This window comes from Lissotriton helveticus, chromosome 6, assembly GCF_964261635.1.
Source record: "Lissotriton helveticus chromosome 6, aLisHel1.1, whole genome shotgun sequence".
Classification (NCBI taxonomy): Eukaryota; Metazoa; Chordata; class Amphibia; order Caudata; family Salamandridae; genus Lissotriton; species Lissotriton helveticus.
The window spans coordinates 2,074,454,787-2,074,743,144 of record NC_136067.1 but is presented as its reverse complement, the minus strand read 5'-3'; the positions used below and the strand labels follow the sequence as shown (position 1 = coordinate 2,074,743,144).

The 288,358-nt window shown below is 47.4% G+C and overlaps 1 protein-coding gene across 2 annotated transcripts; it reads left to right on the top strand.

Moving 5' to 3' along the window:
- The first annotated feature begins 67,859 nt into the window (after positions 1-67,859).
- LOC144764017 (ribonuclease inhibitor-like) lies at positions 67,860-235,953 on the top strand. Of its 2 annotated transcripts, XM_078650144.1 has the most exons (13): positions 67,860-67,984; positions 83,620-83,784; positions 122,818-122,988; positions 131,896-132,066; positions 149,043-149,213; positions 153,087-153,257; positions 155,247-155,417; positions 160,071-160,241; positions 182,201-182,371; positions 187,523-187,693; positions 200,768-200,938; positions 222,683-222,853; positions 233,249-235,953. In XM_078650144.1, the coding sequence occupies exons 1-13, from the start codon at positions 67,941-67,943 to the stop codon at positions 233,325-233,327; spliced, it is 1,998 nt and encodes a 665-aa protein (XP_078506270.1). In that variant the 5' UTR covers positions 67,860-67,940; the 3' UTR covers positions 233,328-235,953. The 2 variants fall into 2 exon arrangements, with proteins under 2 accessions (XP_078506270.1, XP_078506271.1); XM_078650145.1 differs by lacking the exon at positions 233,249-235,953 and having other exon boundaries at positions 222,683-222,857.
- The last annotated feature ends 52,405 nt before the right edge of the window (positions 235,954-288,358 follow it).

Genomic DNA, 288,358 nt, shown 5'->3' with positions numbered 1-288,358 from the left:
TAGTAAGCTACAAAGGCATCCTGTTTGGCTCTTTCAGTGACGGCACTAGTGCCATCCTGGCGTCGTATAGTAGCAATATGGGTTCTGGCCGCTCTCGCCCTCAGTCGTCCCGCTAGCAAACGTCCCACCTTGTCTCCCCCCTCGTAGTATTTTTGTTTGAGCGCCAGTAGGGAGCGGTCCGCCTTGTTGGTGCGCAGGAGGCGAAGTTGTCCCCTAAGGTTCGCCAACTTCCGTCTGGAGGCCAGGGAAGGACGGTCCCTGTCCAGCGCCTCCGCCCGCTTGATCTCGCCCAAAAGGTCAGCCTCCAGCTTATAGGCCGCCCTGCTTCTCGCTATCGCCAGGGAGGTAATGTGTCCCCGTATGGTGGCCTTAAAGGCATCCCAAACTACCGGGAACGGTGTTTCCGAGATATCGTTGATAGCGAAGTACGAGTCTATGGCTTCTCGGATGCTATTGACATCCTCCGGGTCTCGAAGGACGCTCGGTGGTAAAGTCCACCTGCGTTCCCGGGGGGTTTGCGCCAGTGGGTCTTGGAGAGTCAGTTCGACATGCGCATGGTCCGACAGCGAGATATCCGATATAGCAACCTTCAACGTGCCCCGCATCAGGTCTAGAGAGATAAAAAAGTAGTCGATGCGCGAGTAGGTGCGGTGGGAGTGTGAGTAGAAGGTATAGTCGCGTATCCCGGGGTTGTGATATCTCCACGCATCGACGAGTCCTAGGTCCGTAATCTGCTCCCTTAGTATGGCTGACATCGCGCCCGTGCCGCTAAACGCAGTGTCCCCGCGGTCCATGTCCGGGTCCCATACTAGGTTAAAATCCCCGCCTAGTATTGTGCGCGGTTCGCTGGTCTGAAAATGTTCCCGCAGGAGCGACTGGAGATATTTATCTTGCGACTGGTTGGGTGCATATACATTGCCTAGCGTGAACTGCATCCCTCCCACCTGTACCGTGGCCCGAAGGAAGCGTCCGTCGCCACTCTTGTAGGGTTTGGTGGATCCCTGCCTAAAGCCAGCCCTGCACAGTATCGCCACCCCCGCTGTTTTAGTGTCAGCCGAGGCCCAGAATTGTGTGGGGTACCTGGGGTGCGCCATGCGTCTAGTGTCCCCCCGCAAGAGATGCGTCTCTTGGAGGAAGACGATGTCGGGGGAGTGATGGAGAATGTAGCGCCATACCTGGTTACGCTTATTGGGGGAATTAAGGCCTCTGACATTAAGCGTCAGGACTTGTAAGGGTTTAGGAACGTTCACCGCCATGGCACTAAGGGAATTGGAGCCGCCCTGTCACCCAGCGTTTCCCACCCCGTGGAGCGGAGGGGTCCAACCCTCCCTTCCCATCGCAGCCGCACAGGCATCCCTGAGGGTCTCCGAATCACCACTCTAAACCAGGAGAGAAGAGGTCTAGTACCGAGAAGGCTCAGAGGAGAAGTAGGAAAAATAGTACAAGTAGGAGGGGAAAGGGAACAGAGAGGGTACGTAACCACAACAGGCCAACGTGGCCGTAGAATAGTGTCCCAGGTTCCGGGCATCCTCTACCCGAGGATTTGGATGGACTCAGGAATGTCACTTCCTAAGGGACAGTAAGGGGGGTGTTCTGTTAGAGAGGTGGGTCTCGGTTGCCCCGAGGCCCATCTGCCCCGCTGCCCAGGTCTGATCAGGGGGTCGCTACCACAGATTCAGCGCAAAGGCAGTCGTATCACAACTATCGGCTCTGAGGCGTCAAATCCCAACGGTGGGGAGAGCACTCCCGGATTGTGGGTCCACCGGGACCAATCCTCACTGTCATCTCAATGAGAGCAGCCACACCCCAGGCCGTCTCCTCGCAGACCCCGCTCCCGCCATAAACTCGATGAGGCCTCCGCCAGTTTCAAGTTGGCCTCAATCCGTGGAGAGGCAGGGTCAGTTCAGGGAGCGCTCTCCGCCTGTGGCGTCTGGGAGTGCAGTCACATAGGGGTGCCCTATCACCCTTCAGTGGGCGCATGATCTCGAAGGTTTCTATCCCTACGGAGAGATTTGCAACGGCGTTCTCCTCAGCAATCGTTGATCTTCGAAGTATGGGGCTGGGTGTCCGGGGGTTATGGAGTATGAGGTTTCAAGGGGTGCTCCTCACGATCGTTCTCAAGGGAGCGGATGTGGTCTATGATGTCTTGCTTGACCTGTGATGTGGAGCAGGCATCCTTCGGGGGCGTCCGGCGACGCCGGGTCACCGTGGTCCAGTCCGGGCGAGCCGGGGATCTCTCCTGGCGCTTGGAGTGGGATGGGCTTCTCTCGGGGGAGTCCGAGATTCCAATCAGCTGCGCCGCCTCATTGTAGGAGCGGATCACTCTGCGCCTGCCATCCCAGCGAAAGATGAGGGCAAAGGGATGACCCCATTGGTAGGGGATGTCGAGAGTCCGTAGTTTTTCTGTCACTGGGCGGAAGACTCTCCTCCTATGCAGCGTGTTGGGGGCCAGGTCTTGGAAGATTTGAATCTTGGTCCCTTCGAATCGTAGGTCCTGTTTGTCCCTTGCTGCTTTCAGTATGGCCTCCTTCTCCGTAAAGTAGTGTATTCGGGTTATTATATCCGGAAGAAGGCCCGTCTTGCCTCCCGCGCTGAAGATTCGGTGTGCACGGTCCAGAAGTGGCAGGGAGGTCCCGTCGCCACCTCGCACCTCATGCAGGAGCTGAGCCGTATAGGCTATGATGTCAGTCCCTTCTTTCCCGAGTGGCACGCCACGGATGCGGAGGTTGTTGCGGCGCCCCCTATTCTCAAGGTCCTCCTGCTTGACCTGGAGCTCGATGTTTTGCTCCTCCAGAGCCGCCACTCTCTGCCACAACTGCTCAAGGTCTTCAGTGCGTGTGTCGACAATTTTTTCAAGTCCATCGACCCTGTCCCCCAGCTCCGTGACTTCTTTGCGCATCTCTTTGACGCAGGTGTGCACCTCCGATCGCAAGGAGCCTATTTCCGATTTCAAGTCCGCCATGAAAGAGGACATGAAGGCCTGGGTCACCGGGGGGGAGTCAGTGACGGGTGGCGGCATTTCTTCAGTCGGCGCTGACGCTCCTGCTTTGCCCCACATGGCAACCACCGACGTGCCTTTGGATGTCGTCGCCGGATCCGTCCTGCCCCCCCTCTGCCTCGGGTCATTGTCAGTTTAGGGCGCGGTGCCCAGTCACCTGTTATGTGTCCCTCGCCGCGGGCACGGTTCCTCGATGACGCTGTCGGTGCATGAGGATAGTGCGGGACTCCACCAGTCTTCTACTCCCCGCTCTAGCACTTCCCCACACGCAAACGTGCTCTGCCCACAAGACGGGATTCAGGCCCAGGTCCTCCAGGTAACACTATCGCGCGGAAGATATGTGAGGTCTTATGCACAGGTCAGCCTCCTCTTCAGACCCCGGCGTCTCACCTCTCGTCCCCAGGGAAATGGCGTCGCTCAGAAGTGGCGCAGATCGCTCCGGGTCCCCACAGCAGTTGCAGGGGTACTCCTTTCTTCCGCTTTAGATCAGTGAGCTCGGCCCCGGTGGGTACAGCAACCAGAGGGTCCAGTCCCAAGGAGTTAAGTAGTAGGCAAGGCCCAGTCGCCGTCCGTCCGACGCGTCAATGAAGTGGTGACCACACACCGGCCTCAGCTCCCTCCGACCCCTGCTCGCCTCCAGCTGGGCCACCTGCACAGGATCAAAGGGCTTCTCTTGCAGGATGGGCCAGGGGGAGGGTGCCTCAAACGATGCGCTTGGTGTATTAGGCGCAGCACTGGAGGCTAACACGGACCCTAAGGATCGCCGCCATCTTGGGGTCAGGCAGGTCTGGTCGCCTCCAGCCAGCAGCGGCAGCTTTCGCTAGGGAGCCTCACCTCCCTGACAAGTTGAGGCGTTGGTCAGGTGCTCTTCTCGTCCTCGCTGTCTCGTAGAAGGCGCCCGCTGGTGCGAGGGGCCGGACGCTTCTCTCGGCGTCAGGCGAAGTCGCGGTGACAGGGCGGCGCCATCTTAGGTCCCGGGTGATTCCTGATCGCGCTCCGCCAGGGACTCAAGGAGCGGCTGCTTGCGGGCACCTATGGGCTTTCAGCCGGCAACCGGAGGACGCCGCGTTGGGCGAGGCGGCACAGCTCGGTCTCCGCTCCCTGCACAGCGATGGATTGCCTGCAGAGGCACAACCACCCGAGAGCCGGCCCCCAGTCACAGGGCCAAGATGGCGGGCGGGTCCCCCGATGGCGAGGCGTCCAGGCCCTCCGAGCTGCTCCCCCCGGACTCCCCCGCCGATTCTGCCTCTCCAGTGATAGCCGCGGGTTCCAGACACCAGCAGCTGTGGAGGTACCTCTTTTGAACCCCCGAATGTCGCTTTTGATTGCTATTACAGGCAACGGGGCGACGGAGCTCGCCCTCGGCTCGTCCTCTCACATTGCCATCTTGGCCACGCCCCCCTATGTTTATTTTTCAAGTAAAACGTAAATCCAACATTCTAAAATGTTATTTTTCTTGCTTTTCTATTAGCAAAATCATCAATGACATCATCGAAGTCTACTTCATCACTCAGTTGCTGTTCTATAGACAATATGGCAAGATTTCTTAAACATAGACACTCATTGTAGATCTTAGGTAATTCTTAATCAATTTCAATTTAGAAAAACTCCTCTCACAGCCAGCAATACTTACAGCAATTTTGAGGAAAATTCGCAATAGTATTACAATATTTAGAATGGAGTTCTCAAGACTGTATTTTAGAATACATTGCAAAAGTTCAAGGGGACAGTCCTTCAATGTCTCTGTGTCGTGTTGCGTAGCAGCAACAGAAATAAAACTCTGAAGTCTTTTTCTCTCAACGAGGAACTCTTCCTCATTAATGTTATGTTATGTTATGTTACACATATTTGTATTGCGCACAGCTGCCCCAGCTAAGGGGCGTCCTGGCGCATGGCAGGAAATGTGCAACACCTACAGAGAACACAACAGATAAAAGCAAGGAAGTTTATTAAAAGAGAAAGGTTTTCAAAGCTTTGCGAAACACTAACAGATCGTCTAATAACCGCAATTCAACTGGGAGGGAATTCCAAAGCTCGGCTGCCCTGACCCGGAAGGATCGGCCACCAACCCGACACAGCCTGTATCGAGGGATCACGGCAAGAGCTTGGCCCGCAGATCTCAAAGAGCGGGTAGGAACATACCAAGACAGAAGATCCGCAAGGATTTGCGGACCCCCTCCCCTCAAGATCTTGAACGCCAGACACAGCATTTTAAACTGGATTCGTGACTTGATAGGCAGCCAGTGCAATGATCTCAGTGTGCCAGAGACGGAGCTCGTTCGAGGTAAGCCAACAATGGCTCTCGCCGCGGCGTTCTGCACGCGTTGAAGGCGGGTAATCTCAGCCACATTGGTCCCTACCAGGAGAGAGCTTGCATAGTCCAGGCGGGATAACACAGTAGCCTGGACTATCAGCTGCCTGGTACCATGGTCAAAGAACTTCAGAATGGGACGCAACGACCGCAAGATGCCAAAACAGCAGGCCGCGATTTTCTTCGAGTGGCCCACAAAACTGAGAGCAGGGTCCATCCATACTCCCAAGTTCTTTAGTTCAGTGACCGGACAGGGGACCGGCCCCAGTTCAGCAGGCCACCACCTGTCCCCCCACAGATCCGCCCTCCTACCGACGATCATGATCTCTGTTTTCTTCGCGTTGAGCTGGAGACAGTTGTTCTTCATCCAGCTTGCCACCGCCCTAAGTCCACTCTGAAACCTGGGGGCATCCCGGTCCGCATCCCCGCTGATCGTAACCGCTAGCGGAGTGTCGTCAGCATATGAGACCATGGTCATGTCCCATTGCTTGACGACCTCAGCCAGCGGTCTCACATATAGATTAAACAGCGTGGGACTCAGCGAGGAGCCTTGCGGGACCCCCTGTTTCAGAGGATGGAATTGGGACTGGAACGGTGGCAGGGCAACGCTAAAGAAACGATCGTCCAGGAAGGAGCGAAACCACTGGAGGGCAGTGCCACCCAGCCCAATCTCCTCCAGGCGATGCAACAGGATGGGATGGGAAACAGTGTCAAACGCGGCGCTCAGGTCTAATAAAACGAGCGCCGCTGTCTGTCCCGCATCCATCCCTGTGCGAAGATGTTCCGCCATGGAGAGAAGGGCGGTCTCCGTGCTGTGACCAGCACGGAAGCCGTTCTGGGTGGGGTCCAAGATGTTAGCCTGGATAAGGTGGGCCGAAAGAACTTTGTTGACATGGGCCTCCAACACTTTGGTAGGCCAAGGGAGCAGAGAGATAGGCCGATAATTTTCAGGCTTATCTGGGTCCAATGAGGGTTTCTTTAAGATGGGAGAAACCACCGCCCGCTTCCAGCTAAGGGGAACCGTGCCAGACTCCAGCGAGATGTTGATCAAGGAGTGTACAACGGTCCGTCCCACGAACAACTGATCTCTAAAAAGAGTCGAACTAAGCGGGTCAGCGGGGGACCCAGATTTGACCTGCTTCGCCAAGATGTCAAGCCCTTCAGATGTCAACGGGGGCAGTGCGTGCAAAACGATATCTCCATAGATGTTGGTCGGAGACTCCACTGGAGGCCCTGTAGATGGAAAGGTCTTATAGATGTTTTGGACCTTATCCTGAAAGAACACAGCAAGGGCCTCACAGTGAGCGGTGGAGCCAGTCGTCGGAGCGCCGGGTCGTTTAGCTAAGAGATCCTTCATCAGTTTAAAGATGGTTTTAGAGGGGTTGGAGCTGTTGCCAACTTCGGCAGTATAGTAAATTGCCCGAGCTCGGCAAACAGCCCGGTGGTAAGATTTGACGGAGGCGAGATAAATAGCTTTTTTCCCCATATCGTACGCCTTCCGCCAAGCCCTCTCTGCTCGCCTACAGTTGCCCTTGAGTGCACGTAAGGCGCCGTCGTACCACGGACTAGAGTCCCTAGAACTGATCTTACAGGCGGTAAAAGGAATAAGGGCGTCAAGCGCCTTGGAGATCCAAGCGCAGAACCCCTCGTAACCTGTATCAACAGTTACAAAAGGATCTAATGGCTCTGCAGCGAGGACACGATGAAAGTCCTCCAGCCGTAATTTACTCCAATGCCGCCTTACGACCAGTTTTGCAGGGGGGATAATAATCCTTCCCGGCAAGGGGGTACTGATGGCAACCAAAGAGTGGTCTGTCCAGCCAAGGGGTGAGACGGCAGTGACAGAAACATCTGCCAAGTTAGTAAAGAAAGGATCTAACGTATGGCCACCGGTGTGAGTGGACTGATGAACCAATTGCGCCAGCTGAAGGGCCTCCAAATCCGCAAGAATGCCGCTGAGCGAAGGGATGTTAGGTTTATCGAAGTGCAGGTTAAGGTCCCCCAAGATAGAAAAATTGGGACAGCCTACCACCAAGGAGCTAACCACATCAGGGAAGGCAGCTCTAAACGCCACTTTGCTCCCTGGGGGACGATAAACCACCATCCCCGAGAGTGAGAAATGTGGGGTGACAAGAATCTTGAACACCGCACTTTCACACCCCGCGATGGTCAGGGCCGACCAGCTGCAGGTGAAGCTGGATCGAATAGCAAGAGCAATACCCCCTCCCCTAGTAGATCGATTAAGGGTAAAGACCGTAAAGTCAGAGGGGAATGCCAGATTGATAATGGCCGCATCGTCATCCTTCAGCCACGTCTCAGTGATGTCATTATGATAATGATTTAGTTGACATTCGTATTTATCATTCAAAAGATTCGATGGAGTAAGGAAAGCATATTTTTCAGCAAGAACATGAAGTTGTTGAAATCTTGTGGCGATTTCTTTGATCACTCTGTCCAGTGAAGAAAATATTTCTCTCCTCAACTCAGTTTTGTATGACAATTCTGCATCTCGTGATTCTACACCTGCCATTAGTTTCTTCTTTCTACACCGACGATCCTGACTTTCCCAAGATCATCACAAATTTCTTTGGCATAAGCTACTGAATTGTTAACTAATTCACACCTATTTTCAGTTAGAAATGCTTTTAAAGCATTGAGTTTTATGTCACATTGTTGTATATTCAATCCTTTGGTTTGGAGGTTGACCTGAGTGTCGTTAATTGGTACAAGAATGGATTCCCCCCGGCCAAGAAAGCACAGGAAGGAAAAAGATTCTAAAGCAACAAACAGCACACCAGCATCTGACTTGGTAACTCTATTTTCTTCTTCACCAGTTAAACGTTCTACTGCACTTAAGAGTTTTTGAGTAATTCTTTTTTACAACACTCACAGCATCTCCCCGTGCACTCCACCGAGTTTCTATTACACGCTTGACACTTTGACCAGTGACTGAAGTCAGAATATCCCAGCGATGGGTCGAGGAAGAAAAAAACGCTCCACAGTTCCAAAAATGGTAACAGAATTCACAGCAACAGAAGCTGCATGTAAACCAGCCAAATTCAGCGAGTGTTTGTACATGCAACAAATCCTGCTTTTCCATTGATTTCCCTGATTTCTCTTTAAACGCCAGCATGTTGACCAGCCATCACAGCAGCATTATCATATACCTGTCCTTTACAATTTTGAATATCAATTCCATTGCTTTCTTAATTCTGCAGAATCCTAGTTGAAATATTCGCAGCGGTTTTACCTTTTGTTTCAATGAAATTGACAAATGATTCCACAACCATCACTTTATTTCCATTGATCATAACGTATCATAAAGCTTAGCTTGTATGATCCTTATGAGAAATATCAGGGGTGCTGTTGAATATCATAGAAAAATAATTTGCTTCTTTCACTTGCTCAATAACTTTTATCCTTACTTTTTCTCCCAAAATTTCTATAAACTCATTCTGAATAGTAGGCGACATATAGGATTTAGCATACTTTTTTCCCAGCTTAATTCTTACAGTATGCTCAAGTAGCACTGGATCGTATTTCGCCAACAAATGAACTAATTCTAGAAAATGTCCTCTATTTCCTGTTGATTTAGGTTTATCATCAGTCTTGCATTGAATTCCTTCTCGGTGACCCCGTAAAGCCAAATATTGTTTAGCTAGGAATCTAATGATATCCAACAATCTTGAAAGTGTATCCCTCCACTTCTTTACTTCGTTTTCAACTTTTTCATGTGCCTTTTTATCAATTGTTGCTCCACATCGGATTCTAATTTCCAACTCCTTCCATTGTGTGAAACATCAAACATGGGCCACACTAGAGTCTTAATTGAAAATTTTATAATTGAGTTTCCAACACGTGTTGAATCCAATTGTAGAATCAAAATTTGAATGACTTCTGTCTGCAAATAGTCTGCAACAAAAGCAGTAAAGAGCTTTCTTGGAATGAGAGTACACCAACCGTGACATCAAAATGTTTTCATTATTTGGCAGAGTTTGAAAAAACCACTTGTGTGTACGTTTTCTGGTTCGTCCTTTGATTAAACCACCCTCACGAATCACTTCACCAAATCAGAATCTAGATGTTAAACCACAGACGCCCCTTGTCCTACCAGTAAGGTACGCTTGTCATCTTTTAAGTTAACAGCTCGAATTTTTTGTCCGTTACACCCCTTATCACTTGTTGAAGTTGAAGGATCACTTGACTTTGATGATAGTTTGAATTTAGAATTTGAAATTGCTTCAGTAACAGTAGTAGTACTAGTAGTTTCTGTTTCACGACTGAGGTATTTCAATAGTGCACCTTCATACTTTTTTAATTCTTCCTCTCTAGCCTTTTTCTTTTTTCTAAAGGCTGCGCTACTTTCTTTTATTCGCTTCATCTTAATTAAGCTTGAAAGAATAAGAAAAAGAAAGATATTCATAATAAAATAAATAACGGATAAATACAACCATTTTAAAAAGTTAGCTTGTAGTCTGCTCCGTTTAAATTGCAATAAAATACAGTGAGCTAAGAAGGGCATGCAACTCCTACACCTTGTAACCCTCACTGTCTTGTTATCTGACACATCCTGTACATTGATTACCATATGGAGGGGGGCGTCACATCACGTCCCAGCTGTCAGAGCACGGCAACTCGCTGGCGAGGTACAATTTGTGAGAAGTGCAGTGCTTGCGGGCATAGATATAATTTAGTTCCTGCTGGGCGCTCACAGCAGACGGCTACGGCAATCATTCATGGTGTTTCGAAACGTAGCCCACTTTGTGAATGTATTTTAAAGTCAATAACTCATATTAAACCGTAAATAAACATGTGTATCTATTGGTTGAATTAAATAACGTAATAAGGTTTTACTGCCCAACGAAATGCCAAACAAATATTAAAAATTGGGATGTTTTCCTCTTTCTGGCCACACCTCTTACTCCCCCTACTTACCAAATCCTCAGGTAATTCCCGCCCTCTCATTCTCTGCCCAAATTTCACTTACATTCCCCCCCTACTTCGGCTACTGGTTAGAAATGACTTGTCTCAATGAAAATCTCTACATGAAAGAGCCACAATATATGAAGTAAAAAAAAATCCGAGACCTTGTCATTCTTTCATACACCTTGACTTCGATGACCAAAAGAAATTGTCAGAGCCACCGGTCGACTATCCCCTTGCCTTGGATAAAAATACACTCCAAAGTCCAAAAGGTTGTGCGAATTAAGTTTGCATTAACTATTGCTCAGGATGAACCATTCGGTTCCTACTCAGTGTTTTAGCCTGTCTGTTACATTAGTAAATGTGCTAGTAAAAGTCTAGGTAAATTACTATTTGTGAATCGCCAGGACTCGGACTGAAACAACTGTGCAACCACTGAAAGACACCAACCAGGGCACAATTACGGGATGCCAGACACGCCGTAGGTTCAGCACCCCCTCGTTGCCAATGTGGTAAGGGGTATTGCGGGGAGGGGACGCAGCTACAATGAGGGTAGATGGGCCTATCGGGAACACTAAAGAACACGCAGTACACGCTTCGGTTGTGAGATGCGAGACTAGGGATAAGCATGCGCCATGTTTTAAAAAGCAGACAGCAAGGTGGGAAACAAGCATTATAAGATAAAAGCACCACTTTATGCTTTCAATTTAAAGTTATCTCAAAGTAGGACACAGCCAAATCGTCTTCATAGTGATTAACCCTTTCTTAGCACAAGTTGTGGAAAAATAAACAGCGACTTGGGAAACAAGCACTTTTATGTAAAAGCGCCACTTCATGCTTTTACTTCAAAATTGCCTGGAAGTATGGTACAACAGTGGCTGCTGCTAGGCTGCAGCAGTTGTAAAATGGCGGGAGGGGTGAGAGATGGGACAGGAGCACCAGGCACACGTAGGAGTGGAAGACGAGACTTCAACAAGTCCAATCCCTTTAAAAGAAAGCCCAAACAAACGAATATCCTACCAAAATGAAGCCCAACTGACGATGGGCATGAAAAGTTCAAAAAGGCAAAATAAATACAATTAAGGGAGTGGAAAGCATGGTGCCAGAGGCAGCACTAACACAACTGTGGCATTAGGGGGAGGTGGGAGGGAGAAATATTATATTTATATGTAAGCAGCTATGTCACCAATGCTGAACCATGGTAAACAGTAAATGACCAGGAAAACAAGAAAGAAATAATCCTCCATAGAACACATAAAGAACCATAGTGGAATGAGACAGTACTAAGTCCCTGCTGCATGGGAGGAACAGAAGGAAAAAAGCAGGGACAAAGAGGCAGGACTGACCACTAGCAGGCAAGGAATTTTAAAGGTCACTGAAACAAACAAATCAAAAGTAGTGGAGTGTCTTTAAGCACACAAGAGAAGTTACAACAGGTCTCGAATGCTCAACCTAAAACGAACAAGATCGATTTTCATCGTGCACAATTTTGAAGAAAGCCACAACTTGCACCATGTTGTGTGTGGGGTTGGGACAGATACTTGCACACTTGGAACAAAATTACTGAATGAACAGGTTAGGAAAAGGAGAAAACCGAGACAAACATTTATGAGGAGCAGAGGCATCAGTTCCCCCACGTCAATGGCACCACATAACGGGTGGCAACTTGATAATCTGTTTCTGCATGAGGACAACCAGGGGATGAAACATTTTCCAAGTAGGCGTTTTGAGTTGCATCCATCCAAGCCGACATGAGTTCATAATGCTGTTAAAAGTAATGTTCATGTGCATTACACTGACCCAAAAAAATAAAAAGGCAAGTGCATGCAGGCCCAAGTTGTCTTCGTGGCTTTAATGTTTACTACACCAGACAGGGCTCAGATACTGTGCACACCATAGCCTACCTTACACAACTGCATACGGGCAGAACTTAACTGTAGAGGTTGGGCGTATTCTAATTGGAAGACTCCTCACACTAGGGTGCATGGTACTAGTTGCAAGAGCAAAGCATTCTTGCATGTTAGTGTCCTGAAAGGTGAGTTTGTAGGTTAAAGGAAGGCAAGAAACCGAAAAACAAGCTAAGAAGAATACAGCGTTTGCAGGGTCACAGCAGGTGCAGAAGGGGGTTGGAAGGAGCGCCATTGAGAACGGTGATGGTACCGGATAAAGTAAACAGCAGGTTGTACAGAACTAAGATTTCGAGGCACCAGGGCAACCTTCCAGGTTTTAGTAAAGTTGCAAGCACGTGGAGGTGGAATATGTTGCATTGGAGGCAAGATATGAAAGGGCGGAGGGTGACGAATGCATGCTTGCTCTGGTGGCCAAGTGGACTAATACGGCCACCGTAGGGGCCTCTGCTCGAGCTCAGGGTCACAGGTTCAAATCCAGGTGGGTCCACTCAGCCTTTTAGCCTTCTGAGGTCAACAGCATGAGCCTGGTTACAAAAAAACATCTGTTGTCTAGCACCAAGATGCACCTCTGGTTCAGTGCGCGCTCTACAAGCGGCTTTGGGGGAGGGGATGTGATAGGTGGTGAACGTCCCGCGCACAGGGATGTCAGCCACTGCCCACTGCACAAGGAATGCATGGAAGGGCAGTATGGGAGGTTGGGTGATGTCATGAACGCCTTTGGAAAGCGCTAATAGTTACACTTTGGGCAAGATAGATGTTTTACAAGGTGTTTACGTATGTTTATGTGGGTTGTGTAATAAACAGATTGCTTCTTTGGCTGCTCTTCGTGCAAGTGTGGTATAGACTCCATCTTGTGCTTGCACGTGCCAGGCTGGAGGAATGCATTGGCTTCCGGGAGTGCTGAAGGGTCAGATTAGGCAGAATGAAAAGATAGATCAGGAGAGCCTGAACCTACAATAAATGTGTTGAAAGATTCCAGCGCTTCAGCGAGAGCTAGAAGCTGCTTGTGGGTGAAACCTAAAAACATTCATCAAAACCAACTGCTTTCAAGAAGAGACAGATTCAAACGATTTGATTTCTCAAATTTTAATTTCATAAGAATAGGAAAGGGCAAGATATAGGTATTTCAGTGCATGAAAGTTGCACATAAGCTTACGCTCTCTCGTGGCACAACGGTGTGGCCAGTTTAAGGTCTGTTTATTGGAGGGTGGGATGAACTGTCTGACAGTCTTCAATGTTGTTTTGGGCACAACTTAAAAAGTCCAATTTAAAGGTTTGATCTTTCCTCCTCGTGTCAAATGTGCTGCCCATGACCCGACCGTCTGTCCATAATATAGTAAACCAGGAGCGCTTACAATCAAACTGGTGATTTGTTGTAAGACACGTGTGACAGGCAAAAGGAAACTCAGGAAACTCCTTTGGTTTCTGGGTATGGGGGAGCAGCCCTGTAGAGACACTAAAAGATTAGACGGCAGGCCACACCCTCTCAAGGACATTTTGTATGTTAAGGGCCTTTCAGAGGTCTCCACAGGGAGAGACTGCCTGCCTCTGTCTCTTCTCTGCTTGGAAACTTTGTGTTGATGCAGAGGCAAAGCTAGGGCTTGTGGCGCCCGGGGCTATCCCTCAGATTGCCGCCCTTGGGAGGGGGGTTGGGGCTGGGGAAAAAGGACGGCGAGCACTTGAAAGAGGTCCGAGATACACGTATCACTGCTAATAGTTACCTAGATCATGCCAGTTACATGCACATTCCTGACACAGTTCAAGGCTACACAGTTGAATACACCGGTGACTGGCAGTACAAAAGAGAACACACAGACTGCATGATCTATCTGGGGGCTCAGAAAAACTGCATGTAACATCCATCTGAGAGCTGCGTGAACAATTACCTGGTAATCCCCTCAGCACAATGCAAACATACACATACATGACACTGTCCAGGGATCCATCATCAACAGCTGACATTAATTGACCATACACCATGGTCCCCCCGTTAACCCCTTCCATGGTCATGACGGAACGGTTCCGTCATGAGCGTCGGGTGAGCGGTGCTCATGACGGAACCGTTCCGTCATGAGCCCATAGGCTCATTAGAACCTTCAGCACAGCGCGAAAATTCGCGCCGCGCTGAAGGGGTTAAAGCAGTCGGGACCTGCACAAACATGATGTGCTCTGAGGGCCCAAAACAAACTTACAAGTGTCGAAGCCTGTGATTCTTTTTCTCTCCAAAACAGCAAATTCATTATTTACAGGTAATGACTCACTGTGTGCCCTTAGAACTAAACACAGCACAAAAGGGTCAGTCAGCTCCACCTTGCCAACACAGACCGGATACAAAGCCCACTCTGGTGGCCCGAAGGCAACAACCAGGGGTCGCGCCCATTATTACTTCTAAGCAGCAGCAACCAACTCCTTGGGAATGAAAAGACGTGTGCTCTTGGGACCCAAAACCAGCTTGTAATAGTGCATCTCTCCTTCAGAGCAGCCTCAGCACACATATGGTGCACAGCCTGCCCGGGGTCCCAAAGATCAAATACAGGGAGGGGCGACACATTATCATCACAAACCTTAAACACAGCTGTAGGGGCCATGGGAACATGTTCAACTCTATCCAAGGCCCGAGACAAACTGTTCCGGCACTGCGGCACTTCTTGAATATTCAGAAGAAACAAGAAACATTACATTTTTCTTTGATATTGTTTTCACATTACTTTCATGGTAATCCAACACTGTTAAAAGTCTACAAAAACAGTTAAATCATAATAATGTGTCAAGTACGGAAGGGCAAGGCTTGCACACTGCCGGGTGGGGGTCACCTTCAGCCCCTGGTGTGTGAAGGGAGGGGAGTGGAGGGGCCATCGACCGTTTAACTGCGGAAGATTAGGACAGTCAATAAGATCTTTATCAATAACCGGTCGTTCGGTGCCAAAGACCGCTCTGGCCTCTTCCCAGATAAGAGTCCTGGGGTCCTGCATGCCCACCTCAGAATCTGTATCCCAAGCATGGTGGGAGGGCCCCTGCAAAAGAAGGGTGAGGGGGGGAGGGAGACAGACATTAATTCATTATAGTAAATTCACTGACATAAACTCTAAGGTTAATATGACTTTATTGTTAGGTCTTGTAATAATATAAAAACTATTGTTTTAGTTTGCAGCCCCTCATAATTCAGACCAAAAATACAACAAAAATTCAAAATGTGGTATAGGAAAGTAAATGAAAACACTATGTTTATTTTTCAAGTAAAACTTAAATCTTGCTTTTCTATTAGCAAAATCATCAATGACATCATCGAAGTCTACTTCATCACTCAGTTGCTGTTCTATAGACAGTATGGCAAGATTTCTTAAACGTAAGGCACTCATTGTAGATCTTGGGTAATTCTTAATCAATTTCATTTTAGAAAAACTCCTCTCACAACCAGCAATACTTACAGCAATTTTGAGGAAAATTCGCAGTAGTATTACAATATTTAGAATGGAGTTCTCAAGACTGTATTTTAGAATAAACTGCAAAAGTTCAAGGGGACTGTCCTTCAATGTCTCTGTGTCGTGTTGCGTAGCAGCAACAGAAATAAAACTCTGAAGTCTTTTTCTCTCAACGAGGAACTCTTCCTCATTAATGTCATGATGATAATGATTTAGCTGACATTCGTATTTATCATTCAAAAGATTCGATGGAATAAGGAATGCATATTTTTCAGCAAGAACATGAAGTTGTTGAAATCTTGTGGCAATTTCTTTGATCACTCTGTCCAGTGAAGAAAATATTTTTCTCCTCAACTCAGTTTTGTATGACAATTCTGCATCTCGTGATTCTTCACCAGCCATTAGTTTCTTCTTTCTACACCGACGATCCATGACTATCCCAAGATCATCACAAATTTCTTTGGCGTAAGCTACTGAATTGTTAACTAATTCACACCTATTTTCAGTTAGAAATGCTTTTAAAGCATTGAGTTTTATGTCACATTGTTGTATATTCAATCGTTTGGTTTGGAGGTTGACCTGAGTGTCGTTAATTGCTACAAGGATGGATTCCCCCTGGCCAAGAAAGCACAGGAAGAAATGCGTTACTTACCTGTAACTGCAGTTATCCAGTATTGGTGTCTTTCATAGATTCACATGCCTGAATCATTCCCCGTCGTCGAGACGGCAATCTCCGGTACATAGAAAAGTAATGTCCTATAGACATATATAGAGAGAAGTAGGCCTAAGGGCCTCACCTTTGTAGCCTATCTATGTTTTTTTGTAAAAAGGACCAAACTCTAGAAGAGAGCCAATCAGCTAACACCTCCCTCTAGAACCTTCCTGTCAGGAGCCTCAGTCTCTCAGATTTTCGTACGCACCAAGCTAAGTAGGCGTAGCACTGAAGAGAGATAGGTGAGTCCTTCCAAGGGAGGCGGGAGGGTTGCATGTGAATCTATGAAAGACACCAATACTGGATAACTTCAGTTACAGGTAAGTAACGCATTTCTTATCCAGTATTATCGGTGTCTTTCATAGATTCACATGCCTGAATCAGAGTAGCAAGCAATACCTTGTGCACATTTCTGATGGAGCATCATATACAAGTCATTAGATAATACATATCATGCGACTATGAACCATCAATAGACATCAACCAGAAGCAGTAAAAGAGAAATGTGCATACCAGAAAAGGATGGAGGAAGACTCACCTTACTGGAATAGATGGCGTAGCACTGCTTGTCCAACTGCTGCATCCTTCATCAGCTCTGTATCCAGGCAGTAGTGCCTGGTGAAGGTATGCGGCGACTTCCATGTTGCCGCCCTGCAGATGTCCATAACTGGCACTCCTGCAAATAGTGCCATAGAAGTCGACATGGCTCTTGTAGAGTGCGCCCTGATTTTAGAGTGCAACGGCTGTCCGGCTCTGTCGTGGCAAAAGGCAATCGCTGAAGAGATCCATCTGGAGATGCTTTGTTTGGTAAGCGGTAGACCCTGCCTAAGTCTACTAAAGGCTATGAAGAGTTGATTAGATTTTCTGAAATGTTTGGTTTTATCAATATAAAATTTTAGACATCTCTTAAGGTCCAATGAGTGCAGCGATCTCTCAGCTGCAGTGCTGGGATTTGGAAAGAATGATCTGAGAATCACAGGCTCATTTAAGTGGAAGTCCGACGGGACTTTAGGAATAAACCTAGGATTGGTCCTTAAAATCACTCTGTCATCCCTAAACTGCAGGAAGGGGTCTTGGATGGAAAGAGCCTGCAGTTCATTGACCCTCCTTGCTGATGTAAGCGCCTGGAGGAGAGCCGTCTTCCACGAGATGTATTTCACGTCTGCCCTGTGAATGGGTTCAAAAGGGTGTTTCATCAGTCGGTTAAGAACCACATTTAGATGCCATGTTGGAGGGATCATCCGTGGTCGAGGAAAAGATCTATAGAGACCTTTAAGGAATTGTTTTATTAGTCTACTAGACCAGAGAAAGGGCCCTTTAGATGTTCTTTTAAACCTTGATATCGCCGCCAAATGTACCCTTATGGAAGAGTGGGCCAGGCCCGACTGGGCCAGATGTAGCAAGTAGGGTAATATTTGTTCTGGAGAGGTGGCAATGGGACGTAGACCTTTGTCCGCGCACCAGATGCAAAAGCGTTTCCACTTCAGGGAATAAGTCTTGTTAGTGCTTTCCGCTCTTGCCCTGGCTAGGATATCTTTACAATACTGTGGGATGTTTATATTGCTGCATTCTTGGTACTCAGGAGCCAAGCCGATAACTTGAGAGATTTCAGATCCAGATGTTGAACCTGCTTGTTGCTCATCGTGAGTAGAGATGGATGCTGACGTAGATGGATCGGCGGCTGCAGTGATAGGCGATGAAGGTCTGTGAACCAATGTTGCCTCGGCCAGAATGGGGCTATCAGAATTAAAGTGCAAGGCTCCGCCTTCATCTTTCTGAGGACTCAGGGAATCATTGGAAATAGCGGAAATGCGTACGCAAAGACGTTGCGCCATGCGATGGAAAATGCATTACCGAGAGACCTTGATTGGGGATGCCAACTTGCGAAGTTTTGGCATTTGGTGTTCTCTCTGGTCGCAAATAGGTCGATTTGCGGCGTTCCCCACCTTGAGAAGATTTGAACGGTGGTTGTCATGTCCAGGTCCCATTCGTGCGATGAAGACTTCTGTCTGCTTAGTGCGTCTGCGATGACATTGTCCTTGCCTGGGACGTACTCCACCTTCAACAATACGTTGTGGAGAATGAGCCAATTCCAGATCTTTTGCGATTCGCGAGAGAGTGTTAGCGAACGCGTCCCTCCCTGTTTGTTCAGGTAGTGCATCGTCGTAGTGTTGTCGGTCCTGACGAGCACTAGGGAGTCCTTGATCCTTGGCAAGAAGGACTGCAAGGCTAGGAAGACTGCCCTCAGCTCCAGCAGGTTGATATGGAGCTGCGTCTCCGGTTCTGACCATCTGCCGCTGATCCGTAATTCCTGTACGATTGCTCCCCAACCCTCCAGGGAGGCGTCCGTTGTAATGATATGCGGAGCTGCTGGAAGCAGGAATGGCAATCCCTGCGAGAGGTTCTTGAGCGACCTCCACCACTGCAATGCCTTGGTGATTTGCATCTTGATCGTTATGCGGTCTTCGAACGATCCCGTGCATTGCACCCACTGTTTGGACAAAGCCTTTTGGAGCGGACGCATCCGGAGGCGACAGTGCGGTATGAGCAGGATGCACGAGGACATCATTCCCAAAAGGGATTTGAAGGTACGGACTGGTAAAGTTTTCTTCGAAGCCACTGATGCGGCCAGAGAGACGAGCTTGCGTTTTCTTTCCTGAGATGGGAATGCCTTCGCAGCTTTTGTATCCCGTGTTGCTCCGAGGAAGGTAATGACTCGAGAGGGATGTAAGGTGGATTTTTCTTAATTGAGTGTAAGACCCAAGTGCTTGAAGAGATGTAGACAGGCATTGGAGGATTTGGTTGCGCCTGACAAGGATGGTGCCTTCACCAGCCAGTCGTCCAAATATGGGAAGACTTGATGTCCATGCTGCCTGAGGAATGCTGCCACCGGGGAGAGACACTTGGTGAAGATTCGGGGCGCAGACTTTAGGCTAAAAGGGAGGACACAGAACTGATAGCGCTGGCCCGCCACTGCAAATCTTAGGAATTTCCTGTGATTTTTGTGGACTGGGACGTGAAAGTATGCGTCTTGCAGGTCCAAAGACGTCATGAAATCTCCCTCCTCTAAGAGACCCAAGATCTCCTGAATCGTGACCATGCGAAATGATTGCCTCTTTAAGAATGCGTTGAGCGCCCTGAGGTCTAGAATGGGCCTCCATTTCTTCTCCTTCTGTTGAATCAGGAAGAAGCGGGTGTAAAATCCTCTCCCCTTGTGAGCTGACGTACTCGCTCTATTGCCCCTTTTTGTAGCATAATTGAGATTTCTTGAAGAAGCAATCGCAGGTGTTTGTGATGCATTGGGCAAGTAGGGGTTGTCGGAGGGATATTTTTGAATTCTATAGAATGGCCAAATTGAATTCATTGAAAGACCCACCGGTCCGTTGTTATTCTCCTCCAATCCAATTGTTGAGGAATTGGGTCAGTTTTCCTCCAATTTTCAAAGAAGGAGATGAGGGATGGACTGGCTGTAGGAATAGGTCATTGGCGTCCTCCAGTGGCCTTCCGTTGGTTTTTTCCCCTAAAGTTGGACTTTCCAAAAGAGGACTGTCTGCCTTGTTGTTGGCGAGGTTGGTATTGTGACTTGCCTTGGCTGTAAGAATATGAGGATCTATTTTGATAATTGCTTCTGTAAGAGGATTGTCCTCTGCCTCTGTTCCCTCGAAAGGACTGGTTTCTAAATTGCAGCGTGCCAAGTGCTCTCGCTGTGTCCGTGTCCTTTTTTATTGTTTGTAGCGCTTCATCGATCTTGGCTCCAAACAGGTGTTGTCCATCGTATGGCATGTCCAGGACGTTAGATTGTACCTCCTGTCGGAATGATGTAACCTTGAGCCATCCCTGCCTTCGCAATACAGCTGCCCCTGCTAGCTGTCTGAATCCAGTCATTGCTACATCCAGAGCACAGTCGATCAATTCAGAGGCCGTAGTTTGACCCTCTAGAAGTAGAGATTGAACTTCCTCTTTTGTGGCGTCTGGCAGTTCAGATAAATACGGAGCAATGTCTGCCCACAACTGCCTATTATACCTTCCTAGAAGCGCAATAGAATTTGCCGCCTTTACTGTCATTGCCGATGTGGTTGAAAAACGCTTTCCGATAATGTCCAGCTTCCTGCCCTCCTTATCTGGTGGAGCTGTTAATGGAGAGGAGGGATTCCTGGAATTTTTCTGCGCTGCCTGTGTAACCACAGAGTCTGGCTTGGGATGTCCTGTAAGGCAGGCTGGTGCCGATGCTGGGGCCTTGAATTTTTTGTCCAGTCTTGGAACCAGTGCCGAAACTGAGGCTGGAGTCTGCATCAACTGCAGACCCTCTTTCTATATATAGTCAATAATAGGAATTGATCTGGTTGTTCTCTTAAGTGGCTCCTTAAAATCATAAAGGAAACAGTCAGTTTCTTGAGACGCCATCGTCATGTGGAACCTTTTGGCCGCTCTCTCCACCCGATTGTGGAACCCTCCTATGTCCGCAGGTGGTGAACCTGAGGTAGCGGGCTCCGGGGACACTGGAGAAGAAATTATGTAATCATCTCCGTCATCATGATTGGAATGGTCATCTTGGACCTCGACCTCTTCCTGTTGTTCTTCCTCCTCGTCAGATGATGGAGGATCTTGTATCTGTTCACTTTCCTGACGGAGCACCAATGCCGGTGGTCTGGGCCGTGGAGACGGAGCCGTCCCCGCTGCTGGAGGAGCCTGTCTAGCTGCTGGAGCTGAGGACTCCGGGAACCGTTGTTTATAGTCCTGTATTAAAAATCTCAAATCAGATGCTATAGACGCTGGTAGACATACCATGGGCGTAATTTGAGTCTGAACCTGTGGCTGAACATTATGCTCTTGGGTAATTTCAGCATCATCATCATCATCATCAGTGCTTTGGCATTTTACCACGGGATGAGATGGACTGGTAGCCTGTGTGTTATCCTCCTCATCCGACTCCTGATATTGTAGGAGACAAGCTGGAGGCAATCCTTGCACTCTACTTGGGGACGTTAACTCTGGTGTAATCGCCTTTTTTGAGCTCTTTACCCTTAGAGAAGCGGGTTGTAACTCAGCCTCAGCTGTCATTGAAGGGCTCGTCGACGGCAGGATCCTGGACGACCTATCGTCTACAGATTGTAGTTCTTGTGTCTGTCTCATCGACGGTGGAACCGTCGTTGACTGCATCCATTGAGGTGTCGACGATGTCTTCGTCGACGGTGTGGCTGACGACTGTATCTCTATTGTTGTTGCCTTCATCGTCGATGCCTTCGTCGACGATGACTTTGTCGATGATACCTTCGTCGACGATACCACTGTCGACTCTGCCACTGGCGACGGTGCCTTCTTCGTCGTCAATTCTTTCGTCGACGGTACACTCATCGACGATGACAATCTCGTCGACGGCAAAGACGTCGACGGCGCTGGCCTCGTCGTCGACACTATCTTCGACGCTGTAGTTGATGACGAATTTTTTTATGATAATAACCGACGACAAAGGCTTACCCGCCGTCGATGATGGTGTAGTCGTTGTCGATGAAGAAAACGCCGACGATGCTGTCGTCGTTGATACTGTCGTCGTCAACGTCGAGACGTAGACGGGAGACACAGCCTTCTTTTGCGTTGATGAGGGCGTTGACGAGGTCGTCGTCGACAAGGGCGCAGGCTTTTTGAAGGAGTGAACCTCCTTGTCAGACGCTGATGACTTGGCCTCTGAAGACTTTTTTGCAGCCTTCTTTGGAGGAGCGTCTGCAGGGCTGGGGGAAGCCACCCTTGGCCTTTTTAAAGACAGCTTTGAGGAAACTGAAGAAAACTCATCTTCCTCAGAAGATTCCAGATTGTCCCTGGTCTTGAGCCTGTTAAGCCAGAGTAAAAGGCGTCCTTCTCTGTCTTTTAGCGTTTTTGTAGAAAATTTTTGCAGTCCTTTGGTGAATGGTCCGGATACAGGCAATATAAGCATGTCTTGTGCTGGTCTTCAACATGTAACCTCTTTTTCCCACAAGAAGTACATGCTCTGAAGAGGCCCTTCTTCTGAGGATCAGCCATAATCAGTCTTGAAGCAAAGAAATCCAAATTTGTGAAGAAATAAGCTAGAATAAGGAAACCTGAGGAGGACTCAGGTGGAGACTCCCTTAGCACAACGTGCAGTAGAAAATCTGAGAGACTGAGGCTCCTGACAGGAAGGTTCTAGAGGGAGGTGTTAGCTGATTGGCTCTCTTCTAGAGTTTGGTCCTTTTTACAAAAGGACATAGATAGGCTACTAAGGTGAGGCCCTTAGGCCTACTTCTCTCTATATATGTCTATAGGATATTACTTTTCTATGTACCGGAGACTCCCGTCTCGACGACGGGGAATGATTCAGGCATGTGAATCTATGAAAGACACCCATAATACTGGATAACGAAAAAGATTGTAAAGCAACAAACAGCACACCAGCATCTGACCTGGAAACTCTATTTTCTTCTTCACCAGTTAAACGTTCTACTGCACTTAAGAGTAATTCTTTTTTACAACACTCACAGCATCTCCCTGTTCACTCCACCGAGTTTCTATTACACGCTTGACACTTTGACCAGTGACTGAAGTCAGAATATCCCAGCGATGGGTCGAGGAAGAAAGAATGCTCCACAGTTCCAAAAATGGGAACAGAATTCACAGCAACAGAAGCTGCATGTAAACCAGCCAAATTCAGCGAGTTTTTGTACATGCAACAAATTCTGCTTTTCCATTGATTTCCCTGATTTGTCTTTAAACGCCAGTATGTTGACCAGCCATCACAGCAGCATTATCATAATTTGCTTCTTTCACTTGCTCAATAACTTTGATCCTTACTTTTTCTCCCAAAATTTCTATAAACTCATTCTGAATAGTAGGCGACATATAGGATTTAGCATACTTTTTTCCCAGCTTAATTCTTACAGTATGCTCACGTAACACTGGATCGTATTTCGCCAACAAATGAACTAATTCTAGAAAATGTCCTCTATTTCCTGTTGATTCAGGTTCACCATCAGTCTTGCAATGAATTCCTTCTCGGTGACCCCGTAAAGCCAAATTTTGTTTAGCTAGGAATCTAATGATATCCAACAATCTTGAAGGTATATGTCTCCACTTCTTTACTTCGTTTTCAACTTTTTCTCTTGCCTTTTTATCAATTGTTGCTCCACATCGGATTCTAATTTCCAACTCCTTCCATTGTGTGAAACATCAAACATGGGCCACCCTAAAGTCATAATTGAAAATTTTAGGATTGAGTTTCCACCATGTGTTGAATCCATCTGCAGAATCAAAATTTGAATGACTTCTGTCTGCAAATAGTCTGCAACAAAAGCAGTAAAGCGATTTCTTGACCTCACCATTTTTTCATTTTTGGCAGAGTTTGAAAAAACCACTCACGTGTACGTTTTCTGGTTCGTCCTTTGATTAAAGCACCCTCATGAATCACTTCACCAAAATCAGAATCTAGATGTTGAACCACAGACGCCCCTTGTCCTACCAGTAAGGTACGCTTGTCATCTTTTAAGTCAACAGCTGGTATTTTTTGTCCGTTACACCCCTTATCACTTGTTGAAGTTGAAGGATCACTTGACTTTGATGATGGTTTGAATTCAGAATTTGAAATTGCTTCAGTAACAGTAGTAGTACTAGTAGTTTCTGTTTCGCGACTGAGGTATTTCAATAGTGCACCTTCATACTTTTTAATTCTTCCTCTCTAGCATTTTTCTTTTTTCTAAATGCTGCACCACTTTCTTTTATTCACTTCATCTTAACTAAGCTTGAAAGAATAAGAAAAAGAAAGATATTCATAATAAAAAGAATAACATATAAATACAACCATTTAAAAAAGTTAGCTTGTAGTCTGCTCCGTTTAAATTGCAATAAAATACAGTGAGCTAAGAAGGGCATGCAACTCCTACACCTTGTAACCCTCACTGTCTTGTTATCTGACACATCCTGTACATTGATTACCATATGGAGGGGGGCGTCACATCATGTCCCAGCTGTCAGAGCACGGCAACTCGCTGGCGAGGTACATTTTGTGAGAAGTGCAGTGCTTGAGGGCATAGATATAATTTAGCTCCTGCTGGGCCCTCACAGCAGACGGCTAAGGCAATCATTCATGGTGTTTCGAAACGTAGCCCACTTTGTGAATGTATTTTAAAGTCAATAACTCATATTAAACCGTAAATAAACATGTGTATCTATTGGTTGAATTAAATAACGTAATAAGCTTTAACTGCCCAACAAAATGCCAAACAAATATTAAAAATTGTGATGTTTTGCTCTTTCTGGCCACACCTCTTACTCCGCCTACTTCGGCCACTGGTTAGAAATGACTTTTCTCAATGAAAATTTCTACATGAAAGAGCCACAATATATGAAGTAAAAAAAAAATCCGAGACCTTGTCATTCTTTCATACACCTTAACTTCGATGACCAAAAGAAATTGTCAGAGACACCGGTCAACTATCCCCTTGCCTTGGATAAAAATACACTCCAAAGTCCAAAAGGTTGTGCGAATTAAGTTTACATTAACTATTGCTCAGGATGAACCATTCGGTTCCTACTCAGGGTTTTAGCCTGTCTGTTACATTAGTAGATGTGCTAGTAAAAGTCTAGGTAAATTACTATTTGTGAATCGCCAGGACTCGGACTGAAACAACCGTGCAACCACTGAAAGACACCAACCAGGGCACAATTACGGGATGCCAGACACGCCGTAGGTTCAGCACAATCTCGTTGCCAATGTGGTGAGGGGTATTGCGGGGAGGGGACGCAGCTACAATGAGGGTAGATGGGCCTTTCGGGAACACTAAAGAACACGCAGTACACGCTTTGGTTGTGAGATGCGAGACCAGGGATAAGCGTGCGCCATGTTTTAAAAAGCAGACAGCAAGGTGGGAAACAAGCATTATAAGATAAAAGCACCACTTTATGCTTTCAATTTAAAGTTATCTCAAAGTAGGACACAGCCAAATTGTCTTCATAGTGATTAACCCTTTCTTAGCACAAGTTGTGGAAAAATAAACAGCGACTTGGGAAACAAGCACTTTTATGTAAAAGCGCCACTTCATGCTTTTACTTCAAAATTGCCTGGAAGTATGGTACAACAGTGGCTGCTGCTAGGCTGCAGCAGTTGTAAAATGGCGGGAGGGATGGGACAGGAGCACCAGGCACACGTAGGAGTGGAAGACGAGACTTCAACAAGTCCAATCCCTTTAAAAGAAAGCCCAAACAAACGAATATCCTACCAAAATGAAGCTCAACTGACGGTGGGCATCAAAAGTTCAGAAAGGCAAAATAAATACAATTAAGGGAGTGGAAAGCATGGTGCCAGAGGCAGCACTAACACAACTGTGGCATTAGGGGGAGGTGGGAGGGAGAAATATTATATTTATATGTAAGCAGCTATGGCACCAAAGCTGAACACAGGTAAACAGTAAATGACCAGGAAAACAAGAAAGAAATAATCCTCCATAGAACACATAAAGAACCATAGTGGAATGAGACAGTACTTAGTCCCTGCTGCATGGGAGGAACAGAAGGAAAAAAGGAGGGACAAAGAGGCAGGACTGACCACTAGCAGGCAAGGAATTGTAAAGGTCACTGAAACAAACAAATCAAAAGTAGGGGGATGTCTTTAAGCACAGAAGAGAAGTTACAACAGGTCTCGAATGCTCAACCTAAAAAGAACAAGATCGATTTTCATGGTGCACAATTTTGAAGAAAGCCACAACTTGCACCATGTTGTGTGTGGGGTTGGGATAGATACTTGCACACTTGGAACAAAATTACTGAATGAACAGGTCAGGAAAAGGAGAAAACCGAGACAAACATTTATGAGGAGCAGAGGCCTCAGTTCCCCCATGTCAATGGCATCACGTAACGGGTGGCAACTTGATTGTCTGTTTCTGCATGAGGACAACCAGGGGATGAAACATTTTCCAAGTAGGCGTTTTGAGTTGCATCCATCCAAGCCGACATGAGTTCATAATGCTGTTAAAAGTAATGTTCATGTGCATTACACTGACCCAAAAAAATAAAAAGGCAAGTGCATACAGGCCCAAGTTGTCTTCGTGGCTTTAATGTTTACTACACCAAACAGGGCTCAGATACTGTGCACACTATAGCCTACCTTACACAACTGCATACAGGGCAGAAATTACCTGTAGAGTTTGGGCGGATTCTAATTGGAAGACTCCTCTCACTAGGGTGCAGGGTACTAGTTGCAAGAGCAAAGCATTCTTGCGTGCTTGCTCTGGTGGCCAAGTGGACTAATGCGGCCACCGTAGGGGCCTGTGCTCGAGCTCAGGGTCACAGGTTCAAATCCAGGTGGGTCCACTCAGCCTTTTAGCCTTCTGAGGTCAACAGCATGAGCCTGGTTACAAAAACACATCTGTTGTTTAGCACCAAGATGCCCCTCAGGTTCAGTGCGCGCTCTACAAGCGGCTTTGGGGAGGGGATGTGTGAGGTGGTGAATGTCCAGTGCACAGGGATGTCAGCCACTGCCCACTGCACAAGGAATGCATGGGGGGGCAGTATGGGAGGTTGGGTGATGTCATGAACGCCTTTGGAAAGCACTAATAGTTACTCTTTGGGCAGGATAGATGTTTTACAAGGTGTTTACGTATGTTTATGTGGGTTGTGTAATAAACAGAATGCTTCTTTGGCTGCTCTTCGTGCAAGGGCGGTATAGACTCCATCTCGTGCCTGCACGTGCCTGGCTGGAGGAATGCATTGGCTTCCGGGAGTGCAGTGCATGAACTATTTCAAATTGATTATTAAGGGTCGGATTAGGCAGAATGAAAAGATAGATCAGGAGAGCCTGAACCTGCAATAAATGTGTTTAAAGATTCCAGCGCTTCAGCGATAGCTAGAAGCTGCTTGTGGGCGAGACCTAAAAACATTCATCAAAACCAACTGCTTTCACAAAGAGACAGATTCAAATGATTTGATTTGTCAAATTTTAAATTCATAAGAATAGGAAAGGACAAGATATAGGCATTCCAGTGCATGAAAGTTGCACATAATCTTACGCTCTCTCGTGGCACAACGGTGTGGCCAGTTTAAGGTCTGTTTATTGGCGGGTGGGATGAACTGTCTGACAGTCTTCAATGTTGTTTTGGGCACAAATTAAAAAGTCCATTTAAAGGTTTGATCTTTCCTCCTCGTGTCAAATGTGCTGCCAATGGCCCGACCATTTATCCATAATATAGTAAACCAGGAGCGCTTACAATCAAACTGGTGATTTGTTGTAAGACACGTGTGTCAGCCGAAAGGAAACTCAGGAAACTCCTTTGGTTTTTGGGTATGGGGGGACAGCCCTGTAGAGACACTAAAAGATTAGACGCCAGGCCACGCCCTCTCAAGGACATTTTGTATGTTAAGGGCCTTTGAGAGGTCTCCACTGCCTGCCTCTGTCTCTTCTCTGCTTGGAAACTTTGTGTTGATGCAGAGGCAAAGCTAGAGCTTGTGGCGCCCGGGGCTATATCTCAGATTGCCGCCCCTGGGAGGGGGCTGGGGGTGCTGGGGAAAAAGGACGGCGAGCACTTGAAAGAGGTCCGAGATACACGTATCACTGCTAATAGTTACCTCGATCATGCAAGTTACATGCACATACCTGACACAGTCCAAGGCTACACAGTTGAATACACCGGTGACTGGCAGTACAAAAGAGAACACACAGACTGCATGATCTATCTGGGGACTCAGGTAATGACTCACTGTGTGCCTTTAGAACTAAGCACGGCACAAAAGGGTCAGTCAGCTCCACCTTGCCGACACAGACCGGATACAAAGCCCACCGTCATTACTTCTAAGCAGCAGCAACCAACTCCTTGGGAATGAAAAGACGTGTGCTCTTGGGACCCAAAACCTGCTTGTAATAGTGCATCTCTCCTTCAGAGCAGCCTCAGCACACATATGGTGCTCAGCCTGCCCGGAGGCCCAAAGCTAAAATACAGGGAGGGGTGACACATTATCATCATAAACCTTAAACACAGCTGTAGGGGCCATGGGAACATGTCCAACTCTATCCAAGGCCCGAGACAAACTGTTCCGGCGCTGCCGCACTTCTTGAATATTCAGAAGAAACAAGAAACATTACTTTTTTCTGCGATTTTGTTTTCACATTACTTTCATGGTAACCAACAGTGTTAAAAGACTAAAAACAGTTAAATCATAATAATGTGTCAAGTACGGAACGGCAAGGCTTGCACACTGCCGGGTGGGGGTCACCTTCAGCCCCTGGTGTGTGAAGGGAGGGAAATGGAGGGGCCATCGACCGTTTAACTGCGGAAGATTAGGACAGTCAATCAGATCTTTATCAATAACCGGTCGCTCGGTGCCAAAGACCGCTCTGGCCTCTTCCCAGATGAGAGTCCTGGGGTCCTGCATGCCCACCTCAGAATCTGTACCCCAAACATGGTGGGAGGGCCCCCTGCACAAGAAGGGTGAGGGGCGAGGGAGACAGACATGAATTTATTATAGTAAATTTCATTGACATAAACTCTAAGGTTAATATGACTTTATTGTTAGGTCTTGTAATAATATGGAAACTATTGTTTTAGTTTGCAGCCCCTCATAATTCAGACCAAAAATACAACAACAACTCAAAATGATGTATAGGAAAGTAAATGAAAACACTATGTTTATTTTGTAAGTAAAATTTAAATCCATGTTATTTTTCTTGCTTTTCTATTAGCAAAATCATCAATGACATCATCGAAGTCTACTTCATCACTCAGTTGCTGTTAAACATAAGGCACTCATTGTAGATCTTAGGTAATTCTTAATCAATTTCAATTTAGAAAAACTCCTCTCACAACCAGCAATACTTACAGCAATTTTGAGGAAAAAACGCAGTAGTATTACAATATTTGGAACGGAGTTCTCATGACTGTATTTTAGAATAAACTGCAAAAGTTCAAGGGGACTGTCCTTCCATGTCTCTGTGTCGTGTCGCGTAGCAGCAACAGAAATAAAACTCTGAAGTCTTTTTCTCTCAACGAGGAACTTTTCCTCATTAAAGTCATCATGATAATGATTTAGTTGACATTTGTATTTATCATTCAAAAGATTTGATGGAGTAAGGAAAGCATATTTTTCAGCACGAACATGAAGTTGTTGAAATCTTGTGGCGATTTCTTTGATCACTCTGTCCAGTGAAGAAAATATTTCTCTCCTCAACTCAGATCTGTATGACAATTCTGCATCTCTTGTTTGTTGGATGAGAGGACCAGTACCTACACCTAAACGCTGGGCGCACGACATGCTTTACTGCTGCACGCAGTCTGAACACTATAGTGAGTGGCTACCCCCCACGAGCCACCCGAAAAAACTTCTGGGGACTGTACCAGACACATATTAGCGGCAGGGGCGCTGTGGATGACTCAATGGAGACATGTGACGGCGGGGCGGAGGCTGAGGGGCCCCAATAGGTCTTCAGTACATTACAAGGGAGGCCAGGCTTTCAAGCGGAGGGCTCATTTCGGTTCTGGCGTTGCGGTAGACCCTACGGATACAATTCCACTGCTTGGTATCACGGGGGGAACTCGAAGGTCAGGAAGAAGCTATTCTAGAGACACACTGGGGTTGTTGTGATCACCCTAAGAGTAATGCCGCATGACTACGGGCTAGGAGGTGGAAGAGCATGGCACGGGGAGAGGGGAGGGGGGAGTGGTAGGGATAGATTGTTCTTTCCAGGTAGACTGTTTTTTTCTGTTATAAATGGGGAATTTGCCGCCTGCCCGGTACCGGGTTGTTGGATGAATGGCTGTGTATGGGTTTGCGGTGGGGCTGGTGTATTGGAAAGCTGACTTGTTGCACTGTGTATGTTTAATTGGGAGGAGGTGGGTTCATCGACTGTAGTGCTTATGTACTCTAAAACCCAATAAAATGTTTAAAAAAAAAAAATCTGCATCTCATGATTCTTCACCTGCCATTAGTTTCTTCTTTCTACACCAACGATCCATGACTATCCCAAGATCATCACAAATTTCTTTGGCGTAAGTTACTGAATTGTTAAATAATTCACACCTATTTTCAGTTAGAAATGCTTTTAAAGCATTGAGTTTTATGTCTCATTGTTGTATATTCAATCCTTTGGCTTGGAGGTAGACCTGAGTGTCGTTAATTTCTACAAGGATGGATTCCCACCGGCCAAGAAAGCACAGGAAGGAAAAAGATTGTAAAGCAACAAACAGCACACCAGCATCTGACCTGGAAACTCTATTTTCTTCCTCACCAGTTAAACGTTCTACAGCACTTAAGAGTTTTTGAGTCATTCTTTTTTACAACACTCACAGCATCTCCCCGTGCACCCCACCGAGTTTCCATTACACGCTTGACACTTTGACCAGTGACTGAAGTCAGAATATCCCAGCGATGGGTCGAGGAAGAAAAAAACGCTCCACAGTTCCAAAAATGGTAACAGAATTCACAGCAACAGAAGCTGCATGTAAACCAGCCAAATTCAGCGAGTGTTTGTACATGCAACAAATTCTGCTTTTCCATTGATTTCCCTGATTCGTCTTTAACCGCATCGATGCGGCGCATTTTCCCGCTGTGCCCTAAGAAATGCAGAATCCCGCGGTTCATGACGAGCTCAGCTCGTTATGAGCGTACAAGAGGTGTACTTCATGACGAGCTTAGCTCGTCATGAGCGTCGAAGGGGTTAAACGCCAGTATGTTGACCAGCCATCACAGCAGCATTATCATATGCTTGTCCTTCACAATTTTGAATATCAAATCCGTTGCTTTCTAAATTCTGCAAAATCTTAGTTGAAATATTCTCAGCGGTTTTACCTTTTGTTTCAATGAAATTGACAAATGATTCCACAACCATCACTTTATTTCCATTGATCATAACGTATCGTAAAACTTGGCTTGTCTGATTCTTATGAGAAATATCATGGGTTCTGTCGAATATCATAGAAAAATACTTTGCTTCCTTCACTTGCTCAATAACTTTGCTTCTTACCTTTTCTCCCAACAGTTCTATAAACTCCTTCTGAATAATAGGCAACATATAGGATTAAGCATACTTTATTCCCAGCTTAATTCTTACAGTATGCTCACGTAGCACTGGATCGTATTTCGCCAACAAATGAACTAATTCTAGAAAATGTACTCTATTTCCTGTTGATTCAGGTTCATCATCAGTCTTGCAATGAATTCCTTCTCGGTGACCCTGTAAAGCCAAATTTTGTTTAGCTAGGAATCTAATGATATCCAACAATCTTGAAAGTATATCCCTTCACTTCTTTACTTCGTTTTCAACTTTTTCTTGTGCCTTTTTATCAATTGTTGCTCCACATCGGATTCTAATTTCCAACTCCTTCCATTGTGTGGAACATCAAACATGGGCCACACGAGTCATGATCAAACATTTTAGAATTGAGTTTCCACCACGTGTTGAATCCAATTGCAGAATCAAAATTTGAATGACTTCTGTCTGCAAATAGTCTGCAACAAAAGCAGTAAAGAGCTTTCTTGGAAGGAGAGTACACCAACCATGACCTCAACATTTTTTCATTATTTGGCAGAGTTTGAAAAAACCACTTATGTGTACGTTTTCTGGTTCGTCCTTTGATTAAAGCTCCCTCAGGAATCACTTCACCAAATCAGAATCTAGATGTTAAACCACAGACGCCACTTGTCCTACCAGTAAGGTACGCTTGTCATCTTTTAAGTCAACAGCTGGAATTTTTTGTTTGTTATACCCCTTATCACTTGTTGAAGTTGAAGGATCACTTGACTTTGATGATTGTTTGAATTCAGAATTTGAAATTGCTTAACAGTAGTAGTACTAGTAGTTTCTGTTTCGCTACTGAGGTATTTCAGTAGTGCACCTTCATACTTTTTTAATTCTTCCTCTCTAGCCTTTTTCTTTTTTCTAAAGGCTGCACCACTTTCTTTTAAAGAAAAAGAAAGATATTCATAATAAAAGAATAACGGATAAATACAACCATTTTAAAAAGTTAGCTTGTAATCTGCTCCATTTAAATTGCAATAAAATGCGACTCCTACACCTTGTAACCCTCACTGTCTTGTTATCTGACACATCCTGTACATTTATTACCATATGGAGGGGGGCGTCACATCACGTCCCAGCTGTCAGAGCACGGCAACTCGCTGGTGAGGTACATTTTGTGATAAGTGCAGTGCTTGCGGGCATGGATATAATTTAGGTCCTTCTGGGCCCCCACAGCAGACTGCTACGGCAATCATTTATGGTGTTTGGAAACGTAACCCACTTTGTGAATGTATTTTAAAGTCAATAACTCATATTAAATCGTAAATAAACATGTTTATCTAATGGTTGAATTAAAACACATAATAAGCTTTAACTGCCCAGTGAAATGCCAAACAAATATTAAAATGGTGATGTTTTGCTCTTTCTGGCCACACCTCTTACTCCGCCCACTTACCAAATCCTCAGGTAATTCCCGCCCTCTCATTCGCTGCTCATATTGCCCTTACATTTCCCCCCTCTACTTCAGTCACTGCTTAGAAATGACTTGTCTCAATGAAAATCTCCACATGAAAGAGCCACAATAAATGAAGTAAAAAAAAATCTGAGACCTTGTCATTCTTTCATACACCTTGACTTCGATGACCAAAAGAAATTGTCAGAGCCACCGGTCGACTATCCCCTTGCCTTGGATAAAAATACACTCCAAAGTCCAAAAGGTTGTGCGAATTAAGTTTACATTAACTACTGCTCAGGATGAACCATTCGGTGCCTACTCAGGGTTTTAGCCTGTCTGTTACATTAGTAGATGTGCTAGTAAAAGTCTAGGTAAATTACTATTTGTGAATCGCCAGGACTCGGACTGAAACAACCGTGCAACCACTGAAAGACACCAACCAGGGCACAATTACGGCGTGCACAGCATCCACCCATTATTTTCACAGAGCGAACGCCGTCCACCCTGCCAAGAAGTTGGCCCTACAGAAATATGCTGCATTGTCCAGGTTTCATTTTCAGACTCCTAGACACGTTCAGCAGCACCTGCACATTCACTGCTTTTCATTCCTATCAGCAACGTTCAGGCAGCAAGGTTTTTTTTTCTTCATATTAATCTCCAGCTGGACCAGAGATAAAGGGCAAGTTAAGGGGCCATTAGGCCTCCTTTTGATCGAGTGGCCTGGAACCTCACACTTAAATGTAAATACAATGGAGGGAAACAAAAGCACATAGCTGGTTATCTCTTTGCAGGTACTTAAGAGAGGCATGCTTTTGACTTTGTTAGGCCCCTTTATGTAAGTGCATGAACTGTAAGTATCTCATATGTGTTGCTCTGTCCCAGTATTTACACACAATTTAAATAGCACTATTTTACTTTCCTTTATAACACAAAAAATCCCAATGCGGGGTGTCAGAGCGATTTACATAACATCTAGATTGAAAATAAATCATGCAAGTGTGTAAATCAGTGTACAGGATGTGTTGCATGAGTCAGTGAGGGTTAAAAGTTGTAGCAGTCACATATCCTATATAGCTCACTGTGCTATATTAAAATGCTTACTATTTATGCACTGCAAGTAACAAAAGGATCTGTGTTCAAAGCAGTAACCTTACCTAGCAACATAAAAAAAATTGTCATCTGCATATTACATGATGTGCTTTGAATCAGACCTGGGACTACACAAAACAGAAATTTCTCTAAGAAATACTTTAACCTCCAGGGTTATCTCACCAATTATTATTCGCTGATAGTTACTGGGCACCTCTACAGCAGATGCCTTAACCCTATAAAAATATTAGAAAATGCAGACTTTGTAACCACTAAGCACAAAAGATCTACTAACATGCTTCTCCTTGATGTCAATTTCTTTGTGGCAGGATTTACATTTTTTTTTTAATTAGTTGAGGCCTAGATTTTGCATTGGGATTGCGCCACTTTTTAGCACAACCCCAAAGCAAAATCTAATTTGTTAAATCTCATAATGGGCTTAAATGCACTCATGATATCTATACTAATATAATAAAGAGAGAGCCCAAACCTTTGAGGCGGGTAATCTCAGGAACCACAGCACCAATCACAACACCCAATACAGCATTGGAAAGGACAGTTGCAGCAGATGGACATAGGCTATACAGCTGGACACCATATACATTTTTTTTTCTTTTTTATAAAGCGCATGGTTACGCCATCTCGGCGTGTCCCCGCGCTAAGGGAGAGGGGGTGGCATTTACGGCAACAGTGGGCCAAAGAAAGAACGTTAGGGAAAAAGTAGTCCGTTGTGGGCATGGGTGTTCTGCTGGAAAGCCATGGCGCGTGTGCATAGAGCAATGGGCACGGCATGCTGGGACTGCCGTCCCGAAACGAGAGGGACTTGCATATACCATTTGGGCGTGTGCATGGGCATGTGCATAGAGCGATGGGCGCGGCCTGCTGGGACTACGAGGGGGGCATTGCATTTACCATTGTTGTAGGCGTTGGCTGTTGACGCGATGTGTGGCGTGTAATTTCCGTCGGATGGAGTCGAGCCGTCCCAATACGAGTGGGCATCTTCCCAATACAAGTGGGCATTGCATTTACCATTGTTGTGGGCGTTGCATGTTGACGCGATGTGGGGCGTCTAATTGCCGTCGGCTGGAGCGGAGCGTCAGGTGGAGCGCACAAACACGTTCGCGTCTGCAGCGGACACAAACGTTCCCATATTGCATTGAGGACACGGCTTCACAGTGGAGTAAGTTTTTAAAAAAACGCGAGGCCTGAGCCCGGTGATGGGGCGATTCAGAGTACGTTTTTTTAAAAACGCGGGGCCTGAGCCGGGTGATGGGGCGATTCAGAGTAAGTTTGAAAAATAAATTGCCTTGCAAATTGAAAGCATTGCAGACATTCAATTTCATCCCCAGATAACGTCGGGACGGGCTGCTAGTACCTAATAAAAACAAATGTGTGTGATCATAATAGCTGACTGGCAGGCATTAAATTACCAAACAAGCACACAAGAGGCCACGAGAGCCTGCTACAGAAAGGCAACAAATCAAGAAGATGTTAAAAGATTAATAAATAGGTATTTCACAGTGATACTCGCTCTACCTAAATCTGCCGGTCCAGAACAGCTCTGCCTGGTATTGTGCATATTCTTACTCGCACAAGAAACACATCGTCCTATAATACGATATGAGAGAGAACTGGAGATGAGAAGAGAACCAAGAGGAAGCAATTAGAAGAGTGAAGGGGTACTAGGGATGAGAGGGTGTCTAGGAAACAACAAATGTGAGAAAAAAAAGGTGGAAGCAAGAGGAAAATAGGAATGTGATAGAATGCAAGTTTTAGTTGCACTCAAGAGGTAAAACCAAAGGAAATGGAAGTGAAAGAAAGTGAGAGCAAGAGGATAAATGTTGCATAGCGTGAGGAAATTGGAAGAAATAGAAATTAGAAAATTAGACTCGTAAAGATGCTTTTGAGATATAGGCAAGAAGAGATTAAGAGTTGGACTTAATGTTGAATGGAGTAGAGCACTGTGAAGCATACAGTGGATGGTCGAAGATAGGTAGGCGAGCATCTGAGCTGTAACTGAGTGACATTCTCTGAGAGGATGAAAGAGTGAGGTATAGTACACACCGAAATGGGAAACTGGTGCAAAGGGGAAGATTTAAAGATAGATGTGAGGGAAAGAGTGGTGAATGTAAGATAAAAACATAGTCAAAAGAGGCTTGGGATTATGTGAAAAGGAACATGGAACAGTAGGTAAGAGGTGCACGTCAAAGAAAGGTCAGAGAAAGACAATGAATTTTTGAGAGGAGAAACAGTATAGAAGTAAAAGAGGGTTGGGTTAGGGTACGATAGATGGAAGTTCAGCAGGAGACTGTGAAGAATGAAAATAAGGACCTTCAAATGGCTAGCAGGCTCCCTAGCCTTAGCTCAACAGGAAATGTTTTGCGCTGCCAGAAAACTCAATTGGTTGATTTGATCACTTCAGTTGTCTAAGTCTGTAGCCAGATTTAAATCCTTGTTGGCGCACATAATAGTGACTTGTATTTATGGTGCTATGAGGGCACAGCCTGTGACAGAAAGCATAGTATGTAAGCGATTAATTTAAATATTGTATTACACACAGTATAAAATAGACTGTACGCAGCATAAGATAAGATAGTTTGTCGCCTGGAGGTGGCCAGTGACATGATTGTTTGCAACACTCATGTGATTCGCATTATTTAACACACTTGCACAAAACACTGTTGCTGCATGTGTGTGTAATGTAAAGTCATCAGGTGGAAATACAGAGATTTGGCGCAACGTTAAGGGTTAACCGTCACAAATATAATCCGAAAATTGATTACAATAAAAGAAAGCAAACAATGCAATAGAATGTTGAAAGATGCTATCTGAGAATCAAGCCCTGGGGATTCATGGTTGATAGTGGTAAAGCATGTTCTACCACCTGATGTGGGCCAAGAATGGTCAATGTTCCGAAATAAAGAAATGTGCAGGGCAAATAAATAGATACAAGACAAAGACGACATGAAGCACGTTAAGTGTGTTTGTCAGCTTCTAAAATACAAGTGAAATACATCTAGGTTAAAGGAAGTAGATGTACATAGGTGAGTCTTGAGCAAACCAGGTAGGCTGCATTATGCTAAACTTACATGAGATGCTGTCTATTTAAATATATTGCCAAAATAATACCACACATTAACAATCAAACTGAAAATGAAGGGTTGTAAAGCCAGGGAATCGAACCCTGGATGTACGTGAGATAATCATGGAGATTATGGGATGGGCTGTATTGTGCTATGCTACTGTGACCCCCTGTTAGATGTGCCCATTAAAATGTATTACCTACATAAGTTAAAATAATTTGAGTAAGCTACATCTGAATTATACATTAGAGAAGAATATTGTGCAACCTACAGGACTTATATGGGGGTACTGCCAGAGATTCAACCCTTGATGTGCAGGGACAAGTCACAGATGATACACAGTAAGAAGCGTTCTACTGTACATTGTTGTTTTGAGTAGTTCCAACGTCAGTTGGTAAAGAGCAGCCTCAAAGCGCATAGCTGCCAAGCTTTCAGATTTCTATGTGTGATATTTTCATAATTTTATTGTAATTATGAGCCCGCCGCCGCAGACATTTGCACCAGTTTTATTCTTCTTAGAGTTTCTCATTGCTCAAAAGGGTGTAATTATGGATATATATATATGTTTCCGTCCTCCTCATTGCTTGAGTTTTGCTCGCAAAAAAGTCTCACTCATAGTCGTTGGAATGTCACTCATAACTACAATTTAATTATGAAAATGTCACACATAGCAATTTGAAACCTTGGCAGCTATGCTCATAGTCATTGAAATGTCAATCATAATTACACCGCAGGTATGAGAAAATGTCACACATCTGAAACCTTGGCAGCTATGCTGCCACTCTGCCACTCACTAAATATCCCCTTTGAAAACGTTTAGATCTTACCTCACTGAGCCTCCAGCAGCACTCCACAGTGGTGGCAGCCAGAGCCAGGGTCTCTATGGCAGGGGTTGGTTCACGTCTTCTGCTGCAAAAGCCAGCAAATCGCCCAGCACTGCTACTGCAAGGGAAGAGAGGTGGGGACGGAGGACACGGAAGAACCTGGGAGGGCAATGCACAGCAAGACACACTCCTGACAGGGAGGGGACCTCATGGAAGAGGACGCGATGCAGGAAGAAAAGAGAACGTGTAATAACATGGACAGGCTTGTGTCAGAGAGCAGCGGGAGGTAATGAAGTAGAGAAGAGGCAGACGAATTGGTAGAGGGACTGCGGATGCACATACTTAGGGGGGGCGACCAACAGGCGAGAGAGGAAGAGAATGAGGAGGGCCAGTGTGAGGGAGAGAGGCCAGGGAGTGACAAAGAGGATGAGGAGGGTGTGAGGGAGAGAGGCCAGGGAGTTATGAAAAGGATGAGGAGGGTGTGAGGGAGAGAGGCCAGGGGGTGATGAAGAGGATGAGGAGGGCCGGTGTGAGAGAGAGAGGCCAGGGGGTGATGAAGAGGATGAGGAGGGCCGGTGTGAGGTAGAGAGGCCAGGGACTGATGAAGAGGATGAGGAGGGCCGGTGTGAGGGAGAGAGGCCAGGGGGTGATGAAGAGGATGAGGAGGACAGGTGTGAGGGAGAGAGGCCAGGGACTGATGAAGAGGATGAGGAGGGCAGGTGTGAGGGAGAGAGGCCAGGGGGTGATGAAGAGGATGAGGAGGGTGAGAGAGAGAGAGGCCAGGGAGTGATGAAGAGGATGAGGAGGGCCGGTGTGAGGTAGAGAGGCCCGGGACTGATGAAGAGGATGAGGAGGACAGGTGTGAGGGAGAGAGGCCAGGGACTGATGAAGAGGATGAGGAGGGCCAGTGTGAGGGAGAGAGGCCAGGGGGTGATGAAGAGGATGAGGAGGGCCGGTGTGAGGTAGAGAGGCCAGGGACTGATGAAGAGGATGAGGAGGGCCGGTGTGAGGGAGAGAGGCCAGGGGTGATGAAGAGGATGAGGAGGGCCGGTGTGAGGGAGAGAGTCCAGGGGGTGATGAAGAGGATGAGGAGGACAGGTGTGAGGGAGAGAGGCCAGGGACTGATGAAGAGAATGAGGAGGGCCAGTGTGAGGGAGAGAGGCCAGGGGGTGATGAAGAGTATGAGGAGGGTGAGAGAGAGAGAGGCCAGTGAGTGATGAAGAGGATGAGGAGGGCAGGTGTGAGAGAGAGAGGCCAGGGGGTGATGAAGAGGATGAGGAGGGCCGGTGTGAGGTAGAGAGGCCAGGGACTGATGAAGAGGATGAGGAGGGCCAGTGTGAGGGAGAGAGGCCAGGGGGTGATGAAGAGGATGAGGAGGGTGAGAGAGAGAGAGGCCAGGGAGTGATGAAGAGGATGAGGAGGGCCGGTGTGAGGTAGAGAGGCCAGGGACTGATGAAGAGGATGAGGAGGGCCGGTGTGAGGGAGAGAGGCCAGGGGTGATGAAGAGGATGAGGAGGGCCGGTGTGAGGGAGAGAGTCCAGGGGGTGATGAAGAGGATGAGGAGGACAGGTGTGAGGGAGAGAGGCCAGGGACTGATAAAGAGAATGAGGAGGGCGAGTGTGAGGGAGAGAGGCCAGGGGGTGATGAATAGTATGAGGATGGTGAGAGAGAGAGAGGCCAGTGAGTGATGAAGAGGATGAGGAGGGCAGGTGTGAGAGAGAGAGGCCAGGGGGTGATGAAGAGGATGAGGAGGGCCGGTGTGAGGGAGAGAGGCCAGGGGGTGATGAAGAGGATGAGGAGGGCAAGTGTGAGGGAGAGAGGCCAGGGAGTGATAAAGAGAATGAGGAGGGTGAGAGAGAGAGAGGCCAGGGACTGATGAAGAGGATGAGGAGGGCCGGTGTGAGGGAGAGAGGCCAGGGGGTGATGAAGGGGATGAGGAGGGCAAGTGTGAGGGAGAGAGGCCAGGGAGTGATAAAGAGAATGAGGAGGGCCAGTGTGAGGGAGAGAGGCCAGGGGGTGATGAAGAGGATGAGGAGGGCCGGTGTGAGGGAGAGAGGCCAGGGGGTGATGAAGAGGATGAGGAGTACAGGTGTGAGGGAGAGAGGCCAGGGACTGATGAAGAGGATGAGGAGGGCCAGTGTGAGGGAGAGAGGCCAGTGGGTGATGAAGAGGATGAGGAGGGTGAGAGAGAGAGAGGCCAGGGAGTGATGAAGAGGATGAGGAGGGCCGGTGTGAGGTAGAGAGGCCAGGGACTGATGAAGAGGATGAGGAGGGCCGGTGTGAGGGAGAGAGGCCAGTGGGTGATGAAGAGGATGAGGAGGACAGGTGTGAGGGAGAGAGGCCAGGGACGGATGAAGAGGATGAGGAGGGTGAGAGAGAGAGAGGCCAGGGAGTGATGAAGAGGATGAGGAGGGCCGGTGTGAGGTAGAGAGGCCAGGGACTGATGAAGAGGATGAGGAGGGCCGGTGTGAGGGAGAGAGGCCAGGGGGTGATGAAGAGGATGAGGAGGACAGGTGTGAGGGAGAGAGGCCAGGGGGTGATGAAGAGGATGAGGAGGACAGGTGTGAGGGAGAGAGGCCAGGGACTGATGAAGAGGATGAGGAGGGCCGGTGTGAGAGAGAGAGAGGCCAGGGGGTGATGAAGAGGATGAGGAGGGCCGGTGTGAGGGAGAGAGGCCAGGGGGTGATGAAGAGGATGAGGAGGGCCGGTGGGAGGGAGAGAGGCCAGGGGTTGATGAAGAGGATGAGGAGGGTGTGAGAGAGAGAGGCCAGGGGGTGAGGAAGAGGATGAGGAGGGCCGGTGTGAGAGAGAGAGGCCAGGGGTGATGAAGAGGATGAGGAGGGCAGGTGTGAGGGAGAGAGGCCAGGGGGTGATGAAGAGGATGAGGAGGGCAAGTGTGAGGGAGAGAGGCCAGGGGGTGATGAAGAGGATGAGGAGGGCAAGTGTGAGAGAGAGAGGCCAGGGGGTGATGAAGAGGATGAGGAGGGCAAGTGTGAGGGAGAGAGGCCAGGGGGTGATGAAGAGGATGAGGAGGGCAAGTGTGAGGGAGAGAGGCCAGGGGGTGATGAAGAGGATGAGGAGGGCCAGTGTGAGGGAGAGAGGCCAAGGGGTGATGAAGAGGATGAGGAGGGTGTGAGGGAGAGAGGCCAGGGAGTGATGAAGAGAATGAGGAGGGCAGGTGTGAGAGAGAGAGGCCAGGGGGTGAGGAAGAGGATGAGGAGGGCCGGTGTGAGAGAGAGAGGCCAGGGGTGATGAAGAGGATGAGGAGGGCAGGTGTGAGGGAGAGAGGCCAGGGGGTGATGAAGAGGATGAGGAGGGCAGGTGTGAGAGAGAGAGGCCAGGGGGTGATGAAGAGGATGAGGAGGGCAAGTGTGTGAGAGAGAGGCCAGGGGTGATGAAGAGGATGAGGAGGGCAGGTGTGAGGGAGAGAGGCCAGGGGGTGAGGAAGAGGATGAGGAGGGCCGGTGTGAGAGAGAGAGGCCAGGGGTGATGAAGAGGATGAGGAGGGCAGGTGTGAGGGAGAGAGGCCAGGGGGTGATGAAGAGGATGAGGAGGGCAAGTGTGAGGGAGAGAGGCCAGGGGGTGATGAAGAGGATGAGGAGGGCAAGTGTGAGGGAGAGAGGCCAGGGGGTGATGAAGAGGATGAGGAGGGCAAGTGTGAGGAAGAGAGGCCAGGGGGTGATGAAGAGTATCAGGGGCGCCGGTGTGAGGGAGAGAGGCCAGGGGGTGATGAAGAGGATGAGGAGGGCCGGTGTGAGAGAGAGAGGCCAGGGGTGATGAAGAGGATGAGGAGGACAGGTGTGAGGGAGAGAGGCCAGGGGTGATGAAGAGGATGAGGAGGGCCTGTGTGAGGCAGAGAGGCCAGGGGGTGATGAAGAGGATGAGGAGGGCAAGTGTGAGGGAGAGAGGCCAGGGGGTGATGAAGAGGATGAGGAGGGCCGGTGTGAGAGAGAGAGGCCAGGGGTGATGAAGAGGATGAGGAGGACAGGTGTGAGGGAGAGAGGCCAGGGGTGATGAAGAGGATGAGGAGGGCAGGTGTGAGAGAGAGAGGCCAGGGGGTGATGAAGAGGATGAGGAGGGCAAGTGTGAGGGAGAGAGGCCAGGGGGTGATGAAGAGGATGAGGAGGGTAAGTGTGAGGGAGAGAGGCCAGGGGGTGATGAAGAGGATGAGGAGGACAGGTGTGAGAGAGAGAGGCCAGGGGTGATGAAGAGGATGAGGAGGGCAGGTGTGAGGGAGAGAGGCCTTGGGGTGATGAAGAGGATGAGGAGGGCAGGTGTGAGAGAGAGAGGCCAGGGGGTGATGAAGAGGATGAGGAGGGCAAGTGTGAGGGAGAGAGGCCAGGGGGTGATGAAGAGGATGAGGAGGGTAAGTGTGAGGGAGAGAGGCCAGGGGGTGATGAAGAGGATGAGGAGGGCAAGTGTGAGGGAGAGAGGTCAGGTGGTGATGAAGAGTATCAGGGGCGCCGGTGTGAGGTAGAGAGGCCAGGGGGTGATGGAAAGAATGAGGAGGGTGTGAGAGAGAGAGGCCAGGGGTGATAAAGAGAACGAGGAGGGCCTGTGTGAGGGAGAGAGGCCAGGGGGTGATGAAGAGGATGAGGAGGGCAGGTGTGCGGGAGAGAGGCCAGGGGGTGATGAAGAGGATGAGGAGGGCAGGTGTGAGGGAGAGAGGCCAGGGGGTGATGAAGAGGATGAGGAGGGTGAGAGAGAGAGAGGCCAGGGAGTGATGAAGAGGATGAGGAGGGCCGGTGTGAGGTAGAGAGGCCAGGGACTGATGAAGAGGATGAGGAGGGCCGGTGTGAGGGAGAGAGGCCAGGGGGTGATGAAGAGGATGAGGAGGGCAAGTGTGAGGGAGAGAGGCCAGGGGTGATGAAGAGGATGAGGAGGGCAAGTGTGAGGGAGAGAGGCCAGGGGTGATGAAGAGGATGAGGAGGGCAAGTGTGAGGGAGAGAGGCCAGGGGGTGATGAAGAGGATGAGGAGGGTAAGTGTGAGGGAGAGAGGCCAGGGGGTGATGAAGAGGATGAGGAGGGCAAGTGTGAGGGAGAGAGGTCAGGTGGTGATGAAGAGTATCAGGGGCGCCGGTGTGAGGTAGAGAGGCCAGGGGGTGATGAAGAGGATGAGGAGGGCAAGTGTGAGGGAGAGAGGTCAGGTGGTGATGAAGAGTATCAGGGGCGCCGGTGTGAGGTAGAGAGGCCAGGGGGTGATGGAAAGAATGAGGAGGGCCGGTGCGAGGGAGAGAGGCCAGGGGGTGATGAAGAGGATGAGGAGGGCCTGTGTGAGGGAGAGAGGCCAGGGGGTGATGAAGAGGATGAGGAGGGCAGGTGTGAGGGAGAGAGGCCAGGGGGTGAGGAAGAGGATGAGGAGGGCCGGTGTGAGAGAGAGAGGCCAGGGGGTGATGAAGAGGATGAGGAGGGCCGGTGTGAGGGAGAGAGGCCAGTGAGTGATGAAGAGGATGAGGAGGGCCGGTGTGAGGGAGAGAGGCCAGTGAGTGATGAAGAGGATGAGGCGGGCCTGTGTGAGGGAGAGAGGCCAGGGGTGATGAAGAGGATGAGGAGGGCAAGTGTGAGGGAGAGAGGCCAGGGGGTGATGAAGAGGATGAGGAGGGTAAGTGTGAGGGAGAGAGGCCAGGGGGTGATGAAGAGGATGAGGAGGGCAAGTGTGAGGGAGAGAGGTCAGGTGGTGATGAAGAGTATCAGGGGCGCCGGTGTGAGGTAGAGAGGCCAGGGGGTGATGGAAAGAATGAGGAGGGCCGGTGCGAGGGAGAGAGGCCAGGGGGTGATGAAGAGGATGAGGAGGGCCTGTGTGAGGGAGAGAGGCCAGGGGGTGATGAAGAGGATGAGGAGGGCAGGTGTGAGGGAGAGAGGCCAGGGGGTGAGGAAGAGGATGAGGAGGGCCGGTGTGAGGGAGAGAGGCCAGTGAGTGATGAAGAGGATGAGGAGGGCAGGTGTGAGGGAGAGAGGCCAGGGGGTGATGAAGAGGATGAGGAGGGCAGGTGTGAGGGAGAGAGGCCAGGGAGTGATGAAGAGGATGAGGAGGGCAGGTGTGAGGGAGAGAGGCCAGGGGGTGATGAAGAGAACGAGGAGGGCCTGTGTGAGGGAGAGAGGCCAGGGGTGATGAAGAGGATGAGGAGGGCCTGTGTGAGGGAGAGAGGCCAGGGGGTGATGAAGAGGATGAGGAGGGCAGGTGTGAGGGAGAGAGGGCAGTGAGTGATGAAGAGGATGAGGAGGGCAGGTGTGAGGGAGAGAGGCCAGGGGGTGATGAAGAGGATGAGGAGGGCAAGTGTGAGGGAGAGAGGTCAGGTGGTGATGAAGAGTATCAGGGGCGCCGGTGTGAGGTAGAGAGGCCAGGGGGTGATGGAAAGAATGAGGAGGGCCGGTGCGAGGGAGAGAGGCCAGGGGGTGATGAAGAGGATGAGGAGGGCCTGTGTGAGGGAGAGAGGCCAGGGGGTGATGAAGAGTATCAGGGGCGCCGGTGTGAGGTAGAGAGGCCAGGGGGTGATGGAAAGAATGAGGAGGGCCGGTGCGAGGGAGAGAGGCCAGGGGGTGATGAAGAGGATGAGGAGGGCCTGTGTGAGGGAGAGAGGCCAGGGGGTGATGAAGAGGATGAGGAGGGCAGGTGTGAGGGAGAGAGGCCAGGGGGTGATGAAGAGGATGAGGAGGGCAGGTGTGAGGGAGAGAGGCCAGGGGGTGATGAAGAGGATGAGGAGGGCCTGTGTGAGGGGGAGAGGCTAGGGGGTGATGAAGAGGATGAGGAGGGCAGGTGTGAGGGGGAGAGGCCATGGAGTGATGAGGTGAATGAGGAGGGTATGAGGGAGAGAGGCCAGGGAGTGATGAAGAGGATGAGGAGTTTGTGAGGAAGAGAGACGAGGGAGTAAGAAAGAGGATGAAGAGTGGCGGCGGTGAGCATGACATGTTTACAAAAGAAAAACAATTTAGTGCCATGAGGCGACTCAGTTCTTGGTTGTGAGCACTAAAGCTTTTCTAACGAAACACAAGGTAGCATAGGACACTGTGAGCATGCTTCCTTCTGCAGCAGCCACCGTGCGCATCCCTGCTCGCTCCCGCGCCAATACTCCATGGGAGTAAACTTCTGGAAGAAGGTGGGACATGAACTCACAATTAGCCATTTCCAAGCATCGATTTTTTAATGACAAACAGAAATCCAATCAAAAGCATGGGAGGTGTCAGACCCCACAAAGCACTTACAACAGAACGCCTAAAAGTGCAGGCGCTGTTTAGGCTCGACCTAAAATACTAATAAGACTGCTCTTTGGTATTTGCCTAAAGTCTGTCCTGAGCTTGAAGTTAGCAGCTTCCATTGACAGGGTTATTTATTCAGATGGGTTGTTTGCATTAAAAGGTGAAACGACTGCCAGAGATGAAGACCAATCAGATTCCGCCACGCAGCAAGGTTTTCAGTAGATTAAACTGTGTACCTTTTTGTCTGATGAAAAGAAAATATAATAGGAGACGTTGGGTTAAATAGAAGGATGAGACAATGCAGGGCACATTGGGGTTAATCGGGCCCAGCACTAAACACAACTGAGTTAGTCTGCCCAAAAGATGCCTTAGGCGGAAAAAATGTGCCACTCCATGAGCCAGTAAAGCGAATGAAAGACAGTATTTACAACAGCCGCGGTCCGTGCAAGTAACAGCGGTGGGGCAGTGAGGCCCCAACGGGCGAGGGGGGGATTTCAAGGGAAGACGAGGAGGGAAAATGAATCATTTATATAATTTTTCACTCTGCATCCTCCCTCGAAATCCCCCCCAACGCGGCCCCACCACTGTTACCTGCACGGACCGTGGCTGATTTACAAGTGCGATTTGTGTTGAAAGCAGTGGGGCAGAGTTTACCTCCAAGATGTCACTCTTGTTCCACTCTCTTGAAGGCTTGTTCAAGTTAAACTATTTGCACGGTCCTCTTCTGTTGAACGGTGAAAATAAAGAAACAGTATAACAACTAAAAGCGGGATCTGCCTTCCCAGGACCAGAGCGCAAAGAAGGAAGGCTCCGGGCTGCTGCTGGGGCTGGCCGGGAGGGCGTTAAGAAGGCAGTGAGTGTTTTCCAGTGCGGGCACTGTTAATTCAGGCATCCCCCATAACGACAGTCAAGAAAGGGTCAGTGGGAAAAGGCAGGAGGCTGAACAGGCGCGCGGGGAACACCCGAGTATACATGTGAAATGAAAAACTGAGAAGGAAGCAGCAGACTATAACGATGAAAGCGGGCGCCATGCTAAACTATAAAGTGCTGCATGGTGGCCCATGAAGCAGGCGCCATGATTATAGATTAAAAAAAAGAAACATGAAACTGGGTGCCGCGCTTGGCACCGCAGTGATAAAATATCCCTAGCACAATTTAAAATAAGTAGTCCCTAAACGAAAGAGCTAAACACTTACTGTGCAACAAAACTGTAGTTGGTCGGTGCTTATTCCGATACAACTGAAGTGATGTATCGGAAGAGCCAACCAATAAAGAACCAGGAATTAAGAGCAGCAGAGGAGTTAACCAATGGCAAGCAGCAGGTGGGATTACCCTCCGTATACTGCTTACACGAGGTCTTGCAGACAGCGCCTGTGCTGCCTAGGCTCGACCTAAAGAACCGGTATGATTTCACGGCCAACTTGGCCCATCAATCCTCCCCACAGACAATCATCTCATCTGATAAAACAACCCCATTCCTGAATGGTACCAGAGACAGGAATGAATGGGCAGGAATCCCTAGAGTAAAAATGAAGACCAGTTGGCCAGGTGTTCACTAAACTTTCAATGACAATTTTAAATATTTTTTTTTACATTATTCCCATATATTCACTCCCACTCCAATAGTATATTTTCAATTCTATAAATATTTACCTTGAAAAAATACTCAAATATCTTTAACCGAGTTAATTCTCCTTAGCAATTTAACTGCTGCCACCCCTACGCCATATCCCAGTCACTTCTTTTTCCACGCTGCGCACAGTTACGTTTCTAGTGCTACTCTCAAGTCACTTGTGATCTAAACCAATCCCTTTTTGAACGCCTGTCTGAGGAATGTGTCCAACCCTCACTTTCAAGCGTTGGGCGATATAGTCTCTAGAGCTTGACACAAGCGACCTGCGGACAGTGAGTCTACGATACCATGAAACACAGAGCGCTTTAAAATGCCAACAGCTCAGTCAAAGAGGTGGATGTATTCGTGAGGCATCTTTGGTACAGAAATACTGCTTGCATTATGTGCAGAATACCTCAGTAGAGCATAAGATCATAGGGCCATATGTATCAAGGTACCAATTGCGATTCTGAAATAGCGATTTTTACGAAATCGCTATTTCACAATCGCAAATTGGTATGTATCAAAAAAATCGCAATTTTTTTGCGATTTCTTAATATTCCTTAATTGCAATTAAGGAATACTTTCCCGTTCATTTCTATGGGCCAGGAGGCCCATAGGAAGGAATGGGAATTTATTCGCAATTTGCAATTTGCAATTTGCTAATCGCAAATTGAGAATTATTTCAAGGGTGCAGGGATGTCCAAAGGACACGCTGTTGCACCCCTGAAATAAGCATGGGTGCACATGTGGTGCACATACATGCCCTAGGGGCATGTATGTGCATCACATGGCACTTTGAAAAATGCAAAAATGGGCATTTTTCAAGGAATTCGCAAATTTCCACCAACTTGAAGTTGGTGGTAATTTGCGATTCCTTAGGGAATGCAATTGCAAAATAAGGAATCGCAAATTTTGCACCAGATTTTCCTTCATAAATCCCATTTAGCAAATTCGCATTCGCAAAGGACGAAATTCTGCGAATTTCGGCCTTTGCGGATGAGAATTTGCATGATACATATGGCCCTTAATTCATCTGTATGTTGACCTCTTGTGGTATATTACCATCAGACCCTCCCTAGGATGGGGGTGGGAGCATTCGTTAGACGGGGTGGGAGCATTCGTTAGACGGGGTGTGAGCATTCATTAGACGGGGTGTGAGCATTTGTTAGGCAGGGGTGGGAGCATTCCTTAGACGGGGTGGGAGCATTCGTTATGGTTTAAATGTTTTTATTGATTTCAGCACAAATAAGAAACAGAGCCCCTCAGCCCCTCAATGATGTGGAAAGAGACAACAATGCCGCGTTGCGTCGTTACCATAGGTATTAAGCATGGAGCAGGTCCTCTAAACAAACAGGGATGGGGACAAACAGAAAACTAGAATGCCCTCCACCCTACTAGCCCACCCCGACACCCTACCCCCATCCACCCCTCGTCCACCTTGAACTAAAGAAACCAGGAAGGGAGAGAAGAAGGAAAAGGAGTGTGAAGAGAGAAAGCAGCCTGGTATTCAACGTCTCTTCTTGCGAGATGTCTTGGAGGTGCTGCTCGGTATCTGTGTGTCAGGGAGGCGAAGCAAGTATTGAGGACATGTTAACTCCCGGAATTCCGACATCAGCAGCGTCAGGAAGGGCGCCACAGCTCGGGAAACTCTGACCCCTTACCGGCCAATGTAAGCGTGAGTTTTTCCATACCCAGCACCAGCCAGAGTCTCTGGAGCCAGCCGTGTGTGCGTAGGGAGTTGGGTGGAGCGCCAAAGTGCTAGGATATTCTGTAATGCCGACCCTAGGGCAAATGCGATCTGTCAACCCCTCCTGGATTTGAGCGGATATGTCAATGGGTTAGGGAGACCTAAGAGAATATAGGAGGGAAGTCCCAGGAGCTGTGTCTCAAAGTGTAAATCAATTTGGTCAAGCACTTGGGTCCAGTCTGATTGTATGCAGGTGCAGCTCCATAACACGTGTTCCAACATACCCACCACCCCACACCCCCTCCAACATAGGTCACTCCGACAGGGGTCAAAGCAATGTACGCGTTCTGGTGTGTAATACCATTAGGTGACAATCTTGGTCAGGGTTTCTGTGAGTCCCATGTGGTAGGCGGAGTGTCTTGCCCTGTGGTATATATTTCCCCATTCCTCGTGGCTCCCTGTTCTGCCCAAATCTCTATTGCAGCAGACCTGACCCGCTTTATGTGTGTAAGTGGTGTTGGCTAAAAGCATTCTCTGGAGTTCAGAAATAATCTTCTTATCGGGGGTGTGTGTCACTACCCACCACTTCTCTTAGGGGGTCAGTAGATGCTGTGCCTGTGGTTTGACTTGTGGATGTAGTGCCCAGTGTCAGATCTGGAGATATGGCAAACGTTCCGTTTCTGGAATATCATAGTTTTCTTTGAGCTGCGGAAAGGGAAGAACGCTGTCTAAATCAAAGAGATGACCTAGGGATCTGCAGGGGGAAAAGCGCCAAGCCTGAAAGGCCTGCGCGTGCATGCCAGGCTGGAAGTCCGGATTGTCAAACAATGGAGTTAGAGGCGATGGATAGGTGGTCAGCTGTGAGGACACATTGGTTCAATCCCACAAGTCCATGAGAGTGCCCGTGATCAATGAAGCACACAGGTAGAGAGGGCGGTGAGGTTTGCGGAGAAATGGGACACCCTGCAGAGGTCTACCTGCAACTGCCTGGTCCTGGAACAGCCAATGTCTCTCGGACTCCAACCGCTGCCATTCCTCCATATAGCGAAGCTGGGCGGCATGATAATATAATTAGATGTCTGGTACCCCCCCCCGCTCCCCACCTCCCCTGGCGGGAGCACTGCTACCTGGTGTCGGAAGCGGGGTTTACGGCCATGCCAGATGAAGCGCGATAAGTCCGCCTGGGTCTGTTGAATCCATCCCGGTGGAGGTCGGGGAGGAAGAGTCTGGAAAAGATATAAAATATGGGGGAGGATAGTCATTTTGGTAGCCGCAATCCTGCCTAACCAAGACATCATACAGTGTTTCCACCTAGTTAGTTCTGAGCGTATGCGCGCGTGGAGTGTAGAATAGTTGACGGCAGCCGTAGCTTGGATAGTGGGGGCCACTTGGATACCTAAGTAGGGTATCGCAGCAGTCGCCCATTGCATCAGGGGTGCCTCCTGAAGCAAGGTAAGGGTGTGCGGGGAGAGGGAAACATCCAGGGCCATGGATTTGTCCATGTTGATTTTAAACCCGCGTGCGAAGCTATCTAGCTCAATGAATAGGCCGCGCAGGGCTGTGACTGGCTCTGATAAGGAGAGCAGAATGTCATCTGCGTATAAGCTAATGGTTGTGGACATCTCCGCCAAATTTAATCCTGGTTACGAGGGGATGCCTTCAAACTGGCAGCACCAAGGGCTCCATGTAGAGCTCAAAAAGGAGGGGTGACAGGGGGCATCCCTGCCTTGTACCCCTGATGATTGGGAAGCGGGAGGACGTATGACCATTAACTCGGACCGTAGCCATGGGGAAGCGGTAGCAGTTTAAAACTCAAGTTCGAAACTTCTCACCGAAGCCGGGGACCATCAGTACCATCTCAAGATAAGGCCAATGCACCCTATCAAAGGCCTTCTCCGCATTGATGCCCAGGAGCATGTATTCGCCCTGGGTATGTGATGCCTTCTCTATCAAGTGTAGGATGCGTTTTGGTGTTATCACTAGTCTGCCGCTGCGGTACAAAGCCGTCCTGGTTGGGCTCAATCAGCTGGACCATATATGGTGCCAGGCGGGCCGCTAGGATGCTAGTGTACAATTTAATATCTACATTCAGCAGAGAAATAGGTCTATATGCGCTGCACTCCGTCTTGTCTTTCCCCGGCTTCGGTATAACCACTACCGCTGCCTCCAGCATCTCCCCCGGGATGGCACACATGCGCTCAAAGGTGTTGAAAAGGCTTGCCAAGATGGGAGCCAGTTGGCCGCAGAATGAATTGTAGAAGGCGGCTGTGAAGCCGTCAGGGCCGGGTGACTTGCTTAATTTGAGGCGAGAGATCGCTGAGATATCTTCCTCCTTTTGTATAGGTCTATCTAAATATTCGGCCTGGGATTGCGTCAGGGCGGGCATATGGGCCTGTGCTATATACTCAGCGCTATGTTGAGCATCAGGAGAATCCCCAGTGTAGAGGTTTGCGTAAAAATCTCTGAACGCTTCGGCTATCGCTGCGTCGTCAGAAACCGAGCCCCCCCTTGACGTGCGAATGGCTTGCACTCCCTGGCGGTGTCGGGCTTCACATAGTTTATTGGCAAGAAGGCGACCACATCTGTCCCCTGCTGTATAATAGGAATGTAGGAGTCTTAGAGCCTCATACTCAGCTCTGTCTTGGTCTAATGCCGCGAGCTGCTTCCGTTCTACACAGAGCTGCCGCCAGGGAGGTGAGGCCCCGGTTCTTTGGTGCAACTGCTCAAGCTCTGAGACCCTCTGAGTGAGTTTCGCTCTCTTACGACTCCTCTCTTTTAACTGAGGAGAGGATATAGCAATGAATTCCCCCCTGAGAACCACTTTTAGGGCCGTCCATTGAGTCGCTGGGGAGGTGTGATAACATTGAGGGTGATTAAGTTAGTGATAGCCTTCTGGATTTGTTCGACCACTGTGGGGAGATGTAGTAGTGTGTCTGGCAATCGCCAATGCCTAAGGGGTCGGGAGGAGCGCGGCAAATGGAAGGTAGCCATAACCGGGGAGTGACCTGAAAGTGAGGCCATTCGAATTTCAGCATCCGCTGCGTAGGCTTGGAACAAAGTAGTGCTGAGGAAATAATCAAGGCGGGCATATGTCTTGTGGGCCACTGAATAAAAGGTGTAGCTGCGATTGCGTGGGTGAAAGTGTCGCCAAAGGTCCGAGAGCCCGAGGTCCCGGACATTGGCCTGCTCTGTGCGTGGAAGTACTCCTACCTGTGTCGTCCTCTGGCATGATCGATCTATGTCGTTGTCTGGGAGCTTTCGTTAGATGGGGTGTGAGCATTCGTTAGACGGAGTGGGAGCATTCGTTAGACGGGGTGGGAGCATTCGTTAGACGGGGTGGGAGCATTTACTCTTGCTTGGTAAGAAGACACCTCAAGTCGAGTCTGCACGGTGTGTCTTAAAACTCTGATGACAAACTGTTCAGACTCAATTTCTTGACTCGCGTCGGCAGAGTCTAACGCACCCTTTCCCGACTCATCACAGGGTGGGTCCTCCCACCCCCCATCCTGTGATGAGTTGGGAAAGGTTGGGGAGACAATGCTCGCCACTCCCTGATTAATGTGGAGTTTTTGCATCACCGTTCTGACTGGACTTAATTTAGGATGACCGGACAGAAGTCTAGCAGCGGCTTTTTGAAACACTTGCAACTTATTGAGCTGTTGCTGCTGCATATTAAAACCTAGTCCATTACAGTAATCCAGCATTGACAAGACTAGAGAGGTCACAACAGTTTTTTGAGATTTAAATAGATTAAAACGCAGAATCTTTTTAATCATCCTCAAAATGAAAACGGTAGAGGCCTTGACTGAGTGATAAGTGGTAGAAGAACAAGTTACCTACCCACAGTAAGATTAATTCCATCGTAGCCTTTCCACACCCCACAAGGCAAAGAGTGTAGAACAGCTGTTCTTAACTTTTGGACTCTATGGACCCCCACTGAGTCAATACTGGAGACCAGAGTCCCCACTCTAAGCAGCACCAAATATTTGGAACCTCACAACAATACACAAAAATGCAGAAATAAGTACCCAACAAACAAATACAATAAATATGGCATATTTTATTTAACCCCTTGCATGCTGCCGCGATTCTGCGCCTGTGAGGCAGTTTTATTGAGAGGGTGGGTTCATGACGGCCCCCAGCCGTCATCAGCACACGAGCACCGTAGTGCATGACTGCTGGGGGCCGTCATCAGCACCGAAGGGGTAAATTCATAACGAAAATAATAAATAAATGTAATGGAAGGTTGGAGCTTTTCAAATCTTGGTTTCATTTCTAAAAGATGAAGCAATATTCTGGACTCCAGTGTTTCACTTTGCCTTTTTTGCTCCCAGTGCATGCTCCCTTCTTGTTTTTTAATGAAGAAAGGATTGGGGCTTTGTAAATCAGAAATAGGGCAGGACCACAAGAAAACAGAGAATATTCATGCCCCTTCTGCGAAATGTAAAGTTATCACCATACAAAAACGCATTTGAATATTTTGTTATATGGCATGTCAAAAATCACAATATTATTTTGTAAGTATTCACATTTCATCAGCTCCGGGAGTACATATAAAAAAAGTATAAGATAGCGTACGCATTTGTATATACTTCATTAAAAGTAGACGGTAGAGGAAGGCTCCAACAACGATTATGAATTGAGTAAAGAGTTGTAGGTAAATACAGAATTTTCCTTTGTACGATGCAAGAATCTTTTTTATCTGTTAATTCCTATTTGGTCTGAATATTAAATGCAGAAGTTCAATTTTTGAGAAGGCAAAAGTGGGAATATAGTGTAGATATTTTCATCCGAAAATCTCTATTTCCAACTACAAATATTTAGTGTCAAGGGTATGAACAAAATATAATGATTCCGGATTATATCTGTATTTTTCTATTTGGTTGAGAGGCCACAAGAATCAGGTGTCTAGGTAATTTTGGTGTCCATTTTACCTGGCAGAAATGTTGACACCCTCCGTCCCTGGTCGATTACAGAGTCTCTTTGGGACCAGGATCTGTTGCGACGACTCTCAAGAAGAAAGGTAAAGGGGAATGTAAGTTATGAAAGAGTCCTGCAGGAGATTCTGAATAGGGGGCACCACATGTCTACACTGGATTCTGTTTGCTTTATGTGCACTGGTTCCACCAATCAAGCTTAGAATGCAACTTATCACATTTACAGAGTATTTAAAAATGATCAATTTTACATTTTTTATTTGTATATATGTCATTATTCTGTTAATATTGTTATATTTTCTAAAAATATATGGACCCCTAGGCAGGCATCTGGACCCATAGGGGTTCACGGCCCCCATCTTGAGAACAACATTCTAAACAGTTGCAGACAGCCAAAGGGGTTCACAAACCTAAGGTTAAGAAATACTGATGTAATGGAAAAAGAAAAAAAGAAAACAATTATAAAGAGTCAGCAAACACGATGGGGGACATTCATAAAGAGTCAGTAAGAGTTGCCATACCCATCTAAAATAACATTAATGGAGGGTAACTGGTAGAAATTGGGTTCTGGTTCCATGGGGGTGAGCCCTGGTCAAGCAGCAATCCCAATCATAGTCAGGGAAAGGCACAAGCAAACCTCTGACTAGGATTGCGGTTGCTGCTTTACCAGGACTCACCCCCTGTCAACCGGTAACCCAATTTCTAAGAGTAGTGATCAGGACTTGTGTTTATACAGTGCCACACAGTGATTCGGTGTACACTATCTTCCTATATATAAGACCAATTTGAGTTTTAAATTCTCCTTAATTGACCTTTTCGCTTTTTCTCTATTTATTCTTACTCTATCTGACTGATTGTGTCTGTGTCCTCATCTGCAAAGATGGAGTTTAGGCTTGCTAACTTGGAGGGCTACACTTTGGTTAAGATCAAGGAATTTTGCCTGGAGAGGGATACTCACTAAGAGTAGTGCCAAGAAGGTTGAACTCCAAATGGCTTTGAGGGCATGGCCAGAGGCCCCCCACTTGCCAGTCACAACAGATGACCAGGAGGAAGAGGAGAATGAGGAGTGATCAAAGTAGGACCCACAGGAGGATCTTGGACTGCAGCCTGTTGAGGGGGCTAACCTATTCCCAAGATTAAAAGTCCCCTCCCGTACAGGGAGCAGTCTCTCCTCTCGCAGCCTGTCCCCAGGGGAGCTGGCGGAAAGGAAGGCGAAAAGAAAGTTAAACTACAAGTGGCCCAGTTCAAATTGAAAAAGAGGAACCTGGTCATGGAACAGAGGAAACTGGCCATGGAGGAGAAAATGACCTTGGAGCTGGACATCAAGGCCAGATACGCAGACTCCAGCAGCATATAGGAACAGCAGAGCTGTATGGATTGCATGGATTCCATTTACAAGGCACTGGATGGTTGGGTGAAGGGCAGTCGATTAAAAGATTATCCGTGGCTGTAAAATTTGAATGTAAAGGAGCAGATCTGCAAAACATAGACTAGAGAATTGCTCCCATGCAATCAAATTGTAGAGCCCCTGAAAATCTGTTACATTACTGCCCTTTACCCAGCCATCCAGCGACCTACAGAACATATCCACACATTCCAACCAAGTGTTGGCCTCAGTCTTTTTACTGGACCTAAACTGATCCCTGTACTTTTCAGGAGTGAGTCCATACCTTGTGAGGAGAGTGTCTTTCATGTCAGCATAGGTGAGGTCCTGCCCCTTATCCAAAGCTATCAGAGTATCCCTAGCTTCTTCTAGAAAAAGACGCAACAACCCGCCCCCAAGTTCCTCTCAGGGACCCCATTCATATTAATAGACGACTTGTACCCTTGAAACAACCTTTGTATGTCATCCCCCTTTTTGTACTCTTTACCTACATTCTTGGGGATACAAACCTGTCTGTGTGTGCTTAAGAGTTGCTGCCACCATCTGAGCCGGTTCTACTCTTTAGCTCCAGCTCCTTGATAATTCTATCATTATCCAACATCATCGTCCTTTCCTCCATGGCTATTCTTTTTTCTTCCCTCTCACTTTCTATTGTGAGTTTCTCAAACTCAAACTTCCTTGCTTCACGCCTGTCCTCCAGCTCCTCTGGGGACAAGCTACTGCTGGCTTGCCTGGAGGGTTCCCCCCCTCCCAAAAGCACATCCACCCTAGAAACAGGCTCCTCCACTCTCCACAAAGATCACCAGATTGCCCACTGGCATGTCTGGCTGCTACCCAGACCCTCAGCCCCTTTTGTAGCTCCTCCTTCCTGGTGAGGCCTCTAACCTGGACTTTCAGGTTCTTGCAAATGGTTTTCAATTCCTTTACGTTGTAGGATTCCAACCTATCCTCCTCAAAGGTAATTTCCATTGATGCAATTGATGATGCTCTAGATTCAGGCATGTTCAAACTGACAAGATAAAAAATAGTCCAAACGAAAAAAAAGAACAAGTATGTGGTACATAATGGTCTGCGATATGGTAGTAGTGCACACCAATCACTGGAAGTCAAGTGCAAACACAAGTACTATCCTCACCACTGACACCAATGTCAGGAATGGGATTTCTGGTTGGCTAAGGTGTGCACCAAAGCCAGGCAGAATACACCACTCTGGTCAGGATAAGGGAGTTACACTCCTACAATAACCCCTGCTCACCCCCTTGGTAGCTTGGTACGAGCAGTCAGGCTTATCTTAGAGGCAGTGTGTAAACCATTTGCACATAACCAACAGTAATACACTGTAAGCACTACAAAAGGACACCACACCAGTTTAGAAAAATATCCAATATTTGTATATACTCAAGACAAGACCAAATATGATAAAAATACACAATACAGTACTTTAAAAATAGTTGATTCACAAGATGTCTTTAAATGGCAAAAATACGCTGAAAACACAGTTCATACGAGTCGGTAGCTCGGTCCGAGCCTACCGCAATGCTGAAAACAACAGTCTTGCAGTTCCAGCTGACCGCGTCGGTATGGGCCAGCAACAGCGTGAACAGACTCGTTAGCAGTACCTTTCTTAGTGCAGCACACACGGCAGTGCGAGTCGGTCTTGGCATCTGTCGCGGTTGCGATGCAAATTGGAAGCGGTGCACGGTGCGGTGTCCTCTCAATGCGGTGCGAGCAGCGGCTCGATGACAATCGTCCAGATGGCGTTGGTGAGACCAAGGCGGGCAGTGCATGGCAAGATGGTGCTCGATGCGGTGCTGGCAGGTTGCGGTGCAGGTGACAGAGCCGGTCGTGGCGTCCGTCATGGTTAAGCTGCAAAGTGGAGGCGGTGCAGGGCACGCTGCCTCTTGATGCAGTGCAGGCAGTGGCTCGGTGATGATCGTGCAGACAGCGTCAGTGAGACCAAGGCGTGCGGTCCAGGGCGAGAAGGTGCTCGATGCGGTGCTGGCAGGTTGCGATGCAAGCGACAGAGCCAGTGGCGGGAATTGCCGTGTCGAGGCGGTTACAGGTGTCGAGCCAGGGGCGACCGTGTCGGTGAAACCAGGCCAGCGAAGTGAAGTGAGGCAGTGCGGAATGCAGTGCCTCTCAATCAGTGCAGGCAGCGGCTCGGTGACGAACGTGCAGACGACGTGGGTGAGACCAAGGCGTGCGTTGCAGGGCGAGACGATGAGGCCTGCGGGGCCTTCAGGACACAAGGCCAGCAACAGAGTCAGATGACAGAGTCAGTCACGGTTCCCTCTTCTTTGTGACAACTGAAACAGCGGTTCCAGGAGTGGTACCCAGAGGCTGGTGAAGTCTTTGCAGACCCTGAGACTTCTTAACAGGAGGCCAGCTCAGTTTCAGGTACTCAGCACAAGTAGAGAAAGTTCAGACCAGTCCTTTCACTGCCCAAGGCAGAAGCAGCAGCTGCAGGCCAACACAACAAAGGGGCAGTACTCTTCCTGGCAGCTCTTCTTCTTGGCAGGTTCCTTGATTCCAGCGAGTTCTAAAGTCTTGGGATCTGGGCCCCAATATGGACCTAGTTCAAACCAGTTTGGGGTGCATTCTGCCGATGTTCACCTTCTTCCTTTGTCAGTATGGGCCAGGGTCCTCAGACGCACCACAGGAGGTGGAGCCAGCATTGTGGAAGGCAAGCCCAGCCTTATTCAGACCCAGGTGCTACTCCTCCCACCCATCTATGTGTAGATGTGTCTATTCAGCCCTGTGCTGACTCACCCTGTCTCCTGGAGTCTCCCCCAGCCCCTGTCACTCACAATCCAGACAGACAATACACAAGCTAGCAGAGGCAGGCTGGATGGTTAGGTCAGAAAATACCTACTTTCTAAAAGTGGTATTTTCAAACACAGAATGCTAAAATCAACTTCACTAAAAGATGTATTTTATCATTCTGAGTTCAGGCATACTAAACTCGAATTTCTACCATGTTCCCTGAGTCAGTTAGGATTATAGGATGTTATAATCAAACTGCCCACTCTGGCCTATGAGGAACAGGTAGCCTTGCAATAGTGAAAAACAAAGTAGGTTGTAATTCCCTATCCCTATCAGGACATGCCACACACACCAAGACCTGTCCTACCTTGTACGTACAATGCACCCTGCCCATGGGGGGTACCTTGGGCCTACCTTAGGGGCGTTGTTTGAGCAACGCAACCTTAAAGTCGGTTGCTCAACGGACCAACAACAATCGGAACAAACACTCCTGAGAAAATACTACCGGATGCCTCCCGGTCAAGTCGGCGCTCCTCCGTGACCGCTGATGTCCCGTGGGGGGTTTGGGGCTTGAACACGTGCGGTGCTGATTCTTGTCGCGGCAGTCACTGGATGAGCCCTCCCCGGACGACGGCCACGTCGGACTTCGTGGACTCTGCGCAGGATCCTGGATGGCTTTGGTCTGTGTCCCGAGCCCCCAAAGCTGCAACAGATGAGCTGCTCTCCGCGTCCAAAGCACACCACAGGTCTGCCGACCCCGAGGACGGATCTCACCGAGGCGCACCTCCCTGCCTGCACTGGAGGTGAGAGAGTGACGTGAAGAGAGCCTGAGGCGGCCGAAACGGATCGCGCTGCACATCTGCCCCAGCAAATACGACTCCAGTGAGTGGAAGAAAGGGGTCCTACCTCGGCAGTTTTCTAAGGAAAACTCAATAGAAATCGATCGCTGGGCGAGGCGGGAGCTCCTGAAGTCGGGCGCCTGACTTTAAAATGGCGCCCGGCTGGGACACTAACAGCAAAGAAGCTCTCCACTGCGCCCCGGGCTCCTGAATCCCACAGAGACAGAAAAAAAAAATGTGCAAGATGCTAAGCCCCCATCCTGATCGACCTGCCCCCGCAACAACTGGGTGAGTCCTGCAATGATTCTATGCTCAAGACTGTAACCTAAAGAGAGCTTTGCCCAAACAGTAATAAAAATAGGACTAACAGATCCCAAGCAGCGGCCATCTTGGCATGGGCTATCAGCCAATTTTCCCCCTTAATGCAAATTTTCCCCCTAAAAACCCCCACTATACTCTAGGATGGCACAATATCAAACTCTACCACAAATATCTCTCAATTCTCCAAGGCCACACTGTGGAGTGTAGAGTGACAAGGCATTATTGGTCCCACTATGGAGCAAGTCTAAGTGAGACAAGACATCATCCTCCTAAGATCGCGTAACGCCACTAAAATCTTCAAACACAATCTACTCAAGCGACACCCGGAAACCCTCATAGCCGACCTCTACCACAACTCCTCTGAAGGCAAGACTAAAACTGACCTTATCTTCTACACCACCCACCAAGCGAAATGGAAAGAAAAATAACCTAGCCACCCACCTACGAGTTACCAAAGCCACCAACATCCCCCACGGCCAAAGACTTAAGTATATCCAAGTCTTCCCCACTCCCAATTAACGCCACCATAACCCTATACAGAAATAGCAAAATCATGGTCCAAGCCAACGACTTCAACCTACACCAATTCAAACTCACCTTCCCTAAGCTGCGCAACTCCATCCTGACCCCAGAAAGACCGGACCTACCTAATTCCGTAGACTCACCCCCCCCACAAGCAAAATTGCCCTCTATCCCCCACTACCACCCCCCCAACCACACCTCCCACCCCAAAAACCAGCCCCCAGCCCCACCCTCCAAGCCCCCTCAAAACATCCTCCCAATCCCCCTCCTCCCACAAACTCGAGCACCCGCCCAACCTATCACCGACCATCGGACGAAACCAATCTTGCACTCTAGAGCAATACCCTACACAATCTCCCACACCACCGCTTATCGGAAGACACACGCCTCTCCACTTCTCCTAACCCCCCAACCCACACCCCCAACCTAACCCGCCACCCTGCCCATCCCCTCCCCCACACCGCAACAACATTCAAAACCCCTGTCGCAACCAACAGCCCCAGTCAGTTACGCCTCCCACCCCTCCCCAATCCCCAAAGACAATGGAAGTAATAAACAAGCGCCTCAGTCGCATAGAAAAACAGCTCAAGTCCCTCCTACCTCTTTCCCTGACTCACCTCTCAACCATAATTGAAAACCTATCCCTACTTCACATCCAATTCAACACTATCACCCATGCCATCAACAAAATCCTTCTCAACACCACTGCGCCCTCCTCCCCCTCCAAACATCCAAGACCCTCCTCCCTCTCAAACGCCAGTGAGCCACCCCAACAGCCTAATCGCAGGACGCCCAGCTGGCACTCATCCCCTTGCAACTCCCAATCCACCAGACCAAAAAGAACGATTCCTGTTATGTCTCCGAGAGAGGCCTTGATTCTTGCTAAAACCTATGACCCCAGAAAAACACTAAACCCCCTTTGCACAATCAAGTAATCACCGGTATAGGTAGAGACAACCCCCAACCTAGGCCCACAAAACGTCCCCCCCAATGCACAACAATCCCCCAAGCTCCCGCCCCCTCTCAAACCCACTCCAACAGCGGCCTGGTAAACTGTATGCTCATAAACTGCAGATCTGCAACCAAGCAAGCTATTGAGCTGGCTGATGCCATACTGTGTAACAACACTGACATTGCGTTCCTCACCGAAACCTGGCTCAAAGAAACATCTTACCTGCTCCTTGACCTCCTAGTCCCCACTAGCTTCTCCATCATCAACAAAGACAGGATTGACCAACGTGGTGGCGGCATTGCCATTATCCACAAGAACAACATCAACATAACCGAACTCAAAACTCACACCTTCTCTACCTTCGAATACCTTAACACCATCATTACACGCCCAAACAACAAATCAATAAAATGCCATCTCATCTACCACCCCCCAGGAAACTCTCCGGCATTCAGTGACCAATTCTCTGACCTACTAACTCGATGCTCCCTAGCGAACTCTGACAACATCTTCCTAGGTGACTTCAACCTCCCTTGGAACAATGATAATGACACTGGTATACAGTCCCTAAATGAACTCCTTCTCACAAATAAGCTCACCCAACACGGCAAGGGTCAAATCCACAACAAGGGCTCTACCCTAGATGCTATCATAGCCAGAAGCGAAACTATAACCATAAATAACATTCTCCCAATCTACTGGTCAGATCACCACATCATCCTTTTCAGTATCAACCAAACAGTAGCTCCTCCAACCAAGTCTCAAATCACCCACCAATGGTCCAGAAATCTCAAAGACATCCCCCTCCCGGCCCTTCAAGAAACAATAACATCGCTGCTCCCAACCTGCTCAGACAATCTCAACACGGTCGAGCTCACCACTCTGTTCAACAAAACAATGACAACTGACCTTGACCAACTAGCCCCCCTAAAACTCAAAAGGGTTAGAGACATCCCCTCCCGAGCCTGGTTCAATAACGACCTCAACTCCGAACGAAGAAAAGTAAGAGCCGCTGAGAGACTCTGGAGAGGGAACCCATCCACAATCAACCTCTCCCAACTCTGAAAAGAACGCAGCAACTACAAAAAACACATAATCAAGGAGAAAGCCACCTTCTTCCGGAACGCACTAGACAAAGCCAAAAATCGCCCCAAAGAACTTTTCAACATCATCCAGAGACAGACCTCCAAGCCCACCAAGGCTAACGCCCTGCCTCCAAACTGAAGTGTAACAATCTGGCTAAATTCTTCGATGACAAAATCGCCAAAATTGAGCTCTCCCTAGACCACCAGCCCCAATCCCAACAGAGTATATCCACACCCCTTATGAAACCTCTCCCATCCCCAACCCACAACACGCTCACTGAAGCCGAGACCACTCCTCCATCGACCCCCAAACTCGCCCCCCACCCTTGCCCCCCATCCCCTCCCAAGCAATGGAAACACTTCATCCCCCTCTCCGAAGAGGACATTTCTAATGTGATTGCTAACTCCAAACCCTCCAACCATTTCGCAGACCCATTACCCGCCTCCCTAGCCAAGAACTTCAACCTCACCCTAACCCCTCTGTGGACAAAGATTATCAACAGCACTCTAGACAATGGACTGATGCCCGACTGCCTCAAATTAGGCCAAGTCACCCCCCTCCTAAAAAAACCTGAGGCCGACCCTAATAACCTCAAAGATTTTAGGCCCATCACCAACCTCCCTTTCCTAGCCAAAATCCTAGAGAAATCTGTTCTCTCCCAATTGAACCACCACCTGGAAGCTAATAACCTACTCGATTCACACCAATCTGGGTTCAGAAAAGATTGCAGCACAGAAACAGCTATACTGAGCATTAGAGACGACATTCATAACTCCCTTGACTCCAACAAATGCTGCCTACTTGTCCTCTTCGACCTATCAGCTGCCTTTGACACGGTTGACCACAACCTACTCTTAGACGCCCTTCAAAAACGCGTAGGAACTGATGGCAATGTCCTAAAATGGTTCTCCTCATTTCTAAATAACCGTTCACAACTCATAAAAATCTAAAACTCAATGTCCGACACCTCTCCCTCAACTCGAGGTGTACCTCAAGGCTCAGTCCTCTCCCTCACACTCTTCAACATTTACATGGAACCACTCACCGCCATTCTAAAACAAGCAAGCATCGACTATCATCTCTATGCTGACGACACCCAGTTGTACCTCGAAGTCTCTTCCATCAATGACATCCTCCGCCTAAACTCCACTCTCTCTAAAATAGAACATTGGCTAACTACCAACCACCTCAAACTCAACCAAGAAAAAAACGAAATCCTTGTCTTCTCAAATCACGAGCAACCCGCTCAGATCCAAGAATGGCTAAACCACCTTACCTCTCTAAACTGCAAACTCACTCCAGCAAACTCAGTCAAATCACTAGGGATCTCTCTAGACCCAAGCCTCAACATGAGTTCCCACATCAAATCCCTCTACAACCTAAAACTCCTCAACAAAATCAAACCCTTCATACCCCCCAAGGACCTAAAAACTGCAACACAATCTTTTGTTCTTTCCAGACTTGACTACGGCAATGCCACTCTAACCGGGTCAGCTAGAACACATACAGCCCCCTTGAAAGCCACCCTAACCGCTGCAGCAAGAATGGTCTCAGGGACCAGGAAATTTGACCACATCACCCCTACTCTACAGGCCCTAAAATGGCTACCCATCGAAGCACGCTGCGCCTACAAAACGGCCTGCCTCACACATAAAGCCTTGCACATAGGCAAACCGGATAACCTCGCCGCCAAACTCACAAAAGCTGGACAAACAAGAAACCTCAGAAGCTTCAACTCACTCCTCCTAATCCCCCAAAAAAGCCCTCTCCTGCTCTTTCTCTGGGAATGACCCAAAAATCTGGAACTCTCTCCCCACTCACATCAGGACGAATCCCTCTTTCACGATCTTCAAGAGGCAACTAAAAGAATATCTCCTCAACCACCACCTCTATGCTTCCGGACAATGACTTTGTTACTCTTGGTACCCAATATCCATGTGATTCCAATTATACTTTATTGCTTATGTTTTCACTTGTATGCTTTGAAGCGCTCTGATACCCCTGGGTCTTGCAAGCGCTATATAAAACTCCAAAAATAAATAAATATATAGAAAAGGGAAGGTTTAGGGACTTGCAAGTGTGTGCACTTGCCAAATCGACATGGCAGGCCCAGGCTGCACACAGGCTCTGCAAAGGCAGGTCAAAGTTACACTTTATGGGCTGTTTGCGTGGGTGGCACAATCCAGTGCTGCAGCCCACCAACAGTATTTGATTTATAGGCCCTGGCACTCGCAGTGCACCTTACTAGGGACTGACACATACATCAAATAAGCCAATCATGGAAATTCCAATCCAGAAAACATTTTACAACAGGAGCACTGGCACTTTACCACTGATCAGCAGTGAGGAAAGTGCGCAGAATCATTACACTAGCAAAAATAGTCAAAACCAGGAGGTCAGAAAGCAGAAACTCAGGGGGAAACACACCAGAAGATGCCAAGTCTAACATGAACAGAGACCGAATGCCAGCAAAAACAAGGGTACTGAAGGCAAATAGTCAGGGGAAAACCATGCCAAGGATACGTGGTCTAATACTTATCCCCCCAGCTGAAAATGGGGAGAACTACCCAACCCCTTCTGAGTTCTCTTCACTACGGCGTAAGAACCTGGAGAGACCATCAGCATTGGTGTGTTCTCTGTTCCAGGACAGTATTTCACCATACAGTCCATTCCCTGTAGAGAGATGGACCACTTCAACAGTTTGGGATTTTCACCCCTAGTCTACATTAACCATCTGAGGGATCTGTGGCCTGTCTGAACCCTGAAGTGGAACTATTCTCTTACTGATGAAGGCTATAGGTTGATCCAAACCACCTTAATTCTGCTGTGAGAGCACAGCCCCTAAGCCATGCTCTGAGGTGTCTGTCTGCACAATGAATTTCTGGGAGAAGTGTGGCTCACTGATTAGAGGAGGCAGACCTGGAAGCAGAGGTCAGCCTGGGACCAGGGTTCAATTCCCAGCTCGGCGGGGTCTTGAGTCCTAAAATGTCCATGGACTCGACAATTCTCGCTCCGGTGCCTACTCGATTCACGGGTTCACACTCTGTGACTCCGGGCAATAGCTTGCTTAATCTCCACAACGGCCCCTCGTGGCGGGATGCCTGGCTTTCACCTTGTGGATACCCTGCCGGGGTTATCTCACAGGGGAATACCAGGACGGGTTCCCTAAGCAAGCGCTTAGAAACCGCTCGGTGATTTGCGCTATATAAATTCCTGTACATTTACATTTACATTTACATTTGGGAGAAGTCAGGGGCCTTGAGCATGGGTGCTGTGCACATGGCCTCCTTCAGATCATCAAAAGCTTTCTCGCACGCCTCTGTCCAGATCACCTGACGTGGCTGCTTCTTGGAAGTCAGCTCTGTCAAGAGTGCAGCAATTGTGTCATACTCCTTGACAAATCTCCTATATTAGCCAGTGGGGTACAAGAAGGCTCTCACCTATGTCTGGGTCTTGGGGTCCTCAGGCCAGAATGGTTTCAATCTTGGCCGGAGAAGCTGAACCTTGCCTCCTCCCAATTGGTGACCCAAGTCGACCACTGAACCCTGCCCTATCTGGCACTTACTGGCCTTGATAGTCAGACGTACCCTCTGCAGAGCCTGAAGCACTTCTCTGAGGTGGTACAGGTGATGCTCCCAGCATGAACTGAAGATTTCAATGGCATCAATATAGGCAGCACTTACGTTTTTCAACCCAGCCACGACCTGGCTGAACAACCTCTGGAAGGTAGCAGGGGCGTTCTTCAACCCGAAGAGCATTACTCAAAACTGGAGGCTCCCTTTTGGAGTAGACAATTCAGACCTCCCTGTGGCTCCCTCGTTCAAGGCAATCTGCTGGTACCCAGATGTTAAATCAATAATGCTGAGGAACGTGGCAGCTCCTAGTCGATCTAAGACCGGTTTCAGGGTAACAGCCCTCATAAGATGCAGAGTTAAGACTGATTTGCATATAGCTTGGTATGAACTGAGTTGGTGAAGTGAGCTGAAGAACGAAGATTGATTCAACCCAGATCTGTGACTGGGGGTGCGTGTCTGAAAAGTTGTAGCGCTCTGTCCAATATCTCCTTGTGTTTGCTTTGTTTGCCCTAAGTTTGCAGGGTATGCCCAGACGTGGGTCCTTTGCTCACTATTCGACTGAATTCAAGCTACCCAGACTGATGAGGGGTGTTACCCTGAAACCGGTCCCAGAAGGCTTGTTTCCGGTTCAGGGAAGCCCTGGCTTGGCAGTTAGGGCTGAACTGTTCCCATGAGGCACAGGGTCAAGACTGATTTGCATATAGCTGGGTCTGAACTGAGTTGGCGAAGTGAGCTAAAGAACAATGATGGATTCAACCCGGATCTGTGACTGGGGGTGAGTGTCTGAAAAGTTTCAGCGCTCCGTCCATCATCTCCTTGTTTTTTCTTTGTATTCCCTAAGTTGGCAGAGTATGCCCAGACGTGGGTCCCTTGCTAACTATGCCACTGAATTCAAGCTAGCCTGGCTGATGAGTGGTGTTACCCCGAAACCGGTCCTAGGATGCTTGTTTCCGGTTCAGGGAAGACCTGGCTTGGCAGTTCGGGCTAGACTGTTCCCATGAGGCACTCGGTCAAGATTGATTTGCATATAGCTGGGTCTGAACTGATGTGGTGAATTGAGCTGAAGAACGAAGATGGATTCAACCCAGATCTGTGACTGGAGGTGAGTGCCTGAAACGTTTCGGTGCTCCGGCCATCATCCCCTTGTGTTTGCTTTATACGCCCTAAGTTGGCATGTGTGACCAGGGGCCGGAAGGGGCTCCGTCTGTTCCAACATCCCCTCGATACCTATTACCCATTTTTCTCCACTGCAGCAGCAACCGGAGAGCTGGAAAGGAGGGTCTCCTTACCCTTCGGCCGTCCAACGCGAGGAGGGGGACTGTTTCTTTAACTGGACGAAGTTTGAGACCAGACACGCCCCATGGTCAGCTGATTCTCCGGAAGTAAAAGCCGTCTCTACCGAGAGAGAGGGTTGTTCACAACCGGGAGAAGACGAGGAGGTTTGGAGAAGAGAAGGAGGCGTGCAGTCGAGGAGAGGAACAAGCGGGGAACAGCGAGAGCAGCGAGAGACGGAAGGAGAAGCTACCGAAGAGAAGAGGCCAGCGAGTGCCGAGCCAGGAGGCCAACGACAAGGCGCTTCGCCCAGCCACGCTTCAAGGGAAGTGTGGCTCAGCCAGGTACGTGATCGTATCGTGGGCTGGGCGGGTAGAAGAGGTTGTAAACCTCCATAGAGCACCCAACGCTGTCATCCCTGCACTGATCCCCATGCCCTTCTAGCACTAGCGACACGCCGTATTGTTCTTTCACGTGTGTCTCCTCACTCCCTTTTCCCAAGCACGCTGAGTGAATCAGAGCCCTTTACTCAGAGCCTTTCTTTTCTTTACATGTGAGCTGAAACCGGCGCTCAAGACGGAAGCAAGGGCGACTACATCTTCCAGGACTCCACGGGAGGGAGGAAAACCCGGCCTAGATCAGAGGAAAGAGAGGAGTTCCCCAGCGCGTCGAGACAGTGAACCACCACTGCCATATTATAGGAATGTGCCCAGGCGCAGGCGACTGTTAAAATCAATAAAACCTGCCTTACCTCAACCCAAAGCATACTTGTTTTCGTCCATCCCGCCACAGCAGGGTATGCCCAGACGTGGGTCCCTTGCTCACTATGCCACTGGATTCAAGCTAGCCTGATTGATGAGGGGTGTTACCTCGAAACAGGTCCCATAAAGGAATGAAAGCGTGAAACTTGCTGATCGGTTTTTGAGGGTTAAAAGTGGTGAGCTCCAAAATGTGGGACATTAGGCTTTCCACAGTGCCTACCTTCAGGCAGTGGAACTGGAGCCATGACTTCAGGATAAATATATGTAGAATCTTTCTTGTTGCAAATGGGCCCTGTGGAAGGGGCCTCCACCCCCGGCCATTGCAACCCTATATCATAGCTGTGAGGCCCAGAGCAGTGTGAGTGCCCACTCTCCTATATCTTTGTTGGTGTTTACAGATTCACATGGTAAGGCTATAGACACCAACACCAAGATTTAGGTGAGATGTTTCATAATTTTTCAGGAACAAATGGCATAATTTTAGATTTGTGAGGTTAAAAATCTCCAGGGTAATTTACAGGGGTGTCCATTCTCACCCTAGTATAACCACTCATAGAAAAATACGTGTGAGACTAAATCCATTTACAAGTAGAAAAGCACATTTTCTGAATTAGAAATAGTTTCCATTAGTAAATAAGACCATTTGATGGTGTTTTTAGCTTCTGCAAATCCATGATCTGCTTGACTAAGAATGCATGGAAAAAGTATCTGTATTTAGTTTTTAAAGGGTAATGCTGCCTCTATTTACTGACATTGTCAGCCTTGAATCACTTAGTCAGATAGCCTTAAGTGATGTATTTCTTGCATGTGCTATTTTCAGTATATAGCAAAAGGAGGGAAGAAATACAGGTTTTTGCTAATTTTCCCTCTTTTTGTTTTTACCAGTCTTGACATAGAAATACTAGTCATGCTGTTAAAATACTGGCCAGGTGGTAACCCTATTTTTTCCTATAAACCCACATCAAATTCAAATTATTTCAACCATTTTGTAGTTCTGGGCAAACAGTTCATATCTGTTTATTAAAGCAAATACCATACTAATGAATAATGCAGATTTTTTTGCACACAAACTACCATAGCTTGCTCTTCTAGATTCTAAATAAACACATAAAGGAATGTCTTTTCAGTCCCTGCTGTACGCAAACAGTACCCCTGGGGTAATCTCTGTCACCGGTACCCCGGGGGTTCTCATACCTGTACCCCGAGGGTTCTGCCGAGAGCTGATTTCCGGGCTCTGCCCTAGACCAGGAAGTACTGCTGTTGAAGCATTAAAATACAAAGTTCCCGTGTGTGCAGCAGGGAGGCCGCACAGAGAGCACACGGGCAGGGGGCACGGAGCACGGCGTGTCTGTACATGTGCACGGGGAAGGGGAGGCTGCAAGGAGGGGGCAAAACAAGGTACATCTTCAGTCACTGCCGAAATCTGTTCTGCTAACAGCAATAACTTCCATTTATTGATGCAATTCAAAGTGATGCAGTGCACCTCTGCTTCATAGCTGCTAAGATGCTCACGTTCGCGCCCAACTAGCGGCTGCTATTCAGGTTTTGCTTTCTGGGACCTGTAGTCCTCGTTTGGTAATTGTAGAAGACCTGGGCTGGAGCAGAGTTGTGCCTGCACCTGGGCTGGAGCAGAGAGGTATGCCTGCACCTCGGAGCCCCTTTGTAACTGAGCGTTTGTTAAGGTGGTCATTTGCAGTGCTGTCTTATGTGTTATGACCACAATGTGACTATCAAATCTGTAAGTAAAATGAAACATAAGAAAGCAATGACTGGAAAAGTTTTGTACATGTGCTGCAGTCCTAATAAGCAAATACATCCCAGCACCTAATGCGGCTTCTAAGCACCTCATCCTGATTCCATCAGCCCCTCTCCATCTTCCTGGACCATACTCTCAGCGTCTGCAGTGTCCTTGACAGGTCCTGTTTAACGTCACCAGCACTTTTTTTTAATTTTTATTTCAACAGTTTTTATTAGCAAATTTTTCATATATACATACAGTACAGTGGTAGCGTTGCCTCGCGGGCTCCGTAGGGGTTACAACGGGCTTGGCGGGCTCGATTGTATAAGCACGCTGTTGAGTCTTGTTGCACCCTTGTACATGGAAATAAAGAGATGAGAAGAAGAGGGTGAAAGGAAAGGAAGGGGTGGAGATAGAGACAGGTTGTCGCTTGGTTATGCTGTGCCAAAACACAGGTGGTTGGCGGTGGGATGGCCATCTCACGGGGGTTCGTACGTTCCCAGGTGTCTGTCTAGGGGTGTCCACATTTCGTCTCTCGCCGTGTAGTTGGGGCGTGTGTTGCCGCTATGTTGTCTGCCCCCCTCAGGAAGGTAATCCAGTTAACCCAGTCCTTGAACGTGGCTTTCCCTGTGTTTTTCCAATTAGCTAGTATCGTTTTGACTGCTGTTGTGAGGAGGAGGTGAGCTCCTAGGCAGACAGCTAAACGAGAGAGAAAAGAGGCGCTTGTGGCTGCCCACGTCCCAAAATAAAATATCACCCCAATTAGCACAGACAAAGTACTGGCTGATACACAAAGCTTACTGGACGCCAGCCAGACTCGCAGAGGTAGGAGTCAGAGAAACGGACACCTGCTGGAACTGCAAGAGAGAGAAGGGAGACCTTGCACACCTAATCTTCCACTGCACCCGAGTCAGAACCTTTTGGGAAAGAATCACTGATTTCATCACAGATATGGTAGGAGGGGACATACAGCCAGGCTTTGTAGGACTAGCGACGGCTTTCATGGCCCCAGACATCCAATCAAAAGAGGTCACCAGCACTTTTCAACCCTGGAGGCAAACTTTATTCTCCTTCCACAGTACATACGTGCCAGTAGACCCAATCCACGCTGAAAGCTCCCGGTTTTTAAGCAAAATGGCTTTATTTCAGCTGCATCCCACCGAAAAATGCCTCTGATTCAATATAAGGCTATGGGCAAAATACATTTGTTATGTTATGTGATATTATGTTGTGTTGATTTGTATAGCACACTCACCTGTGAGGGGATCCAGGTGCTTGAGCAGGTGTATAGCTCAGTGGTCCTCGCGGAGTTATTGGAAGAGCCAGGTCATCAGCTGCTTGCAAGACTCAAGATGTGAGGAGGAGGCTCTGATAAGTTAAGGGAGGCAGTTCCATGTTTTTTAAGCAATGTATGAGAACACGCAACCTCTTCTGGTTTTGTGAATGGTGGGATGTGTGAGAGTGAGGCTGGCAGGCTGGTGAAGGTGTATGCAGTTGTTCAAGTATGCTGGACCAGTGTTGTGCAAGGCTTTGTGTGTGTGCGTGAGGAGTTTGAATTGGCTGTGTTTGTGACTGGGGAGCCAGTGGCACTCTCTGCGGTGGGGTGAGAGGTGGGTGCGGTGTGGGAGATATAGCATGAGTCTTGCAGCAGCGTTCTAGATGGTCTGCACTCTTTCTAGGAGCTGCTTGGGTATTCTGACATAGAGTGCTTTGCCGTAGTCGAGCCTGCTGTTGACAAGCGCTTTCTTTACAGTACGTCTTGTGTTCTGTGGCATCCACTTGAAGATTTTGGGTAGCATACATAGGATGTGGAAGTAGGCAGTGCTCACTGTGTTGAGTTATGATGTCATGTTCCAAGATGATTCCTAGATTCCCGGCTTGGCCATTGGGTGTTCATGTTGTTCCTAGCTTCTTCAGCCGCCAGGTGGCATCCCATAGGGAGGTCATGTTTCTGAATACCAGAATTTCCATCCTGTCAGACTTGAGCTAGAAGCATTTGTTACTCATTCTACTTTATTTTATTTATTTATTTATTTATTTTGGAGATTTATAGAGCGCATGGCTGCCCGAGAGCATCCCAGCGCTAATTGAAATCCACTATCAACTCCAGAGGAGGGGACCGGCGGGAAAAAAAGAGATCAGGGGAACAGCCATGTCTTCAGGGATTTGCGGAATGATAGGAGGTTAGGTTGGGCCCGAAGGTCAGGTGGAAGGGTATTCCACATCTTGGACGCCTGGAATGAGAACTGTCGGCCACCAGAACGTGTTTTTTTGATGTTAGGTATTTTAGTCAGGTGGGCATAGGTTGAGCGTAGGGTTCTGGTTGTCGTGTGGGGAGTCACGAGCTCTTTCAGGACCGGGGGGCTTTTCCATGCAGGATTTTGTGGGTTAGGCACATGGCCTTGAACTGCACCCTTTGTTCAACCGGGAGCCAGTGAAGCTCCTTGAGCGCAGGTTTGGCGGAGCAGCGTTTTTTGGTGCCAGTGAGAATTCTGGCGGCCGCATTTTGCACCACCTGCAGCCTTGAGATGACTTTTTTTGGGGAACCAAGATATAGGGCGTTGCTGTTGGACAGGCCACGTGAAGGGCTCGCTCCCTCCCCGCAGGACAGGGCCCGGGCCACCGTCAGCACCATTGCCCGGCCCAGCCGCCATCTTGGACACGGCACCACGCGGCCGCGCGGCCTCAGCCCGACCCCAACCCTGGGCCTGGCCAGGCCCCGACATCCCGGCACCACCCTCCACCCAGGAGGTGAACGGCCCACTTGGCAGGTCAATGGGAGTACGAAGTGTCGATGGCTCTCCCCCGCCAGGTGCCGAGCACCCCCAACCTCCTTGGGCGCTGGCTCCGCCCCCCTGCTGGGTGTCTGGACTCCCTCATCCCAGACCTCCCGACCTCCAAGAGCGAGGGGCCGGACATCAAAGGGCGCCAGACCTATAACTGAGGCAGCCCCAGGACAGGAAGGCAGTTGTATCCTGGAGTCGAGAGACACCGAGAAGAACTCATCCTTGACGGACTGCTGGCGCTGCCACAGCCCTGCCTTGTGAACTATTGTCCTGCCTGCTGGCGCTGCCGCGGCCCTCTGCAACCTTCATCCTCGTGGGACCTGCTGGCGCTGCCGCGGCCCTCTGCAACCTTCATCCTCGTGGGACCTGCTGGCGCTGCCGCGGCCCGTAGTAACCTCCATCCTCGTGGGACCTGCTGGCGCTGCCGCGGCCCGTTGCAACCTGCCTTCTCGTGGGACCTGCTGGCGCTGCCGCGGCCCGTTGTAACCTTCATCCTCGTTGGGACCTGCTGGCGCTGCCGCGGCCCGTTGCCACCTACGACCTCTTCGGGCCCTGCCGGCGCTGCCGCGGTCTGACCCATCCGAACACCGAGCTCGAGGATTGTGAGCTATCACCGTTACACCTCCGTACCCGTGGGTACCAAGACTGTCCCGCTACCCCCTTCCCTTACTAGAGACTAGAATTGAGAGGATCATCGTGTCCTGATCGCCTTGTATCGTACCACTCTACTACCAGAAGTGCCTATAAAAGGTGTTACCCTGATCTTTGTGTGGTGTCCATCTGTGGGGGGGAAGTTACCTGTCTGTGCGATCACTGTGCTCGGCCGACCCTTCATGTCTCCGTCTAACATTGGTGGCTAGCGGCGCGATCCGAACCAACGCGTACCGTACAGACAGTAACTCACCCTACGACTAAAACCACAATGACGACCAAAGAGAGCGGATCGGCGGAGAAGTTCCAGATGGAAAAGCTGGAAGAATACAACCACCGAGAGCTCAAACAATTTTGCATGGACTTAGGCATTGCTACCACCGGGCTAAGCACAAAAGAAGACTTCAAAAACGCCCTAGAGGCCTGGACAGAGACAAATACCGCAACCCCCCGGGACCCCGCAGCCCCGGAAGTCAACACCACCCGGACGGAGGAACGGAGAACAGGCCCCTCCCATGAAGAGATCCAAGAGCGGGAAAAAAATAGATTACACGAGTTAGACTTGGCACGACTCAGATTAGACGGAGAATTGAAACTGGCGGAACAAAAAATAAACTTAGAACACTTACGGCTCAGAGAAGAGCGAGAGGAAAAACAGAGACAGAGAGACCTCGAAATAAAAAGACTGGCATACGAGCACGAGTGCAAACTAGCGGAGATAGAAATACGCAAACTGAACAAAAACCTAGGGGTGCCCGAGCAACCGCACTCCCCGGGTCCTACCGAGCAGAAGGTCCACATCCCCAAGGATGTGGTCCGAGAATATCACCGGAACGACGACATACAGCAGTGGTTCAAGGCCTATGACATTGCCATGACCGCCCACCGAGTCGCTCGAAGTGACTGGGGAGCCGGTCTATGGGGGAGATTCGTCAACGAGGGTCGTGATGCCCTGCTGCAACTTCCGGACCATCAAATGACGTCCTATGACCACATGAAGGCCGCCCTCCTCAGTCGATATGGACTTACACCCGAAATGTACCGCCAGAGGTTCCGCAACTGCACCCGGATCCCATGTACGACGTGGTTGGAATACGTGAACTATTTCAGCCGAGCCTTCGAGGGGTGGATCAAGGGTAACAACGTAACCACTTACGAACAACTCTTCAATCTCATTGTGTGGGAGCACCTCTCCAACAACTGCTTTGTCGAGCTCAGGCAGCACCTCCTCGACAGTAAATTGACTGAACCCCGGCAGCTCGCCACCGAGGCTGACCGGTGGGAGAGCACCCGAGTGGCCCGGAGTGGGCCAAATGAGCAGAACAGAACCAACCAAGGTCACCATCGTCCCCGAGGAGGAGGAGGAGGCCCGGGCCGGGGCAGAGACGCCGCCCCGGCCGCACCCACTAACGCCACCCCGGCCCCAGCAGGCCGGGGAAACCCCCCGATGCGCCCGGGGTTCCGAGCTAACGTGACGTGTCATCGATGCCAGCGAGTCGGCCACTATGCCAGTGACCCGACCTGCCCGAAGAACCAGGCCCCCGGGCCCCGCCAAATGGCGGCCGCCGCCCTGGGAGAAGAACAAGTCTCCGAAGACACGGAGACCTATGAGTCGGAGCAGTTCGAGTGGGAACCCGCCGCCATGACCCTGGCGTGCCTAGGAGGAAGAGACATGGTCCCGCGGACTCCCCTGCCCGCCAACACTCGGAAGTACAGCCAATGGGTGAACATCAATGGGCGCAAGGCCGAGGCCCTGCGTGACACCGGGGCCAGTGTGACGGCCGTCCGCTGTCACCTGGTAACCCCGGAACAAATCCTACCAAACGTACTTTGCCCCGTCCGATCGGCAGATAACTCAGAGAGCCTGTGTCGGATGGCCTGCGTCCCCTTCGAATGGGGAGGAGTGTCCGGCATGCTGAAAGTAACTGTCCGTGACGATGCCCCCGTAGACTGCCTCCTGGGGAACGATCTCGAGAGCTCCCGTGGGCCGCTGTGGAAAGAAGAGAGCATCTGGGGATGTTGGGTCTCCCGGACTGGGCGTGCGTAACCACCCGGTCCATGGCCACCCGCACCATCCCTAGACCAGAAGAACCAGAATGGGCAGCACCTCCGCCCTCGATCACTCCAGAAGAAGACTTCCTCCAGACCGACCACCCGGACCCCACCCCAGAGGGGTCCACACAGCCCCCCGAGCTTCCCGACCTGGCTCAGTGGCGTCAAGAAGGGGGGCCCACCCAGGAACAATTCCGGCAGGAGCAAAAGACCTGCCCCTCCCTCGAGGGATTGCGACAGCAAGCGCTCGCCCAGAGCCAAGGAGACACCACCGGGGCCCACTGGGTTTATTGGGACAATGATCTCTTGTACAGCGAACAGAAAATCGCAGAACTGGGGGCCGGGCGAGTGCTGGTGGTGCCCCTCCACTTCAGAGACTTCCTGTTGAACCTAGCCCATGATGTCCCCCTGGCCGGGCACCTGGGCCAAGACAAGACCTACCACCGCCTGGTGACTCACTTTTTTTGGCCCAAAATGAGAAATGACGTATCCAACCATTGCCGGTCCTGCCCGACCTGCCAGGCCAGTGGGAAGAGCGGCCGCAAACTCAAGGCACCCCTACAACCATTCCCCGTGGTGACCACCCCGTTCGAAAGGGTGGGAATAGACATTGTGGGGCCCCTGGACCCCCGAACAGCACAGGGACATCGCTTCATCCTGGTCCTGGTGGATCACGCTACCCGCTATCCTGAGGCGGTCCCCCTTCGTACGATAACAGCCCCAGTAGTGGGTCGAGCCTTGATGGGGATCTTCTCTCGAGTGGGCTTCCCCCGGGAAGTCGTCAGCGACAGGGGTACGAACTTTATTTCAAAGTATATGAAATCCCTCTGGCAGCAGTGCGGAGTCACTTACCGATTCACCACCCCCTATCACCCCCAGGGGAACGGACTGGTCGAGCGGTTCAACCGCACCCTCAAGGGGATGATCATGGGGCTGGAAGAACCCCTACGCCGCCAGTGGGACGTGCTACTACCGTGCCTCCTCTTCGCCTACCGAGAAGTCCCCCAGAAGTCCCTCGGCTTCAGCCCCTTCGAACTCCTGTACGGACACCCCGTTCGCGGGCCTCTCAGTCTAGTGAAGGAGGAATGGGAGATGGCCCCCCTAAAGACCCCTCCGGACGTCTACACATACCTCCTGACCCTCCGTAATCAGACCCGGAAATTCAGGGAGATCGCTAAAGCCAATCTGGAGGCCAGTCAAGAGGACATGAAGAAGTGGTACGACCAACATGCCTCCTCCATCGAGTTTGAACCGGGTCAGCAGGTATGGGTGATGTCCCCCATCGAACCATGTGCCTTGCAGGACAAATGGACGGGGCCCTTCAAGGTGATCGAGCGCAGGAGCCCCGTCACCTATCTCATCGACCTGGAGTCCCCCCGGAAACCCCTCCGGGTCCTCCACGCCAACCGACTCAAACCCCACTTCGTGCGCTCAGAGCTCAGCCTGCTGATGGCTACCGACAGTGGCGCGGAAGGAGACTCCGAGCCCCTCCCTGACCTACTGAGGACCCGGGAAAGAGATGGTTCGGTGGACGGGGTCCGACTCTCTGAGGCCCTGACCCCAGAGCAGCGTCAAGATTGCCAGGCCCTCCTGCTGCCGTTCGCAAACCTGCTCTCTCTCGCACCCGGAGTCACCTCCTGGTGCCTGCACGACGTGGACACGGGGGACAGTCCTCCTGTTCGACACCGGCCGTACAGAGTACCGGATCGGGTACGTACATGCATCCAAGAAGAAGTCTCCAAGATGCTCGCCCTCGGAGTCATCGAACCTTCGGACAGTCCCTGGGCCAGCCCGGTCGTCCTGGTCCCCAAGGCCGCGGCCCCGGGCACCACCCCTGAACTCCGGTTCTGCATTGACTATCGGGGTCTGAACGCGGTCACCCGAACCGACGCTCACCCTATCCCCCGAGCAGATGAACTAGTCGACCGCATGGGGGCAGCCCGCTACCTAAGCATCTTCGACCTGACAGCGGGCTACTGGCAGATCGGCCTCACTCCCAGAGCCCAAGAACGTTCCGCTTTCTCCACCCCGGATGGGCACTACCATTTCAGAGTGATGCCCTTCGGCATGAAAAACGCTCCAGCCACTTTTCAAAGACTGGTGAACCAGGTATTGGCGGGCCTCGAAGAATTCAGCGCCGCCTACCTGGACGACATCGCGGTATACAGCCGCCACTGGGCGGATCACCTCCACCACCTCAGAGAGGTCCTGCAGGCCCTCCAACAGGCCGGCCTCACCATAAAGGCCAGCAAGTGCCAAATCGGCCAGGGGTCCGTGACCTACCTCGGACACCAAGTGGGGAGCGGTCTGGTGGCCCCCCTCCAACTCAAGGTGGCTGCCATTCAGTCCTGGCAACCCCCCGAGACACAAACCGAGGTCCGAGCCTTCCTGGGGCTCACCGGATACTACCGGCGGTTTGTAAGGGACTATGGCAGCATTGTGGGGCCCCTCACGGAGCTCACGTCTAAGAACCACCCAAAAAGAGTCAACTGGACTCCCGACTGTCAAGCAGCCTTCGAGACGCTGAAGGCCGCCATGTGCACCGCTCCTGTGCTCCAGGCCCCCGACTACAGCCGCGAGTTCATCGTGCAGACCGATGCCTCCGACCATGGTATTGGGGCCGTCCTCTCCCAACTGAACCCCGAAGGAGTGGACCAACCAGTGGCCTTCATCAGCAGACGCCTACTGCCCCGAGAACAGCGCTGGAGCACCATTGAGCGAGAGGCCTTCGCGGTGGTATGGGCCCTCAAGAAGCTCCGGCCATACCTCTTCGGAACCCATTTCCGGGTACAGACGGACCATCGGCCCCTGCAATGGCTCATGCAGATGCGGGGGGAGAACCCCAAACTATTGCGATGGTCCATCTCCCTGCAGGGGATGGACTTCACTGTGGAACATCGCCCTGGCCAAGACCACGCCAACGCGGATGGCCTGTCCCGCTTTTTCCGCCTCGACGAGGAAAGTCCCCAAGAAGATGGGTGACTCTCCCCGCCTTCAGCTGGGGGGGACGCATGTTGGACAGGCCACGTGAAGGGCTCGCTCCCTCCCCGCAGGACAGGGCCCGGGCCACCGTCAGCACCATTGCCCGGCCCAGCCGCCATCTTGGACACGGCACCACGCGGCCGCGCGGCCTCAGCCCGACCCCAACCCTGGGCCTGGCCAGGCCCCGACATCCCGGCACCACCCTCCACCCAGGAGGTGAACGGCCCACTTGGCAGGTCAATGGGAGTACGAAGTGTCGATGGCTCTCCCCCGCCAGGTGCCGAGCACCCCCAACCTCCTTGGGCGCTGGCTCCGCCCCCCTGCTGGGTGTCTGGACTCCCTCATCCCAGACCTCCCGACCTCCAAGAGCGAGGGGCCGGACATCAAAGGGCGCCAGACCTATAACTGAGGCAGCCCCAGGACAGGAAGGCAGTTGTATCCTGGAGTCGAGAGACACCTAGAAGAACTCATCCTTGACGGACTGCTGGCGCTGCCACAGCCCTGCCTTGTGAACTATTGTCCTGCCTGCTGGCGCTGCCGCGGCCCTCTGCAACCTTCATCCTCGTGGGACCTGCTGGCGCTGCCGCGGCCCTCTGCAACCTTCATCCTCGTGGGACCTGCTGGCGCTGCCGCGGCCCGTAGTAACCTCCATCCTCGTGGGACCTGCTGGCGCTGCCGCGGCCCGTTGCAACCTGCCTTCTCGTGGGACCTGCTGGCGCTGCCGCGGCCCGTTGTAACCTTCATCCTCGTTGGGACCTGCTGGCGCTGCCGCGGCCCGTTGCCACCTACGACCTCTTCGGGCCCTGCCGGCGCTGCCGCGGTCTGACCCATCCGAACACCGAGCTCGAGGATTGTGAGCTATCACCGTTACACCTCCGTACCCGTGGGTACCAAGACTGTCCCGCTACCCCCTTCCCTTACTAGAGACTAGAATTGAGAGGATCATCGTGTCCTGATGCCTTGTATCGTACCACTCTACTACCAGAAGTGCCTATAAAAGGTGTTACCCTGATCTTTGTGTGGTGTCCATCTGTGGGGGGGAAGTTACCTGTCTGTGCGATCACTGTGCTCGGCCGACCCTTCAGGTCTCCGTCTAACAGTTGCCGTAGTCAAGTCTAGACAAAATGAGGCCCTGCATGACCAGTTTTCTTGATTGGAATGGTAGGAGTGGGAGAATTTTACGGATGGAGCGGAGCAGGCCAAAGCAAATTCCTGCAGTTTTCTTGGCCTGCGTGTTGAGAGTAAGTTTGTCATCCAGCCAAATCCCCAAACTCTTGATATCAGTTTTGGGGATTGGTGGTGGGCCCATACTGGAAGGCCAGAAAGATTCCGGGCGGAAGTGGGATTGGTTGCCTAGTACCATTAGCTCAGTTTTTTCCCCGTTGAGCTTTAAGTGGGAGTCGCTCATCCAGCTGACTATATTCTCCAAGCAAGAATACAGATCAATGGTGGGGGGTTCTGACTGGCTAAGGGAGACGACCAGCTGTGTGTCGTCCGCGTATGTCAAAAGTTTAATGCCATATGGGACGACGATTTGTTCAAGAGGTGCCATGTATACGTTGAAGAGTGTAGGGCTCAATGAGGAGCCCTGGGGCACTCCGCAACGTATAGGGGTTTCCCTGGAGATGCAATCTCCCTCTGGCACCTGAAAAGAGCGGTTATGGAGGAAGGATTTTAGCCATTCAAGGGCCTGCAGTTGGTGAAGCTGGCTATTGTGGTGGTTGTCTTGTTGGAAAGGTTGAAGATGAGTTGTGTGTCGTCAGTGTATGAGAGGAAGTTGATGCCTTCAGATGATTTGAACAATGTTGGGTTGCGAGATGATCCCTGGGGAACTCCGCAGATCAGGTTCTTGGTCTCGGATGTAAAGGATGGCAGTCTGATTCCATGGGTTCTTACAGTGAGGAAGGAGCACGTCAAGTTGAGTGCTGATCCTTTTATGCCTCCCTCGGAGAGTCTTATGATGAGTGTGTTGTGGAAGACAGTGATGAATGCTGCAGAGAGGTCGAGCACTCTTCCTCACCTTTCTATCAAAATGAGAAACTGAAAATCTCTGGAGCAAATAGGATTTCCAGAAATGCCCAAACCCTGCTCCTGGAACCCCCCACCTTCAGTTGAGAACAGTACACAAACCAGTCTTTCTTTGGTAGCGCCACTAGAATCTGGACCTCTCTGCCTCCCTCACTCCGTCCAACCCCCTGCCTAACAACCTTCCAAAGGGACCTCAAGCGCCTCCTATTCGACAGTCATTTTGGTTAATTCACCATCGACCAGACTTAAGTACTTTCTCCATTGCACCCTGATCCGCCCTCACTAAACGGTGTATGTCCTCTGCCCTATTGTTGTAACTATCTCTTGTGGTAACTCCTGTACACATCCACTGATGTAAACATCCGAGTTTAACGACTATTAAAGTAACCCGCTGTAACCCAGTATTCTATGTGTTGTAAAGTGCTCTGATGCCTTCAGGCCATGTCCACGCTATATAAAACTGCACACATAAATACATAATATTCAACTTACACACGTGTGTTCCATCCTGAAGCAGTCAAGTGTCGGTACCAAAGTAGGATTGGGACCTTCCCTTCCAAATAAGGGAACTTTAAAAGACATTCTACCCTTGTCGGAAGAGGTGGCTCTGAGAGGTAACTCCTTGCTGCTGCCTTATTCTACTGCTACAGGCCAAAGTTTCAAATCCTGGTGGGTTCGACTCCGTCTTTCATCCTGCTGATGTCATCAAATGAAATATCACTGAGCTATATATAAATAACACTAGTTGTTCAAGGCACTGTGACATAGTATACCTGTGGTAGTCATATATGCAAGTTAATAATATTGTAATTTCTGCTAGCTGGTGTGTCCCCAGTTCATGCCGAGGACACTAACGAGGCTAGCACTCCTTCAGTTGTGATGGTCTGTGCTCATATAAAGTTCTCCCAGACGCAAGCACTGTGAACCTTGCCCAGCAAGGCTGCTTTTTCACTTGCATGAGGAACGCCCTCACCTGAAAACCAAACACAGCACCTGTGAGAGGTGAGGAAAATGCTCCCGGCCAGGTCAGGTCAGGTCAGGTTCCCAGGCAGGTAAGGTTGCCAGGCAGATAAGGTTCCCAGGCAGGCACATTTCCCAGGCAGGTAAGGCTCCCAGGCAGGTAAGGATTGCTTGCAGGTAAGACTCTCAGGCAGACAAGGTCCCCAGGGAGGTACGTTTCCCAGGCAGGTACGTTTCCCAGGCAGGTACGCTTCCCAGGCAGGTATGGTTCCCAGGCAGGTACGCTTCCCATGCAGGTAAGGATAGCTTGCAGGTAAGACTCCCAGGCTGGTACGGTTCTCAGGCAGGGATGGTTCCCAGGCAGGTACGGTTCCCAGGCAGGTAAAGTTCTCATGCAGATAAGGCTCCCAAGTAGTTAAGTCACCAAGGAATGAAAGGCTCAAAGGCAAGTAAGGTGAAGAAGAAGCTTACACAAACATTCCCTGGGACACCAAAGATACCATCAGAGGCTCAGTATGCATGGGAGGGGGGAATGAGGGGGTGCATCTTTACACTGCATTGGACACTGGCAGGAGGAATGGTTAACTTCTAACACTAGAACCAGTCTCATGGTAGTATGGAAGGTCTCATGGTTGTAGGGAAGGTCTCATGGTTGTAGGGAAAGGCTCATGGTAGTATGGAAGGTCTCACGTGGTAGTATGGAAGGTCTCACGTGGTAGTATGGAAGAGCTCATGTTTTAATATTGAAAGTCTTGTGGTACTATAGAACGTCTTGTATGGAAGGTCTCATGGTTGTAGGGAAAGGTTCATGGTTATGAAAGGTCTCACGTGGTATTATGGATGGTCTCATGAGGTAGTATTGAAGGTCTGATGTGATAGTATGGAGGTCTCACATGGTAGTACGTCAGTTCTCACGTGGTAGTATGTAAGGTCTCATGTGGTAGTAGAGAAGGTCTCATGTGATGGAATAGAAGGTCTCATGTGGTAGTATAGAAGGTCTTGTGGTAGTATGAAAGGTCTTGTGGTAGAATCGAAGGTCTCATGTGGTAGTATAGAAGGTGTTGTGGTAGAATGGAAGGTCTCATGTTGTAGTATGGAAGGTCTCAAGTGGTAGAATGGAAGTTCTTGTGGTAGAAAGGAAGGTCTCATGTTAGTATGGAAGGTCTCAAGTGGTAGAATGGAAGGTCTCAAGTGGTAGAAGGGAAGTTCTTGTGGTAGAATGGAAGGTCTTGTGGTAGTATGGAAGGTCTCAAGTGGTAGAATGGAAGTTTTTGTGGTAGAACGGAAGTTATTGTGGTAGAAGGGAAGTTCTTGTGGTAGAATGGAAGGTCTTGTGGTAGTATGGAAGGTCTCAAGTGGTAGAATGGAAGTTTTTGTGGTAGAACGGAAGTTATTGTGGTAGAAGGGAAGTTCTTGTGGTAGAACGGAAGGTCTTGTGGTAGTATGGAAGATCTCAAATGGTTTAATGGAAGGTCTTGTGGTAGTATGGAATGTCTCAAGTGGTAGTATAGAAGGTCTCAAGTGATAGAATGGAATTTCCTGTGGTAGTATGGAAGCTCTCAAGTGGTAGAAGGGACGGTCTTGTGGTAGTATGGAAGGTCTCAAGTGGTAGAATAGAAGGTCTTGTGTTAGTATGGAAGGTCTCAAGTGGTAGAATGGAAGGTCTTGTGGTAGTATGGAAGGTCCCAAGTGGAAGAATGGAAGGTCTTGTGGTAGAATGGAAGGTCTTGTGGTAGTATGGAAGGTCTCAAGTGGTAGAATAGAAGTTCTTGTGGAAGGTCTCCAGTGGTAGAATGGAAGGTCTCATGGTAGTGTGGAAGGTCTCAAGTGGTAGAATGGAGGGGTTTGTGGTAGTATGGAAGGTCTCAAGTGGGAGAGTGAAAGGTCTTGTGGTAGTATGGACAGTTTCAAGTGGTAGAATGGATGGTCTCAAGTGGTAGAATGGAACGTCTTGTGGTAGTATGGAAGGTCTCAAGTGGTAGAATGGAACGTCTCATGGTAGAATGGAAGGTCTTGTGGTAGAATGGAAGGTCTTGTGGTAGTATGGAAGGTCTTAAGTGGTAGTATGGAAGGTCTCAAGTTGTAGTATGGAAGGTCTTGTGGTAGTGTGGAAGGTCTCCAGTGGTAGAATGGAAGGTCTTGTGGTAGTATGGAAGGTCTCAAGTGGTACAATGGAAGGTCTTGTGGTAGTATGGAAGGTCTCAAGTGGGAGAGTGGAAGGTCTCGTGGTAGTATGGACGGTCTCAAGTGGTAGAATGGAAGGTCTTGTAGTATGGAAGGCCTCCTGTGGTAGTATGGACGGTCTCAAGTGGTAGAATGGAAGGTCTTGTAGTATGGAAGGCCTCCTGTGGTAGTATGGAAGGTCTCAAGTGGTAGAATGGAAGGTCTTGTAGTATGGAAGGCCTCCTGTGGTAGTATGGACGGTCTCAAGTGGTAGAATGGAAGGTCTTGTAGTATGGAAGGCCTCCTGTGGTAGTATGAAAGGTCTCAAGTGGTAGAATGGAAGGTCTCGTGGTAGTATGGAAGGTACAAGTGGTGAAATGGAATGTCTCGTGGTAGTATGGAAGGTCTCAAGTGGTAGAATGGAAGGTCTTGTGGTAGTATGGAAGATCTCAAGTGGTGAAATGGAATGTCTCGTGGTAGTATGGAAGGTCTCAAGTGGTAGAATGGAAGGTCTTGTGGTAGTATGGAAGGTCTCATGTGGTAGAATGGCAGGTCTTAAGTGGTAGAATGGAATGTCTTGTGGTAGTATGGAAGATCTCAAGTGGTAAAATGCAATGTCTCATGGTAGTATGGAAGGTCTCAAGTGGTAGAATGGAAGGTCTTATGGTACAATGGAAGGTCTTATGGTAGCATGGAAGGTCTCAAGTGGTAGAATAGAAGTTCTCGTGGTAGTATGGAAGGTCTGAATTAGTAGAATGGGAGGTCTTGTGGTAGAATGGAAGGTCTTGTGGTAGAATGGAATGTCTTGTGGTAGTATGAAAGATATCAAGTGGTAGAATGGAATGTCTCATGGTAGTATGGAAGGTCTCGAGTGGTAGAATGGAAGTTCTCATGGTGGTATGGAAGGTCTCAAGTGGTAGAATGGAAGGTCTTGTGGTAGTATGGAAGGTCTCAAGTGGTAGAACGGAAGGTCTTGTTGTAGTATGGAAGGTCTCAAGTGGTAGAACGGAAGGTCTTGTTGTAGTATGGAAGGTCTCAAGTGGTAGCATGGAAGGTCTCAAGTGGTAGTATTGTCCATGGCTTCTGAGGGATACCAGAGGTGGGTTTTTAGACTTCGGAGGGAATTTTGTGGTGGTGTTGTGAACCTTGGTGGCCTCAGGGGCCACTGGATGGGTGTTCTGTGGCCAATGAAGAATGGATGTTGCAGGCTGAAGTGCTTGCTGGGTTGCTAGGGGTGCTGAATGCAGGTTGAGGAGCATCTTTAACTGGTCCTCTACAGGGCACTCTGAAGCATGATGGTGAGAGCCAGAGAGCAGCATAAGGCACAAGCCCGGACAAAAATATTACCTGTCATGAAGCTTTTGAAACTTGAGTTGTTACTCCTTGAACAAAATTATATTGGGTATTTTTTTACTCTGGGTGTCACTGCGTGAGATAGACATAATTTTTCATGATTTTGTAGCTAATGTCTAGTGTGATCATGATTATAAAACCTTTCTTCAGAGATGATTATCCTTAGCCAAACCCCTATGGGAAAGGTTGCATGAATAGTTAAATGAAGCAGGGTATTTGCAACCAACATGATTTCATTAAAAATACTCTAAAATGAAGTTCTACCTAAATGATGATATCATGACCCATTTCAACTTTTGTTTGTTTTCATTCTTCTGCAGGATGGACAGCGACATTGAGTTCTGCTGTGCTGATCTAGAATCATTCCTCTGTGTAAACCAATCACTCACTGAGCTGGACCTGAGCGGGAGTACATTTGGCAGATCAGGGATGAGGCTGCTGTGTGAAGGATTGAAAGATCCACGCTGCAACATTAAGAAGCTGGAGTGAGTAACATCTGCCTCTCCATATGGCAGTGCATCAGTCTTTTTCATTTACTGAGCTATTTTTAATGTGCACTCCACTAACTGAATCAGCGCGATATACTTCCAGACCTCGGGGTCATTAGGTGGATGTTCATGTTATATTTAGGATGCTGGTTTTGAGGACAAGAAGGCTCTTAGATCTTGCAGGTGTTTGAAGTGGGTTTCAAAGAGTTAGCTCTGCCTCGTTAAAACTTTAATCATAGTTCATTATTCTCGGGCAGACCTATCCATTCATCATCTTTGCTATCCTGCCATACTCCCAACTCTTTCATTTAATTAACACTATAAATTACTTATCAATAATCTCCATTACTCTGTCTGACAATCAGCACTCCACTTACATTTCTCACCACTTTCCTGCATCTCACTCACAACTTCTTTGTCTTACTTTTGACAATAGTTTTATATGTCAAAGGAGTTGTGGTCTTTGGATGAGCAGTGCATAGGTGGAGATACATATGGTGGATGGAGGTAGGAACTATGTGGTTTATTAGAGATTTTTAGAAATTGTTTTACTGGTTGACTAGGGTGTGAGCACTGGTCAAGTAGCAAACTCCAAATTAACCTGTACTCAATCCCCTGGTAGCTTGGCACAGAGCAGTCAAGCTTAACTTAGAGGCACCTGGACACCTAGCCTGCCACTTGCCTGTGGCCTCCAGTTCCTGTTTGTTCCAGACTAATACAGTGACACAGCCGCTGCCCGGGATTTTCCACTTGTTGTTCTTCCCGCCAACAGAAGCCCCGCCCACCCAAGGACCTTCTTAATGCAGGGTGCCCGTCCTCACCTGGCCCATGACCCCTGGCCCTCACTCCCCCTAGAAGACACACCGTAACTGTGCTCTCAACCCCAGACAACGCAACAAACACTGCTACAGCGCCGTCCCATGCTCCACAGTAGGACCTTTTTCCTGACTCCACTGTCACAGCACACACACCAGCCAACCGACCAGCCCCAGCCCGAACACACCACAGACACTACCTGGAAAAAACACTAACCCACATGCTCCCTTCTCAACACACGCTCACTATGCAAGCATTCTACCGAATAATGGGACCTCATTGCCACCCTTGCACCCAACATGATCTTCCTCAAGCCCACATCCACCCCAGACATTGTCACAGCAATCTCGATGCATATGAAGTCACTCACAAGGACCATACCTACAAGCCTGAAGGAACCACCATCTTCCACTAAAAGACCATTCAGTGCACCACCATCACCACCGTCAGCACCACTACCCCCATGGAACATCTAAACTTAAAGCTCCACACGGTTGACAAGACAACATCCTTGCATACCGACCCCTAGGCCTGCACTCCAGCTTCAGCAACTCCATCGCAAACTTCATTGCGCCCCTAGCCATAGACTCCAAGGACTACATCTTCCTCTGTGACCTAAATTACCACATCAACCCCAACAACAAACGCAGCACACCTCTTCGACATTATGAGCAGCCTCGTAATAACCCAGATCATACATGACCCTACACAAAACACTGGACCAGAAGTGGAACAAAATATCAGGGACCGGCAGGACAGATACCCTCAACACCTCCAACCGTATTACCGCCAACAACCTGAAGCAGGGAGCGAAGAACATAAACACCTGAATTACCTCTGAGCCAACAGCATCTTCCTCATCAAGAGCAACGTCCAGAGAAAATCCTCCAAAAAGGCCAGCTGGAACAACCACGAACTCAGAACAGCGAAATGAGGCAGCATACCGCTGGATAGGAGATGGCGCGCCAGCAAGGACATCTTCAATAGGGTAGCCTTCAAGACCTTCCTCAACCTCTACCACTGCCTGCACGCATCAAAACCAGGGTCGCAAACACAAAGGAACGTTTCAACATCATTAAGGAATTCTCCATCCCCACACAACTTTGTATATTATGATTCTCCAACCCGGCTGCCAGCAAAAACAACATCGCACCCTCAGAGGAGCTGTACCACAACCTTGCTTACTTCTTCCATTACAAGATCTCAACCATACACAGAAACTTCGACTCTCAACCCACTCCTCATGACTTCCTCGATAATGACTCAACTACTGCAATCGACGCAAACCACAGACTGACCTCCTGGAACATTCTCTCCACCCAGGACACCACCTCCATCATGAAATTCATATACTCAGGAGCTTCCAGAGACCTATGCCCACACCACATCTTCAACCTCAGGAACAAGAGGATCAGCCCAGAATTCACCTACCTGTTCAACACCTCTTATAACCACCACAACATTTCCTGATGCCTGGAAACACGCCTACTCAACAAACCCTCTGCCGACCTCGACGAACTAAAACATTTTTGGGCCTATCTCCCATTCACAGGGAAGGCCTTGGAAATGATCATCAATAAGCAACTTGTGACACACCTGGAGCAGAACTAGCTACTGAACACCTCCCAATCTGGCTTCCGCAGCAATCACAACACCAAAACCACCCTGATGGCAGCCACTGATGACATCTGAACCCTCCTCGACTGAGGAGAAACAGCAGCTCTGAACGCTCTCGACCTATTGGCTGCCGTCAATACCGTATCCCACCACACGCTGGTGGTTAAACTCCACTACATCGGCATTCAAAGGGATAAGCTCAGATGGCTCACCCAATTTTGCACCAGAAGTACCCTGAGGATTCACCTCCTACCTTTCAACTCCGAACCCAAGAAGATTACCTGCGGTGTCCCCCTGGGCTCATCCCTCAGCCCCATCCTCTTCAACGCATATATGACCCTGTTGGGCAACATCATCAGATCTCACGGTCTCATCATAATGTCCTACGCAGACGACACTCAACTCATCCTCTCACTCACCGACGACAACACCACCACCTGAACGAATTTTTACAGATGCATTGCAAGTGTCACCGACTGGATGAAGAACAACTGCCTGCAGCTTAGCACACACAAGACGGAAGTCTGATCTTTGGCAACAGCAGCAACACATGGAAGGACTCCTGATGGCCATCAGACCTGGGACCTGCACCCTCCAACCATGCCAGACACCTCGGAATCTTCATTGACAACCAGCTCACTATGAAATCACTCCTCCGCCTGCTTCCTCTCTTACGCATGCTACTAAGGTCTTCAAGTGGCTACACCTACACACGAGACGCACTGTGTCAGAGGGTCTGATCACCATCTGACTGGACTACAATAACGCGCTCTACGTAGCAATCTCTGCACACCACCTACAGAGACTTCAGACCATACAGAATGCTGCAGCCACACTCATCTGCAGCCTGGCCGATGAACCCACTTCACACCCCACCTCAGGCAACTCCACTGGCTTCCTGAACAGAAGAGATGACAATTAAAGCTGGTGACGCACACAAGGCTCTACACAACCAAGGACCCCCCTTCATTAACCACCAACTGAACTTGTACCAACTATTGAGAAGTCTATGCTCCACCTCCCTCTCACTTGCCCATACTCCCATTACCTACCAAAGCAAAAGTGAAGAACACTCCTTCTTCCACATCACTGCAAAGACCTGCAGAAGCCTCCCCACACAACTCTGGGCCATCTGGCTGGCTCTGCATCCTATCTTTTGATTGCCGTCATGTGTTGGATAGTGGTAAATGAATGCGGAAGTAGGGAGTCATACAACTTTTCCAGTTTTGACCTTTATGCGTAAAATGGGTGGTGAGAAAGGAAAGGAAGTCAGGTGATAGACTCTTAAAGAGTACTGTTACGGGCTTGCAATAAATGGAGTAGCACTTGAAGCATAAAGGTCGAAGCAGGGGAAGTTGTGTGACTCCTGCATTCATTCACTGCGGTCTGACGCAAGATGGCCACAAAAGGTAGGTTGCAGAACCAGCGGGTTCTTAGCCAACAATAATAATGCTCTTGCAGGGCACATAGTCCACAGTTAATCAGATGAATATGTTTACCCCCTTCGAGAGTGCAGCCACTCAGCAGCTGAGATTTTCATCCGCATAATAAGAGCACTGGTATTAGCTACTGTAAGAGGAGGATCTTTAAGAAAGTTGATGTGCCTGGGTAGCTATTGCCAAGCTTACACATGATTATTACTCTAAGTTGAAACACATCTCACTAGAGAAAAGACTGAAAATCTGCCACGCCATAATACCTACGTTGTGACACCCCACCACTTGACGACTGGAATCTAAAATCCTTGGTTTTTAATGCTCCCTTACTCTATTACTTGTCTTTGAATATTGAGGTTTTTCTTCATTTATGTGACATATAGTTTTCACTTTTATCTTACACATCTGTTCTTAAACCTTGACAACCCTATGGTAGACCTTCACACTTAATTGTTAGGACCACTGAAGGTTGAAACGCATCTGCTTAATTCAGTGTGGTTGAGGGCACACCGATACAAAGGTCTATGGAAGCCAGTGGATTGGAATTATGGCAATTGACGCCGCTTAAGGCAACAACCCAGAGTTGAACCTTAAGCCTCAACCCCATAGGGTCTTTTTTGGATGTTTGACAAACATAAGGAGGACAAGTTTATATCTCTTATGTTGATGAAATTCATGTTGGACCTTTGTTACATGGATACATATTAATATATAATGTTAATTTTGTGATTTAACGTTAAGTGTTTGTTCCATTTCTTTGATTATGTTAAGTTTTTATGTGTGTGCACCACAACCATTTTGTGATCCAAAACATTTGATGTGCATTTGATGTATGTCTAAAGAAAAAGTCTAAGTAATGTCCTTCATTTATGATTGTGGATAATGTTTGCCTCCACTTTGCTTATTTTGTTGTTGTGAGAAGTTGGCCTGATGTGCAGTGTTCACTATTCTAGTGATCACTATATATCAGTCCAAACAACCCTTATTGATGATTGGTTGTAAGTCAACCTTATAGACCAGCTATCCTAGTAGCATGGATACGAGCAGTCTAAGGCTAAGACTCTAGAGGGCGTGTTAAGCCAGCTGTTTTACCATCACATTACCCCTTGAACACCCAGTGAAAGGACACCACACAAGTGTTATGAAAATAAACAGTGTATTTATTAGAATCACAACAACCCTGTACTCTTTATGAGGACAGGGTGCTAAGCACACAACAAAACTCTTATGAAAATACTTAAGTTAGCACGTTATACACAAATGCCCGAGGGGCACGAAAAACCATATACTTAAAAAGTGGAATGCGAAATTACTAGCAGGTAAGTACAGTACTAATAGGCTTTGGAATCGCTAGGACTTGACTATAGAATCGTTAGATTACTTCTAGGAGACCTAGGGGACTCGGGTGCAGAGTGTGCACTCTCACGCGGGATGCGGGACAAAGTCTATGGAAGCTAGTAAAGGCAAAGTTAGTGTTCACGGGCGAACCCGACCTGGTAGGAAGAAAACGACAGTGGATCCTGACCCTAGGATAGTGAGGCTATGCTGGGACACCGAAGTGCCGAAGTTACCTAGCCCAGGGGCTGCAGCTGCATAGGTCTGAAAAGACGTCGGGGATCTCGTTGCCGGACCAGGAGCCTGGAAGAAGGAAGTTGCTGGCAGGCGACCAGTGAAGGAAAGTTCGTTGGATCCAAGCCTGGATCAAGGAAGAAGAAACCTGAAAGCAGAGGGGACCAAGTTCTTGAATCACTAGCCAGTGATTAAGTGGGCACCAGGATGGCACCGGGCGAAGTCACCTCGACTAGGTGAGTGGGCGACGCTGACTCTGCAGATCTCACGGACCAGGAGGCGTTGTCGGCGACCAGGATGGAGAGGCGAGCTGTCCCACGATGGATGAAGCTGTCGGCGTCGAAGTTACCCAGGATTGGGCAACAAGCCTTGGCTAATTCAAGCCCACGCGGTGGACTCAAAATGGCGTCTTGAGTGGACCAGGAGGGTCCGGGGTGCTCCTCTTTTGGAAGGGAGCAAGGGCCAGCCTGGAGCAACCAGACCAGCAGCAGAAATGTTGTCGGGCGTCGTTCAGAAGGCCACGAGCCAGCGGGCTAGTATCCAAACAACGCGGTGAGCAGCAAAAAGCAGAAGGGCCCCACGCAGATCGTGGAGATGCTGGGAGGCTGCACTTCGGTGCTGGAGCTGCTCAGGGTCGGGGCTTCTCGGACCCCAAAGCACTCACCAGGAAATTACTCGGCGGGCTTGCTGGAAAGAAGTCGTGCAGTCTTGAAGATGGCCGGTCCCTCGAGGTCTCGTCACACCCACGAATCTCAGCGTGACTGATGATGCAGGTAGAGGTCAGAGGTGCCAGGGAAGCCGGTTCTCGTCGAGCAGTCTTGATCCGGAGGAGAGACTTGCAGCAGACCGCAGTGTTCTTTAAGATGGTGCCTGCGGATGCAGGGTGACTACTCCTTAGTCACAAGGGAGAAATCTTAGGAAGAAGTCTTGAGTTCCTTTCGTGGAAAGTAGTTTCAGGATTCAAAGATGATCTGATTTGGAAGGGGGCCAGTTCCTACCTTTATCCTGTAAAAAGGGGCTGGCACGCGACTAAGTCCTGCCCTAGGGGTGGGACTAGGAGGGGGGTGGTTACACCCACTTCCTTGGCGGGCTTTTCCCCAGCACAGGGTCTGGAGTGACCCTGGAACTGGTTCCAGCCAGCCTATGCACAGTGAGCACCGGGGTGCCACGTGCAGTCACCTTCCTCTAAAGCCCTGCCTACCTACAATACACAAAACCCTGTCTGGGACGGTGCTGGCACCGCCCCTGGCAGGAAACCCTTTGTCCTTATCTCCTGCTCTGGGAGGACTCCCAGCAGCAGGAGGGCAGACTTGTGTCTCGGTGGCAGCATCCATTTTGTGGAGCTGAGGCTCTGTTTGACTTTAACCGGGGTTAGGGGTTACATACATGTCGTGTCCCTCTAGAAGGGTGGAATGCTAACCCCGTCGCCAGAATTGGCGAGGGGTTAGTATTCCAATTCGTATGACACCTTACTCGACATGTTTTGATAAAGCGATACCAGAGTTGGCATATAACCGCGAGGATTATAATGCACTTAAGAGAATATGGTATGCAATATCATGGAAACGGCTAAGGGATGGATCCCGAAAGCCGCAGACAGGCTCAGCTCATGCCAGAGCACCATCTCACACGATTCCAAGCACTCTGCCTTCAGGATTGTTAAGGCCTGCCATAGGAGTGACTGATAGGAGATCTGTGTGTCCATTTTTAGGGTTAGATATAGGTATACCATATCTAAAGCAAAGGGTGAGTACACCACCTTGCCCCAGCTGTCGTGCAGCCAGTTGTGTCAGTTTAGTTAGTCAGCCCAGGGGTGGCATAATACATGCTTCAGCCCCTGGGAGACTTCTGGGTACACCTCAGCCCTGGGTACAGGGACTTGGAGAGGGCCCAGTGCCAATTCAGTACCTGAGTACAATTTGGATAGAGAGAACAGCTAGGCTGTGGGTCTGATTAGCAGGCCCACAGCCAGGGAAAGTCGTAAACCAGTGCAGCAAAAAGCAAAAATCTGGGTGATCATAGGATTGCAGACCCTACTCTCCTACAGTTGTGTTTCAAATAAATGTTTTCAGTACATTTGTAGTTCTGTGTTCATGTGTGTGATAGTCTCAAAATGACTTCTTGACGAATATAAATAGCATTGTTGATAAGAGTAGGTTTAGAGTAATTACACAGCCATTACAATGATCAAAGATTCTGTGATGTAGGTTTTTTTCTCTTTATAGTGCATGGATCACTCTCCGTATTTCCTTAACAGGTTCACTTACGGTTGTGTGACATAACTTTCTAAAAGTGGCATTTTCAGAATTGTAATGTAAAATCTGACTTCATTATTAGCTAGGATTTTTTTTTTTTATATATATATTTTTATTAATTATAACACAAGAGTAAAAATATACATATCGGGCATCATTCGGAGGAACATATCATAATGGTGGACGGGTAAAACAATTGAGGAAATACACATCGATTACAAGCATCTGAAAGACGGCAATGGCAGTGTAGGGCAGAGGTAAAACAATACGCAACCGTTAACCTAAGCAAACATCGCCAAATACCGCCCACCCAGAATACAGGATATGAAGACCAGACACTCGATACCCGAATATGATGAATAAAGATCAGGAGAATACGCCACATCTCTTGTGAAGAAGGGAAAAGGGAAATAGAAAGGTCATAGAACAAAAGAAAGGAAAAATAACAAACCCCCCTCAACCCCCCACCCTGCACCCCTGCGGATGGCTATGACCTAACCCACTAGCAGCGTGCCTGTCGCCCACTAAACTAACCCCAAGGAAGGGAAAAGATGGAGGAGGAAATGTCATAAAAGCAAACACACCCCGGTTTCCCATACCCCCCGCCAGCAGTGACCACCCCGAGATATCATCGATCCAACATTTAGCAAAATATACAAACCAATCGGAGGAGTATAACAAAGCACCACCCAACTCCCAGCACATTACATGTGACAATCCCGGCTTTGAGTCAAGCCATATTATCTAGTCCAAGCCCTCAAGTTCAACCCTGACCAGTACGGTATTTCGGGAGAGTTTCTTTCACTCGAACCACCATCACAAAGGAAAAGGCAGAATGTTCATGAAAGTCCACATCAGTGTTGCTGGATCGACAAAAGGATAGAGGGTCACGATATCCGCAAAACGAGTGAGGGAATGTGTCCAGAAATAGAAAATCTCCCCAATAGTCACTTTGGAACTTGTTACAGCACAGAAGACTGTCCATATCTGTACGAGGCGGCAGCCGGATCGAGCAGGGAACAATAGCGACAATCACAGGCTCGCTGAGTGTGAATTGGGGGCCGACAAAGCACAGTGAATCCAGGTTCTGCCCGGGGACCTCGGTCTCAGGCGTACGTTGCACCGCTGGTACCACAGATGTAGTAGAACTAAACGGAGAGTCGTGTGCCGGTCCCAAGATACCGTCCACTTGCACGATCAGTGTCCGGAATACAGCGGTGGATTGTGAATGGAGCGCCTCAATGGCGGCCATGACGGCCTGTAGCGATGGCGTACTTTCCGTCTGCCCCATCTCCTCTCTCGAAGAGGCAGAGCAGGATTCAAACCCCGGAGGCCGGCTTCTCCGGGGTAACAGGCCACGCAAATCCAACGACAATAATGGGCGCTCTCCGTCGTGCCAAGTCGACACCTTCGCCGGCAGCGAGGGTCCCGGCCCGTCAACCCCGGGATGGGGCAGGGTCTCCGGGCGTCGGACCCCCGAACACGGCAACCGGTGCGGTACGCTGTTGTCTACACGGTGTAGACCGCTCACAGTGTCAGCATCAAACAAGCAGTTTACGATGCATTCCGGCGGACCGGGCGCAGTCCAGGTCCAGCGGCCGTTGTTGATCAACTCCAACCCGGATAGGCTAGAAATCGAGGCCCCGGCTTCCACACGATGTTAGGCCGAGAATGGGAACACGGCGTATCTTTGGCATCCGACAAGATAAAAAGCTCGGGATCACACCTTTAGAAACAGGAATACTTCACGAACCCGGGAGAGTGTTGCGAATTCAGGATTGAGAACAGGATATACGAGCTGCTGGCGGAGGTCGGCGGAGCCGGGAGCTTACGCGGCCATCTTGGCTGCTGGCGTAGCTCCTCCATTAGCTAGGATTTTTAATTAGGATTCCAGTGGCTCCAAACATAAACCAGGTATCTTTTACCATTTGGAAATTAAACTCAGATGTTATCTTATAAGAGAGATAGGCCTTGCAGTACAGAAACACGAATTTAAGAAGTCTTCACTTCCAGGAAATGTAAAACTTAAAAGTACATGTCCAAATTTTAAAATACACTACATCCTGCCCTTGGGCTGCTTACAGCCTACATTATAGGTGACTTATATGTATAAAAACGGCTATTTTGGGCTTGGCAAAAGATGTATTTGCCAGTGCAACATGTTAGTTTAAAAGTACACACCTTGGCCCTGCAATGGTAGGTCTGAGACTTGTTTAAAGGGCTACTTAAGTTGGTGGCACAACCAGTCCCATAGGCCCGCTAGTAGCCTTGGACATAAATAGTGCATTTTACTTGTAACTTGTAAGTAAATTAAGTATGTCAATTAGGTGGATGCCAATCAAACCATGTTTTAGTGAGAGAGCACAAGCACTGATTAGCAGTAGTAAAGTGTACAGAGTCCTAAGGTCAACAAAAACGGATCCAGCAAAAAAAGATTAGAAAGAAGGCAAAAAGTTTGATCATGACCCTGCAGGAAGGGCCAGTTACAGCAGAGATGTGTGGTCTATATGGATAGCCGCTTGTTAGATTTGGGGGTCTCTAGTTGGCACGTGTGGGTACTTGTGACAAATAGGGACCCTTGCCTCTAGTCAGGGTAAGGAGGTACACTCCTAAAATAATCCCTGCTCACCCCCTTGGTAGCTTGGCACAAGCAGAGAGGCTTATCTCAGAGGCAGTGTGTAAAGTGTTTGTGAACACATACAGTAATCAAGTGACAACACTACAAGACGGACACAACACAGGTTTTATATCAAAAGTAAGTATTCTCTATATAGACTTATCACAATACCACAAACGACAAAAATCCACAATACTGTACTTAAAATGGTAGAATTAGCTTACTTCTCTTTAGATCTTAAAATGCGACACTTTGAGTCAATGTACCTTAAGATGCGTAGCGCAATACAACAAAAGTGTTGCAAGGACGGTGATGCCTTGAAAATCTGGTGCAAAGAAACAAAGATGGTGCTTTCTTCTTGATGCGACACACTTCCCGGTGATGCGGCGGCGTCTGCTGGGACATCGATCCTCTTCGGCGTTTCGAGATGCTTCACACGATGCGAGCCGCGACAGTCCCTGCGACACGCTTCACAGTGATGCGGCGGCATTTGCTGTGACGTCGATCCTCTCCACTGGCGATGCGAGTTTCTTCCACAATGATGCGAGCCGCGACAGGCCCTGTGACACTCTTCCCGGTGATGCGGCGACGTCTGCTGCAATGTCCAGTGATGAGACGCGACAGGCCTTATGACACCCTTCCCAGTGATGCAGGGGCGTCTGAGGCGACATCGATCTTCTTCTCCGGCGATGAGCCGTGACAAACTCTGCGACACGCTTCCCAGTGATGCGGTGGCGTCTGCTGCAACGCCGATCCTCTTCCCAGGCGATGCGAGGCACTTCGGTGGCCCTGCGATGACTCGCGATTCTTCTGCGACACGCTTCCCGGTGATGCAGCGGCGTCTGCTGCGACGTCGATACTCTTCTCCGGCGATGCGAGGTTCTTCGTGTTGTGAAGCGGCAGTTGTGCGACATGCTTTCTGTTCTTGAGTCGCGCTTCCAGCCCCTTGCGACACGCAGTTCCTCAGAAAGTCCAGCACAACTGCAGGCACTTCCAAAGAACTCTTGGGGAGCTGGTGGGTGAAGTCTGTTGTTCCTGAGACTTCAGCAGGAGACAAGCTCTTTTCTCAAGCCCTTGGAGATCCATACAAGTTGAAATAAAGTACACAAGTTCCTTTCTCCTTTCTTTGGCAGTCAGGCAACCCTTGCAGGCCAATCCCCCCCAAGCAGCACTTCAGCTTAGGGATAGTCTCTCCTCAGTCTCTCTGGTTCTACTCCTCAGCAAAAGTTTCTTCTTGTTGTCCAAAGTGATCTAATTCTCTGGGGTCTAGGTCCCCTCTTTTATACACAGTTTCTCTTTGTTCTCTGAAGGCAGAGAGGCTTTTGCCTAGTCCAAACCAGTTCTGGTCAGTCCTGGAGCACTTTTCTTTACTTGTCTCCTTCTTTCCTTTCACAGTGGAGGGCAGAGACATCAGACACACCACAGGAGGTGGAGCCAGCATTGTGGAGGGAAGACACAGCCCTATTCAAGTCCCAGGTGCAACTCCGCCCACCCATCTGCATGTAGATCTCTCTATTCAGCCCTGTGCTGACTCACCCTTTCTCCTGGAATCCCCCCAGCCCCTGTCACTCAAACTCCAGACAAGGAATACACAACCTAGCAGAGGCAGGCTTGGATATATATATATATTTTTTTTGTGCAAAACCTTTATTGATCGTTTACCATGGTACAGCATTCTTGGACTACAACCCTGGGGCCGGCCTCATATCAGCACAGTATAGACTCAGGATTAATACACTTTTCACTCTGATTGCTGATGTTGTTCGTTTGCATCGTCACTGATGTCGTCGCTGATATAACAACATTACAATAGTGGTTTTGCGTTTAGCACTCATTTTCTTATCTTAAAGTAACTAGACTAACCATAACCTAAAACTTTAGAGACCTTACCATAATGTACATTGTAATCCATACCCCCTTGTCTAAAATCCGTGTGGGTTAATGAAGTAACATGTATGTGACATAGCCGATCTTATCAAGCATCTAGTCAACACAAGAGTATACATCAATTATATACGTAGGTCCCGTGATCCCCCCACGTCTTTGTCTGTCAATGTGAGCAAATAATCTGTTAGATAGCACCAGAAGTCTTTAGGTTTAGATTTCGCTGGCAAGTCTTCCTCGTACGTTACAAGCTTATCCCTGCAGCTGGACATGTCCTGCAACCATTTGGACAACTTAGGTACCTTTCTGCTATGCCAGCATTGTGCAATCTGTCTTTTGGCCAATAGTAGCGAAACCGCACAGAACTTTCGTCTAGTGGATTTAAGGAGTGGGACTAGCCCCAATAGACAAACCTGTATCGTGCAGTCTACTTCCGTACCCAGCATAATGGAGAGGGTTCTGCTTACTTCTACCCAATATTCCTGTACTTTTATGCAGCTCCATGCTAAGTGTAAAAAATCTGCCCCTTCAACGCCGCATCTCCTGCATCCATCCTCCATTTGATCACTAAATTTGCTCATTCGAGCGGGCGTGTAATATGCTTGGTGAAGGAATTTATAATGAATGATTCTAAGGTTACCATTCGGGGTGAGGATTTGCATTAATGCGCATGTCTGCAGCCATTCTTGGTCCGTTAGAGGTTCTAGTAATACCCTGTCCCATCGTCGTCTGGCTTTCCCCGTGTCGAGTGGTATTTCCTCCTGCGCCTTGGAGTATAGTCTGGACACTAAGTGAGCTGTGTCTGCTGTCGTAATAACCATTTGTAGTGTGTTCAGGCTATCAGGTTCAGTGGGGAATGAAGGGTATAAATCTTTTAAAGCACTTTTCAATCTGTGGTATGTGAATTGAAACATAGGCGATGTGTTTTGAATATACGTAAGGTCTGTGACTTCTAGAAATTTACCCTCATTGAATAGGTCACCCATTTTGTCAATTCCTGCCCTCTGCAGCAGCGTCATGCCCACTTTCTCCCCAGTTACTGACAGTGCCTGATGGTGATGCAGTGGCATTGCGGGTGCATATATCGGTGTTTTATGTGCTAATTGAGCTAGTTTGTGCCAGGCTCTAACCGTCACATCTACTGAGTTGATGTCTCGTGCATGCAGCGGTTGTCTAGTGTGGGATATAACTGCTGTCAGTGGGATTGGTGCAGCGTCATCTCTTTCGATGGCGGTGTGTGTGAGATAGGGTATTTCGTGGTACCAATAGGCAGCATATTGCGCCTGTGCGCACAAGAAGTATAACAGAAAATCTGGTACACCGAAGCCCCCGCGCACATAGGGAAGACTGAGCGTCTGGAGGTCAATGCGGGCTTGTTTGCCTGCCCATATGAGTTTCAACACCAACGTTTTTATACGGCGAAATACTTCTGCAGGGGGCGTAATGGGGATATTGTTAAAAAGGTACAGCAGTTTAGGTAACATGTTCATTTTGACAATCGCAATGCGATCTGCACGGGACAATGGTAGCTGAATCCATCTTTGCACCTTATCCTCCAGTTTGGATATTACTGTACCATAGTTTGATCTAATTACCTCCACTGGGTCCCTGTGATACATCACCCCTAAGTAGCGTATGGGTTCGCTTTGCCATTCCAACGGGTATTCCGTCGCAAACGGGGTCGTTGTGTCTGTGAGCGGGATAATCGAAGACTTAGTCCAATTTATGGCTAGTCCTGAATGTCCTCCAAATTTGATATATTCTCTCAGTAACTCATTTAAATGTGTATCTGGGTCTCGGACATATAAGAGCATATCGTCCGCATATAGAGATATGTGAAGGGGACGTGAAGTAAAACGGAGGGCCGACTCTTTGAAGGTTTTGTCTAATTATGCATGCCAAGGGCTCGAGTGCAAGAGCGAACTGCAAGGGTGACAGTGGGCACCCTTGTCTGGTGCCTCGTTCAATTGCGAAAGAGTTAGAGACGTACCCATTTACACGCACCCTAGCACATGGATTGGTGTAGATCAATGTCACCCATTGGATGAACCGTTTAGGGAAACCCATCCTTTGTAACACAGCCATCAGGTATCTCCATTCTATGGAGTCAAACGCTTTGGCGGCGTCGAGTAGGACCGCTGCAGCCTTCTTAGTGGGTTGTAAATAGTGTGATAGAGCAAACAGTGCTCGAGTGTTGTGCGATGTTGAACGTGTGGGGATGAACCCCGCTTGGTCCGGGAGAACCAATTTTGTCATCAGTGGGGTTAGTCGAACCGCCAGTAGTTTCGCCAGTATTTTAGAGTCAGTGTTGATGAGTGACAGCGGCCTATAAGAGTCGCATTTTTCCGGGTCTTTGGATGGTTTAAGAAGTGCTATTATTACCGCCTCACGAAGTGTGGGGGGCAGCACTTTCTGGTCAAACGCAGCTCCAAACATGTCTACTAAATGCGGAGCGAGAAGGTCTACATAGTGTTTGTAGAATTCGTTGGTGTACCCATCCGGGCCAGGCGCCTTACCGTTGGGGAGGGTCATAATTACTTCAGATACTTCCTCAGCTGAGATTGGCAGCGCTAAGTATTCTCTATGTCCGTCCGATAGCCACCCTATTGCCACCTCATCTAAATAATTAAAAATCTCTTCCCCGGATGCAGTCGGTTGTGATTTGTATAACGACGAATATGAGTCTGCAAAGCTGGTCAGGATGCCCTCCGCGTGTGTGTGTATTTCGCCATCGTCTGATTGGATCCGCAGCACAGCCGAGTGGCTCTTGCCCTCGCATATTTTATGTGCTAGCACCTTACTTGGTCTGCCCCCCTCTCCAAAAGTCCTAGCAGTGTGTTTTCTGTCTAGATATTTGATTTCATCTTCAATGAATGATTGATGCTCTGAGTGTACCTGTCGCAATTCAGCCAGCAAGACGGTATCTTGCGTTGCTTCGAACGCTATCTCAAGCTCTCTCATGTGTCTTTCACATCGTTTTATCTGGTTCCGGATGTCTTTTAGTATGCCAATGGTAGTTGTCATACATACCCCCCGTATGGTGGCTTTGAAGGCCTCCCATAGAAGCACTGGGTCATCAACCACTGGCTCATTAATGTGAAAATATTCTTTGATCGCTTTCTTTATAGTGTCGTCATAGACAGTGTCAGAGAGTGCGCGTGAATTAAACCGCCAGTGGAATGGAGGTGGCGTGTATTGCGGAATCGCCAGTTGTAGTAGTACTGGGTTATGATCTGATAATGTGCGAGGTAAAAGTGGTAACGCGTGACGTCCATAAGGCAATGTTACTAGTGCCCAGCCAGTAGTCTAGACGTGACCAACTGTTGTGTATAGCTGATATGTGAGTGGCTCCCGGCGTATCTATGTATTTCTTCCGCCATATATCAATTAGTGAGATGTCTTGTAGTATATGCATCAGTTTGGACCTTGCCTGTCTATGTTGTTCAACAGAGTGAATGGATCTATCTACCCCATCCATCATTGTTACATTCCAGTCACCCCCACATATAATATTAGTGTTAGTGAACGTTTGTAAATGCCCCCAAAGTTCCTGAAAGAAATCTGGCGAGTCTATATTTGGACCATATACATTAAGAAGTGTTAAGCTTTGTCCTCTTAAAGTGCCGGAAACCACTACGTATCTCCCATTAGGGTCCTGTATCACTCGATGTACCTTAAAGTTCACCCCTTTCCTGATCAGGGTGATCACCCCTCTGGAATACGATGAGTATGTGGCAGCGTACGTCGCTTCGGCCCAGCGTGTACCTATGTGTTGCCGTGTATTTGGTGCAATATGAGTCTCTTGTAGTATGGCTATGTCGATATTCCATCTGTTCAAATAGGCGAATACTTGTCTGATCTTACGTGGTTGCGTGAAACCTCTAACATTCCACGTTAGAAATTTTAAGTGTGTTCTATCTGCATCTGACGCGGCGTGGATCATCTACAAGGCCCTAACATCACTGAAATTAACGCTTGGTAGTCTGTTTGAAGCATTATAGTGCTCCCAATGTCCTTGAGCTCGACAGAACCCCGCCATATCATGGTGATTGTCACAACAACTTCAATAGTGATTGGTCTCTGAACATAAACTTTACCCTTACCCGCCAACCCCCCACCCACTCCAGCAACCCAAACCTGCCGAAGCCATTTGCCCTTGTAGTAGATACCCATAACCTAAAACAATTCAGAACAAACTGTTTTGGGGAATACCCTCGGGAGGTCCGCTCGGGGCACAACTCAGCGCCCAATCCAATGGGCGTGGACGGCCCTTCTAAACATTTATACAATCCTGTTTGTTGAACATGTCCCTGCGATCTCCCCCCCCACCCACCGTAACCAGGTGAACAATACTGTCATCATTAAATCAATGGAGCGAGGTGCTGCAACCCTGCTTTTATGAGGTCGTCGTGTGGCGATCCTCTCGCGGTCCATTACAGGCATAGGTTTGCCGTTAGTACTCCTCTTAGGAAACAACCATACCCACTCTGCGTGTGTGTTAAAGAATACTCCCCTCCATCTCCTGATCGTAAAGCCTCACACAGTCGCCGTTCTGTACTTGGTCGAGTTGCTCCGTCCAGTGCGGGCCGTGGGGTGGATAATATCGTGTATCGTCCCTAGGAGTCTCAGGTCAGGAGTGCCCCCAGCCCTCATCCCACGAAGATTATCTACAGTGAGTGCGGTACACGATTGACTCGCGTGTCAGGGCTACCTTCTATGCAGCATGTCTCTCGTGACCTTCCAACACATAGGAAATACAAAGTTTTTATTTTTTTATTTTTTCTTTGTTTGGTTTTATCAGCGTTGGTTGTATGATCACCCCCCAGCTTTCACAATTCGGGTCTCAGGCTATCGTGTTAGGATGCAGGTATTGGCATCCAAGTGAGATTCGAGGGTGGGCCCGTTCTAGTCAAAGGGAGCATCGACCCTCCAACTTTGCGGTCCAGCAGGATCGTGTGTGCAGTACATCGTGGGATAGAAAGAAATTAAGTCTTACCAGAAATTCGTTGAGGTCTACACCCTCTCTTACTCAGTACCGTCCGAGTCCGTGTGATGATCATTTCGCGCTCTCTGATTGTTGTGTCGTACCACCTTCTTTACGAATTCTTGAGCCGCCTTAGGGGACTGTAACACCACTGCTTTGTCCTCCCACATGACTCGCAGTCTCGCCGGATATAGCATGGAGTATCCCACGTTGAGTTCTCGAAGTTTCAACTTAACTGATGCATATTCCTTCCTTGCTTGTTGAACAGCTAATGTATGATCCGGATAGAACTCTAAAGTGTTGCCTTGATGCGTGATCTTCCCTTTCTCACGCGCCAGCCGCAAAATAGTATCTCTGTCACGGTAATTGAGGATTCGTGCTACGATTGGGCGTGGCGTTGCTCCCGGTTTTGGCTTGGGCGCTAGGGATCTGTGGGCTCTTTCGACAATGAAAATTTGGGATAGAGCTTCTGTGCCAAAAATATCTCTGCATAGCTGTTCTATGTAGACCTCCATTTTGCCCGTGTTGGTCGACTCCGGTAAGCCCGTGATGCGTACATTATTTCTTCTGGAGCGAGCTTCCAACTCTTCCTCCTTTGCTTTGATCACTTCTAGGACGCGTTCCATGCCAGTACATTTGCTAGTCGTAGCTTGTGCTTCATCCTCCACCCTTGAAATTCTCGCTTCGGCAGTTTCCAGACGTTCTCCATGTTTCTCGAGCTTGTCGGACATCCCGTCCATTCTACATGTTAGGGTATCCAGTTTACCATTGATATCCTGGACATTCGCCTGTATGGATAGTAGTATCTTTTCCATGTTGGAGGTGGCTTCCATCATCGGTGCCCCTTCTACCTCAGGCGATTGTTCGGTGTGTTTTGGCGTTTTTTTGTTCTCAAAGGAAATCTTTTGTTGTTGTTTATCTGGCTTTCCCATTGTAGGATCTATAGACGATTGCCTGTCTGTCGATTGGCGCGTGATTCTGGTGGTTCTGGCTGTTACCGCCGTCTTCGGTCTTCGTGTTATAGTCAAGAGGTTCACCAGCTCTTTCTGCGCTATGTTATCCCCCAGTAGATTGTCAGACCACAGTGAACGTAGATCTTGGCGCGGTGGATGATTACTTGGCGTGTAAGCGCTTCTGCGTGTGCACAACGACGCTGGTCCAACTGGTCAGGCGTGCCTCCACGCAGACGTAGAATATTGCTGTGGGCAGTAGTCTCTCTTTTTGATTGCGTGCTGGTGTTTTGGTGGACCTATTAGGACGGCGTCTACATTATTCCGCTCCTGACAGGGTTTTTTTTTTGGGGGCTTTTGTCACGTGCACGTAATCATCGACGCTGACCTATCTCCTGTCCTTGGCAATGGCTGCACCAGCACGAGGATAAGGATCCCTCCTCTCCTAACAGCAACTTAACCTAGCCAGCAGGCAGCACACACGTGCGTATCTTGCTAGTGAAGCAGTGTTTGTAATTCGGTAGGTAGCACTTGATAAGTTGTGGCACGTTCTTGTACCTGAAGTAGAGGCAGATACATCAGCAGTCGGCTTAACACAGTCTCTGGGTCCGTGTGCACTGCAGGGGTCGATCTTCCCGCGTCTGCGCGTCCTCGTCTGCAAAAGCGGTATTCGTAATGAAGCTCCTCATCACAAATGCGCTCAGTCTGCTCCGATCCTAGCGAGCAATGTTCGGGCTGTAGCGCGTCAATGTCTGCCCTCGTCCCACCTCGCAGACAGACCTGCACCGCGCTATCTCCGGTCAGGCAGCCCTGGCCCGCACCCTCCCGATGGGCGCTGCCATCTTGTGTTCTGGAGAGCGGAGACTCTTAAAGGAGCCAGGCACCATTGTAATCATGTCTCCCCGTGCACCGTTCTTTCAAATCCTCACAGCCATATTTCGTGCTAATACCCTCTACCTGAAGTCCGCTGTCAAAATCCGCCTGTGGGGTTCCGGGCAGACAGTTCGTCTATGTTTCAGGCGGTCCTCGCAGCAGTGACCGCCATCTTGCGATCTCGCTCCGGACCCTCTCGCTGTCAATGCTGAGTTATGGCGAACAACGCGATGTAGCGGTCACCATAAGCACTGTGTCCGGCGCCGGTTGCACTCATACATCGTAATCTTCGGTGCACGGCGGTCGGGGGGGGGGGGTTTATGACCGCCTCAGACAGCGTTATCCAAGCCGTCCGGCGGAGCTGCGTTTTCACTCAGCCATCCCGCTGTGCGCCCCCTAGCGCCTCAGGCTTGGATAGTTAGACAAGAAAATACCTATTTTCTAAAAGTGGTATATTCAAACACAGACTGTTAAAACCAACTTCACTAAAAGATGTATTTTATCATTCTGAGTTCAGGCATACTAAATGTAGGAAAGTAGGATCTGCTTACTATGGTTACCCCCACTTTTTGCTGGTGTTTCACTGTTTTTCGACTTTAGTCTGGCTGGGGCCCTGCTAACAAGTACCCCAGCCTAGCTTCTTCCTCTCTAAATCGATTGCATGTACAATAGGTACACTCCAGATTGGTTACTGGGTTACCCTTGTGAGTCCCTAGTATATGGTATCTTAGGTACCAAGGGCATAGGTACCCCAGAGGCCTACCAGGGGCTGAAGCATGTATTATGCCACCCCTGGGAAGCCTTCCGAAATGGCACCACAGGTCTACTACTGCAGCCTGGGTAAGGTGGTGCAGGCACCCCTTACTGAGATACAGATATGACAGACACATATAAACCTATAAGTCACTCCTATGGCAGGTCTTAACAATCCTGAAGGCAGGCTTTGTGTGAGAGGGTGCCCAAGCATGAGCTGAGCCCCTCTGTAGCTTTCGGAATCACTTTTCTGTAGCTGTTCTGTGATACAGCCATACCATATACTCTTCAGTGCATTTTAACCTCGCGATAAAGGCTAACTTTGGCATGGCTGCATCAAAACATATCGTGTTATCAGGCCTGCGGCCCACGCAGTTCAGGTGTGGCATGCGGCAAATAGATATCTTAAGTGGGATGGGAGAATTACATTGGCCACCCCGTTGTGGAGCTCGAAGGATCTGGGTGGCCTGTGGAAGACAAAGGGCTTTGACAGGTGGGATCTTATCGGGATCTCACAGGTCAAGGATTGTGGGGAAAGGACGGAGTTCGCACGTTTGACGCGCTGCAGGAAAGCTACCAACTGCAGGAGAGTGAGAGGTTCCGGTATCTCCAGGTCAGACATGCTTTGCAGGCGAATATTCCCCGGGGTACGGTGCTCCCGGAGGCTTCTCCGCTGGAGGACTGGGTACTGGACGGCCATCTGCCAACCAAGACTATCTCTCTGATCTATAAAAAACTGATCAACCACACTGAGGATCCGCTTGTAAAAATTAGAGAGCAATGGGGTGCAGATGGTCTAGTGCTGGATGATGAAGACTGGAGGGAGGCGGTCTCGTCTCCGAAAGTAGTAGTCATCCAAATGAGACTTAGATTAGTGCAATTGAAGATCTTACACCGGTCATACATCACGGGGCCCCAGATGGTACGGATGGGCTTGGTGGTAGATGGGAAGTGTAGGAGAGGTTGTGGGGAGACAGGGACGTTCATGCATGTTTTATGGCATTGTACTGAAATACAGAACTATTGGGTCAAAATACATGATAAAATTCGAGAGGTGTGGGGAGTGGAATTGTTGGTGGAGGCTCGGCCTTGTGTCCTGAATGTCTGGGAGCCGACTGATCTGAATGCTCATGGGAAGCAGTGGGTGACTCTGGCATGCATGATTGCTAAACGCAATATCGCACAACTATGGGGTGCCTGCCAGGTTCCGCAGGTGTCAAAATGGATGGAAGATTTAGACTGGTGCATGTTCAGAGAGAGATCAGTGTACATAGCCAGGGGTAGACCCAGGAAGTGGGGGAACATTTGCAGTGCGTGGAATGCCTACAGAGGGGAAATTTGTACTCCTCCAACTGTGAATGAAGATACTGTAGTATTGGAATCTTAATGATCCCCGAGCAAACTCCCTGATGTGTATTCGGAAACATGAATACCATGTATAAATCATTTAGTGATTGTATTACTTGTCACCTGATGCTTTGTTTTGAATATGTTAATAAAAAGATTTAAAAAAAACAAAAAAAAACCATGTCTTGTTTGGTGTCAAACACTTTGGATTCCTACCCCCCCCTTCGCCCCACCCCCGCCAGTCCTGGCGGCGGGGGTAGAATTCCACCCTTCTAGAGGGAGAAGACTTGTACACACTTACTTAAACGGTAATAGTTTTAAAGAGCCCTGGCATCACATTATGGATAGACCTGAAAATCTCTAAATCTAGGGATCAATAACCTAGCCCTTGGATGGCGGATATCCACAACACTCGCTGGAGTTGGAAGAATTAAATGTCAAAAGTTTTCTTTCTTGAGTACCCTCACTCACCAGGGTTTCCCCACGGTGACATGCTTCATCATTGGGGCCATCCCAGTCCTCTACGGACTGAGGTGTGCTACGACTTGCGGATTACGTATCAGCACTAAAGTGATGGACTATGTGCAATCCTGTCAGTGTAGTGAAGTGGAGTGGGTTGGAAATGAATTAAAACTACCTATCTAGTGGGCGACGATGATTTATTCTTGCTCCTAGTAGGTATGATCTAAAAACGGGGTAGAACACTAGGGGTCCTCAATACAATGGGTTCGGTGTACCTAGTAATTCGAGTCAACATGTTTTGAGCATTCCCCAAGCTCTTCGTCAGGACTACACAGGGACCAGCCCTGTGTTCGTCACTCCTAGTTGTGCTCAAATTAGGTAAATACTTAATTAATAAAAAATAATGCTGCAACAGTAAAGCATGCGTTAGTACATACGTATTTTGATAAGTCACGTAGTATATGTAGGGTAAAAGACACACACAATATGGTTAAGGGGTTACAAGGGCCGCTTCATATTACATTGTCATTTCTGTAATCTTAATCTCTGCACACGAAAGACACAGTATGTGAGGTTTTTTGTAAAACATTCCCTGTGCCTTAGTCCAGAATAAAGGAAGCCGATTGGCGTGTTTTAGGAAAATGTGTCGTTGGTTAAAAACTGTGAACTTGGCACTCCGTGACACGACACACACAAAATGCAAAAAAACAGATATTTACATACATTAATGGGGACCTAGCTTTGTCCCATGGTTGCGGAGAGTTGTCGGTATCTCTTGAATCTAGTTGTAAGGGAGAAAATGCGGAGGGAAATATTGCTGTGTTAGTGGCCTTTAAGACAGAAACACAAATCAGATTTTATACGGTTCTGCCTGCAGTCCGCCGTCTCTACGCACCTGTGGGAGTGAAAGCAGGCACTTACTTGCTCATAAGATACGCAGGCGTAGTCGCCTATACTGGAACCTCCGGACCGTATATTGGTGAGTGCGGGTCCAGTTCCTGTATTTAAGCAACTGTTTCCGCATTGTCACTGCGGAAAGGCATAGTCTGCTTCGGGAAATAGAAAAATGGCCGTCAGCCTTTGGCAATGGTGGCGGCCATATTGGGAGTATGTAACACACATTTATGGGCGATAAGTGTGCAAATACTGCCTATTTCCTCATAAAATTAATTTATGGGAGGTGTCGTGGATTAATCCCTCCTGGAAAGTAAATTTAGAAAAATAAATGGAAATATTGAAAAAAAATTAATACATTCACGGTCTTATAAGTCGGTGTCTGGCTCTAGATCAAAGAAAAAGGGGAATATATCCTATATGTGACCTCTCTCGGTAGAACTGCAGTCTCCTCAGAAAATAGATAACACAACCATATTCTTGGTATTATTTACATCGTGGAATCATTTAAAAAACAATAGAAAACATTAAAAAACACACACACTGGGCACTGGCCAGCTGTATTATTGCTGGAGAGCCAGTTGGTAAACATAAGGCCCATCCTGCTAAACTCAAGGTTTTCATGATCAAAAACTGTTAAGTATGAGTGTCACGGGTATTTGTTGAGGAACAGCAAAATGTGTATCGTGGTTGTTTTCATGAGAATTGTCCCCACGGTATGTCATCATTTAAGCCATGGGTATCAGAGCACAGTTTGAAAATCTAACGTTGTTCGTTTTCAAGCAGTTTCTTGTCAATGTGTGTGCGATTCTGGATGCTTTCAAGCACCACCCACCACATGTCATTAGGGGTATGTTGTCTTTCCAAGAAATACGTAGTCATTTTAGTGTTGGATCGTTTGCACCTAATATTGATGCGGTGCTCTACTATGCGTGTACTGACCTTCCTGGTGGTCATTCCCACACAGTGCAGGCTGCATGTGCAGGTGATTAAGTAGACTACCCCTGTCGTGTTGGAGTTGGAGAAGGATCTCAGATCCACATTACGCCTTTGTTACAAACAACTTGTTTAGTTGCTGTGGTAAGATGGCAAACGCTCCAGTTTGTACATGGGTAGTGTCCTTCAGGAAGAGGGTGAAGGAGGCGAACTGTGCCTTCTGAGCCTTGTATGTCTTTGGGTCGTGTGTGAACCATATCGTTCCTGAGATTCTTTCCTTTTTGGTGGCTGAACATGGGCTGTTGTAAGTTTAAATCTCCACTATTCAAGGTTCTCCAGTTCTTCTTGACAATTTTTGTTACTTTGTCTGTAGTTTCGTTAAAGGTTGTTATGCAAATAGGTATTTTGCTTTTGGTAATTGGATCAGCCGTATTGTGTTCTAGCAGGGCTTCCCTGTTGTTATTTGAGGCCCTTTTAGCTGGTGACACAATGTGTCTGGGGTAGTTTCTCTGAAGCAGTTTGGTGCTCAGATCACAAAATCGATGCTACAGACACGGGTCTGACCTCCTGCTGCTACAATAGGTTTCCTGTCCAGGGAGGTGTAACTACCTCCCAGACAGGCTTTAGTGTATTGGGGCTGGGTGGGTGCATTCATAGAATTCTTTTTCAGACAGTGCTGGGGGCACACTTGGTGTCCCTGTGCATACCCCAGTTCAAACCGGTTGCAGGGACACTCAGCCCCTGCTCTGGCGCTGAACTGGACAAAGGGAAAGGGGTGTAACCACCCCCACCCAAGGTCTTCCCATAGGTGGGACCCTGAAGGAAGTCCAACCCCTAAAATTAGTATAAGTATAGGAACCCAGTTCTTAGGACTTTAGATTACCCTGGATGAAACTCTGCAACATATATCCTGGAACTTCGACATTCTATTTCAACTAGAAGACGGACGAATCTCCCTTGGGGTCAAGGAGTGGCTCCCCTGTTCAAACAGGCACCAACGAAGCATCTTGCCGGTCTGCATTTCCAAGGCTCCTGCCGGAACCCAAAGGTTTTGCGACACATGACATGGTCTTCCAGACATCTCCGAGGCCGACTCGCGATCCCAGCAAAGCTGAGACCTGTAGCCATCACGAGAGAGGTGGGACCGGAACTCCTGGACACCATTCACAATTGCTAGTGCACCTACTTCCTGAGCTTTCCCAAAGTTGTGCATTGGGCTACTCGTAGTCCAAGCCCTGAGCACCATCTGCACCGAAGATTGTGGGCCTACACACCACGAGTGTTCCGTAGGCCCGCTTCTAGCATTTCTGCTCGAGGCCCCTTCGCGATCCCTGGTCCGTTGACTGGTGGGTCCCCACGGAGGCAACTCTTCTGTTTCTTGGGCTTTCCTGGTTGCTCCAGACGTGCCCTGACTCCCCTCCAAAAGGTGAGTCCCTCAGACCTTGCTGGTCTGCCACGAAGCCAATCTTTGCTTTCTGCGTGGGTTGCTGTTGCCAAGGCTTGTTGGGTCCAATCCGGATACCGACGCTGCAGCACTCGACATCTTTCGTGGGACAGCTCGAATCCAGCCCCTGGTTGTCGTGCGACGCCTCCTGGTCCTCGTGGCTGAAGAGTCAAGCTTCACCTTCAACCTGAAATCACTCGACATTGGTTGGCATCGTCTCCTTGCCTTTCTGGTCACTGGCTAGTGACCCAGATTCTGTCCCCTCTGCTTTCAGTTTCTTCAGATCTTCGATCCACCCTTGGATCCATCCGAACACTTTCCACTTGGTCGCCTGCAGCACTTCTTCGCAGCTCGCCATAGGAAACGACGACGAAACCCGACACCAAAAGACACCTATGCACCCGGCTTCCCTGGGTGAGGTAACACAAGTACTCCGGTGCTCCCGTGGGTCTTGACTCTCGAACTGTCTAGTTCTCAAGGGGTTTCCTCCAAGTCCACTCCTCAGTGTCCTTTAATCTGTAATTTTCCAACCGCATCTTTCCCCATCAAAGTAAATGTTGATTTGCGGCTGTGTTTAGACACTGCACGCGTCCCCCGTGGGTCCCCTGTGTCACTACCATGGGTGGTTCCTGGTGGCCCCAGTGGTTCTGAAGGCTCTAGGTCTTGCATCTATGTCAGTCGTGGTTCTTCTACCACTTTCTTAGTATATGGTTTGTGACGCCCCTAGGGCTAATCATATATTGAGCTAATTTACTGTGTGTTGAATAAGTTTACTTGTGTACTTTTGCCACTAGCCTCATGAAGAGACTAGGGAGATGTATTTAGAATAAATACATATATTTTATATATACCTGGTGTGGTTCTCCTTTTATTTGGTCATTACAAGAGATTATAGACTGGTAAAACAAGCTGCTTTACATTCCTTCAAGACTCAGCCTGAAGGCTGCTCTCCACAGCTACCACTAGGATAGCTTTCTATAAGGTTGTCTTTAACCTACCATCAGTAAGGGGTCGTTTGGACTAGTGCAAGGTGCCCACTAGAATAGTGGACAGCATATGCCAGGCCATCTTCTCACACTAAACTTCAATTTCTACTTAGTTCCCTGAGTCAGTTAGGATTATAAAATGTAATATTCTAAGTGGTCATTCTGGCCTATGGGGAATAGGTAGCCTTGCAATAGTGAAAAACGAAAATGGCTGTAATTCACTATTAGGACATGCTACACACATCAGGGCTTGTTCTACCTTATACTTATAATGCACCATGCCCTTGGGCCTACCATAGTGGTGTCTGACATGAAGAAAAGAGACGGTTATGGGACTGGCAAGTGGGTGCACTTGCCCAGTCAGTATGGCAGTACCAGACTGCACACAGGCTCTGCAATGGCAGACCTTAGACACACTTTTACAGGCTGCTTCTGTGGGTGGCACAACCAGTGCTGCAAGCCCACCAGCAGCATTTGAATTTACAAGCCCTGGGCACACTCAGTGCACTGCACTAGGGTCTGACAAGTAAACCAAATCACCCAATCTTGTAGTCACTAATCCATACAACAATTTACCATAGGGAGAGCATATGCACTTTAGCACTGATCAGCAGTGGTAAAGTGCCCAGAATCATAAAACAGCCAACAACAGGTCAGAAAACATATAGGAGGAAGGCAAAAAGTTCAGGGATGACCCTGCAAAAAGGTCCAAGTCCAACTCCGCTTAATATGTGATAATGTGCAATCCATGTGAACATGTTTAAGTAATGGGCAAGGAACGTTCTGTGGAAGAAGTAGTCATCTACTGAAGGTAAGGCGCTCCATGGATGATTTCAATTGACCTTAGCCCACCCTTTAGCATGAAACTGTACATGGGTTCAGAAAGGATGATTGAGAATTTGGCAAACAGGAAAATATATTATCCGAGGAGAACTGGTCTATTGGTGGAAACGCTTTCTATAGGCTATGGTTTGGGTATGTCATCTATGGAGGTAGATGTGATATACAGAAAAATGTTTGTCCTTTTAGAGTAGGTGTTTAAAGAAAAAGATGGTCTGTCGACAAAGTGGTTAGGTCTCTTGGAAAGGATATGGTCTGTTGAGGGACCTGGGCGTATGGCAAACAATGTGCTTGAGTCTAAGTGTCTTTAGTATATAAGGCATGTGGTCTATATAGTGAGTTGTCTTACATGTATCATGATCTATCAGAAGAAGTGCCGTCTACAAGAGCATGTGTTGTCCTTCGGTGGAGGTGTGGGCTGTGGGTGTGGTGGGAAGAATCATGTTCATTATCGGGAAAGGGGTATTGCTTATAAGGAGGCAGCCATGAGTTGAATAAAGAGGCAGTAATGGGTTGAATAAAGAGCTTCCTGTTGTAAGATAAAGATGTCCTTAATGGGTCAGGTTTTAATGTGCTTGTTGTTGTATGCATAACATCATGTACTTTGGCTTACAATTTTTTCATGTAAAATTTTGTTTTATTTACCATACTTTGGTACGCCTATGCACTTTGATGGTCTTAACGACCAAATAAAGTTAATGATGATGCTTCCTGTTGTAAGAAAAAGATGTCTAATTGGCAATGGTTTGGACTGGTCGTTAGACTGTACCTTATGGATGGAAGGTTGGCTGATGGAAAGTACAGTGCGCGTACTCTTTGTAGACCAAGATTCGTTCCGTGGGATGAGATTTTCACTGTGAGGGGAAGATTAATCTAGGAAAGGATGTGTGCAATTCAAGAAGCCCCATCTCTAGGAATATATGTGGTCTATAGGGGAAATTATGCCCCGGAATGATCTGTGGTCTGAAGGAGAAGGAGGTGTCTATTGAAGGTGGTGTGGTCTTAGATAGGGTTTGTGGTCTATAGAAGCAGAAGTGGCGCATGGAGAGCACCCTGTAGCAGCCGCCCTTTTCTGTGTTCTATTAATGCACTAACTGGAAGCTCTCGCAGCGAGATGGCGGTTGTGTTTGGCACCTGAGACATGAAATGTCAAAAATGGTGTGTGCATAGTGCAATGTGCAGCAAATCTCCATGATCAGATACATTTGAAGGACACTTGCTCGGAATTTCACTCTTTCTCTTAATCCCATTCTAACACCTGCCTCCTAGAGTAATGAAAGTTACTCAGTTGTAGAAGCTTCTGTTTTCTGTTGTAACAGTGTATACTATCTTGCATGAAGGGCGCTCCAGTCTTTGGCAGCTGGAGGGGAAACCCTTGCCAGATTTGTCTTTGACCTCAGACAGAGCCCTGAATGTTGACACAGTGGAGAGAGAACATGATCTAAAAGGAGCCAAAGCCAAGCCAATGGGGCCCTGTCCATGCAAGAGACCTCAGTGTATGTGTAGGTATGATCTAAGGTCCCAGCTAGCGCTTTGAGACTCTTGGGTGATATGTGCGCTTAATAAAATCTTGTAACATAACTAAGCATGGGCGGATTTTGCGAATTGGCAATCCGCGAAATTGCGTATTTACGGATTCGCAATCCGCAAAATCCGCGAACTCTCACGAATTTGCGGATTTTTGTTTGTTTTTTGTGTTCGCAAGGATTTCTGCCAGTTCGCGAGGATTTTGTACCAGTTCGCAAACGCGAACTTACTTTTCGGGTAGCAACGGTCGCGAACATGTTGTTTCTACATCTGGTTCATCACACCACCCTCTGTTTCACCACTGCCACCCTCTGTTCCACCACTGCCACCCTCTGGCTCACCCATGCCACCCTCTGGCTCACCCATGCCACCCTCTATATCATCACTGTAGATTATGGGTGGAAAAGCACACCTGCCTTGCCTCAACTGACATACATGAATTAGGGGCTGATTAATGTGTTACTGAATTTGAACTTCCTGGCTGGAACCTGCTTCCTTATCTGTAATTGCTTTCTCTGAGCCTGCAGTGAGGGTCAGAGCAGGGTCATAGAATAGTTGCAAGTAGGCAACTGAACTCTGAAGGGACCCCTCAGGAAGCACTACAGGAAATGGTTACTAATGATAAGGTTGAACTTTTGCACCTGCTGAGTGCTTTCAGTTTAGCAAAAATCCAAATATCCAGCAGCATCCACAAAAAGAAATCCTTCCAGGCACTACAGGGAATGGTTACTAATGATAAGATTGAACTTTTGCACCTGCTGAGTGCTTCCAGGTCAAGATCCAAATCAAAGTGACCAGCACATGAAGAAAGCACTGAGAGGAGCCTGCTGGACAGGAACAGGAAGTTGGAGACTGTGGGGCACTTCCTTCCTCCCACCCCCCCTCCCCAAAATGGACTCCTTGCAAAAAAAAAGTGCAGGCAAATGTCAACCTGAGGAGTTATTCTGATAAAAATCATAATTTTCAAGGTTTATGCTGCCTGCTGGTGGATTTCTTGTGCGAAATTGCAAATTTTGCAATCTCGCAATTGCGAGATTGTCGCTGCCCGCCGCATCTACGTTTTCGCAAGTGTTTACTCCCGCGAAATTGTATAGTATTCTAGTTGGCAAGTGCGACCAAGCAAAAAAATCCGCTTCGCACGGATTTACGAATTTTCGGTAAGTTCGCGAGAGTTCGCGGATTGCGAATTTACCGAAAATCTGCAAAATCCGCGAGCGGAACGGATTTCACGCCCATGCTTAAACATAACATATGTGAGCTGTAAGGGACGGTTCACTTTGTGGATGGAGGGTGCTTCTATAGGTGGAAGAGTCTGTGCGAGGAGGTGTGATCTGTGACAGGTTAGGTCTTTGGATGGGTTTGGGTGGGTGTCTGATCTGCCAGGATGAGTGTGACCTATTGGAGGAGACGGGGACCATCGACAGAGGTGCCAATGAGGAAAGATGGTTGCAGTTGGTGAATTTCATCTGCCTCTTGCCCCAGCCGTACAAGAAGGGTGCACTGCTCCCCCATACTGCTGTGAATCTTTGTGGTCTTTTAAGTGCCTGTGAGAAGTTGGCCTGATAGGTGATGTTTCCAATTCTGGAACCACCTGTTATCAGACCAAACAATCCCTTATGGTGTCTGGTTGTAAGTCAACCTTATTAGACAAGCTATCCTAGGGGTAGCATGGACTAAGCAGCCTAAAGGCTTAACTTAAGAGGTCGTGTTAAGCGAGCTGTTTTACCACATACAATCCTGTAATATCAAATGAAAGGACACCACACAAGTATATATTATAAAAATATATGTATTTATTACTAAAAACAATCCCCAGTATTCTTTATGAATAAAGGGGCACAAGCGTTAAATCAAAAGCACAGTATAACATACAAAGTTGCACAAATATGGATGAGGGCGAGGGGCCACTCAGACCATATACTAAACAAGTGGTATAAGAGATACCAATCGAGCAGTGGTTAGGCCTAGGGCATAGGGAATTGCTGGGAGCAGTCGGGACAAGCAATGCTGAAGTCGGGAACGGCCCACGGGATTCGGATGCAGTGCGGAAAGCGCACGCCTGCACCAATGTTAACCAATGGTGCGTAAAAGTTGTAAAGTTAAAGTTTAAGGACACTTCCGCTGAACCTAGAGGAACAAAACTTAAGACACAGACCCTAGAGATGTGTACCAGTGTGGGAACACCGGCGGAGCAAAGTTACCTCACCCACAGGAAGCGGGTGCACCGGGTCGAAGTTGAGTCGGGTTTCGTCACGCAGGCTCTTGGTGCTTGAAGCTGAAAGGGCTGCAGGCGGGGTGAAAGAGAAGTGTCCGGTGGAGTCAAAGGGTGGACTCAAGTCGAAAAGTACCTGAAAGCAGAGGGGACAGAGTCTGGGTCACTCAGCAGTGACCAGGGTGGAACCAGGACGGAACCAGGCAATGTCGGGCGCAATCAGGTGGTCGTCGAGGAGCTTCTCTCCGCTGTCACGTGGGCTCTGGGGCATCTGCGACATCCAGGAGCGGGTCACGATCTGTCCCACGAGGGCTCTCACCGTCGGCGCAGTCGGCTTCAAGTTTGGAGCAAACAACACTTGGCAAGAGCAATCCACGCGGAACCGGGAGATTGCTTCTCACTCGAACCAGGAGGGTCAGAGTGGGGGCTCCTTTTCAGGGGAGCTGGTGCAGATCTGGAGCAACCAGATTCGCAGGTCGAATTTCAAAGTTCGTCGGCACAGGGGCCACTAGCCGGCTGGCAAGTGACCGGGCCAACGCGTTGAGCCAAAAGTAGCAGAAGGGCCCCACGCAGCACTCAGCGAGTGTAGAGGGGTGAGCTTCGGTGCAAGAGTGGCTCAGGGTTGGGGCTTCTCAGACCCCGGTGTACAGCTTCGAGTGTCACTCGTGGGCTGCACGGTCAGCGTCTCGTGGTCTTTCCAAGATGGCGTGCCCCACGCTTCCGGTCGCCTCCACGGGTCTCAGCTCTGCAGGGACTGTGGATCGGGCTGTTGGAGGGCAGGCAAGCTTGATCTCGTTGATCTCTGTCGCTCGAGTTCCGGCGGGAACTGCGACAAACAGACGTCGATGGCTGGATGGTGCCTGTTTGCACAGGGTGGTCACTCCTTGACCACAAGGGAGATTCTTCGGGATTCTACGTCGAGTAGGATGTTGAAGGGTCCAGAATTTCGTTTCTTATGTTTCTTCAGGATAATCTGAAGTGCATTGGCACTGCTCCCAGTCTTATACTAATTTTGGGGGCTTGATTACCTGCTAGGTCCCCTCCTATGGGTGGGACCCAGGAAGTGGGTGGATACACCCCCTTCCTTTGATCCAGGCCGCCCTGGCACGAGGGCTGGAGTGCCCCAGAACCGGTTTGGCCGGATTATGCAAGGGGCAGCCTTGTGCGCCCCAAGCAGTGTCTGGTTTCTTTCAAACCTCCTTGCTACAATCCACTATCTCCTGTCTGGAGGGTGGTAACACCTCCCTGCGACAGGAAACCCTTTGTCCAGGCCCCATTTGGCTGAGTTTCGGTCAGCTTCAAGGGGTCAGACTCTTGTCTGTGGCAGAGGCATCCATTTTGTGGATCCAAGGTCTTTTTGGAAATTAACCGCATTTAAGTAAAGTAACATGTCTTACCCCTCTAGAGGGGTGGAATGCTATCCCCGTCGCCAGAACTGGCGAGGGGATAGTATTCCAAATCGTATGACACCTTACACGACATATTTTGATAAAGCCAAACCAGAGTTGCTATATAACCGCGAGGATTATAAGGCACTTAAGAGTATATGGTATGGCATTATCCTGAAACAGCTTAGGGAGTTGTTCCCAACAGCTGCAGACAGGCTCAGCTCATGCTAGGGCTCCATCTCACATTAAACCACGCACTCTGCCTCCAGGATTGATGAGGCCTTCCATAGGAGTGGCTCACAGGTTAATATGTGTCCAGATATAGGTTTAGATATAGGTATACTATATCTAAGTAAGGGGTGATTACACCACCTTACCCCAGCTGAGTGATCAGCCAGTTGTGTCAATTTAAGAACCAGCCAGGGGTGGCAAAAGATATGCTGCAGCCCCTGGTAGGCCTTGGTGGCCCCTATGCCCTGGGCACCTATAGTGCATTATACAGGGGCTGACAAGGAGTCCATTTCCAATTGTGGTATGTACCTAGGGTACATGGAATCCATTTTACAGAGAGAGCAGATGGCCTGGGGCCCTGATTAGCAGGGAACCAGGTCAACTAAGTCAAAAACCAGCTAAACACAAGGCAAAAAATCTGGGGTAACCATAGTCAGGTAGCCACCTTCCTACACAACCCCCCCCCAAACGAAAGGAGATAAGGCTATCCTTGGCCAGGTAAGCCTATATTGCCTGAGTGGCCATATAAGGAAGTACCTGCACTAGCATGGGTACCCCCTGTCTCATGGTCCACTAAGCAGTCCCTCACCCTTGGGGTATTAGAGGGTCTCCACCATAGGGAATCACTACCTTGGGTGTGTTTATGCAAAGTCAAAGGCTGGTTTGGATATGGAGTATTGAAGTGAGGCTCCACTAATTTAGGGCTCAGCTTCCTCCAATTATCTTCCACCATGTGTGCCTTTCTTTCTTTAACTGAGTTGCACTGTGCTCTCAGGGTCAACCTCTGGCTACCTAAAGCTGGAGGCTGGGTACCTCTGTTTGGCTTGCTGGAGGGACAGTTCAGGTTTGGGCCCTTTGGGTCCCAGGTTTGGCTGTGTCCAACAGAATCCATCTGTGGGAGGTCCCTAACTGTTTTTAAGGGGGCTCCCTCAGGAGTTTTTAAAGTTTTCACCTCTCTAGGGCTACTAGTTTTGGTGCCCCTAATCTGTTGATGGGGGTGCTTTATTTGACAGGGGGCCCTCTGGGTCTCACTGTCCTTCTTGTCCTCTGCAGCCCTGGGCTGGCTAAGGCAAGGGAGAGAGGGGCAGGTTACCTGCTCCAGACTGGGTCCCACCTGAGAAGGGTCCACTGACATCAGAGGTTCTGTCAGGCTAGGCCCAACCACCTCTGGGGCAGTTCCTTCCTCAGGGGTAAGATCAGTTCCCTGAGGAGGCTGATCCTGTCCTAAAGTCTGGTGAGGGGGAGATTTCTCTTCCTCCTCCATGCTCTCAGTTTGTGTGGAGTTATCCATCATTTCAGGCTTCACAACACACATATCAGTTTGAGTTTGGGCTGTGGCCATCACAGCCCCACCAACCTTTTCAGGAGGAGACTCAGTTTGGGTTTCCGCTGTTATCATAACAGCTTTGCTATTCTGTTCAGGAAGAGCTTTTGCTAAAGATGGGGCAGAGAGTTTCTCAGCCCTACCAACCTTTTCAGGAAGGACATCTTGAATTGGGGCTGTAGCCATTACAGCCCCACTAACCTTTCCATTGGAATTCACCATTCTAGAATGGGTTTCCTGTTCAACCTCAGCCCAGGCTGAGATTTCTAAATCATTACCCAGTAGACAGTCCACATGCAAGTTTGATGACACTGCCACTCTCTTTGGGCCAGTGACACCTCCCTAGCTGAGACTTACTACTGCCATGGGATGATTTGTTTGGATGCCATCAATGTTTATTACCTGGTATGTGGCACCAGGTAAAAGTTGCTTAGAGGGGACTATGCCATCAGCCACCATGGTGATGCTAGCCCCTGTGTCTCTAAAAGCTTCAACTCTCAAACCATTGATGATGGGTTCTTGTCTATATTTGCTCAAAGTATTTGGGCAATCAGAGAAGTTGGCAAACCCCATGCCAGTCTCATAAACAAGATTATTTGGGGATGGGGACCTGGATAGGCCAGGGTCCTCCTGGGCTCCAAAAGTAAACCCACCCAGATTCCTGGGTGTGCTCCCACTTCCTGGGGGATTACTGCTGACAGTAACAGGAGGTGTTGGGGCTGGCTTTGGAGGTATATTCTCTTTATTGCCATTCTTGGGACAACAGTTGTCTGTTTTGTAATGCCCAACCTGCTTACAGACATGGCAATAGGGCTTTTTCTCTGTTGAAGAAGTGTCTTGGGACCCACCCCCATTCTTGGAGTTTTGGGGCCCTGGGGAAGTCTTTTCTTTATTTTTATCCCCACCCTTATCTTGAGGCTTGGTAGACTCCTTCTTCTGGTTACTGTCCTGATTCTTAAGCCTAATCCTGGTTCTGACCCACTTGTCTGCCTTCTTTCCCAATTCTTGGGGAGAGGTCAGATCAGAGTCCACCAGGTGCTGGTGTAAGAGCTGGTTCTGACAATTACTTAGGATCTGCTCCCTCATAATCAAATTATACAATCCTGTAAAGTCATGTACTTTGCTGCCATGTAGCCAACCCTCCAGAGCCTTAGTTGCACAATCAACAAAATCAGTCCAGTCCTGAGTCTGTGCCTTCTGGGTGTCTCTGAACTTCAACCTGTACTGTTCAGTGGTTAAGCCAAACCCATCTATCAGAACACTCTTCAGGACTTTGTAATTGTTTGCATCCTCATGTCTAACAGTGAGGAGCTTATCTCTCCCTTTCTCTGAAAAGGAGTACCATAAGATTGCTGCCCACTGTTCCTCAGGAACCTGCTGTACCATGCAGGCTCTCTCAAGAGCAGTTATCCACTTGTGGATGTCATCCCCTTCCTTGTAGAGGGGCACAATCTTTGTCAGGTTTCTACTATCATAGGACCTGGGTTTCTCTTTAGGAATATTGCTGCCACCAGTGGCATCTAAGCCACACAATTTCTGCTCTCTTGCCAAGGCAAGTCTAGCTTGGGCCAGGGCTACCTCCTCCCTCTCTATCTGGAGTCTGACAGCCCTCATTCTTGCCTCATGCTCTTTTTTCTGAGAAGGGGTCATCCCTCTCTGAGATTCTCTTGAGGCACTAGAAATATGAGAGTCCCCTGCTGGAGATCTCACTCTTCTGTTGCCTGGGAGAATGTTATAGGGTCTGGGGAGGTGCTGGCCCTCTCCATTCCCAAGTAGGTTTAAGTTGGCCTGGCTAAGCCTGGCAACTATAACCTGGTTAACCCCTTGATCCTGATTTTCAGGGTCCTCTACATCTGAGTCCTCCTCCTCCTCCTCTTCCTCCTCTTCTTCTTCTTCTGGAGGGGTATCAGTTACAGGGGGGTTCACTCCATCTCCTGACTCTAAGGGAACTGCATTCGCCTTCTCTAAGTCATCCTGTTCTAGAATGGCTATCAGGATAGGACTGGTGGGACTTCTGCCCCTTTTTAACCCTCTTGAGATGCACAAGGCAATCAAGTCCTTTCGGGTTAATTTGTCATAGCTGGAAGTTGCCTTGGTAAGGTCAACTGTCACAGGAGCAGACCCTGAGGCTTTTCCTGTGTCAGACATGACTCTAGTGTGGTGTAAGTGATGCACCTACCTACACTAAGTGTTTACCTACTGTACCTTGCTAGTGAGTTGTAGTCAGGGTGTGCTAATCCCTTTAATCTACAACTACTAAGTTCAGTAGAACTTAAATATGCTAAGCTTTTGATTTATATGTACCTAAAGGTACTTGATGTGATCTTTCAATTTGATAAAAGATTGCAATGGTAAAACAACAGCAAGCTCAAATCCGCACCGCTGCTCACCAATGTGAGAAGTTGGCCTGATAGGTGATGTTTCCAATTCTGGAACCACCTGTTATCAGACCAAACAATCCCTTATGGTGTCTGGTTGTAAGTCAACCTTATTAGACAAGCTATCCTAGGGGTAGCATGGACTAAGCAGCCTAAAGGCTTAACTTAAGAGGTCGTGTTAAGCGAGCTGTTTTACCACATACAATCCTGTAATATCAAATGAAAGGACACCACATAAGTATATATTATAAAAATATATGTATTTATTACTAAAAACAATCCCCAGTATTCTTTATGAATAAAGGGGCACAAGCGTTAAATCAAAAGCACAGTATAACATACAAAGTTGCACAAATATGGATGAGGGCGAGGGGCCACTCAGACCATATACTAAACAAGTGGTATAAGAGATACCAATCGAGCAGTGGTTAGGCCTAGGGCCTAGGGAATCGCTGGGAGCAGTCGGGACAAGCAATGCTGAAGTTGGGAACGGCCCACGGGATTCGGGTGCAGTGCGGAAAGCGCACGCCTGCACCAATGTTAACCAATGGTGCGTAAAAGTTGTAAAGTTAAAGTTTAAGGACACTTCCGCTGAACCTAGAGGAACAAAACTTAAGACACAGACCCTAGAGATGTGTACCAGTGTGGGAACACCGGCGGTGCAAAGTTACCTCACCCACAGGAAGCGGGTGCACCGGGTCGAAGTTGAGTCGGGTTTCGTCACGCAGGCTCTTGGTGGTTGAAGCTGAAAGGGCTGCAGGCGGGGTGAAAGAGAAGTGTCCGGTGGAGTCCAAGGGTGGACTCAAGTCGAAAAGTACCTGAAAGCAGAGGGGACAGAGTCTGGGTCACTCAGCAGTGACCAGGGTGGAACCAGGACGGAACCAGGCAATGTCGGGCGCAATCAGGTGGTCGTCGAGGAGCTTCTCTCCGCTGTCACGTGGGCTCTGGGGCATCTGCGACGTCCAGGAGCGGGTCACGATCTGTCCCACGAGGGCTCTCACCGTCGGCGCAGTCGGCTTCAAGTTTGGAGCAAACAACACTTGGCAAGAGCAATCCACGCGGAACCGGGAGATTGCTTCTCACTCGAACCAGGAGGGTCAGAGTGGGGGCTCCTTTTCAGGGGAGCTGGTGCAGATCTGGAGCAACCAGATTCGCAGGTCGAATTTCAAAGTTCGTCGGCACAGGGGCCACTAGCCGGCTGGCAAGTGACCGGGCCAACGCGTTGAGCCAAAAGTAGCAGAAGGGCCCCACGCAGCACTCAGCGAGTGTAGAGGGGTGAGCTTCGGTGCAAGAGTGGCTCAGGGTTGGGGCTTCTCAGACCCCGGTGTACAGCTTCGAGGGTCACTCCTGGGCTGCACGGTCAGCGTCTCGTGGTCTTTCCAAGATGGCGTGCCCCACGCTTCCGGTCGCCTCCACGGGTCTCAGCTCTGCAGGGACTGTGGATCGGGCTGTTGGAGGGCAGGCAAGCTTGATCTCGTCGATCTCTGTCGCTCGAGTTCCGGCGGCAACTGCGACAAAGCAGACGTCGATGGCTGGATGGTGCCTGTTTGCACAGGGTGGTCACTCCTTGACCACAAGGGAGATTCTTCGGGATTCTACGTCGAGTAGGATGTCGAAGGGTCCAGAATTTCGTTTCTTATGTTTCTTCAGGATAATCTGAAGTGCATTGGCACTGCTCCCAGTCTTATACTAATTTTGGGGGCTGGATTACCTGCTAGGTCCCCTCCTATGGGTGGGACCCAGGAAGTGGGTGGATACACCCCCTTCCTTTGATCCAGGCCGCCCTGGCACGAGGGCTGGAGTGCCCCAGAACCGGTTTGGCCGTATTATGCAAGGGGCAGCCTTGTGCGCCCCAAGCAGTGTCTGGTTTCTTTCAAACCTCCCTGCTACAATCCACTATCTCCTGTCTGGGGGGTGGTAACACCTCCCTGCGACAGGAAACCCTTTGTCCAGGCCCCATTTGGCTGAGTTTCGGTCAGCTTCAGGGGGTCAGACTCTTGTCTGTGGCAGAGGCATCCATTTTGTGGATCCAAGGTCTTTTTGGAAATTAACCGCATTTAAGTAAAGTAACATGTCTTACCCCTCTAGAGGGGTGGAATGCTATCCCCGTCGCCAGAACTGGCGAGGGGATAGTATTCCAAATTGTATGACACCTTACTCGACATGTTTTGATAAAGCCAAACCAGAGTTGCTATATAACCGCGAGGATTATAAGGCACTTAAGAGTATATGGTATGGCATTATCCTGAAACAGCTTAGGGAGTTGTTCCCAACAGCTGCAGACAGGCTCAGCTCATGCTAGGGCTCCATCTCACATTAAACCACGCACTCTGCCTCCAGGATTGATGAGGCCTTCCATAGGAGTGGATCACAGGTTAATATGTGTCCAGATATAGGTTTAGATATAGGTATACTATATCTAAGTAAGGGGTGATTACACCACCTTACCCCAGCTGAGTGATCAGCCAGTTGTGTCAATTTAAGAACCAGCCAGGGGTGGCAAAAGATATGCTGCAGCCCCTGGAAGGCCTTGGTGGCCCCTATGCCCTGGGCACCTATAGTGCATTATACAGGGGCTGACAAGGAGTCCATTTCCAATTGAGGTATGTACCTAGGGTACATGGAATCCATTTTACAGAGAGAGCAGATGGCCTGGGGCCCTGATTAGCAGGGAACCAGGTCAACTAAGTCAAAAACCAGCTAAACACAAGGCAAAAAATCTGGGGTAACCATAGTCAGGTAGCCACCTTCCTACAGTGCCTCTCTCTTTTGCATGATGGACGGCTGTCTTGTCACAGGTCTTTAATCAGTTTCCATCTCTATGCTGCTTTATTCTTCCAGCTCACCTCCAAAGGGTGAATGAGTGCTCTCTCCTTCAGTGTGCACAATGCTACCTGACTGGTCCTTCATTTATATCTGCTTTCATCTCTCTCTTTGGAATCTCTTTCCATTTTTGGTTCTCTCTCTTCCTCACCCTCTCTCTCCCTATCCCTTCTTTCACTTTTGTATCTCTTCCTCCATTTGACTTTCATTATTTTTCTCTGTCATTTTTCTTCATTGTTTCTCTTCCCTTCTACTTACCTAATTTGCTCTGTATGCTATCTCGCTCTCTCCCTCTCATTTCTCTGTACCCTTTTTTATCTCTTTTGCTATCAGTTCTCGTGACTCCTCTCACTTCCGTCATTCTTTCTGTTTTTCTTTTGCTCTAGCTAGCTCTCGTCTTTAGTAACTTGTCTCTCATCTTCCTCTAAGGCACACAGACGTTTCTCTCTCAGTCACTCTTTATCTCATGCTCTCTCTCCTGCAGGATGGACGGCTGCCACCTCACAGATGTCTGCTGTGAATCCCTATCTGCTGCTCTCCAAATGAGTCCATCCCTCACAGACCTGGACCTGAGAGTCAATAACCTTGGAGATTCAGGAGTGCAGCACTTGTGCCAGGGATTGAAACACCCAGACTGCAAAATAGAAAAACTAAAGTAAGTGGAAACAAGAGGTGTGTATTTCTATTTCTATTTCTATTTAGGGGGTTTTATAGAGCGCTTGGTGACGTACAGCGGCGTGTCCCCGCGCTAAGGAGTTAATACCTACCAGAACTTACAAATGCAGAAAAGCTACTGTGTGAATTAAGCAGTCTTCAGCTTGGCTCTAAAGATTGTTTCTGAAGGTTCTAGTCGCAGCGCCATAGGTAGCTTGTTCCATCTGGATGCTGCGAGGTGCCTAAAAGATCTTCCACCCATCCGGGCTCTGGACACCTTAGGAATTGCCAGGAGTCCTGAGCCGGAAGATCTCAGAGAGCGAGACGGCTCATAGGGTGTCAGCAATCCTTTCAAAGGGAGCGGAGCTCTCCCGTTGATAATCCGGTGGCACGTGCACAGGGCTTTAAATTCCACCCTGCTACGGATCGGGAGCCAGTGCAGAGACCGGAGGGCCGCTGCGGAGCCTGCTCTTCTGGGTAATCTAAGCACTAGTCTGGCAGCGGCATTCTGAAGAACCTGAAGACGGCTCAAATTCTTTTCCAGAGTTCCTAAGTAGAGAAGATTGCCGTAATCCATCTTTGACGTGACTAGTGCATGCACCAGAGTTTGGCGGGCTCTGATAGGTAAGAATTTTAGTACCTTCCTGAGACTTTTGAGGGTCCCAAAGCATGATCCAGCCACCTGATTGATCTGGGGACCAAAGGCAAGGTCAGAATCAAACCAAATGCCCAGGTTCTTTGCTTTCTGGCTAGGGGTGGGTGCTGGACCCAAGCACGACGGCCACCACGCCGACGTCCACGCCGATTGGCCTCCCCCCACCACCAGTACCTCGGTCTTGCCTCTGTTGAGTTTGAGGCAATTGGCGGACATCCAGGCTGCGAGGTCTTGCATGCAAGCTCTGAAGATGTCCGCCGAGGGACCGGGCGCACGTGATAGGGAGATGACCAACTGCGTGTCGTCGGCATATGATACCATTTGGAGGCCGTAACTCTCTACCAAGGTAGCGATCGGGGCAACATAAAGATTAAAAAGAGTAGGGCTCAGGGACGAGCCCTGCGGCACCCCCTGATCCAGAGAGATGCGCTCAGAGTAATGGTCACCCTGCCTTACTTGGAAACCCCGGCCTGCAAGAAATGAGTAAATCCATTTCAGTGCTGCCCCTCTCACCCGCCTTTGCTCAGACACTGTAGCAAGATGGAGTGTGCTGCAGTGTCGAACGCCGCACTGAGGTCCAGGAGGATTAAGGCCATGGTTTGTCCCTCATCAGCACCTTGCCTGAGGGTTTCGGTAGCCCTAAGAAGGGCAGACTCCGTAGAGTGACGCGGCCGAAACCCGATTTGCGTAGGGTGAAGGAGGTTGCTTTCTTCCACAAATTTCATTAGCTGCTTATTTACCACTTTCTCCGCGACCTTAGAAAAATAAGGCAGCAAGGAGATGGGGCGAAGATTATCTAACTTCTCGAAGCTAATGTTGGGCTTCTTACGTAGGGGGAGCACCACAGCCTGTTTCCAGTCCTCTGGTATGGAACTGGATAAAAAGGAGATATCTAGCAGATGTCTGATATAGGGTTCTAGTGTTTCCAGACTGTCTCCCAGCCTTTTTGGAGAGGCGGGATCCCGAGGAGAGCCAGATTTAACAGATCTGCAGATTTTAACTAAATCCACCGGTGAAGGGGTGGTAAAATTAAGTAGCAGATTTTGATTGGCTTCATCACTCAATAAGTCTGCTGACATTTCCGCTGCAGGAGGTATGTGGGGAAAAGCAGAGTAAATCTTAGAGACTTTATCTCCAAAGTAGTTTGCAATGCGATTGCATGCTGCTACTGAGTGATCGTCCTCTAAAGTAGAGGTTTTTGGGGTAGCCAGAGTTTTATATATGCTGAACAGTTCCCTAGACGAGTTCTCGGCCTCGTGGATTCTGTCAGCATAGTATGTGGCCTTCTCTATCCGGATCTTATTGTGATAGGCACGTCTCTTCACGAGATAGGCCTCTTTCATCCGGTCGTCGTATGCCACTCTCCACTGCCTTTCTGCACGTTTGCAGTCCCTTTTGGCGCAACGCAACGCCTCGCCAAACCAGGGAGCCGTTCTTTGTCTCTGAGCCCCTTTGGTAGGTCGTCCCAGCGGGGCTGTGCAGTCCAGAGCAGCAATAATACGGTCATTAAGCAACCTATTCGCTGTATTCACATCATTGCCTCCTGGGGGACCTTCCGCAGTGAGGGCCATATTAAAGTTTTGCAGGGAAAATCTTGCCCACCTACGCCGAGGATAATTGAGTGGGGTAGGGGCGCTGGCTTTATATTTAGGCAGGAAGATGGCAAATGGGACCAAGAAATGGTCTGTCCAAGGCAGGGGCACTGGGGGAGCAACTGAGACATCCTCCCAGTTAGCAAATATTGGGTCAAGCAAGTGCCCACGATTATGTGTAGGAAGCAACCCCTTTAGTTCCAGCTGTAAGGTGTGAAGTTCATCCCGGAACTCCACCGCTCCTTTATCTGAGGAGTCGTCAAGATGTGTGTTTAACTCTCCTAACAATAGAAACTTATCCCTCCTGATCGCTGATTCAGTAACACACTCTAAAAGGTTGCCTTTGAATCTGGACATAGGTCCTGGAGGGCGATAGACTAGCAGACCCTTAATCGTCGTGCTCCCATCAATGTTTATGCTAAAGACACCTGCCTCGCAACCTGCCAAATTGACTCGTTCGAGTTTACAGGCCCATTGCTGTTTAAAGGCGATCGCAATTCCTCCTCCTCTGCCTAAGAGTCTGTCCAGGCGCACCATTTGATAGTCGTCTGGTAAGGCCTGGACAACATCAGGATCAGAGTTGGCCTCTAGCCAAGTTTCAGTGATGAACAACAGATCGAGATGTTTATCAGTGAGAAGGTCATATACATCGTGTTTATGGCAGCTAAGCGATCTGGCATTGATCAGGCCGCAGGACAACAAGGAGGCGCTAGCCCTGGAGTCAGCAAGCGTGGTACTAGTTTTGGTTCTTTGTCAGCTCACTGCATGCCAGCAAGAATCCTGACCCTGACTGCAAAGTCACCTCTGTACAGGAAATCTGCATCAATCAGTTCATGAAAGGCAAAAATGTTCACAACATATAAAACACATTTGTTTTAAAAAATAAAAAATAAATAAAATATTCTGCTTGAAAAATAACATTCACAGATTCCACTAAGGTCCAGAAAGCCCTTATGCTTGAAACTACAGAAGCATGGTTTTCAGGAATAGCTCATTAAATGACAAAGACTTAAGACTTTGTAATGGGTCTGAATTATATTTTGCATTCACAAAAAAATAATTTTATTTGATAAATAGTGTTTCCACATTTCCCTGTGTTAAGCAAATTCTTTGTTGAGGATGCCTCCTTCTTTAAACCACTTTTAGTTTCATAAAAGCAAAGTTAGTGTGTTCTTACTAGCCAGAGTAACCAGAGCTCATTCATGATTTGCTCTAGTATGTCTCCTAGAACAGTGGGCACACATTCCCTCATGTGTGTACTTCAAATGTGGCTTCAACCACATCGAATAATGTAGCCTCAAATTGTCAAAGGTCTTAATCCACAGATGTGACTTTATTACTCAGTCTGTTCTCCATTCCTCGATTCTCTCGTCGCAGTGTTAGCGCTGCTGCTGTCCTTACCCAGCGCTTCCCTTGTCCACTGTGCACTTCCCATTGTTTCTGGTGCATCTCCTGGCATCCCAGGGTCAGCGCAGGGCACCTGCATCCCTGCCACCTCTGGTGCAGCCGGTACTGGCCCATGTGCTTCTCTGTATCCACCTATCAGGGCTGCAACAGGCTCCTGCGGATACATCACCCAGCCCTCCTCCCTGCAGGAGCCCCTACATCAGGGACAGAGACACCTCCCTGGGCTCTGATGCTGCTACTAGGGACTACAGTTACTACATCCAAAGAAGCAGCGCGACTGAGGACTTGGGGGCATGAGCCCCTCAGCGCCCTCAGGGATGAGATCATGCACAGTCTGGTGCCATCAATGCTGGGTGAAGACCGTGAACCCCTGGTGTATCATCAGCTTGGATCAGGGAGATACAGCATCTCAAACTCTTTACGCAACCAATATTGAGCTCCCAAGGAAGGTCCAGGTCTTGTCTCTGGGACCCTCTGAGGCCAGAGTGTGGGGGTATATGTGTGCGTAGAGGCCCAGCTTCTTCCTCCCACAAGGATGAAGAGACCAAACATCTTCAGTCGTGTGAGAAAAAGACGTGGCAATCCTGCAGCCTGCACATGCGGGAAGCGGACACTACTGCCTCGTTGACAGCGCACAAGAGTAGCTGAGCAGAAGGCGCTGATGTCTCAGGAACGCATCGACACCACAGCCAGGAACGCGAGCCGCGATCCTTCAGGTATGGCCAGAGGTCTAGATAAAGCGCATTGACCTCTGCTTGGAGGGAGGAGCCTGCAGTACAAGAGAGACATGGTCACGGCCAAATCATTGTTTGATGTTACAGTTTTTAGTGTTTCAAGGACAGGGCTCCTTTAACTCCAAGTCTTCGCAGTCACCTCTTCGTCCTCTGTTGTCGATGCTCAGTCCAAGGGTTGTGAGCTCATCGGTGGAACAGGTACATGCTCAGACAACAGAGGCCCAGAAGTCCCAGAGGCTTCACCACCCTCTGTGGCACTGTCCTGAGATGCCCACTCTAGGGCAGTGTCGGGTAGACTTTCAATTGTCTCTCTTTTCTGGACCCCGACTGTCACAAATGTATGCTCTTCAGACTTTTTACATGAGAGAGTGCGTTTCTTGCCGGCTTACCTCCAAGAGAGGGAGCCAGCAGGGATCTCCTTGGGATAAACAAATGTGTTCCAGCATCCTTTCATTTTACAGCAACTGTCTTCTATCCCTGACAGCTTCCTTTATCGCCGAATAGCCCCTGTGTATTTTCTATCTGGTTGAGTTTGGTGGCCCTTATCCCAGGGTCCTATCCCATCAAACTGCATATCTAGGTCTCCAAAGAGCCACTTCTGAAGTACCTTCAGATAACGAAAAACCGTAAGGGTTCTCCACCCTGTAGTCTTGAGATGGTCCTCCTCAATCCTTTTACCAAAGTTCTGGCAGGCTGTGGCCCTTATGTAACCTTGGGGTACAGGAGCTAAACCGGGAGGGCACAGCAGGCACTCTGGGACTTTCATCCCTCAGAGTCGCTCATCTCAGATTAGATTCGAACTGAGGATTTAACTTCAACCAGGGGAGTGTAGTTTGTCTAATGAGTTGCGATTCTTGAAAAGTCATCTACAGGCCTGTAGGAAGTTCCCTCATAGTAAAATTGCAGAGGCCTAAATTCCCAAACTTGGGGATGCCTAATCTAGAAGTTTTGAGATGCTCTGCCCAGGCCTCAACAGGAAGATAGCCAGCAACAGAGCACCAGTCTTCACACAGTAATTGAGTCAGTTCCTGATCACTGGATCAAGGAGAGACGCTTGGCGACTAGGCCACAGCATAGCCAGACCTCAGGTACTAGGAATTCTAGAGACAATTCAAGAGACCTCGAAGGCCCCTGCTGTCAGAACCATGTTCAGAGGGCCACGGATCAAGCAGGAGCTACTGGGACTGACCATGTGGGTTGAGGCCTTTTACTCCCGGTGTCCCGGGGCCAAGCCTACTGTTGACCTAAGAAACAGGGCCAAGAAAAGAACGCATACAACACTTTACTCTCATCTGTAGCATGGGACAGGCAATCCAAAGCTTCTCAGGGGGTAGGTCAGTGGTACCCAAACTTTTTTGCCCCATAGCTCCCTTGACCTATTGGCCGTTGGCAGTGACTCCCTATTATATTATGTTTTTTTTGGCGGGTGGGGGATGTAAGCCTGGCCTCAGGAGTTCTTCCAGTTTTCTCTCTGGAAATAATTGTGATAAAGATATTTTAATCAAAGATGTAACAAAATAAAAATTTAACAATTGTTTAATAAAACAAAATGTTAATTGGTAATGTCAGGAACCATACTCTACAGCACTTGGATGTACATATTTATTACGGATCGAAGTGAGATAAAATGTTCCTAGTAAACCTTATGCACCCCAGTAGTGAAGCAAAGCAACCCTTTTTCCCGGATTGGTGCATCTTAATAGGCAAGCCAGGCTGTTCCAGAAAGTCTTCACACTGTTGGTGGCACACAGAATGCAGATCTGTATGGGATGTGTACTCTCCAAGTACAAGTATCCGAGATTATAATAGTAAGCAGCGCTAAGCAGGCGGTAGCATTACATGCACCGCGTGGCGACAGAGTGCTCTGGCCAAAATTGCCCAACTTGAAGGAAAAATAGAGGGAACAATTAGCATAACAATAGACCCCAGCAAGGCCTAAGAATTGTAGCTAGACCACGACAGACGGATTTTCTGAGGTGAAAAAAGCAGATCCACACCGATGTGCAGAAAAAAGGCAACCATCAGCTTGGCGCAGGAATGGGTTTGCGCAATGAAAAGCGTAAAGATGCTTACACAGTACCAGTGGGCAACGGTCTCTATTTTAACTATGTAAGCAGTTCCCCTCCAACCAGCAGGTAGCCCACATCTTGAGAATGGGAAAAATTGAGAACTTTAGGTAATAAATAACCATGTTATGAAATAAATAAAGTGGTTTTACTTGAAAATGATTCAAACCCTTTCCAGTAGGTGGCGTCAGCCTGTGAAATACCATCTGCGACTTGCGCAGACCTCAATGAATATTCCGAATTAGGGCTTTGGTATTTGCTTGTATGTTTTAATTATGTGACTGTTGTGCAACCTAATGAGATCCAGTAACAGAGGAATGAAGAGTATTTGGCACCATCAGAATATACTTGTTTCATAAAGTGCATCTCTTCCAGGCACCCCTGGCTACCTTTGATGGCGCAGCCGGGTTCCGCGGCGCACAGTTTGGGAACCACAGGGGTAGTGAGAAACAGGGGGTGAACACTGACTCAAAACCCAAAATATACTCAATGGCTACAATGAATAATTGTCTAGTCAATTACTTTCTATCTGCAATGACCCTGTGGGTGCAGCGGTTTTCTCCTCAAGCCTTGCAAAAGGGATCCGTTCGCCAGGTTCCCCCACTGGACCGTGCTCCCTCAGCTGTCCCACTCCACACAAGGCTCACTGGTCTTAGCAGGCAGCCACTGTTGCTCCAGGCTCCAGGGGCAGGTGGTCTTGGATGTCCCTGTGGGATGTTCTCCCACCCAGGTGGGAGACTGGCAGGCCCTAGCCTCCAGCCCTGGTCACAGGCAGAAGTCTTGCAGAACTTCCCCACCTCATACAGCCCATCTGGCTGCTTGACAGTTGACAATTTGGGGGCCTCAGGCTCCCCTTCTTATAGTCCCGTTCTGACATCAAATTTGATTTAGGTTCTGCGTCTTTGAAGTTTGTTGGGGGTCGGCTTCCTTTCGAAATGCCTTCTCCTCTGCTCTGCTCTTCCTCTGGAGAGCAGTCTGTCACCCCAGGAGAGACTTCGGATCTGAAAGCCTAACCGCACAGGCCATGGTAGTAACTAGAGGCTCACACCTAGATGTCAGCCACAGTGATATGTGTATCAAAAGGTTACCCCACGGCCTCAGCCCTACTCTGTGATTCTGTTAGCAGCCCCTCTTTTCTGCAATGAGGCCAGGCCCATTCCTAGTGAGTTCTCTCAGAATAGAGCGCACCCTTTGAATAGTGCTGGACAGCCTGGCTCTTCTTCCTGCAGTGTGTGTCCCACCCAGCTCACAGGAATGCAGCAGCAGCAGGTTCGCAGGGATTCCTCTACCTCCTCATGTTCCTCCAGTCAGCCCAGGTCCCTCTGAAAGGAACCCAGTGTCCTCCATGTATTGTACCGTTCACAGGCACACATACACCCGTCACATGCAGACAACACACAGGCACTGCACAGCACTACATACTGACCTGATGTAAGCTAGGTTTGAGTTAAGCACACAGCTGTGGACCTTAACATGAGTGAGCGTGTGGGCCTCACTCCAGTGACAGGTTAAAATGCATGTTCACTTCTGATCACTACATGGTATGTTACCACCACAACACTTGTGCTACCCGACTACTGGTAAAGGCAGTAGCCTATCACCTCTGTGAGGGTACCGCTTTGGGCACCCCTCCCAGTTCAAAAAGACCACCGTCCAATAGACAGGCTAATGTCATGCCTTACATGCATGATCCATGTTCGCCAATGACAACAAAAATCATCACCAGAGATCCAAACATCCACGCACTTGAGGACATTCAGGCCAGGGGTGCACGTCCAGCACCATGCGAGGGACTTTTCCAACCCACCAGCTGCCCTTTCAGTGTGGTCACTGCAAGTGTCTTTTGAATGTTTTAAGCCTTTGCTTGGCCCTTAAAAGACAAATGAACACTGTCTTAAGGCTTAAATCCTCATCGTCTCTTTTATTGGCCACCCCTGAAGAAGACCAAAGCCTGGAAGTGCCAGCTGAAGCTCACTAGCTTTCCGCTGCCCTCCGCAGAGACCAGCCATGTCACCTCTAAGTTCCCTTATTGCAAGACGTCGCCCTTGAGGCGCAGCCTCTGTGGCTCACCAAGAGATCAAGAGTCAGTGGGTTGCTCCTTCCATGGATCGTGAGATGCTCCCATGGGCAGTCTGAGTGTGTGGTCCATAGAGGGAGGCCAGGGAGAGCAGCGCCAGCTGCCATGTCTTCCAGTGCTCCTTCCCTTTCAGAAGTCTCAGCATGTGGCTCGAGCCTTTCCTGTGGCACAAACCCTCGAGGAGGCAGATGTCAGCTGTCCCAGCTTGGGCTTGGGCACCCCAGGATGCAGCAGCATGGAATTATTTATCACCTTTCCTCATAGTTTTCCTGTAGGTATTAAACCATGTTGAAATAAAGCCCTGACCCCTGCATTAAAGCATAACCCAGTGATGCTCTTACCCCATCCTCCCTTTCATGGGTGTTTGTTTGTTACAGGATCAAGAGCTGCAGCTTCACAGACTCCAGCTGTGCAGACCTCGCCTCTGTCCTCACTGTGAGCTCCTTCCTGACAGAGCTGAACATGGGAGGCAACGATGTGGGGGATTCTGGGCTGCGGCTGTTGTGTGAAGGACTCAAGCACCCTGGGTGCAGACTGCAGTCACTCTGGTGAGTTACTGTAACCCTGTCGCTTATGTATACAAAATAAATACACAATACATTGTTGATTTACGCCAAACGTCACCTCATCACAGAATAGCTAACACAAAGTAATTGCACAGTCAGTATGTTGCTGTAGTGATGTAATTTCACACATTTGTAAGGAGACTGCGGATGAAATCTGGAATAGGTCTTTTCCCATTCACAAGAAATTCGACCCAGTGTTATTGGTTAAATGCATTTTATACCCTGATAACAGGGAAGTAAACCATGCAAATGCAACCCTTCCCTCACCAGTGTGCTCCAACTAATTCTTGCTCCCAAAATGCAGTTTAGTAAGTAGAGCTGAAGGTGAGATCCATTCTAAAGCAGAGAGGGCAAGCCTCTTCCAAAGGTACACACGAATAGACCAGGTGTGACTGGTAAATTGTACATAAAACTGCAATGCTTCGGCAGAGTAGGGAACTCATTCTTGCATGAGCGCAGCTCTCACTCAGACACATTACAACAGTCACTCCTCTTGCAGGTAGGTGCATGCACGTTTTCTCCTCCCCACGGGGTCAATGCCAATAAACCAGTACCTATGAGGGCTTCACTTGCTAACAGATGCAAAGGGGCAAACTGGAATTCTTCATTGTCACACTGCGATCGTCCAGTACCAAGTCCACTGATTGCATCAGAGCGGATCAGTGTACTTTGTTGTGTCACCATGTTTGAGAGAACCCCAACATGAACAGCCTGTGGGAACTGTAATAAGTCCATGTAGTCGAGGTGTATTATAAAGATGAAAGGTTTATTGATACAGTTCTTAGATGTAGATAGGTATCAAGTATAGAGCAGTACAGAACCAAATATAGAACAGGTCTTCAGTACAGAGCCCCACCAGGAGCAGCCTCCTTGCTGCTCAGCCCATACTCCCAACTGACACTCCACGCACAGGCATTCCAACATTCCATTACCTCCCCACACATACCAACATTCCACAGAACATCCACACTGGCAGAGCAGCAAGACAGATAAGCAGGAAAGATGTATTGCACTGAAACCCAGATACAACACACCTTCCCCCTTTAAGGAACAAAAACAAATGAATGAAACAACTAGAGGCATAGCAATAGCAAAATTAAAACTTGCAATAAATCCATAAAAGAATGCAATGAATTGATTAACAAAGATTGACATGACACACCTCTTCCCTCTTTAGGAATCAAGTGAAGAATGGTCATAAGGAAATGCAAAACGTCAAACAATGGTTTCAATAAACATAAATCTTGCAATAAAGGTTGTAGAAAAAACAACATGGAGTGAGGAATACACAGAGAAGAGAATGTGAGAAAAGGAAGTCTCCCACCATATGCTCAGTAATACTAAAACAAATACCAGAAGACTACAAGAATCTGACATCCAAGTTACCAGCAAGACATTCCAGTTGGCCAGACTAGCATGGAGATGATAAGCAGAGAATGTCATTCATTGAAAAAGAATAGCGCAAGAATGAAAAGAACAAGAAGGTGCTCCCAACAAGTGACACTAAGAAGGAAATTCTTACACACACCGAGAAAGAAGGGAGACAACTACACTCCAGAAGTGTAGGCTAGATTAAAATAAAACCAACATGACAATAAGTAGGTGTGAAATCTCACACAGGAACCCTATGAAAAAGTGAAAAACACAGTCAGAAAATCATAGCAATAGATCCCACAAAAGGGGATTTGTAAATCAAGTACTGTAAGGTAAAGTAAAATGCACGGAAAAGTAGGCGATGATTCTACGCACAAGTGAGTGGCCACATAGCTAATAGACTGTCACAACCATACCTTAATTAATAACAATTCTCATACTGAAACTTGTGAACAAAATAGAGCAGATTAAATAACATGTTGGAAGCTTGTAGGTGACAAATCCATGGGCAATAATTTGAACAAAGGTGGAAGGTCACATAGTCTAATGCTATCACATAGAACTGTAAATTAAAATAAAACAACATGCTCTAAAAATGTAGGTGACAAATCCACGGGCAAGAATTTGAACAAAGGTGGAAGGTCACATAGTCTAATGCTATCACATAGAACTGTAAATTAAAATAAAACAACATGCTCTAAAAATGTAGGTGACAAATCCACGGGCAAGAATTTGAACAAAGGTGAAAGGTCACATAGTCTAATGCTATCACATAGAAATGTAAATTAAAATAAAACAACATGCTCTAAAAATGTAGGTGACAAATCCACGGGCAAGAATTTGAACAAAGGTGGAAGGTCACATAGCCAGTAGGCTATTAAAATGCATACCTCAATTAATTAAAATTACCTTACTGAAACTTGTAAACAAAGCAGTGTAAACAACATTATAATGCAGATAAGTTAAGTAGCGTACAGTAATAATGTAGGTGACGTGTCCATGCATATGTGGAAGGTCACAGGCTATCAAACGCATACCTCAATTAATGAAAATTCACTTACTGAAACTTATTGGTAGAAACAAATCTGACCCCCAAAACAGTAGTACATTTCCTTTTAGCAAGATAAATTAAACATTTGAACTGTAGGAAGCACGCTTGTTTTTATAACCTAAAGCACACAAGAAAGTATACTTCTCCCTGCTTTTTATAACTGCGCCCAGCTGTCAAGCAAATGTACTTTAAAACAGTATGTAAGCTGCAACTCAGAATACTTATAAAAGAAACAGTACAACACATCCATGCCAAAGGAAGGCTGATCCCACATATGCAGACTGTGGGCAGATAACAACTTGCTCCCATGTCGGAAAGCAGACTGTGGGCAGATAACAACTTGCTTCCACCTCGGAAAGTGAAAATTCTGTTTCCTCTTCAACAAAAATAAATGCCCTCAAGTTTTGAATTTTTTTTAGATTAAGTTACACATGCATGACTCACCCCTCAGTGCCTGTGGAAAAAACAGCGCCTCACTCAGCAGCATGCTGATACCATATACCAGAGTGAACAACAGTTCTTTGTGATGCCAGAAATTACCAAAATCTCGGTCTTACATACACGCAGTGCACCTACGCCGCACATGCTGCAAACTGTGGTTGGCAAAATGAGAAAAGAACCCCAACAACTGAAATGAACAATTATCAATCCTAAGATGGCCGCACGTTGGTCACGTCATGGCCGGTGGTTCCAGCCACGCAGATGCTCCCAAACGTTGTGTGTCAGCCAAAAGCCATGCGTCGCAACAGATGCGTGTAAGCATCTCTGGACAGCAGGGGAGCAGGACAGGTAGGACTGCATGCGCTTAAACTATTTTGGAAAAGTGCTTTACACCCTCAGAGAGCGTGCTCTAGGCGTAGCTCATGCTCCGTTTAAAGAGAAAAACAGCAGTTTAACTGCCCTACTGTGGACAGGTCTCAATTGCTCTAAACAAATAATGGACCACTAGTGCCTCACCTAGGGCAGTTCATTGCAGCAGAGCTTGCATTCTCCACCTGTCCTCGCTGCAAATAAGCTGTCACTAGGTGTCTTGCAGCAAGTCCACTCATCTCTGGCAAGGAAGAATATGTCGATAAACTCAGTGTGTCCCCATATTGGTCCCCGCTCTGACACCACGCTGAGACAGCCACAAAACAGAGTTGATAAATAAAGAGCTTTTGTGCATCACCAGTTTCTATGGTAGCAAGATATATAGTGTCCTAGAATTCATATCAAAGATGCCATGTCGATATCGATATATTTAAGCTGGACACAGTAGCATGAGTTAGCAGGAGAGGAATACCTCTTCAAGACAGCAGAGCAGGGAGAACAGGAACTGGCACACTTGGGTTAGGGCGACCGATGACAAGGTCACTGGTGGGGCTCAAGGGTGCCAGTAAGTTTAAAAAGAGCAGCATGTAGTTTCAAGTAAAGTCCTTTTACCTCCATCGTAGACTGCTGACTAATTCAGTGTCTTGAGATTCAGTAACTACTTCCTCAGTAGTCCAGCAGGTGGTAAGGTAGGTCCTTTCCAGATCGTTGCCAAATGTAATAAGTCCATGTAGTCGAGGTGTAGTATAAAGATGAAAGGTTTATTGATACAGTTCTCACATGTAGATTGGTATCAAGAATAGAGCAGTACAGAACCAAATATAGAATAGGTCTTCAGTACAGAGCCCCACCAGGAGCAGCCTCCTTGCTGCTCAGCCCATACTCCCAACTGACACTCCACACAGGCATTCCAACATTCCATTACCTCACCAGAAATCCAACATTCCACAGAACATCCACACTGCCTGAGCAGCAAGACAGATAAGCAGGAAAGATGTATTGCACTGAAACCCAGATACAACAGGAACCCCCATTCCGAAGGGACATATGGTGTTTGCAGCCACAATGCATCACATAGGCCTTTCTCGGGGTAACTGAAAGAACATGTACATGGTTGGTCACTTTGAGGCAGCTGAATCAGTCCGATTCAAACCAGGGAGCTGACATACGTAGGGTCCTGACAAGGTCATGGCAAACTGGTCCTTTCTGTAGCCTTGTTTCTTCAACCTCCCAACGACAGCAGCTCTGGTTAGTAGCCTTATTTTAACACATCTTTTATATTTTGTTTGCATTCGATTGTACAACTTGTGCGTTATTCACAACTTATTATTTAACACCTTCCCAATCCACGAAGGAGGTTCACTATTCACCACCAGTACCCTTTCACATTCAGTGACTGCAATGTTTGTTTAGCTGTTACTCTGGCCTGCTCCAATCAGTAAGGTGTTCAGTAGATTTAGTGAGTAGTGACTAAGCACCTTTTTAAATTGCTGCCTTCCAATTGCCACTTAACAATCTACATGGGCATTTAGTTTATTTAAATGTGGCAACATCTCTATACTTATTTAGTTGGGAATCCTACTCAAAAGGACCTCATTCTTCCATTAAAATGCACTACTGTCCCTGATAGGCTGCAGGTGTATTCCATGGGAGATATATATCCTACATCTGTAACTGTTACATTCTGAGGACCTACGCCACAACCCCTCCTTTTAGAGCTTCAAACAGGACCTCACATGTTTACTAATCAACAACTACTTCAACAACAATCACTTGTTGATTTATGTCTCCCAAGGACCCCGCCCTCTTTGAATTGTTTTTACATCTAGAGAGGCCTTCTAATTTTACCACCTATTCAGACTCTAACCTGTCCCCTAACCCCTCTACCTTTACCCAAATGTTTGATTGCTCTATACTACTGTATTCTTACTGTGGCTTTGTTATTTGTTTATCTGTATTTAACCCTATTGACTTTCGTCATGTACTTCTTATACACTTCCTCTCAAAATATGTAAAGTGCTCCGATATCATTTAGTCTAGCCAGTGCTATATAAAACTCTATAAATAAATACATAAATTCCTAAAACATCTCATTCACCATGTGGCTGTTTGTGATGCAAACTGAATTTGGATATGTATTTGTAGATTGAATCTGTGTGCACCTGACACTAAATACTTGAAACATTGTAAGAAATTGGGTTATTGATTGAGGGGAGTGAGAACCCCATTAAAGCAACAACCACAGTCCTTATCCGTGTGAACCACACAAGTCTGGTAGTTTGGTACAAAAGCAGTCCCTCTTAGCGTAGAGGCACTATGCAGCGCACAAACAGTAATAAACTAACAACACATCAAAAGAAAAATTTAGAAAAATAGGATACATTTTAATAAAATAAAACTTCACCAAACCTAATTGAAAACAATTAGTAGAACCAGAGTTATGAAGTTTTAAGGTTTCTAGTCAAACCTAGTGCCTAAAGGATCAAGAAAGCAACCACAAGAATCTGGTAGCATGAGACCAGGTCAAACTCAATGTAGAAGAAAACTCGTGGTTTAAGTGGCCCTTTTTCGCTTTGAGGATACCCATAGAATGTGTTCTCCATTCCCAGCTCATTTTCCTTGCAATCTACATTCACTATTTATTTTTAAGAGACTTTGGCTTTATTTCATATTTAGAAAAACATGTTCAGTTCATAACACATCTTATAATGTTTATTAATTTAACCATGCACCAAACACTACACACATTGCATGAAAAGCTATCTAAAACATTAGAGCATGTAGCTATGAGTATGTATTAACTGTGTGCGCTTTGAAAATGTACACTAGTGCATGTATCATGCTATATTGCACATTGCACATTTTGCATGTTGTGCACAACCAATCAAAAGAAAAGCTGCTTTAATCTAATAGTTTTGCTAGGTAATCACTTATTCAAGGTATTAGTATAGTATAAGGGAGGTAAAACATAATGGGTTTTATTTCGTAAATTAATATTATTTTTGTGTTTGGTTTGTTTTTTGGGCCTAAGATAAAATGGCTGACTGTGAATCCAGCAAGGCTGTGAATGGTATTAAAAGAAGAGAGCATGCGCAGATTATACCAGTTTGCCTCAAGTATACGAGTCAAGCCCACTGTGAACTGTACATTCTTGTTATTGTGCCAATGTACCAGTGTTAGTTAAAGTATCCTTCCTGCGTGCGATGTGACAGAAAGGTAGAAAAAAAAGGCTGAAACATTTTTCCTAGTAAATGTTGTTAAAACATATAAATGTATTACTCATTAACGCTTCTTTTGTTCAAACCGGTATGGTTTGGAATTTCCAATGAGATCAGGATGGTGAGAACCTCATGCCATCTATGCTAACCAATCAGGTACAAGCTTTACTGAATCTGAAACATTTTTGTGTAGTCTGCCAAGAATTAGAGTATAAATAATGACCTCTTTGGAGGTGTGGTTGGCTTTAGGCTTTAGGGGGCGTGTGAGCTTTTGAGAGGGAACAGATTGGACCACACATCATATGGGTTAGGTACGAGAAACGTCGCTTGAGGAGATTATTGGAGCCTGGGAGGAGACTGCGTCCGATAAAAGGTGTGGTTTCTTTTGCTCATATTTTTTCAGAGAGTCCTTGCACGTCATATTTTTGGCATGGCAGATCACATTCCTTTGTGGTCTGTGAAGGGCGGGCTGTCTCACTCCTTGTGTAGCTCAGAGTGGCAGAGATGCAGAGAGAGCAACAGATAGTAAGGTTTTTTTTAGATTTAGATGCTAAAACTCTAAATGTATGCTTTGTCTCATTAATTAGTTTTGAAAAGATGTATTTGTCGTACGCATTTATTACTCTTAATGGGAGATTTTTGCAAATTATTGATTAGCCTTGCAGGACTCATTCTTTTCTTAGAAACTCTTTAAGAGTTTGACTGACATTTTGCGCCACATTTTCTTTTTTCTACATGTGATGCTTATATGCAGACTGTAATATGTTCTGTATTAATGCTATTTTTCCTGTTTTCAAAATTCTGTAACCAGATTGTTATTTGATTAATGAATAACAGGTTAGGGAAAACCTTAATTTTTTGACTAGAAAATAAAACCCTTTGAAATACTCAACAAATCTCTTCATTGGCTTAAATAATAATTGCATTTTTGACAGTTCATGTTTATGTGAAGTCTCCTGGAGGTAATACATGGTGTCAAGGGCCCAACACCTTTTCAGCGGTAAATGAGGTTTTGCATTGAGTCATTTCCCTTGAAATTACCGCTGTATCAATTCATTCCTCAGAAACAATACTGGATACAAAAATAATAGTAGTCGCATTCCAGAATGACTTCTAGGCTTCCGGAAATGCATGATTGCTCTCGTATAGGTGGAAGAAATGAGTTTCCTGGGCAACAGGAGGGTCTATGTTGCGTTTCATGCCACAGAGATGACGTTATAGGTAGACTTGGCAGATGTTGGGGAGGAGAGTGCTTGAGAGGACTTGAAAGTTTGTATCTTACTTGAGCAAGAGTTTCTGTACTCTCTTTAGCCACCAGAGAGGTTCCAAAGGCAGGTTACATAATCATGGTGATTTAGATGGGTGGCACTTTTAAGTGAGGCATTCAAGGGTGAGTTTCATTTTGATGTGGAGCCAGTGTAATTAACTGAGAACAGCAGAGAAGTGGTTGAATTTACTGGAGGAACACTGAAGTTTTAACTGAGTTAACAAAGAATTTTATTTAATGGAGTTCCAATGGAAATTTGCAGATGTGTAGATTCTGTTCCTGTGAAATGACCAACTACGTGGGGTAAGCATTATTCATGATGAAGTTACTGATGAAGCCAGTGAGAGAGCACAAGCCATGACTGTTGAAACCTGAGTCGGGTCGGGGACAATCGATATTTGCCCGGCGGTATTGCCTCTGTGACCCTCTAGTTATTTAATCAATGAAGAGGCAGGCGCTGGAGACTGGAAAGCAGGAAACAAGGTTTTTATTCTCTCCGGAGGAGAACACAGCAAAACGGACAGAAGGTATCGTTCTGAGGTGCTCTAACTTACGTTTTGGGGCATGGCCCCTTATATACAGTGTTTGTGGTTTTTATTACAGTTTACATACATATGATAAAGCTTTGATGTACGAAAAGACATTCCAGGAATCCCCCTTCGGGCCCGTTCCCACACATATCTACAGTAGAAATCCCCACCCTGGTCACAGCAGGTGATAACTATCGCGCAGCTGGATATTCCGCCAATTCATGGAATGCGGGGTTCGATCGGATCTCATGGGGTGGGGGGGCTTTGATCAACTCGGGGGTCCTTTGAGGGGGGAAGCTTTCTATTGTACGGGGAGGGGCAAGGGATAGTATCGGCAGAGCTGGGTGTCGGCCTGGGAACGGGGAAGACAAACGGGCACACGGGGAAAAGGGGTTTGCATCTAAGGGCCGGGGATCATGAAAGGGAAGAAGGGAGGTGTCGCGCTGGGAACAGGATGAGGGCCTGGGGCAGAGCAGCGCCGAAGAGGGGTTTATGATTCAAGGCAGGTGCAAGCAGGGGGGGTGGTCAGCGTGCAGGCTTAGTGAAGGCGAAGGGCTATGTCAGGGGCCAGCGGCATGCAAAAGGGTTCGTTCTGATCGGGGCGTCTTAAAATGGCGGGTGCGCACGACAAAAGTGTGGCATCAGGGGAAGAGGCAAGATGGCGCGGATAATGTTCACCAAAACGTACTAATTTTCAACAGTCCTCCCTTTAACATATTCAAGACATCTTGCTGGTTCATTTTCTACTTGGTTCTATTGCGGTGGGCATGAGAAAGAAAACGGTAGGAACCCTAGATGAAAGAGTTGTAAACAATACATTTTGAGATTTCTAGTTTTTAGGAGCTGGACCTATTGGATAAACTTTGATAAACTTGTTCAGCAGGAAAGTCATAGGAATGTAATACAAAAAAAACGGTTCTGTAGCGAGAGCAGCAAGTACATATCATAACGTGAACTGGCAGGTTATTACATATCTCAGATTCGGATTGGAGCAGGATCAATACAATGGCGGCTGGGAGAGAAATGAGGCATAGCAGAAACGGTGATTGAGGATGTCAAATGTTCGAAGTTAACGAGTTCTCATTATTCTTTGTGGTCTTTCGTTGGCGCTGTGGAGCACCGGCGATGGAGCTACGGGTCCAGCTCTATTCTAAGTTCTGCGTTGCAGGGCACGACCCTTTCCTCGCGTTTCTGGTCGGAAAGGTCCCTTTCGCCCTGTGTCCTTTGAGGTGATTGTCAGAAAGTTCAGATGGAAGAAGAGCGTACAAAACAGTCCATAGGGTAGGTCGGAGAAAAAGGGGGATGGAGCAAGGCCAAATTAGGAACAGACTAGGGGAACGAGAGACTTCAGATAGGCGGGCGTGTGACCGAATTCAGAGAGCGGGGACTTGTCGGCAAACACTGGACATCGAGCAGGGGCATCAGGTCGGCCCTTTCTTCTCATGTTGTCGAAAACAGTGCCTCGTCCTGCAGCTCTTTTCTGTCGTGGTCTCGCCTTGGCTAATGTCGCAGGTGTTCCTTAGTCTGCAGTCAGGCCTCGTGCTCCCACATCCGGTCCTTCTCTCCTCCCAACAGCAGTACCCTTAAACAAGTTTGAAAAGACAGTCTTTAGAGAATTTGCAGATGAAGATAATCAAAAAGTCTATTTCTCTCCCAGCTCCAGGCAAAGAATGAAAAAATGCCCGTTATATTAGTGTTCACAACTGGCATATGAATGACCGGTGACGGGCCTGTTGGATCTACTATGACTTTCCTTCACAATTATTTATTACAGTCACGACAGTTCATCTGATGGTGACCCACCTTCGTGAGACGAACCTGGCAAAGATATGCCGTTCTCTAGAGTTTTACATTTACAAAGGGTACTGTGAGTTGTCAACATGGTACTACACAGGCATTTTGCTGAGAGACGAACATGGCTAAACATTTCTTTTCTATCGATGCATCCTGCTTTTCAACTACTACGGGGTTCATTTCGATGATTCACCTTGGACTAGTCAGTTAACCTTGTAAAACATCATTCTGGGTCCTACGTAACTTCCTACGGCCTGAGTACTTAATCAGAAAAGACAGGGGTTTTGTGGGAGACGACTAGGGACATAGAAACTTGTGGTAAGGGCGTAAATCGACCCATCTCTCACAACCGGAAATGAGGGGTAGTTTCATCACTCCCGTTTTTGGGCGGCTGATACAGGGGATGTAACAGGGGTGATCATTTTTCCTGTTTGGGTATTGCGACAAGTCGGGGTGGGGAGGGTCGCGTATTCTGAGGTCCTTTCTTATACCATAGGAGCCGTTGACATGTAGTTCCCTTATTACGGGCCAGATTAGGGAACCTCTGTCGTCTTTCCTGTCCTTTCCCTTACGGCCCAACCTCGGTTCATTGACTTCTAGCGGAAAAGGAGAGGTAATGACGCGGTCTCGGGGTGATTGTATTAAAGACAAGTTTTTTTTTTTTTGTTTTTTTTTTTTGTGCAAATACTGACGGTATTTGAAGCCAATTAGGTGGTGTGCTAGGGGGGGCAGTCTGCCAATTTCGGGGCTAATCACTCGGAAGAGTGGGAGTGCAAAAATAGAGGGAGAGAGAGAGAGAGAGAGAGAGAGAGAGAGAGAGAGAGAGAGAGAGAGAGCGCAACGGCAGGCTAAATAGTACACGTGCAACAGAGAGGGTGGCAGTGTATTCAAGAAAGGCTATTTAGTGCATTACACAGTAAAGGGCATTCATGGGTCTGCGTTAGAATCTTGTAATCATGCAGTTTGAGCATTAAACAGGGTAGAGGGGACGCGCCTTGAGAAAAAGGAAAGAAGAAAGGAGGTACCATTTTGTCGCACTTTCTCGCATTCTCGGTCCTTCGACCAGTTGGGTCAACGCCTCAGTCACACACACACATTCTCTCATAGTTTCGCATCATATGTGACATGGGTTCATTCGTCCGGTCTGGTTTAAGGGTGATCACTTTTTATCAGGTTGTGCTAATTTTTCGGGTTTGTTCGATACGTGAGTAGTTTGCAGGCGTGCTTAGGCACCACCTTGCGGTGCTAGTCTGCTCCGTGTATTAGACATGGCAAGGCTTCGGATCTTCGCCACACCTCGGCTGTAATCTCTGATGTAACCTGCAGGGGGAAGGAAAAAGGGGGTGGGGGAGACAGCATTCGCGCATATTTAAATACATGTATTCAAGAGTCCTTTTTACTCACCTCTTACTCGTCTTCCCTCCTCGGGGCAGAGTCCCCGGGGATATGGTTTCTGGAGTCAGGGGGGGGGGGGGCAGTGTGCCCTTATAGGTCGTGTGCGGGGAAAACGTAAAAAGGAAACCAGAGGTGCCTAGTACGAGGTATCTAGTCAAAAGGATGTATCTCACTATCGGGATCCTTAAACCTCTTTCAACGCTGTGGCGTTCTAAGGTTCTTCGGTTCTTGGGTCAGCTCCGTTCCCTGATACCTTGGAACGTTGTACTTTATAACATTTACACCATTTCATTTTACCCTCCTTTAACATTCCCTCATTTACACCGTTCGTTTTACCCATCCTTGGAAGTCAAGGCCTTCCTCTACGCGAGAGTTCATGGGTCAGTCGCGTACTTTTGAAGGCGGGGTGTCGTGTTGTCGATCCGACCCGTCCTCCAGGGCTGGGCAACCATCTTCTTTTAACCTTAAAGAGAGAGCAGAGTAGGGTGCACGGAAAAGAACTTTCCCACCGATCCCACATTTTTAAAATAAAGCATGCAATACCCGTCCATAGTTTCAAAAAACTTTATTTTGCAAAATCATTTCAGCACGTGGATTATGAGGGTGCGGTCGTATTTGGCCGGTCGTGGCAATGGCTAAAGTGCGTACAGTGGGGGGTGTCGTTTGCAGCAATAAAAACATCGGAAAGTTTTATTCATTCATTTGTAAGAAACTAAAACGTCTATTAATTGGCTGGGGGTTCGGGGGGGGGCATTTATTTTCATAATTTAGAAGCATAATCATAATAGTTGCAATCAGATTTCCTATATGTATACCGTATGTGTGCGTCGTAGATGAGGTTATACATCAGCTATAAAAAAATATAATACATTGTACATTTGTAATCAGCATTTGTAACGCGATCCTTTCATACTGTTCGTCGAGTGAGCTCTCCTTGTCTTTTCTAGCCAAGTGTACAAAGGATCATATAAAGTCTCAGAACATCAAGTTTATATTAGTGCGAAGGAACACCACGAGGTGTTCGTAAGTTCCGATGGATACCAGCGCCATCTTGGGCGGGGCCGGCTCAGTCCGGAGGCAGCATCAGGGGGAAATGTTCCCATTACTGGCAGTTGGACCAGAGTCCTTTTCGGCAGTTCTAGAATTCATGCTAACAGAGGGAGTGGCAATGTCACGTTTATTTCGTTGGCGATCAAGGCAGTCGTCCCTTACCGGAAACCTGCAGAGGCCGAAGGTTCCGCCGGGGACCTTTGTAGGATCTTCAAGGCTGCGGAGATGCTGTCGGAGATGGGGGGCTCGTGCCCCAGCGGGCAAATGTTTGAGTTATATTGCTGGTCAAAGTTACTCTAGTGGCCGGGGCCCGCCTTCCAGCGGACCCAGACGCCATTTTGAGGCCCTACAGGGGCCACTCTCGTCGAGTTTTGCAAGAGTGGGAGAGATCCTTCGGAGTGAAAGGAAGAGGTCCCTGTTGTGTGAAAGCGGGACGTTCAGCTGGGGTGCAGCTGTGATGCCCCCACCTGGGGGGGGGCGAGGGAGACTCGTTCGCGCCGTCTCCTTCTCCCGGTGCACTCCATGCTGTTCTTTTTCATCGCCCCGCATGAAGGTCTCTCCACATCCGGTGTTCCCCAAGTCTTGTGCTCAGTGCTGTGGGAGTATGGCCACCTGTGGCGCGCATTCGGCGCGGCACGAGTATCAGTGCAGTCATTGCTGGTTCGGTGTTCCGAAAATATGGCCACCATTGCACGTTCGGTGCTGCGCAAGTACTGGGGTGCCACCATGGTGTGTTCGGTGCTGTGGAAGTATTGGCACCATCGCCTGACTGGGGGTGTTCGGCGTCGGGCCGGGGGCTGGGAGACCTCCTATCGGTGGAGGTGGGAGAGGCTCGTCCGCGTCGCCTCTCCCTCCCAGCCCAACTTGGACAAATTGTTGTGGAGGTACGTGCAGGACATCCCGCCGTCCAGAGCTGCTGCGGCTGTTACGGAAGGGAAAAGAAAGAGGTGCCTCGTTCTTCTCTGGACATGTGGCGGGACTACTTAAGTCTATCCAGGCCCGTTGCGGCTGGCTGAGGAGACATGTGGCGGGACTACCTACAACTGCCCAGGCTGCTGGCTCCTGCCTCTCCTCCGGCTCCCCCATACGTTAAGATTTCCTGACCAAGAGTTGGCAGCGGGGCCCGCCTTATATGGGTTGTCGCTGGTTGGGCGTAGCCGTAACCCTGCCCTACCTTGGAAGGTTCCAGAATGGGGGGGGTGAATGTTCTGTTTGACTTTCATTTTCTACAGTTTTACCGTTATTATTCCTTGTTTGTTGTGCTAAATTAAAAGTTCAAGTTCATCAATGGTCTACGGATTTTGTTTTGCCATTTCTTTCTTTCCAGGTTGCTTTTATGCTAAGTTTCTGCTAACAGAGGTCGAGTAACACGGAAACACGTGTAGAGGGATGACGCAGATTCGTACATTACATACACACAAACTCAGACGGGGGACAGTACAAGTACGACATACAAAGACCCAAGACGAATATAAAACAGTTATTGGTCATGATTATCTCTTTCCGTCTGTGAATTTTAAAGCGAGGCTGGGTTCCCGTCTTGACGTTGCCCGACCTAGGAGAACTTGAGCATGCCGCTGAAATTGTCCTGGCGAAATCTGTGCCATCGGGCATAATCAAACGTGGTGGTTCTATCTGGTCTGCCTATGTAAGTCGGGTTCTTCTTTGTCTCGCGCTTTTTCTCGTACTGCCGGTCTGTCGTTCCTGTCGGCCCTTTGCCTTTACTCACGCTCAGTAGAGTCGGGCATTGGGCTTTCCAGTGTCCGACATATCTACAAAAAGCGCATTGGTCTGGCCCTAAGTCTGGTCGTCTTTTGCATAGTGTCGGGGGATAAGTTGTGGGTAGCGGTGTCCTGGGGTTGTCCTGTCGGTATATTTCTCTACTTGGTTTGTCCTTGTCTTTTCTCTGTCGTTGCATAGCCTCTCTGCGCCACATACCGAGACTGTCGAGCATAATAGGCGTTGTCTTATTATTTCGAAGGGCTATTTCTAACGTTTCTATTTTATCAAGGTCAAAGGATCCTGCCAGTGGCCACTGTTTGTCTTGACTTTCTTTGGTATACCTGTGCCACAATTTATTATAGGCTATGGTAACTAATCCATAGTTTATGAACATGTCCTTATTAGGGGTGCCTTCTAGTGGAGCTATATGGTCCACCTCTAATACACGGTCCGGGCTGAACCAATTATCAATCAATGGGGAGAAGACAGACATGACGGCTCGTAACGAGGGACTAATAAGTCAGCAGTGCCTATCTTATCACTAGGTGCAAAGACTAGACAGAATATTCCTATTCTACGTTGTTTGCAGGCAGTGAATACCTCATGAACAAAAATAAAAAAGAGTAACCAAGAACGCGGAACAATCAAGCAATTAATAAATAAATAAATAGGATAGAAAAAGGACAATGGGGAGAGTAAGTAGGGCGCAAAAGTCTGCGTCCTCTACCCTTTCACTAACCGCAAAGAGGAAGCTGTTGTTTCCGGTTTGCAGACAGAGAATCTCCAGAAGACAATCTGTGAACAGTAGTTCGGGGTTAAAGAACCCAGTTAATCAGTGAGGGAGTGGGGAGTCTCCCAAAAACCGTTGAGAAATAATAGAGTCAGTGGGGGAGAAAGATAGGCGCGACGGTTACGTTACCTATCCTTCACCGTTTGCAAAAGAGAAGGAGCCTACTGTTTCTCCGTGTGCAGACAGTGAATCTCCAATTAGGTCAAACAAAGAGTAATACTAGTATTTTATAAATAATCAAGCAATCAAACAATCAAGCAATCATTTCGCACCTTGTCGTGATTACACGACCTTACCCGGACCATGTGGACAGTTTCTTGTCTTCCGAATCCAGCGCCCGATCGTCCTCTTTTTCTCGTAATTCTCACGGCACTCCTAATGGTCCCCAGTCAGGACCGTAGATCACTCGAGAGAGGTCTGTTCGGAACTAGTGAAGTTCGGATGATCGGCTGCCAGACGAGGGTCTATTGGGCAAGAGCTCTCCCGATCGTTGCAGTCGTTCACTCTGTCGTCGGGACCTCTCCCACTGGATCCACGAGTCGCTGATGGGCCCCACGCTTGGGACGCCAATTGTTGAAACCTGAGTCGGGTCGGGGACAATCGATATTTGCCCGGCGGTATTGCCTCTGTGACCCTCTAGTTATTTAATCAATGAAGAGGCAGGCGCTGGAGACTGGAAAGCAGGAAACAAGGTTTTTATTCTCTCTGGAGGAGAACACAGCAAAACGGACAGAAGGTATCGTTCTGAGGTGCTCTAACTTACGTTTTGGGGCATGGCCCCTTATATACAGTGTTTGTGGTTTTTATTACAGTTTACATACATATGATAAAGCTTTGATGTACGAAAAGACATTCCAGGAATCCCCCTTCGGGCCCGTTCCCACACATATCTACAGTAGAAATCCCCACCCTGGTCACAGCAGGTGATAACTATCGCGCAGCTGGATATTCCGCCAATTCATGGAATGCGGGGTTCGATCGGATCTCATGGGGTGGGGGGGCTTTGATCAACTCGGGGGTCCTTTGAGGGGGGAAGCTTTCTATTGTACGGGGAGGGGCAAGGGATAGTATCGGCAGAGCTGGGTGTCGGCCTGGGAACGGGGAAGACAAACGGGCACACGGGGAAAAGGGGTTTGCATCTAAGGGCCGGGGATCATGAAAGGGAAGAAGGGAGGTGTCGCGCTGGGAACAGGATGAGGGTCTGGGGCAGAGCAGCGCCGAAGAGGGGTTTATGATTCAAGGCAGGTGCAAGCAGGGGGGGTGGTCAGCGTGCAGGCTTAGTGAAGGCGAAGGGCTATGTCAGGGGCCAGCGGCATGCAAAAGGGTTCGTTCTGATCGGGGCGTCTTAAAATGGCGGGTGCGCACGACAAAAGTGTGGCATCAGGGGAAGAGGCAAGATGGCGCGGATAATGTTCACCAAAACGTACTAATTTTCAACATGACTTCAGCAATAACAGTTGGGTAAAAACAAATGTTGTCTCTGTTTATCTGGGAAAAGATGAGGAATTCCAGTTTTGAAGGTCTAAGCTGCAGAAAATTATCCAATATCCAGGATTTAAGCTTGACATTTCTGATGTTGGATGTTGGTTGATGTTTCGGATATTTTGATATAAAGTTGTACCTGTGTTTTGATGATAGATGCACTCATCATTTTGAACATAAGCCCTGCAGTTGTATAATTAATAGTGGAGAGAACCTTAATGGACCGCAAAGACACCACACTAGGCATCAGAGGGTTGTTGGAGAAGGATTCAACATTTAATGCACTCGTATCTCAAAAAAGATGAGTTTTGGATAGTGGGGAGGTATCTTTGTCCTTTTGTAGTGAAGGAAGAGATTGTCAGAATTCAGTTTACTTCCACCTTGGTAGTGATAATCTAGTATGTTCTTAGCAGAGAGCGAAGTAACATTGTCCACACGGTTTGACTGTTCCCTTCATGTGTGTTGTTTTCTGCAGGATGAGACATTGCTTGTTGACAAGTTTGGGCTGTGCAGATCTTTCTTCTGCTCTCCGTACTATTCCATCTCTCACTGTGCTTGTGCTGAGTAACAATGAGCTGGGAGATTCTGGAGTGAGGCAGCTGTGTAAAGGATTGAGACACCCAGGCTGCCGAGTACAGAAGTTGTGGTAAGTAGCAGCTGTTCTTCCTGAGCAACATATTCATGCTCTCAGTAATCTTCAGTCATATGTCGCTACCTATTATCAGCTGCATCTATACACTGCCCTGCTATACTGGCTCTCTCACCTGCTTTACTCACCTTTCTCCTATTTTGCTCCCAGGTCATATGCCTTTTCAGTTTCATAGTGTGACCTATGACTTGACCTGCTTCCTTTCTAGGCAAGCACAGAACTAGTAACTGATTATGTTAGTGGACGCCGTATTGTTGCCACATTTGGAATGCAAAACTGTTTATTATATTTATTTCCTTCAAGTCACATCCCTAGACTTCTGTATCTGTAACCGTCTGCTATAAGTCTTGCTGTAGTATCCTCGTCCTGCCTTTTTGCACTGTGCTTTACGTTAGTAGGTCACACCATGTACCCTGGTAACTTGGTGTATTGCTTTGTCCTCCCAAATATTAGAAAATACTACCCTCCCACATGGAGGCTCAAACAGGACGAAGCAATAAAATCAAAACACCACCAGGAATGTGATTACACTCTTATAAAATGAAACACATCAAAAGACTATTCTCAGAGTAAAGCATGGGGTTTTATTTGTGCAACACTTTCTTACAAAAAGGCTTTCCTAGATGTCAAATGAACAACTTTCAAATGTATATAGACAAATATATATATATATATATATATATATATGTATATGTATATATATAAAAATATATATAAATATATATTGTGTGTGTGTGTGTGTGTTTATATATGTGCAAACAACAATATCACACTTATAAATAGGTAAATGCAACTGTTAAATGCATGGAATAACATGAAATGCAAGCAGATAATAATATGGACATCCGCTCCAAGAAACCAGAAAGATATATACACTAAATACATCAGATGATTATAACCACTGGAGATTTGGATGTGCACACAGGCACTCACACTTCACAAAGTCAATACTCAAAGAAAACACCTCAGATGATTATAACCACTTGAATGTGCACTCAAACACACTCACATCACAATGTCAATACTCAAGGAAAACACCTCAGCGACTGCAAACACTGCATCTTAGCCCACTGTAGACTAGGGGATTCACAGCTGGGGTTAAGAGCCTCAGCAAACCGGTTTTGCATAAGTAAACATGTCCGTCCCCATTGGGACTCCAAACAAATCCCAGTTTCTAAGTCAACAAAATCCCAGCTTTATAATCTCAGAACACACTAGAAGGTTCCGTGAGGCCCTTCTCTGTGCCAAGGAAACTTACTGGAGTTGGCCACTTTCCATTCAAGCATTACAAAGGCATAGGAGTTCTCAAATTTCTTCTGCACTTTCACATGTTCCAGCCTTTATCTTAACAAAGCTTACAAAATTCTCCAGCAGTACTGTCAACAATCTCCAAAAGAAGAACAACCTGAATGTGAATATCCTAAACAACATGAGTGAGCTGGGACCCTGCCTGTGTGCGCAAAAGCTCAAGCTAGCTGACAGAATCAAAATTCAAGATGGCATGAGGGCATGTTAAAGCCAATAGTAGGAACCTCATAATAATTCCCAATGTACAACACAATGCACATTTGTGCACCCCAGCCTACATTATCACACACTTCATCTCCAAATGTACAACATAATGCACATCTGAGCACCACTGCTTATAACACTGCACTTCAAGACCAAGAAATACATTCCACACCTCTGTCTGCCTGTCTCTCTCTTTCCCTCTCTCTCTCTCATGCTTTCAAATGCACATCCCACACGTTCTGTTCCTGGCAAAGCTGTTATACTTTGTGAAAGCTCTTCCCCTCCGCAGCTAAAAGACACAAACAAAATCTTCAAAGAAACGTTCACATGCAGAAAAAATGATGTTGTACATTCAGGCTGGGGTAAATTTAAAAAAAACAGAAGTCAATTAAAACGATGGTGGTCAAAGGTCATCATGTGGTTTCAATACATGGGAGTGCCTCTAGCGCTACACTTGGGAATGGTACAGACCTGATCCAATTGTGTCTGTTGCGAGAGCACTGCACTTGCCTATTCTCAGATGCACCTGTAAGGTGATGAATTGGTTTCCGCAACTATGTTTGTTTGGTATAAAACAATAGTATGATTGGGTGGTTTTCCTGTGATGCCAGACTACCGATAGCTCACATTAAAAATGGTCAAGGACAAATTCCTAAAAGAAACAGTAGACGAGCCTGAGGAAAATGGGAGGAATGGGAATAAAGAAAAAGAAAGGAGGCTCCTAAAAGTGGAGAAAAGACATAGTTTAAAAAACCTTCCAAACCAAATGATAAATGCTACACCATAAATACGCTAACAGCAAAGCATGTCACAAGAAGGGGGCACAGGAAGGAAAGTATGGGGTGAAAGGTACAAACAATATAGAACTCTTTAAGCATTGCAACATACTCAAAAGACTAGTTATTTACCTTTTTGCAATGTGTCTAGGATGTCTCATGATGCATTGACTGGAAGTGATTTGTCCATATTATTTTCTTTGGGGAATAAATAATAGTTGTTAGTAAGGGCAGCCATTACTAAATACTTACAGATTGCACTGTTTAATATTTATACATCAGTGAATATCCCTTTCCCGGTGCAGCAGAGACTCAAATAAACAAGTGGAAATGCAGAATTTGTGTGCCTCACAAGCTGTATCACTGTGAAGTGAGGAGGGGGAGGTGAAAAACGGTACCCATGCATGTCAGGCACACCTGCAGTAACTGCCAGGGGCACAGTTTGAAGCTGCAAAGCCCTAGGCATAAGGAAAACAACTTCATAGGGTGGGGCATTAGTCTGGCTGGAGCAGGAGAGAAAGATGGAACACCACTAGAGCCATAAATGCACTTCACAGTCTGCTGGCAAGTCTGAAAACAGTGTGATGTGGGTGCAACAGTACTGAGGAATACAAAATAGTGATGGGTTGATTGCTTGAGTTAATCTCACCCACCGGTAATTACTCAACCGCATCTCAGTCCATCGCTTTTTTGCCCACCATGCCACCGCAGAGAGGAACCAGCCTTGGTCTTGCTTCTCCATTATAACAGAGGTGTAAGTGGTGAAAAATAAAAAAATCTGTGTTTGTAAAGCACAAACTATTCACCCTTACGAGTCTCAAGGCGTTGTCGTGGAAATTAAGTGAGCTATTGCCCAGAGTCACATGGTGCTGAGCTGAGCTGCTGCCAGAGCCGGGGATCGAACCGTGTACCCTGGGCTCCGAAGTCAGCTGTTCCTGGCAAGGCTGTTATACTTTGTGAAAGCTCTCACCCTCAGCAGTTTTGAGCTCAATATTAGGGTAGAGACTCATGATATTAGTGGTAAAAAGCTCTCATTATTACAATCTAATCCATGTTGCCCGTTTTCCTTGGGATTCGTAAAAAAGGTCCCACGTCCTGCTTCTGAAAATAAATCAGCTACATAGTGTGCTGCTCGCCTTCTCCATAATAACCCTCTGCCATGAAGCAGAATAAAGATCAAGACTGGTCTGCGAATGGGAGTTCTGGAAAGATAGCACAGGTAGATTCAGAAGGAGCCAGTATCTCTGAGGTTAGCCAGTGTCATACATGTCTATGATTCTCCTGTTTAGCCGTGATCTTTATTGGGGTGCGACGGGAGAGTATTGGCTACTCTCGGCTAGCTGACCATTGTCTTATTGCGATTTTCTATGAAGCATATTTGGCCCTGGCTTTAGATACAAGTTATTACTTATACAGGAGTTCTGTACCACTCCTAACATGAGTTACGGGGATCCATTACAACCTTTCCTAGAAAAAGGCTTGAAATTTGGAGCACTGCACATTGCCACAAAGCTTTAAGAATAATGGTAGCTTATGGGAGATGTCAGAAAAATGCAATATACTTTGTTTTTTATCCTCGCAGGATCTACAACTGTTCTCTCACAAGTTCATGCTGTGCCGACCTTGCCTCTGTTTTAAGTGCAAACACGTGGCTCACAGAGCTGGACCTGGGCGGAAATGAATTGGGTGATGATGGTGTAATACAGCTGTGTCAAGGACTGAATGATCCACACTGCAGGATACAGACTTTGGAGTAAGAAAGATTATGTTTTCTTAATTTTATTTATTTTAACTAACATTTATTTTCACTCGGGTACTCCCTTCTCGTTACTTGCTTCACTGTTAGCTGCACAATCCTCAGCATTATTTAGCTTATTATTATCGTGCATGTAGGAACTTGGGTTACTGGTTGAGGGAGTGAAACCCTACTCAAACAACAACCACAATTCTTGTCAGGGTCAAGCTCATGCAGACCCCAAATGAGTCTGCGCTTAACCCTCTAGTAGCTTGGCACAAAAGCAGTCAGTCTTAGCTTAGAGACAATGTGTAAAGTATTTATGCAGAACTTCAAACAGTAATAAAGTGAAAACTCAACATAAGGAAAATCCTACAACAATTTAGAAAAATAGAGACCAAAGCAACAGAAACCCAATAAGTAGAACCAGTGATATGCAATTTAAAAGAGTTCAGTTAAGTATATCACCAAAAAGCACAAAGCGCCATTCAAGGTTATCTGGCCATGGAGCGTGATTTTGCATGGGATGAATACAGGTCTAAGTTAGTCCAGCTGAATTACCTTCTACAGTCTGGCGCAAAGAGTTCTGTGCGCAGTGGAGGGGGCCACATGGTGTAAGGAGTGCTTTGCGGATGGTGTTGCCTTAGTGAGAAGAGCTGGCCAGGCATCACAGACAATTTTCGATGTAGCACAAAGTTCCTGTAAGGCGTCGCTGATGGTCGTTGCTGGAGTTTTGCGTTGACGGTCACCGAAGGCTGCCGATGCTGTAGATCTCTTGTTGCCGGCTATTGCTAGCGGTCGGTGTGGCACGAAGAGTCAGGTTCATCAAAGTTTGGCAGTTGGCATGGGCAGCAAGATCTTGAAGTGAAAAGGCCTGTTCACAGTAGGCAAGCGCCGAAAACTTCAGGTTTTCTCCTTTTCTTGAGAAGAGAGTTCAACTGATGCCACACCGGGACCAGGACCTGAGGGGCGCCACTTGGGGATAAGGAACTCACTCCGTCTGAGGCCAGTGGGGCTCAGGCCGGTGCAGTTGCAGGCTCTCGCAGCTTGGCGGATGCAGGGAGACCTCTGGAGCTTTATATGTTCCTGAAGCTCAGAACAGAAGAATCACATCAGCCTGGGATGAAGGGTACAGGTCCAGGCTTCATTCTCAGCAAGCATGGTAGCAAAGCAACCAAGTAGCAGGGCAGAAGAGAAGCTGTCCTTCTAGCAGCAGAGCAGCACAGCAGTTCTTCTTCTATAGTATCCACAGGTTCAGAGGTGTACAGAAGAGTTGGGTCTGAGGGTCCGTATTTATAGCTGGTGCCAGCTTTGAAGTAGAAGAAAGTTCTGGAGATTTCCACCCCCAGAGTAGTCTGAAATATCCCTCCTCCCTGCCCTGGCCCCAGCTTGTCTGGGGGCACAAAAGACTTGAGTCAAACCCTTTGTGAACGTGCTCAGGCAGAGGCTTTGTGATGTGCAATTGTGGTAGGTGATGGCTCCTCTCCCATCAAGTCGGAGATGGCCCATTCTGCTATCTCTTCTTTGTCTCACTGTCTGGGAGCACTCCACAAAGACCAACTGGCCGCTACACCAAACCATGTGACCGAGGATACTAGTTGCAGGCACCAATTGTTTGGGACAAGAAAATGCCAACTTGCTTGTCAGTGATTGTGTGATATGTTTAAGGAGATGTGTGTCCTTTGTTCTACTGAAAGGACTATTGTGATTTGTTTTGATACTATGTATGTGTTTGCTTTGTAGGAATAGCCTTCATATAATGTTCTCTGATATTATCTGCGTGTGCCATTGTGTCCTGCAGGGAAAGTGGTTGTGTGATGTGATCTTAGATGACTTGCACCTCAGTCCTGCAGGATCAGCCATTGTTTAATGTGTTTCACTACTATCTCTGTGTCCTGCAGGAAGGGCCACTATGTGTTGTAGACTTGCATGGGTGGTGCCTATGTTTTACATGGTTATGCAGTGTTTGATCTATTTTCTTTCTCTCTCCCTCTCCATGTCCTGCAGCCTGACTGAATGCTCCCTCACAGGTTTATGTTTCAAAGAACTGGAGTCTGTTTTCAGGACAAATGAATATCTGACAGAGCTGTTTCTTGCACAAAATGACCTAAGGGAATCCTTCATGCAACCACTGTTTGAAGGTTTGAAATGTAAAGGATGTAAAATGCAGGTGCTGTGGTAAGTAGGTATCTATAACCTCTGTCTTTAAGCATTTTAAATTCTGTGACTTAACCTTTCCCTTTGTGATCGTTGAAAACTCCTCAACTTCTAGTGCAGCTTTCAGGTTCTACTGGTGCAGATTGTTAAATTTGGGGGTCTCTAGTTGGCACAGGTAGGTACTTGTGACAAATAGGGAACCTTGGCTCTAGTCAGGGTAAGGGGGATACACTCCTAAAATAACCCCTGCTCACCCCCTTGGTAGCTTGGCACGGGCAGACAGGCTTATCTCAGAGGCAGTGTGTAAAGCATTTGTGACCACATACAGTAATCAAGTGACACCACTACAGATGGGCACCACACAAGTTGTATATTAAAAAGAAGTATTTCTTTATATAGATTTAACACAATACTGTACTTAAAATGGTAGGTTTAGCTTAGTTCTCTTTCTTCTGTTTCTCTGAGCTTGTGGAGCACGTTTTCAGCATTATGAATACTCTGTGGCTAATGCAAGGATAGACTAGGTACAGGAATACTTTGCTGTAATCTTGATTACTTGTGATATGGCAATAAAAGACAGTAAACCCATGAAAGCAAAAGAAAGTTTAAAAACATTAGCTCTTCAGCTGTTGATAAAATAAAGATTGAGAAGCTGCGGTCAGCGAAGGAGGCAAGTGTATTTGCAGGTTATTCTACTGTGGAGTTGTTCTTTGTTCTTTTAACATGGGGTAAAAGTGTGACTCAGCAGGTCCTAATTGAATAAGTCATTGCACTGTGTTTCCTGTTGGTAGGGGCATTATGTTGCGCCTGTTAATACTTTTTAAAATGTGGTTTTGTAAAGTTGAACGGTCTCCATGTTCCAATTCTACCTTTTAGTAGGTGGTCTTATATATTTAACTTGGATTAGGGAAATCCACAAGAACGAAACTTCAAGCTCAGCTCCATTTCTTATCCCTGTGTGCTCCTCGACACAATTCAAGATATCCTTTACATGATTTGCTAACACAGGACCAGGACAGACTATATTTTATCAGAGAAAGAGATTTTGTTAAAAAGATATTAGATCAGTGGTGTCTTGGCCTTCATGCAGTGTCTGAGTACAAGATGGCTATACTTGGCACATGATGGGGTACCTGAAAACATGACATCTGAGCCTGGCATATGGGAGGGTACCAGGGCACACAGCTACTATGTCTGGCACATGAAGAGGTTTTTGAGCACATAATAGCTTATTTAAAAAAATGGAATGCTAATACATTACTTACTAAAAATGAAAACCTGTCTTTTGAATACCTTGAAGTCGTAGATGCCAATCTTAACAAAGTGAAAGAATAAACAGAAAAAGCCAAATTGGTTTGGCTGTAGAGCAGAAGCCAGCGCCACATCCTGCATGAAGAAGGCACGGCACTCACATTAGCGAAAAAGCAGGAAGGACAGTGACGGAATCCAGTGCAACACTTGTACCCTTAGAGCCAAAATAATCGGATGGCAACGAGGGCTCAGCTGGCATTTTGGTGTCCATTGAGCTTTATCGCTACAAAGCACAAGCTTACGTGGAGGATAACTTCTTGTTACCCAGGCAGATTATGGACTGCAATAACTAAATGAATTTGAATGGGAATGTAAGTTAGCCCAACCATGCAAGGTTGTTCAATGGTATGATAGAAGTGAGCCTGCTTTTTGGCCGATCTTACATCTGCCAGTATTTTAGCTTCAGCACTTTTTAATCACAGTTTACCCTACCACAGTATTCTTGTAATTTGTTATGGCTGTTATAGACACACAACTGTTTTTATTGATGATGGTTTGTAATGTTTTAAATTAACTGTACAATAAAGTATGACCTTACCTAGTACCTGTCTTTTGAACAGAATTGCTTGCTTGTTCTTTGGTGTCCCTGGCACTGTCCCTGCTACTCTAGGTCCCATGAAACAAGGGGGCAGTGGCTCAACCGGGGGCATGGCATCAGAGGGGGTGCAAGGGGTGTTACTTGGGTACAGGTGTTTTCAGTCTGGTTTGTGGGGCAGTCTGTCGGATTTCACCAGGGATTTTTACATACTGCCAGACACACATACACACACACACACTCACACTGTCTCTCTTCTGTGTTTTAAAGGTCTCACAAAATGTTGGTTATTTTACAAAATATTGTGTTTAAGGACCCCTTACAATCTGTACTCCAGTTTATTTCTACCACTTCTTAAACTCCCCTTTGGCACTTCTTCTCGTATTTTAACATGCTATGCCAGCATGGTTGTCAGAAACCCTTAGGCTCACTCCCCCTAATATTACTGTCCAAGCGACGCCCTTGGCTGTAACATCCGTAAATAGGTATCCAAGAACCCTGTTTCCCCTCCTTCCCTATGGCAGGAAATAGGAGACATGTCAAGGGGTAAATATGGGTCAAGTGGCAACATTGCAATGTTGAGGGGACTTTATAGTAAGTGTGATGTCATGACCCTTATCCCTGCACAGCTTCTGGAGACAATTACTTCAGGCCGCACACTACATTTTACTTAGATGCTCAAATAAGATGAATGAATTGTCACAGAACGTTGTCAAATATCATCATAATGTTATATCATAGACAAAAAGCATGCAGAAATGCTGATATTGAGAAGTATTGCATTTTCCAGAAACCGAACACGTTCCTGAGGCCAGAGAGTCTCTGGCACAGACGTTCCGAAGGAATCTGGTGTTAGATCTTCACCCGTACCGTAAAAGCAGATGGGGAAACATGTTTGACCCGACCATGGTCATTTGGCAGAGACTAAAATCTCTGTCATCACAAATGGCTTTGCTTTTGTGATGTGTGTCTCTAACTTAAACAAGATTGACATTGTGTTAAATATCTTTGTGTTGCAATTGGAACAGTGCATTGTTATCTTCTATTTCTGTGAGTCATGAAACCATCACACCCATTGTACAAGTCTGGGGAGATATGTGCTTCTCAAATCCTTACAATGCTGCCAAAAATGGTTTAGTGTTTACATACATCAGGCCCACTTGCAAGGCATTGTAGTCTGACTTCTTGTTCTGTGCTCAGTACATCCTTGGAAGGCAAAGATTCATAAACCATTGTGAGCAACCGGATTATGGTGTAGTGCAGGATTATGGGGTAGTGCAGGATTATGGGGTAGTGCCGGATTATGGGGTAGTGCCGGATTATGGGTTAGTGCCGGTGTTACATTTTCATTCACATGTTAATTTACACTGTACCTTTAATTTCCTTTTGTTATGCTTTGAGTGTTCTTTAGAACACCTCTGGCTACTAGGCATCAGGTCAGTTATTCTGTTCCTGTATGCCAAGAAGCTACATTCTCTGTTGTTGTGCTGCTGATAATAAATTCTCTTACAAGCTTCAAACTGTTCCTGCCTACTGTATAACAGCCGGATTATGGGGTAGTGCCGGATTATGGGGTAGTGCCGGATTATGGGGTAGTGCCGGATTATGGGGTAGTCAGGGATTATGGGGTAGTGAGGGATTATGGGGTAGTGCTGGATTATGGGGTAGTGCTGGATTATGGGGTCGTGCCGGATTATAGGGCAGTGCCGGATTATGGGGTAGTGCAATATTATAGGGTAGTGCCGGATTATGGGGTAGTGCCGGATTATGGGGTAGTGCCGGATTATGGGGTAGTGCCGGATTATGGGGTAGTGCGGGATTATGGGGTAGTGCCGGATTATGGGGTAGTGCCGGATTATGGGGTAGTGCCTAGAACACTGTCACAGAACATCTACGATTATTTCAGAATCCACACTGCACCAGGGAGCAGGCAAAGGCGCCTCTTTGGGCAGCCGAGGTGTTGGTATTTATATATTGTCTACCAACCTAGGTCATAAAGAAATGTCCACTGGTAGCTGCTGCAAGCCCTCCGACGTTAGATTTACCTCCCAATTCTAAATCTGGCACAAAGATTTTTAAATGTTTATAAAGGCCCATGTCAACGCGGTGCACTGAGGACCTACTTATAGATAGAAAAATGTACTTCATGTGTTTAGTAAATTGACGTATAAATATAGAACAATATTCTTAGGGCCAGATTAAGAGTCTGGAGGTTTGCAATTAGCGTGTGCTTTTATGCATTAATTTCACTCTGCCTGATTTCTATTGTTTAGGTTTCTCCACAGCTTATTTTACCGGGTGTGGAAACACCTGACCACATTTTTCTGACCAGTAAATCCATACAGAAGAATTGCCCGAGGCCAAGTTCGATTCTTCTATTTTTCCTAACAGGAGAAAGCATACAGGCCATTCCCGACAGCTGTCCCTTCCCTCCCATACTCCACCCTTTTCCCTTCCCCCTCCCCCCTCCACATGCAGTGGCCTCAGCACACATTTACCACCTGTTTTGAGCAGGGGGTAAATGTGTGGGGTAGAAAGAGTGTGGCCTAGGGGATTCCATGTGGCTTAATGACGGAAAAAACAGTCTAAACAGCTGTTCCTCGTTTCATGAGGTACTACTCGTAATTGCCCGGTACAGGGGAGGTTTTACCTGGTGGAATGGGTAACATTGCACGTGGCTTTACCGTGGACCCTGTACTGCAACGCGGAGTCAGAGCCTTAATATCCATTCCTCATTCAAGAATGAATAACAAAGTGTGATGATTTTTGTTGGCCAAGAGGAAGACATCAATGGAAAGTGTCTCATAGTTTTATTTGACTTCCTGCAGGATAGACAGCTGCAGCCTCTCTCATTCATGCTGTGGCCTTCTCGGGGGAGCTCTCGGCGACAGTCTGTCCCTCACACATCTGTACCTGGGCAACAACGCACTCGGAGATTTGGGTCTACAGCAGCTCTGCCAAGGACTGAAGCACCCCAACTGCAAGATACAGACGCTGTGGTGAGTAGCTGATCCTTCCCCGCTGTGTGATGCCCACGCCTTCCAACCTTTGCAGTGATAATCTATTAAGTCCAGTTCCTAAATGTATCCCCCTTTTTCGTCAACGGTCTGTTCACCTGAGAGTCAGACCAGTGGTGTCCCAGTGCCTATCAAAGCTGGTTAGTACAGAGCGTCCCTTCTTATAGTTTGACAGTTTCTCTGGCTTCCTGTTCACATCCGAGAAACAGCACCAGGACAGTAATGTTGAATAGGTAAATATAATATAGATGTCAAATATATATTAGGGCAAAATGGGATCCTCTCTCTACCATAAATCATGTCTACCGTATGCAATGTAAAACTAATGTTTTTACGTCCGCTTGCGTCAGTGGTACTAGTCAACTTTTAGTCATCATTTTAAAACATTTCGGAAGCAATTTCCATAAGAATCAAAATTAAGGTCAAAACATAGCATCGCAGATAAAAATACATCCTGGAGTTGTGATGATCAGACACATGGGTACAACTACTGGTGAATGTTAGAATAGGAATCGACAAGTGATAGAGGTTTTCGTGATTCATCAGTATATCTATTACTGTATTGTTTTCTGTCCCATTTTGGGATGTATTTTGACATCTATTATCATGTCCAGACTGTATCAGATAAGTCCATTAATTCACTCTCCAGCTTCGTTTCGATGTTTGTGTTTCTTGTTCACATAGGACACAGCCTGCCTTCAGAGGTCTTCATCAGCAACAAATAATTCCTCATTTCTGGCAGCCAGGACGAACCAATCTTCATTATGAGGCGGAAGGACGCAATTTTTGGAAAGAAGATGGCTGGGCCTTGCTTTTGTGATCTTATTAGGTCTCGCCTAGCGTTGCAGTGCGCATGTGCTGCTCGCTTTACGAGGCATGCAGTATACACTATAGCGTGAAAGCTTTGTGGAAGCTCCACCCACTCTCCGCTCATGTTTTTGATTGGTTTAGGTGCTAAATACTGTCTTCCCATTGGTTTCAGCCTTGTTAGTCCCTCCTCCTGACGGCCATGTCTTCATTTCTATACTACCGTGGCTACTGGCCACATTACTTTAAAAAACAATTTTGTTCCCGCGGCTCCCCCACTCCCCTCCCGCAAGCTGTGACTTCTCAGCCCACCACCCCCCTCCCCCCACTCCTGTTTGTGACTTTTTGCCCACCCACACTCTTGTTTTAAATGCAATAGGACTCGCGTAAATGCGAGTTCTATTGCAATGCAAGTGCTTGTTTTTAAAGTATTGCGCAGTCCATTTGACATGTGTGTGATGTCTGACATCACAGCCACCGCCCCTTCCTTCCTCACCACATCTCTCGCTGCACCGTTATAGCGTCCTTGCAACCTCTATTCCAATGGAAAAGACAGTAAACCTATACAAGATGGCCACCATCTTCACCACATTGGGAACACTGCCGTTATTGTCGCTTTCGTAGATGTGAGCTAGAAACCAAACCATGTCTTTCCAATGAGGTCCAAAAATAAATGGCGTGTAGAGTATTATCCGATGCAACCACAAATGCAGGAGGGTGCTGGTTACGCCAGGTCTGGTCAGAGACGTAGATTTGCTTCGAGTCTCCAACTATCGCAGCGCCGGCCGCAGCCTCCACCCACGCAATCGGCTTCCCTAGTGGGGCATCCGCTGCTGCCTTCCGAAAACTGAGCAGACATGAGTGCGCCTTCGTTGCGAGCTTTGGTGGGATTTGGCAGGGTTATTCCAGCTGCATCCATGAGCTCCCAGCCCAGAACTTAAATTGTGCAGTATATTCGGGTGTGCAGTTGGCTCCGCTTTAGTATTTGCGACGGAAAGTTAGAAACTCCAATACATTCAAAGCGTGTTTGTGTCGTTTCCTAGTTTTTTCTCTCTCTGCAGTGTTCCTAATCTTGCGCTTACTGTACTAAAACACTGAAGAGGATCACAGTTTCAGTCCTATAAATCTGATTCCCCTGGTGTTTTCTGCCTAGTGCACAGGTTGTCGACATTCCAAGAGGGGTGGTTTGACAAGTGCTCACCTGTCAGTAGAGGGAGTTAGGTAATGGAAAAGTATTCATTTAACTGAGAAAACGGGAGACCTTCTTCAGCTTGGAAATAGGCATTTTTGTTTCTTGCTAATCCAATGCCGTACCAGTGTGCTGTCTGTTCGTGCACTGGTTTTCTTATGCTCCCCGAACGTTTGTTTACACTATGATATTGGGTATGCTTTAAATTTAATTAGTACAATTTGTGACCATACGCATGTTTTTATAAGAGCCCACACCGAGATTTGCACTCATTTACCCAGGCCACACCCTATAAAATGTTCACACTTTGCAAAGCGTTTGGGCAGAAAGGTGTTTCCTTCACACACAAGTACATTGAGGGATAGCACAAGCTTTTTCGTTGCCCCGCCTCTTTCTGTGCTCCACCCCTCACTTTTGTCCAGGGCCCCCTTGATGGGTCTGTAAACTGGTGCTGTCTTCGCCTCCTGGACTGCCGGTGCCTCCATAACCAGCTACCAAAAATTATAGCCACTAGCATTGGAACAAGGCTGTGCAGGTGAGGCACTGTAGCCGAGGCAGGGAGAACTCTAGCCGCTGCCCAAGTGTGTCACTGACGGGCTCGTTATAATCCGACAAGGTAATAGGTCTCACAATACTGAAAGTTTGAGCTATTACAAAACGTAATGCAATGCAAATAGCTCATACTTTCGATGCGATGCCTATTGCAGTGTATTTGCTATGTCACTGCAGAATCATACCAAGTGTATCGACTCCGCAAAAGAAGGTTTCACTTTTATTCCCTGGGTGCCCCCATCTAGCTGCTTGTGTCTGCCAAACTGTCTCGTGCAGAAACACAATGTTGCAATATCCATACTCACAGGACTACTCTGTACCAGTATGGCAGTCCTGCAGAAGAAAATGCGGGAATGAGATGGGTACCACCATTAACCGCTTGTCCCCTGTATCCCTGAACATGGTGACATGACAACAGTGGACTGGCAGGGTTAAAAGTCTTACGGAAATAATAATACCCTACAATCACTTGAAGCATATGCCGCAAGTCTCATCACATGTCTTTCAGAAACAAACACAAGAAACCCCGCAGCAGCACCACAGTGCCACATACCGGAGTATAACGCCATCCGTAAGAAAGCCAAGATTCGTGATGGAGAATAAGGGTGTACAACATTTCAACTTTTTTTTAATTTTTATTTTTTTATACATTTTATTTTTCAGTTTATACATCATAAACAATAACACACAACTGGCATCAAATCAGCGTATGTAAGCTGATCGACTGCCTCATTAGCGGCATCAGGGAGGGATCAGGCCCAAGGGGAAGAGATACAATAGCATACAATGAAAGCACCCTGAAAAAGGAGCCAGGCTCGGGGCTTCTGCAGGTGAGGAACATCACCAGGGACCACCCTCCACTCCTCGCCAGATCCAGACCCAATGGGTGTATCCAACCCACTGCCCTCACCGTCAGTTGTGCCGTGTGTGGAGAGTTCCTCTTCTGCCAGTCCTGACGCACACTTGACGCGCCAGGCCATTAAATCGTCCTGCAGCTTCTCATCCCTCCGAGTGAGGTCCATATGAGTTTCCTTGGCCAGGGAACACTCCCGAACATCTCTGAGTCAAGTGGGCACCTCCGGGGCCCTCTGCCCCATCCATGTTATCGCCACCCTGCACCTGGGGAGCACCAACATTAATTGTAGGAATTTATACAAACGTTTTTTTTTCTTGGGTTTCCGAACTAACGCCAGCAGACAAAGGGGTTTGAGTGCCATCCGAAGGCCTGTAGCTGCAACTATTCGCTCCACCTCCCCCACCCAGAAGCGCCTAACCAAAGGGCAGTCCCAGGCTAAGTGCAGGAAGCCCGCTTTCTCAGCGTTCCATCTAGGGCATCCGTCTCCTCTATCCCCAGAAATACTTTTCAGGAAAACTGGAGTGAGGTAGGTGCGGTGTAGAAAATTGAAGTGCAACAGTTTAAACCTTGCGTTGAATGGGACCCTGTGTGTGAGGTAGCCTATGCGCGCCCATTGTCTCTGTTCCAGTGTAAAGCAGAGATCCGCCTCCCAGGCCGCCCGCAACGGTGGCACCAGAGGGGCTGAATCCTGTTTCATAGCCCTATACAGGGGAGAAATAAGTTTACGCCCCCTGCCGCAGGAAAGGATGATGTCTAAGGTGTGGGTCAGTGGTGGAGCGTCTGGATACTGGGGCTAGGTGAGCTTCACCACATTTTTGATTCCCTGGAAGTGTAGGTATTGTCCCCGTCCAAGGCCAAAGGCCTCTTCTGCCTGCTTGTAAGAAAGGAAGGACTCGTTAGGGTAAAGGTCAGCCAGAACTTCACAACCACCCTCCCTCCAGGAGTGAAAGGACATGTACTACTCCATGTTGATGAAGGGGGCCAGGATCCAGATCGGTAGCTCCCTGTGAAAGGGTGCCCTCCGTAAGACCCTCTCAACAAACCGCTGCCATACGCCGGCCATGTGTCGCACAACTTAATCAGGGCTATCTGTAGTGTCTGGATGTCCCCCCTACCACAGAGGAGGCGTCTCCTAATTATCTGCGTCTGTAAACCAACGCGTGTTGTAACTGGGCCGCATAATATTGTAGGTCAAGCTCGGAGCTTCAAGGCCTCCCTCCTCGTAACTGCAGACAACGGTGTGAAGAGCTACCCTACTACGTCGTCCCGTCCACAGCAGGGACATAAGTAGCTTATTGAGAGTGCTGAAAACTCGTGGTGGGAGCGGACACGGTGAGTTCTAGAGGACATATAACGTCCTGGAAGCATTACCATCTTGGCGACCGCCAGCCGTCCCATCAATGAAAGTGGCAAAGAATTCCAGAAAGAAACCGATTGCTGTAAGGACGTGGTTATGTGATCCACATTCCGGGCTAGCGCCTGCGTGTCCGTCGGAGCAACCTGTATGCCAAGGTAACGGAACCCCTCGCTTCCCAGCGCAGCCCGAGGTCTGGTAGGTCGATCAAGGATACCGAGGCAAGCCCCACCAGTGGAAAGATCAGAGACTTACTGCGTTTAAGTCGTAACCCTTACACCTCCCCAAACAGATCTAAATGGTCCAACAGTATCAGTAATGCGCCTCGGGGAGCGGTCAAATAGAACATGGCATTGTCCGCATACCGGGAGACAACGTTACACTACTGCCCTATGTCTGTCCAAACCCAGACAGCAAAGGGTTCTATGGCAAGGGCAAATAAGAGCGGCGAGAGGGGACACCCCTGTTGTGTACCCCTTTCCAACCGCCACTCCGCGGACCGTGTGCCCCCCCAGTTTCACCCTGGCCTGAGGGGCCGTATATAAGATGCGAATCCAGCGACAAAATTTGGGACCTAGCCCCACAGCACGTAGGACCTCGAGGAGGTAATCCCAATCAACCGTTACTAATGCCTTGGCGAGGTCAATGGACACCAACACCATTTGCTCCTCCCGGTCACGCACCTCATGGAGAATATGATTCAACCGCCACAAATTCATAGCTATATTGCGCCCTGGTATAAAACTGCATTGGTCCTCGTGAACCAAGTGACTCATGTGCGGTGCTAAGGGTTGAACAGGAGCTTGCACAAGATCTCAACATCCGAGTTGATAATCATGATCGGTCGATTCGATGAAGGCTCGTGGGTGTATCTCGGCTTTAGGATCATGCTCATTTCCCCCAGCAACATGCTTGGCGGGAGAGTCCCGCTCTCAAATGCCTCAACGTAAACCTTTATTAGGAGTTTGGTAAGTGTATCCTCCAATGCCGGATACAATTCTATAGGGAATCCATCACTTTCCGGAGATTTGGCTCTCGGTAGGCGCTGCAGGGGAGTGCACACCTCGCTCAATGTTAGAGCTTCGTCCAGCTCCTCCTGCGCCTACTTTGGGATAGACCGCAGGGTCAATTCCCGAAGATAAGGGATATAAGAGGCTTCGGAAATGGTGGGGTCCGCGGCATACACCCGCTGGAGATGAGACCGAAGGACCCGTAGCAGTCCCACTTCAGAGTTGACCAAGCCCCCCGTAGGCTCCCGTAGGGCCACAATCCTTTCTGGGCCCTCTCCCGTCGAACAATCCGGGCCAAAAGTCGACCGATTTATCCGCCTCTCTATGGAGACGCTGCCTATATTGTGTGAGGTTATATTTATCTAGTCTATCCAGAAAATCGTGGATTCGTGTCCGAGTGTCATGTTCCCCTTCTCGTGCTAGTGTCAGAGGCCTCAGAGGTCTGTAGTTCAAGGAGGCGACTTTCCACCTCCTGTAGCTCTCGTTGGAGTTGCTTCCGAACCCCGTAGGTTAGGCTCATGCACGCCCCCCTCACCATCACCTTTAAGGCGTCCCATTTCATGGCCAGAGATAGATCCCCCCCTCCAGTTAAGGTCCACTTAGTCAGTTATAGCAGTTTCTATGCGATACACAACAAAGCCCCCCCAGTGTTACATGCACGCTACAGGGGAGTGATGAGAAAGGAATCATGCCTGATGGGTGACCTCAAGGGACATGGCAGGCTCTGGGTTTGCAATTAAGACCCTGTCCAAGCGACTGTGTGTATTGTGAGTGGGGGAAAAACAGGTGTATACCTTCTGGGTCGGGTATCGCTGGCACCAGACATCCTGAGCCCCTATGTTCCCCGTGACCTCCCGGAGTTTCGCCGTCATTCGTTGTTTTGTGCCAGCACGGGGTGGGAACCTATCTAGGATGGGGTCCAGAACACAATTAAAGTCCCCAAAGTAGCGGTACCTCCAGCTCTGGGACCAGGACCTCCTGCAGTGACTGAAAAAAGTCCGGGTCATCTGTGTTTGGCGCATAGGTGTTCAATATGGTGACATCCCTGCCATCCAGTTTAGCTCTAAGGACTAGGTACCTCCCATGGATGTCAGCTTCCACATACTGGACAGCAAACGGTACTCTGGGGGCCACCCAGACTAGGACCCCCCTAGCATATGTGGAAAACGAAGAGTGGAAAACCTGTCCCCGCCATTTTTCCCCAATTTTTGAGCCCCTTCGTCTGTGAGGTGAGTTTCTTGGAGGCATGCTATCGAGACCCTATGCCTGCGAAGGGAGGAAAGGATCCTATATCTCTTGGTGCACGTACCCAGCCCTCTCACGTTCCAGCTCAGAAATGTATGCCCCATGTAAAGTGAAGTAACCAAACTTGCCATATTCCGCGTCCCATACAGCCACTCCGATCCCGTGCCCGAAATGCAATACATACGATGCCTGGAAAAAAACAACAACCCCCCCTTAAGAACAAACTCCCCACTCCCACGAGCAATTTACTGACAACAACAAAACATGCAGAAATGCCCTTCCCATGCTGGTGCCAGGACGTGCACAGCCAACCCATGAACCCAACCGGGCTGAACTACCCAACAAGTGTAGAAGAGAACCTCCCTCCCCCAAGTCCAGCTCCCGACGCGTACCCGCCATCACAAGGCATTATGTAGGGTCTCGAGCCATCTGTGTAAGCGCCAGGGGAACTCCCAAAGCCCCCCTCCCCAGGACCAGCGCCCAGCTCAGTTCAGTCGCCTCAATGCATCTTAGTGTCTCAAGTAGACCAGGAGTGTTCACCTGAAGACCTCTGGGTAATGCATTGAGGGTTATCCATCCTCGACTTGGGACTGCAGCACCCCCAGGCCTTGAACTTCATCCCCCCCGCTGGCTATTTCTGGCGGTTTGACCACCCCAAGTCCCCCCAGCGGTCAACAACCCCGCTCTCTGAAATGTCAGACCCCCCCCCGCCACAGCAGTTTGAGTAAGGAAAAAAGAGAAGGATATCATCCTCAAGGTAGGACCGAGGAGGTTGTAAGTGAGCCCCTGACAGTTTCGGGAACCGCATCAGTGGTTGGCTGTAGAGGTTCCGGTACCAGTTCCCCATCTTGTGGGGCTGCCACCGTGATTTGCTGTCTCTCCACCTGGGCGGCATCCGCTGATTGATTCCTGCGCCTGTTACCTCGCCTTCTCGGTGGCCTGGACCCCCACGCACTCCGGGCTGCCCCACGTTTACCCTGCAGGAGGGCTTTTGCCCTGATCTCAAGCCACTCCCATACCTCCTCTGGGGCGTCAAAGAAATGCGCCTGTCTTTGGAATATAACCTTGAGTTTGGCTGGGCAGAGTAACATGTACTGCATGTTAAGGTCTCGGAGCTTCTGCTTAACGGCAAGGAAGGATTTCCTCTGCTCCTGTACCTGGCGGGTATAGTCCGTCAGATGGATACTTTGGCATTATCGAAGGTGAGGTTCGCCGTTTCTCTAGCCGCTTTCAGGATGCAGTCCCTATCCAGATAATTTAGGATTTTAGCGATCAGGGCCCTCGGGGGAGCGCCCGGCCGCGGTAGCGGGACCGGTTTCGTGCATATCCAGTTCTCCAAAAATCGTTCCACATTTCCCTTTTCTGAGCGTTCTGGAATACCCAAGACCCTGATGTTGCTGTGGCGTGCCCTCCCTTCCACCTCCTCCGATCTGCGATCCAGGGTTCCTGTCGCAGAAGTGTGCTGCGAAACCGTTTTCTTCAAGGAAGCTACTTCTCCCTGCAGCTGGACGATATCCCCCTCTGCAATGGAGACTTTATCCGCTACTTTCATCAGATCTGCCCGCAACAGGTTTACATCAATGGAGACTGTTTCTATATGCTTCTCCAGGGCGGTGAGGGACCCCTGTATCGCCTGCAGGAACTCTGCCGAAGAGGGCTTGTCGGCCGCCTCATTCTCCCCATCCAGACCTGTCTGCCACGTGATCCGCTGCGAAGTGAGGCGCTGTGTGGTGTACTGCGTTATAGTGTTGGGCTGAGAAGCGCGGGGCAGTCTGTCCTTACCCATCCTGTTGGGGCCACTCCGGGGTCCGCAAGGTTCAGAAGCGTTTTATATTGTATTGGGTCTTGTTTTGTTTATGGTAGTCGCAAAAACACATAGGGTGTGTGTTTTTTTTTTAAACATTTGATCACTTTTGTTGGGGACACTTATAAGTTTTAGCAAAATGGTTGCCGATTATGATAAAAGTGAGCATAGCTGGTGAGTACCAATCAGCAAGCTCGACTGGTGGTGCGCACGTGAGGTGCCATTTTGCTTTTTTCACTATTTTGGAAATATTAGTATATGTAGTGTAGTTCCTATTATCCCAATTGGCTCTGCGCATTGGAATAATACCTTCAATAGTATAGGCCTAGACCAGACGTTAACTAGGTCTACTACTGTCGATATTAGATTCAAAGTTTTGGGTTTGCCAGCTAGCTCAGAGTTCACTAGAAACTTTCTCGAATAGGCAAGGAGGAGTTGAACCTCCCTGGATAGACAAGAAGGGATTTAGTTTCTGACAACCATAGAACATGACAACTTTGCTCTCCCCTAATCAAGAGTGTATCTCTAGAGTTGTGTGAAAACAAAAGACGACTTATTTTACTCAGTCAGTACGTGCATTCTTAGTCTCACCAGATTGTAGAGAAAAGGAAGAGACGGGCGTGTTGAATAAAAGATGTTATTTATTGATCAGTCTCTTTTCTCATACAAGAGAAATGGATCGATATTATTGCAATATTTATGGTTAAGTAAAGTGCATACATTAAAAGCAGAAGTATAAAATAATACTGTAAAAACATTTATATGGTTTCTAAGCCATATGAAGGTTTAAAATTAATAAAATAGATACATACACATATACATTTGACTAATCGTACTCAACTGGTGCTTCTAACTACGCCTACCCCAATGTACCTGACCTAAGCCTAATACGTGGGCGGGAGTAGAAAGTAGCAGTTTAAGTTAAGTTGGTTTTGCCAAGTGACTGACTCAACAATTCTCTGCGAGGGGTTATTCAGTTCTGTACCTGGAATCTAGGATGGTTGAGGGATGGTATCTCTCGTCTCTGGTCTCGATATTCCAGGCTGCCTGCGAGGGCTACCCGGAAGCGCCGGAGCTGGATTTCTCGGCAGGAGAAAGCAGCGTCTCGTTCTCAGCGCGTCAGGAAGGCGGGGCTGCGCCAGCGGGGTCTGCTCTGCTCTGGGCTTCGGCAAGTCTGGCTGCTCCGATCTCGTCACCACCGCGTGTGTTTGCATAGGGCAATATCGGTAATATTTATACCTTTAAGGTGCCGAGATTGACGTAAGGATGGACATAGATACGTCAATAAGGATGTCATACGACCTGGTCGTTAGCACATTCTTTTGCTGAAGTTCTCGATGAAATCAAAACAATGGCCGCAGGGTTTTTCCCAGGTTGTCATAGGTTTGATTTGTTTTGAGAACTCCGTATGCCTTATCAGGGGCTGGAGGAATATCGCTTGTCTAATTAGATGGCAAGCGTTATGACCTAATCAGATAACACGTTCCTGTGCCGTACTGTGGCTTAATCAGATAACGGTATCTGCATCATGGGGGTTTTCTGCATCATGGGATGGCTGCTAGTTAACTTGTTAACCAGAATAGGGTCAGGAATAGGGGGATCGATACAGAACCTATAGGAATACATCACACCCACTCCACGCTAACTATGGACATATTTACGAATCTAGGCATAGTAAAACATACTGTAGAGTATTGTGTATACCTTACCACCCCAAAATACATAAATGCATTTTGAAATTATCTAATATACGGAAAAGACAGTCACATGTATTATATGCACTCAAGCTGTAGAATGATGCTAAAGTAATCACGCATATCTATACATTATCACTAATTTGTATATGAGAATTTACACATGAAATGGCTCTTAATACAGAAAAAAGGTTCGAGACCATTCCATCACAGAATAAAATATTTATGAACATACCAGCGGGCAGCTAATGTCTATAAAGTATCTAAAAATAGGAATTTTAGTTCTCCAAGAATAGTTCTTACTTTAAGCAGAAGATAAGTGTCCCGAAAAATGGTAAAAATATTTTTGGGGCTGCTGAAAAAATTGCTGTCCGTGAACTAGAGGGAAAATTGTTCATGTGACTTTATTATTAAAGTTGAAGGCCAAATTCAGGGTGTTGGGAATGCCGTGTGCTAGCTTGCTCAAAAGTCTCTATTTCTGCTCTGGTGAGAACATCATATCGTTTAGACTGTCAAAAAAGCTGTCAACAGCTTCCTGGGAGAGTTCCACTAACTCGGAAAAAGGTGTAACCATGCATTTGTGCGCATGATTGTCTCCATTGACGTTATGATTAGGATTGCTGACAGAAGGTCGTACCTGATCGATGCTGCTTTCATCTTGAACTTCACTACCCCTCAATCGTAGTGGTGAAGTTTCCACGAATGCCGTCATCAGGATTGGTAGCCGTTGAGGGCAGCACAAAGCATGAGCCTTTATTGGACTCAACAATGTTTCTGCATCCATTGGCGCATCCGATTGTAGCGTCAGACAGGTGTCCAACACGCATTCTTCTCCGCATAGCAAGCACCTTAATACAGGTAAAACACATCGATGCCACATTGGTCGAAAAGATAGAAACCAAGTCATGTTCAGGTCTCTAAGCCGGGATAGACCCAGTATTTTTGATATCCGGTCCCGGTATCCAATGGCTCTGATTGTTTCTTCCCTTGTCGCAGGTGTTTTGTCTGTGACACGGTTTGCCATAACGAAATATTAGGACCAAGAATAGGATTCCTGCAATTAGTCCCAAAATGAGGGGAAGTCCGCCAAAAATCGAATGGACGAAATCTGGAAAAATACCCAGTATGGCTTTGAATGGTGTTAATGCCATCGAAAATACTGTCTTAAATACCTTTGAGACTCCACTGGTATCAGAAATATTTAAGATTTCATTCAGGATTTCTGCGAAATGTATGGGGGAATTAGTTTATAACAATGAGTGAATCTCTGCAGTCGTCCTTGCGACTTGGAGATCATACGTTTCTTTTGATGACGTGAGCCTGGTCGGCGTCTGAAGAAGCACTGTTTTCATTCTGCTTAAAGTATCCATTCGAATAGAAGTAATTTTCAAGTTGGGCCATGCCCTTGCCTCCCTGTCTGGAAAGGAGCTGGGGAACAATAAGCGTCCACAGCACTTGACCTTCGCAGTCGTAGTTACGACATAAGGAGTCCCGGGCATAAGACTACAACATCTGCGATCTACAATTAGAATGTAACTCCCATTATAGAGTCTTTGAAAGAATGGTTCTATCTCTGTTGCAGGTGCGCCTAGCTGGTGACATGAAAGGTTATTTGAGTTCCCTTCACAGGCTCCATGCAAACTAAACTTAGTGACATCGCACAATTATTGCCACTAAGAAACACTTTCTGTCCTTTATTGCTGACACATGCATGTGAATAGGGCAAGTTCCATGTTGTTTTAATGTACCCTTTTCCCAATTTTTCGTACATGCCAGCCTGTATATATTTTTGGCAGTATTGAAACCTGAAGGTTGATATTGGAATATTAATTATCCCATGTATTATCCATTCACTGACAGGTCGTTCTGACATTGTCACTGGTAATCTTTCGAGTTTCTCAATGCTCAGGATTGTATAATCAGCACCCTTCTGTGCCATACTGATTTGTTTATCAGTAAGGTTAAAGATATTGAATAGTGACGTTGTGTTGATTAAACGCCAAGGCACATAGCCTGAACGCAGATTTTGTAACGTCCAGCCAAGTTGTACAATAGAACGCAATTGAGACTGACCGTGTTGTAACAACAGTAAGTCTTGCGATATTATGTCGATTGCTGACGACACAATGCTGTCCAGAGAAAAAATTCTGGAGGACGGAGTCATTAACCCATTGTCCACTACAGAAAGTGATTTTTCCAAATTAATACGGTCAATTTCCCGTATTCTTTGTGCTGTTTCAATTTGAGTCACCTTCCAGGCCTCGTTGTAAGCTGCATATACAGAGGCTGCTATGAAACGTTTTTGACGCTGTTTGCGCGGTCCCATAATGAAATCACGCAAGTCAGCACCATCAGTAAGTAAAGTTAGGTGTTGCTTAATTTCTGCAAGTGTGGAAGTTTGTAGCCATTGAAGGCATAATTTGCCCACACTGTAGGTGGTTATTATCCCTGGGTGTTGTCTTTGGGAATATCTAGGGTCTGGCCTGGTCAATTTGAACCCCTGTGTTTTGTTCAGGAATCTGTTTTGACAGTTATTAGTATCTGTGGGCCAGATCAACCACTGTTTCCAATCAGGATGTGTTCTGTTTTGGTTGAATACATAGTTTACGTCTATCTCTTCGTCTGTAGAGCTATTGCTGTTTATTGTTGGCTTTGGAATAGACGGTTTATTTAAGTCTTTGATTTTGGCTAAGCCAAGACAGGTAGTTTGTTGAACAGTGTCATTTAAAAATATAATTTGTTCTGGGATCATGCAGGCTCTAAACAAAGATTCTATACCTTGTACTTGCCATTCTTTTGTACCCCAAACACTTTTCAATTCAACATTTTTGTCCCAATAATCAAAACCAAAAGTATTCATTTGTTCAAAAAATGAGTCTGAATATATCAATTTCGTGTTTGATATCATGGTCTTTGTCCCTGTCTTATTTGACAATTTGAAATAAAATGTTTCAGCATTACTTGTGTTAAAACCTGAAAAGTATGAATATTTGTCATAAACGGTTCTTGAGCTTCCTTTTGGAGGGGTTGCACAATGTTCCCATTGATTATAATTTAAAACATTTCTAGGTTGTGCAGATCTATGTAGAAAATGGTTACCATAGTGGTTGTAACAGTACATACTATCATAATTTGTTGAACCCTGCAAATAATCATGTTTGGTAAATTTAGCAGACATCACTAAGTCAGACATCATATTATTTATACTTTCAAAGTCCCAATCATCAGCAAATGAGCTTGGTTTTACAAAGTCACTCAATGAGATCTTGATTTGGTGTGGATATTTCAGGATTTCAACCGGACCATAGATTTCGTAGTCATTGTTGTCCCATGCTACCCCACCCGGTATAGGATTGGCTGTGAAGTTGACTGAAGAAAGTTCTCTTTTCTCGACATGTGAAGATGTGTGTGGTTTGAGGATCAAGTTGATTTTTTGACTTGCTGTGTCCATTTTAGCATATTTTCCCTCAATGAAGCGTCCCAAAGTTAGTACCATGATGAGCCAAAGTATGAGGATAAATGCACCAAAACCCACCCAAAATTCAATCCATGGAGAAATTAGATATGTTTCTTTCAGTTGTTTCAAAAGTTCTTTAGCTTTATCTTTAAAGGTTTTTGTTGATGGCTGTGTTTTTGATTCACTGAGGTCTTCAGAGCAATCATCGAAGTTTATGAAGTAGCCGGATGCTGTTCTGTCAATTGTTCCAATTGCTTCAGGATTACTGTTTCTTGCATATTCGTTTGTTACTTCATTATAGGTTGGTGTGTCTCTGCTAAATGTTTTTATTTGGGTTTTCAGAGGTCTAAGTTCCATTGCATTGTTGCATAGTCCTTGTTGTTCTTCTGTAGGCGTTTCGAATGTGATTAGCCTCTTAGTTAGGACCTCTGTATTAGTAGCAAACCTTGGTGTTCTGCTACTTTTGGGGAGTCCACTTGGCCCACTATTTGTTATCGGCCACATGATTGTGGTTTTACCAGGTCGATGGATACAACTCGGTTCTCCTTTTTACCAGCAAGCGGCGGTAGTACTACTGATCTTGTCCCGTTGATAGACAAGACAGGAACTGCTTTTCTGTAAGAAGGCCCAAATTCCTTCTTTACCGCGATCTTTTCTCTGACTAGATCCCCGACTTTTGGAATCCAGACAGGTCTTGCTGGGACAGGTGGTGGTTCTTCAGTGGTTGTTGGCTGTTGCTTCAACTTTATGTTGCTCAGGTCTTTTCTTGTTTTGTTTAAGTCCTGCAAAATAGCCAAACGATCTTTGATATCAAAGCTTTTTTCCTTCACCACTGAAGTCTGACTGTCGAGGTCTAAGACTAACATCCTAGTTCCAAACAATAATTCGTACGGACTGAATCCCTTCAGAGAATTTCTTGGCAGGTTATTTAGACTACGTTGGACACTTATTAGATGTTTGACCCACCCAGCTCCCGAACCTAATACCCTTTCCGTTATAGATTGCTTTCTGCCTTGGTTTTTTCTTTACACCATCCCGTATCCCTCAGGAAGGAAGTGAGAAGAATCCCGCTGTGCTATGCTCATTTGGCCATGTTTCCCCACAGGCTTGAGGGCTAATGTGAAAACATTGGTCAAACGTAGCATGTTCCTAGCGTATATGCCATTTAGACTCGCTGATCTTTGTATAACAGTCCAGACGTCAGCCGAGTGCTGTGGATCTACATTATAAGTGGAAACTAGCCTGTATATGTTAATCGGACGCTTTGTTTTTTACTGTTTGTTCTTTCCGGAGTGAAACGCCACGGTAGTATACCGTTTCTCTCGCCACTGCGATCTCTGTTGCAGTTTGGGCATTTATTTACAAAAATCTGATGCTGCAGGCTCATGCCTGGCCACCAGTACCTTGATTGTAATTCTTCCAGAGAATCTTTTAGTTTGAGGTGTCCGAGACCCTCACCCATATGTGCGTCTGCAATTAACAAGGTTCTCCTGTCCATGTTTGGAATCACTCTATCCCCCACTCCAGGGATTCGAGCAAAAGGGACGGAGTTTGCATCGATTATGTATGTATAATTGAGTGGATAGTTGATCGGTAGCGCTGAGCAGTCGCCTTTTGATGACGTTTTCACCGCCAGCACTGTTTCACCGTCAATGTATTTCAATGTACGCTTTTTTCTAGCTACGGAAGCCGATTTAGTTGCTGCCGCTGTGGCTGTCTCAGCCAATGAATTCCCTGCAACGTGAACGCCATCACGCTGATGACTCAGTGAGTGTGTCACGTGAGTCTTTGGTAGTTCTTTTTGTAACAGAACTATTTGTTCCCAAAGCAGTTTTTGCTTTATTGTTGCACCTGTGTCATCTTTGTAACCGTTTTGAATCCATGTCTGCAAATCGTTGTTATATGATTTGACGCAGTAATATGAATCGGACACTATAAGTGTCGGGAATTTGCGATCCGCATTATCTAGCGCCATTTTCAATGCTAATATTTCAGTCTGTTGTTCTGAATTAGTTTCTACTGAGTGTGTTTTTGTTAATAGAGGTCTTAGTTTACCTCCGCGCCACACTTCTTTTGTAATCTCACATGTGGGGTTGTATGCTTGTTCTCCCCAAACGGAGGGTTGAGCATGTCCGTCTGTATAGATTACACAAGCGTATTGTCGTAAGGGCAGAATGTCGATTGGCAGAGGGAATGTTCTTTCATATTCTAGGTTTTTTAACTCTTTTAATTCTGGATCAAAGTAGTAGTATACTTTGTCCGTTGTAATTGAATTCACCCATTGTATCCATTCCGGGTTCAATGTTGTTGTTGGTAAATTACACGGTGTTGTTAATGCCTCAAAGGCTGATTCTGCTGTTCTGACTGTGATATGTCTACCGTCAGCTTTATCTTTTTCTCTAGCTATTGCGGTTTGAACTGCATGAACAATGTTTTCTTTAATACTGAACTTCTTTTCAGCTTCTGTGTACAAGTGTGATTTGAATGCAATTGGTACCTTTTCTCCCTCATTAGAGGTCAGGTATGTGAATCCGCATCTTCCTGGGATGACTCGAATCACAAGATTGCGTGTGTTATCACGTGTTTCTAATTTTGTTTTAATTAACATGTCTGTTTGTAAGGATCTCAGAATTTCTGTGTGTATTTGAGTCCAATTGGTTCTTTTAAAATCTGGTTTTATTAGATCATAAAGGGGTTTGACCCTTTCTGCGTAATTTGCAATGTATGTTCTTCCGAAATTTAGGAAGCCTAGAATTGACTGTAGGTTTTTTAGTATTCTAGGTGCTTGGAGTACGGCACATTTCTCTAGGAAATTGTCAGCCAGGCTTTTGCCTTCACTTGATAATTCATATCCTAAGAACAGGACTGTCAGATGGGCAATTCTGGATTTTTTAAAGTTGAATTTATAACCCTCTGCTGCGAACCCAAGTATTATGGTGTTCACTCTCTTCAAGTGAGTATCCAAGTCATCATCTGTTAAGTATATGTCGTCGACATAAGATAATGCTTCGTCATCATATGTTTGTAGTAATTCTGTTACTCTCGCTGAGAATACTCCCGGGCTGTTCTTGTACCCCTGGGCTAACCGACAGAATTGTTTTTGAGTGCCATTTATGGAGAACGCAGACAAATATCTGCTCTCTGGTGCTATGTTTTGACAAAAGAATCCATTAGAGATGTCTAATGTTGTTTTGTATTTTTTGCTCACTATGTTATTCATTAGTGCTGCACTATGCGAGTTTTGCACTGCAAAAGTTTTGCAATATGAGTTAAGGTGTCGGTAATCCAAAACTAGACGATATGAATTGTCTGGTTTGGAGAGGGTTGTTCATTTGTGAGGTGCAAGTTTCAATCACCCCCTGGTATTCTAGCTGATCTAGGATTTCTTTTACCTGTTTTTTAGCTTCTTGCTTAATTGGGTACTGTCTTTGTGCAGTAGGTTGTGATTTTAACTGGATTTTGTGAGGAGGAGAGTCCTCATCCCATCCTACGTGATTTTTATATAAAGCAGGAGCTTGAGCTACTGCCCACTTTCTAGCAAGTGTGTATTTTTTATGAATTGGGATATGATTTGAGAAGGCAGGCATAATTATTTCTTCGCCATGAGGGCAGTCCCTGACAAACTCTGGTGGCCAGTCTTTTTCAGCTAGAAGGATGTCATAGCCCTTGGAGAGATTATCCCAAAATAGTCCCCTTATTTTTCTAGTCTTATCCCCTTCTATACGTAAAGTTATTTCATATATTTTATGAGGTTTGCTAACTCTGGTGTCTGCAGTTTCCACTTGAAGATATTCATTCGTGTCCACTGTCTCCAGATGATTCATAAGGACTTTGCGAGCTATGCTCACTTCTGCTGCGCTGTCTAGCATTGTCTGAGCCCATTCTCCGTTTTTCAGTTGTGTCCTCAGTATTCTCGGCATTGTTAACTATTTTAATGCTGGCTACCTTCTTTTTTGGAAATTGTAATTTCTTTTTTAGATGAGCAGGTTCCTTGTCTTTGGACTTGGCGTGCTCTTCTCTTTGTTCTGATCGTCCTCTTCTTTCCGATTTCTGCAAGGAAGTCTGAAAAGATTGAGAGGGACGTGTATCAATGTCTTGATATCTATCAGGCTTCTTTATATTATCCCTATTTCTAAGGTTATATCTTTTCCCAGACGGGTCACTTTGGGGTGACCTGTGTCTTTGGTTCGGAGATTTTTCTCTCCGCCGAGGAGATCTTCCTCTGGACTGGAATTTCTTTTCTTTAGGATTGGATTGTTTGTTTCCATCCCAGCTCTTTTTTGTGATGTTGAATTATTGTTAAAAAATATTTTTTCAGGACTTTCAATTAGCTGTGGTTTTACTGGTATTCCACCTAAACTATCTCTACCTAGTTCCTCATAGGATTTTTCTATAATTCTGGCAATTTCAGCTGGTTGGTCTGCTATATCTGTCTCTTTTAACCTCTGGCGGATCGCCACGTTTGCTGCTTCTCCCTTTATGTTGGCTAATAATATAGCCGAGACCTGCTTGAAGTCTTTTAGTAATTTCATACCAAGAGTTAAAGCGGGTTCTGGACCGTATTCGTCTTGAATTTGTTTTAGCACATCTGGTATTACCGAGATGGATGGAACACCATGCGTTTTTGTGTAAATGGAAGCAAAGACTGTACCCCAAGTGTCACAGTCCTCCACGTGTGGTGCGATTCCCATTGGAAGACAGATAGTCAGAATCCTGTGTTTTTCTAACGGGGTGGTGTCTGGAAACACCGCCTCTATTTGGGTGATTTTTTGTGCTAGCCAGAATGGTATTTGTTCCCGTTTAGCTGGTACTTTACCTAGGCAGGACTGTATGTTCTGTGGTGTAATTTTATTTGTTTTCCCCTGGTGAGGGGTCAGCTGTGGAATTTTAATTGCTGGTTGAATTGTTGAAGTCCGCATCACATATTGGACTAATTGTCTGTGTAATTTTATTAATTGTTTTAGCTGTGTTAAAAGCTCTGCTGCAGACATCCCGTCGATGTCTGGATGTGGTGTGTATCCGGCTAGGACCGGCCACGTTGCTCCTGGTCTACCTAAAGGACCGAGCCTGGTGATGTGATTATTATGTTTTAGGGCGCCATTAAATAAGAGCAGGTGCTCTTGAAATTTAAGTGGTACTTCCACCTCCTCGAAAGGAGTGTACTCATTAGGAGGTTCCTCTGTTTTGTAATAGTGGAAGTACTTTGTTACAGCATTTGCTGCTGGAAAGTTTATCCATGTGTAGAATACCTCTGTCTGCCGATATTCGTGTGCCTCAATTACGAATATGACTGTGCCACCTCTAGGTGTCAGTCCATTTTCTATAAGTTTTAAAGTTATAGATTTTCTTGTGTTGACCGGGATGATTATTATACCCGGGTCTGCGTCTTGCATAGCAGTATCAGCTGCTACGAGTTCAGCTGCTATTCTAGCTGGTTCTCTTTCATCATCACTGTCTACCATTTTACCGACAGGAAGGTTATTTCTTTTGTTTGCAGATCAGGTTTCTTATGGAAACAAAGATTAGATGCACAATGTTTTGGAACAGTGTATCCTTCAACGTTGACTAAACCAAGAACCATACATAGGAGTTCCCTCCTGCGAGGTCTGGCGGATATTACCTTTTACCCACTCCAGACGTCTTTGGAGTATTATGGGAAAAAAGGGGTCTGAGTGAAAAAGCACGACTGAGTTACTCTAAATGTCTTACGTTAGTTTTATCGCCTATCCAAACGAGTTGGGCGCCATGTAGTGTAGTTCCTATTATCCCAATAGGCTCTGCGCATTGGAATAATACCTTCAATAGTATAGGCCTAGACCAGACGTTAACTAGGTCTACTACTGTCGATATTAGACTTAAAGTTTTGGGTTTGCCAGCTAGCTCAGAGTTCACTAGAAACTTTCTCGAATAGGCAAGGAGGAGTTGAACCTCCCTGGATAGACAAGAAGGGATTTAGTTTCTGACAACCATAGAACATGACAACTTTGCTCTCCCCTAATCAAGAGTGTATCTCTAGAGTCGTGTGAAAACAAAAGACGACTTATTTTACTCAGTCAGTACGTGCATTCTTAGTCTCACCAGATTGTAGAGAAAAGGAAGAGACGGGCGTGTTCAATAAAAGATGTTATTTATTGATCAGTCTCTTTTCTCATACAAGAGAAATGGATCGATATTATTGCAATACTTATGGTTAAGTAAAGTGCATACATTAAAAGCAGAAGTATAAAATAATACTGTAAAAACATGTATATGGTTTCTAAGCCATATGAAGGTTTAAAATGAATAAAATAGATACATACACATATACATTTGACTAATCGTACTCAACTGGTGCTTCTAACTACGCCTACCCCAATGTACCTGACCTAAGCCTAATACGTGGGCGGGAGTAGAAAGTAGCAGGTTAAGTTAAGTTGGTTTTGCCAAGTGACTGACTCAAGAATTCTCTGCGAGGGGTTATTCAGTTCTGTACCTAGAATCTAGGATGGTTGAGGGATGGTATCTCTCGTCTCTGGTCTCGATATTCCAGGCTGCCTGCGAGGGCTACCCGGAAGCGCCGGAGCTGGATTTCTCGGCAGGAGAAAGCAGCGTCTCGTTCTCAGCGCGTCAGGAAGGTGGGGCTGCGCCAGCGGGGTCTGCTCTGCTCTGGGCTTCGGCAAGTCTGGCTGCTCCGATCTCGTCACCACCGCGTGTGTTTGCATAGGGCAATATCGGTAATATTTATACCTTTAAGGTGCCGAGATTGACGTAAGGATGGACATAGATACGTCAATAAGGATGTCATACGACCTGGTCGTTAGCACATTCTTTTGCTGAAGTTCTCGATGAAATCAAAACAATGGCCGCAGGGTTTTTCCCAGGTTGTCATAGGTTTAATTTGTTTTGAGAACTCCGTATGCCTTATCAGTGGCTGGAGGAATATCGCTTGTCTAATTAGATGGCAAGCGTTATGACCTAATCAGATAACACGTTCCTGTGCCGTAGTGTGCCTTAATCAGATAACGGTATCTGCATCATGGGGGTTTTCTGCATCATGGGATGGCTGCTAGTTAACTTGTTAACCAGAATAGGGTCAGGAATAGGGGGATCGATACAGAACCTATAGGAATACATCACATTTATAGGTGTGTTTTTTTGGGTATATATATACCATGGGTGCCCGTCTTCTAAAAATTGATGGGGTATGACTGTCATTTGACAAAAGACACCATTTTATAAAAAGAAGGCAAATGAAGTGGTACTCATAACAAAGAAACCTAGGGGTCTTAAATAGAGGAATACATGGAAACCTCAATACATTCAGGATCAAATCTAAATGGATACAACGATTATTGAAGTGGAATAAACAATATTTAAACAGCAGGTGTGTCAGTGATTGTGGAAAGAACCCGCTTAAGGAACAGGTTTAGTGTGTATTTGATGAATTGAGAGGAGGGCAACCTGTTTCCTGTGTTCCCTCTACAGCTCCGTATTGACAGAAAAGGTAAAAAAGTGCCCCTGCCCCTTCTTGTGTATAGGCATCAGATTCAGTTAGCTCAGTGCTGGTGCCAGTTGTTTTAAAATGCGATGCACTTATCACGCATAAATCTCTCTTCCTTTTCTACTTGGGAAAACAACACCCCAGGCCCGAGAACATTAATCGTACTCACATCATCATGTATCTTCTCCTGTGGAGACCAGTGGCTCAGAGCGCTAAGTGTCTCTGCTGAAAATGCATTTCCCACTTTGAGCCTAGGTTCTCTTGTGATCACTTCCTGGTCATTTATTCTGTCTTTGAGAATCCTTTTCAGTGAGACTTTGCTTCAGTAGTTTCCACTGCACGTTTGTGAATCCTGATAAAACAATGTCCACTAGTCAGCCTGGCTCTATCTGTGTTATTCACTCATATTCAGTGACATATGGATATTAAACTGAAATTGTGATGCCATTTATTTAGCAATTCTGCTTTATTTGTGTGCTTCTGCCTTCTGTAGGATGGGAACATGCTCTCTCACAGGGCCCTGCGGGGCAGACCTCTCATCTGCCATCAGTACCAGTCGGTGTCTCACAGAGCTGGACCTGAGCTGCAACACACTCGGAGACGCAGGACTGATACACTTGTGTGAAGGACTGAAGCACCCTGGATGCAAACTATGGAAACTTTGGTGAGATGTTAATCTTTGTTTCTCGTTTATTTACAGTTCTCTTTATTTGCACTTCAGTTTGATACATAGTCACCAGCAATATACACCAAACACCACATACGGTCCCATTGCTCAATACTGGAAATACAGGTGTGGTTGCAGTACTGATATTTCAACTGATGGTTGAAAAATACCAGAACAGAAGTAAGGAAACAAATTAAAATTCCAACCATGTCCGCCTCCCTACACAAGCTGGAGGCATCTCAACAAAACCATAGCACATCAACCTGCTGTGACTCCCAAACCCTGCTGTGTGCCCTTGCAAAACTTACACTGAGACCAGCCACGTCCCATTTTGTCAAACATCCGAAGAGTTCTCAATAAAGGGGGCACAAACCTATCTCTAATCTCCCGCTATAAACCTCACAGCAGGGTGCCAGACTGCCAATAAATGATCCTTTTCTTTGGCAGTGGGCAAAGGCAGCCCCCGCACAGCCGTCGTGCCCTAGACCCTTGAGCACCAGGTGTGCCATTTGCAACTGGCTTGAGAATTCCACTGTTTGCTTAGTGTCAGTCAGGCTATAAGTAGCCATTGGTATGTCAACTTCCAGTTATATGCGGAATTGCTTCCCGTCAGGTGGACGCAGGCCCATGATCATGGCCTCTAGGTGTGAGGCTAGGAACAGCTAGTACCCTCTTCCAATATATTGCTATTACTGGCCATGCTCACCATATATCGTGAGCATGGCCATACTGGAAGTACAACCCTTCATTATTTTCAGTGCTGATTCATTAGGCTTCACCAACAGACTATATTTGTAAATATCCTTCCATAGGGCTTCCATTATCCCCATTGGGATTTTTTTATTCCGTGCCTTTCCCCATTAAGCTATGTACATCCATGGTTGCACATTCCGAGGGTAATTTAGACATCTATAGAGGATACAAACTCATCCCACAGTGCCCGTGTATAAAGTTAACAGCTTCTTCCCCGGAGTCAATGGCCACTTTGCTGCCTCTGTAATCCCCAGGTGAAGAACCCATGTGCAAACATATTGATATTGGACCCATTCATTCCGATAGTAGGTAGGTGCATCTGCAATGTATAAGAGATCTAATTTGCCCATTTACAGACATGTCAGAAAGCATCCAATGATTCCCTTTCCTCAAGCCCCAAAAGGCTGACTTCCCTTAAGTGGGTGGTTATCAAGTGTGGGTGTCAAGAGAGATGGGACAGACATGATTTTAAAATTGAAAATTGAATCTGTTTAATGAATTTTAAACGCGTCGGATTTTAATGACGCTTGTTGCTACTTGCTGTGTATAATAGCGCTTCAATCAGTGGTAACGCGCTTCAGGGCAAAACTCACAGGTAACCCAGCCTGGGCTCGATCTCCCGTCCTGCCCGCCCCGGTCCGACTCGGCAATCAGTGCCGTTGAGCGGAGGGCGGGTCAGGCAGAGCCAGGTCACTTCCTCCCATATCGAGCGGTCAGCGCTCTAGCTGATGCACGCTGAGGGTATTTAGCCCTCTCGTCACAGTAAGCGCGCAGCGGTCGCGCGCAGCGAAGCGCCTGAGACGCGCCAGAGAGAAGCTCGTCTGCGCCCGTCCACGACAGGACGGGACCAGGGACCATGGCATACACCGCTCGCGCTCATAAGGTATCTAGAATAATCTATTCTTCACGGGCCTTAATGGGTTTGCGTGATAACCTGTGCATGATTCACTGTCAGCAAATGTACCATTGTAGTCCTGAAGGACCATTTTCGTGTAGATACTGCCATTTTCAATTTAATACAGAAAAATACACACCCCCCCACCAACATATTGCTAATATTCCTACTGTTAAAGCTCAGGGAGGAAAGAACCTATTATGCAATATAAGATCCTTAGCTAAGCACTATATTGAAGTATGGGATCTTATCTCCACCTCTAAAGCTGAATTGTGCTTTTTAACAGAGACATGGCTTAAACCCCACTCTACCCCAGCCATTACCCTCGGTATACCTGAGGGTTATAAGATGATTAGAATGGATAGACCTCTAAAAATGGGTGGGGGAATAGCTATTGTTTTTAAGGATAATATCTCAGTTTCGATTCTTGACCAATGGTGTAATGCGGCTTTTGAAATGATGATTTTCAGAATTGGTTCATCAGCCAAACACTGTAGGAAAGGTGCTTTGGTTTATCGCCCCCCAGGCCCCATAAAAAACATCTCTAAACAGTTACTGGAAGCAATGGCCCCACACGTGTGCCCAGACAAAGATTTTCTGTTGCTCGGGGATTTTAACATCCATAGTGAGGAAATACACAATACTGAGGTACAATCCTTTCTGACCGACCTATCCCTAATGGGACTAAAACAATGTAACTCCGGACCTACTCATCAAGCAGGACACACTTTAGATATGATAATATCTAATTTTCCTGATATTGAATGTTATGCTTCTAAACAGTATCACTGGACAGATCATTTTGTGCTTGAATTTTCTATGCCTGTGAAGGGCGTTTGTTCCATTCCCCCGGTTCAAATTCCATCTAAACGTAGACAATGGCATAAAATTACCAGCACCAACTTTGAACAAAAATATCTCTCCCCTTTCATCCAGCCCACAGATGATATAAATCTCGCTCTTTCAAATTGGGATTTAGCCATTAACAATGTGGTACAACAAATTGCCCCGATAAAAACTTTTAAAAAGCGATTAGCAAGGAAACAAGAGATTTGGTTCTCGGAAGAACTACGTAGCCTCAAACGTAGGGCTCGTAAGACTGAAAAAACATGGAGGAAATCCCACTTGGACGAAGATAAATCAAATTATCATAAGGCCTTAAGTGTATATCATAAAGCTATACGATCTGCACGCAAGAACCATTTTACCACTCAGTTGGAGGCAGCTGGTAACGATCACAAAGTTCAATACCAGATTGTTAACACTTTTTTAAAACCGGTAGTTTGCGAAAGTGCAGACATGGCGTCACAACATCTTTGTGATAATATTTCAAACTTTTTCACTGAAAAAAATTGATGCCATTTATGATAAAATAGAGGCACTTATCCCTATTACGATTGGCCTAGATAACCTAACTTCAGTATCAACTGTGCCTAACAATTTTCACTCATTCAATGATTTCCCTGAAATTACCTTACAAGAGGTTCAAAAGCTGCTTACGGACATCAAAAGTGGAAGCCCGGTTGATTCACTCCCAGCCAGGCTTATGGGCCCCTTGGGGACTACACTTGGTCCTGACATTCAGAAACTGGTGAATCTCTCACTTAGTACAGCTAATGTCCCTCTGCAATGGAAAGCGGCCTTAGTTAGACCAATTAGGAAAAATACATCTCTTCCATGGACTAATATGTCCAACCTTAGGCCGATTTCCCTTTTACCTTTCTTAGGGAAAATTATTGAGAAGCACACCAATAAACACCTCTCCAACTACCTGGAGCAATCAGACAGTCTTGATCCTTCACAGTCAGGTTTTAGGCCAAAATACAGCACCGAAACGGCCCTGCTGTCGATAACGGACGATCTTCGTATGTACCAGGATGATGGTTATTCAGTTGTCCTGGTGCTACTTGATTTATCGGCAGCGCTCGATACTATCTCCCATACCATCTTGATCGACCGACTGACTGTGAGTGGAATCGGCGGGAGGGCACTGGACTGGATTAAAAGCTTCCTCTCCAACCGCACCCAATGTGTCACCATGGATGATTTCAGATCTGAAGAGGTTAAGATCACCAAGGGGGTCCCGCAAGGATCGTGTTTAAGTCCAACTCTTTTTAACGCCTATGTGGCCCCCTTGGCAGAAATTACCAGATCCTTTGGTTTTTGTCCAGTGTCCTACGCTGATGATACGCAGCTACTCTTCACTTTTAAACGTCTTACCCCTGAGATTATACAATCTTTCTCTGATGGGATGAAGGCTGTAGCGCGTTGGATGTCTTCCAACTTTCTCCAATGTAATGTTGGGAAGACTGAAGTGATGCTCTTCGGTAAAGCTAGGATCCAATGGTCCCCTGATTGGTGGCCTCTAGATCTAGGCCCAGTCCCCGAACCCAAAGCAATAATTAAGAACTTGGGGGTACGTCTGGAACCGGAGTTGAACATGAAACAGCATGTCAACGTCACTGTAGGATCTTGTTTCCACGTGATTGGTCTCCTCCGCAGGATATTCCCTTTTCTTCCTGACTCACATAGAAGAACTCTAGTTCAGGCTCTGGTGATCAGCCGTCTAGATTACTGTAATGGTTTGCTAGCAGGAGCTAATGAAGAGGTCTTAGATCGTCTGCAGGTAGTACAGAACACGGCAGCCAGGCTGGTGCTTAATGCACCCCCCAGATCTCCATCCAAACCTTTACTGCACAAACTCCATTGGCTGCCCATACGTTTACGAGTAAAGTTCAAGATCTGCTGTACCATCCATAAAAGTCTTCATGAACTAGGACCTGAATATTTGAAAAAAAAGTTTGTCCCATACGTTCCCGTTCGCACCCTTAGGTCCAGTGAACAGCTATTATTAAATGTACCTAAAATCAGTAAAACCAGGCTAGGCGGCAGGGCCTTGTCCGTGGTAGGTCCCAATTGTTGGAATATGCTTCCATTGTCTTTGAGGCAATGCTCTGAGCATCTTCGTTTCAGAAAGAACGTGAAAACGTTTCTGTTTAGCTTAATGTAGCGAATTTCCCTTTTTTTGATCTATCCTGAATAAATATTTTAGATTATCTGCTACCTCTATAGCTTTTTAGGCGGGCTGTCATAAGCGCGGAGATACTCCCTTGGGAGTCTATTCACAGCGCTATAAAAACCAGCAAATAAATAAATAAATAAAATGATGTGGTGTGTCACATGTCCAACTGTGTGCTCTTAATGTGGCTACAATACACATTCTGAGGCATTTGTCTGTGCAGTTTCCATATCGGATCCCATAGTGACCACCCAGCTACAGCTCAGTCCCCGTAGACCCACTGTTTGTCAGTCTGTTGACCATTCGTCTACTTTGGGGAGGTGGGCCGTCCTATTGTAACTGCTATGTAGACATTGATAATAGTCGCAGCAGGTAGAGCAGTAGGCAGTCTATGCACGTCTTACTACATCCCTGCTACCATTCCTATACATGTATACTAGCTGCTTGTGATATGAATATATGTTATGTCTATTTTCTGTAGGGTGAAGCACTGCTCCCTCACTAGCACATGCTGTGCAGAGCTCTCCAGTGCCCTGGCCATTAATCAGTCCCTCACAGAGCTGGGTCTGAGTGGAAATGAACTGGGAGATTCTGGGGTGAGTCAACTCTGCAAAGGACTGAAGGACCCATGCTGCCAAATACAAACATTGTTGTAAGTTGCAAGTGTGTTATTATCTATATACATATGTGTGTTGTGCAACCCTCTTCCCTAATGCTTAGCCTCATACACATATGCCAATAGTGTCCTATTGTGTACACTGATTCAGTTTACTTTAATAGCCTCCATTGTGCAGTCTACTCTTCCCCCATCTGTCTGCTCGCTAAAGGTTACGCTGTGTGCACAGTAGGCTCCAATGGCATCCTTGTTCATTGTTGTACATAGATATAGATAATCAAGGTCACACACTGTGAATATAAATCATTAGATCTGCACCCAGCAGGATTCCTTGCCCATGTTGCAGTCACTGCTGCTGTGAGCACTGATCGTCCTTCCGTCCTCCGTGGTTTGACCACAATGAGCCAAGAACTACAAGCTAATCTGATACATTATTGTCTATTAAGCTTTTCCCAACACAGAAAGTAATAAATATACCTTATAACCGCTCATTCTGGCTATTACAAGTATGCTCACTGTTACCTTTTTGGGAGTTGGTTTGTGCATACTGAAAGTGTTTCTGGCAGTAATACATAAGCGTCCAGTTATGCGCATATGAGGGAAAAGATTAACAGTTTCAAGAAGGAAGATGGAGCAATACACAACACTGGGTGTGAAACTAAGAAACTGTGTGTCCATGACACTCTCATTAATGTGATATGGCAGGTATGCAAATGTTCTTTATGCTTATTACACCATCTTCTTATACGTCAAATTGGGTGTTTGTTAATGAGCGCTGATGTGCTACTTTTTCATCGATATCCCTGCGTGGTTACCAAATTCGCACAATTTACTTCCTTGGCAGCTCATACAGTGGCATAGAAGTGCATATAACATAAAGAAAGCGATTAGAAGAGCAGCTTAAGAACTGTTTGCTATATTATAAATCTATACGGGCAGTATACACCCTTCAATGGGATCAATATGTTTCGGCCCCCTACTTGGCCACAGCCTGCACCTCCTTCAGGACCAGTGCACGTAAGTACTTACAGGGTTTCTTACATGAATCACTCTAGATGGCAAAATATTTCGTTTAATGCCTGGAATTGCAGAAAATGCCTGGTTCTTGCATTGTTGGGACAAGAACCATCCAGAATACAGGTACACAGCACCTCTAGCTCATTAAAATCTCAAACCACCCAGGTATAGTTCCTCTATCACTCATCCCAGGTGTTGCTCAATTTGTTAAGCGAAGGGTTAAGACTTCTACACTCGACAATATATAGTGTGAGTATTTCCCAGTCAATACGATTGGTGCACACTTTAGTGCCTCTTGTACAGAATGCTAACAAAAACAAGCATTTGCAATGCAGTAGGTCTTGCATTTACGAGAGTTTGAGTTTATGGCATTGTAAATGACAACGCCTTTTATTTATGTGTTTTTTAAAACGGATAAATATATGACATTGTCATTTACAATGCCAGTAGCTGAAACACTCGCAAATGCAAGACCTATTGCATTGCAAATCCCAGCGCGATACATTTTGAACAAAAAAGCATTAGGAGAGAACGTATCATGCCTGCAACAGCAGGCAGGAAAAAGCTATTTAAGAAAATAGTGCTGGGAGGCTTTAATTAAAGCCTACTGAGTAACAACACACGAAAAAGCTATTTAAGAAAATAGTGCTTGGAGGCTTTAATTAAAGCGTACTGAGTAACAACACACGTAACAGGGGGTGTTGCCATAGGAGATTACAAAATGAGGCAAGGCGGTATTAAGGAGGGACTACTAAGCCTATCAACCACTAAACAGCCACAGTTTAGAGTGGACAGTGACGCACGCCAGCCAATTAAATATATAGGCGTAGAGTGGGCGGAGTTTCAAGTCCCTACCTGAATACAGCGTGTCTCACAGAGCAGCGCATGCGCTGCCCAGGCCCGACCTTATAAATGTAGTTCTCTTAAAAATATGGCATGGATTCAGCCCTCCATTATGCACTTTGCTCTCGAGCTCCCTCTTTTCACCCCCTCCTGAATGCACTACCCCGCACGTCCTACACTTCACCATCCCCCAAACATGTCCAACGCACATACACCTGTAAGCCCTGCATTTTCTTGTCAATATTTTGACATCCATGTACCTCCTTCACACACGTTTGCACAGGATAACACTGCCACAGGAATACCCAACCTTTGCTCTGTTCAGCAGAGGAGCCAATGGTTGGAAGGCCCTGTATTCGGAACATGTTTTTGACCCACTGACAGGCACAGCGAGAAAGATACTGACACCGCCTGCAGCCTCACTCCAAAGCAATCGTGGCCTAGTATAAACACCTGAAAGCGACCTAGTGTGAAGTATGCACCAAACAAGAGTAATATGCAACACTGACATTACAGAGACACATAATCCTGGAAATGTTTTACTTAACCATGCCTTCCTAATAGTGTTAAACATGTGAAATATATCCAGAAACGTCATCGCTGACATGGGTTACTTTACATTTTTTACATAAATTTTTCAGAAATGTATCGGTGTAATTTTCGGTAAGGTTAGGGACATGAACATAGGCCCTGACAGGGACCCCTTTTGATGTTCTTTATTAATTTCTACTGGGCCGGAAAAGACCCAGTCCTCTTAAAGCCCTGGGCGAATAATGAAATCAGCGACCCCAAACCACAAGGGCAGTTTCTGTCCTCAAAGCGGACTCCCCGCTTCACTTGGCGCCACGCCATTGCCTGGTTCACGATACTGCCCCGAGAGAGTGGCTGACTTGTGGACACAGGAAGGGCCCCGAATGAGACTGCCCATGAAATTAATGGCCCAGAATCGGGGTCCTGCTGGAAAATAATGGCCCTGCGCGAGACTGTGATGTGGGAGAGTCACTTAACAATATTAGGGTGAGCCAGTCAGCGTGATACTAATGCCCCAGTTAACATAATGACCTGAACTGACACTAAAAGTGAAACTTACATCATTGAAGGATGATATTTGAAATTATTGCCCCAGGAGAGGACCAACAATGTGACTACAGACCCCTAAGAGAGACTGCACACGAATACTCTCACACATGCCCCCATAGTGGGTGCAGAAGGGCACATGGGCAGGGTCAGGTGTGGCCCCTTGAAGATGAACTTGTACTCAAACCTGCGATGACCAATGAGGGTTTCCGACTGGGAAGAGGCACAGGAGTGGGAAGGCGGCCAGGAGAAGGGGAAGAAACCCCAATAGACTCATCTTGCCCCAAGGAGCTGGCCAAAGATACCTGCTGTATGAGGAGGGGTGGAGGGAGCAGGGGCTAAGAGCCGGGAGCTGCCTGCGGGACAGTGAGAGGGCACAGAGCACTGCACAGGGGCTCAGACTGGCAGAAGCAGGCCAGGCACTGCTTGATTGGTGGAGAACAACCCCCCTCCCCCCATTCCAGGGTTACCCCAGCCCACCACATCTCACCTGTCTCAGGAGAAACAGTCGCAGAGCTGATAAAAAACAAAAGTGACGCTTTTAAATACAGCTTCCTTCTTTCTGCTTCCTAAAAAGAAAGTTTTTGTATTGCTTTTGAAAGGCGAGCCTGAGAATGTCCCGTTCTAACTCAACTATCAACTAAAAAAGCTTATTTCGGGGTTACAACTCCTTACGACTTGAAATAAAGCACCTTTATACCTTCACAAGACTTGAAATAAAGCACCAGGTCTCAGACCTGACTGTGGCACCGCTGCTTCTGGCATCTGGCTTCTGCTGCAGAGTAGTGGGGCGGGGTCAAAGGGTGTCATGTGAGTCCGGGGACGCAGCAGTGCTGGACAGCACAGAGCTCGTCTGTTACAAAGAAAGTGAAAGCGCGATAGTATGCAATCAATCTTTGTAAAGTTGTGTTTGAGGCATGTGAGCTGTAGATCACATGCTTATGCATAGATCACAGTCTAGTGTTGGGCCCAGATGTTTTCACTTTGTTTTTCTTCAAAGAAGTCTTCCTAGTCACAAGATGGGTGACTCCTCCTTCTGGTGATAGTGTACATGGTCATCGGCACCATCTTCAGATTTTTTTTTCCCGCCATCAGGTTTGGATGTTATTTGCTGCGCTCTGGTTCGAAGCTGATCCTTCAGTTTCTCTCGGTGCGTAGAACACTCACCCTCAACGGTTTTGTTTCCGGTAGCGTTTTCCATTCTTTGTGTATCGTGTTTATTGATAAAAACCCTATTTCAATCGGAGAGCTTGTGGTAGGCCGTCTGGCATGGCCCCCGGTTGGTCTCCCAGTCGATGGAACGAACTCCCTTTAAATTCTGTCCTCTGTGCCATGCGAAATGCCCCAGCACCGACTCACACGAAGTGTGCAACCTGTGTTTGTCACTGGAAAACAGTGAACAGAACTATGACGCATGCTGAGCTTTCCACTCCAAAAAGACTCTTCGTGACAGTCGGGCTCCACAACGCTACATGCAGAGCCAACACACAGGCTCCATTCCGGACCTCGTCAGACCTGAATCTGATGAAGAAGCTGGCAAAGCTAGCGAAGAAGAGGATGAACAACAACAGATCTCCCTCTCCGACGATGGCTCTGTCCAGGATGAAGACATCCTGCATGAACAACATACTGTAAGTACTGTCCCTACAACGCCCAACTCCCAAGCCACCCCAAAAAGAAGGCTCAGGACCAACCCGCACCCTCGGGCCCCGGTCGGCACCTAGACCACGCTTCTGACGCCTGCCTTCTGGCTCGGCACTGAAGCCCACTAAAAAGCATTCCGGCATCAATAAACCCCATCCCAAGTCGGCTTCCGAACCAAAGCCTTAGGGGTCGAAGACAAAGTCCAGCTCCGACCATCACCACTCGGCACAGAAAACCATCTCGGAACCGAAAATACCGACCCAGAAGCCGTCTACACCAAAATCTTCGGCGCCGAAACAAATTGATACACCATAGTAGCCTAAAAAGCAAAGTTTTGGTTATCTGCTCAAAAAACCGGACCTGAAACAGAAAATATTGGTCATACATCAAAAAACTGGACATATTAACACTAAGGTGACACTAATGAGAGGAGCTCATACCGAAAAGTAATATCATATTCCATTGAAGAAGAGAAATATTTGAACAAACCCTCCCCCTCCTCCTCTTCCTCTTACATCACCACCTTCACCTCTACCTGTGCCAGCTTCACCACATACTTCTGACAATCATGGTGATGGGGATGATAATAAAGATGATGATAAGCCAGGACCTACAGATGAGTGGGATGACTACAACACTGACTTGCCCACATACAATGATCCTGACCTATATCCTACCAGGCCCTCTCCACCAGACGACAGTGTAGGATATATTGAATTGTTTGGCAATTACCATGGGGTCCAGCTCCTTGAAGAGGAATTCCACTTTGAAACATTAAACAGCACGCAAAAAACAACACATATTTTGCCCATGCTGAAGGAAATGATCAGGCATGTAGACAAGGTATATAATGATCCGGTCAGGGCACGTATCCTTACCCCCATGGTGGATAAAAAATACAAGCCTGCACCATCTGATCCAGTTTACATAAGAGAATATTTACCCTTAGACTTGTTAGTAGTTTCCAATGCACGCAAAAGTGCAAACTCCCAAACTAATGGAGATGCTCCACCCCCAGATAAGGAGTCAAAACCACTTGACGCTTCAGGGAAAACCATAGCCTCCCAGGCAACTAGCTTCTGGCACATATCTAATACACCAGCATTGCTAGCCAGATATGACCATGCTCATTGGGATGAAATGGAACAAATCATCCAATTTTTACCCCAAGAACATAAATCTAAAGCACACGACCTGGTACATGAGGGAAAATGAATTTCCAACAAGCAAATTAGGTGCTCCCTAGATGCAGCTGACACTGCTGCAGGAGCGGTAAACACCAGTGTCCTTTTAAGAAGACACGCCTGGCTATGCATATCTGGGTTCAAACCTGAGGTTCAGACCTCCATATTGAACACACCGTTTGATAAAGAACACCTTTTTGGGCCGGTGGTAAATTCTTCACTTGAGAAGATGAAAAAAGATACTGTAGTGGCGAAATCTATGGGAGCTCTTCAGTCTACACAAGGCTGTGGTTCCTTTCGGCGCTCTTTCTATCGGGCAGGGTCCCAAAATGTTCCTCGCAAACTGCCTCCACCTATAAGGACAATAATCAACCCTCAGGTTCCAAAACGTACTTCAGAGGGGGTTATAGAGGAAACAACAGCAAGGGCAGGGGTAGAGGTTCCTTCCAACACGCACACCTCTCCCTCCAATACAAAGCAGTGACTTGCCCATAGTTCTTCCGACCACTTAACACCTGTCAGGGGACGACGGTCACAAATCCTACCAAAGTGGCAATCAATAACAACAGACAAATGTGTTCTACAATTATCCACTCTGGTTACTGCCTTGAGTTCATCAACACTCCTCCAAACATTCCCCCAAAGTCACACAAACTTTCAGCGGATCACCTGCACCTCCTCAAACAAGAGGTACTGTCCCTGCTCCTAAAAGGAGCTATAGAGCCCTTACCACCACAATATCAAGAGTCGGGGGCGTGTATTCCTTTTACTTCCTAATTCCCAAAAAGGACGGCTCTCTCAAACCAATATTAGATCTCAGAGAACTACATTTTTACATACAGTCAGACCATTTCCACATGGTAACACTTCAACTGGTACTACCTCTTTTGCAAAAGGGCGACTTTCTGTCTACTTTAGACGCCTACTTTCACATTCCAATCCACCCGGCTCACTGCAAATTTTTCAAGTTTACAGTAGCAGGTCAACATTTAGCCAATCACTCACTTCCCGCTTGAGTCTTTATGATGCCGTCTTGCCTCACAATCGTTCCCCATGCCAGGTTTCACATGCGTCCACTTGAAGAATGCTTAGCCAGTCAGTAGAACCAGTCACACGGCCTATTAACTGATCTAGTGTTGTGAGGTTGCCATACTCATCACTCTCTGCAATGGTGGAACACACAAAATTTGTCAAAAGGAAGGCCCTTCATAGACCCAGTTCCACAGACCGTATTAACAGCGGACGCACCCCTAACTGGCTGGGGAGCTCATCTTCAAAAACACACAGTGCAAGGTCTCTGGAGCCACCAGTATAGGTTGCTACACATCAATCAATTAGAGCTGATTGCAATCTTTCTAGTTCTCAAAGCCTTACATGACTGGAAAAGTTGTCTTGGTGCGAACCGACAACATGACAGCTATGTATTACATACAGAAGCAAGGGGACACACACTCTCCAATTGTCCCACTTAGTCCAAGACATCTGGAGGTGGGCTAGTCACCACAATATCTATCTCCTAGCTGGACACTTAACAGGAGTCAACAACTAGATTGCGGACCTCCTCAGCAGGCAGAGGTATCAAATATACAAATGGGATTTTCACTCTCAAGTTCTCCCCCCATACTTCTAAGCTTGGGGAGTCCCTCACATAGATCTGTTTGCAACACCCCAAAACGCAAAATGCCGAAGCTTTGCCTCCAGGTATCCACATCTGTTATCCAAAGGCAACGCTTTATGGATGAATTGGTCAGGGATATTTGCTTATGCTTTTCTGCCTCTCCCACTCATTCCATCAGTGGTTCGGAAATACAGGCAAACATCTCTCACTCTAATCCTAGTAGCTCCAACATGGGCACGTCAACCCTGGTTCACAACGCTGTTAAAACTCTCTCAGGTACCGCATCAAAAATTACATTTAACTCCCAGTCTTCTCACATAGAGCCATGGAGAAATCAAACAACCAGATCCCAAACAATTGAACCTGGCGATCTGGCTCCTGAAGTCATAGAGTTTGGTTATCTGAACCTTCCACTAGACTGTATGAAAATTATTAAGGAGGCCAGAAGGCCTACCACAACAGCCGGCTACGCAGCCAAATGGAAGTGATTTGTTATCTATTGCAATAACAATAACATCAACCCTCTTGATGCTTCCATACAAAACATTATCTGCTACCTGTTACAGTTGCAGCAGTCATCTTTTGCCTATACATCCATCAGACTGCATCTAGCTGCAATTACAGCCTATCTTCAAAATAGGCAACATTTATCACTCTTAGAGTGCCCGTAATCAAGGCATTTATGGAAGTACCGAAAAGAGTTATACCACCAAGACTCCCACCTGCCCCAGTGTGGAATCTTAATATAGTCCTCACAAGGTTAATGGGCCCACCATTTGAACCCATCCATAAAAGTGAACTACAATTCCTCACTTGGAAAACAGCTTTTCTCATTGCAATCACCTCATTAAGGAGAGTGGGTGAACTTCAAGCACTAACCATAGAATAACCATTTTTTCAGCTACACAAAGATAAAGTAGTTCTTCGTACCAATTCTAAATGCCTACCTGAGGTAGAATCTGCATTCCACATAAATCAGTCGGTTAAATTACCTGTTTTCTTCCCTAAACATGACTCCGTTGCAGAACGAGCTCTACACACCTTAGATGTTAGAAGAGCACTGTTGTATTACACAGAAAGAACAAAATCTTTGCGTAAGACCAAACAACTTGTTGTCCTTTAGCACCACCTCACAAGGGCAATTATATATCCAAATCAATATTGCTAGGGGGATTGTTAAATGTATTCAGATTTGCTATGCAAAAGCCAAAATGACTCTAACGGTACCCCCTAGAGCACATTCCACTCATAAGCTAGGAGCTACTATGGCTTTCTTAGGGAACATCCCTAAAGCTGCAACATGGTCCACACCACACACATTCACCAAACACTATTGTGTAGATGTGTTAGCCAGACAACAACCTAATGTGGGCCAATCAGTACTTAAAATGCTATTTCAGATAACTCCATCAGTTACAGGATAGCCACCACTTAGGTGGGACTGCTGTTAGTCCATCCATAAGCATGTGATCTACAGCTCACATGCCTCGAACAGAAAATGCTACTTACCCAGTATGCATCTGTTCTTGGTATGTAGAGCTGTAGAATCTCATGTGCCCACCCACCTCCCCGGATACTTGTAGCTGCTGTAGTTCTCTTGTTACTATTCTTACATACACATGGACATCGCTATTCTTTACTAATACTCCATTGTCTCACCCTCTGCGGAAAAACAATCTGAAGATGGAGTCGATGACCATGGGCACTATCACCGAAAGTAGGAGTCGCCTACCTTGTGACTAGTAAGACTTCTTCGAAGAAAAACAAAGTGCAAATATCCGGGCCCAACACTAGATGGCGATCTATGCATAAGCATGAGATTCTACAGCTGTACATGCCGAGAACAGATGCATTCTGGGTGTTGGATTCCGTCCACTTAGCCCGCACACTGCAGGAACAAACCAATCCACTTCCCCAACCCATGTACCACTCAGAAGATATAACTATGAGTGTGCACATGAACCAGAAAAGGGGGTGGAAGATTATCAGGAGACACCAAGTCCGCTTCCACCCTGGTTAGATAAATAAGGTCACATCTCCCTCCTCCACGCTTCTGCACCTAAATAGACAAGAGCACACTTTATAAATATATCCAACAGTGCTAAAGCAAAAGATCATATACTGTGATAGTCATCACTCCTACCAGTCTACAATGCAGGTTTTGCTTCGTGAAATCTTCGGGCAGCATATAACAAAAACGCCTACTCCAATGCAAGATAACTCCTCTTGTATCAGGAAAAGCACGAAGCTCTTAATCAATAATTCCAAAGGTGTCTCTTTCGTTGTCAGGGGAAAAAGAATGCCTTTATTTCCGGCATACACAAAAAACCCTGCTAGTTCACGTATTACTGGAGGGAAGGGGCAGGACATAAGGGGCAAGGAAAGCCAGTATCCTCAACACTCGTAATCAGGAGCATACTCGCGGAATGACCCAAAACGTCATTTCCGCACATAAGGACAAAGAAAGGTAAAAAAGACGCGCAAGGAAACGATACGAGCGTTCGTTTCCGAAGCGCGTTACTAAGCTCCTGAATATAATCGAGGTGAGCAATAGTACTCAAAAGGCTTTTAGCATTAAGGGGAAACAGGAATCCCTAAATCCCTTTTGTATCGTTACACAACACAGGAACTGGAATGTACTGGGAGGGAATGGGCAGAAGGGGACTAGCTAACTAACGGGAACGGGAAACAAAGGACGGGAAGAATCAGGAAAACGAAAGGATTAAATCCCAAAGGGATCTAGAGTCACTCACGAGCCCGTGAGGAATCAGAATCAGGGAAAACAGCAATCACAGGAACCAAACACCGGGAAACAGGAACCCACACACTATCGATATCAAGCAGTGAAATGAAGGTAGGACCGTCCTATATCCCTAGCCTGGCCGATCACATGATGCCAAACCATGGGTACAGAAAGAGGACTACACCCAAATCCTAACACTGTGTAAGTAGCATTTTCCGTTTGGCAAGCTGCACACTGGAAAACAAAAGTGCGGCCAACACTTTACTTATTTAGCGTGGTGTGCATGCTATTGTGAAAGTGGACATGGCCAACAATAACAAGCATTTGCAATGCAATAGGTCTCCAATTTACGTGACACCTATTGCATTGCAAATGGTTGGCATCTTGGCATCACAGACAACGGGCAGGGGGAATAGAAGGCACGGACAACGTGGATGGGGAGGAGAGGAGAAGGCACGGACAATGGGAGGGAGGGCCGGGAAAAGAAGGCACAGACAAAGGAAGGGAGGGGGGAAGAAGGCACGCCAACTGGAGCTGTGGCGGGCTCCACTTTCAAAAGCAAATGAGTACACGCCTGTGTAACAACCAAGTAAAGGGGCCAGTAGCCATGGGAGGATACAAATGATGACATGGCTGTCATAAGGTGGGACTAACAAGTCTCATAATGAATCAGAAGGCAGCATTTACAAAGAGCAAACACACAAGCCAATGAAAGATAAGGGTGGGAGAGTGGGCAGAGCTTCTCTCCGTACTGAACTACTCCAACTATTCACAGAGCAGCGCTTGCACGCTGGCTCACACTCCACCTAATGACACCATCAAACGGGTCAGATGAAGATGGAGGAGAAACGCTAAACTGCAGGGACGCATGTGAGAAATAATATAAACTATGCATTAAAACCTCCTTCTGAGGACAAGGGAGTTAATACTTTTCAGGTGTATCCAGATAAGCCTGCTTCTTGGTTTTAAAAAAAATTACTCTTTTTGCATAAGTGCACTCTTCATTAATTATGTCACTTTGTTGCATCTCTCGCTACCACCCAAATGTGTGTTAAACTTCTTTATGGTATTAAACACAAATTAAAAGCAAGAATACATCAAATTTGATTCATATACCAAGTCCATTTCTATCTTTCCGTTGGCAAACACACTTTGTGCTTCAGTGTGGACTGATTGTAGAAGGAGGATATTTAACACACGGTTGAAGTATATTCCCCCGGAAGGAGATGTTATGCATAGATTTCATTGAGGCCCCCTATGTAAGGCGGACTGCAACTGAGTGTGCTTGTTTGAACACTTCTGTGTATAAAAACTTGAGTGTTGAGGGCTATACATTAAAGCTCTAATAAACTATAACAACTTGGAGTGCTGTAATCAGAATCTCCTTATATATATGCCCAGATACAGGACTCTGGTAACTGTGCCGATGACTCACTGTGCACCCCAATGAGGAGGACCAGCAAGCTGAAGCCAGTGTGGAATAGAGCGGACATGGCCTGGCTGTTTCTGTGGGAGGAAGACCTGGTGTTATATGTGTCAAGCTGTATGGCCAGGTCTGGTTTGAGTAAGATCTATTCCCCTACTTGGTGACAAATGGAGCAGAACAAGATGACTTTGGCCCAGTGTAGTCACTTCCTGATTGTAGGATGAACACAGCCTGTTTTTATCATCTGTTCTGACTTAATCCCACGGTGAGTGAGCACACTATGCTGGTATACTATGATGCTGCAGGGAGTCTCTCCCAAACACTATCAGTGGGAATGATGATCCCCGCCTGCTGAACTCAGTCTGGCACCACGTTCACTCACGTTGCCAGTCTCCATTCCGCTTCATGATATATTTTTATATCATTTAATTGTATCCTGAAATTCCCTGTAGTGCTCACCTCTAGACCCATGCTTTAATGACGGAGGGAGGGTCTCTACCATGGCCTTGAGTCTGGGGACCTTTACCAAACTCACAGGGGAATCGTCTCCGAGCGCCCTGATGCTCACCTCCTACTCTCCAACTCTCATGCACTCTCAGGGTAAGTCAAAGCTCCCTCAGCATTCCACAGTCACATCCACAAAACAGCGTTACATCACGGGCACCGGCTGCATGGCTCTGGTCACATTCACCTGTGACGTCATAGGCACCGGCTGCATGGCTGTGGTCACATTCACCTGTGACGTCATAGGCACCGGCTGCATGGTTGAGGTCACATTCACCTGTGACATCATAGGCACCGGCTGCATGGTTGAGGTCACATTCACCTGTGACATCATAGGCACCAGCTGCATGGTTGAGGTCACATTCACCTGTGACATCATAGGCACCGGCTGCATGGTTGAGGTCACATTCACCTGTGACATCATAGGCACCGGCTGCATGGTTGAGGTCACATTCACCTGTGACGTCATAGGCACCGGCTGCATGGATGAGGTCACATTCACCTGTGACGTCATAGGTGCCGGCTGCTCAGCTGATGTCACATTAACCTGTGACTTCATAGACACCATCTGCATGGTGGTCACATAGGCAACAGCTGCATGGCTGAGGTCACATTCACCTGTGACGTCATAGTCACCAACTGCATGGCGGAGGTAATTTTCACATGCAACATCATAGGCACCAGCTGCTTAGCTTGGGGCCACCTGACCAGTGTGACATCACAGGGACCTACTGCCCAGCTGAAGTCACACGTCCAGTGCAGTCCCAGTACTTGAACTTTAACTGCTGAAATAAATGGCACATTCACTGTCAGACACATCATGACTGGCTCCAAGTCATATATAGCTTCCAGTGGCTTAAATCAAAAAAGAGATGCTGACCCGAAAGATAAAGTCTGATTATGTACAAACAGGGCTGACAACACATTGAGAGCAGATCCCCAAAATGTACTTAGATGCAGCAGCACTGAATGAACATAGTCGCATGTGTTACATGATGCATGATGCCATTTCTAATGATCTGCCACTGTGTGATCTTTGTCACATTTCCTCCAGGATGAATGCCTGCTCCCTCACAGATTCCTGCTGTGCAGACCTTGCTGCAGTTCTCAGTACTTGTCAGGCTCTCACTGCCCTGCATCTGGATTATAACAAACTGGGAGATTCTGGAATCGCACAGCTGGGTGAAGGACTGAAACACCCGAACTGCAAGATACAGACCCTGGGGTGAGTAGCTGCTGGTCCTCCTGGCTTTGTGCCAGGGACATGATTGTTCTGTAGGGATGTGTGGGACCCTTTGAGGGGCTGAGGAAGAGCATCCGGCCACTGTTGGCTTCTGTCCATGGCTGGTGCAGCTCAAGGCTCTGTGCAGCTCTATCGGCCTCTGTTACCAAACTAAACGTGGCTCAGTAACACATGGGTTTTAAAGTAACTGTTCGAATAAACGCACTCTCACACCCATCACAGGACAGATGCCATTCATTTATTACCACAGTACACTATTTACCACTTCACAGTTTGCATGTATTTAGACAGAAAAACAACTATCCTAACAGCTCTGAGGCCTCTTCATTATGATTTTAACCTAAATAATAAGTACACGTAACTCCTTGTATCCTAGTTTGTTTGAAATCCCTTTCGTCAAATCAAATAAACATGAAAACTACCATGGCATGAACCATATTGCTGAGGGAGGGAGGAGCATCATGACTCGATGGAAAAAAACAAGGTTAAAATGGTTCGCTTTGGTGACCGGGTCTAAAGGTAGGTTTATAAAGTCTCAGAAATTCACTGAAGAAAACAGAGTGTGGTATTGCAGATGTCACAGTCATCAAAGTCTTCTCGTCGTCCTCAATCCCCTACATGCGCTGCAGACTGGCTGCTCATCAGTGCTAAGAGCTGTTGCCGCAGGCATCATTCTCCTTCGACGTCCTGAGTTAAGTCCTGGCATCATTGGTCGAAGTCACAGCACCGCCAACCTTCATCGCCTACCGCTGATCCCAACTGTTCTGTTGAATTATCGGAGCATCGGTCCGCCCCGCGTCTCCCCACATATTCAAGGGCCGGGGCATCTTTGACCCTGATGAGACAATGGGCTAGATGTAGGTAATTTACAATTACCGATTCGAAAATACAGAGTTTTACAGATTCGATATTTTCGAATCGGTAATTGCAATGTAGATAATAATTCAGTAAAAAATACCGAATCGGTAAGATAAAGTATTTACCGAATACCGATTCGGTATTTGCCATTCATTCCTATTGGCCTGGAGGCTCATAGGAATGAATGTCAATTACCGAATCGGTAATTACCGATTCGGTAAAATTATGAAGAAGTCAAGGATGGCAGGGTGTCACTTTGACACCCTGTTGCACCCCTGATTAGTGCTGGTGTGCACATGTGGGATACATACATGCCCTAAGGGCATTTATGTCTGTCACATGGCACAGGTGTAAATGCACATTTATGCATTTACATAGGAATTCCTTATTTACCACCACCTATTTGTTGGTGGTAAATAACGAATTCTTAAAGCCCAGAAGCACTGTTTACAGTTCTCCCGACATATCATTTACTGATTCGGTAAATACCGAATCAGTAAATGATGATTCGGTAAATACCAAATCGGTAAATACCGATTCGTTATTCACAGAATTGGTCAAATAGCCACCTACATGGGAAAAGGCTTTTACCGACCGGTAAAAGCCTACCTACATCTAGCCCAATATTCTCAAACTCGTCCTTCTATTCCTGGACTGTCACCTACCTCTAGACCGCTCTCGGGTCCCATGAACGTACACGAGGTCATGCTTGTGACCCTGCCGGCGGGTTCTCCCTCAGCTTCAGGCCGGCCTCCTGTTTCTGACACTGTAGTGAAGATGGTGCAAAGCACCGTCACTCCTCCCACCTTCGGCTCTTGTTTCTGATCCTTTCATTCTGATGCTGGCATTGGACTCTTGTCTGCCGTCCCCTTAGTGGTGCCGTCGATTCTCATTCCGATGTCAAGGCATCACCTTCTCGTCGTCGACTGGCTTCGGTTACGGCATTGGATGTAGCGCCTATAGAGCTGACTATCTCAGACTCCCTTCCTCTGGTTTTTCCTTTAAGAACCATGGTTGGGGAAGTACTACAGATGGTGTGTAGTGTCCCACTCCCATTTCGGAGATGGCTCCACCCCCTATGCAGTCTTCTTTTTTTTCTCCACCTGCTGCCTAAGTTGTTCTACCTCCGAATGTTCAGTGCGGGGTGACCATGTTAGGTAGCTGCATGCTTTATAAGTGCATAAATAAATATAAATAACTGGTTATTTGACTTGGGGGACGCCAGTGGCTTGTAATCTTCTCCAGCTTCCTGTCTTCTTCTGGTTTGGCTATGGAGGGGAGTTCCGCTCTGGCGGACATGCTCAATCGAGTTTCGATCATACTGGATTGACAACTTCCTTCAGTGGAATTGTCAAAAGATCCTTTACTCAGTGTTCTACATCCTGACCAGTCAAAGGTTGAGCCTGTACTTCTTATAGTGACTCATTTCGATATCCTCCTGGATGCTTGGGCTAAACCTAAAACAGGGCCCCCTGTGGATCGCTCTATTCCTCACAGGCATCACCTACTCCAGGGGATCCCTCCTGACTCTTTGTGTTTCAGACTGCATTGGCCACCCAAAATATTGATTTTCTCCCTCCTGTCCTCTGGAGCGAGAAGCCAGGAAATTTGATGCTGGTGGTAGGCATATTTTCTCTTCTAGTCTACGTTGTACTCTCTGAACACTTCTTGTGTCCTTGCCTGCTTCTCCCACGCCCTCTGGGACTCAGTGGAACACCTCTTGCCCTCCATTTCTGAGAACGGCTGGAATGCTCTTGTTCCTCTTGTATGTGATGTGCAACAAGCTGCAATTTCTAGCATCCGCTGTGGTATGGATACCCCGATTCTGTTGGTTTGGCTATGGCCTCTTCCATAGCTCTACGTCAGTGTGCATTGTTGCGTACTTTCAGTTTTTCAGAGGCTGCGCAAACTACTTTGATTGCCATGCCTTTTGATGATGTCCCCCTGTTTGGGGCATATGCCAACTCAGCCTTATGCTGGTTCAGAGATCATCATGGTGGTGCAGAGTCTTAACTATTTGTTGTACTAAGGTTGTTGGGGACAGTTTGTTTCCCTTCTTTTTGATTCTTGTCCATTTTCAAAGGGTGGAGTACGCTCTCCCTTCCAGGGAGACACAGGTGTAGTGTTCCTGCTTTCTACAGGTACTTTTCATTTGAATTATGCTGTCAATGACAGGCTCTGTTTCCACAGACCTGGAATGCATCTTTCTTTGCGGTCTCCTGGAGGTCTGTTCTTAGAGATTCTTTCTGCCACTTGATTTTTTGTACCCTTACGCTTACTCTGTGATCGGTTTACTGTTACGTTGTGCGGATACACTATAGCCTTGTTCCCTGTTTCAGGGACCTTATTTTCTATGCCTTAGATGTGTTTTATAAGCTGTCTATACACTTAGTATCCCGTATCGGGATTCAATTTCTTCTTTTCTCTGTCTCCTCCATATGGGCGATAGTGATACCACATGCAGGCACGCTCTTGGCCAAGCTATCTCCATGTCTGGTCTTCAACCCTCTGCGGTGTGGACCTTCTCTTTGTTCTGTATGACTCTGTGAGACACATGGATTTTCTCCAACTCATATTATGTTCCCTTGGTTCAGGCCTGGATTTCACGACTCCACCTCCTTGCTGCCCTTATGATATCAGCATCTTGTTGACATATTATTGTGATTGTTCCTGGGCACTATTTCCTTGTGTGCCCCCCCTTTCTCCTTTCTTGTGGGATGTATGACATTACAACGCATGCTTTTACAACGCAAACCTTTACAACGCATAGCGCTTTGGGGTGCTAAGGGGAGCAAGACCACTGACTCATTGTCAGTGAAATTGCTCTCCCACCCTCGCAGCTCCACCATTAAGTGAGGTGCCCCTGCCCCTGCACTCTTGAGTGTTGGTGATCGAGGCCCTCCTCCACCCGCAGGTTTCCCTGCGCCTCATCCCTGGTGGTCCAGTGGACCTCTGTCTCCTTTCTCTCACTCTGCTCCTTCACTCGGTTTTCTACTCTTTCTATCTTTCACCTTTCTGCACCTTTCTGCATCTCTGCTCTTTTGTGCCTTATTTCTGCCCATTTTCCCTTTCTCTCCCTCTGCTCCTTCACTCGTTTTCTCTCGTTTTTCTACCCTTTCTATCTTTCACCTTTCTACACCTCTGCTCTTTTGTGCCTTATTTCTGCTCATTTTCCCTTTCTCTCCCTCTGCTCCTTCACTCGTTTTTCTACCCTTTCTATCTTTCACCTTTCTGCTCTTTTCTGCATCTCTGCTCTTTTGTGCCTTATTTCTGCTTATTTTCCCTTTTTCTTTATCCCTTCTTTCCTCCCTTTACCTTTCCCCGCCGCTGCTGCCCCCGTGGCCCCTCCCCCCCAGCACGACCGGCCCAATCCAGCTCCCCTCCCCACTCCCGCCTCCCAGCTGTCCAGCCCTCCCGACCCCTACCTAATGGCGGCCACTGCGGGGACAGGCGAGCCAGACCACTGACTCATTGTCAGTGAAATTGCTCTCCCACCCTCGCAGCTCCACCATTAAGTGAGGTGCCCCTGCCCCTGCACTCTTGAGTGTTGGTGATCGAGGCCCTCCTCCACCCGCAGGTTTCCCTGCGCCTCATCCCTGGTGGTCCAGTGGACCTCTGTCTCCTTTCTCTCACTCTGCTCCTTCACTCGGTTTTCTACTCTTTCTATCTTTCACCTTTCTGCACCTTTCTGCATCTCTGCTCTTTTGTGCCTTATTTCTGCCCATTTTACCTTTCTCTCCCTCTGCTCCTTCACTCGTTTTCTCTCGTTTTTCTACCCTTTCTATCTTTCACCTTTCTGCACCTCTGCTCTTTTGTGCCTTATTTCTGCTCATTTTCCCTTTCTCTCCCTCTGCTCCTTCACTCGTTTTTCTACCCTTTCTATCTTTCACCTTTCTGCTCTTTTCTGCATCTCTGCTCTTTTGTGCCTTATTTCTGCTTATTTTCCCTTTTTCTTTATCCCTTCTTTCCTCCCTTTACCTTTCCCCGCCGCTGCTGCCCCCGTGACCCCTCCCACCCCCCCCCCAGTGCGACCGGCCCAATCCAGCTCCCCTCCCCGCTCCCGCCTCCCAGCTGTCCAGCCCTCCCCGACCCCTACTTAATGGCGGCCACTGCGGGCTGCGGGCGTGCCGCTGGTGCACCGAAAGCGCGTCAAAGGCAAGCACGTCTGCGCCCGTCTGCGACCCGTCCGCGACCAGCACCAGGAACCCTGGACCTCCGCCCGCCAACGCTACGACCCAGCAGCACTCCACGCACTCAACCCAGGCTGCAACAACAACTGCAAGCTAGCATCACCAGCCGACACCCATGGACCCTTCAGCTGTCACCGCTGCCGGCACACCTTCAGCACCGCCAAGAACACGGATCCAGCACAACCCGCCCACAAGAACACAACCGAACCGAAGACCCTGTAATGCATCCTCCTCAACGTCCGATCCCTTCACAAACACGCCACAGAAATCTGGGACCTACTTGACAGCACGACCCCGGACGTAGCTTTTTTCACCGAAACATGGACCAACACCACCTCGGGACCGGACATCGCCATCGCCATCCCCCAAGGATACAAGATCTCCAGGAAGGATAGCCCCACCCACCCGGGAGGAGGAATCGCCATCGTCCACAAATCCAGCCTCCGTCTGAACACACTCCCTGACGAGTCCACAGAACTGATGGAACACCTTCACTTCAAGATACTGGCCAGTCCCACCGCCGCCCTCCGAGGAACTCTAATCTACCGACCCCCTGGACCCCGCGGACCCTTCGCCAACTCCATCACGGACATTATCTCCCCGCAGGCCATCGCATCCACCAACTACACCCTGCTGGGAGACCTCAACTTCCACCTCGACAATCAACTGGACCCCAACACCACATGCCTCCTGGACAACCTCCACAACATTGGACTCTGCCAGATCGTGACCGAGCCCACGCACTCAGCAGGACACACCCTCGACCCTCTCTTCACTACAGGAAACTCCATCCCCTTCAGCCACACCACCGAACTCCCATGGACCGACCATCGTTGCGTCCACTTCACCTTCAGAACACCCACCATCCACAGACACCAGTACCTGCTTCCACAAAGAAACTGGACCAAAATCACCGACGACCAGCTCACTTCCTCACTCAACAACTCCACCCCAACCATCGCGGAAAACAACGACCCCAACACCGCAGCCCGAACCCTGCATAGATGGATCTCGGACAGCACCAACACCATAGCCCCCTCAAGAAAAACAACAATACCCGTGCCAAGAAAGCCAGATGGTTTACCACCGAACTTCGAGAATCCAGGCGCACATGCCGCCGCCTCGAAAAGGCCTGGAGAAACACCAAATCCACAGAAGCCCGCAACAACTTCAGAGCCGACACCAACGCCCACCATCAACTCATCAGAGAAACAAGGAAAAAAGCGATTGAAGACAGAATGTCCACCCACGCACACAACAGCAAGGAACTCTTCAGCATCATCAAGGAGTTCGCTCAACCCACCAGTGAGTCTACCGACATCTTTCCCTCACAAGACCTCTGCGACAAACTCAGCACCTTTTTCCACCACAAAATCAAGAGCATCTACGACAACTTCGACGAAGACAACCAACACACTGAACCCCCACCAACCACCCCCGACACCCGGAAACCAGCGATTGATGACTGGACAGCCCTCACCACCGAAGACACACTGAAGACAATGAAGTCAATCCACTCAGGGGCCTCCACGGACCCCTGCCCCCACCACATCTTCAACAGAGCCGCCGACACCATCGCACCCATGCTCCGCCACACCATCAACCGCTCTCTGGCGACTGCCTCGTTCCCCGACGACTGGAAACACGGCGAGGTAAACCCCCTCCTAAAGAAACCCTCAGCGGACCCCACCGACCTCAAAAACTACAGACCCGGTGGCTACGAGGGTGAAGATGGTGGACGTGGCTTGCTAAAGCTCCCACCAGCCCGTTATTAATCCGTCCATTTATCCTGGCCTCCGGACCCATATCCCACCTCACACCTGTGGCGGAGGTAGTGGCTGGCAAAGGGTGCCCTCCGGTCTAAAAATCTGGGTTCCTGGATCTTCGGTGGCGGAGATAGCGGCGGCGGCACCCCGGGGCCTACACACATCGTGGACGGCCGGGGCCTCGATTTTGGCGGTCCCCGGCCGGGAGCTCCCGGAGTCAGCTGGCTGTAGTGGCGGTGGGGCCTGCGCTCCGGGGTCTGGGCCGGCGGCGGAGCGGTGAGAGGAGGTGCGACAAGGCCCTACGGTGGAGGAGTGTGTGCAGGCGTCACGAAAGCACTGAGAGGGGACTGCGGCCTACGTCGAAATCCGGAGGCCGGGGCCTCGAGTTTGGGCGACCCCCCGGTCGCCGAAGGTAAAGCGCGATTGAGGCAGAGGCCGGGCAGCAGCGGGACTAATAGTGGTGCGGGCCCCCCGGAGTGAGACCCTACACGCTCTCTGGCCCGGGAGTAACTGGACTTGCCTGGTCTCCTGGTCTAGGGGCCCCCCCGATATTTGATCCCCCCTGGAGGTGGTGCCTGCGACCTGGTGTGCAAGCGGATGCTGGTGGCAGTGGAGAGAGGTGCACACGGCGTATATCTGGGGCCCCGAGCGACTGGCTGGGAGGCAGTGGGGCTGGAGCCCGCGGAGGGACCCGATTGACCGCCCTGGGGTGGCGGATAGAGGTGTGGGGGACCCCCGGCCATCTGCGGCGAGTATCTGGCAGTGGACGGTCAGGATTGGAGCCACATGCACCGGGAGGTGTAGCGAGATTGGTGTTGCGCCGATCTCGTCGGTTCCTGACCGGAGCTGCGTGCAGGCCCACAGCGTCCCTGCGCTGGAGTAGGCGACTGAGTCGTGGACCCTTATACCCGGGGGCAGTGGAGCTTATAGGGAGCGGCGAACCTGAGGTCTGAGGATTGCCCCGTGGAACCCTGCATGTGCCCCCCCCAGTGGAGGACTGAAGCGGTTTGCGAGAGGTGTGGAGGCGGGGAAGGCCATCCTGAACTGTTTCTTTAGCGGTTATTGGAGACGCGGGATACCTCGCCGAGCAGACCTGCGACTGTTCCGAAGGCAGGAGCCTAAATTGTGCCAGACCATGACCAGAGGGGGGGTGGACCTGCCAAGCAGGGACCCATTGACAAGTTTACGGGACCAAGTGGAGGCTCCGGAGCGTCTGGTGGTCAGGGGTCGGGACCAGACAACGCAGCGCTCATGGCGGCCATTACCCAGTCAAGGGACATGCTGGATGCCAAGATTGGGGCGGTTGGGGCGGACGTGAACCTATTGCGCCAAGACCTGTGCAACGCAGTGGCACGAATAACAGAGACAGAATCTAGGATCTCGGTGGTGGAGGACGACGTTGGGACCCTGAAGCGGAAAATGGCGGCGATGGAAAACATTCAAAGGGGCCTGGCGCTCCGTGTGGAGGATGCCGAAGGGTGGGCGCACAGAAATAACCTTCGCTTTGTGGGTTTTCCGGAGGGTTGTGAGAAGGGCCACATGGAACAGTTTCTATCCCAGTGGTTGGAGAGCTGGCTCCCCCCGGATGTCCTATCCCGCTGTTTCATAATTGAACGCGCTCATAGGGCCCTGACACAGAAGCCGCCGGCGGGAGAGAGGCCCAGACCAGTGATTGCTAGAATCCTGAACTTTCACGACAGAGACACTATATTGCGGGAGGCAAGGGCCAAAGACTCCCTTCTCTTTGAAAACCAAAAGATCGTGATCTTCCCTGACTACACCAGGCTTGTACAACAACAGCGGCACTCCTTCATTGCCGCCAAGGCGAAACTTCGAGGCCTAAAAATTCAGTACTCCTTGCTCTATCCAGCCCGCCTTCGGGTGGTTTTTCAATCCCGTACTCACTTCTTTGACACACCGGAGGATGTTTTCAAATGGACTGATGAAACGGTGAGTGTCAGGCCCCATGCTCAACCTGGTTTAAACCCGGGACGCTCGAGAGACTCATCGCAGGACCGAGGGGACCAGACTGCCCGAGCCAAAAGGAACAGAAGGTCTCGATCTAGGAAACGATCTGCTTCTAGAAGTGGGTCTCCCGTGACTGCGCCTGGCGACTCCGATCAGTCTGGAAAGGGCTGATGAGAAACTGTGGGGCTGTGTGCCCTGCTGCAGATGCCGTGCGCTCCGACGGAGAGGAGCTGTATCGCTGTATCTACTGTATTGATGATTGACTTCTGCGCCTCCTGCTACGGCTTGTTTGTTTGACTGTCATTGCGTGGGGTGGGGGGAGGGGTTCGGGGTGCTCCTGTATAGGGGCTACTTGCCTCCTACGTTAGTGGGAGTTGTCTAGGGGGGGGGGGGCTCCTATTGTTTGCAGGGGTAGTTGGGATCCATTGGTATGGTTGGCCTTGGGCGCTCTGTTTTGGGCCCGAGGATGCCCATGCCGCGACAGATACTTCAGAGTTGTATGAGGTATAGGGGTGGGGGGCAAGGGGGGACGGGGGGTGGGGTTGGGGGGGTCTGGTTGGGGACAAGGTGGGGGGAGGTTATTGTTGTTAAGGGTCATAGGGGTGGATGGGGGGGATTGCACATGATTTCTAATGCTTTGCCAATGACTGTGATGTGTGCTTGGGCGTGGCACCGGGGGCCCGATGGGGTCGTTCCATTCGACTATGGCTGACGCACCGCTTCCAGGGCTCCCCAGGGAGTCCATGCGTGTGATAACATGGAATGTGAGGGGGATGCTAGACAAGATCAAACGGGGGGCGATCTTGCGATGGGGGAAGAGGGAGGCAACGGATGTGTTGCAAGAAACTCACATGATGGGGACGAAAGTGCTTAGCCTGCAGAGGTTTGGTTATCAGCAAGTCTATCATGCCGGGTTTTCGAGGAGGTCAAGAGGGGTTGCTATTTTGGTACATCGCAGGCTGGCCTATGTCCATGAGAAACAGTGGTCTGACCCACAGGGTCGATACATTTTTATTAAAGGGATGGTAGGCACTGAACCAGTGGTTTTTGGCAGTATTTATGCCCCTCCCCCATTGCATTGGTCCTTGTCTGAGAAGTTGTTTGCGGTGTGGGCGGACATCCCGGAGTCCTTAGCAGTGCTGGGAGGTGATTGGAACGAAGTAATGGACGTGTGTATGGACCGTCGGAGATTGCAGGGGATGTTGACAGCGGCTGCCCCTACCCGGTTGAATGCGATGGTGGAGGGGATGGGCTGGGTGGATGTGTGGTGCCATATGCATCCCAAAGTGCGAGATTTCACGTATGTATTGGCAATGCATGGTTCGTTCTCGCGACTGGATCATGCGTTTGTGCCCAATGCGTTCCTGAACAGGGTGTGGGAGGCAGGGATCCTACCTAGAGGGTTGTCTGACCACTCCCCGGTAGCCGTTAGGGGTTGGACTACATAGGGCACGTCAGCCGTTCCGGTGGAGAATGTCCTCATGGCACCTTCAACAGGCCGATTACCTCCAGCACCTGCGGGGTGCGATTGCACATTACTGGCAAGAAAATCTGGTGGAAGGTATAGATGCAGTAGTGGTCTGGGAGGCCATGAAGCCCACCATAAGAGGGGTGGATATTGCTTGGTGTGCGGCGGCACGTCGACAACGTCGAGAGGCCATCACTGAGGCGGCAGCGCAGGTGGAAACTCTAGAACAGCAGTGCCGGGGAGGTTGGGACGCGGTGGCGGTGAGTTTGCTCCTGCAGGCACAACAGTCATATGCATCTGTGTTACTGGACGAGGCTCGTCAAGCGTGGCTGGCCACGCGGAGCAGAGTCTATCAATGGGGAGATAAGTCCTGTACCATGCTCCATAGGCTATGTCAACGTACCCTCCAGCCACTTACACTGCCGGGTCTCACCGATGGGGATGGCGTGGCGATCATGGACCCGGCTGAACTGGCGGCGAGCTTCGCCCACTACTATATGGAGCAATATGCTCCGCGGGACTGCCTATCGGCGGACGCGATTGATAAATTCATTGGGGAATTGCCTCCGAAGGCAGTCTCGGATGAAACCAGAACAGCACTAGACCTTCCCCTGACGGCGGAGGAACTGGGCGACGCGCTGGGACAGCTCAACACGGGGAAGGCGCCTGGACCAAGCGGCTTCCCGTGCGAATTTTATAAGACATTCCAACTCCAATTGGGGTCCCATTACAGGACCGCACTGGAGGCGGCGCGATCGCAGGGTAGACTGCCGGCTGACTGGCGACACGCCGAAGTTGTGGTCTTTCAAAAGCCTGGCAGACCCCCTGACAGGCCGGACTCCTATCGCCCTATCTCCTTACTCAATATAGAGGCCAAGCTGCTGGCTAAGGCCTTGGCGAACTGCCTCCTCCCGTATGTAACTGACCTGGTCCATCCGGATCAGGCTGGTTTATGCCAAATAGGGCGACACGGCATAATATCAGGCGGGCACAGGCGGCAGTGGATGCTATTGGGGCCAAAGGAGGACGGGCGGCCCTCCTACTAGCAGATATAGATAGAGCCTTTGATTCGGTCAGTTGGACATACCTGTTCGCGCTCCTGCCACACCTCAACCTGGGCCCGGTGTTTATCTCCTACGTCAAACTGCTCTATACCGATATCACGGCGTCTGTGCGTGTCTCCGGGGCGGTCTCTGAGAAGTTTCCGATCGGCCGGGGGACCCGACAGGGATGCCCGCTCTCCCCGTATTTATTTGCGTTCGCTATGGAGCCTCTGGCTTCATGGGTTCGTATAGACGCGCAGATGCGGGACTTTGAGTGGGGTGGAAACCTCACCGACAGAATTGCACTATATGCAGACGATGTCCTCTTCTTTCTTACAGATTTGCACAGATCCGGCCCCCGAGTCTTGGAGATAATGCGCATCTTCGGGGAAGTATCGGGCCTGTGTCTGAACCCGCGTAAGTCCACTCTGTGGGTGTTGGGCGGTGGGGTAGTGGCAGACCCATGGGCATCGACATTGCACGTAGCGGCCGGGGGATTGAAGTACCTAGGAGTGTTCCTCTCCGAGTCCGCAGACGTTGCGTGGGAACGCAACGTGGTACCGGTGTGGGAGAAGGTCCAGACGGATGTCAAAACGTGGTCTTGAATGCCTCTTACCATCTTTGGTAAATCTGCGATTTTCAAGATGGTCGAACTCCCGCGCCTCTTGTACCAGCTGCAGAACCACCCCCACCATATTGCTCTCCAATGGTTTAGACAAGTTAACTCTGTCCTGAGCCGATTTCTAGGGGCTGGAGGGGCAGCCAGAGTGGCATTGCGGACGTGCTTCCTGTCCACATATTGTGGTGGCCTGGCTACGTCGGATCTATTGTCTTACTATCAGGCCTCCCACTTGTTGGTACTTAACGAATGGTGGTATGGGAACAGAGGAGACCCGGCGTACGCCCTAGAGCGCTCGTTGATGGGCGACAATACGTTGCACACGATCCTATACTCGGCCAAGCTACGGCGCGTGCTGCCGTGTACCACGCGAGTGGTATTTGTTGTGTGGCGGCAAGTGCTGCGTCGCATGGGTTGGTGGGGCAGATTAACAGCAGAGACTCAGTTGTGGAAGAACGGGGGGCTCCCCGGGCCGGCCTCGTTGACGGGGTTTGGTGGGTGGGATGCAGTCGGGATCTCGTCACTAGGACACGTACTGACCGGAGTCACCCTCAAATCATTCCAGGAGCTAAGTACTGAGTTTCAAATGCCCAAGACCCAATTATTTCGCTATCTGCAGTTTCGTCATGCACTAGAGCGTAGCATTGTTGGCTTGGAGTCGTTGCCGGAATTCAGCCCAGTGGAGGCGAAAGTCTTCATGGGTGACCTTGGCGATAAGAAAGTGTCCAGAATCTACCAGACGCTGGTTACGCACTGCTCCTCCTCCCTACTCCCCCTTAAAGATGCATGGGAGAAAGATGTTGGACCCTTGGACGATGATGATTGGAGGGAGGCGCTAGAGTCCCCAAGAGGGACGGCTATAACGATAAGACTCAGGCTTATTCAGTTCAAATACATACACAGGGCCTACTACAACCTTGAACGATTGTGGAAGGCGGGTTTGATAGTGTCTCCGGAGTGCCTGCACTGTGGAGTTGAGAGGGGTACGCTGCTGCACACTGTGTGGTCTTGTGCTGGCCTGACCAGATTCTGGAGTGGGGTATGGAGTTGTCTGTCAGAGGTATTGGGGTGGGATCTTCCCCGCACCCCCCGATTGGGGCTCCTCCATGTACTAGAAGGTGTAGGTGGAAATATATACAAGCGCCACCTATTGTTCCTGGGTTTGGCTGTCGCAAAGAGGGACTTGGTGAGGGCATGGAAGGGAGTGAGAGCCTCTCTAATGTGTACATGGAAGGCGGGTCTGGACTACTTTATGGGGCTGGAGCGCCCAGTGTTTGAGGCCAGAGGATGCCCCCGTAAGCATTATAAAATCTGGAAACGATGGGCGGAGTATAGGGGATTGCTTCTGGACCCTCCAGCGGAACAGGAGGATGGTCTACAGGTGGAGGAGGAGCCTCGGGCCTAGGGGGTTGCGCCATACCGAGCACACTACGACCGAATGCGGACAGCTTACTGTGATCACGTGCATGGGTTTAGGGAGGGATAAGGGGTGGGTAGACGGGAAGTTGGGTGGTTGGGGTAAGGGGGTGGAGGTGGGGGGTGGTGGTTTGTATTTTCCTCTTTTCAATGATTGGGCTATGCAATAATACTGAAATGTGTCATGATATTTGGTGGTGATCTCCTGATTGTGGAGTGCCACATATATGCTTTTACCTGCTCAATCAATAAAATTTGTTGTGGAAAAAAAAAAAACTACAGACCCATCTCCCTGCTCCCGTTCCCAGCGAAAGTCATCGAGAAAGCCATCAACAGCCAACTCGCCACATTCATTGAAGAACACAACATCTTCGACTCCTCCCAATCCGGCTTCAGAAAATACCACAGTATGGAAACCGCCCTCCTCGCCGCAACAGATGACATCCGCACCCTACTGGACAAAGGAGAAACAGTAGCCCTCATCCTCCTCGACCTATCAGCGGCGTTCGACACAGTCTCCCACCGCACCCTAATACGCAGACTCTATGACGCAGGAATCCAGGACAAGGCCCTCGACTGGATCTGCTCCTTCCTCTCTGGCAGGACGCAGCGGGTCAGACTCCCCCCATTCCTCTCGGACCCCACACCTACCACCTGCGGAGTCCCCCAGGGCTCCTCCCTCAGCCCGACACTCTTCAACGTCTTCATGGCTCCACTTGCCCCCATCGTCAGAACATACGCAGATGACACCCAGCTCATCCTCTCCCTATCCAACGAGCCCAACACCGCCAGAAGCAACTTTCGAGAAGGCATGGAAGCCGTCGCCAAATGGATGAAAAACAGCTGCCTACAACTAAACACCAACAAAACAGAAGTACTCATCATGGGCCCAAACCCCGACGCCTGGAGCGACACCTGGTGGCCCACCGCCCTCGGAAACCAGCCAACCCCCACAGACCACGCACGCAACCTGGGAATCATCCTGGACTCCGAGCTCAAAATGGACCGCCAGATCAACTCTGTCTCATCTTCCTGCTTCCACACCCTCCGCCTCCTTCGTAAGACCTTCAAATGGATCCCCCTCGAACACCGAAAGACAGTCACTCATGCCCTGGTCACCAGCAGACTCGACTACGGCAACGCACTCTACGCCGGAATAAACAAAAACCTCATCTGCAAGCTACAGAACATCCAGAACGCCGCCGCAAGACTGGTCCTCAACCTGCCAAAACACTGCCACATCTCCCAGCACCTGCGCACACTCCACTGGCTCCCCGTCGAGGCGAGAATCACCTTTAAGATGCTCACCCACGCACACAAGGCCCTCCACGGCACCGGATCAGCATACCTGAACAGCCGACTCAAATTCCACGCACCCTAAAGGACCCTACGATCAGCTCAGCTCTCCTACGCCGTGGTCCCCCGCACCAGAAAGACCAGATCGGGAGGCCGCTCCTTCTCCTTCCTCTCCTTCCTCGCTGCCAAAGCATGGCTCCGTTCCACCTCAGACAGACAACATCGCTCCCCATCTTCGCAAGAAACCTCAAAACCTGGCTCTTCGACAGACCCCCTCCTTGATGGAATGGAACCTGCACACCCCTCACCCCTAGCGCCTTGAGACCCTTACGGGTGAGTAGTCGCGCTTTAACAAACCCCTGATTGATTGATTGATTGATTTGATTGATTGGGTGCTGGATAGTGAATAGTTTAATTTACTATTCCAACTCCAGTCCCCGTGGACACTAGTGAAGGTGTTGGATAGTAAATTAAACTTATTCCCTATCCTAGAGAGCCCCCCAGCGCAATGAGTTGTAATGGTTTGCATTGTAAAAGTTGCGTCGTAAAGACACTGCGTGGTAAAAGTTGTGTTGTAAAGGATGTTTCCCTTTCTTGTGCCCCTGTTCTTGCTGAGTTTATACCCTTTTTGGTGTTCTACCCACTCACTTGGGGTACATTTGCTGCTGTTGCTTCCTGCGTTTTGTTTACACATCTCTGCCATCACCCCCTTGGGTAGCTGCTGTGTCTGCTGTTCTTTCAGTCTCTTTCTGGGACACCGGTCCCCTTGATTGTTTGGATCCTTGCCTGGTATCCTTATTTCACAAGCGACTGGGTTTCCCTTTCTATCGTATTTTTCCTCAAGTTTCCATGAAGCATTGGTCAGGTTTCTTACCTTTTTTCCCCTGCTTCCATTTGGGCAATGTGTGATTGTCGTAATCAACTCTGTTGCCCTTAGTCTCCTCCGGCCCTTCATTTCCCCTGGCAGCCTTCTTCTCTTTCATTGTGGACTTTCCACATGCTATTGCCCTTGTTTTGCTGTAGTTGGTGATGCCTTCCTGCTATATAAGTCATTGTGTTGTGGTTTCCCAGTGTTGTCTTTCTGTCTCCACCTCAGTTACTATTGTAACCTTTTCTTTTACAATAGTAGGATGTATTATCTCTGTCACTCTGTTCTGGGAGTGTCCCTCATTCCTCCACGTCTCATCCTCCCACTCACTGGCGGAGGACATGAGTTGCCTTGGGAGGAGTGGATAGTTTGTTGTTATATCCTGTATGACTTGTGTGTCTACAGGGATTTCTTTATTTTTTTATATGCATGTATGTACATATCTCTTGAATGCATCCCTTGTAGGTCACTTTGTCCTTGGTCCCTTTGAATTCCCCGATCGTAGGTCGCACCAGATTGTCTAGCCCCATTCTAGCTTTCTAACCAGCTTCACTTATTGGGGATCGTTGGTGTGGTTAGTTTTCAGCCCCTCCTCCAAGGATAGTATTGCTTGGGTATCTGATTCTAAGATAAGGAAATCTGCTGCTAGACATCTCTATCAGATAGACAAGTTACATACGATCTGTAACTCCTTATCTGGTAGAAACAAGATCTAGCTGTAGATTCCTTATCGACCCATCCATCATCCCCACTCAGCGAACTGAGGGCCTGTGGTCTCCTAGATCCCCACTTTGCTTTTTACTGCAATTCTTTCAATCTGTGCTTGTTTATACAAGAATTTTTCCCTTTTTGGCACACTATTTAATGATACTATTTCTTTCAGTGGTCTTTCAATCTGTACTTGTTTATATAAGATTAGTTCTCTTTTTGGCACACCGTTTAAAGAGACTATTTCTTAAAGTGGCTCCACGTTGATGGCGCAGAAATATTCACAAAAGAACCTGACTTCCTCGCGTCAGGGTGGGGCTTATATTGACTCAGTTGACGTTACATTTGAGGAACGCCGTCGCTGCGGAGTCACTAAATGCCCTATACCAGCATGCAGAAGGACTGCTGAAAAAATTCTGGATGTCTATGGCCTCGGGGAAGGCTCCAGGATCAGATGGCCTTCCCATAGATTTTTATAAAACGTATGAGACCCGCATACCTCAATCACCGGCTTTGCTTCCACCAACCTACCAGACAACTTCGCTCCGCTTCACTCTCACTCGCACACACATCCCACATCCACAGAAGCAGAATGGAGGTCGCTCATTCTCCTATTGAGCCGCCAAATCCTGGAACAACCTCCCCCAACACTTCCTTGCCTCCTCCTCACTTCTTGAATTTCGCAGGAAGCTGAAGACCTGGCTTTTCAATTAGTCTTCTTTCAGGACCATCAAGACTGCCTGTACTCCAGCCTAACCTCACCCCATGCCCACTCTCACCTAGTCAGTGCCTGGATACCCTCACAGGTGACAAGCAGATCTCTGCAAATCCACCTTACATTACATTACATATCATGCCAGGGGATCCCCCTGCAGAAAGGGGACACACACAACCTCAGACCATTTTCGGCCTGGTTAGTCCTTGTAGGTGATGTATTCCTTTGATCCTGTGGTACAGAGAGCAAGGTACCCAAGTCTGGGCATATACTTGACTGTTTAGGGCGATAAGTCAATCATAGAATGGGAGGAATGCTTGCAAGTAGTCTACCCATTGGCAATAGCTCGGCTTAGCACTCCAGCCTATTGTTTTCCACTCTAGACAAAGGCCCGCCTCATGAAAATCAGTAGGCACCCTGTTGTTTATGGTAATAGTCCATCCTGAGTGGCCAAGGGTATATCCAGATGTGGGTCCCATGCTCACTGTGCCACTGGAACTAAACTGCACCTGACTGGAGTGGCCCACATATACGGAAACTGGTTGTGGGTTGCTTGTGTTCAGGTTCAGAAAGGACCAGGCTTGGCAGCTTGGGCTGGACTGGTCATATTTGAGAAGGACCAAGTCAGATTTGCATAAGGCTGAGCCAATCTGAATGTAATAGATGGCAACAAATGTTGCATTGGAATGCTGCCAAAGTGACAGCCAGTGGTTAGACTATTTGAAAGCATGCCCCCCATCGCTTTTTGCAGCAGCCAACAGCAATGGAAAGCACACATAAAACAACTTGTATCACTTCTCCACAAATTGGGATTCACAAGAAATCTCACCTTTCTCGCCCAATAAATACAACCCTTCTTAGTACACATCCTGAACACATTGACCAGCAGTGCCCACTCCAAAAAGTGTTGATATTTTAAAGGCTGCTTCCCCTTTACCAGATACAACATCCTCTGGCAGAGAGAATGATCATTAAAATTGCCGGGGATGGGAGCAACTTGTACTCATATTCTCAGCTTCACATACTCCCACCATAGGAGTGTCTGGCCAGGCAAAAGTAAAAGCGTCAGGTCATGGAAGGATCTAGTGTTGGTAGAGCCCAAAGTTCAACCCAAACTAAAATATTGGAACAAGCACTTGTTACAGGGCATGTCATATCTCAAACCTCAGCCGCAAATGATCATTACCATAAGAGCTTCTCTTAAAGTATGGGGAGTTCAGTGCTGTTGAGGGGTACATTTCCTAAAAAACAGTTGCTGTGCTGTATTGTGCTATGGATAGAGAGCATCGCAGAGCCATTTCTACTAAGATATGGCACTGCTGCTCTCTTCCGCGGGGCTGTGCACAAACAGTCTGCCTGCCACCATGTACACACTTTTGCAGAATAGTGCAACAGTGTGCATGTATTGTCAGGAATAGATTTTCTTCTGAAAGGGTACTCTTCCAGTGCAAAATACTATACTTAGACTAACTTCAAAAGTGTTCACACATTGCATATGTGCTGTACAGTGCACCAGGCATGCAAGGTCTGAAAGGTTAGGAGAAATGAAAATATTTCTCCATGTTAATGCCTTTGTCAAGGAGGCGTTATTTTTTGGTATAAAGCCCTGCCTAACAATTTTAGTAAAAAGGGCTTTGCATCTAAATCTTGGATGGTAGCATGGGACGCCCATGTCCAAACCATGGGACACCCCTTTGATGGAAAATGACATAAAGCACTTTTTGCATTTCTTTTGAGGCTACTTTCCAATGCAAAAAAAGTTTTGCACTAGAAAGTAAATATGTTATCAAAACTTTGAGCTGGCTTGCTCCTACTGAATGAATCAGCTGAGGTCTCAACAACTGCACATCAATCTCCTGGAATTAATGGCAGCTCAATTACCACAACAAGCATTTTACAGTTATTTCTGAAAAAAGAGTGCTCATATGTACGAACATGGCCACCATGTACTACATCCAGAAACAGGGAGGCACAATCACCCCAGCGTTCAACCTTAGTACAGAAAATATGGTATTAGGCCATTTGTCATCAAGTCTTCCTCCTAGCGGAACATCTCGCGGAAGGGGAAAACTTTGCAGAGCGGCTAAATCACATGGATCAACAGACAGAAAAATGGAAGATGAATCCCCAAGTCATTGAGCGGTACTTTAACAGATGAGCAACATCCACTGTCGATCATTTCGCCACTACACAAAATACAAAAATGCCCAAGCTTTGCCTTCCGGTACCCTGAACCACAGTCCATAAGCACTATATTATGAACTGCAATGCAATGTATTTGTACGCTACTGCCTCAGTAGGAACAAACAGCCTCTCCAGGCTTCCATACAAGACATTATGGGGCATATGTAGGTAATTTTCGTTTTGCGATTCCCACATTGCGATTTTTAGGGAATCGCAATTAGAGAATCGCAAAATGAAATGTAGATAGGATTAGCACATTTTTTTTGCGAATCCCACTTATTCCTTATTTGCGAATCGCAAATTAAGATTTGCAAATAAGGAATACCTTCACATTCATTCCTATGCGCAATTTGCGATTCCTTAAATGCAATAGCAAAATAAGGAATCGTACATTTTACGATTCCTTATTTTGCATGTGCGTTTTCGTGTGCTACATAGCACACTGCCCTAATTACGATCGCAAATGCTGAAATTCTGCGAATTTCAGCATTTGCGATCACAATTAGGCTTCCTACATATGGCCATTTTACTGTATTTTCCGAAATCAGGCCAAGAGTGCACCTTTGTTAAACTCAATATGGTGGCTCTAGCAGCCCAAATGCAGAGTAGACACCGCCTCTCCTTATATAAAGTTCCAGTTCATGGGGGGTCTAAAAATATTTATCCCACCAAGAACATTACCAGCCCCTCCATGGAGCCTTAATGTAGTTTGTACTCCACTCAGGGGGCCTCCTTTTGAGCTGTTACATTTTGTAAGTACAGTTTTTCTTGTGGAAAGTAGCCCTCCTCATTACATTCACTTCTTTGCATAGATTTTGTGACTTATATGTAGTAGCTACAGAGGAGCCTATTATTCAGGTGCACACAACTCCGGTTGATCTAAGGCACCCATGCTTTGTGCCTACGGTCATCTCTCTGTTCTATGTACCCAAAATACTGGCTTTCTGAGATTCTTCGCACAAAGGCAGTCCCTTGCTGGAAGGGTATTACACATATTAGATGTCCAAAGTGTTTGTATGCCTTACACTGATTGTACAACATCCTTTTTCAAAACAAAGCAACTGTGCTTTTGCCGAGCTCAACTTAAAAAATCAAATGTCTAAGTCAGGTTTTGCACGATGGATGTTTAAATGCATTCAAGTGTGTCACCCCAGATCTAACGCCCATTAAATACTACGCCTATGTTCACAAAAAAAGGAACCACTAGAGGTTTTCTATGAAATATACTGCTTGCAAACATCTATAGAGCAGCAACATGGTCTGCACCACACACTTTTATTTAATAGGCATTCACGGCACCTAGAAGCACAAGTTGGGCAATTTTCCATAAGACCTTATTTCAAACATCTTTCTTATCATCCTCATCTGCTCACACGGCACCGGGTTTAGGGAGGAGGGCACAGTTTTTTTTATTCTATGCTGGGCACGTTATGGATGGTAGCCAATACTGTAATTGAAAAAGGTTACCTGTAGCCGTCGACTTCAACCTGTAGATTCACATGTGCCTGTCCACCTCCCCAGATCCGAGTGCATGTTTGGATGTTTTATTATAAAACACACCTATTAAAATAATTTTCTCTCTGCACCAGTACACATAAGCTAGCCTGCTTCATTTTACTCCAAATACTTTGATTTACTCTTAGGGAGTTACAAAACCCAATATATGTTAGTGTTTCTGCCCTGGTGCATTGTGGGTTTCAGAAAAGCATCACAAGTCCCCTTGAAACTGAAATCTGTATTTCGATTTTGAAGAAAAACAAATTCCAAAGAGTGTGTCCAACACTAGATGGTGTGAGTGTGCAAACAGGAATCTGCTGCACTCAAGGATGCAAACAGATTGTTACAGGTAAGTCAAATCTTTCACCTAGTGCATACTGTATCTTCCTGCAGATGCCTTACCACCATCCCTCCTCTTCCAACATATCAGGGCCACCCGTCATAAGATCCTGAGGTAGGCAAATGTATATTGACTGACATTTTTGTTTCTCAAGTCCTCTCCACACCCCTCAGTTGGGTGCAGGAAATGCATCAGCCCCAGGAGGCTCCTTCTGCCTCAGGTGAGGTACCTGCTGAGTGGACTTGTGCCTCCTAGAAACAGTAGAGAACAACTGGGGGAAACTTTCTGGATCTGGTGTAGCGTGGTGAATACTCAAAGGTGAGGCATCTCCAGCAAGATGAAGAATCCATCAGAAACATTGTTACCAAAGGTGAGTAACTTTTTCTTCTGGGATGTATAACATGGCGTTTAAAAGTACAAATAAATGAATAAATCCAGTACTTGTATAGCACACGAATCACCCCCAAAGGGGTATCTCGGCACTGGGGGCCGTTGGGAAGATTAAGCGAGCTATTGCCCATAGTCGCATGGTGATGGGCAGAACCCTGCCGCCGGAGCCGGGGACCGAACCGTGATCCCCAGCGTCCAGCGTCAGTCGCCCTGGCCGCGGCGCCACACCGCCACACCTCTTCCCTAAATAAAAGACCAAGCCTACAAAGTCTTTAAGAAGAAAGCCAGCACTTTCTGAAGGTGACCCTCCTGACATATCACAACTTGACAACTATGGCTTTGCATTGTATTACTTAGGAGAAACTAATGGGCTAATATTTTTGTTTCCTTGTCTCCCTAGTATAGTGAATTGTTCCCTCACCGGGGTCTGCTGCAGTTCTCTCACGACTGCTCTTTGCAGAAATCAAACGCTCACAGTCCTAGACCTGAATGATAATGAACTTGGGAGTTCAGGGCTGAAGCACTTGTTGGATGGTCTGAAAAGTCCAGGATGCAGACTACAGACCCTGCGGTGAGTAGCTGCTGCCTCTGGATGTATGGCATTAGAATGCATGGTCTTTACCGGATAATCATCAGCACATGGCACAAGGGAGGGAGTCCAATGTATTTTCACAGACCTTCTACCAACATGTGCATAGTATGTTCTCAGCAGCACTTGATATTTCTAAGTGCTAATGGCCTCCTCTGAACCTCTTCAGTCTGTGTCTGATGGACAGCTGTCAGTTTGGGCACATACATTGGTTGTAGGTTATGCTACTGTAAGACCCAGCACAGGTGCACAGACATGCTTCAGACACACACAAAACATGTAAGGGAAAGATTCCCAAAATGCCAAATCTTCAAAGGCACTTTAAAGATGTATAAACCAAAAGTATGTTAGTGATTCGGTGCACAATCTATTTTCTACTTTAATGGATACAGAAAATCAAAAGTGTTGAACTATTTTAAGATACTTTTATTTTCACTGTTTTGTATCAAGTTTTGTAAATGTACTTCACAATAAATGGGAGACCTCTACCACCCCCCGCTTTTCCCCCACCTCCTCCAGTCAGTAGAGATGTCCAATAATCATGTGCAGGGCCGGCTCTAGGGTGGTGCGACCGGTGCCACCGCACCGGGCGCTGGCTTCCTAGGGGAGCGTGTTTACAAGTTTAGTATGTTTTTCAAGCACCTACTGCAGCGTTTCTTTCCTCTGGCAATTAGCAGACTTGATTGATTGATTGATTGATTGATTGATTTTGGGTTTCTAAAGCGCTAGAATCGACTCCCGAAGGAGTATCTCTGCGCTGTAGACCGCTCACGTCCAGGCTTTCCCTGTGAGGTGGTCCCTACTGGGTATCTCCAAGGTGAAACCAAGCATCCCCGGCGTATGTGGGGAGCCGTTGTGGAGATGAGGCAAGCTAATGCCCAGAGTTGCCGAGTGTGATCCCTAGTTAGAGTAGGCACCGAGGTGAGAATTATCGAGTCCGTTGACCCTGGTCCAAGACCCTGCCGCGTCGGGAATTGAACCCTGGTCCCGGGCCGTCCTCTGCTCCCGGGTTTGCCGCCTCTAACCAGTGAGCCACACCACTTCACAAAAATGTAAAGATAACTCATGTGAATAGTTATCTTCCTGGAGAGAGATCAGTGGTTCGTATAGTTGATGTTTTGACTTATGTGTAGGAAGTGCGGAGGGTTATTATGCCTGCTGCAAAGAACTTGTACCAAGTAGATTACAGACTGCATATAATGTACACAGATCAGCAGGTTACTGCTTTTAAAAGAGACATCCTTTTGTTACTTGCAGTTTATAACTTAAAGTCATACAATTCAACAGTGAGCTATTAACTTTCATCATAGAACTGCATACACACTGCAAAGTATACATTAGAACATTGATTAATGTTGCATAAAGGGTTAATTTTGCTAGAAATCGATTCTTATTATTAAAGAAAACTCCTAACTATGCTGTTTCTTTTTCGACTCTGAGTCTGTGCTTCTCCACACCAAGCACTCTTAAACTACACTGCCTACCAGTATGGATGACATGTGACTCCTACACTTTTAGGGCCAGATCCAGGAAGCGTAATTCCGGCCGGTAATGGCGGAAATTACCGAATTTCGGCCGTTACCGACCGGAATTAGGCTTTTACTATGTAGGTGGCTTCATTTCAGATTCGGTAATTTACCGAATCGGTATATAATCGGTATATAAGAATTTGGTAAATTACTGATTCTTAAAAATACCGAATCGGTAAATTACCGAATCTGAAATGTAGGGAGCACTCAAATGAGTGCTTTTCCCATCTTAGGATTCGTTATTTACCACCAACTAGAAGTTGGTTGGTGGTAAATAATGAAAACCTTAGAAAAAGCATATTTTTTGCTTTTCCAACAGTGCCATGTTGCAGACATACATGCCAGTTAGAATTGGGGGTCTCTGGTTGGCGCAGTTATACACTGTCGACAAGCAGGGACCCTCTCCTCTAAGTCAGGGCAAAGGATTACTCACAGGAATAACCCCTGCTCACCCTCTAGGTAGTGTGGCGCAAGCAGTCAAGGCTATTCTCAAGAGTACCTGTGGTTAAGCATTTGCAGTACCTTACACAGTAAATTACCAACCCACCACACAATGACACAAGACTGTAGTTATAAAAATATATTCTTTATATAGCAGTGTTCAAGCAGGCTTCAAATACAGTTTTTAGCAGTGAAAATGGTTCCAGTTACTTTCAATAATCCACAGTTCTCAAAATGCAGTGTTTTGGTCGTTTTTAGGTAGTCCTAGTAGGTTTGTGAGCTTCGCAGAGCTCTTGTACGCTCTGCACGGCTTTCGGGGAAGAGCCCCATTATGCCTCACGCTTCTCGCGTGAGCCGGCGTACACCGTAAGCAATGTAGCTGAAAAGTACGAGGCGTACTAGCAACCGTACCACAAGCGTACAGTTCTCCAGCATTGTGATGACAAGTACAGACAGGAGCACCTTGTTGACAGTCTTCCCTCTTCCTGGTCCAGGTGTCGGGCAGAGTCATCAGTCGCTCCCCAGGGGGCAGAGCCAGCATTGTGGTGGCAGAGCACAGCCCTATTCAGTGTCAAGGGGCACTCCCACCACCTACTCTGGTGTAATCCCCCTATTCACCACCTGTCATCCCCAGCCCTGTCACTTACACAACCTAGACAGCAGATACACATCCTGGCAGAGGCGGGCTAAATTGGTTAGGCAACCAAATGCTAACTTTCTAAAAGTAGCATTTGCAAACACAGGATATTAAAATAAACTTTATTAAAAGAAGTATTTTATTATTCTGAGTTCAGGAATACTAAATTCGACCTTCTACCATGTTCCCTGAGCCTGCTGGGATTATAGTGTGTAATAATTCCAGCAGCCCATCTTGGCCTATGAGAACAGGTAGCCTTACAATAGTAAAAAACGAAAATGGCTGTAATTCACTATTAGGACATGCCACACACATCAGGGCATGTCCTACCTTATGCTTACTTATGTGACTAATATGAAGTAAAGGGAAGGTTTAGGGACTGGCAAGTAGGTGTACTTGCGCAGTTAGCATGACTGTACCAGACTGCACGCAGGTCCTGCAATGGCCTAGACACATTTTACTAGGCCGCTTCTGTGGGTGGCACAACCAGTGCTGCAAGCCCACCAGCAGCATTTAGATTTACAAGCCCTGGCACTCCTGGTGCACTTTACTGGGGACTGACAGTAAACCAAATAAGCCAATCATGGAAACCAATCACATCTAGCAATTTACCATAGGGAGAGCATATGCACTTTAGCACTGGTCAGCAGTGGTAAAGTGCCCAGAGTCATTAAACCAACAAAAACAGGTCAGAGAATATTGGAGGAAGGCAAAAAGTTTAGGGATGACCCTGCCAAGAGGGCCGAGTCCAACACAACCCTCTTCCAGCCAAAACACAGGGTAGACCAATAACTACAGTGATGGGCTTCCCTGCTTAGGGCGACAGAACATGGACCTGGCCCGCAACAGCAGGGGCATATTCCAGTTATACGCCAATCTGAACCTATTTCAAATCCTCTGTCCATACTCTCAGGGTCCACCAAGCCACTCCATGATAAACCCTTCTCTACAGCTGTGGACACCACCTGTGCAGCCTCTAACCTTAACTTGCTCACAGGTGTGTCCCAACAGACAGACATCAAGTCACAGTGGCCACTGACAGTAGTCAGGGATGAGACCCAGGCCTCATGCCTCTCAGGGCTCTCAAACCTCTGTGGCGTCCGAGAGCGGGGGGCAGTAGCCCCAGGTGCTCGGCACCCTTTGTCCACTTTCCCTCCTGTCAGGTCAGGTATGACATCCTGGCCCTGACCCACCAGCCCCAGGCCTGTACCCGGCAGCTGCACCAAAGACTGGGGTGGGCTCTCCCACATCCGGTCCTCCTCCTTGGGGCTCTGTACTCTCCCACCTGGAGTGGTACCCCCTTCCAGAATTGTCAGGGCACCTGTGGCAGGGGACCCGCACAATTCGCCCACCAGTTCAGGGGTGCTATCCTGCAACTGGGGCACCAGGTCAGGGGGGACACCCTGTACCTGGCCCTTAAACCTAGGGTCTAAACCCTCTAGTTGAACCGGGGTCAGAGGCGAGGACTCCCTCCCTCTGCACCCCCTTCCAGAGTACTGCCCACTCCCAACTTGAGTGGTACCCCTAGAAGTGACATGGGTCAGGACACTAATTACAGTGGTCCTACCCTCCAAGTCAGATAGCCTCTGAACCTGGCTTTCCAACTCAGGGACCCAACCCTGCAGTTGAACAATTGCCTGGCGCACCAGGACTTCCTTGGGAGCACGAATGCCCCCCTGAGGGTAACACATAACTCCTGTGTTGTGTGACAGTCTGCCTGGCGCAGATCTCCCGTCCCCTGTCCATCTGACAGTGCGCGAAGATCCCCCTGGACATAAGTGGTGTCACCATGGTCATTCCCTGGGGACGCAGCCCTTCTGGCTGGCCTCTGACCCACTGGTTCTCCCACTGGGGACTCTTCCCCCTCTCACCCCTCCGCCTGGACTTCTGCACCCTCCCAACTGGAGTGGTACTGCCAGATACCAGAACTACTGGCGCTCTGTTTACAGAGTCTCCACGTTCTCTAACCACCGGGAGATCCTCCTCAAATGGCCTACAAGTACAGCCTAGGCCCCCAACCTGATGTTCCCTTAAGAAACCATCGAGGCCCTAAGGCTGGACTTCGGGTACCTTGGGACAGAACCCACACTCACTCTTTCTCCTCTGAGACAGGACGTGAGCCCCTACACCCTTCCCGCTATACTGGGACCTAGCTGGGCTACACTGAACCTCTTCCATCCCACAGGACTGAAAGTTACCTGAGCCACTCTTGTTGGAATCACTCCCCAATGCTTCTTCAGACCCTCTGGAATCCACCAAAGGGTCAGCCTCCAATGTTAGCTCCCTGGGGTGAGAGAACTCACTCTGAAACAGGTGTTGGCATAGCTCTGGAAAACAGGGACTTAAAATATGCTCTCCCAGAATTGGATCACACAGCCCCCTACAAGGGTCAACCAAACTATCCTTCACCTCACCATCCAGTGCCTTACACACAGATTGGCAAGACAGTATCTGACTGTCTCTGTCCCACAACCCACACTCTTCTGGGTGGTCTCCATACTCACATTCCAGGACCTCAACTTTGGGCAATCCCCTCTCCCTGTACCTCTCATCTAGAGTCAGTAGAGTGTCCCTCCCACTACTAGGACCATGAACCCCTATGCCAGCTACCCTATTCCCTTCAGGGACGCTACGCAGTACTGGAGCTACCTCATGTCCTTGAACCGCCTGGTGTATGTTAACCCCCTCCAAGTCAGGTGCCACATCTCTAGGTGTGTGTACTACTCTCCCAGCACTAGATACCTGAATGTTGCTGCCACCATCTGAGCTGGACTCCACCTCCAACTCAGCAAAGCTCAATATCTGAGCTACACATATTTCTGGTTACTGGGCTGTAGCCCTCCTGGCCTCAAGCCCCTCGAGCTCCATGTCAAGTTTCCTCATTCATAAGTCATGTGCAAGCTGCATTTTCATTTCTTCCAGGGCCAACTTCTTGCTCTCTAGCTCCAGTTGGCCTTTTAACTTCAGCTCTGCCAACTTCATCTCATGATCTCGGGTTGCCTGTCCGTCCGCCAGCTCCTCTGGCGACAGACATCGGGCAGAAACACTGCTACCCAACGGGGAGGTTGCACCCCTCCACTCTGGAGTCAGGGGTCCCTCCAGCTGCTGTTCTGCCTCCTCAAATTCAGTATCCTTTCCAGGGGCATTCCTTGCATTGACCCAGGCCCTCAGCGCTTTTTAGAACTGCTCCCTTCTGGAGAGTCAAGTCATGGAAATTTTCAAATTTTTGCAGAAGCTCCTGAGCTGTTTCTTGGTGTAGTTTTCTAGTTTCTCCCAATCACAGTCAATAGAAGAAATATGTGCTGCCTTTTCCATTTTCACTGACACAGGCATGACTTCAAAAACACATGGAGATCTCTTCTAGCAAAGCAGAGATCTTAAAAAAGTCTGTCGCTAAGTTACTGGACTGTACTCCCTGTGCAATGGTCAATAATCACTGTATGGACACTGCAAATGCAAATTTGTGATCCTTACCGCTGCCACCAATGTTAGAATTGGGGGTCTCTGGTTGGCGCAGTTATGCACTGGCGACAAGCAGGGACCTTCTCCTCTAAGTCAGGGCAAAGGATTACTCACAGGAATAACCCCTGCTCACCCTCTAGGTAGTGTAGCGCAAGCAGTCAAGGCTATACTCAAGAGTACCTGTGGTTAAGCATTTGCAGTACCTTACACAGTAAATTACCAACCCACCACACAATGACACAAGACTGTAGTTATAAAAATATATTCTTTATATAGCAGTGTTCAAGCAGGCTTCAAATATAGTCTTTAGCAGTGAAAATTGTTCCAGTTACTTTCAATAATCCACAGTTCTCAAAATGCAGTGTTTTCGTCGTTTTAAGGTAGTCCTAGTAGGTTTGTGCACTTCGTAGTGCTCTTGTACGCTCTGCACGGCTTTCGGGGAAGAGCCCCACTACGCCTCATGCTTCTCGCGTGAGCCGGCGTACGGCGTAAGCAATGTAGCTGAACGATACGAGGCGTACCAGCAACCGTACCACAAGCGTACAGTTCTAAATGCAAGCGAAGAGCCCCACTACGCCTCACGCTTCTCGCGGTGCGGGGCGTACTAAGCAAGTGTACGGCTCGTTTCAGCAGCCGGTGTACACTGCGAACAGGAATGGGCTCAATGGTATACGACGCGTACACAGCCCAGCGTATCCCCAGCGTTCAGTTCTCAGCGCACTATGAGGTGTACAAGCCACCATACCACAAGCGTACAGTTTGTTTCTTGAAGCGATGCGCACAATACCTTTTCCTTTTGTAGATCTTCGAGGCAGACGGCGTAGTGGATCGTTGTCCCACGTCGCGATGCTTCCCCTTTTGGCGATGCGAGCTGCGGCTCGAGGCTGGGACAGTTCACAGGACTTCTAGGGTTGGCGGTGAATTGTGGGGGCAACTCCTGGTACAGCATACACTTCGACCCTGGTGGGGGAGCAGCAGAGTGCGGGGCAAGCGGCAGTACGGTCTCCAAGTGCGGGACGTACCCAGCCACAGTGCGGGTCGCAGCTGTGCACTTCACAGCGGTGGATGCTTCGGGCAGGCCGCTGATCGGCGGGAGATGATGCAGGGCGGTAGTCCGTCTTTACGTGGGGATCTACGGCGTGGGGCTCAGTAGACCTCGATGCTTGGACCAGACGGGTCCTCCTTTACTTTGCAAGCTAGGGCTCAATGTAGGCGCAGTCACGGTGCTCGGGCCATTGGCGGGCTGGTCTTCACTGTGTTTTTGCAGCGCGCTCAGGCCAAAGTTACGGTGCTCGGGGGACACAGGTACACTGGATCACAGGGAGCGCGGCGAGGGCGCACAACGCTCTCAGTCTCCTCAATCAGCGCTGCAGGGACAAGCAGCATACACAGCAGTTCCTTCTTCAGGGGGTAGCGCCCACTGTTCCTGGGGCGCAGTTCAGGAGGCAAGTTCACTAGCAAGCCCTTGGAGATCTTTGTAGAAGTTTGGCACAAGTTCAAAATAAATAAAGTCTCTGTAGTCTTTGTCCTTCTCTCCTTCTTGCAGCAAGGCACCCACCACAGGCCAGTCTCTCAGGCTAGCGACAGTACTCCTCCTTGTAGCTTTCCCAGGTCCTTCTCTTCAGGCAGAGTTTCTTCTTAGCGCAAACAGGATCTAATTTCTTAGGATCAGGGCTCCTACTTTTATAATAAGTTTATTTTGTTCTTTCAGACCAGGGGGGCCTTTACATAGTTCACTTTGTTTTGCCAAAACAGGTTTCTGCTTTCAGTGTGTGGGGCAGGGTAGCAGACGCTCCACAGGAGGTGGAACCAGCATTGCAGTCATGAGCACCTTGTTGATAGTCTTCCCTCTTCCTGGTCCAGGTGTCGGGCAGAGTCATCAGTCGCTCCCCAGGGGGCGAAGCCAGCATTGTGGTGGCAGAGCACAGCCCTATTCAGAGTCAAGGGGCACTCCCACCACCTACTCTGGTGTAATCCCCCTATTCACCACCTGTCATCCCCAGCCCTGTCACTCACACAACGCAGACAGCAGATACACATCCTGGCAGAGGCGGGCTGAAATGGTTAGGCAAGCAAATGCTAACTTTCTAAAAGTAGCATTTGCAAACACAGGATATTAAAATAAACTTTACTAAAATAAGTATTTTATTATTCTGAGTTCAGGCATACTAAATTCGACCTTCTACCATGTTCCCTGAGGCTGCTGGGATTATAGTGTGTAATAATTCCAGCAGCCCATCTTGGCCTATGAGAACAGGTAGCCTTACAATAGTGAAAAACGAAAATGGCTGTAATTCACTATTAGGACATGCCACACACATCAGGGCATGTCCTACCTTATGCTTACAATGCACCCTGCCCTTGGGCCTACCATAGGGGTGACTAATATGAAGTAAAGGGAAGGTTTAGGGACTGGCAAGTAGATGTACTTGCACAGTTAGGATGACAGTACCAGACTGCACGCAGGTACTGCAATTGCAGACCTAGACACATTTTACTAGGCCGCTTCTGTGGGTGGCACAACCAGTGCTGCAAGCCCCCCACAGCATTTGGATTTACAAGCCCTGGCACTCCTGGTGCACTTTACTGGGGACTGACAGTAAACCAAATAAGCCAATCATGGAAACCAATCACATATAGCAATTTACCGTAGGGAGAGCATATGCACTTTAGCACTGGTCAGCAGTGGTACAGTGCCCAGAGTCATTAAACCAACAAAAACAGGTCAGAGAGAATATTGGAGGAAGGCAAAAATTTCAGGGATGACCCTGCCAAGAGGGCCAAGTCCAACAATGCCCTTAGGGCATGTATGTCTGCAACATGTGCACCCATACACATTTGAGGAGTGCAACAGGGTGTCAAAGTGACACCCTGCCACCCTTCAATGTTTCCCCCATTTACCGAATCGGTATTTACCGATTCGGTAATTGACAATCATTCCTATGGGCCACCAGGCCCATAGGAATGAATGGCAATTACCGAATCGGTAAAAACCGAATCGGTAATTACCGAAACTTATCGATTCGGTAATTATTTAAGAAAAATTACCTACATCCCATTTGCCTGTTCTTAAATACCGAATCGGTATGATTCGGTATTTAAGAATCGGTAATCTGGGATTACCTACATCGGGCCCTTAGTCCTTTGGCTTATGTAACACTTCCTATACACTGATTTACACACGTATGATTGATTGTCTCTGTGTAATGTGTGTGTGATGCAAAGTGCTCAGACACCCTACACTGGTATGAGTGGTGCTATATAACTAATTCAGTGCATCAGAGAGAGTGTGGTTATGGAGACTTTGTCACTGTGAAAGGGTGCTAGTGCGAGAATCCGTGGTGGATGCTGGCCCTGTGCTTTGCCGAACACGTCATTCAAAATTCTGACTTGAATTCACAGTTTGCAAATCATCTCTAATAGGGGAAGAGCGTGATCTTCTAATAAATGTCTGTACTTCATTAGTTACTTCAGGTGTGTTGTGAAGTCAGCGCATGCCCTTAACAAGACACGTGCTTGTAAAAATCTGTTTCAGATTAATAAAGCCAACATACTCCCTCTAATGAGCCAGTCCCTGATGCTTGAAGGACCTTAGACACCTCTGCCATAGTATCTCCAGTGCGAGGTGGAAGCACCCCTCCGGAGCCTTATTAGGCGCTGGGGACCCATCCCCAAGGGCCAATACTAAAATGAAAGTGAATGCGGGCTGCGCAGCCACCCTCCCCAAGCCTTTTCTGGCCCCAGGACCCCATCCCCTGGGACTCTTATTATTAAAGATGGATACCCTGGTGCCCACCCGGACCACCCACCATACATTCATTGGGGGACTACAAAAGGAGCCCCAAGGCCCCGGCGGCCCCATCTGAATTCCCTCATGCTGCCGGAGCGGGATTGTTTCTGCCCGGAGAGAGCACCTACTAATGCTGCTCCAGTCTGGAGCAATATTTTGGTCCATTTCCTTACCTGCATAAGTGTTTACAGGAAACAGATCAAAGTCTGCTCCCAGGTGACGGGGGTATTTTCAAAGCTGTCGCCAGCTGGGAGCAGAGTTTGTATTTGCTCCTTCATTGCAGGAGTTTTTAAAATGCTCCCACCAAGCGGGAGGAACACAGGTTTCCCTGTCCATGCCAGTGCAGGCAGGGAAACCGATGTGTCCTAGGGGCGGGCTCACTGGGATACAGCATGTGAGCCAGCCCAGGGGGATGGTGTCCCTGGGGCCATTGAAGGCTCAGGGAGTGGGGCTGCTTGGAAATATGTCAGAAGTGCGGCATTGCTTTATGTGTTAATTTTTTCTTGTGTCTCTTGCAGATTGGCAGAGTGCTTTCACCAAAGTTTGGACAATGATGATGTGTCCTCAGTGCAAACTACAAGTCATTCTCCTGAGTGATGATGCCCCCCTTGAGTGGAATCAGACAACTCCAGTTTAAACAAGGAATCTTTTACTATTTGACTTCTAACAGCTCATGAAGTGAAGTGAATTCATATCTGATGGAATCAAGTCCATAATCGATTCTTCAATCAAATGAACTTGTTTAATAGCACAGATTTCAAATGTTGAGAGGCGTAATGGCCGCCTTCGAAGTTTTTGAACTGCCCGAACGAAGGATCTAGAATCTGACATTGGTTACAGCTTCACCATAGCCTACTGCCTTTAGCAAAGTACCAACCAAATCAAGGATCACAACTCATGCGGGAAAACTGAATTCCAGCTGTTTACCTCCCAAACATTCAGCTGTTAAAGTTAATGGGCAAGAATCTGCTTTAAAAAGTGGAATTATTACTAGAATCAAGTGTGGTCCACCAATTCTTTGAGTAGTTTCCAATTCCTAAGGATACCAAAGGAGCCTATTCTGAATTTGGGGTATTCCTGCTGCATATGGGAATTACCAATGTACGCGGTATTGGTCAAAATGGGTGCAGGAATACAGATGCAGTATTCATCTCCCAGTTATACTGAGGGTCTAAGAGTGCTGTCTCGTCCCTAATTCCACTATTCTTTAGCATTTGTAGATTTACAAATCCCTGTGCCGTCCTTCATCTGTAATTCAGTACAGCTAAGCAGGACATTCCTAAGAGTCTGTACTACCAACTTAACAGGTACATTCTGAATCTTCTGAAGGGGTCTAAAGAAAAGGTCTAGCAATGGGTAGCGGCTTGGGCATGTTTCATATCAATAAGAAAGTCATTTGCCTGGGAAGAATACATTTTGTGTCTGAAATATGACCTTCATGACGTACTAGAAAAATAGAGCATTTCATCTGTAAAGTGGCAAAACAATTCCTAAACTCTTCTTCTGCCTCAACGTCCACTCCCTCATCTCCGTTACTCTCTATATATATATATCAAACCAAACCTTTAAGCCAGGCTTCTCCAACGAGTAGCTCTTGCACTACTGGTATCTCTCCAGGTACCTGTAAGTAGCTATCCTGTGTGCAGCCTAGTCAACTAAATTAGAACCTTGTGCTTGGTTGAATTGATATACGTGTACCAAAGTTGAAAAGCATGTATTTGAGACAAAAATATGTATATTTTTAGAATTCATAAGCTGATGAATGGAGAAAATGGTTGAATTTCCAAAATATATTTGAAGCTGATATTTGAAGGAGAAAAATCAAATGTGTTGGGGAGATTTTTTACGAATATTATTAACTTGGCGGCACAGGCATTACACCTATGGCTGTTATGTATTATCAGTGTAGAGGCATTCCACAGTGACAAAGCATGGTGACGTTACTCCTAGCCACCGTTCCTGATGCACTGACGTGATCGCTGCTGGTAAACTTGCATTAGATGGCCACTAATGTATGTGGCTTACCACTTCTTAAGTAATATTAGTAGCATGGAGAGTTTTCATAGACCATAAGTAGCTTTTGTTTTAAAAATGGTTGGAGACGCCTGCCTTAGGCTTAAACCATTGGTCTGAACTGATTTATGTGTTAAAACCTTCTCAAGTTCCTTTCCTTAAAAATGAAATATCTAATATTCTTTTTTAAGGATTAAGGGGTGGATCTCTTACTAAGCACGCTGGTCTGTGCCTCAAGATCCACTGTCAGATCAGCATTTAAGCGATTGGCATTGGTAGGATTGATAATAATTTCGGTTTCTGAAAAGCTTTGCATTTTTATTTTGGTTTCAGCATACATAGCAATCATGTGTGTGGGCAGAGAACACCAGAGAAAGATACTATGGGCCTCATGTACAAAATTGTGAAAAAAATGTATTGTAATCTGTAAAGAATAACTTGCAAAATATGATCCGGTTCGCTATATTGTAGGTACAGAGGTAACATGGACTGCAATACCAAATTCTTGTGATTTGATTTTGGTAATTATTAACTAAGTGACATACACATATCATGGTGTGAGACAGGTGTAGAGTGGGAAGAGTGAGCAGAGAAGCAGGTATCATTATAGGGTGTGTTCCCGCTTTCACTTGTATCCACTTTGAAAATGGCGAGCCAGGAATCTCATGAGGATGATTCAAGAAAAAGGTTTTGCAGTAATGAATTGGAAATCTTGGTAGCGGAATGTGGGGCGGAGAGTGCTAGACTCTTTAGAAATTGTCGTTTGTGTGGCAGAATTTGTGACCTTATTATGCAGTGAGGGTCACTTAAAGGACCATCAGAGAGATCCCATAAAGGTGATATGAATTGGGGTCAAGGACAAAGGAAAGGATGGCAGCCGAGGTTCTGACACAAAGCACAGGAGGGTGTAGCAGCACAGAACCCACACCAACACCAAAGGAAGATTGGATAGCCACTGCATTTCAGCCAAAGTCAATCAGTAGTGTTGGTACCATTGATGCTTCAGCCCCAGTGGCCATCACAACAAATGAGGCAGAGATTATTTATGATATATGTGTAATAATTTTAAGCATGCATAGTAAAGCATGTTTTAAAAAAGGCACAGCCTTGCATACAAACATCACAAAAATTAAATAATGTTGTATTAAATGTTTACCAAAATAAATGTACTCATATTATAGCTGTATATATATTTTAAACTCAAACAACATAATGGATTATGTTTCAGAAACATTACTTACACAGCTTAAACTTCATTACCTTTACAACTTCCATAAATGTTAACTTATTTTTGCATTGCTCTTATATTCACTATTATGTATTTATATATGATAGAGATGTCTGGCCACAGATTCCTCCCCATAGAATATTCCCCAGGCATCAGATTGGATCTGGAAAATCTTGAACAGTACTGCTGCACCCCGGTAGGTAGCGTTGAAAGTCTCTGTCAGCATAGTAAGTGTTATCTGTACCGGATGTGAGGTGCACAATGCCTATGTTGACACCACACCTGCATGCTGACATCAGTTCCTTTCTTTCTGCACCAACAGTGAGGTTACGGAAGAGCTACCTCTGTCAATGTGTGACCACTTTTTTCAACATTTTGTCTCCTCTTTGCCATGCACCTCCTATTTGAGCAGCCTGACCCTTGTGAAGTTCATTCGGGCCACATGGGTCTGGGGGGTGCCTTGACTGAACTTCCACTGGTGGGTTTGCCCTCAGTGCCAGTCTTGACCTCTGGATCCATCCTTGGATCTGGACCGAATCTGGCTGCTAATCAACGACTTTTGACGGAGTTTGGTCTGATGGTGTAGCTCCCAGTGGCACAGAACCCTTTTGGCAGTGCCAAGCAAATAATCATTCCTGATTCCAGTGAGGAGCCAGACTGGCATTACTACACATCAACACTGGTGCCGACCAGATAGAAATGACCGACTGGGTCGGAAACAGGGTCTTATTTTTTTCACAGGCCCTGTGGGGAGTTTGACTGGGGCAGATCTAAGGGTCTTCACGGCTACCCTGATCTCCAGGAAGAACCTGTGGTCCAATTGGATGATGACACCTTGTATGAGGAGCCGGGACACCTCATCAGGCACTGGCATGGTCTCTCCTTCTGGTGTGGCTACGGAGGAAGGGATGACCTTCGCGATGGTGGTGAGGAGGGCTGCTGAAGTCCTCAACCTGAAGCTACCCTCTGTGGAAGCCAAGACCAGTTTCTTTTGATGAAGGTGCTTTAGCCGTGGGTATCCGACACAGAACCCTTATTGCCTTTTTGCCCGATTGTACGTCGCCATCGTCCCTTTCCTGGTGACCCAGCTTTACTCACTCATCACCCTACCCCTGAGAGTCTGATGGTGGAAGCCTCAACCTCCAAAATGACCAGGACGCGTTCCCTACCAATCGATTTCTCCAAAGAACACCGGGTGGACAATATGCTCTTTGTAGGGTTCACTGGAATGAACAAGGAGAACAAAGTGCAGAAAAAAGCCATCTCCAGATAGACTGTCCTCTGCACCAAGAACTGCTATGCATTAGTCAAGAAGCAACCTCCTAAGTGTTTCTGGGTGCATTCCACCTTAGCTAAAGCTGCGTCTACTTCATTGGATTGTGGAGTTCCTGCCCTTTTAGCAGGGTCATGCCTGAACTTTTTGCCTTCCTCCTGTGTTTTTTCTGACCTGGCTGTTTTATGACTCTGGGTTATTTACCACTGCTGATCAATGCTAAAGTGCATATGCTCTCCCTATGGTAAATTGATGCATGGATTAGGGACTCCATGATTCTCTTGTTTGGTTTACTTGTCAGACCCTAGTACAGTGCACTGTGTGTGCCCAGGGCTTGTAAATCATATGCTACTGTTGGGCTTGCAGCACTGATTGTGCCACCCACCGGAGCAGCTTGTAAAGTGTGTCTCAGGTCTGCCATGGCAGAGCCTGTGTGCAGTCTGGAACTGCCATGTACACTGGGCAGGTGCACCGACTTGCCAGTCCCTAAATCTTACCTTTTAAGCATATTAGTCACCCATATGGTAGGCCCAAGTGCATAGGATGCACTGTAGGTACAAGGTAGGACATGCCCTGATGTCTGTGGCATGTCCTAATAGTGAATTAGAGCCATTTTAGTTTTTCACTATTGCAAGGCTACCTGTTCCCCATAGGCCAGAATGGGCGATTTGATTATAACGTCCTGTAATCCTAACTGACTCAGGGAACTAGGTAGAAAGTCGAGTTTAGTATGCCTGAACTCAGAATGATAAAATACATCTTTTAGTGGAGTTGGTTTTAACATTCTATGTTTGCAAATACCACTTTTAGAAAGTAGGTATTTTATTGCCTAACTATCCAAGCCTGCCTCTGCTAGGCTTGAGTGACAGGGGCTGGGGGATGCCAGAAGACAGGGTGAGTTAGAACAGGGCTGAATAGAGTAAATGAGATACCAGTATTTGTAAAGCGCACAGCTACCTCCAAAGTGGTGTCCCGGTGCTCGTGGCCCTCGGGAAGATTAAGCAAGCTATTGCCCAGAGTCACATGGTGTTGGGCTAACCTGCCGCCGGCACCAGGGATCGAACCGTGAACCCTGTAGTCCAGAGTCAGGCACCAGGCCCGCTGCGCCACACCACTTCCACAAGTAGACACATCTGCATGTAGAGTGGTGGGAAGAGAGCACCTGGTACCTGAATAGGGCTGTGCCTGCCTTTCACAATACGGACTCCACCTCCTGTGGTGTGTCTGATATCCCTGGCCCACACTGTCAAAGGAAAGAAGGAGTCCTGTAAATAAAGTGCTCCAGGACTGACCAGAACTTGTTTGGACTAGGTAAAGACACTCTCTGCCTTCAGAGAACAAAGAGAATAGTAGTATAAGTATTGGGGCCCAGACCCCAGGACTTTAGATCACTTCTGGAAAACAAGAAGCACCTTTGCTGAGGAGAGGAACCAGAGAGAAACTGAAGGAGGAGACTATCCCTAAGCTGAGTGCTGTTTGGGGGATTGGCCTGCAGTGGTTGCCTGACTGCCACGGAAAAGGAGAAATGACTTTGTGCAACGTTCATCATCTTGTAGACGATCTCCAAGGGCTTGGAAATAGAGCTTGCTTCCTGCTGAAGTCTCAGGGATAACATACTTCACCAACCAGCTCCCCTGAATTCCCTTGCTGGGAATTTGAAGTGCCTGAAGTTGTGCTGGGCCTCCTGAGGGACTGTGTGTCACTGGGAGCTGGAAGTACGACTCACGGAGGAGAAGCTTGTCGCTGGGAGCTGGAAGCGCGTCTTGCAGAGAAGAAGCGTGTTGCCGCTGCAGCCGCTGTCGTCAAATCACTGAGTAAGGGTGTCGCTCTGTCGCCATCGCATCACTGAGAGCGTCACGCATCACCAGAGAAGAGTGTCGCCGTTGCAGCAGATGCTGTTGCATTGCTGGAGACACATTCCGCAGGGCTCCGAAGGGCGCCGTTGGGCGTGCACACATCGCCCCTTCGCTGTCGCATCAAGAAGAAGACACCATTTTTGTTGCATTGCACTGGATCGTCATCGCATCGCGACGTTGCGGGCCACATCGCCACAGAAGTGCAGTAAGAAACCGACGCATCACCTCCCCTACGCTAAGGATCCGACACATCATCGTCCCCTACGCAGCAGTAGGGAACCGACGCATCACCTCCCCTGCATTCAAGTAACCAACGCATCACCTTCCCTGCAACACTTTTGTTTGTACAGCATTACGCATCCAAAGGTACATTGAACGTAAAGTGTTGCATTTACCATCGAAAGAGATCTAAGCTATTTCTACCATTCTAAAGTATAGTATTGTGGATTTTTGGCGTTGTGGTCTTGTGTTAAGTCTATATAAAAATTCTTATTTTTGATATACAACCTGCGTGGTGTCCATCTGTAATTTTGTCACTGTATTACTGTAAGTGTGCACAAATGCTTAACACACTGCCTCTGAGATAAGCCTGACTGCTCGTGTCAAGCTACCAAGTGGGTGAGCAGGGGTTATTTTAGAAGTGTAGCCCCTTACCCTGACTAGACGCAAGGGTCCCTATTTGGCCAAAGGTACCTACCTCTGCCAACTAAAGACCTCCATTTCTAATAAGCATCCTTGCACAAGTTTATTAAAAACTACTGCCTGGACAGTCAAGTCTGTTGTAACGGGCACTTTGCGCTTTTGGTCCACCTGGAAGTTTGGCCTGAGCCAGTTCACACGCCCTTCTCTACTGAGGTATTGCTTTGGTATTTATTCCAAGATAAGGAATCTGTGGCTAGAGGTCTCTATTAGACTGTATAGCCACATATTTCTTACTGAGCCTCCCATCTTCTCCATTCTGTGAACCAGACTTTTCCACTTGAAAAAAGGATCTTGCAGACCCATGGAATCTGCACAGTTGTAAAACACCTTCTGATGTGGAACTAGTCTTGAAATAACCTGATGTAATTATGTTGGGGCAGCACCTACATAAGCACTGTGCACATCAAATCCAGTGATGACAATGTCAATGACATTGATGCAGATCAGTGTGACGCCACATACCTATGTGCTGAGGTACTTGTTACATCTTGCTCATGCTTTGCATTTCCCTTACTTAGATTTCCCCATTGCTTAGCCACTGCATCTAATAGAATGTTTGATGACACCTTAGAATGTTTGGTACCTGGCTGCTCTGAGTAGAGGCAGTTGATGGCAGACAGGCTGAGCGAGAGAAGAACTGCTCCTGGTGGGGTTTTTATCATTATATCTATTGATCATTTAACTTGGATTAATCTACAATAAATTATATTTACTTTACATACTGGATTCAAGAACTTTATTTGCTACAAAATGGCGACGAGGTACGGAACTGAACTTATGCGTGGAAAGAAGACGGATTTAATGGATAACTACTGCAACTAAAGGAACTACTTTAAGCTGGAAAAAAAGGTAAATTTACAGAAACGCCCTGCTTAGCCCCACCAGTTTCCCCAGTCATTTGGACAGCCTACCATCCCAGGGTGTTTAAGTTATGACTGCGTGATTTGTGGACAACCCAACTGCAACTGTCAAGCTAATCGTATTTTTTTTATAAAAAAGCTGTGCAAGCAATATTAGAAAATATTCAGCTGAACTTTGTGCGTTAACTTCTTGGAAGGCAGTGGTTATACTCTTAAAGTATCGCGTGTTAAGTAAAAGTCAAGTAAAAGACTTAAATCCCGGATTATTTGACTTATTCAAGGAACTGTCTCCACAATTGTCAAAGTATTATTTTCTAAAGAACCTCTGAACAGCTGCAAGTTAATTTCGTTTAAACAGCGTTTTTTTTTCAATGTGAAAGGCAGCACGATTTCTTTAAATACTGTGAAGCTGACTACTCCCCATCTGACTATTTTGTGAATGGAACTGAGCATACATCAAGCGGATAAAAGTAATTAAAAAAAAATGATGAAACTGTGACTGAAAATGTAAGATTTAAAATAGCAAAAACATCTTATGAAATGTCAGCATGGTACATGGATGGTAAATAAATGAAAGAAAATCTACCTTCTCCAGCGGCTGTGAGCTTGATGGGAAAAGAAATGTTTATTTCCCCAGCGGCGGAAAAAGTTTTCATGAGAAGGTCAGGAAAGTCAAGTTGTTTTCAAGGAAAGGAAGTTGACGAAGGATAAAGGGTGCTGAATCATCGTGTCACTGTTTGAATCAGCTTTAGTCTGTTAGAAAAACGTTGTTCTGGGAGCAGTGTTCGAGCTGGAATCAAGTTGCAAATGGTGACGTATTAGAATGTGTGCTTGGTTCTGGTGAAGCACTGCAACTCGTCACAAACATTCTTCAAGAAGTCTGCTTCACGTCATTTACGTTCCAACTGAAGGAGAGAGGGGTTTGCGTGTCAGCGTTATCACGTCAGGGTCACGTTTGTGTCACTTCCTTTTTGCTGCGCTATTTTAGAGACTGAAATATTTAGAGGCTGTGAGGAAGTATAACGGAAGAGTTTCTTCGTACCAGCACCACATGGAAAAGAAGATGAACTTGAAGATAAGAAAGTTTGTCATTGTGTTTTTTTTTTTTACTTCAAGTATATTAATGTGTTCCGTATAGGCAAAAGACTTTTCATTCCTGTTAGCTTTCTTCACTCAGCTGTAGCTTGTGCGATAGCACGTTCAAAACACTAGAGGGCAGTGTGCAAACGGACTCGAGCGCCCTGGCATTTAGTGCTGGTGTTATCCTCTGTCTGACAATCATTCGCTTGGTGGCTGACACTGGTAGCATGTTAAGCTAGGTATTTCTATAATGAAAACCTCGCTATTTAAGAGAGATGTTTGGTAATTATTTACAGCTATTTACAACTATTTAAGTAAGACTGCTGCTCACACTTCGGAATATAAATTGAGTTAAATGTGGGAAAAACTCACTGATGACTGAACAGTTGACATTAACATCTTCATTAATAACATCTGAGAGTACAAGCCTTCTACCGATGTGTGTGACATATTTTAGAAACTGTCAATATATTTTACTATTCTTATTTACAATCTTGCCTATTTCATTCTGATCAACATAACTCACAGTGTATTAATGTTTATATTATTTTATTGCATTATTACTTCTTATTTTGGATAGAGTTATGGGTTTACTTTTATTGGATTGAGCCACGTATGTGCTCAACTGTTGTTGTGGTGCTCAAAATTTGTTATTTCTCGTGCTTATTTGCAGATATGTTTGATATTGATATGCTGATTTGAACCACCATTTAGGTGCTCAATTTCTATTGAGGTGTTCAAGGTATTTCTTGCTTACTTTTAATGTGCCACGTTTTCTAGTGCTCTAAAATTAGAGGAGTTCACATGTATTACTTAGTTGAGTCATACATTTTCTCTTATTGTTGTGAACCACTATGTGCTCTAATTATTGTGAGGTTTTCGTTTCAGAGGATTAGTTGTCCCAGTGTTGGATTTATTGAATATGTAATTTGCGGAGCCACACCTGTGCTCACTTTGAGGCGCTCCATTTTATTTTATGAACTCTGAGGAGTTGGGATTTTATTTTGATGTGTAGTTTGAGGAGCCACGTCTGTGCTCATTTTGAGGTGCTCCATTTGTTTGATATGAACTCGGAAGAGTTCAATTGTTCTATTGTTATGGAGAGCAATAAGTTGCTCAATTTGTTTGTATGGACTCTGAGGGGTTCAATTGCTGATGTTTAGAAGAGCCGCAGTTGCTCAATTTTCTTGTTTTGGACTCTGAGGAGTTCCATTTTTCAATGTTGTTAAAAAACGCAAGTTACTCTATTGGCTGTTATGAACCACGCAAGTGCTCTATGTTTAGAGGTGTTCATATTGTATTTATTTTGTTGTGATGAGCCGCAGAATACTCTATCTGGCTTTTATGTATTTATTTATCTGACCCATCCATTTAATTCTTATGGATGTTATTGTGTTTTAATTCCACATTTTCCATTCTAGTGGATTTTATTAAGTTATGCTTTTATCCATATTTTCCATTCTAGTGGATAATTTTTATTAGGGAAGGGGATGGGGCCTTTAGATTTGAAAGGTCATTAAATATGAAAATGAAATCCTTCTTGCATTTCAACTGTTAATTAAGAATGCAATGCAATGTGTTCCTTTGGTCATTATATTTTAAAATGAAAATGAAAATGCAATCCATCTTATATTTCAATTGTTATATTTTTATGAATGCAATGCAATTTAATTCTATTATCTTTATTTGTTGTTTTATAAGGAAGGGGGATGTGTTACATCTTGCTCATGCTTTGCATTTCCCTTACTTAGATTTCCCCATTGCTTAGCCACTGCATCTAATAGAATGTTTGATGACACCTTAGAATGTTTGGTACCTGGCTGCTCTGAGTAGAGGCAGTTGATGGCAGACAGGCTGAGCGAGAGAAGAACTGCTCCTGGTGGGGTTTTTATCATTATATCTATTGATCATTTAACTTGGATTAATCTACAATAAATTATATTTACTTTACATACTGGATTCAAGAACTTTATTTGCTACAGTACTGCTCATGATTTTCCTGTTCCAGTCTGACACCTGTGGATTTTTTTCAGGTAAGGAATCTGTAGCTAGATAGAGTCTCCCTGATAAGACATTACTGAAGGGGAGTAACTTGTTCATCAAGTTTGTAAAGCACTTAGAGCATTCTGGTGCTGAAGATTGGACTAGAAGAGTATTACCACTTTGGAAAAGCCAATTCGTACACAGTTTTTTTGAGAAAATAGAAGTCAAAGGTTTGACTACTGTAAATACGATGGTGAATCCAGTTTTTGCAAGCCAGGTAAGAATATACTAAGGACCTGACACCTATCTTGATCTAATGAAATGGGGTTCCAAGGTTATGTGGAGGTTGGCTGAGAGTAGAGCTCGAGGCAGCAGATGGAAGTTCAGTTTTTTGTTATGGTAGACAGGGTCATCATTGATTGAAGTATTGTGTAAAAAGCATAGGATTTTGAACACTGCATGCCTTTGCATCAGGAGCTAGTATAAATTCCTAAGGTGGCTGCAGTTGGGAGAGAGTAGGCACGAAGATTCAGGATGAGTTGAGCAACAGTTCTGGGTCACCTGGAGTCACTGCAGAAAGTCAGACATGCCAAAGTATAAGGCATTACCATAGTCCAGGAGGGAGATGATAGGTAACGGGACAGTGGTTTTACATGTGGATTGAGGCAGCCAGGACAATCTTTATGTAGCATTTCTAAGATGGAAAGAGCTGGCAGTAACTTGGTTGAATGATTGGTCAAGGACACTTCGAGGCACCTAACAGATTTAACTGATGAAGATAAAGGGCCATTTCTTTAGGCCACCGCTAAGGTGACCAGGCAAATGATACTATTCTGAGCAGGAGAAACACTATCTTATCTCAATTGAATTAAAGACATTTGGCTATTTGCTTGCCGTTTTCAAAGCCCGTGTTTGCCACTGCCTGATTCTACAGGAACCTTCTGTGGACACTCTCCAAGCCCCGTGGACCTGCACCGCTTGTCTCCCGCCGCCCTACGCTCTCTGACCATCTGAGCGGGGCTGCTGAGCGGAGACGAGCGAGGGGTGCACCACAACGCCCAGAAGCCCCAGCGCCCTGCCGCGCCATCTGCCAGCACCAGGAGGCGCTTAAAAGCGGCATCGTACCCGTCTCGCGGGACAGGAGCGGGACGCCGGGCGAAGCCCGGGCAAAGGGCGGGCCCTCTGTGGCCCTCAGGGAACCGAAGAGGACGGGACGGGCCACCCCCTGACATTTTCTGCCACATACAACATCCAAGGTGAACTCTGTTCTTTTATTTTTTCGCAGTATAGTTGATAATCAAAGCGTAACCTAGTACATACTACACACTATTCCAAGTAAAAGGATGACTACAGTTAGGAAAACCCCTGTGGCCACGAGATCTACGACAAGAACTAAAAATGTCTCCAATACGCCACTACCATCTTTAACTGCTATCGATCTTATGATTCAGAAAACGATCGGCGTAGTGGCGGATGCCATACAAAATACAGAGAGACGCCTTTCATTAACTCCAGATTTGTGCTTTCCTGATCTTTCATTGCATACCACCGATAACATTAACATCATGGACAACACAATGAATTCCCAAGATTCCATACTAATGCAATCGTTTACGGGGCTCCCAAGTTCTCAAACCAGAGACAACACACCATCAGATCTGTTTACACCTTCTATAGGTAACAGAAGGTATAGTAGTTCTACTTTGACCTGCAATCTTGGCGATAATATATGTTTTCCGCCCACAGCCTCTCCAGTCCCAGGGGATGAACCCGTGGGGGGTTTATCGCCTATAATACAAACTGCCCCTGGAAAAAGTTATGTTACATCAAATGTAAATCGGCGCTGTGGGAAAAAAGTCAAAATAAAATCATTAACGAGGAAAATTTACTGCCCAATAGTCAAACAGAAACACTCAGTCAAGGATATCTGGTCAAACTTCAGACTGGATAAACTTGCCACAAAAACCGCAATCCCGGCCCTACCACCACCTAGCCAAGGTCTAGAACCACTTAAAAGCGAAAAGCGGGCTGTGCACACAAATATGGTAATACACCAGACTAGCCAGACAGACCAGTTACCGACAACGAATAAATCCCTCCTGAGTGAAATAGAAACCCTAGTTAGGTCTCTTTTGTTGCCCATCAGCGAGAGAGTCATCAACATTGAGAAGGCATTAGGGAAATTTGCGAGGGCCCAAAACGATGCATCTACTAGTTTGTTAAAAATACTGAAAGCACCAATATAGACTTCCACTTTCATACCGGCAAGTAGCTCCCTTAACTCAACTAGCACTAAAAATGCGAGGGCCAAGAAAGTTACACAAAATGCTGCCACCAAACAGCCTCTGCTTCATTGCCAGGGTGATATACCCCCTACTAAATCAGTAACAAATCCACACGTAGATGACAATACACCATTGATAGTGGCCTTCAATCCCGAGCAGTGTCTCAATCTTGCCTGTAATTGAAAATGATGAAAGCGAATGGGCTGCTGAGGGTTCCTCTGTCGAGTTAGTTAAAGTTGACACAGAGCCCCTGCACCATACCAAAACCCCAAACCTGATCACAACTACAAATACAGTAGGGGATAAACTGTTAAAATCTGCGGCAGCTAAAAGACCCCTTCATATAAAGCGCCCCCCTGAATCCAACCCATACACCATTGTTATGATTGGTGTACCCAAACTACTCGGGGAGAGGTCAGAGACCCATGAGGAATTAAAAAATAAGGTGAGCCACTGGCTGTCCGCACACAGACCGATTCCCCATCATATAAACAGTAAAATTTCCCATGTGAGGAGGGTAGACTGGGTGGGCACCAGATTTAAATCAACTGAGGGCGACTGTATCGTGGTTAATTTTAGGGATAGTCGCGTGGCTAGTTTTATTAGCAGCTGGAGGGGTGGCTTGACAAATAGCCTGATCCGTACGATGGATCTAACCTATTTCTACCCTTCCAATGTTTCTGGCCCAAATAAAGTACAACCCCAGTCGATCCACGGACAGGGGGGGATGCTTGAGCCATCAGTCCACTATCAACCAAGGGTAACTCCATGGCACCATGGCCAGGTCATCACAACGGATCTTACACACCAAATGCAGGAACCACTATGGGAGAGTAGGCCTAAAAACTTTCTCTCAACATCCCATGAGAGAAGGGAGTTTTTACCCCACATACATCAACGAGATTACTCATACCCATATCATTTAAATATGCAATATGGGGTTCCCATCTCAAATAGATTTGATGCCTTTTACGCTCAAGATTACCTGGATGAGATTGACTGACTAACAGCACTCTCGCCCCTACCTGCCCATTCTGATTCTTCGCAATGGGTAGCACCACCTAATATAATAAAAAGCGTTAATCCTGTGAGTGCACCAGTTTCCATACTAGAGTTAGACATAACCTGTATAGCAGAGCCTCTAGCACACTGTCTTGAGAGCCCGCTCTTACAAAACGGGTTTATTTCATCACATCCTACCACTAAAGTTTATAGTCCTGCCCCCATTGAGGTCAATCACACGCTTCCTATCAGCGAAGCGCATGCAGTTGTAGTGACAGGCCGAGGCAATCAAGTTCCATCTTCGCCTTCAAACTTGGCCCAGGAAATAGGATCAGGCTATGAGGCACTTAGCATCATAAAATTTCTATCTTGGAACATAGCTGGACTGGTTGCTAAGGTAAAGGATCCAACCTGGGTGGCATATATAAGGAATTATACTGTACTGTGTTTTCAAGAAACGTGGCTGGAAGAAAAAAATGTTCACATTGAGGGCTACCAGAGCTTTTTTTCACCAGCAGCCCCGTCGAACAGTGGCAGATCAAAGGGGGGCCTGGTAACATACATTAGCCTTGCACTTATTTGCCAGGTCACCAATAGACAACCTGAAAATAGAAACATTCAAGTTTTGGAGCTTAGGAGGAGTAAAAGGGCACTTACCCTGGTTAACTTCTACAACGCAGTAACTCCACAAGGGGAGTGCAATATCCTTCAGTTACACAATTTTCTGAAAGTCAAAGTGGCGAGTTTACCCCGAAATATACTAATTGCTGGTGACTTTAATGCGCATCCCTGTGGCAATCCAGAAGTGACATCCATGGGCTCCCTAGGTTGTAATAACAGGTCAGGTTTCCACTTTGATCACTCCATGCGTGGCACGCACGTCAATAACCTAATTGATGATATGAACCTAACTGTTGCTATGTCCATGACGGCGGATTCTTATATTTTTGATGTTCCCACTTATAAAGGCTCTGGTCATGGCTCCTACATAGATCACATTTTACTTTCCATTGACTTTGCAAATCTAGCCTCTGACTTTACAATTCAAACAAGTATCCACAGCGACCACAATCCTATCTCCATTGTAGTGGGAGCAGGTATTTTTGAGCAGCGGAAGACGTGCAAAGGCTGTGGGTCTTTAAAGTCGATAAATGGAAATCGCCGACTGAAATGGTCAATGGTGAACAGTGACATTTTGTATAGCTCAATTAACACCAGTTGTGGCCACGAACTTGGACTTTGCGTTTCTCCAACCACATCGCCTGAAACGACCCTAACTGCTTTTGCTGTTGTGGTACAAATCGTTGGTCAAATGTTAACTGTACCAGTGAAGGGTCAGTCTGATTGCCATCCAAGATGGTTCGACCAAGCTTGCTCCAAGGCCGGACGAAATCTTAAAAAGGCTTTAAAGACTAAACCAAGGGACTCTGCCTGCATTAAAACCTTGTGAGCTAAATACAAGGCAACTCTGGCATCTCGGAAAAGAGAAGTAAAAGCACGCACCTGGGAGTCTCTGCTCGACCCTACAACCTTGGGTAACAGCTCAAAGTTTTGGAACATTATTAACAAACCACTGTTTGATGATCCTAGTGACTCAGTGCTTGGCACTAATATACCCGAGGAAGAGTGGGTCTCCCATTTTAGTTTAATTTTTAAAAGTGATGAGCCACAAGTGGAATATGATATTAAAACTCCTGAGGAAGTTTCTTTGTGCTTTACAGTTGGGGAGGTAGAGAAGGGGATTCGGGGTTTAACCTGTAATAAGGCTCCTGGCCCTGACGGCCTTCCCCCTGACCTATTTAAATCCAACATCCACCTATGGGCTCCAGTCCTTACTGCAGTAGTTAATGCAGGAGTATTAACTGGGTGCCCAAAGTCCTGGGGGTCTTCAACCATAGTACCTGTATTTAAGAAAGGTGACCGAAACATTGCAGTATGCTATAGGCCTATTTCCCTGATTAATTCAGTTGCTAAGGTAGTGGGGGGTATAATCTTAAATAGGCTGGTAGCATGGGCAAATGATAATAATGTAATGTCGCCAACTCAATACGGGTTCAGACCAGGTCACTCAACGGTCTCCCAGTGTCTGAATTAGTATTTAATCAATGGCAAATATACCATGGCCAGAAAAGGTACTGTCCACATAGCCTTTATGGACTTATCGTCCGCCTTTGATTGTGTCGACAGAGGCAGGCTTTGGGACGTCCTGTCAAAAATGGGGGTCGAGCAAAACCTGATCAATTTTCTGGCCGACCTTCATTCGGATACAAGAGCAAATGTCCGCTACACCCAAGACATGAAAGTAACTAGGGATATTAGGATAAATCGGGGGGTTAGGCAGGGGTGCATTTTAGCCCCGTTTCTTTTTAATCTTTATATTAATGAATTAGAGGAGCATCTTTTAAAAACAGGCACAGACTACCCATATATAGGAAGGAAGGGCGTGCCCGTCCTGCTACATGCGGACGATGCCGTCCTAATGTCTAGAACCGCAATTGGCCTCCAAACTTTGTTAGACTCCTTTTTTGTATTTATGAACTCTCGAGGCCTGAGTATCAATAATTCGAAATCATTTGTTATGAAGACAGGATTAGGTTCTAGAAAGCTATACTCCTTTTCAGTAAATGGTGAAAAAATACCGACAACAAAGACCTTTTCGTATCTTGGTGTTCTTTTTGATCACCAACTAACGTGGGCACCTGCGGTACATAAGAAGAAGGGTGAGGTAGTGCGGGCAAATGCAGCGATAATAGATTTCGCAAGAAAAATGGGAAATTGCCCGGTGGCTGCTCTGTTGAAACTATACCAAGCTAAAAGCACTGCCGTTGCGTGTTACGGGAGCGAAATATGGGGTTTTGTTCCCCTAGGCGATCTTGAGGTTATCGAAAATAACTTCCTAAAACAAGTATTAAGGCTGCCAAGGGGAACGGCTAATTTCTCAGTTCATGAAGAATTAGGTATGCCCTATTTAAGCGACAGAATAGCTGCTAACCCCTTGCTGTGCTGGCTAAATTGCTGGCTGAATGCAGACATACCCCTCACCCAAAACATCCTATATGAAGCACTATCGTGGGAAGGGAGGTATAAGATCCCTTGGATAAAATATGTTAGAAAATGTCTTCTTGAAATGGGACGGCTGGATCTCTTCCTAGCCCCGGAGTCAATAACTAAACATGATGTAACCTATGTGAAGAACATCTTTATGTCATCTAGGTACTTAGCTAGGGAGGAGACAGAGCTCAAGAAAGACAGTGTGAGGAAGCATGCTTTGACAAAAACCTGTTTACAAATTGAACCCTATTTATCTTGGCCCATGTCTGGTTATGAACGCTTCTTGTTGTCAAGGTTTCGTTTTGATTTGTTTCACCTACTGCTAGCTGTACCAAGTGGGGCCCATAGAGGTCAAGTGCTGCCAGCTTGCGGCGGCGACAGTAAGTCTCCGCAAGACCTGGCCCACTTTTTATTCATTTGTTCTTATAATACAGTACCTCGTAATTTGTTTTTAAAACCTCTTCTTAAACAGCTGAATTTTGCACAAATCAGACCAGCACTTTATTACCTTCAAATGCTAAACTGTGTACCTATCAACACAAAGTTGATGAAGCCGCCACCAAAAATGCAGAAGGTCCGCCAATGGAAGAAAGTTGATCTACAAACACTGTCTTCTACTCTATCGGAATTGGGCCTCTCTACCATCCCTAATACTGACTTAGATCAGGAGTATAGGTACATTACTGACAATCTGATCAGAGCAATTGACCAGATTGCACCAGAAAAGCAGCAAAAAAGCAGAAAAGCAGCAAAGGGTAAAAGGAGCTGGAAAGGGAGCTCCATGGTTTACATCTGACCTAAGGGAACACAAAAAGAAACTTCGTAATTTAGAACGAAATTGGCGGAGGAAAAAAGATGAGGAAAGTCGAGAGCAGTATAAAATTTTGCTCAATATCTATAAGAAGCTCATTCTGGACACTAAAGCTAAATATTATGAAAATCGTATAAAGCAAGCTGGAAATGTCCAGAAGGAAACATTCAGAATTCTGACGGAATTGAGCAAAAAACCTGAAAATACGGACATAGCTTTTAGCTGCGACACCTTTCAAAGCTATTTTCTAGAGAAAGTAGAGACCATTCTACAGGACATCGGGAATGGTCATATGATTGAACCCATCAAGTTGCAGGCTGCTCAGATGCCGGCAGAAATTGGTATTTCAGACTTTCCCCTGATGGATGCAATGACCCTTGAGTTACTCATGAATAAAGTTAAATCTGGCTCCCCGGCGGACCCTTGCCCACCTAATGTGTTTCGCTTAGCACGGCATATTTTAGAAGATCGTATCCTCTCTCTCCTGAATAACTCATTAGTTACAGGTCGGTTACCAGTGAGCTTCAAAGAAGCTCGAGTGAAGCCGCTAATGAAGAAACCGGGAGCAAACCCTAATACTTTGAAAAACTATAGGCCAATTTCTCAACTCCCGTTCCTGTCAAAAATCCTTGAGCAACATGTGCTGAAGGCCCTGGCCTCGTTTCTGGAGTCACAACACTCTCTCCATGATCTACAGGCGGGCTTTCGTGCACATCACAGCACCGAGTTGGTGATGCTCTCGGTGCTGGACGAACTTAGAGGTATGGCTGACAGTAAGAAACCGAGCGCCCTGATACTTTTAGATCTATCGGCGGCGTTCGATACTGTCAGCCATACTCTGCTCCTGGATAGACTGGCGAATTGCGGGATTCGAGACATGGCCTATAGATGGTTAGAATCCTTTTTAGTAGGTAGAACGCAGAGGATTCAGTTGGGGGATAAGGTATCGGAGGTGGGGAACTTGAAGTGCGGGGTCCCTCAAGGTTCCGCTCTGTCCCCACTTCTTTTTAACTTATACCTGCAGCCTTTGATTAGCTCCCTGGCAAAGATGGGATGTCGCGTATTTAACTACGCTGATGACACCCAACTTTTACTGAGCATAGAGAATACAGCGCCGGCACAGACCTATGCGCAAGATGTTCTAAGATTTACAGTGAGCTGGATGACTAGGAACCTTTTGAAGATTAATCCCGAGAAAACAGAGGTTCTAGTTATATCATCCATATGTTCCCCATGGAGTGACCTGTATTGGCCCCAGGAACTAGGCCCAACTCCCATACCAGCGGATAAGGTGAAAAGTTTGGGTATTAAAATTGACAGCGAACTTTCAATGTGCAGCCAGATCTCCACTGTAGTAGGTACTTGCAATGGTCTAATTAGACAATTGCGTAAGTTAGTCCCTCTTTTATCCCAGTCTATGCTTCGTACCGTAGTCTCAGCCACAATAATCTCAAGGCTGGATTACGGCAATGCCCTTTACTTAGGCCTTCCAAAAACTCTGATCAGTAGACTGCAGGTGGTTTTAAACGATGCTGCACGCCTTGTTTTTAAACTTCCAAGACGATCTCATGCCTCTCCACTGTTGCAGAGCCTCCATTGGCTGCCCATTGGACAAAGGTCTGTCTTCAAAAGTCTGTGTATTGCCCATAAGGCAATTTATGGGCAAGCACCTTTGTACATAAAAGAACGGTTGGAGCTATATAACCCGGAACGGAGACTGAGGTCCTCAGATGCACAGCTGTTGGTATGTCCTCGGTTTAAGCTGGCCACAAAAGGTGGGAGATCTTTCTCTGTCCTGATTCCAAAAATCTGGAACAAATTACCTGAAACCCTCCGTAAAGAGGGTAATCTCCTCCGTTTCAGAAAAACTTTAAAAACCTTTTTGTTCAGGGATATGTTGTGCCTGGTCTAAACATGATGTTGTTCTTTTGTTTCTGACAATCGTGTAATTGTTGTCATTTCGGTCATAAGCGCCTTGAGACCTGCCGGTGAGTTGGCGCTATAGAAACCGGAATTAACAATAACAATAACAATTGTACCATGTTTGTATGTAGCTTTTTAAAATTAGCACTTAAGTTTAGAAAAAGTATGGAAGGTTAATTAATTATGCTACTGATAGTTATATCTTTTTATCTAATCGTATATTTATATTTATAACTACATATTCCGTTTTTGGTAATGTCTTTTTATTACAATTTTATTTGCGTCAAATGCACATGTTTTGAATTGTACTTTTATGATTGTTAAATGCAAACAATCGAATAAAGATATTTGACCTGACCATTTGGCTATTGGTGGCGTGGCTTGGACATTAGAGCCTGAACCCCTTGCTCTATGACACGAGGGAAGAACTACATCCCATTCTGGAGCCCATCGCGACGGGAGAAGTAATCATTACAGATATAATAATCATTGAGTGATCCAACATCATTTGTTGTGCTCACCAACAACGGGAAACCTCTGTATCACCACCTAACCGATGCTGACGAGGTGTGAGGAAGCAATCAACACAAAATGGCGAGGCAGGAACCCTGACCGCGAGGATAGAGACACAGCATTTCCTCTGGAACAATTTATGTCGGTCCGCTAGGTAAGCGGTAAGTTCTATCGACCCCCATAAAGTAAGAACTTCTGTCTTTTAGCCTTAAAATCAGTTTAATATGCCTCAACGTTAACTTTGTCATGGGCTGCCTGACTTATAAATGGCGCCTATGATGAGCATTGCCGAACACCTCGGGCCTATGATTTCAAACGTGGCGATGCGTGGATGTTTTAACAATGTCTGCCAATGCTAGTTTTTCAATTCTCTGCTGATTATGCTCTGAAGCAAAGCCTGCTTGTGTCCTGAGTTCGTCTGTGTAGTCCTGGTGCAAAGCTTGACTTATATCCATTTGCCTCACCTTCGGATGACGGTATCTCTGATCTTTGCATGCAAATCGAATGTGCCCGATCCTCCACATTAATCCGCTGCTACAGGCTTTTAGGACACACACGAGTGTTCGCTAAGGTCAGCTTAATACTGTTTGGCTTAGGGGCTATTACGCTCCTTTGTCTGATCAGACCGTAAGCCCTCCTTGATACTACCTGGACTGGTGGAACTGTGCAATCGTCTGGAACTGTACCTGTCTGTTTGAGCAAAAATAACACTACTCTACTCCCCCAATAATATCTCAAGCGAACTTTGGAACCCACCACTGTGATTATGTAGCTTTACACACTCACAATATCTACTGGCTTTAAACTGCATCTTGTATCAACAAGCTACATAGAAGACTCCAATTGGTACTCACAACCAGATATACATCAGCAGACTTCATCAGCAGTCATCAGCACATATCAGCAGACAAGCAACAGTCAATAATCAGAGCTGCGTATCTGGGCCCACGAGCACACCTCAGCAGCTGCCTAATTAAACTCCAAGAACATTCAAGTATCGATCGCCATTGCAATTTCATCTCAAGGACCTCCAAATGTATGCTACTTACGTGCGCTGCTCAGACCTGAGATGGCGGAGAAAGAACACAGGGCGCAATACAAAAAATCTAAAGCTGAATCTTCACTATCAGATTCACCGATCACGGCTAAAACAGACATTAACAGCACAATGGAAATGATCCTGAAAAAGTTAGCCAATGTTCGTGATCTAGCAAAATCAACAAAACACAGACACCATACAACTGGAGCTAACCGCCATATGTGCAGACATGAGCACGATTATCTCTAAAATCACTGCCGCAGGACAGAGAATAAGTGACATTGAAGACGACGCCTTACAGTTCAACAAAGAAATTCAGTCCCTTTTAGATATCACCAGCAATCTTAAAAGACAAGCCTCCGAGATGGAAAACTGCAACAGAAGAGGCAGTATCAGAATTTTTGGCATTCCGGTGGGCTCGGAGGACTACTTTGATTCTTGTGTAGCTTTTCTAGAGAGATGGATACCCCAGATCACCGGTATAACATTTCATCAAAGTCTAGAATCGGACCGGGCACATAGATTACCAACATTTAACTCCTCTGCTATGAAAATGTTCCGGCCTATTATTTGTAAACTTCTACGCTATCAACACACAGAAGCCATAATTAACTTTGCCCGAAAAAATGAAAAGGTCTCCTAGGAAGGCCACAAAATAACGATTTCTTTCTCAGAGAAACTGTCATTAACCATCCTTCCTATGCACAGGATTCTACTGATATCCTAACCACTGTGGAGACTATTCAGTATGATTCTACCACTCAATTTTGGTAATGATTGATAATGAATCTCTCTACATCAGTATTTGCCAAGATGCCACACCAGTGGCAGCAGCGCAGGCACTTGGAAATCATGAGTGGTTCTATTATAATCCGCCTTCTTTTGTTCTCAAGTGTATCGAGTTGGCACTTACCAGGTTTTTTTCCAGCTAAAGAGATCAGCTGTTTTTTACGCCACATCGCATGAAAGGCCAGCAGCCTTCTGAGACTCTTTAGCTTAGATTTGCTCTGGAGAGACCGATGATGTTTGAGTAAACTCGATACATTGTAGTTGATTCTGGTGGATCATAACAGAGGATAATTGCACAAAACTGACCATTACAGTTAAAGTATGGTCTTTTTTTGTTTTCTTAATTATTAAACAGAGTGACTTTAGATATTGGTTCTGAGGAATGCCGCAAACTTTCATAGTCAAGGAAGGCAGACACATGTTGACTATTAAATGATGGATATATCCATATCCCTTTTCATTTAGCTTGGTTTTTAGCTCTATCCATTGTGGGCAACAGAAAAAAGGATGTTTTGCCCACCAAGAGATAGTTTTAACACACTCTATTTTCTCTTGTTTTTGCACTCTTCCCCTCCCTCCCCGTATAAGAAATAATATCTGCAGAATTAGTGACAATCAGTCAGTCAGTCAAAACAAACTTTATTTGGTTTGTTACAACCATAAAAGTACAATTTACAGTAAATACATAGCACGGCGGTATCAATAGACATATTACATCTTAATATACATATACTTTAACTATCATTTTTAAAATCGGACTGTTATAACAATTAATTTAAATAAAAACACTTAATTCATATCTATACAACATCTTCTTAATCATGCAGCACTATTTTAAACACTAATTTCTTCGCATTTATTTGGTGTCAGGGACTTATATTATTAGATCTTACTCTGTGCAGCTAAGGAATACCCTAACTTTTTTCATATATTTCCCCAACGCACATGCTATATCTAAGTTCTCCATTTCCATCAACAATTTGGCGGCTTGCATCCTATTTGTAATATTATAATTTTTAAAAATCGGACATAAAATCTCCTTTCGTGAATCTAAAAACCACATACAATCTAATAAAATGTGTATAATATTACAGGTACTGCTTAAAGTGCAAGTGCAGATCCCGTTACAACTTATCATTTGATTTCGGGCTCCATTATTAGCATAACATGGGTTTATTCCGATTCTCATTTTTAGGACTTCCCGCCTTAAATTATGACTTGGTAGCCGGTCCACATACGGAAAGTGTTGGTCGAGCTCCCAGGCAGATGTCATGTGGGCTACCGAGCTTTTTTGTGAAAGGTACTCCCGGTAATAAGTGCGGGACATCTCGGTACCTTGGAGCCTTAGTTCTCTCTTACCTATTATTATATGGTCTTGTAGCGGGCAAACCTTCAGATCGAGCACCCTGTATGCATTCCTTATTGATGCTCTAGACTCGCTCTTAGTAATTTCCTCTTTGGCCCACTGAGAGATTTTGAGGAGCTCATCTGTTCCCAATCGCTGCCAGAATCGTACAAGGGCCATACAGGCGGTTATCGCCCACGAGGTAATTCCCAACTCAAGTCTGGCCGCCTGTACCATAGAAGATTTGGGCAGTGCAAATAGGCTTTTTAATATATTTCCCTCCTCTCTATCCCAGGAGGTCTTACTGCTTAAGTAAATAACTTCGGCTCCATACAGGAATTGAGGGGGCACCATTGCTTGATAGGCTTTCACGACCGGTCTGTCTGACATTTCTCCGTAAGTATTGTTGAATCTTTTTAAACCTTTCACGGAAGCCAATGCCCTCATTTTTAGTGCTTGTAAATGAGTATGCCATTTCAGGGTACCAGAAAACCACATTCCCAGATATCTATAATCAGCAACCCTCTCAAGCAATACTGTGCCCAGGTACCAAGAGAAGTTTGTTTTTCTCCTACCAAAACAGACAATTTTTGTTTTCTCCATATTTACTACTAGTTTTTTGGTAGTACAGTATTCTTTGAATCGGTTTAATTTTCTTTGGAGCCCAATCTCCGTCTGATCCATGATTACCAGATCATCGGCATAGAGGAGGCATGATATCTGGTTTCCTCCTAATTTTGGGTTTGCCCCTCTAACCTCTCTCAACTTTTGAGGCAGGTCAGCTAAGAACAGAGAAAATAGTAGGGGGGCAAGTACACAACCCTGCCTTAAACCGTTCCCAATTGGGATTCTCTTCGTCAATCCACCCTCCTTATCCAGGATTATCTGTGCCCAATTTTCTGTATGCAGTTCTTGGATTAAAGCTAGAAGGTCACCCTGTATTTCATAGCCAACCAGTGATGACCACAGCTGCTCCCGGTCCACCAGATCGAAAGCTGCACGGAAGTGCACGAAACAGGCGAATCATTTTCCCCCCTGCTCGATCGACTTCCGTGCAATGGACCAAAGAGCGAAACAGTGGTCAACAGTTGAGTGGCCTTCTTTGAACCCTCCCTGTTCTGGTGGAACTATCTGATTGTTATCCACCCAGTACTTTAGTATACCCAAAATTACTTTAGAAAAGACCTTTTCGCCTATATCCAATAGGTTTATTAGGCGATAGTTTTTTGGTGAGTTTACATCACCTTTCTTATGTATTGGCCTGACAACTGCCCCTTTCCAATTATCTGGGAACTTGCCTGTATTTAGGATCTCTTGGAACATATTAGCAGAAAACTCCGCCCACCAATCTATATTCGTTTTTATTATAATTGCTGGTAAATTATCAGGTCCTGCAGCCCGTGTTATGTTTAGTCTTTTTATTATACCTCTAATGGCATCTGGAGAGAAGTGTGCTTTAATTTCTTCCCTTATTCTAGGCCAATCATTGGCCATATACCATAGATTTCTTTCAAATATGTCACCCACTTGACCTCTGGCACCGAGCAATGTATAGTTCCTGAGGCTTTCCCCGTACATTCCTGGATTAACTTACAAAAGCCTCTCACATTCTTTTTTTCAATTGTCTCTAGTAAATTCCCCCAACATTTATCCTTAAATGTCCTTTTTTATCTCTAATAATGGCCTTATATTTTATTTTTAGTTTCTTAAGTTCTGTTACCGCTTCATCACTATAATTTGCTCTTAGGTGTCTCTCCTGTTCTCTAATACTGGCCTTGACCTTCCGACATTCATCATCGAACCAATGGGAGGTACTACTGGGGTATGGTTTCACATTATTTACTACTTTACGATTACCGTGTTTTAATTTTATCCTGAGGCATTTCACCATATCCCTTATTGTATCCTCATACCAGGTTATGCCCTCCACTGGGGCTAGGTTATCTAAATTCAGGTTTAACTGGTGTGCACTCTGTTTTTTTTATATATTCATCGGTAATTCTCGTAGTAGGTCGTTTAGGGTATTCCACCTCTACTGAAAGCACTTTTTGTCTATGTGGGGAACTGAGTACCTGGAGTTCTACCTGTAGATGGTAATGATCACTACCCTCAGCCCTAAGAATTTCAAATTGTTTAATTAGATAAAAGTTCCAGGCCTGGATGAATGCATAATCTATTGGGCACATTTGTTGTCCTATCTTAAAGGTACGATTCGCGGGCCGTTCTGCATCCTTCCTTCCATTTACGCAGTCCATACCTATCGCCCCCAGCAGTTGCCCAAGCTCAACGTCTTGGGTTGAAATCTCACAACAGGGAAAATGTGCGGGCTCTATTTTATATACTCCCAACATATCCCTCAACCAGGGGTCCGTTTTAATGGGATTTAATCTGTGATTGAAGTCCCCCAATATCATTAGCACATCTCTTGGATAGCAATCGCATAAGTAATCCAGGTCTGATTTTAAACATTCTAAATCAGCCTTATATACGTTTGATTTCCCTTTCTGTATGTACACATTTATAATACATAAGTTTTCGACCCCCGGCATATTGTTTAGGGTACACACTCTACTACCCAACGCCCATTTGCACTTGAGTTCGAGGGGTACCATATCTTTGGCTATCCTTGTTGAGATCAGCGTCATCTGGCCACCGGAAGGTCTACCTGATTGGTTCTTTTTTGCTGGTTTTACGTGGTGAGTGAAGCCTTCCGTAACAGGGGTTTCGTCGCACTGCCATGTTTCCTGGAGGCATACAATGTCATTTTTCTTCAAGATGTTTTTGAAATCTTCCTGTGACTTTATTCTATTCTATCCATTTACATTCCAGGACAGAATGGCTAGGCTGTGCAACGACCCTTCTTCCTAATCAATGTTACTCATATAACCGTCTTCCTCACCATTCATGTAGGCCAGTTCTCTGTATCTATTCCCAGCAAGGACATCTTCCACGTCCCACCTCTGATCTTTTGGTTTTATCGTAATTTCAAGGGCATCTTTCTTGCCCTTGAAATCTCCCCAGGCTAATCATCTTTATTTGTCTTTCATCTAGTGCTGCGTGGTTCCTAAGGAAAGAGTTTCCTGTCTTATTCAGTAGCACCTCTTCCCTTTTTACTATTCTAATTCCTTCCCAAAGCATCTCAGACTCTGCCTTTTCTATTGCATCTTTTATTAAGGCTGAGTGGAGTAGAACCTTAGTTATTTCCTCCCCCTTGCCATTTGCCATAAACCCAACTTCTTTTAGATCTGCAGTACTGACATATCTTAGGCTGGGACACATTGCAAAAGATGATAGGAGCTGTGAACGATTTAAAGGGTTTCATTTCCTTGTTCTTTTCCCCCCCTTTTCCTGTCCTAATGGCTCTACAAACACCCAGTTATCTGTAGGGAGTTCTGGCTGTCGGTGTTGTAATATTCCATCTGGCATCTCTCCCCTATTATGCCTGCTTACTTCTTCTCTGTCTCTGGCTCTAACGCCCTTCACCTGGTTTAGGTTTGTGGGCCCCCCACCTACAGGCGTGTCCATCCCCCAATCTACTGCTGTGGTCTCCTTTACCCCGGGTTGGGTCCTCCTGGTAGCCTTTTCACCTTTTCCCAATCTATTCCTTATTATCCTCCTGCTTGGATCGTCTGAACTATTACTACTTGCTCCTGATTCAGCAAAGTTTAGTTTCTTAACTCCTTGCCTTAGTTCCTTATCCTTTATCTTATGGGCTGGAGAGGCCCCCCTCCCATGCTCCTGTTGCTTTTCGGGGTTGCAGTTAACTGGGGCCTTTTCCCCCTCCTTTGCTTTGTTGTTATTTGCTTTCTATAGCTCCTTCCCCCATACCTTTTTATTATCATTGGGCGATGGGATATGTATTCTGTGGGTGCATCCTCTGAATGACTGCTCTCCCTTCTCGCTACATCCCTCCTATCCACTATATTCTCTTCCTGATCTTCTACTGGTCTTACTAAGGCGGGCATCAAGTTTTTAATCTGTACCAATTCTCCAATTATATCCTTGTATTGGTCACCTTGTCTTTTTATAATGTCGTTATTTAGGACTGAAAGTTCTAAAGTGCCCTGCAAGGTCTTTTGGAGCATTAACATAACCTCAAGCATGGATAAGCTGGTGGATTCAGTCACCTCCAAATTACATAGGGGCACATCTGTAGCATTTAAACCGATAACAATTGGGCTCTTTAGTCTTTGTTGTCCATTGAAACTAATTTCCCGCTCAGCAGAATTCTCTTCCCCCAAGTGGTTGCTACTAACTATTATATCTTCGTTCACCACCTCTGCTACTATGACCTGGGTGAATAGTGACTGCCACATCCTTGGTGAGGAAGACAGTCGAGGTTCCAATGGTATCTCAGCGATATTGAAGTCAGACTGGTTCAGGGGTTCCATGCTAGATTCTGCCGAGTCTTCGATGGTTTGCGGGATCTCTAATACACTTGTCTCCTTACATACTGTCTTTTTCCCTTTAAAATGTTTCCCGATAAAATACTGAATAGTTTTTGATACCCCCGACCCCCCTTTTGCGCCAGCTGACTTAGAGGATGCAGGTGCTGGCAAAGGAGTTGAACTCGGGGGTGAAGTTTCTCCATTAATCATTACTCTGCTGCCGGTTGGTGTTACCATATCTTTATTTGCGATCTCCAGACTTTTTGATACATTGGTCACGTCCACCATTCTGGATTTGTTCCCTGCTTTTTTAGGGTTTTTCTGGGCCTTCCGTGGTTTTGTTTTCCCTAAGGCCATTTATTTTTCAAATTCTTCTTTATTGCGTAGCCGAGGGTACGAGGGAACTTTGTTGCACTGGAAGGCTTCTGTCGCTTATGTATGAGCAACTGCCCTCTCCCCCAGATAACTTCCTTTAATTATTTAATTTAGGGCAAAATACTCAAATTTAAGAAGAATTGCCTCTTTCACTTACCTCTGTTTCTGTGAGCCCGCACTCCTTCCTCACCTCGCCATACGAAATCCAGGCACCTCAACAACTTCAGTGTCAGTATTCTCCTCTCCTGGTCATTTATGTCTTTTCTTCAGCCACCGACCGCCTCTTAGTTATGTGCTCTTAACGGGCTTCTCTTCAAGTAGTACAGACTCGGATTTAACTTGCCCACGCTCTTCCCCACGTTGATAAAGCTTTCCTTGGCGCTTCCTGTGCTGAATCTTAGTCAGCGCGCCGGGTCCTGGGTCTGTGGGCCCCCCGGTGGGGGGTGCGGGCGCCGCGCCCCCTCTGTACCCCACTGCACGGCAAAAACGCAGCTTCAGTATTTGCCGCTTGGTACCAAGGAGGGTTCGATTATCGTTTCGTGGCGGCGGCGGAAAGTGCAGCAGGCGGCGGTTGCGGCGGCCGATGATGCAGCAGGCGTTCAAGGCGTTCCTGGCGATGCGCTTACTCGGTCAACCGGAAGTCGAGCGTCGAGGAGTTCCGAGGTGGGCGGTCCGATGGGAGTGCTGCGGTCAGGCACAGAAACAGAGCTCGTGCAATGCCATTGGGGGCAACAGAAAAAAGGTTGTTTTGCCCACCAAGAGATAGTTTTAACACACTCTATTTTCTCTTGTTTTTGCACTCTTCCCCTCCCTCCCCGTATAAGAAATAATATCTGCAGAATTAGTGACAATCCCTGCTCCTCTCTTGTGAGAGTGTGGTAGTCCACACTGGTACCGTGAGGTCCCAGTCTGAAGAGGGGACCCAATTATGTATGTCAACCTTAGGTGAGTGAGGGTTCTCGCCCTAACACAAGGGCCAAAATAGAATGCCACAGTCAATATTTGTGTTTAGAAGGGCTAGTAACCTGAGGGATCCTCTAGTCCACTGCCAGTAGAATGATCATCAGAAACGAGAAACCAATGTACACTCAGGTCATTTTCCTTGTGGAAACTGCACAGTTTGCAAGTTGACTCAGGCATCAAAAAGTGTTATCTTTATAGATGGAAGAACTTGGTTCCAGAATAAATTCAGGAATTGTAACACCCATTATTTCATCTATTGGTTGACCTGTAGCTGTGGTATCCACTATATTGGGTAAACTTTAAGAAAAATCAAGGTTAGCGTCCAGGAACACATCAGCATGCTAAAATCCGGCAAATTGACTACATGCCTTCTTCGCCATTCCCAGGATATGGGCCATAGCTGTAGGGATTTACAGGTGGACAGTCTTGGAATGAGTAACAGCCACATTGCATTCCATTGGGAACATACCGATTAGCAAGGAAGCCCCTTGGATTTTTTCTGAGAAGACTGACCAAGCGGGCATTTAATTGAATGACATAAGATGGGGAGATGCAGCAGTAAGGCTATACCCTTCTATGACTTGCATTAAACAGTGGATTTAGTAGACGGTTGTTTTTTGTAGGACATACAGCATGGGGTAGCACATGAAGTAATTAGTGCACTGCATGGGCACAATATGGCTGCAATTATGAGTACTCATCTATTGATATGACATTAACACCAGTGTTTGGGCTTGGTATTATGATTCAGTATGACCTTTTTATAAAAGGTCAGGGAAAATGTCAATTTGCGCACATTGACAATGATATAATGATATTAATTGAGGATCTGAGAATAATTGCAATGCATTGAATTTTCAGATACATCCACACCGCTTTAAGGTGGCTCCCAGAAACAGCAGAAAGAACAACTGTTTTCGGTGGGCTGGCTACATCATGATCAGTTTCTGGCATGCCAGCAGCGTGGGCTTTATCAGTGGAGATAGCTGCCGAAAATAACGGTTGCCCAATAGACGTGGACGCCGGGACCGGTGGTGGGTCTTGCATGCAAGCGACGAGACCAGTGGTTGGGTTACAGAGTTAGTACTTGTAACTTTAACAAATGCTTGCATGCTGGTATGTGATCTGTTTTGACCGCAAGAGGGAAGCGCAATGTTAATTCTTGCTTGATCTTTCTAAGGCCCACAACCTCTTTAAGGCTCCCGTTCGCCATTCTGAATTATGACTCGGTGTCGGAATGGTTTCTGACCAACTCAGGTACGGGGAGTCCGACCGACTGATTACGATGGTTCTGAACACCTTTCGGTTGGACTCCCATTGACGTCAATGGGAGCATGTTTTCAGACTGACAACACAGGCTCCCATTGAAAAAGAGGGGTGGTTTTGGAAAACCTTGCACCCTGTGGCGGGCACCCCATGATGCCTGCCACACTGTGCATGGTTGGAAAGCGGGGTCCCATGGGTAGCTTCTGGGTAAAGGTGGGCCTGCTACTGGCCCCGAAAGTCAGTTTCCGACAGCCGATCCGTGTCGAACAGACCAAGTTGGAACGGCTGTTGGAATCCGACATCGTAATCAATCGGTCGGAAACGCAACCCGTAGAGCTCTACAATTCAGCTTCGACTGACTCGGTCTCTCCGAATGCCGGTCGGAACAGATTAGGAATGACTGACCGACTGCCTTGTATTGTAATCGGTTGGTCGGAAATGTTTCTGAGTCATTCGGAAACATGGCTTTCGACACGAGTTTGGTCAAACCGAATCCCGTTCCGGAGCCTTTCCGACCAACATCGTAATGAGGCCCTAAGTATTGTAAAGCGTACCCTGTATGGGTTGAACAAAATGATAGCAAAACAAACAAGATAATGGATGAAATGTCACACAATGGCAAAACATTCACCCCCAGTCACAGATCTGGGTTTAATCCATCGTTATTTTGCTCACCAAGCCACCCCAGTTCAGACATGGCCATATGCAAATCAGTCTTGACCCTGTGCCTCATGGGAACAGTCCAGCCCGAACTGCCAAGCCATGTCTTCCCTGGACCGGAATCAAGCATCCTAGGACCGGTTTTTGGCTATCAGCCATCTTCAGCCAGGAAAGCTTGACTCCAGTGGCTTAGTGAGCACGGGACCCACGTCTGGGCCTACCCTTCCCACATAGGGTGAATAGCAAAACAAACAAGATGATGGCTGGAATGTCGCACAATGGCAAAACATTCACCCCCAGTCACAGATCTGGGTTTAATCCATCGTTGTTTTGCTCACCAAGCCACCCCAGTTCAGACATGGCCATATGCAAATCAGTCTTGACCCTGTGCCTCATGGGAACAGTCCAGCCCGAACTGCCAAGCCATGTCTTCCCTGGACCGGAATCAAGCATCCTAGGACCGGTTTCTGGCTCTCAGCCGTCTTCAGCCAGGATAGCTTGACTCCAGTGGCTTAGTGAGCACGGGACCCATGCCTGGGCATACCCTTCCCACATAGGGTGAATAGCAAAACAAACAAGATGATGGATGGAATGTTGCACAATGGCAAAATATTCACCCCCAGTCACAGATCTGGGTTTAATCCATCGTTATTTTGTGCACCAAGCCACCCCAGTTCAGACATGGCCATATGCAAATCAGTCTGGACCCTGTGCCTCATGGGAACAGTCCAGCCCGAACTGCCAAGCCATGTCTTCCCTGAACGGGAATAAAGCATCCTGGGACCGGTTTCGGGCTATCAGCCGTCTTCAGCCAGGATAGCTTGACTCCAGTGGCTTAGTGAGCACGGGACCCTCGTCTGGGCATACCCTTCCCACATAGGGTGAATAGCAAAACAAACGATGATGGATGGAATGTCGCTCAATGGCAAAACATTCACCCCCAGTCACAGATCTGGGTTTAATCCATCGTTATTTTGCTCACCAAGCCACCCCAATTCAGACATGGACATATGCAAATCAGTCTTGACCTGTGCCTCATGGGAACAGTCCAGCCCGAACTGCCAAGCCATGTCTTCCCTGGACCGGAATCAAGCATCCTAGGACCGGTTTCTGGCCATCAGCCGTCTTCAGCCCATCCATCTTCTTGTGTGTTTTGCTGTTCACCCTATGTGGGAAGGGTATGCCCAGGAGTGGGTCCCTTGCTCACTAAGCCACTGGAGTCAAGCTATCCTGGCTGAAGACGGCTGATAGCCAGAAACCGGTCCTAGGATGCTTGATTCCGGTCCAGGAAAGACATGGCCCAATATTCAGGTCCCCTACCTGAATGCCTTTGAGAATGACACTGTGAGAGGGGAGGAGATTCTGCCATCTTGGAAGAGAGCTACTATCACCCATTTTTATACAAAAGGCAGGTGGGATGCCCCACCCAATTACAGACCAATTAGCTTGATTGACAGTAGCCCAAAAATATTTGGCAAGCAGGTCTTAGTAAGGCATCAATCTTGGATGGTAAATATTAACATTCTTTCAGGATGTCAAGCAGGGTTTAGGTACCTGTGATCAAGTGGTCCAATTTAAGATGTTTTGTTGGAAGTATGTAGCCATAAGGCAGGACCACAGCTATGTAGCTTTTGTATCCCTACTGACCTCTTCAGAAATATCTAGATGCTACACACGGAAACATTTGCACAGATTAGGTGGAACTTAGTCTGAGACCCTTCAGCTAGCATGCTAATCAATTTTGACCCCAGGCAAGGATGCATTCTTGTCCCCACTCTATTTAGCTAATATAATAATGGAGCAGAAAAGGGGCTGGCTAAGTGCAGACAGGATGCTCCTAAATATGCAGACACCAGCTTACCAATGCTCATGTTTGAGGATGACGCGCTCCTTATTTCTGGAACTCTTTTAGGTCTCCAGTCTCTCTTGTACAGCTTTGCCAACTTTTGTTCAGATAGAGGCCTAGAGGTGAACCCCTCTAAGTCGAAAATCATGGCGTTGAAGCAGCCCACAGGTCTTCTATAAGATGTCATTGGATGTGGTGTCCCTCAAACAAGTGACATGCTTTGATTACCTAGGAGTCTGATTGGCAGATAATTTGTCTTGGGCTCCCCAGGTAGAAAAAAGTAGGGTGACTCTCCACCAAAGGGCCAACACTCTATGTAGGAAATATAGGGCCACCTCTAGTGGTGCTGTAACACCTGTCCCCTATCATTCTTCCTAAACTTTCTTAGACTGTCCTTTTCATTTTTGCTCTCTTTATACAATCTGGGTGCATCACTCAGGTTCCTTGTCATCAAGCTGTCCTACCCTGACTCTCAAGGGCACTTCGATTTCTACGACTAATGTTGTTTCAGATACTGTAGATCATATTTGTCAAATCTAAACCTGCATAACCTTATATTGACAGTTTATTGCTGCTCTTCTATTACATGTCATGGAGGTAACTATACTCTCCTTCTGTTTAGCTTTTTTCTTTGATGTACTTCCTACACATTTATATTGATAATTTATTATTTGTTCTGTCTCGTTCTTATAATCCTCAATAAAAATATCCCTGAAATAAAAAAACAAAGTAGAAACAGTAAGAGCAATATTAAATAGCAAGAATGATGGCCTAATTTCTATGGGATATTACCCCATTTCCATTATATACCTACTTAAATAATGTTTTATAAAGTCAGTGTCTATTTATAAAACATGCTCACACACCTCCCACTGTATGAACTCAGAACCAACATTTATGAGTCTTGATACCTCCCTTCCTGGCTGTAGATCAGAGCTATCAAACCCAGCTCTTCCCTAAGCATATCTGATGTGTGTGGAATCACAAGCTGATCACACGTCCACAAAGGCAAGGACAGGCTTCCCTTCATTGACAGCAGATAATGTATCATTTGTCATCAATGTTCACATTTATGTGAACACACGTGAAACACTGGCATGGCTTTCATCTCTTTCACCCTTTCTTTAACATCAGAGTATAACAACACATGAACCCCACAATTATGTTTAAAAAGGGTACTTTCTCCCACCTCACTTAGGAGATCAGAAATCATTCTAAGTATAATCTACATCTGAAACTGTACTAATAAAGAGACCTTATCTGATATCAAGAGGACATTTCTTCTGCAAATATTTGTTGTAGTCTAAGTAGACTGTATTGTAGTTTTCTCCTGAACACAGCAGACATCATTTAAGACAACTAAAGGTAGGTATCAACCAATGCTGATAGCAACAGCAGTATCCTATAATCCCCGACCCCCCAGGAATATTTTATATTAATTCTGGAAAGTTCTTCCAGGATTTCAGGGGTGAGTCTTATGCCTCCCAGAGCAAGGACTCAGTTCAGGGCACACACTGCATTTGAGAGGTCCAGTGGCCTGCTGTACTACAGGCCCAGTTGCCTGCATCAGGCAGTTCTTACAATTTACATATCATCAGCAGCAGGATACAGGTACAGGGACACAGCAGTGGAATTTTAAAACATGTGTTCATTTTGCAGAAACCACTCTAAAACTTTTTAAACGTTTACTTTTTCAGATAAAATGTATGGTAACGATACAAGGAGAATAACTTGCTGGTAAAATTGTTGTCATTGATGAAAACAAGGAGAACGTTTAAAACTTTATTTAGCATGTTTACATGGCATCCTAGATCCTAGTGCTATTTCCACACTCCCCTCCACCTCAGTAGCCTAAAATGTCATATATTATCCCTTCCTGTCAGTTAATTTGGATTGGAGCCCACAGCACACATTTTCGCACAGAAGATCTGACTGTTGTTGGAGTTCTGTCACAGAGGAACAGGCTTGTGTTTGACCAAGGACAAGAGTTCCCACCAGGAGGCTCCCGGCTTCTGGAACTGGATCTCCTGATGTATCCCTCCGATTGAGAGCGAAGTGTGGATCAGGAACTGGCACCTCAGCCAATTGTGTGACCTCTGGCCATAATCTCTTGGGCAAAGACCTCTTCTCTTTAAAACAAGGGTTCTTATTGGGTTTTTCTCACCAATCGTTACAGAATGTATGACTGTGGTCTAAACTATTACAGCCTAATTTAGGTAAGCTGAATCTAACATGTGTACAATATTGGGCAGCGCAGTGTGGTCCTTGAGATTCACCGGGGCTGCCACATTGATAAGTGCGTAATCATGTGTGCCATCAATAATACTGTGAGCCTACAATGGAGGGGTCCATGCTTTTTCAGTATTTGACGCAGAAGGGGAATCTCACACCTGCTGATAGAGATAATATTTGACGGTGAATATCAAACAGCCTGCACACAGGGGTTAAGAATGATATCTCATTTAGAATGAGGGATACTGCTGTCTTTTCCTCCAAAGGACTAGTAGAAAATCTCTCACTTAACCACAAATCTTGTAGCTTCTTGCTTGTACAAATCAGGGTGCTGGAATAGCCCTAAACGTTGTGGTTTCTTCTGGGTATTAATAGTCTTGTCAGAGAGGGAGTATGGTCCAGGTGTTTAAAGTCATGCTGGCAATTTGGTGACAATAGCATGATATATATAGCCAATTTCCAGATAGCCGTAAGCTGAGGACACTGACCACAGAGGACATTTGCAAAAAGCCCAAGCTAGTACATCCTTGTTATTAGGTAGGGAGGTGTAATGGTTGAAAATATTATTGGAGTCACTTTGACCAAGGGGCAAGCCATTGTGACATCAGAAAAGCACAAAACTCTGCCAAAATAGTCAATAAAGATGATGCCCTTATTTGAAGACACTGAAAACCACTATGTTGCCAAGTGGCTTAACCAGGGGGCCCAAGAAACCTTTGTGACAGAGCACAGAAAGACTCACTTCAACTGAAGAATTTTTTTATCACACAGTTTTATTAATTTTTATAATTCTTAACGGTGCATATACAGATATCACTTTTACTTATACAGTCAGTATTTGGGCTGTTGTCAAGTCATACAAAAGTAGGTCAGCACAGAACCACGAGATTCCGCTGTCTCTCCATTGATAATGCTACAGTAGGTCGCTGTAGAACCAATTGCACACAAATATGCCCACTGTATACATTCGTATTAATAACAGATTACTAGACTTGACCATATTTCAGTACTCGTTCCAAACTCTAATTTGTCAAAACAGGCCCTCCTCCCTCCACCCCCCTTTTAGGCTAACTCTTATACATGGTAACATTATATAGTTCTGTACAGTGGTCCAGGAGATAGCATCTTTATTAGTAATGCCTATATTATAACTGATTGGCCTGGAATGTGATTATATTTCTAGATGGGAGTGTTCTGCCTCCTATTGTATCCTGGGAATACTTTACACAGTCTGAGAATTGTTGGGTTCTGTTAAATCCATAGCCTTGAATGACTCCATCATGTGGTCCCACTCCATGGAAATGGGATTTTTGCGCTGGCCCCTGTGTTCTTCTGACCGAAGCGTGGCACTCTCCGCCATTCCCCATCGGACCATCTACGTATGCCATGAGTGTACCTGAGGAGGAAAGGAGGACCTCAACCTCATCGATATTGTGTCTTCTGGGTATTTGGGCAGGGATGTAGGCACAAAACGCAGTTTTCTACTGCACCCCATACTGATGTGCCAGTTATGTTCTGCAATATATCTCTTATTTTGGCCCAGAACCTCCCTAATTTTGAGCCGACCCATAGCATGCGAGGTAAGTCCGCATCTGCTGTCCCGCACCTAGGGCAACTGAGCTGGGCATCTGTATACATATAGTTAAGGCGGTGAGGCGTAAGGTACGCCCCGTGTAAAACCATATATTGGATGTACTTGAATTTTAAATTTCGGGACACTTTCTTGGGCACACTAGGGCATACACCCATTCCTTGTCAGTGAGGTTCCACCCGATGTCTCTTTCCCATTTTGCATGCAGGGGGCCAAGTGAAATTTCTGCGTATGCCTGGGTCCCCCTGTAGAGCCAGCGAACCAAGTGTCTTCCCCTACCCATCAAGTGTATTGCATATACTAGTTCATGTGTCAGGGGTTCTTCCCCATTGAGGGACCAATGTTTTTTTACATGGTGTGTGATAGTGGCATGAAGTAGGAATAGTATCTGGGGAACACCTTGGGCCTGTGCAAAATTATTATGATCTGCTAGCACGCCATTTGTGAATAAACTACCTACTGTTTACACCCCTCCTGTGTCCAAGGGAGAATACGGCGGCTAGTAATCAGTCCCGTAACTGTTGGTATACCTAGTAGCGGGATATTGGCGCCTTTCTTAGTGTATTGAAAAGCACGCTTCCAGTAGACCAGGGCAACTTTAAGTAGAGGTGGGGTCGCAGGAGGCAACCGGGCTCTGGCAGGAGTAGTATGTTTAGCAATCCTTGGGCCAGGTTCTGTGGTGTGTATTCAATTTCATGCAGGTTACACCCAGCCAACCAATACGACCACCACTGCAACTGACTGGCTATGCAGTATGCTCTAAAATTGGGGGCCTCTTCAGGTTTCAACCTGAGTTTCGCCAGGCTGATTCTCATACAACCCCTCCCCCATATGATGTCCGTAAGTAGGGCGTCCAATGTGTGAAAGGTGCTGTATGGAATTAGGAGCTAGCAGTGTAGGGAGTAGGACCATCTTGGATATAGCCATTCTCCCCATGACCGAGAGAGGAAGTGGCGTCCAGAATGTGATCGGGGCTTTTAGCGAGTGGATAGTTTTCATGAGGTGGCCCTCTAGTAGGTCCTGAGGAGTTCGATATATTTGTATTCCCAAGCACTTAAAAGTGTGCAGTACAAAATTCAGATTTATAGTGCCAAAGGGAATAGGTTCCGGGTTTTTCCTGTATGCCATGCAAAAGGCATGTGATTTTGCAGTGTTGATTGCTAATCCAAAAATTATCTCAAAGTGTCTAAAAATAGAGGGGATGGGCTCAATGTCGCCCATTAAATCATTGAGGTACAGTATTAAATCAGAGACTGATACTACATGTTGAGTACCTCCTAAGGGGATCCCTTCTCATCTGCTTCCGTTAGGAGTTTGAGGAGGAGAGGTTCTAGGGCCAGGACAAACAGGATTGGCGACAGGGGCCAACCCTGCCTAGTTCCTCTCGCCACCGGGTACTGATCAGAAATATGAGATCCTGTACAAACTTGGGCAGTAGGGGCAGTGTTCAAGAGTTTGATTCATTGTATATATTTAGGTGTTATGCCAAATTTTCTCAGGGCTACAAACATATATTCCCAGTGTATTGTGTCAAACACCTGTTGGAGATCGAGGGAGATACACCCTATTCTACAAGATAGTTTGGCTGCCGTCTCTATGACGCAATGCAAGCAAAGTATTTTAGGGGATGGATTGCGGCCCGGAACAAAGCTGTGTTGATCCAAATGGATCTATTTAGAAAGGGAGGGAAGGAGTCGACGGGCTAATATTTTGCTAAGTATTTTGTACTCTGTGGATAGGAGGGACAGATGGCGGTATCCTGCCATATCACATGGGTCCCTATTTGGCTTAGGACGGGATATGACTAGAGCTTGCATAGTTGTCAATGGGAGCATGTTTGTTTCTTGTGCGGTCTTATATAAGCATTTAAGGTGAGGAGCCAGCTTGCTTGCATAGGTGGAATAAAATTCAGCTGGCAGCCCATCTAAACCTGGGGTCTTGTTGCGTGGGTGTTCCCCTATAGCCTCTTTAATTTCAGCCCTAGTAATGGGACCTTCCAGCTCCTTCTGAGCTGCCCTCATCAGTTTAGGGTAATGTAAGCTGTCCAAGAACATGTGTACTTGTTCTGGCGGCGCCAGTACTGGTGCGCCATAAAGCTTCTCATAATAGTCCTTAAAGGCTTTGTTTATTGCTGCCTGTGAGCCGTCCGGCAGTGACACTTCTGGTATTGTTACCGGGTGAGGTGTATCACGTAGTAGGCAAGCTAGCAAGGTGCCTGACTTATCCGCCTCAGCATGGGAGCCTTGGGTGTATGCCCTGTAATCTACTAAGCGTAGCTCTTCAAGGAATTCAGCATGTCTAATCCTTACTTCTTGTAATTGGGATTGACAGGCGCTGGTGGAACTCGCTTCCTGCTCCAGGTCCTGTAGGGTGGCTTCAGGTGTTGTGAGTTTTTGTTCATTTCTTGATGAGCCGCCACCATTACCCTATGGACGTACCTCGCATTACTGTCTTGAATGCATCCTGTTCAATGTAGTGAGAGGAGGCGGAGTTAGTTGAAGTAATTGGAGATACCTGTATCCAAACGGTCTTTTTTTTTTTTGAAAATGTTTTTATTTCTGCATCAATTCCAGAATCATACAATCTTTATCAGGTCTCGCACATGAGTAACGTTCTCAGTATGCATTTGTATACATTAAATACGTTTTCACAACGCAGTTTTCTTTTTTTCAACAACTTTCCCATTTTTGAAACTCCCCCCACCCTCAGATCTCTTAGCACTTACACATCATACTTCCATGTTTTCCCTTGCCAATGAAGCACATTCAGTTTTGCTAAATTTATGTAACATCCTATGACAACCTCCTTTCATCAGAATCACGTTTCCTATATTTGAACATATTCTGCGTTCCTTTAGATATGCCTGGGGTAGTTTAACAATAAGAAAAGATGTGGGACTGTCGAGATGAAGTAGTCGTACCCCAAGTAGCCCGATAGTTCTGCTCCTCCACCCTTATATCTCTAATCGAATTCTGTCTCCGCCTGTGTTTCAAAGTCCAACAACATGGCATTCCAGTCTAGGGATATATGTGTCTTACGGAGGCCTCTATGCTCCTCCCGCTGCAGCTCCACTCCTTCCGCTCTTCCCCACCTTGTCACCTCTTTATACCATTCTTCTATGTCTGGGGGTCTAGCCGATTTCCATCTCATCGCTATTGAGCGTTTCGCTAAGAGCAGAGCCATATCCACAAAGCGTGTGGCAGGACTCTTTTTCTTTTCCGTGTATCCTATTCCCAGTATACTGTATAGTGGCGTCGCATAGGGTCTGCCAGGTGCAATTCCTGTCAAGTACCTGTGCACTGTTTCCCAGTATTGGCCTAGCTTTGGGCAGTCCCAGAACATGTGTAGTAGGCCTGCGTCGTCTGCTCTGCATCTGGGGCATGTGTCCACCGCCTCCGGAAAAATTGCATGCAGCCGGTGTGGTGTGAGATACGCGTATCCAAACGGTCTTAAAAGACCGCATCTTCCAGCAGCTACGGCCACAGTCTCCAAGTGGGGACCAAGGCGGGAATCCACCCACTCCAGAGTGATTTCTAGTGGATTGTGATCCAATAGAGTTGTCCCTAAATATGTGGTGTGGTAGATTTGGGAAGTGATAGCAGAGGAGAAAAAGATTCAGTCTAGTGTCAAGTTGGTGCGGTGGGGAATAGAATGAGTACTCACGTTTAGTAGGATTGCACAGGCGCCACACGTCCTCCTACAACCACCCCTCGGCCCAAGTTTTCAAGAATTCTGTTTGTTTAAGGGATACAGCCCCGCGAACCAGGGGGAGGGAACGATCCACTTAGGTATCGAATATGGCATTTTAATCACCGCCCAATGCCCATGGGATATCCGCCCAGTCAGCTAAAATGGAATTCAGGCTCGTAATTCGGAGCATATATACTCCCAAGAATTAAGTGTTCTCCGTCAAGTGTCCTGTGTACTACTGTGTATATTTCTTGCTGATCTATGAGCTGCTCTATGTGTATAAATGGTACGCCATGTCTCACCCAGATAAGGTACCTTCTTGCAAAGGCTGAATAGGACGTGGTATAGATTTGACCTCTCCATTTCTTGCGTAGTTTAGTTATTTTGCTAGCTGTCTGGTGGGTCTCCTGTAATGCTGCTATATGAGCTTTCCTCCTATTCAATTGGGTGTAGATTTGATGCCATTTGTGTTCAGAACCCATCCCTGAAACATTCCTGGTCACTATATTATATTTACCTTGTATGGGCATATCTGAGCTTTTCAGTACATGTGACAGCAGTTTGGGCCTGTACAGCAGATAGAGTAGATGTAATAAGCGAAGGTGAGCCTCCCTCCCCAAGTGACTTAAACTTCCCAATACAGGGACAAGCACAAGAATGTTACTAGTCCAAACATTAAACAGAGCATTTCAAACACCCACACGGTTATGTATTACGATAATTTTTTGGGGTGGCTCCAATAGAGCCCATGTTGTCTCCTTACCCGACGGAGCTACACACTGGCATGGATCCAGTCTTGATACATCAACAAAAGGATACCTGGGGGTAAAGTTGCATTGGGAGAAAGGATTACATTAATCTAACTTCCCTTCTCCATAGGTTCATGTTCTACAACAGAGTCCGTCAGACTATGCTGCAGTATCAGAAGAGCGTTTGTACTATTTGCGGGGTGATGGACTGAAACATCGGGTCATTGCTATCACAGTCAGAGGGTTATATGTCATCATTGGAGTGTTCTAAGGGAGAAGGTAAGTTCGGATATCGCATGGCGGACACAGCAGGTATTGCTGAATCTTGGTCCCGTAGGGTCTGTTTCGGGGAGGGACCCGCCCTCAGGGTCTGCGGGTCGAACCATTCCGCCGCGGTCGCATTCTCGGTAGACGTTGGGCAGCGCTTCGTATCTTCTGTTCTAGTTTGTCCAGATATGAGAGGCAGGGTGGTGTCAAGCCAGTCGTTAGCTTCCTCTGGCCTATCAAAGAAGTGGAATTTATAGTCATGGAGGATTTTTAATCTGGCAGGGAATAATAGGGCTTATTTTAGCTGCAATTCTTGAAGTTTCTTCTTCAAAGACAGATACGATGCCTGTTGTTTTTGTACCATGATCGTGTAGTCCTGGTATAGAGAGATTAGTTGGTTTTCATATTGGATGGGCGCGTTCTCTCTGGCTTTCTGTAAAAGGATAACGCTATCTTTGTAGTTGACAATACAGGCGATCATTGTTCTTGGCGGTGCCCCAGTCGTTGGCCTGCCTGGTGGTATACGGTGCCCCTCTCCACACAGAAGAAAGGGGACATTCCTTCAGGGGCAATCTGGTCCTGTAGCCACTGTTCCATAAACGGCGTCGCGTTGGTGCCCTCTGTCCATTCCGGCAGACCCAGCACATGGACATTGTTGTGATGCGCCCGGCTTCTGCATCCTCCACCCTGTCTTGAAGAGTGGACAACTGTTTTTGCATGCTCGTCAGGGTCTCTGCATGCCCCTTATCTTGTGGTAGGATCTCCAGGAGCGTCTTCTTGTTATTTGTAACTGTGTCTGCAATTTTTCATGGTCCGCACTCAGAAGCAAGATCCAATTTGTTGTTCAAGAGATTTGCCTGAGTCCCGTATCTCTTGTAGGATTATGTATAACTTGTCCAGTACAGGCTCTTCATTGGTTGGTGGGACACAACTAATTGACGATGTTTGCAAGTCTGCAACCAGTTCTCCCTGTGAATGGTGTTCCACTGGGGGCGGTTCAGCGGTTTTCCCCTTTGTGCGCCCCATAGTGATTGGTCTTACTGTAGTACGTATTCGTGGTGATCCAGCTATAATACCAGGGTAGTACTGGTTGTGTCGCACTGGCACTGGACAGAAGGGAGGAGGGGAGGCAAAGGGTCGATGTTCGCCTTACATCTGCATCAGGGATCGGAATCGGGCACAAGCCGGGTTACGGTCTTATCACTTTTGAGAATCGGTCCCAGTTCTATACTGGATTAGGACAAGTAGGTCCGTTATCAGACTCTGTATTTTCTGTGCAACTCACCAACACGTCGCAGTTGGGTATTGGCCTTGCCCCTCCATGTGAAATGAATCACGTCAAGGACTGTTAGTGTGAAGCTCTGTAGGGGAGGCAGACAATCTGTGTAAAGTAGCACTTTACTAAGTTTCTTTTAAATCCCATATGGGCAATATTTCTGAGCTCTTTAGTTGCACTCACGTCTGTTTGAGAGCCCGGGTATATAATACGATGGGTTTAGTTTTGCCTCCTAAGTGACAGATTCCTGTGGCAGGCTTTGTATGGGTGTAGCCTTTCTTAGGTACGCATCCTATAATGTCCAGCTTGAGGATGAGGAACTATGTGTGAGGTCTTAGTGACATTCAGGGGGTGTTGGATCTGTGCCATCCCTAAATTCCACCAGGCGATAAAAGATGATTGGTGGGATCACTTTAACCCCGTCCAGCGCAAACATTAGTGGCCCATAAGCTGGCCGTGCAGTAAGGCTCGCACCCGCATCTGCCTCCGTCACACTCCTGCACCAACTGTGATGAGGAACAGAGGGCACCAGTCATTCCTGCGAGGGGGAGGGAAGGGAGGGGAGGCCAACTCCCTAGGTGCTGACATGCCAGCCGGGGTGTGCTCAAGGGGGTCAATCATTGCAGCCACGCCACTCTGGCAGCCTCCAGCTGGTGACACAGCAGGTCCCACCGCTGACCCGGTCTGGCCTCAGGACCCGTCCCGATCTCGTTTAGGGCTCGCAGGAGTGCTCCGGTCCGCTGTCCACTGCTGAAGGGATGCCATCTTCCACGCGGTCAGTGGTAATGACTTTGACGCAGGCTGTAGCTCTCCGCAGCTCGGTGAACCTCAGGGCCTCGCAACACACCCAGGCCAAGACTGCCATAGCAGCCCTTATTCCGGCTTTCAGGGATATATCCTTGCAGCGGAGGCCCGTCTGGGTCATTTAGTGTGGCAGCGCTTTTCTGCCAGGACTCAGCGGCAGTGGTATATGCGTTCCAGCGTGGCTTCGCGGGCCCCATTGTCACGGCTCGTCATCCAGGGCCTCCCCTCTGCCCCTCGTTCAGCTATGTCCCATTGTACGCATTCACTCTTCAGACGGTTTTTCCTCTGCGCGTCTCTTGTGCACCAATTCTAAGCAAGCCTGTAGCATGCCACTGTGTTCAGGGATCGGTGAAAGGGAAGAACAGCGGTATTCGACTCCCTGGTCCAGCGATTACAGCAGGATTAAAGGATCCTGCAGCGGAGCGCAATCAGATTGCGGCCGCCATGTTCGGCGGTTTGCCACACCCCCACTTAAACTAAAGACTTAACACTAACATGTGCAGCACACACACTTAGAGAGAGGAAAGCCTTTGTTATTTGTTGTTTATTTAGTATCGTTAACATATACATGTTTCTGTTACTGTTTAACTGTGAATTATACAATGTGTGTGAATTTACTAAGAAAAGTGATATGGAATCTGAGCGAAGTACAACATGCAAACGCTGAAAATATAGTTGAATTATATGAAATTCATCCCAAATGGTGCACTATGTCCTCAATACATCCTTGGATTTGTTTATTTTGCAAAGTTTCTTCAGTGCCTGTCTCACCTCCCTGTTCCTTAAGTTATAGAGCAGAGGGTGAAGTGCTGGGGACACAACAACATAGAATAAGGAGATTGATTTGTCATACTGTAAATTGGAAGCCGGCCTGGGAAACAAGTAAATCGCCATGTATGATCCGTAGTAGGTAGAAACCACCACCAGGTGAGAGCCACAGGTGGTAAAGGATCTCTGACTTCTGGCCACAGGTGGCATTCTCAAGATGGCAATGATGATCTGGAAATAGGTGAAAAGAATGAAGGAGAGAGGCATTCCAAGACCAAAAAGAGAAAAAATATTAATTAACACTTTCGAGAATGCATGAAACTTGCAAGTCAATTGTGATAGAGGAGATAATTCACAGAATGTATGGTCTATTATGTTATGTCCACAGAAATGGGGCTCTGGTTCAACAACCACAGTCATGAGAGCAACACAACATCCACCCACCCATGCCATGCTGGCCAGCTTGACACAGACTCCATTGCCTAGTACCTGTTGATAATGCAAGGGGTTACATATTGCCACATAGCGATCCCAGGCCATCACTGCCAAGAGGAAGCACTCTGTCTGGCCCAAGGCGACGCCTAGTACCATCTGCAATAGGCATTGATCGTAGGTAACAGTGAGGCGCTGGACTAGGAGACCTTCCAGGATGGTGGGTGTACAGGCTGACGAGTAGCACAGATCCAAAAAGGCCAAGTTGCAAAGAAAGAAGTACATAGGCGAGTGGAGTCGGGCATCCTTGAGAGCAACTATGATGAAAAGACTGTTAGCTGTGAGGCTGACCAGGAACACTTCCAGGAAAACCACAAACAGGACAATCTTGATGTCTCGTTCATAGGACAACCCAACCAGGATGAATTCGGTCACCTCAGTTTCATTCTGGTCTTCCATACGTCTTCACTTGGTTTTCTGTAATGAAAAAAATGTTGAAAAGAAGAGCAATGCACTCCGGTTCAAATTATGTGGGCATAGACGATAAGATGTGACATTGTTTTTTTGCATGAAGCAATCACAATATATTTTGCATACCGCAGGAATTTGAAGTATTAAACATTACCAACAGGGAGAGAAGCCGCTGTAATCCACCACAGAGGTATCATAATTGCCACAAGCTTCACACATCTCATCCAATGGAACTGCCCCATCTTACAAAGGTACTGATTAGGTGAGAAAGACAAGAAAAGAGAGGGAATCTATTCATGCAGAGGACATGGGTGTGAATTAGCATCTTCATAGCAGGTAAAAGGAAGAGCTGTAGTATTACTGTATTAATGCTGTTCATTCAGAGCACCATCGTCTTAGTGCTCACCTCCCTATCCTAAACAATCATTAGCCAGACGTTCATCTAGAGAACACTGAAATATATCTAAGAAAGGACTATGGGGGAGGAACCGAATACAAACACATGTTCATCTAATGAAAGTGATAGGTTAAGTCTTTCATTCTTCCCTTCCTCTTCACTGCTGAAATCACATATCACACATTTCTAGGCAAGTACAAACTTTGACACATCAGCTTGGAGTCTATTATAATTAATACAGTGATATACTCCTGGGGTGGTCTACCCTTCTAGAAGGGCCCATTTATTCAGCCAATTCATACATTAGGCCAGAGAAACTCCCATATATAGAGGTACAGGCTGATTGATTTGCTAGATGCAGAAGGGAAAATCTTTGCAAGGCACCTTTTGGGTCATCTCCAAAAATTGTCAGAAGAAGCCAAGACAATAATTTTTCAATAATCACGCTTCTGACAGAAACGTTTCACCGTAGACAACATTATGGCACTCTCCATCCTAGCACAGAAAGGAGGAAGAGTCAAGGTGTCATATCTTTTAGGACAGTCCTGTGATGTATATCCCACTTTTACATACATTGTCCTAGCGCACGACAATAACGATTCTAAACAGGTGACCTTTTACCTAGTAGCTTGCTCCTGTCTCTTCGACAGCAGGCTCAAAGTATTCTATTTTAATCACTGTACCTGACATACATAAACATGTCCCCAAGCACAGTAGAATTACTCTGTATAAGGGACACCACTTTTTTTTATCCTTGGCCAACAGCCAGCTTTGCATGATCTCATCTGTTTAGAAAAGCATAGGTGATTGTTTTCAAAACACTTATGAATGTTTGCAAAACATCCGCAATTGTTCTAAAAAACATATCGATTCTAGAAAAAACTAACCCCTAGCGGAGTTCACTTAGCTGAGCTATGGGAGGCACTGTGAAGCTGCAAAAACACTCCATAACGCTATGTGGAGTTACGCGATCGTGTGGAGTTGCTTATTCAATCAATCAATCAATCAATCAATCAGTCACTTGTAAAGCACACTACTTACCCGTGAGGGTCTCAAGGCGCTGAGGGGGGGGGGGGGTGCTGCTACTGCTCGAAGAGCCAGGTCATGAGGAGTCTTCTGAAGGTGAGCAGGTCTTGGATCTGTCGCAGGTGGGTAGGGAGGGTGTTCCATGTCTTGGCGACGAGGAAGGAGAAGGATCTGCCACCGGACGTTGTTCGTTGGATGCGGGGGACGGTTGCAAGGGCGAGGCTGGCGGAGCGGAGCTGGCGGATTGGGGTGTAGAAGCTGAGTCTGCTGTTCAGGTAGGCTGGTCCGGTGTTGTGGAGTGCTTTGTGTGCGTGGGTGAGGAGCTTGAAGGTTATCCTCTTGTTGATGGGGAGCCAATGCAGGTGTCTCAGGTGGGGGGTGATGTGGCTGCAACGAGGGATGTTGTGGATCAGTCGGGCGGAGGCGTTTTGGATGCGTTGTAGTCGTCGTAGGTGTTTGGCAGGGATTCCTGCGTAGAGTGCGTTGCCGCAGTCCAGTCTAATGCTGATGAGGGCTTGGGTCACTGTTCTTATTCTTTCGGTCGTGATCCATTTGTAGATCCTGTTAAGCATGCGGAGGGTGTTGTAGCAGGCAGAGGAGATGGCATTGACCTGCTTCGACATGGAGAGGGAGGAGTCGAGGATGAATCCTAGGTTGCGTGCGTGATCCGTGGGTGTCGATGCTGTTCCCAGTGTGGTTGGCCAACAGGAGTCGTCCCAGGCAGAAGGGGTGGGGCCAAAGATGAGGACCTCTGTGTTGTCAGACGGCTGCTCCTCATCCACTCGGCGATGGCCTCCATTCCGTCGTGGAGGTTGGTTTTGGCGGTGTGCGGGTCCTTGGTGAGGGAGAGGATGAGCTGAGTGTCGTCGGCGTAGGAGATGATGTTGAGGTCGTACTGGCGGGCCACTTGTGCGAGGGGGCCATGTAGACGTTGAACAGGGTCGGGCTGAGGAATGAGCCCTGGGGTACGCCGCAGATGATGTCGGTGGCTTCAGATCGGAAGGGTGGGAGGCGGACTCTCTGAGTTCTGGCGGAGAGGAAGAACATGGTCCAGTCCAGGGCCTTTTCTCGGATTCCGGCTTCTTGGAGGCATATCTTTAGTGTGTTGTGGTAGACCACGTCGAAGGCGGCTGACAGGTCCAGGAGGATGAGGGCTGATGTCTCGCCGTTGTTGAGTTGGCGCCTGATGTCGTCAGTGGCGGCAATGAGGGCTGTCTCAGTGCTGTGGTTTCGTCTGAATCCGGATTGGGACAGGTCTAGGATGTTTTTGTCCTCGAGGTGGCGGGTCAGTTGCATGTTGGCGATTTTCTCAATGACCTTCACCGGGAAGGGGAGCAGGGAGATCTTGAGGCGTGCTTCCAGCTTTCCAGGAATGTCGCAGTTTCGAAGGAGATGTTGATGACCTTCCGTAGTTGGGGTGCGATGGTTGCGTCCGCGTTGTTGAATATGTGGTGTGGGAGGGGTCCGATGGTGATCCTGAGTGGATGGAGTTCATGGCCTTGCTCGTCTCGTCGTCGTTTACGTTGTTACAGAAGGTCAGGTGGTTGGTGCTGGTGGTGTTCGAGGGGTGTTGGAGTCTGGCGTTGTCGGGGTGGTCGTGGTGTTGAAGCTGTTGCGGATGTAGGCTATCTTGCGGTGGAAGAAGGTGACCAGTGAGTCACACAGATCTTGTGAGGGTGGGATGTCGTTGGTGTTGGCGCTGGGGTTATAGAGTTCATTCACTATGTTGAAGAGCTCTTTGCTGTTATGTGCGTTGTTGTCCAGGCGGGCTTAGAAGGAGGATCTCTTGTCTGTTCTTATGAAGTGGTGATGTCTGCGGATGGCATCCTTGTGGGCTGCATGGCTGTCCAGTGTGCGTTCGTGAAGCCATTTCTTCTCCAGTTTCCGACATGTGCATTTGGAGGTCTGGAGCTCCTCGGTGAGCCATGTGGCTTTCTTTCTGGTGTGGTTTTGGGGGGTTTCCTGAGTGGGTGAGGGTGTTGGCGCAGTCATCGATCCACTGTCTGCGGTTGCTGGCAGCAGCGTCTGGGTCATTGAGGTTGGTGGGAGGGTTCTGGGTGAGGGTGGAGATCAGCTGGCCTTCGGTGACTTTGCTCCAGCAGTGGCGGGCCAGCTGTTGGGCGCAGTGGTGCGTGGTTGGTTTCTGGAAGGTGAAATGGATGCAGCGATGGTCGGTCCAGTGGAGTTCGGTGGTGTGGTTGAATGTGACGTGGGTGCTTGTTTTGAAGATGGGGTCAAGCGTCTGGCCGGCGGCGTGGGTGGGTGCGGTGACGAGTTGTCTGAGGCCAAGGTTGGTGAGGTTGTCAATGAGGTTGGCTGTTCTCGATGTTGTTGTTCTCGAGGTGGAAGTTCAGGTCCCTGAGGAGGATGTAGTCCTTGGAGGCGAGTGCGTAGGTGCTGGCGAGGTCGCCGATGGTGTCGGAGAACGTAGCTCGGGGTCCGGGGATTGTTCCTCAGAGGGTGATGTTGGGGTCGATGTGGATCTAAAAGTGCAGGTGTTCGGCAGTATTGAGGGTGTCGTCTGCGTGGGTGTAGCACTGGAGGGTGGACTTGTGGACTATGGCTAGACCTCCTCCAGTTCCGTTGGCGCGGTCCCTGCGGGTGATCTTGGAGCCGTCCGGGATGGCTATGGCGATGTCAGGCGCCGAGGAGTTGTTCCACCAGGTCTCGGTCAGGAAGGCAACGTCTGGGGTGGAGGTGTTGAGCAGGTCCCATAGCTCGACGGCATGTTTGCGTGTGGAGTGGGTGTTGAGGAGGATGCAGCGAAGGGGGTTGGGTCCAGTCCTTGGAGGTTTGGTGGTTCTGGTGCAGGTGAAGTTGCAGGTGCGGCAAGAGAAAGGTCCGTGGGTGCGTTTCGGGGCGGCCTGGAAGCAGCGGTTATCACGGCCAGTGTTGAGTGCGAGGAGATTGTTGGCGTTGTATCAAAGTCTGGATTCGTGGTGTGTGTGGGGTCCAGGAGTTCTGGCACTGGGTGCGGTCCAGGCACGGACGGGCGCAGACTAGTTTGCCGCGCCAGCGGCGCGCCCGCGCAGCAGGCGCCATTTAAGGCAGGTAGGGAGGGAGGAAAAGCTGGGAGGTGGGAACGGGGTGGTGAGGGTGCGGGGCCGCAGGGGAGCAGCAGCGGGAACGGGCTGATACACAGGAGGAGCAGCGACAGTGAGGGAGGCGCTGGGACACAGGTAGAGCTGTGTGGCAACAGGGGAGAGACCTGTCCAGCAAGAAGGGTCAGGGGTCACTCCTGCTGTCGGGCAGCGGCCGCTATTAAAGGCGGGTAGGGAGGGAGGAGCAGCTGGGAGGTGGGAGCGGCATGGTGAGGGGGCGGGCCGCAGGGGAGCAGCGGCTGGAACGGGCTGCTACACAGGAGGAGTGGTACAAAAGGGGGTCGGGATGGACGGAGCATCTGAACCAATCAAACACTCACACCCAGTCAACAGATCTGGGTTTAATCCATCACCGTTCTTTAGCCCACTCTGCCACGCAGTTCAGACATGGCCATATGCAAATCAGTCTCACCCTGTGCCTCATGGGAACAGTCCAGCCCGCACTGCCAAGCCATGCCTTCCCTGGACCGGAAACAAGCTTCCTAGGACCGGTTTCAGGCATTTCAGCCGTCTTCAGCCAGGCTCGCTTGAATCCAGTGGCAAAGTGAGCAAGGGACTCACGTCTGAGCATACCCTCCCAACTTATGGCGAACGAAGCGGTACAAAAGTGGGTGGTGATGGACTGAGCATCTGAGCCAATCAAACACTCACACCCAGTCAACAGATCTCCACTTAGCTTAGATTTCGACCCAGACTGATGGGGCGTCTCTGCTTTTTTCCAGTATAAGGCGATAAGCTGTTTGGCGGCCCCTAGCATGTGGAGAGCAATATGCCAATCACTATTGGTGAGCGCTCGTAGGTTGGTAGGCCGGAGACCTAGCAAGATTGCAACCGGGAAGTCAGGCTGGGGGAAGCCTAGCACTACTTTAATATGACTAAGCATCTCTTTCCAGAAGAGAGTCAGGAGCGGGCATGTCCACCAAATATGCATTAAGTCACCCGGCGAACTCAAACATCTCCAGCACGTTGGAGAGGACATGGGGAACATCTTATGCAGACGGGAAGGTGTGTAGTACCATTGTGTCATAATTTTGTATGCAGTTTCCCGTTGCGGTATGCTGCGAAAGATCTTTGGGATATCTCGCCACAAACAACTCCATTGAGAAGGTTTTAAATGTCAGTGGGAGATGCTGATTGCCATTGTCTTTGGTATGGGTGAGTGGGTAATAGTGGGGGGTGCTGTAAGATCTTATATGTCCGAGGAATGAGTCCCTTCGAGTCATCAAAGGAGCGTACTAGGCGTTCCAAAGGGGTGAGTGCTCATGTGGCAGCCTGCTTCATGTCTTGTACAGAAATCCAGTGGTGGAGCTGCGTGTATTGGAGCAAAGGTTTTAAGCGAGTCGCCCTCGTACAAATCTTGTATCGTCCTGCATTCGCCTGCCAGTCAGCTGGCAAATGCCTTGTGGTTTTGAGCTGGTGAAAATAGGGGATTGCCTGCAATGGGGGTGCGAGGGGAGGGGAATGTGGTTAGCCCCCTGGTTACTGCAACTCTGTCCCAGATGTCCAGTACCGTCTGTGTCGGCATGGCGACGTAGGCGCTATGAGAGCGCGCACTCCTGTGCACCCAGGCCAGGTCCCAGATGGTTTCTCCAGTTACCGCCCATCCATATGGAACCGGATCTTTTCGCTCTCCCTCGTTGTCCACTCGGATATAAATCGAAGGTGGGAGGCCCAGCAGTATTCGAGCAGGTTGGGGCATGCCAGTCCGCCTCTATCACGTGGGAGCATCAGAATTTTGTTGGAGAATCGCGGCCTGCGCCTCCCCAGATAAAGCTCGTGATGTCCCTCTGCAAGTTTTAGATGTGATGCTGCAGGATGGGGGTGGGAAGACACTGGAATAAATATAAGATTTTGGGAAAGATTGACATTTTTATGGTGTTTAGGCGGCCCAGCCAGGAGATGGGGAGGGATTTCCAAACCCTCAGGTCTTCGAGGACTGATCTCCTGCACTGCCGTCAGTTCGTTTGGGACCAGGTGGCCAATGAGGGGGTCAACTGAAGCCCCAGGTAATGTATGGAGTCGTTAGCCATTCGATAGGGGACAAGAGATTCCAATACAGGTATTTCCTCTTCAGGGATCAGCAGATTTAAAGCCCAAGACTTTCCATGATTAATTTTAAGTCCCGAGGCCATCTCGAAGGACTGCAGTAAAGAGTGAATTGCTGGGAGAGAAGGGATAGCCTGAGGATAAGATCGTCAGCGAAAAGGGCTACGTTGTACTGTGGACCTCCTTGAGGAATAACATGCACATCCGGGGCCTGGCAGATCAGCATGGCTAGAGGTTCTACCACAATGGCAAACAGCAGGGGAGAGAGGGCAGCCCTGCCGGGTGCCCGGTCGTATGGAAATGAGGTTTGTGAGTTGGCGGTTGACTCTCACCCGAGCCTGAGGGGAGAGGTTGGGGCCATGATGCTGGTTATCATGGCTTGGCCTAACCCGATTTTTTGCAGTACTGCCCGAAGAAAGGTCCAGTCCACCCGGTTGAACACTTTTTCTTTGTCGAGCGATAACAGACAAGCCGGTATATTCCAGTGCTGTGCCTTGCCTACAAGGTGCGCAATTCTACGGACATTGTCGGCCCCCTGGCGATGCTGAATAAAGCTGACCTGGTCGGGCTCGATGAGCCCTGGCAGGTGAGGATCTTGCCTTTTTGCCAATATTTTGGTGTAGATCTTGAAATCTGAGTTCAAGAGGGCCATGGGCCTAAAGGAGGAGCATAGAGTGGGGTCTTTTACCGGTTTGGGAATGAGGGCTATCTCAGCTAATCCGATTGAGGGGGACGGCCCCTTCGTTTCAGGAAAGGAGTTAACCAGACACAAGAGATATGGCTGGAGTTGTGGCAGGAACATGCGGTAGAAGGATGGGGGAGACCGTCCGGGCCCATCGATTTCCCCAAGGGTAGGTCTTTCAGCGCACCCTCAAGCTCCTCCTTGGTAAGGGGTTTTTCCAACTGTTTAGCATGGTAGAACTGATTGGGGTCCAGGAACATTTATCTAGTATATCTTTCACCACGCCCTGTAGTATGCGTGGAAGGCTTTGCGTTTGGCCGTCTCCGTGATGGCCCGCTTGCCATCCTCAATTTGAACATTGGCTATGTGTGCTTTGGCCGCTCTCATTAAGCCCTTTCCCACCTTGTCCACTCCTCAAAGTAGAGCTGCTTCAATGCCGCAAAGGTTCGCAAGACTGCGTTTTAGCGTAAGTGAGGGGTGCTCTTGATCCTTTCTCTCCAGAGCATTACTGTCCCTGGAGAGATTGTCCTCCATGAGACTAAGACCAGCTTAATCATAGTAATCCTTATAACATTAGCATTTAATTAAATAAAACCCACAACTCGAGTGCCCGTGCTATTGCAAGAGATGTGATAAGGCAGCGTATTGTGGCCTTGAATGCATCCCATACGACAGGGAAGGATGTTTATTGGGACGTCATTTGATTCAAAATATGATTCAATAGCAGTTCGAAGGCTCGCCACATCCGTGGGGTTGCGCTGAATATGTGGGGACAGGCGCCAGCGGGGGGTCGAGAGGGGCACGCTACAGGATCCTTAGGGAGGAGTTCCAGATGGGCATGATCCAAGATAGGGATGTCTGACATAGACGCTGACAGCGACTCGCTGATTAGGGCGTGAGAGCAGAAAATGTGGTCAATGCGCGAGTATGAGCGGTGCACGTGCGAGTAATACGAATACTCGCGCACATCTGGGGAATAGTAGCGCTAGGTGTCCCATAGACCGAGACAGTCAGCTGCTTTTTGAGGTTTGCGGACATAGCTCCTGTCCCTTGGAAGGAAGCATCACTCCGATCCATTGTGGCATCCCAGACCATGTTGAAGTCCCCCCTAAGATTGTGGAGGGATCTGCCTGAGGGACATGCTCCCACAGGGTCGCCCGGAGAAAGTCCTGCTCCTGGTTGGGTGCATAGCGATGCCCGATCCTTATCCCTGCTCTAACGAAGCGGCCGTCCCAGCTGCGATAGACGTTAGATTCCCGTTGCCTGATGCCAGATCGACAGAGTATTGCCATTCCCGCAGTTTCGGTGGGAGCCGCCGCCCAAAATTGGAGGGGAAAGCGAGGGTGTGCCATGTGGAGGACGTCAACCTTGAGCAAGTGTGTCTCTTGGAGAAGGATAATATCTGGATTGTGCTACAGTAGGTAACGCGATATTTGTTGTCGCTTGTTGGGGGAATTAAGTCCCTTCACATTTAGGAACAGGCTCTTCAGGTGGTTGCCGACCGCCATAGAGTAGTCCCTGTCCGGCCTAGTCCATGGTGCCACTGCAGGGAGTAGAGTGGAGCATCAGTGGAAGTGGGCAGTAAGACGCCATTCTCGCTAGAGGGTGTAGATCCCTTCAAGAAGTGCCCCTGCCCACCATAAAAAGGGGTACAGAGAGAACAGTACAAAAAGAGAGAGAAAGGAGAGAAACAAAGAATCAAAATGTATTCAACGAACATTGGCTGTTTAGGCCATAGTGTCCTGTTCCATTCGTGGGTCGGTCGTGGCCCAAGGGCGCGAGCGATCCCGGAGAATTCACTCTCCCAGGAACAGGGAGGGGGCGGGTTTCTTGCCATGGGGGGGGTGTCCTCCGGATGGGTTTTACGGCACCGTCAGCACTGCAGATGGGGAGATGGGGTATAGTCAATGCAGAAGGCAAGGCCCCAGGGCCCCCTGGTCATGAAACAGATACAGAAAAGGGTATCTTCAGCAATCAGCAGATACGAAATTGAAGTCCATCAGGGGGTCGAGGGTCGAGAGCTGGTTGCTGAGCAATCTCCTTCCATAGAGCGGATTTGTTGGATGATCTCATTCTTGGCTTGTGAGGCCATGTGCTCTCCCAGGTGCGAGGAGCTCCGGCCTCGGCGCACCGTAGACCAGGCTGGGTTGGCTGGAGCCCGCGTGGGAGGCGGAAGGCGTGTTGGAGTATGCGGCGGCGACTTGGAGATGCGAAGGAGCTGCGCCACTTCTTGAAATGACCGTACCATCTGTCGTCTGGACTCCCACTGGATAATAAGAGCGATGGGATGGCCCCATTGGTATTGGATGTTTGAGCTTTTCAGTATGTCCGTCACAGGGCAGAAGTCTTGGCGTCTCCGAAGAGTAGTGGGCGCAAGATCCTGGAAAATTTGTATTTTAGCTCCTTTGTACTTGAGGTCTTGTTTTGCACGTGCCGCTTTCAAAATCACTTCCTTTTCAGTGAAAAAATGGACACGGGTCAGGATATCCGGGAGGAGCACCGAGCGGCCAGGGGGGCAGGAGACTCAGTGGGCTCAGTCCAGAGCTGGCGGTGAGGCGTCGTCATCCCCCCAGACCTCGAGCAGGAGCTGCACCACATAGGTCATGATGTCTTCCTCCTCGGCCCCCAATGGGACCCCCCCGGATGCGGAGGGTATTCAGTCAGCTCCGGTTCTCCAAATCCTCCTGTTTCAGTTGTAGCTCTATGTGATGCTCCTCTACGTTGGCCAGGCGCTGCCAGAGGTGCTCTTGGTCCTCCGTTCGTGCATCTACCATCTTCTCCAGACCATCTACTTGCTCTCCTAGATCAGTGACTTCCTTTCGAAGCTCTCACACACAGGAGTGCA

What these genes read in the sequence shown, in the direction of transcription:
- LOC144764017 (XM_078650144.1), top strand. Translation starts at nt 67,941, where the DNA reads ATGTGCACGGGGAAGGGGAGGCTGCAAGGAGGGGGCAAAACAAG. An exon ending in TGCAAGATACAGACGCTGTG is followed by an intron (nt 160,242 to 182,200) that starts GTGAGTAGCTGA and finishes TGCCTTCTGTAG; the next exon opens with GATGGGAACATGCTCTCTCA. An exon ending in TGCCAAATACAAACATTGTT is followed by an intron (nt 187,694 to 200,767) that starts GTAAGTTGCAAG and finishes CATTTCCTCCAG; the next exon opens with GATGAATGCCTGCTCCCTCA.